The 288,358-nt window shown below is 48.1% G+C and overlaps 3 protein-coding genes across 3 annotated transcripts in view; 2 read left to right on the plus strand and 1 right to left on the minus strand.

Moving 5' to 3' along the window:
- Nucleotides 1–120,076: 120,076 nt before the first annotated feature.
- Nucleotides 120,077–197,396, minus strand: LOC146356366 (alpha-2-macroglobulin-like). The gene is made up of 37 exons (XM_084841099.1): nucleotides 197,248–197,396; nucleotides 195,799–195,982; nucleotides 192,868–193,030; nucleotides 191,680–191,732; nucleotides 186,558–186,578; nucleotides 180,946–181,120; nucleotides 180,035–180,119; nucleotides 178,774–178,900; nucleotides 171,286–171,400; nucleotides 170,278–170,387; nucleotides 169,449–169,607; nucleotides 169,034–169,255; nucleotides 167,618–167,681; nucleotides 163,296–163,358; nucleotides 160,752–160,894; nucleotides 155,553–155,702; nucleotides 154,021–154,194; nucleotides 151,054–151,144; nucleotides 149,649–149,772; nucleotides 146,835–147,123; nucleotides 144,782–144,905; nucleotides 143,230–143,351; nucleotides 142,373–142,424; nucleotides 140,904–140,987; nucleotides 138,957–139,133; nucleotides 138,300–138,384; nucleotides 136,007–136,163; nucleotides 134,876–134,950; nucleotides 133,717–133,882; nucleotides 131,452–131,681; nucleotides 130,712–130,930; nucleotides 129,290–129,417; nucleotides 125,885–125,975; nucleotides 125,355–125,423; nucleotides 123,239–123,341; nucleotides 122,925–122,966; nucleotides 120,077–121,314 (listed from the first exon to the last, which is right to left on the minus strand). The coding sequence occupies exons 1-37, from the start codon at nucleotides 197,337–197,339 to the stop codon at nucleotides 121,286–121,288; spliced, it is 4,557 nt and encodes a 1,518-aa protein (XP_084697225.1). The 5' UTR covers nucleotides 197,340–197,396; the 3' UTR covers nucleotides 120,077–121,285.
- A 17,212-nt stretch (nucleotides 197,397–214,608) lies between these two features.
- Nucleotides 214,609–219,454, plus strand: LOC146356367 (vomeronasal type-2 receptor 26-like). Its single transcript, XM_084832603.1, has 2 exons — nucleotides 214,609–214,791; nucleotides 217,487–219,454. Exons 1-2 carry the CDS (start codon nucleotides 214,645–214,647, stop codon nucleotides 218,339–218,341), a joined length of 1,002 nt encoding a protein of 333 aa, XP_084688729.1. The 5' UTR covers nucleotides 214,609–214,644; the 3' UTR covers nucleotides 218,342–219,454.
- Nucleotides 219,455–267,368: 47,914 nt separating this feature from the next.
- LOC146356368 (uncharacterized) overlaps nucleotides 267,369–288,358 on the plus strand; it is a 62,266-nt gene continuing 41,276 nt past the window's right edge. The window contains exons 1-2 of the mRNA XM_084832604.1: nucleotides 267,369–267,420; nucleotides 268,782–268,908. Coding sequence (XP_084688730.1) covers nucleotides 268,877–268,908 — 32 coding nt within the window. The 5' untranslated portion in view covers nucleotides 267,369–267,420; nucleotides 268,782–268,876. The remainder of the gene's footprint in view (nucleotides 267,421–268,781; nucleotides 268,909–288,358) is intronic.

The raw sequence follows: 288,358 nt of genomic DNA on the forward strand, positions 1-288,358 counted from the left end.
TCTGGCCTGGGCAGAGCCCAAAGCACTGGCGATATGTGGCGGAGCTTAATAATACCTCACATGCAGAATCCAGTTGCGCTACCCGACTGTGTGTGGCAGACTACGCAACAGCGTACATTGCTACTACACACACACACACACACACACACACACACACAGAGTTCTCTATGCGGATGTACTCCACTATCGACAGTATATGTGTATCTTTACCCCTCTGAATGTTAGTATGATTCTGATTCCCCAAATGTATGTATAGTTCTATTTCTCTTAATGTTGATGTATGCTTTTAATTCATTTAAAATTCTTTCATAAATCACGGAATTGCTTTCAAAGACCTTGTTGTGGTCTCTCCCTGTACTCCCTCAGCTTTTGGGTTTTCCTAAGGACCGAGAGCTCTATGTGAAAAGATCCCTCTGGTATGCGTCCAGTTTGCATGTATGTGATATGCACCTACACGTAAAACAAAGCATACTTCATAGAATCGTAGAGCCACACAATCATAGGGTTGGAAGGGGCCTACAAAGCCATCGAGTCCAACCCCCTGCTCAAATTAAGGTGTCCAAGTCAGAGCATCCCTGGCAGATGGCTGTCCAGCCTCGTCTTGAATGCACTCATTCATAACATCAGGGATGCGGACCGTCCATCTCCCTATGAGGGAAGCTGTTCTTGTTTGGCTGGGATTCTGGGGAGGCATTCTTGTTGCGGTTAACAGTAAGCAAACACAGAGATCATTGTGTACAATGATCTAGATTTAAGAAATTATATCTGTGGACTTGAACCAAGGAATTGTAACCTATTTTTTAGAAAGAACTTTATATACAAACAGAACAGATCAAGACAAAACACAGAAACAATTCAACAATTCAAAAACAATGTTGGGCTGGCTGGCTGTGGCTGCAGGCCTCAGCTCGTAGGAGGAGGATGGCTTTCCCGCTCCAGGGCCTCCACCCTTCTTCAAAGGTCGTCACCTGTGTGTAGAAAGAAAGAGAAGAATAAAGCACAATGGTAATATGCATCTTGCAGGCAGAGTTGTTAGCTCAGGTCAGGTGCCATTCTGAAGTACTACTTACAGGTCCTCCTGAGCATCCGGACCTCTCTTATCAGACGCGTCAGGATCACAAGAGGAGGGGCTTCATCTGTGGAAGAAGGGTGGCCTTCCTCCACAGATGCTGCTCCTCTTGCTGCTGGCTCTTCCTCTTCCTCCTCCTCCTCTTCCTCCTCCTCCTCCTCCTCTGTCCTCTCCCTCTCCGCGGCCCTCAGTGCCTCCTCCACCAGCAAGGCACGATGCGCAGCTGTGGGATGTCACAGTAACAGAATGAATGCCTTTATATATGTGGTAATTGAACAAAACCACAGTCACTGATCTGTCTATCACCATCCCCACTACCATAAGGACCACTGATTCTGTCCTCCCACCACAAGGTCTAATGATGAGGGGATAATTAGGGAGGCAGATTATACAGTACTGACAGTTTTGGTGTGATGGGGACTGTTGGACTTCTGTAAACATGCACAGGATTGCACTTCTAGTCACCCCACTTCTACATTTGCAATGCCATGGTATCTGTTCATTCTAGTGATGCATTGCATAAATGCCACCTTTTTTCCTAGCGCAAGGAACCCAAGGCGGCTCACATTAGCCTCTTCCTCTCCATTAACGCTGACAACAACAACACTGAGGTAGTAGGCTGGGGCTTTCTGACTGGGCCAAAGTCACCCAGCGAGCTTCCATGGCTGAGTGGACTATACCCAGATCTCCAAGGTCTCAGATGAACACTTAGAATCATAGAATCATAGAATCATAGAATCATAGAATAGTAGGGTTGGAAGGGGCCTACAAGGCCATCGAGTCCAACCCCCTGCTCAATGCAGGAATCCAAGTCAGAGCATCCCTGACAAATGGCTGTCCAGCCTCGTCTTGAAGGCCTCCAGTGTGGGAGAGCCCACCACCTCCCCAGGTAATTGGTTCCATTGCCGTATTGCTCTGACACTCAGGAAGTTTTTCCTGATGTTCAGTCGGAATCTGGCTTCCTGTAACTTGAGCCCATTATTCCGTGTCCTGCACTCTGGGATGATCAAGAAGAGATCCTGGCCTTCTTCTCTGTGACAACCTTTCAAGTACTTGAAGAGTGCTATCATATCTCCCCTCAGTCTTCTCTTCTCAAGGCTAAACATGCCCAGTTCTTTCAGTCTCTCTTCATAGGGCTTTGTTTCCAGTCCCCTGATCATCTTTGTTGCCCTCCTTTGAACCCTCTCCAGCTTGTCTGCATCCTTCTTAAAGTGTGGTGCCCAGAACTGGACACAGTACTCCAGATGAGGCCTAACCAGTGCTGAGTAGAGGGGAACTAGTACTTCCCGGGATTTGGAAGCAATGCTTCTATGAATGCAGCCCAAAATAGCATTTGCCTTTTTTGCAGCCACATCACATTGTTGGCTCATATTCAGCTTGTGATCGACGACAATTCCAAGATCCTTCTCGCTCGTAGTGTGGTTGAGCCACGTATCCCCCATCTTGTAACTGTGCATTTGGTTTCTTTTTCCTAGGTGCAGAACTTGGCATTTGTCCCTATTAAATGCCATTCTGTTGTTTTCTGCCCAGCACTCCAGTCTATCCAGATCACTTTGAATTTTGTTTCTGTCTTCCAAAGTATTAGCTATCCCTCCCAATTTTGTGTCATCTGCAAATTTGATCAGCATTCCCTGCACCTCCTCCTCCAAGTCATTAATAAAAATATTGAAGAGCACTGGGCCCAGGACTGAGCCCTGCGGTACCCCACTCGTTACCTCTCCCCAGCTTGAGAAGGTCCCATTGATAAGCACTCTTTGAGTCCGATTCTGTAGCCAACTGTGGATCCACATGATCGTTGTTTCATCTAGCCCACTTCGAGCTAGTTTGCTCATCAGGATATCATGGGGCACTTTGTCGAAAGCTTTGCTGAAGTCGAGGTATATGATGTCTACAGCATTCCCACGGTCTACAAGGGAGGTGACTTGATCAAAAAATGAGATCAGATTTGTCTGGCAGGACTTGTTTTTGACAAATCCATGTTGGCTTCGAGTAATCACGGCATTGTTGTCAAGGTGCTTCCAAATGGATTGCTTTATGATCTGCTCCAGAATTTTCCCAGGGATTGATGTCAGACTGACTGGTCTGTAGTTCCCAGGTTCCTCCTTTTTACCCTTTTTGAAGATAGGGACAACGTTAGCCCTCCTCCAGTCATCTGGCACTTCCCCGGTCCTCCATGATTTCTCAAAGAGAATAGACAGCGGTTCTGAGAGTTCTTCTGCCAGTTCCTTTATGACTCTAGGATGCAGTTCATCTGGCCCTGGAGATTTGAACTCATTCAAAGTAATGAGGTGTTCCTTGACCATATGCCTGTCGATCTCAAGCTGCAATCCTGCCCCTTCAGCCTGTACTTCGCCTTTGCCAGGGGGGTCATAGACCCTCTTTTGGGAGAAGACTGAGCCAAAGTAGGAATTGAGCACCTCTGCCTTTTCTTTGTCCTCTGTTATCATTTTGCCATCCTTATTTAATAGCTGAACCACCATTTCTTTCCTCTGCCTTTTACTATGCACGTAGCTGAAGAAAGCCTTTTTGTTGTTTTTAGCATCCCTCGCTAACCTCACCTCGTTCTCCGCTTTAGCCTTCCTGACGCCATCCCTGCAATTCTGTGCTACCTGCCTGTACTCTTCCTTTGTTACTTGGCCTTCTTTCCACTTCCTATATGTGTCCTTTTTTGTTTTCAGGTCATCCCTAAGCTTTTTGTGAAGCCACATTGGCTTCTTCTGTTGTCTTCCACCTTTTCTTCTTGTTGGAATTGTTTGTGATTGTGCCTTGAGAATTTCCTTTTTTAAAAGTTCCCACCCATCTTGGACTCCTTTTCTCGCTAGCATTGCTTGCCATGGGACCTTACTGATCATTGTTCTGAGTTTATTAAAATCAGCTTTCCTAAAATCCAGGGTACGCGTTTGAGTACACTCGGCTTTTGCTTCCCTTAGAACCAAGAACTCAAGTACAACATGGTCGCTTTCCCCCAGAGTTCCTGTAACTGCTACTTTCTCCACTAAGTCATCTCTGTTGGTTAGGATCAAGTCAAGGATAGCCGATCCTCTAGTTCCTTCCTCTACTTTCTGTAGGAGGAAGTTATCCGCCACACAAGTCAGGAATTTCCTGGAGGGGCCATGTTTTGCAGAATTTGTCTCCCAACAAATATCGGGGAAATTGAAGTCCCCCATTACTACTACATCATGCTTCCTTAAAACATTGGCTATTTGCTTTTCAAAAGTTTCATCCTTGTCTTCTCCTTGATTGGGTGGCCGGTAGTAGACTCCGACCACCAGGTTCCTTTTATTCTTTGCTCCATTTATTTCAACCCAGATGCTCTCGATGGGGCTACCAAGCTCCTCCTCCTGTATTTCTGTGCAGAGATATGTATTTTTCACATACAGTGCAACCCCGCCTCCCTTTCTGTTCCTCCTGTTCTTTTTGAACAAGTTATATCCTTCAACTGCTGTATTCCAGTCATGAGAGTCATCCCACCAAGTCTCAGTTATACCTATCAAGTCATAATTTCCCTCCTGCTTGGTCATGAATTGCTCATGAATTGACTGGAGTGCCAATGTCTTGGTAGAAAGTGGGGTGGGTGGGGTGCAAAAATTCAGCAATCACTACATGAAGAAGGAAGACGACACCGAGAGGCTGGCCCTGTTGCTGCTGGGCTAGTGCCAGTCCCCCTGTGTGCACTGCAGAGACCGGCAGCAGCAGCATTTCCCTGGAAATGGACAGTGTGTCAGTGTGTAATATGAGTTGTAGTAGCCAGGCCCACATAATCCTATGCATGTGGTTGTACAGGGAAAAACAACGCAGTTCCCAGCATCCCTTCTTCAACCAGCCAAAGTGGCTGGAAGATGATGGGACCTTTTTCTGTCCGAGTTCAGCAAGCAGGCTAAAAATGTCAGGATTTGTTTGTTTCTCCATGAGAGAGACCACAAAGAGATAGCTTCATTTTCGGTACACATCCTTGTCTTCATATTTAGTTGAGCTTGGTGATGGGATAACTATAACTTACCAGGCATATACCTCTGCAAAAATGGGGGCCGGCCTGCTTGGACCCACACTCTGCGGATGCGCCAGTAGTAGGCGGGGGGGTTGGACAGCGGTGCCCTCCGCTCGGCAGCAGCAATCCCCTCTCTGACGAAGGACTGCTTGAGCGCCTTCCATTTGGACCTCAGTTGTCCACCTGTACGATAGTGGCCCGCTCGCTCCATCCTCCTCTTTATCTGGGCCCAATAAAGTTCATTGCGGCAGGAGGAGCTGCCAAACAGCACTGCCACCGCCTCGCTGCGCTTAACGTTGCTGAGGAGGGCCTTGGTCTCCTCATGGTCCCACCTCCTGCCATGCACTGGTGCAGCCATTTTGCAATTTGCACACAAACAAACACACACACCAAGACAGCCACATGCATAACCACCACTTAACTACACACACACAGACCAAACCATACAAAAATACCACAATGCACAACTACACACACACACACAGACCAGACAAAACCACAACAATGAACAAACAACAGAGGAAATCCAATAATAAGCAAGCACCACCACTAACACACCACCACCACCACACCACAGAACTCCACCCACAAATCCCCACGCAGACGCAAGCGCAAATGCAGACGACATTCAGGAAGTTAGCAGGAAGTTGATGACAGATTTTGCGGAAGCGGAGCTGCAGCCCCGTTTTTTTTTTATTGTGACTGTGTGAGGCGGTTAGGTTAACAACAAGACCAGTAAACGCGAGGATCATTAAGCACAAATACACAGAAATTAATAAAATCCCTGTCCCTGTCTGAGAAAAGAAGACAGCGGGGGAGCGCACAGAAGGCGGGAAAGTGGGAAACATATTTCGGGCAGCAACGAAAAATACGTAAATAATTACGAGAATAGTGGAAACGTTCTGGCCAAGGCAATCCACCTTCCGAGAGTACAGCGGAAGCAACGGGGGGATTCCACCCTACGGAGGAAATCACAACGTAATATTTACAATTACAATATTTTACAATAACGTTGTCCTTATTTTCGCCGTGGTCTCCGTAAAGATTTACGGAGACTACGGGGGTCAAATAAGGGCAACGCAAATAAAGTTGTCCATAATTTTGCCGTGGTCTCCATAAAGATTTACGGAGACTACGGGGGTCAAATAAGGGCAACGCAAATAAAGTTGTCCTTATTTTCGCCGTGGTCTCCGTAAAGATTTATGGAGACTACGGGGGTCAAATAAGGAATGCAAATGGCGGCGCCCCATGGGTGCCGCCATTTGCGTACGCGCTTTTTTTTTTCCCAAAGTCACCCGTGATAGGCTACGTAACATAATTTACGTAGCCTATCACGGCCACGTGGTCTTCCCCGCCCCCCCTTTGTAGTTCGCAGCCCGGCGAGGCGGGAAGTTTCCCCCCCGGCCTGAATTTTGGCCAGGCGAGGCGGGAAGCCTCCCCCCCTTCGCCTGAACTTTGGGGGGAGAAGCGAAGCGCCTCCCCCCCACCGCGAAGCAAGCTTCGAGGACAGGTAAGGGACTTTCGTCCATCCCTAATGTCTGGGAGTATCATGCTTCAAAAATTGCATAGCTGTGCAGGGAATGAGTCTGGGATGAGCAGTGATGTCACCTGATGCATCATTTAAGTTCTCCCAAACTCTTAACAAATTCAGCAAGATTATGGACCCCTTGGATGAGCTCACTAGTGGTGCTGCGAAGGAGTGGGGGGATTAGATTGGCAGCCCCCCCCCCTTGTGGCTGGTTGGCAAGACTAACCTATCTAGCAACAGAGGTGCAATTGGTGGGTTTATTTGGTATTGGTGCCTCCCATTAGAAAGGAAATTGAGTAGAGAAAGGCAAATCTGAATGAGAGCTCACCAGTCCCACTTCCATGCAAAGAGCCAAGAATAAAGGGAGACCACAGTCACATTTATTTAAGAAAGAAAAACAGCTTTACTCATGAGTACTCTTGCATAATATGCAGGTACAGCTTACAGTTTCAAATAAGAGTGTGTTTGTTCTGTTCCTACAACACTGGCAGGAGAGAGAGCGTAAGCACACTATGTGCTCCTACCAATGGAGGAAGGCAGAGAGAGGGAGGGAGGGAGGGAGGGGGGGAGAGAGAGAGAGAGAGAGAGAAAGGAAGAAGGAATGGGTGGAGCTGGAAGCTACTGCTGCAGAGTTGCTGAGGCTAGCTATGCCCCCAAATCCCTATGCATTAATTAGCTAAATACCAAACTGCCCCCCTTCCTGTAGCTTGCAGATGAAGTTGCGTTATTCGCAACAACAGTTGGGAGGGTCAGGAAAAGGATCAGAGCTGGCACTCTTCCCAGCTATGATGCTAACATTATTTATTAGTTCCCAGTTTCTCATCTGTATGAAACTTTGAAGCAGAGCTCAATGAGTAAATGAATAAGGACCTAACGTTTACATGGCCCTGAACCTGACACTAAGCAAAGGAATGCACCAATATCGTAAATCTCCTCCTGGATGTGTTGCTAGCCCAATACTTATTGTGTGGGGAAGATCCCCAGTTCCCCATTCTTTTCTGCCTGTTTGGGGTATAATTGGCCTGGTGTGCCACAATTCAGAGTGTCCTGCATTGTGAGAAAAGCTTGGGCCAGACTCAATCCAATGCCATCACATAGAAGACACTCTCCTTGGTCTGTGGGTGTATCATACGAGGGGTCTCAAAGCTTATTGTGGGGTTGATACCGCCATTTCCTTATCTGTCATTGTCATCATCACACATTAGTCTCCGTTGCACAAAAGTGAAGGTTTTGATTGGAAGGCACTATTTACCTTGAAGGGGACAGTCTCCCCATCATGGAAATATATCATATGGGATAGTCCTAAGCTAGGTTTTGGTGCAGGGCCATTTTCACTTCAGGACCTTACTCAGCTTACTGATTGAGCTCGCTTTCTAAGTTTTCCACAGATAAAGAACTGGGAACTACAAACCAAGTTCTCCATCATTTCTCAGCCTGAGATGTTATGGAACTGTTTCCTCTTGTAACTGACAATATTGGCGCAAGGTGACTCCAGTCAGCAGAAGGACGTTTCATGTGCTGATACAGGACAGGCCACAAGTGCTTGGAGTTGTGTGCCTCTTACAATGGTGCTTCCCTGGCAAAGGCCTGGCCAAGCTCAATCGTCCAGTGGCTGCCCCCTAACTAGGATATGGTGCAGCTCCAGTGACTTTGCACAAACATCTTTTCCTCCATCCATACATCTGTACTTGGAGTCACACGGAATTGAAGAAGTTGCAGAGCGGATGTTTCCTTCCCTTAGAATGATCAGATTCAGTGACTTATTCTTGTTCTTGCCAAAGTTTCAGGGGATCTCCCCAAAGGTTGCCTTTGAGTTCAGAAACAAAAACACAAGCATCAAGAACCACATGAGGTAATAATGGGATGCTAACAAAACCACCACCAAATCACAGAAGCATATACATGGACACAGAGGTGATGTATGATTTGATGATGGTTTGGGGATTTATAATGATTCCAAGGATCCATGCCTGAGATCCATGTTTCTGTGCCATGGCAGTGCTGGAGATGCTGGATGAGTGTATGGTTCAGTCCATGGAGACAGAAATTATCTGTGATTTGATGGTGGTTTTTGGGGGGAGGGACCTCATCAGGATAGGCCAGGGCAGAGTCCAGGTTGGAGGGGTCTGAAGTGGCCTCTGCTGGTGGCTTTACCTGGCTGTGGTTGCAGCACTTGGCAGTTGGCTCCAGCTGCCCTTTTTACTTTCCCACAATGCCCATAGGAGGGATGTTGAACTTCAGGGCCATGGACCAAATCCAGCCAACCTGGGGTCCCAGTCCTTATGGGAATTATATCGTAATGAGGTAGCCATGTTGCCTTTCCCTAACAAGCTGATCATTTGGAGGTTTCCTGGCTTTTGCTTATTTCCCTCTCCTTCTAAAAGCTTGAAATGCTTCTCTTAAGGCTGAGTTACTGGCAGTAAGAGATTTCGGTGGGTGGCCCTGAATTGTGCTACTCTGACTGTGTCAGCTCTGATTTACTTCTTCCCTAAACAAGATTACAAACATTTTGATTAGCTCAGTGGTAATACTGATGGCACTGCCTTCCCTAACTGGGTACCTTCCAGGTATGTTTGACTGCAGCTCCCATAATTCCCTGCCAGTGTGGTCACTGAGAATTATGGGAGTTATAGTCCAACATGCCTGGAGGTCCCAGGTTGGGGAAGGCCGTCAGAGGGGGAGAGTTTAGTTATATCGTCAGGTGTCTTTTATTGCTAGCAAACCTGTTTTATCAAGGTACAGAGGTACAATTGGGAGCATCAGGGAAGGGAGCAGGGCTGGGAAAGTGCCCTACGTTGTGTGCACATCCACTTACATCAGGGATGGGGAAGGTGTGGCCTTCCTGGTATCCTTGGACTGCAACTCCCATCATCCATCATTATTGGCTATGGTGTCGAGGGCCCAATAATATCTGGACGCCCACATGTTCCTGACCATTGGTATATATCAAAAATCATTTTCTTCATCCTGGCTCTTCTGTGCATATTTCTTTAAGAGAGGTCAGGCCAAACTCACCTTTCCCCCATGGCGTACTCTTGACAGAAGATGGAGCCACATCTGGACTTCTCGCAAACATGTTTTTCTCCAGCTCGGCACCTGCGTCTTGAGCCACACGGAGAGTTCATGAAGTTGCGGAAGTGACACTTCCCCTTATAATTATCACACACATAGTGATTCGGTCTGGTTCTTGCCAAAGCTCAAGAGATATTTTTTATTTTTACCGGAGATTGCCTTTGAGACCGATGACCTAAACATCAGCATCAAACATAGCATAATGTAACTTCTAGCACTATGCCTGGACAAAACTTGGTGCATATAATATCTCATGTGCCACGGAGAGCTGGGGCTGAGATCCCGGGCAGGCTGGGATGACTGTGCTTGTGGTGTAGTTCAACAGAACTCCCCTTCTGCTCGGCACTCGCTGTATTCGGAGAGACTCAGCAGCCCCGGCCTGGCATGAGTTTCCCGGCTGCTTCTGACCAGCTGGCTCAGGAGGTGAGAGGAAGAGGCACAGTGGCAGTTCAGCAGGAAACCCAAAATGGTGTCACTGCTCCTGCTGCTGCTTCTGCTGCTGCTGCCTCCTGCAGCCTGTGAGATGAAGCGTTTAACGTGTCCCCCACATCTGATGGAACATCAAAAGGGAGCATCGAATTACTACCAGCCAGGAGACATCCTCATTAGTGGAGTCATATCTTCGCAAATGCTTGAATATCACGACCCTTACATCTTTTCAGAGTCCCTGTTAAACAGGCGTGATTGGTAAGTAATGGCCACTTCTTTGCTCCCAACCTGCAATCCAATTATCCCCATTTTTGGGAGACCATCCCTGGTAAATCACTCTCCCTGCTTTTCCCTCTTGTGTCTTTTGAAGGAGGATTGGGAGCTCAGTTAACATGAAGGCAACATCTAAGTATGATTGCCCATGATTGGATAATAAGGGTTTCCTTGTATAGTTTCAACCAAAAGCAACAAAGATCCCATATCTAATCAATATTAATGTTACCTTGGCTGTCTTCAAGGTAATAATATTATTTTCCTTATTAAGGTCATAATATTTTTAGGCATTAAGTATCAATCAACTGATGGATTTCTTGCAATTGAAATGTATGGGTCTGTGGCCTTTTATGCTGGTCTCTGACTAACTGAGTTGCGAAGGTGAACATTTCAACTTAGCCTAGACCACCTAATTAACAGCTGGAAATGATGCTTATTTATTTTATTCCCCTGTCTGAACACTCAATTTCTCTATAGAAGCAACCACCCACCCACATCTCTTTAAAGCAGCCAATACTATCAAAGCTACTGGAGCCCACTACAGGCTTCCCAAAGTTTCATGATATCTCTATATCTGTATTCATTAAACAGAAAACCTATGGTTTACAAAACAACATTAAGGCTAAACAGCTTTCAAGCAAACATCAAAAAACAGGGACATTGTGAGCTAAGACTCATGAGCCTTATCACCACATCCTCCCTATGGAGGCAGAAAGTGCAGGTGAAATTCCTATTGTCCCAAAGCGGGTAAACCATGTGGACAGGATGGATACACACACACACACACAGGCATTTTTGGGTTTGTTCTTTAAAGGTTTTAGGTTTTTGTATTAAAATAGCTTACTACATACCTTAAACTATGGCTGAACACTAAAGTCCGTGACAAACAATGCGATAAACTCACCTTGTGTGCTACCTAAAACATCTGTTTCCTAACCTTCTAAGCAGTAGAATACAGTCCTGAACGTGATGCTGAAATTTGTAATTTTTACTATACTAAGATTAAAGAACCCTCTTTCATCAAGTGCAGATCAGAAAATCTACCATTTTTCATAGTACTGTTCAGGAATCCACACTTCTCCCACAGAAATATGCATAGGGGATTGCATTGTTAAGTCCAGCTTAAAATATAACATTAAAAATGTAAAACATATGTAAAAATACAATGCCTGGCTTAAGTAGAAACCTGTGTAGAGTCTGGGAAGTAAGTGGCATCACAAACTACTCTTCTTCTTTATCTTTGCCCCTCCTGGGGAAAGGGGATGATAAGGTTTCTAAAGGAGGGTTGTGAAATGTAAACCACACCACCACCATCAGGCTGCTTTCAGTAACAAATGCTGCAGTTCGCCTTAGACACCCGATTTCAGGCATCTGAGGGCCTAATCTCAGTCTAGACAGCAGCTTGACAGGCTTGGATAGGTCAGTTTCTGGGAACTGACTTCGGAGCCCATGCTCTGAGGCCAGTTCCCAGAGAACCACCTCCCCCCGCACCTCGTAGGCGGTGGAGATTGTACCCACGCGTCGCGCTCGGAAGAGCAGTTGGCAGGGAGGGCAGAGGTGCCTTCACGATGCTTCCTATGCATCACCTGGCCTCTGCCTCCACCCCCCCTCCCTCTCTGACTTCCAGCAGCTAGACAGAAATCTGGGGGGGGGGCTTGGCCGGGGGGGCTGGGCTGGTGGCTGAAGCTCTGAAGTGCACTGAGTGCTTCAGTGAGCCCCGGACTTACTCCGGGTCACTTCATGCCCCCTCCGCTTCACCTCAGAATGGCCACATGGTGACCTGATGCAGCCTGCTTCAACTTGGGCTTCTGGCCTTGGGCCAAAGCAGTGCACAGCTCTAGTTCCTGGTATGGGATATCTAGGCACACTTGAAACAGCCTCAACTTGGTCCTGATGTTGTAGGTGATGCTCCTTTGGGGACTGAGATAGGGTGTTCACATTTACTCAGATTTATTTAAATTGTACAAATAAGGACTAAAACAAAGACATAAAAATGCATTTATTAAAGAAAAATAAAGATAAAGTTTAATACATGTGCAACCCTTCAGCAAAGCAGGGCCATACTCACACATCCTGCATCTCTATGCCCACCACTCACACCTGTACTTTACCAACAAGCGGATCCTCCTTTTTCTAGCAAAGAATTGGAATGTTCATTACAATACAGGACTTCCTTAGAGGCCATGAAACCTGGAGAAAGACCCCCTGTCCCATTATGCATGGACTTTAATAATCTTCCAAACTTGGGGACTTCCTTCTTACTACATATTCTAACATCTTTATACCTATTGGTCCATGTTACATTATAGGTCATCCTATACCCAGAAAGTCCAACCTTTTCCCCAAGTTCTCTCCCCTATATCTGAATCATGTTGTTTGTGACTTACTTCTTCTACAGTAGATTCTGCTTCCCTACTTGCCCCATTACACATCAGCATTTACCCCCCTATAAGAATCATCTCTTACCCCTTAAACTTTAAACTCCCCATACCCCATATTGTACCCAAATGTGAATTGCAAGGCTCTAGAAAATTCTTACACTGATATTTATATAGCATGGAAAGGGCTATAGATTTAAAAAAAGAAAGGAAGTGACATTTTGTTTTCTTTGCATGAAGGATGACGGTGTGACACATATCTGTTAATTTTTATTTATTGTTTTCCAGTCGTGTACGTCTGAGGTACTGGCATAGCTTGTCTTTCTTGTTTGCCAACCAGGAGATCAATCAGAATCCCAGGCTCTTACCCAACATCACCTTGGGCTACAACATCTATGAGAGCCATTATTATGGAAGAACCACTTCCTATGCCATGCTACACTTGCTTACAGGTGGGAAAAGCAATCTTCCAAATTACAACTGTGGGAGAAGGAATAACCCGCTGGTCCTTGTTGAAGGGGTTGAATCTGACCTCTCCATCCTGATTTCAGTCATGTCAGGCATCTACAAGATCCCACAGGTATGCATGGGGAGGGGAAGGGAGGCCAGCTACAATTCAATGGGAACTAGCCTCTGGCTCAGCTTGGACTCCATTCCAGAGCATCTCTGCTCAGTGGGGAATCAGGTCCTCTGGAGTGTATATTGGAGGTGAGTAGTGACTCTGTTGAATGGGAGCCTAGGCAGCAGAATGTGCAGCTGAAGGAGGATGATAATCAGGTATCAGCATTGGGGGGGGGAGTGCTTGCCAAGACCTCATGGGCTCAGAGGGGCCCAGCCCCCAACCCTGTCCATTCCTGCTTCTCTCTGTTGGCTGTGATTGAATGCAGGTGAAGCAAAGCCAGCACTTGAACAGAGGGAAATCGTACAAGCCACATGAGGACACAGGTGTTCGTAAGCTGGGGTGGGCAAAAAGCAGCCTGCAGGCCATATACGTCTCCCCTGGCGTTCTACTGGGAAGTAACATGCTCTCTAACTGCATGACGTGTTCCTATCACTCTGGGATTTGGGTCCTTTGGCCATATGTGGTGGTATCGGTGGGGTACAGCCACTCCACCATTCAGGGGATGGCACTGTACCCACCAGACCTATGAAGCTGCCCACCCCTGAGCTAGAGGCATGGACCTGCTATCAATTCTGCTCATGTTGCCCCTTCTTCTCTGCGATTCCTGAAAAAGGCTCCAGTGTGCCTCAAAAACAGTATCTGGAACACTCTTGGGAGGGGAGCTTACATCTTCCCCTTCTGGTGAGCTAACTCATGGCAGGGAGCAGAATTAACCTTTATCTCGTGGTGTCTTCAAGTGAACTGTTCTACGGTACCTGGAGGAACTGGAAGGTTTCCATTCACTCCTATGGGAAAAAGAATAGCATTGCCTTTGGGGTGCGCTTTTCATATGGGGTAGGTTTGCTTGTGTCTCCTGTCCCCACACTGTCAAAGACCCGATTGTACCTCCTTGAGCAAATCACACAAAGAATGGAAGGGCCACAAAGGATCCTTCGGATATTTTAGAACTCCACCCCATTTTTGTTAGAGATTAATGATTTCAGGTTAATAAAAATATGATCTCATCCTGAAAACAAATGAGTGCAAAGTACCAGTTTCTTCCTTCCCTCACTAGATCAGTTATGGTGTTGCTAGTCATGTTCTTAATGACAGAAGTCAGTTCCCTTTCATCCACCGGATGGGCCCAAGGGAAGAAACCCAGTACCAGGGGATCGTCCAACTGCTCCTGTTTTTCGGATGGACGTGGATCGGTCTCTTTGCACCAGGCAATGACAATGGAGACAGGTTCATGAGAGCCATGACACCTCTGTTGTCTAGGAGTGGAATATGTGTTGCCTTCTCACAAAGACTACACATAAGAATCAGAAACGAGAGTAAATTATCTGTTCTGTGGAGACAAGTCAATGTAGTTGTATTGTATGCAGATGTTCAATATGTATTTCAACCAGTTATCAATATGCAAAGAATGCTTGCAAAGAAAGAAAATGGAGCAAAAGTCTGGATCACAACAACTTTTCCAGACATTGACTTCAACCTGTTCGTTTATCTTGGTGATTTCAAGTTCATCCATGGTTCTTGGACCTTCAAAGTGAATACACAAAAAAGGACAAAATATGATTACTATCAACCGTTTACCTCTCCTCTGCGTCTGTTTTGGGATCAATCCTTTGATTGTTTGTCTTCAAGCCATGTGTTTTCCAAGAGAAGCTGGAAAAGATGCACAGAGAAAGAGAAACTGAGGACTCTGCCCCTGGAGGAAGTTGAGAGGGCCCTGTCCCAAGACAGCTTCAGTGCCTACAACAGTGTACAAGCAGTGGCCCATGCTTTAAACGCTGCATATTTATCCCAATCAAAGCAGATGATGATGATGGTGGGCAGATGGGACAGGCTGAAACATCAAAAGCTGCAGCCCTGGCAGGTATTGCATTTTTATTTTGCAACGCCACCATAGTGGTGAAAGACTCGGTGTGGAGATGTAATGTGCACATAATTATTCCTAGTGCATTGGTGAGTGGTTTCTGTGTCTGAGAGATAGCTTGGTATCCTGCTTTAGACAGGCTGCATTCTGTATATAGGACCAGGCTCATAGTCTGTGGCACTCCTAGATCCATGGTTGTTGCTGGAGTTCTCAGTGACCTCAGCTGTTTTACAGCTTTGTCTGCTTTTCCAGCTGCAGCCACTCCTAGATGGGTTCAGCTTGGCCACAGTGGTACCAATATCGGTGATTTCAAGCCTGGGCTACCAGCTCAATGTGAGGAAACCCCTGATACCAGTCCAGAAGGAACAGGCAGTGCAGGGTGTGACTGCCTGACTGTTCTCATGTGCCACTCCAAGGCAGCATGTAACCCTTTTGCTGAAAGCATTGCACTCATGCCTATTTGATACCAGGCCTGGATTGAGGTTCGATAAAGGTCTGTAAAGCCAAGAACAACTTGGGACCAGGACCCTTGCGGACATGCCTTCTTCCTCATCATCCTGCTCCATCACTGCTGTCTTAGGCAGAGGCCCTCCAGAGGGGCCCACTTGGGTTTGGTATCTGCTTGGAAACCACCAGGAGGAGGGCCTTTGAGTGTGTTGTCTCCCAACTGGAGGAATTGCCTTCCACCTATCAGGCATACCGGGACACTGCTTTGTTTTCAGCAGTTGCTGAACACTTTAGCTTGGAAAAAAAGCAGGGCAACAGAGACATGATAGAGGTCTACAAAATTATGAATGGTGCAGAGAATGTGGATAGGGAGACATTTTTCTCCCTCTCTCAAAATGCTAGAACCCAGGGTCATCCTATGAAGCTGATTGGTGGGAGATTCAGGACAGAGAAAAGGAAGAACTTCTCTTCACAGCACATGGTTAAACTATGGAATTCGCTACCACAGGATGTCATGATGGCCACCAATTTGGATGGCTTTAAAAGGGGTATAGACACATTCCTGGAGGAAAAGGCTACCAATGGCTACTAGTCCTGATGGCTATGTGCTACTTCCAGTACCAGAGGCAGTGAGCCTGTCTGCACCAGTTTCTGGGGAACATGGGCAGGAGGGTGCTGTGTTGCCCTGCTTGTTGGTTCCTGGTCAACAGCTGGTTGGCCAGTGTGTGAACAGAATGCTGGACTAGATGGATCCTTGGTCTGATCCAGCATTGCTCTTCTTATGTTCCTATGTTCCTATGTTTTCTTTTCAGGCAAGCATTTTGTGACAAATGAGCTTCTGCTCAGACAAGATGAGGACAGGTCCAGCCTTCTTAGTGAAGTTGGACTCTCTTCCTCCTCTCTCTCTCTCTCTCTCTCTCTCTCTCTCTCTGTTGGTCCCATTGCATAGGCTTCCCTATTCAGGGAGGGCCCATCTACGCAGGGGTTCTCTCAGACAGGGGAGCTCTCTCTGGTTCTGTCTGTCCTTTCTTCCTCCTTGCTCATATAACCCTTGGGTCAGAAGATGTGGAAATGACCCAGACCAGTTTTATTATTTATTTATTTATTTATTTATTTCTACACTGCCCAATAGTCAAAGCTCTCTGGGTGGCTCACAAAAATTAAAACTACAAAGCATGGCATTAAACAATATAAAATATGAAAGCTTAAAACCACAATATAACAGTACAACCAGAATAAAATCTAGCAGCAATGCAGAGATTTAAAATACACATTTAAAACACCAAAGCTAGAAGACTAGGAAGCTAAATGCTAAAATACTGGGAGAATAAAAAGGTATCCACCTTTTACCGGAAGGAGTACAATGTAGGTTCCAGACAAACCTCTCTAGGGAGCTAATTCAACAGCCTGGGTGCCACAGCAGAAAAGGCCCTCTTCCTGGTAGCCCCCGCCTGACTTCCTTTGGCAGGGGCTCATGGAGAAGGACCGCTGAGGATGGTGTTCGGACCCAGGCAGGCACAATTGGGAGTAGGCGATCATTCAGATAACCTGGCCCCAAGCCGTTAATGGCTTTGAATGTTAATCCCAGCACTTTTATCAGGCCTGGAAAAGGACTGGCAGCCAGCACAGCTGGAAAAGGACTGGCAAAATGTGATCTCATGGGCCAGTCCCTGGGGGTGTCTCCAACAGTGATTTACTCTGAGCTGGCTGCGTGTTGAGGTCATTAGAGATACATAACATCGTGGCCATCCAGCAGCCACCCCGGAGATGATCAGGGAAAAACCTGGATTTCCAGAGACTGGTTAAAGTCCGATTCTTTTCCTTTAGTCAGGTGCTCCCCAGGATAGTTGTTGTATGCCCCACCCCCTGCATTGACCTCGGGTTTGCTAGCCCTGCCCAGGGGTGTTTCCTCCCATTGTGCTTAATGAGGCTTGCCTTCTTAAGCCCCACAGAACTTACAGAGATCCCCCTCAATAGACACGGCACGGTTTAAAACCCAATTACCTAAGTGCTGTAAAGCACGATCTCTATGCTCCAATTTTGCTTTGTTTGATTTATTGCCTCAGGAAGAAACTACTTCCACCCTTCATTATGGAGATGCTGCAGGTTAAATGTGCATTGGTTTCCATCTTTGTGTTTACTGTTCTCTTTCCCAGCATAAGCATATGTGTGTCTACTCAGAAGTAACTCCCACTGTTGTCCATGAGGCTTGCTCCTGAAATGCAGGTGCATCTGGACTTTCAGGGGAAGGGAGAATGGGGGGTCGGGGGGGGGGGGAGAGGGGAAGTCTCTCTTATTGGTTGAGCAGCCCTTGCCAGTCAGATGACATTCACTCCAAGCCCCCCACCCCCACCCGGAAGTATGTTCTGTGAAGAGATTTTTAGTGCTCCGGAGAACCTCGTCGTGGAGCCCTGAATGGACTTCATTGCAGCAAAATTGATTCCTTTAAAAAAATCTGGGACTCCTCCATAAACTTCTCCTTCTGTTGTCATATAAACAGGGCCCCTGTTAACAATCTTGCTGCCCTATTTTGGACCAGCTGAAGTTTCCAGTCTGTTTTCAAGGCAGCCCCATGTATAATGCATTGCAGTAATCTAGACAAGAGGTTATCAGAGCATGGGCAACTGTCGATAGTCTATCTCTGTCAGATAAAAGTGTGTTTTGTATACCAACCGAAGCAGATAAAAAGCGCTCTGTGCCACTGAGTTCACCTGTGCCTCAAGTGTCAGTTCTGGGTCCAGGAGCACCTCCAAACCATGAACCTGATCCTTTAGGGGGAGTATCCCTCCCAGAACAGGCTGAACGTCACCTAGCTGGGCAGACGAACCATCCACCAACAGTACCTCTGACTTGTCTGGATTGGGTTTCAGTGTATTGGCCCTCATCCAGTCCATTACTGTGCCCAGGCACTGATTCAGAACAGCCACTGCCTCAACTGGGCTTGATGAAACAGCCAAGTAGAGCTGGGTGTCATCTGTATATTGATGGCACCTCAGCCCAAACATCCGGATAACCTCCCAGAGTGGTTTCATGTAGGTGTGGAACAGCATAGGGGATAAAATAGAGGCCTGTGGAGCCCCATAGCATAATTGCCAAGGCACAGGGCAATAATGCCCCAGCACCACCTTCAGGAATTGGCCATCCAAGTTGGAGCGGAACCACTGCAGCGCATTCCCTCCAGCTCCCAGCTGAGACAACCTATCTGGAAGGCTACCATGGTTGATGGTATCGAAAGCTGCTGAGAGGTGCAGGAGAATCAACAGAGTCACACTCCCCCTTCCCTTTGTGGGCAGAGGTTATCCCACAGGGCGACCAAGGCAGTTTCCATTCCAAAAGCAGGCCTGAAGCCCAATTGAAATGGATCTAGATAACCCATTTCATTCAAGAGTGCCTGCAGTTGTCCAGCAACCACCTGCTACAGTACCTTCCCCAAAGTTTGGATGTCTGGGTAGCTGCACAAAACACCCCCCCTCCACGAGTTATCACCAAATAAGAGTATTTATTGACATTAATAAATAGCAATAACAGAAGCAACAAACATTAGCATAGACAAAACAACTATATCCCCAAGTTCAAAAAACCTTCCCATTTTGTCCCAAGATCTAGACGTGCCTTGGAGCATCTTTTTGCTGTACTCACAGGTAATCCAAAGAGGCAAGTTGTTATTGGGTTGATTTCTTTATTCCATTTTGTCAAGAGGAAAAAATTGAGCGTGTTACAGTAGATGGTGCTTGTGGTTTCACTTGGTCGAAAAAACCAACAACAAGAACCCTGAGTGCACTGCAGTATATTTTGGTCCAGTTAGTAGGATGGAAGTTGTAGTCCAAAATGTCTGGAGGCACCAGGTTGGAGAAGGCATCCAGATTGGAGACCTGGTTGGAGAAGGTGGCTACCAGGTCCAAGAAGGTGCAGATTAATGACTCTGGACTTCCCCAAAATGCTGAAGCAGAAAGAGGAGACTCAAGAAGGTATCTCAGCTGTGACTGAAAAAAGGAGACTGTCATCCACTCTGAGTTGAGATGGGATGTGCATTGGCCCCATTTTGTAGAGGATTAGAGCTCGAAGTGAAAATGACTAAGACATTGAATCTGCTTCCATGTTTTCTAAATGCTGTTTGTTTTCTCTGTTGTTCTAGTTTCACGCTTTCTTAAGAGAAGGACGGCTTTCTAATACTTCCATGGCGGGATTGTATTTGGATGAGAATGGGGAGCTGGAACCTGACTTTGATATTGTGAATTGGGTGCTATCTTTCAATGGCGAAAAGGGTAGAGTGAAAATTGGGAGTATACATAGACAGGCATTCACAGACATAAAGCTCTCCATGAAACCAGAAGCCATTGTGCTGCCCAAGCATTTTAATGGGGTAGGGGAAATTATTTGTGTCACCTTACTGATGTGTTAAATTCTAATAATATGTTGAATATTACATGTGAGACTTCCAATACAATTCTATGCACAACTACCTCATTTGAGCTGGCAAGGAGGGGCTGGTGGAGTAGATCTAAGAAGTGGTGAATGTGTCTTTGCATGATGGAGTGGTGCCTGCCACCTTGAAGGAGGTGTTGGTGTGTCTCCTGAGAAAACCCTCCCCGGAGGTTTATATGAATATATAAGAGTCACTAAACCCCTGTTCTGGGTACATTGCTTGAGAGGGTGGTGGCTGGGTAATTATAGATGTTCTTGGAGGATACTGGTTATCTCATCCCATTTCAGTCTGGGTTAAAGCCTGCTTTGGGGACAGAATCACCTTTGGTCACCATGGTGGCTGACCTCTTGTGGGGAGTGACAGAGTTAGTACAGCCCCGTTGATCTTGCTTGAACTCTCTGTGGCTTTTGATACCCTTGACCACAATAGTCTTTTGCATCATCTCCATAAGCTGGGAACCTTGGGCATTGTTCTACAGTTGGTATGCTCTTACTTGCATGGAGAGTTCCAGAAAGTAGTGGTTTATCAATCTACCATATAAACAAACAAATCCTTGAGACAGCTTAATATCTCCCAAAACTTGTCTTGGTCCTCCTCAAACTTTTCCACTTGGACCTCCATGTCTCAGTCTTTCCTATTTCTTGCCTGTCTGTCTCTCCAATGCCATTTATATAGCAGATAATGTGTGTGGGTTTACACACCTCTCCAGAATGCCATAATCCTATTCAGATGGAGCAGCATTAGGAGCAAACCCATCCAGGTCTCCATCCACACTCAGACTCTCATACTTTCTCCTTTCCACCATGCTCTGCAGTGCAATAGTACAGGAGGTTTCACATTACTCTAAACTGGAGTACTCCAGAGATCAGACTGGAAGCTTGGAGGTGCCAGATGGGGCCACCGTTGAAGGTGGGCACTGGGGCAGGTCATAAATGCAGCATCACATCTATTTTAGAAACACTTCATTGGTTCCCACTCAACTTCAGGATGCACATCAAGGTGCTGAAACAATTGAAGCACTGCACAATCTAAGGTGAGGGTAGTACAAGGGACGTCTTCCATATCACTCATGTATGTGTTCTCTCAGAACAAATGATGAGGTCTCCTCCAAGTAGCACAACCATGTGAGATTTGGCTGGTAACAATCTGCAGGAAGGTATTTTGTTCTATGGCATTGTCCTTGGATTGTTCAGTCCACCATGAGCATCAAGTAAGAAGTCCAAGGGTCCTTTTGGTCATTTCAATGGGATTTTTATGATGTGATGCTTCAGTGTTTACTTGTTCATTTTTGCTTCATGTATTTGTTTATTTTGATGTATTCTGTGATTTTGTATATGGGTTTAAAACTGTGTGAGCCATGTCAGGGAATTATTTTGGGGCAAGAAGGCATGATAACAATAGAAACACAAATCAAAACCATCCATTTTTATTTACACAGATTTGATTCACAGTGGGATTTTTTCCACCCTCAACCTGTGAAATTATATATACTCCATACTGCTTTGTGAGTCTTGGCAACGAAGGAGGTTTTCTCGTTTGTTGATTTTACTCTTTTGTATTGTGAGTTGCCTTTGAAAGTCTCCGGTCTTGAATGGTGGCTACGAAATATATTAAGGGTGCTATGGTATGGAGATAGGTGGCTGCCTCCGAACTCGGAGGTGACCGCCTATCCAATGCTGGGCAGGAGAACCATGGAGGGGAGCATGGAAGGGGAGAGCAGGGGAGAAGGCTGCTGGATGACACATAGGACGTGCCGTACCACCATTTCCGCCTCCCCCTCCCCGGAATGCCTTGTTGTGGCTGCTCCATGCTCCTCTTGCGAGCATGGGGCTGTTCCACGTGAGGCAGTGCAAAAGGGGGGGAAGGCCGGTTCCCAGAATACCAGATATCCTGTGGCCATCTAGCTGCTGATTAGTGGACATAGGATAAGTCCCTAAACAAATAAAATCAATACATCTAGATTTCAAAGGGGCTTCCAGATGAAGCTTTTATTGTGCAATTGCCCTGCCTGACCCAAAGAAATTGGGGGAGGGGGTCCATCCAGATGATGGCATCTTCTATTTAAAAACAGCCCCATGTTTTTCTAACCATTTCTTCTTCCTTATTTTATTTCACCTGGTGCTGCTCTACATGAGGTTTTAATTTTTTTACCAGCATGGTAATGCATAGCTCACTTGTGTATCCTGCAACACAGACCCGAAACATTCCTCCTCACGCTGTTTCTCCCTCTTTGACGTTCTTTTCTATCTGCTCTGCCACTGAGGAGCAAAAGTGTCACACAAAGAAGAGAAGGTGTGTTTCTAGTTGTGGTGCCAAGATTATGCCGTTGCCTGCCTAAAAAGGCTAATCCCCCTCCCCCATTTTAAACCCGCACTTAAAATTTTAATAATACAAATACTACTACTACTACTACTACTACTACTACTACTACTACTAATTTAGGTCCTTCAGGTGCATGATTTACTGCTTCTCCTCATTGCTTTGTTTTATGGCTGCTCATTCACTCTCACCCAAACATTTTATTGTATATGTCAGTCAGTCAGTCAGTCATTCAGTCAGCTGATTTGATTGTATATAACCACAGGTTCTTACAATTTTGCCACAAGAGCAACAAAAGAGAGACAATCACAGAAAGAACAAGATTGAACAAGCCACTCAAGTCAGTTCATCATGTGCACAATCTACAGCAACAGGTTTTTGGACCCTTGCTCTCATCTTTTTAGCAGCCAGTGCAAATAAGGTGACAGAAGGATCCATATGTACAAGTAATTTATACACCTGCTCAGCCAAATTCTGTCAAACATTCCTCCTAGCAAAGGTGTAAGGACTGGCAAACAGTTCTCCCTCCCTCCTTCTCTCTCTCATGATATCCTCTATTTGTGGAGTCTTACATATACAAAGGTGTTGGGTTGTAGAAACATTTATATACCTCCCATCCAGATATGTTGAAGGCATAGTCTGGAAGCCCAATTCCATAAATAACTTCCCTAGCTCTGAGTGAGTCAAGGAATTCAGATAATTAGAGAGAATGCTCACCTTTGCAAAGACTGTAGCACCTGCTCAATCCTGTTTACTGAATGGTTCCAGCAGCTTTATTAGCATTTTTCAAGGATAGCTCATCTCTCATTTCAACCTTAGACCTGTTTAGCTGAAAGGAAGTCAGTGAAAGAGAAAAATGGGCCATGTTTTCAAAAGAGGAGGGAGTCCACCCAGCCCTGCTCTTGTTTCAGATAGCACTGAAACAGTTTCAGTGAATTGGTGGTCAGGCATGTTAATCAGTCATTTCAGATAAAAGAAAATAGCCGTGTTCACGCTAACAGACATTGATGGTAGCCCTACTTCAGCATGAAGAAGGCTTTGGCCATTGGGGGGTATAGAAATGAAATCAATAAATACATACATAAATTCTTACAAATTTAGTCCATATAAGCTCCAGATAGCCTGTTTTGCCCACTCCCAGATATCTGTGCCATGCAGAATTTGCGCTAAGATTTTCTGCTCAAATATTTTCACTGCTGGGCACATCAGTTAGCCTTAGGAATGTATGAAAGTCACTTCCCTTTTTGAAGGGTGACATCTGAGGTGGGGCGGAGGTGCTCCGTACCTCCCCCCGAAATTCTCCCCGGCCAGCTCTGCTCTGTGGCGACTCTATGGAGCCGCTGACCGGGTGCATTCGCAGCTGCAGGTCTGTGGACGCAAATAGCGGCTGGTGTAGCAGCCACCATTTGTGACCCTTTGCTGAGCGGTGATAGGCTATGTAAATATTTACATTTATTTATTTATTTATTTATTTATTTATTTATTGCATTTATACCCCGCCTTTCTCCCTCTCGCAAGGAACTCAAGGCGGCTTACATTATCCTCCTCCTCACCGTTGTATCCTCACAACAACAACCCTGTGAGGTAGGTTGGGCTGAGAGTCTGTGACTGGCCTAAAGTGACCCAGTGAGCTTCCATGGCCAAGTGGGGACTAGAACCCGGATCTCCCGGCTCCCAGTCCGTCACTCTCACCACTACACTACACTGGCTCTCCAGTGTACATAGCCTATCACGGCAAAAGACAGGGAAGCAAATGGCAGCAGCTACGGCAGCCACCATTTGTGTTCCCACCTATTGCAATGATAGGCTACGTATGTATTTATGTAGCCTATCACGGCCTCTGCAGGGATGCAAATGGCATCCCTGCATTAGCCGTGATAGGCTACGTAAATATTTACGTAGCCTATCATGTAGGGATGTACGAAAGTCACTTACCTTTTCGAAGGGTGACACTCGTGGTGGGGGGGAGGCTCTCCGTCCCTCCCCCCGAAATTCTGGCCGGGGGGGGAGGCGTTCCATCCCTCCCCCCCGAATCCTGGCCAGCCGTCTCCACTCCTCAGGGATTCTGCAGAGCCGCCAGCCGGCTCTGCCAGCGGCCGGACACCCGGCCACTGGCTAGCAGGGACGCAAATGGTGGCGGTTTGCGTCCCTGCAGTCCGCCGTGCAGTCAGCATCCCAAAATGGTTTGCGTCCCTGCAGTCAGCCATGATAGGCTACGTAGATGTTTATGTAGCCTATCACGGCTGATTTAAAAGAAAAAACAAAATGTGCGTACGCGAATGGCGGCACCCATGCAACCACCATTTGCTTTCCTTATTTTGACATGTCTTAGTCTACATAAACATTTATGTAGACTAAGACGGCGAAAATAAGGGGAACACAAATAGCATAGCATCTACGCTATTTGCGTTCCCCTTATTTTCGCCGTCTTAGTCTACGTAAATGTTTACATAGACTAAGACGTGCCAAAATAAGGAACGCCGCCATTTGCGTACGCACATTTGTTTGTTTTTTCTTTTAAATCAGCCGTGATAGGCTACCTAAACATTTACGTAGCCTATCACAGTGTTTTTTAAAAATCTAGCTGTGATAGGCTACGTAAATCTTTACATAGCCTATCATTTTTGTTGTTGTTGTTGTTGTTGTTTTTTAACTGGAAATGGTGGCGGCGGCAAGACTGGCCGCTGCAGCCGCCACCGCCGCCGCCACCGCCGCTGCTGCCGCCAGGAAGATCCGCCCAAGGTAAGTCCCGTCCCAGGGGGGGTGGGGGTGGCAGACCATTCCGCCACTGATTTCGGGGGGCCGAATGTGCTGGCATTCGGTCTCCCCGAGTTCTGTGGCAGAATTCTCTGGCATCCCTACTATCGTGGCCATTTGAAACGAGACGAATGGCAGCCGCTGATGCGGCCACAATTCGAGGAGCACCGGAACGGCCGACAAAGGTAGGCACTGTTCTGCGCCAATTTCACGGAGTGGTGGGGTGGGTGGCTTCGTTCCGCCATGGATTCCGGGGGACCGAATGCTCTGGCATTCGACCTCCCTGGAATTCATGGCGAAATTCTCCAACATCCCTAGTTGGCCACCCATCATGTTACAGAAGGTATAGCAAGCTTTTGCCAATCTAGAAGCAGCCAAGACAGTAGTCTGTTTGTGTGCCTCTCAGGACAGATCCTGGAAGAAAAGTATACCCAAATACTTGAATGATGAGCATTGTGCAATACAGTGATTATTGAGGGACAATTTATGTCTTTGGGGTCTTTTGGCAAATGCCGTAATAGTAATTTTATCATAATTAATTTTAAGACATTCAGTTCTACAATAAGTTCCCAGCTTTTTCAATAAGATACAAATCCCTATCTGTGTAAGTATAACAAGACCATATCATCTGCATATAAAAGGATAGAGTAGGGATGTCAGAGAATTCCGCCACGGATCTCAGTGAGGCTGAATGCCAGTGCATTCGGCCCTCCAAACTCCAGGGCAGAACGGCCTGCCCCCCCACGGATCCCCCCCAGGACGAGACTTACCTGGGGTGGATCTACTGGGCAGCGGCGGCTCCAGCGGCGGCTTCAGCTACAGCGGAGGCTGCGGCGGCTGGTCTTCCAACTGGTTGCAGCCGCCATTTGCAGTCTTGTGTAAAAAAACCCAAAAACACGTGATAGGCTATGTAAAGATTTACGTAGGCTAAAACGGTGAATCAAAAAAGGACTCAAATAGCGCCCGCTACGCAAATAGCACCCCCCCACCATCAACATAATCCACGAAAAGGTAAGTCACTTTCGTACATCCCTAGGATAGAGTTCTTACATAGTCCTACAGACAGGGTGAGGGGAAGGAGGTGGACGAGAGTTCATCCACAGTATTATTATTGTAGAAACTGAATAAAAAAGGTGCTAACAAGCACCACTGTCTTACCCCTCTGAGAGTTGTGATCTTTTCAGATAAAGTACCCAGAGAGTCTGTGCATACCCGCATACAAGTATGGGTATAAAACTGTTGAATTTAAATGAGAAGTCTCCTGTCAATATTGGTGGCCTTGCAATTTATGCCATAGTCTGTTCCTGTTTACCAAATAGAATGCTAATGAAAGTGGGGCAATAATTTAGTAGGCATTATTTTACCACACTCCCACCTCTAGAGCTCAAAAATGTAAAGTATCCATCAGATTTATCAAGTTAAGTTCCACGTACACCCATTAACGGATGTTCATAGAAAATCTTCAGTAGTTCCTGACCACTAGAGTTTCAGGTCTCATCCAATGAGCTACAGCTCAGTGGAAAAATATCCTCCATGTACGTGGAAATCTGACTGCCTTCAGATTTGAATACTACACCTATATGAGGATTAAAATCTCCCCGTATTAGAAGATCAGTGCCAGGGTATCATAATAAGATAGTTTCCGGTAGAGCGACTGCAAAAAATATGTTTCGAAGCAGTAGCAAACAAAGCCGTTTTATATGTAATATAAGGATTGCGATGGCACAGGAACTAGTTTCATCTTTGCTGTTTTATTGCTGCTGTTTGTAATTTCTGTTATTCAATACAGTTATCCGACTGTATTTTAGTTTACTTTGATATTATAGCTTGCATCTTTCTGTACAGTGTCTTCAGCACATGTATAGAAAAGGTGGGATATGACGGTTGAAACAAACAATCAAACAAACAAACAGAACAGTTTTCCCTGCCATGGTGTTGTGCAAAAATACTACCAAAAAAAAAAAAAACCCCACACACACCCTAGGAAGACATTGAACAAAGGCCTGAGGTCACTTGGATTTACTAGGAGTACAGAGTCTGTTGGGTCCTTTCAAAACTCTATGATTCATTTCCAGAGAGACAAATGCATCTTTTTTACTTTGTGCTGCTTCTCTTTTTTGCTAGACCATGCCTCCTTCCAGGTGTGTCAAGAGCTGCCGCCCCGGATATGCCAAAGAGATTCAGGAAGGAAAGCCACCTTGCTGCTATGCTTGCGGTCCGTGTGCAGAAGGGACAATCTCCATTCAAGAAGGTGGGGGAGCTCAGAGGTGTGGGCCTTCTCTTGGGCAGATGTTTACATCGGCCTAATACTTTCCCCACTCTGTGTTAATTTGCTCTTCTATTCATTTAAAACCATTTAACAAAACCTCCCATGAATGTGTAAGATAAGAAGGCTTTATGAAGGATTCCTCCCTTGTATAGGAAACTTGAGTTCATTGGAATTAGCAATTTGCTATCACTTAGCCTAACATACCCCACAGGGATATGGTGAAGATAAAATTAGGATAACGCAGAGACTCTCCTGAACAATGTTTGGCTTATCACACTTGCTAATTCATATTTGAACAACACAGGATGCTACTTTTATTCCAAGTCAACCCAAAAATCCCTCAAGCTCAGTATTGACTATTTTACACAGGCTGGCATCAGCTCAGTTATGTCTCTCAGATCCAAGTTTCCTGCCCCAATGACTTGAGATCCTTCTTTGGGGATGAGGCCATGGGTGGAACCTACTGATCAGAAAGGAGGTCCTCTACCAGGGAAGTTTCTCTCTCTCTCTCTCTCTCTCTCTCTCTCTCTCTCTTTCTCTCTCCACCCTCTATTACACATTGTTGTTTTCTGACCTCTTCCATTCTCCTATCTCTCTTCCTAATGGAATAGGACACAGCAGGTTTTGGATGTATGACTGATATTAATGACGCTGATGTCACTCCTTCTCAGATGCAGACCATTGCACCAAGTGTCCAGAAGATCAATATCCAAACAAGGCCCATGATCAATGTGTCCCCAAGGATATAACTTTCCTCTCCAATGGAGAACCTCTGGGGATCATCCTGGTTTCCTTAGCACTATTCTTGTCTTTAATCACAGCCTCTGTGTTAGGAATCTTCATTAAATACTTAGAAACACCAATAGTCAAAGCCAACAACCGGAACCTCTCCTACATTCTCCTTGTCTCCCTCCTGCTTTCCTTTTGGTCCTCCATCCTGTTCATTGGCCGTCCAAGGAAAGTGACCTGCCTTCTCCGACAAACAGCCTTCAGCATCATCTTCTCAGTTTGCATCTCTTCTGTGTTAGCCAAAACGATCACCGTAGTGCTGGCCTTTCTGTCCACAACGCCAGGGAACAAGGTGAAGAGATGGCTGGGGAAGAGTCTTGCCAACTCCATTGTAATTTCTTGTTCCAGTGTCCAAGTTGTCATCTGCTCCATCTGGCTGGGCATCTCTCCACCCTTCCCTGACTCTGACATGCACTCCCAGCCTGGGCAGATTACCCTGGAATGCAATGAAGGGTCTGTCGCCATGTTTTATACTGCTCTTGGCTACATGGGCTTCCTGGCTTCCACCTGCTTTATGGTGGCTTTCCTAGCTAAAAATCTGCCTGGGGCCTTCAATGAAGCGAAGTTGATCACCTTCAGTATGCTCATCTTTTGCAGTGTTTGGGTCTCCTTTGTGCCCACCTACCTGAGCACGAAGGGGAAATATATGGTAGGTGTGCAGGTCTTCTCTATCTTGGCCTCAAGTGCTGGGTTGCTGTGCTGCATCTTTCTTCCCAAGTGCTACATTATTGTATTGAGGCCAGATCTGAATAGAACGGAGCATCTCCTCCTGAAAACTAAAGATGGCATCTTATCAGAGTTAGAGAGGTGGAAGAATTCCACCTCCACTTAGTGATGTACGAATGTTATGAAATCCATTCCGTTTCTTTTTCATAGCTTGGTAGGGATCTTTCATTCCATCATCTGCAGTGATTGAGATGATCACTGCACTTGAGAAAGTGTGTTGAATCCAGTCCACATTTTCTGGTTTGCCATTTCCAAACTCCCAAGATTGGCCTGTGTCTGCCTCTGTTCAAGGAGGGAGGGAAATCCCATTGAAAGCAAATTGGCTTCTGATTTGGAGCTGACAGGCACTGCTTTCCCACCCAAGCACTAGTGCCTATAGCAACTGCATAAAAAAAATCATACTGGCTGGGGAATGCTGGGAGTTATAGGACTTTTTTTCTGTCTAAACATGCATAGGGTTGTGCCTTAAATAGCCAGTGAAAACAACACTTTGAAGGCTTTCTCCTCCTTGGCTGAAAAAGAAGACTCCCCCATCCACCCAGGGAGCCCATGTGTTGGGAGGTGCTGGGTAAAACAAGGGTACATAAAATCAAAAAGGGGATCCTCACAATTTCATATGATTTTTAAAGGGGAGACCCACAAAACCAGTATCCAATCACAGAGCACATCTGTCTCCACTGACTGAAGTAAAAAAAATATGGATCTTCCACCAGCCTAAACTCCTGCATTTAAAATTGGGTTTTCTGCTTCCGTTTTAAATGCAGGATCACAACTGACTACCTTTACACATGCTCCCTTGCGCCCCCTTCTCCTGGTAGCTTAGCTTCTGCAGTACTGTTTTCTAGTGGCCCCAATCCTGGGCACTTTCTTACTTGGGAGTTAGCCATATTGAACTCAATGGGACTTACTTCTGAGTAGACATAAGATCACCCTGTAAGTCTGCAATCCTCGGGTGAGCCCCAGTGAACTTAATAGGGTGCTCTGAAACAACAGAGGACGTTGCTTCTGAATTGGTGGGGTGGGGGATCAGATGTGTCTCCTTCGCTGCAGGGAGGCATTTTACCCTCTTCTCCCTCCGATTGCGAAATGCAGAGGCAGGAGACGCAATTGGCAGGTATTTGTCTGTATTTGTCCCAGCAATAGGCTAACGGCAGCCACCAGTAGCATTTCGTCTTCTGGAGAGCCACTCCTCAGGAAATCCTCCGGAGCTGGAGGTAAGTGATGCCATTCTGCTGTGGAATCTGGCAGTCAGATTCTCTGGAATCCAGCCTCATTTGAGTCCACGGTGGAATTCTCTGACATCCCTTGTCCCAACACAGGTCTTTCCAAGCCCTTCTAAATGCAGGGGCAGCTGGGCCCATGGGTTCATTGGTCTTTCTTCCCTGGCAGTTTGTGTCTTGGCTCACTTCCTTGAGCCATCTGGAACTGGAAAGGTTTCCTCTAGAAATGGGCCTCTCCTTGCTGCAGCTGTGCCTTGCATAGGGCAGACTTGGTCTGGGGTGGATTCCGGGTGCTGACTCAAAGAAAGTGGGAAAGGGTTCCATTTATTTCGTGATGTTTTTATCCCCTCCCCAAGGGGGTTACAATAAAAAAATCTCAGCGGCGTTCGATACCATTGACCATGGCAATGTTCTGGACTGGCTCTGTGAGTTAGGCATTGACGGCAGGCTCTTTCAGTGATTCTGGTCCTACTTGCAGAGTCATTCTGAATGTTGACCTGTTCAATGAATGAATGAATGAATGAATACATGTTTATTATTTTAAATACCTATGTCTTGGTCTGGGTGGATCTGAAGATTGGCGTATCTCACCCCATGGGCTAAGGATATAAAGAGTAGAGTCCTACTGCTTTCTTTTCTAAATCAGCCAATGGTGGAAGCTTGTGTTTTGGGGAGTTCTAGGAAAAGTTTGGATCCACACAGTGACTTCTACAGGGTACTCCTCCATATGTCACAGTCTCAAACACTGCAATTTTTCCCTGCAGAATCCAGCCAACCCTAAACAGGAGCACTGAAGAATCTCAGTAGACACAACCTCCCTCCATTTCAGCTTATTAGCCAGCCCCACAGCCCTGTTTGAAGCTCTATTCTAATATGGTGAGGGGATCAGGGCAGTGGTGAATGCCTCCCTTGCGGAGGGAGTGATGCCCTCAGCCCTCAAGGAGGAAGTGATAAGACCATTCTTAAAGAAGCCCTCCTTGGATCCCCAAATTCTGAACAACATTTGCCCAGTCTCGTATCTGCCCTTTTTGAGCAAGCTAATTGAGCGGGTGGTGGTGATGAAGTTAAAGGCACACTTGGAAAAAGCCAATTATCTAGCCCCATTGCAGTCGGGCTTCAGGCTTGGGCATGGAACAGAAATGGCCTGGGTCGCCTTGGTGGATGATATGAGGAGGGCTCTGGATAGGGATGAATGCTCCTTCCTTGTAGGGAAGGCAGAGAATTCCGCCACGGATCTCGGTGAGGCCAAATGCCAGTGCATTTAGCCCCCCGGACTCAGTGGCAGAATGGCCTGCCACCCCACTGCCACCCCACGGATACCCCCCAGGACAAGACTTACCTGGGGTGGATCTTCTGGACAGTGGCGGCTGCGGTGGCGGCTATGGCGGCTGGTCTTCTGACCGGCTGCCGCCGCCGCCGTTTCCAGTCTTGTTAAAAAAAAAAAAAAAAAGACGTGATAGGCTACGTAAAGATTTATGTAGCCTATCATGGCTAGGTTTTTTTTTTTTTTTTTAAAAAACACAATACATGATAGGCTATGTAAATCTTTATGTAGCCTATCATGACTGGGTGGGTTTTAAAAAAAACAACAACCACGTACGCAAATGGCGGCAGCTACGGCCGCTGCCATTTGCATTCCTTATTTTTCGCCATCTTAGTCTACGTAAATATTTATGTAGACTATGATGGTGAAAATAAAGGGGAACGCAAATAGCGTAGTGGGCGCTATTTGCGTCCCTTTTTGAGTTGCCGTTTTAGCCTACGTAAAGTTTTACGTGTCTCTGATGCCCAACCCTTCCAGGTGGTCCAGGAGGATATCGTCAACAGTAACAAAAGCTGCTGAGAGATCGAGGAGAACAAGGAAGGAGCATTTGCCCCTATCCAGAGCCCTCCCCATATCATCTACCAAGGTGACCAAAGCCATTTCTGTCCCATGCCCAGGTCTGAAGCCCGATTGAAATGGATCCAGATAATCGGCTTCTTCCAAGTGTGCCTGCAACTGCAACACCACACCCGCTCAATCACCTTGCCCCCAAATGGCAGATTCGAGACCGGTCAAAAATGGTTCAAGTCTTGGGGATCCAAGGGGGTTTCTTTAACACTGGTCTTATCACTGCCTCTTTGAGGGTTGATGGCATCACTGCCTCCTCCAGGGAGGCATTCACCACCACCTTGATCCCCCTCTGAGTCTCTCCCTGTAGCTCATAATGAGCCACGATGGGCAAGGATCGAGTAAGCAGGTGGTCGGCCTTACAGACGAAAGCCCTTATCCTCTTCCTCAGAAGGAAGAAGCTGGAACTGATCCCACACAACTGGTCTGACACTGGCTGCCCCTTGTTCACTAACTGTATCCACAGCGCATGGAATAGCACTCCTGATTAGGGATGTATGAAAGTGACTTACCTGTTCGCGGATTATGTTTATGGTGGGGGGAGGCATTCCGTCCGTCCCCCCGGAATCCTCGATGGGGGGGGAGGCGCTCCATTCCTCCCCCCGGAATCCTCGAATGGCTGGCTGTGCTCCGCGGCAGCTCCGCGGAGCAGCCGGCCAGGCCCAGCCAGGCCAGAGCCGTCCACAGCCAGATTTCCAGCCGCGGAGGGCTCTGGGTAAATAAACAAACAAAAAAAACAATCCGCGTACGCAAATGGTGGCGGCTACGGCCGCTGCCATTTGCGTTCCTTCTCTTTGGCTGTATTAATCTACGTAAATATCTATGTAGACTATGACGGCAAAAAGAAATGGGAACACAAATGGCGGCGGCCGTAGCTGCCGCCATTTGCGTGCGCGGGGTGTTTTTTTTAAAAAAAAACCCACCCAGCCATGATAGGCTACGTAAAGTTTTACGTAGCCTATCACGTCTTTTTTAAAAAACAAAAACAAAAACCCAACCAGCCATGATAGGCTACGTAAATCTTTACGTAGCCTATCACGTCTTTTTTTTTTTTTTTTTACCAAGACTGGAAATGGAGGTGGCAGCAGCCGGTCGGAAGACCAGCTGCCACAGCTGCCGCAGCCGCCTCCAGAGCCGCCGCCACCCGGAAGATCCGCCCCAGGTAAGTCTCGTCCCAGGGGGGATCCATGGGTGTGCGGGGGGTGGCAGGCCGTTCCGCCACAGATTTCAGGGGGCCGAATGCACTGGCATTTGGCCTCACCGAGATCCGTTGCGGAATTCTCTGCCATCCCTACTCCTGATCCAGCTTATTTTATCCGCAAAGTACTTTGCAAACTCTTCACAGGAGGCCTTAGAATGCTCCATTGGTTCTGGAACAACTTGACCGACCAGGTTCGGGACCACTTTGAACACCCTCCTGGAACAGCGCTCTGCAGACACAATACAGGCAGCACTGGTAGGTACCCTTTAAATTTTCCGTTTAGGCTATTTGCGTTGCCCTTATTTTCACCCTAGTCTACGTAAAGATTTACGTAGACTACAGCGACCAAATAAGGAACGCGAATGGCGGCTCCCTATGGGGGCCGCCATTTGCGTACGCGCTTTTTTTTTTTTAAAGTCACCCGTGATAGGCTACGTGACGATTTACGTAGCCTATCACGGCTGACTTTGCAGATCTAGCTGTGATAGGCTTCGTTAATCGTCACGTAGCCTATCACGAGGGTGTTTTTTTTTTTTTACTTTTATTGGAATGGCGGCGGCGGCAGCTGGTCAAAAGACCGGCTGCCGCCCCCGCCCCTGACGAAGACCCGACGAACCGCCGCCGGGACCCGCCGCTGGGAGGGACATTCGGGAAAGGTAAGTCCCATCCCGGGGGGTTGCGGGGGGTGGGGGGGTGGAGAATTTCTCCCCAAAACTTCTTCGGGGGGCCGAACACGTTGGCGCTCCGTCCCCCGAAGTTTCGGGGAGAAATTCTCCACCATCCCTACATAATCAGAATCTTCAGTTTCTAACATTACAGTATTCGAAGAAAAAGAAAAAAGTGAGGATAGCAAAAGAAGGTAGAGAAAAGAAAGAAAGAAAGAACGAAAGAAAGAAAGAAAGAAAGAAAGAAAAGGATTTTATTAAACTTCAGTAAAAACAAACCAAATATCTAAATATACATTGAATGGGAGATTGTACCTATTCAGCATTCTTCCAAACATTTCAAGTATTATTAAATCTTCAGTCCGCTATGCCACGAATGGTAAACCTTATCTATCAATATCATAACCTCAGTCTTATTGCAAAGGAATGGGCCATACGTTTCCACTGGCCATATGTTACCATTCAGTTAATTAGGGATGTCAGAGAATTTCGCCACGAATCTTGGGGAGGCCGAATGCCAGCTCATTTGGCCCCCCAAAATCAGTGGGGAAACGGTCTGCCCCCCCCGGGACGGGACTTACCTTCGGTGAATCTTCCTGGTGGCGGTGGCTCCGGCGGCAGCTCCGGCGGCAGTGTGGCGGCGGCGGCATTTCCAAGTAAAAAAAAAAAAAGTGATAGGCTACATAAAGATTTACATAGCCTATCACAGCTAAATTTAAAAAAAAACACCGTGATAGGCTACGTAAATGTTTACATAGCCTATCACGGCTGAGTAAAAAAACAAAAAAAATGCGCATATGCAAATGGCGGCGCCCATGGGTGCCGCCATTTGCATTCCTTATTTTGGCATGTCTTAGTCTACGTAAACATTTACGTAGGCTATGGCGAAAATAAGGGGAACGCAAGTTGCGTACGTGCGTTTTGCGCATGTGCGTTTTGTTTTGTACTCAGCTGTGATAGGCTACGTATACATTTACGTAGCTTATCACAGCTGACTGCAGGGATGCAAATGCTACGGTCACTGCCATTTGCGTCCCTGCTAGCCAGCGGTCGGATGTCCGGCCGTTGGCAGAGCTGGCCAGCGGTGCAGAGCAGAGCCAGCCAGCCAGGATTCTGGGCGGGGAGGAACAGAGCACCTCCCCCACCTGCTAGAATTTTTGGGGGAGGGACGGAGCGCCTCCCTCCCAGCATCAGCATAATACGCAAACAGGTAAGTGACTTTTGTACATCCCTACAGTTAATGCGTATTAATAAACATTAAAGGTTTAGCCAACAAGGAATAGTAATAATAATCCCATAATTATATTAATAATAATATTAATAATAAAAATAATAGAAGTTTAAGAAAAAGATAAAAAATAAAAAATAAAAAAGCAAATCATTTGTATATTTTAAGTAATATCATATCTAAAAATATATTTATATGTGTACACACACATACACACAAATAGGCATTTTATTATAATATGACACAAAAAAGGAGAAAGAATACAAAAATATGCACATTTACTCTGGCATACTGCCTAGACATCTTATCAGCTATAGCCCAACAGCACTTCAAAAGAACAGTAAAGGTGGCTAAATTCCAACTCCGGAGGCTGAGAGAGTTGGTTCCCTTGTTTTAATTTTAATACCAATTAAAAATGATTCTGCAGCATCAGGATCCAAAACACTTTTCCTCTGGCCTTCAAAAAGAATGTAAAATGTAGCCGGATATTTAATATGATATTGCAGGTTAATTTGCTTTGCCAAACTTCTCGCCTTGGTGAACTGCCTTCTTCTGTCAGTGATTTCTTTAGTATAATCAGGAAAGAGCATAATCTTGTCATTTGCTGGTCCCCACGGAAGCTCACTCCATTCTCTTGCCAGACGCATAAGGTAATTTCTTGTCGAGACTCGTGAAAATTGAACAATAACAGTCCCTAAAGTCCCTTTAGTGCCACGTCTTGAACCAGGAACATGATATGCATGCTCAATATCAAGTAAAAAATCAGATGGTAAAGCAAATAGCTCATGCAAATGTCTATGCATAAATTCAGCCAAACCTATATCAGTAGCCATGTCTTTAATACCAAGGATACGTAAATTCGCTCCAGGTGTGCAGGCCTCCAGTTGAGAAATCCGAGCAGACAAAATATTATGAGACACTTCGATGTCCGTTTCATGAGCACTAACCTGATCTTCGAGAGCATTAACCTTCGATTCCACCTTTTGAAGAGAGATATTAATTAAATCCACAGACCTCTGAAGGGCAATAATTGAGTGCTGAATTGGTTCAAGTTTCTTTGACTGCTGTGGTAGCTGAGGAGACATAGTTGTTATCAAAGCAAGCAACTCCTCTTCACCTCCGGCATTTCTAGAAACCTTTGCCGAGGGAGCAATTGGGCGGGGGGTAGGTGGTGTTCTCAAGCCTTTCTTTTTTTCCTTTGGTTCTGCCATCCTCCACTTTCAAAAGCAAAACAAGCAAGTATAATTGCAGAAACAAAAACAAAAAAACAAGCACGCAGATTTAATTGCAAGACTTCAGACATTGCTGGCAGTTTAAATTCAGATATAGTATTTGGAGCCGTTTGTCCTTGTGTCTCCTAATTGCTTAGGAGATTCAAACAGCATTCAGTAGATGACACTCCAGCATCTCATCTTAGATTTCAGCCCCTCTGTTTCTCCGCAGAAGCAGCTGTTCTCCCAAGATTTCATCCTGGTGGTCCTGTGATCTTCCCTTTTTAATTCCAGGGGAAGAAAAAAGGTTTCTCAACCTGTTCCCAGCCATTTAAGATGAGCAACCTGTGGAGCTCTGCAAGTCACTGCAGGACACCACAGCTCCAACGGGGTATCCCTGTATGAATGTATTGTCATCTTACTTGTAGACCACTTTGCTAGGGGTTTACACTGGAAGGCAGTATATAAATAATTGTTAACGCATAAACTAATATCTGACAAAGGAACAACCCTTTGGTTTAATCTGTTCCTGATAAAAACAGAGATGCTACATTTCTTGCTCTTTCAGACAGCAAATACCAAGCAACAACAAAACATTGATATGTCACTCCTGGATATTTTTTGCCAGGCACTGAGATCATCCACACACACCTGTTTGTGTCACACACAACCCCTGAGAACCAAAGAACACCACAGACTCACACATTGACTACCTGCCTTCACTTAGAAGAGTCAGCATCCCTTTCCCCCCTTTTGAAAAACAAATCCACACAAAGGTAATGGTAATACATGAATGCATTTCTCCAAAAGGAATACTCCTTTGACGTAATTCTGCTCCTGATAAAAGTGGAGATGCTACATTTCTTGCTCTTTCAAATACCAAGTAACACCTGCAGCCTTCATCCATTCATTGCATTGTGTGGGAGGCCATAGGGGAACATCATGTAGCTCTCTGATGATGATATGAAAACTTGTCAACTAAAAGTAATTTAAAATAAAAACATTTCATGTCCCATTTGTTCCCCCCTCTGAGGTCATCCAGATGCACGCTTGTTTTTGTTATGCACAGAGTCAAAGTATTAAAGAACACCACGGACTGACACGTTGACCCTGTGCCCTCACCGAGAAGAAACATTTCCTCATTTTCCCTATTTAAAAAATAAGATACAATAAAACCATCAAAATAGTCAATCAATCAATCAATCAAACAAACAACTAAAAAAAAATAGGTCACTTGCCTATACCCTTGAAGCATGCAGAAATAAATAGGCCTTCAACAGGCATCTAGGGACATCAGAGTGGGGAACATCCAGTATGCAATTTGCCATTCTTGGACAAGATGCTGGGACATGTTGAGCCCTCGCAGCAGCTCTAAGTGCTTTTGGATGACGTAGATTATTAGATCTGTTACAATTATGGGATAGAAACAGCCTTTGTCACCCTGGTTGATGACTGACTCTGGGGAATTGATGAAGGGAATGCAACCCTGCTGATTCCTCTGGACCGCTCAGTAGCTTCTGACAATGGTTCATCTGGGTTGGGCTTAGGAGGCATGATGTTAAAGTAGTTCTGGTCCTTCCTGGAGAAGCGGTCTCAGAATGTGGTGCTGGGTGATTTCTGCTCCACCCCATGGCTTTTAGACTGTAGGGTGTCACAAGCTTCCATATTGCTCCCCACCTTTTTGATACATGTACATGAAACCGCTGAAGGAAGTAGGGATGGCAGAGAATTCTGCCACGGATCTCGGTGAGTCCGAATGCCAGTGCATTCAGGCCCCCGAACTCCGTGTCGGAACATCCTGCCCCCTGCCCCCCCGCAGATCCCCCACCGGGACGAGACTTACCTGGGGCAGATCTTCCGGGCGGTGGCTGCTCCAGTGGCAGCTGCGGTGGTGGTTCGGCAGCGGTGGCTGCGGCGGCCGGTCTTTCGACCGGCTGCCGCCGCTGCCATTTCCAGTGTTAAAAAAAAAAAAGACACGATAGGCTACGTAAAGATTTACATAGCCTATCATGGCTAGGTTAAAAAAACAACAACAACGTCATAGGCTACATAAATCTTTACGTAGCCTAACACGTCTGACTTTAAAAAAACAACAACGCCCGTACGCAAATGGCGGCGGCTACGGACGCCGCCATTTGCATTCTTTATTTTGGCCCGTCTTAGTCTACGTAAATATTTACGTACGCTAAGATGGCGAAAATAAGGGGGAACGCAAATAGTGTTGGTGGCCCAATACAAATATTGCAAAGGCCTGGCCAAGCTCAATCGTCCAGTAGCTGCCCCCCTAACTAGGATATGGTGCAGCTCCAGTGACTTTGCACAAACATCTTTTCCTCCATCCATACATCTGTACTTGGAGTCACATGGAATTGACGAAGTTGCAGAGCGGATGTTTCCTTCCCTTAGAATGATCAGATTTAGTGACTTATCCTTGTTCTTGCCAAATCTCTCCAAATCTTGCCAAAGGAGATCTCCCCAAAGGTTGCCTTTGAGTCCAAAAACAAAAACACAAGCATCAAGAATCACATGAGGTAATAATGGGATGCTAACAAAACCACCACCAAATCACAGAAGCATATACGTGGTCACAGAGGTGATGTATGATTTGATGATGGTTTGGGGATTTATAATGATTCCATGGATCCATGCCTGAGATCCATGTTTCTGTGCCATGGCAGTGCTGGAGATGCTGGATGAGTTTATGGTTCAGTCCATGGAGACAGAAATTATCTGTGATTTGATGGTGGTTTTTTGGGGGAGGGACCTCATCAGGATAGGCCAGGGCAGAGTCCAGGTTGGAGGGGTCTGAAGTGTCCTCTGCTGGTGGCTTTACCTGGCTGTGGTTGCAGCACTTGCTGGTTGGCTCCAGCTGTCCTTTTTACTTTCCCACAATGCCCATAGGAGGGATGTTGAACTTCAGGGCCAAATCCATTGCCCTTATTTTTGCCGTAGTCTACGTAATCTTTATGTAGACTACAGCGACCAAATAAGGAACGGGAATGGCAGCTCCCTATGGAGGACGCCATTATCTGTACACGCTTTTTTTTTTTTTTAAGTCACCCGTGATAGGCTACGTGACGATTTACGTAGCCTATCATGGCTGACTTTGCAAATCTAGCTGTGATAGGCTACGTTAATCGTCACGTAGCCTATCACGGGGGCGTTTTTTTTTTTTTTTAGTTTTGTTGGAATGGCGGTGGCGGCCGCCGGTCGAAAGATCAGCTGCCGCCCCCGCCCCTGACAAAGACCTGATGAACTGCCACCGGGACCCGCCGCCGGGAGGGACATTCGGGAAAGGTAAGTCCCATCCCGGGGGGGGGGTGCGGGGGGGTGCCGAGAATTTCTCCCTGAAACTTGTTCAGGGGGCCGAACACGTTGGCGCTCAGCCCCCCGAAGTTTCGGGGAGAAATTCTCCGCCAACCCTAATAAATACTTATGTAGCCTATCATGGCTTAATGCAAGGATGCAAATAGTGGGCACTACGACGGCCGCTATTAGCGGCTGCAGCAGCCCGGCAGCAGCCGGAACTCCAGGTAGGGCTGTCCCCGGCTGGCGTCTTTGCGGAGCTGCCATGGAGCCGAGCCAGCTGGGGAGCATTCCAGGGGGAGGGACGGAGTGCCTGCCCCCACCGCAGATGCCCCGGAATGGAGCAAGGAAGGGGTTTTGTACATCCCTATTGCTGACATCCTTCTTTCTACGTATTCTAAAACCTTTACACTTATTGGTCGATGTGACATTATAGGTCATTCTATACCCAGAAAGTCCCACCTTTTCCCAAAGTTCTCTCCCCAATATCTGAATCATGTTGTTTGAGACTTAGTTCTGCTTTCATGTGGTCGGCAGCTCCTTTTTTCTTCCCTTTAGTTCCAGACAGGGTAATCCCAAACCATGTGCTCTTTTCTATGATCCTTTACCTTTTACCGAGTTTCCTTATAGGAAAGAGACAGTTGATAACCTTCCAACTGAAATGACAACTCATATCAGTTTCTATATGACATCTAGCAAGCTTCCAATACAGTAGATTTTGCTCCCCTCCTTGCCCCATTACACATCAGCATTAATCCCCCTATAAGAAGCATCTCTTACCCCTTAAACTTTAAACTCCCCATACCCCACAATGTACCGAAATGTAATTTGCAAGGCCCAAGAAAATCCTTACACTGAGATTTAGATAGCATGCAAGGGGCTATAGATTTAAAAAAGAAAGTGGCATTTGGTTTTCTTTGCATGAAGGCTGATGGTGTGACACACATATTCTATTTTTTATTATTGTTTTCAGTCATGTACGTCTGAGGTACTGGCACAGCTTGTCCTTCTTGTTTGCCATCCAGGAGATCAATCAGAATCCCAGGCTCTTACCCAACATCACTTTGGGCTACAACATCTATGAGAGCCATTATTATGGAAGAACCACTTCCTATGCCATGCTACACCTGCTTACTGGTGGGGAAAGCAATCTTCCAAACTACAACTGTAGGAGAAGCAATAACCAGCTGGTCCTTCTTGAAGGGGTTGAATCTGACCTCTCCATCCTGATTCCAGTCATGTCAGGCATCTACAAAATCCCACAGGTATGAATGGGGAGAGGAGGGGAGGTCAGCTGAATTTCAATGGGAGCTGGCCTCTGGCTCAGCTTGGACTCCATTCCAAAGCATCTCTGCTCACTGGGGAAGCAGGTCCTCTGGAGTGTATATTGGAGGTGAGTAGTGACCGTGGTGACACTCTTGAATGGGAGTCAAGGCAGCAAAATGTGCCGCTGAAGGAGGACCATAATCAGGTATCAGCATGGGGTGGTGGTTGCCAAGACCTCACGGCTCAGAGGGGCCCAGCGGCCAACCCTGTCCATTCCTGCTTCTCTCTTTTTGGTAGAGGTGTACAGACCCTACCTACCTCGGTCTGCTGGGGGTCTGTGGGGGGGAGAGGAGATCTGGTCCTCCCCCCTGGAATCCTCCCTGGCCTGCTCTGCTCCACGGCCAGTCTGCAGAGCTGCCGGCCGGGGCTGGCCGCTGCCAGACGTCCGGCCGCGGCTGGTCTACAGATGCAAATGGTGTCCGGCATAGCGGATGCCATTTGCGTTCTTCCCTTTGGCCGTGGTAGGCTACGTAAATCTTTCCATTGCCTATTACACCCAAAGGGAGGTACGCAAATGGCGTAGTGGACACCATTGGCATCCTTCCCTTTTTGCCTTGATAGGCTATGTGAATCTTTACTTAGCCTATCATAGCCACAGGGAGGCACGCAAATGGCATCTGCTATGATGGATGCCATTTTGCATCCTCATGGGGCAGCGGACGGACCTGGCCAGATCCGGAGCTGGCAGTGCCAGCCTGCCAGGTAGGATCCGGCCGGGTCGGACTTCACGGGGTGGTGGGGTGGGGTGGTCGATTCCGCCACAGACTCCAGGGGGGTGGATTCTTAGAATCCAGCCTCATTGGAGTCCATGGTGGAATTCTAGAGGCACAGACCTGCCTCTAGAATTCTAGAGGCACAGACCTGCTATCAATTCTGCTCATGTTGCCCCTTCTTCTCTGTGATTCCTGAAAACAGCTCCAGTGTGCCTCAGAAACAGAATCTGGAACACACTTGGGAGGAGGGCTTACATCCTCCCCTTCTGCTGAGCTAATTCATGGCAGGGAGCAGGATTAACCTTTATCTTGTGGTGTCCTCAAGTGAACTGCTCTACGGTAGGGGTGGTGGAGAATTCTGCCACGGACCCCAATGAGGCTGGATTCTTTAGAATCCGACCCCCCGGAGTCCTTGGCAGAACGGACCATTCCCCCTCACCACCCCGCGATATTGGTCCCAGACAGACCCTACGTGGTGCCATCCAGGTCCGGGTCCATCTGCTGAATCCTTCTGTCTGCTGTCGGTGTGCAGATGCAAATGGTGTCCGGCATAGCGGATGCCATTTGCATCCCTGGTCTTTTTTGTGATAGGCTATGTAAATATTTATGGAATGCCTCCCCCCCGCGCATCCCCCAGGCAGATCGGTGAGTGGGGTTCGTACACCCCTACTCTATGGTACTTGGAAAAACTGAAAAGTTTCCATTCACTCCCATGGGGAAAAGAAAAGCATTGCCTTCGGGGTGCGCTTTTCATATGGGGTAGGTTTGCTTGTGTCTCCTGTCCCCCCACTGTTAAGGACCCCATTGTACCTCTTTGAGCAAATCACACAAAGAATGGAAGCATCACAAAGGATCCTTTGGATATTTTAGAACTCCACCCCCATTTTTGTTAGAGATTAATGATTTCAGGTTAATAAAAATCTGATCATATCCTGAAAACAAATCAGTGCAAAGTACCAGTTTCTTCCTTTCCTCACTAGATCAGTTACGGTGTTGCTAGTCATGTTCTTAATGATAGAGGTCAGTTCCCTTTTGTGCACCGGATGGGCCCAAGGGAAGAAACCCAGTACCCGGGGATTGTCCAACTGCTCCTGTTTTTCGGATGGACATGGATTGGTCTCTTTGCTCCAGACAATGACAATGGAGACAGGTTCATGAGAGCCATGACACCCTTGTGGACCAGGAGTGGAATTTGTGTCACCTTCTCACAAAGACTACACATAAGAATCAGACATGAGACTGAACTATCTGTTGTCTGGGGCCAAGTCAATGTAGTTGTATTGTATGCAGATGTTCAATATGTATTTCAACCAGTTATCAATCTGCAAAGAATGCTTGAAAAGAAAGAAAATGGAGCAAAAGTCTGGATCACAACAAACTTTCCGGATATCGACTACAACTTGTTCCTTGTACCTACTGCCTTCAGGTTCATCCATGGTTCTTTGACCTTCAAAGTGAATGAACAAAAGAAGACCAGATATGACTATTATAAACCATTTTCCTCTGTTCTTTATCAGTTTTGGGATCAAGCCTTTCATTGTTTGTTTTTAAACCATGTGTTGTCCAAGAGAAGCTGGAAAAGTTGCACAAAGAAAGAGGACCTGGGGGAGCTATCCCTGGAGGAGGTTGAGAGAGCCCTGTCTCAAGACAGCTTCAGGACCTACAACATTGTCCAAGCTGTGGCCCATGCTTTAAAAGCTGCATATTTATCCCAATCCAAGCAGATAATGATGGTGAGTGGACAAAACAGGCTGGATCACCAATGGCTGCAGGCATGGCAGGTATTCCATTTTTGTTTTGCAACACCAGCACCAATGCTGAAAGACTCGGTGTAGAGACGTTATTACATGTCCTAAGCTTTGAAGTGTGGGCAGGAAAAAGAGTCCAATTTGCTCACTCAGTAGTATCCTCAAGGATCCCCCTGGCGACTTGTTTGGCATTGATATCATCTACTCTGGTATCCTTCTGGACAGTCTCCTCGGGTTGGGTATTGGAGTCTCTGTACACCAGTGCTTCCATCTTCTACCTACAGGTCCCATTTCAGGAGGTAACACTGGGTGATCATTCTTCAACCCCTCAGCTCTTGAGCTGTGGGATCCCCCAGTTTGCAATCTTGTCTTCAATGTGACTTAGCATCTGTATGAATTCCTATTCAGTGCCTGGACTCAGTAACATGCTGGATGAGAGCCAATAAACTAAGTACAAATAAATTGAACCTGGTCAGATGGAGACTGTGTGGGTGAGTGGTTTCCGTGTCTGAGAGATAGCCTGGTATCCTGTTCTAGACACGGCTGTGCTCCCACTGTAGGAAGAGCAGGTTCATAGTCCGGGGTAGGCCTAGATCCATTTTTGTTGCTGAAGTTTTTACTGACCTCAGTAATTTGGGCTGCCTTTTCACAGCCTTGTCTAGTATGAGAGCGATATCCTCAATGGGGATAGCTTGGCCCTAGTGGTAGAGGTCTGGATTACCGCAATGTGCTCTATGGAGGGCTGCCCTGGAGACTAGTCTGGAAAGAACAGCTAGTGCAGAGTACAACTGCCTGACTGTTGTCATGTGCCACTCCATATCAGCATGTGACACTTCTGCGGAAAGTGTTGCACTAACTGCCCATCAGCTTCCGGGCCAGGTTGAAGGATCTATAAATGTCTATAAGGCCAAGAACATCTTGGGACCAGGATACTTGAGGACAGGCCTTCTCCATTATCATTCTGTGGGCTCACTGAGGTCTTCTCAAGAGGTAATCCTGGTGGCCCTACATGGGTTGGAGATCTGCTTGGAAACCACCAGGAGTAGGCCCTTTAGTGTGATGTCTCCCAACCAAAGATTTGCCCTTCCAACTGCAATCATGTATGCACTGACACCACTTTTCCTTTCAGGCAAGCATTTCTTGACTGAGTTTCTGCTCAGACCAGACCAGGACAGATCCAGCCTTCTTAGTAGGGGTGTACGAAAGTGACTTACCTTTCCGCGGATTATGTTGATGGTGGGGGGGAGGCGCTCCGTTCCTCCCCCCCTGGAATCCTGGCCGGCCAGCTGCTCTCCGCAGGGATTCTGCGGAGCCGCCGGCCAGCTCTGTCAGCAGCTGGACATCCATCTGCTGGCCAGCAGGGATGCAAATGGTGGCAGCCGTAGCCGCCGCTGTTTGTGCCCCTGCAGTCAGCCGTGATAGGCTACGTAAATGTTTATGTAGCTTATCACGGCTGATTTTTAAAAAAACAAAAAACATGCATATGCAAATCGCAGCAGCCATGGCCGCTGCCATTTGCATTCTTTATTTTGGCATGTCTTAGTCTACGTAAACATTTACGTAGACTAAGATGGCGAAAATAAGGGGAACACAAATAGCGTAGCATCTGTTTTTTGTTTTTTACGTAGACTAAGACATGCCAAAATAAGGAATGCAAATTTGCGTACGCACGTGTTTTTGTTTTTAAGTCAGCCGTGATAGGCTACGTAAACATTTACGTAGCCTATGATGGTGTTTTTTTAAAAAATCTAGCCATGATAGGCTACGTAAATCTTTACGTAGCCTATCAGGGTTTTTTTTTTTTTTAAGCTGGAAATGGTGGCAGCGGCAGCCAGTCGGAAGATTGGCTGTCGCAGCCGCCGCCACCGAGCCGCCGCCGGAGCCGCCGCCGGAACCACTGCTGCCAGGAAGATCCGCCCAAGGTAAGTCTTGTCCTGGGGGGGTGGGGGGCGGGCCATTCCGCCACCAGACAGGACAGATCCAGCTTTCTTAGCTGAAGTTGGACTCTTTGCATCAACCTTTTTTCTCTGTTGGTCGCATTCCACAGACTTCCCCCTTTTGTGGGGGGCAAATCTATGTAGGGGTCTTTCAGTCAGGGAAGCCCTATCTGGCTCTGTCAGTCCGTTCTTCCTCCTGGCTGATGTCACCCTTGGGTCAGAAGACAGTGCTGGGTTACGGTCCTTCCCTGATACACTTCTGGCTCAAGTCCCCACCCCATAAAACTTGGGACAATTAGCTGGATGTCTGGGTAGCTGCTCCAAATACACACACTCACACTCACTCACTCACACACATACACACACACACACACGAGTTATTACCAAACAACGGTATGTATTGACATTAATAAACAGGAATAGCAGAAGCAAACCATAAACATAGACAAGAACAACTATATCCCAAACATCAAAAGAGCTTCCCACTTCATCTGAAGGTCTAGATGTGCCTAGGAATGTCTTCATCTTTACGCACAGCTAATCCAAAATCACTTTACACACAGTTAATCCAAAAAAAATGGAAACTCTTATTGTGTGTCCCAATTCCCTTTGATTCCAATTTTGTCAAAACTCTAAAACAACAACAACCCAATGATGAATGATAACGCATCCAATGTATACATTGAGGGAGCAATCCTATGGCTGCGAGACAGTGGCTATAGGATATCTGGTTTTCTGGACTGAGCATGGAGCCTGCGCTTCAAGGTCATTTCCCAGAGAAATGACTGCCCCACTTCCACTCAGCCTTGGAGGCAGTGCAGAGCAGCCCCATCCTCCATGCTTGAAAAAGGAGCACAGAGTGGCTGAAAAGGGGCTTGCCTGGGGGCGTTCCAGGGCAGGGAGGGCAGAAATACCTGTATGACAGATCCAATGTTTCATAGAGCAGCCTCCTCCCCTGCTCCATCCTCCCACAGCTAGACAGCTGCAATTGGCTTCAAATGTGGAATGTTTTGGCATAAAATATGAGGAAAAGAAAGGTTCCTCCTGTGCAAGCACCAGGTCATTACTGACCCCTAGAAGGACACCGCTTGCGCTGGCATTTTCATAGCAGACTATAGTGGGGTAGTTTGCCATTGCCTTCCCCAGTCATGACTACACAATGCCACTGATAAACGGAGCCAGAATCAATCAGGAATAGGCCAATTTTCCATTGGGGAATACCAGATTTTGTCAAGATGCAAGAACTGGGTGTGTTGCAAATATATTTAGTGAGTGGATGTCGGCAGTGGTCTCCATTAGGTCTCCACTTCCTCCTTGGGGGGAAAAAAAATCATGGGTGCATCACAAAATATTCTGGTCAAGTAGGTATTATGGAAGCTGTTGTCCAAAATATATCTGGAGGGCACCAGATTGGAGAAGGCTGCTTTAGCATGCAAATTAATGACTCTGGTCCTCTCCAAAAGGCTGAAGTAGAAAGAGGAGATTGCAGAGGTATCTCAGTTGTGCTGTAAAAAAACAGTGACTGACATCTTCTCGGAGTGCAGAAGGGATGTTGTTTGGCCCTGTTCATCGAGGATTAGAGCTCAAAGGGAGAAGTACTAAGATAATGAAGATGCTAGCATCTTTTTAAAATGCTGGTTGTTTTCTCTGTCATTCTAGTTTCACAGTTTCTTAAGAGAGGGACAGCTCTCTAATATTTCCATGGATGGACTGTATCTAGATGAGAATGGGGAGCTGCAACCTGACTTCGATATTGTGAATTGGGTGCTGTTTCCCAGTAAGACTCAAGGAAGAGTGAAAATTGGGCATGTGAAGAGACAGGCATTCACAGACATAAGGCTCACCATTAAACCAGAAGCCATTGCGTGGTCCAAGCATTTTAATGGGGTAGGGGGAATCATTTGTGTCACATTATTGATTTTTTAAGTCTAACAATCCATTGAATATGGCATGTGAGAGTCCCAGTACAACACTATACACAATTACCTAGAAGGAAGTCCCATTGTGCATAGTGGACTTTGTTGCGGAATCATCTGCGGGATTGCATTGTGAAAGAACCATCCTATGGCAGTGCTGGCTGGAGCGTGTTTAGCTCCCCTAAGCCACCTTGTTTTGTAACTATGGTTCTGGCTTCTGAACACACCTTAGGATGCATGACTATATGGTAAATTCACATGACAATCCACACTATTTAAGTGTTGATATATTGGGTGACTTGGGTGACTTGACAGCGATTCTGTCAAGACTCTAGGTGCTGTATAACAGTGAGACGCAACACCCTCTCTGGTGTTGTGAAGTGGGTCTGTGCACGGCCCCCCTGCTTTGCTTTGGATGGTGCTTTGGACCTTCTGAAGCAGTCCCGCTTCGCTTCGGACCAATTGAGACCCAACCCACTTTGCTCCAGATTTCGAGCTGAAGCGAGATTCAGATATCTGAATTATTCAAATTTGACATTTTCTCATTGACTTGCATTGGAAAACAGAAACAAAATTGGAAACAGAAACAAATTTCATGACAAATACATGACATCTGGCAACCTCTCAGCCCCTGTTGAGCTGATTCCACCTGTCATATCTAATACAGTTTGGCATGGTGGGTTTTGTGCTAGGCAGCATTAAAATTGGATTTTGTCACCCAAAACTCTCAGAGCAAAGACCTATAACTTTTCATTGTTCCCATAGAAGTGCACAACATTTGGGCACCCATCAGCCCCCATGGAGGTGATCCCACCTGCCAAGTATCAGAGAGTTTGGCCAAGTGGTTTTTGTGCTAGGCACAGAGAAATTGTGCTGACCTCAGAAATTCAAACCAAAGGTCATAAAGGGATAATCAGAGAAGTTAGGTATTTAAGCGATGATTAGGAGGAGATCTCTATCCCTAATCTCTGCTGAAGGTTTCTTTGAAGTGCAAATAACCCCTCTCCCCTAGTACTACTTTCCTCTTCAGCTTCACAGTGGGTGACCTCAGGCTCTCTTTGGCTGAGTGGAAGACACATTACCTGGGAAAACAGCCTGGCAGGCAGGCTGTGCTACGTGCTTTTTTTTAATACAAACTCTCGAAGCAAAGAGCTATAACTTCTTACTGGTTGCAAAGAAGTGCATGCAATCTGGGCAATGGGCAGCTCCAATTCCATGACCCCGAAGATGCTTCTATATTGAGCTTGCTTTGACACACAGTGTAGTATTATATTTAAATATTATATGTTAATGTGTGTAGTGCTTTGCCCACTGGATTTTGAAATGTAGACTTGTGTGTAGTGCTTTGCCATGCATTGTTTGCTTGACCACAACACAAGCAGAAACGCACATACACGAGCCAAAGAAAAGCAAATGCAGAACTACCTACAAGCAAAGAAAAGGGTTCTTTTTTTTATTTTTTTTAGGGAAAAGCTATAGAGTTCAAAAATGGCCAGAGAAAGAATACAGAGTGGCTGGGTGACCAGCCAGATGGGCGATTAATAAATTAAATTAAATAAATATATAAAAAGGAAAAGGAAGGAAGGAAGGAAAGAAGGAAAGAAAGAATAGATAGATAGATAGATAGATAGATAGTTTTTAAATGATCTAGCAAGAAATACAGGGGAAGCTACAAAGAGCTGAATTGAGAACAGCGGGGGGGGGGGGAGCCAAAGGGCCAAGCAAGGAAACTAAACTACTTTTTATATTTCTCTTGTTTTTGTTAAAAAAAGATCTAGAAAGAAAGAAAGATAAAACTAACAATGTTTGTTGAATAAATCAGAAGGACAGGGAGGGAAAACTAAAGAATAAGACAAATGTTTTGGTTTTTCAAATAAATAATCTAGAACAGGAAGAAAGGGAATAGTTGAGTTGAGAAGCTCAAGTTGAGAAGGGTGGGAAAGAATAACAAGGGCAAAGCTAAGGTACAACACACACACACACACACACACACACCACAGATCTAGACAAATAACTAACCAAACAGCTCTCTCTAACCACCACCTCTAACAGCACTCTCTCTTTCAATGAAACAAATGCAGGCTGATCTCTCCAATATATACAGGATTCCCCACTCCTCCACCACTGTCACCCATTAGAGACTGCTGGGTTAGATTCAGCCCTAATTTGGAAATTAAAGTTGTCATTCACCAGAGCTCACTCTCTTGCCTTCCTCCTGCTCTCGCCTTCCCCCCTCCATCCTCCTCCTCTCCCCCTCCCTGATCTTTCACAGTTGATAAATTTAGAGACATGCTGTCTGGGCTTCAGAAGGCATCAAAATAACTCTGAATCTCTGAGGTGTACCGAGGCACTTTGGCGGTGACCCGCTTCCCTTCGGACTGCCTCGGTGCTGGTCTGATCTGCTTTGGATCTCACCGAGGCAGCCCCGAAGCACCCCAATTACCTTCGGAATTCAGATTTGGCACAGAGGCGAGAGACAGCTCTACTGTGAAGCCTGACATAGTCCCTGGTTCTCTGGTGGGCCCTGGGCAATGAAACAGGGTGGGAGATGGCTACAGTGTAAGTAGCATAAAGCACGTTCTCAGGCCGATCGTACACTCATAAAAACACATAATTGCACCTACAGAACTACAGTGAGGGAAGCAAAGAAGGTCTTCTTGCTGTCTCCATTGCATCCTCAAGTAGCCATCCAGCAGAGCATTTCTGCGTAGTTGTTGTCATATTTCCCAGTATTTCCCATGCTAAAGTCCTTGGAGGCCAGCTGTGTTAATTTTGTGATGTACTTTGGGGATCAATCTCTATGCTCACTGGAATGTTACTTGTAGTACGGTATCTGCTGAGGTGTACAACATGTATTTTGGTTCAACTGTGTGGGATCACTTTCCGTTTTTGAAAACTGAGGATGCAGAGAAGATGCTTGTCACTGTTCAGCCTACAACCTGCTCTCTTGACCCTTACCCATCCTGGCTCATCTGAGCTAGCCAGGAGTAGATCCATGGAGTCATGAATGTGTCTTTGCTTGATGGAATGGTACCCACCATCTTGAAGGAGGGGGTGGTGTGGCTACTCCTGAAAAAGTCCTCCCTGGAGGTTTATGCAAACTTCTTCCCACTCACGAATACTCCTTTCCTGGGAAAGGTACTTGAGAAGGCAGTGGTTGGGCCATTGCAGACGTTCTTGGAAGATACTGATTATCTCGACCCAGTTCAGTCTGGGTTACTTATTTATCTTATTTATATACCATGAAATATAATAATAACCCAAGTAATATTTCTCCCGCAATATTCCATGCTTTTTGAAACAATATTTATGATATTTTTCTGATTGCTCTGCCACCGAGGGGCAAAAGGTAAGAGATAAAAATAAAATCATACAAAGAGGAGAGGGGCTTTTCTAGTTCTGGTGCCATGACTATGCAGTTGCCTCCTTGAAAAGTTAACATTTAAGAGCAATCACACTGAGACTGACTGCACAAATACTGTTTGAAGATGTAAGAGTCCATCTGCTTTATATGTAATATAAGGAGTACAATCTGACAGTCTCCAGTTTTATGGTTTCAGTTGTACTGGTGCTGTTTGTAATTGTTGTTGTTCTAAGACTGTATGTTCATTTATTTTGATATTGTACCTTAGACATTTTAGTTTTGAAAAGTGCCTTGTGCACATGTATGGAAAAGGTGGCAATAAATGTAGAAACAAATAGACCAAAGAGGTCTTCCTGCCATGTTGCTGTGCATGTTGCTGTGCAATAGTGTTTTCTTAAGATAAAGACCTGAGGTCACTTGGGGTCACTAAGGCTAGAAAGCTTGTTGGGTCCTTCCCAGACTTAATGACTGATCTCCATAGGCACAAATAACTCTCAGACTTTTTCCTTGGTGCTCCTTCTCTTTGTTGCTAGACTGTGCCTCGTTCCAGGTGTGTCGAGAGCTGTCTCCCTGGATATGCCAAAGAGATTCAGGATGGAGAGCCGCCTTGCTGCTATGCCTATGCTCCATGTGCAGAAGGGACAATCTCCACTCGGGATGGTAGGTGACCTCCGAGGAATGGACTCAGAGTACTCAAGTATTTGAGTCCACCCAATATTCTCCCCTACTCTGTTTTGATTCTCTCTTCTATTCTTTTCAAACACTTTTCTCTCTCCCCTCCCCTGCTACACATTGTTGTTTGATCATCTCTCCCACATTCCCCTTTTTCTTCCAAATAGAAGAGAATTCTGAGTGGGTCTCCCAGAAGGGGCACAGTAACCTCACCCTCTTCCACAGTCTCCATATTCACTGGAGCAAACATGTAAGTGCAGCCAGCTTTTCACTGTACATCTTCTTTCCCCCTAGTTATACCACTGAGGACTGGTAAGCATATAGACTTACAACTATGGCTAAGGAACTACGCCTCCCTCCCTCCCTTCCTGGCTTTCAACTAGGAATACCTTCAGCTCTCCCCTTCAGATGTTCTGGCCTTTCTGGGGGCAAGACTGCATGGCTGTGCTTCAATGGATGTGGTCCGTTTGCAGGAAAGTAGCTCTGCAGACCAGGCAGAGGGTGTGTGGCACACCAGGCCAATCTTTCCTACTGGCATCATCTTCTCCCTGCTGCCCAATGAGGAAATTCCATAAGCAAATGCCTCCAAGAGAATTCTGGAATTAAAAACAAGACCCCAATGCCTAAAGCAAGCAAGGTTTGCCTTCTGACCCAGGAGTAGTAAAAGTGTCTCATTGCTGAGACAGTACCAGGCCATTAGAGATAAATCATTTGCACCCTTTACTGATGCGAGAGGAATCCAGGTAAGGAGGTGTTAAATGTTAAATTTAGGGTTATGATTTTCACTTCACAGGGTTAAAGAGGGCACCATAACATAGGGCTGTGCACCACTTCGGTTTGGGATCCAAACCGAAGCTGGGTGATTTGGACTGAATCAGTCCAGATCCAAATAGGATCCAGATTGGTCCAAAGTGGGTCAGATCAGTCCAAATCACTTTGGATTGTTTTGGACTGATCCGGGTGATTCTGAAGGTCAGACAGCCTCTGGGAAATGGCACCATTTGCTTAAGATTAGGGAGGGGGAGGGGAGGGGAGGAGTTGGGAGGGGGAACTGAGCCTTGGCAAGTAACATCTCTAGCTGCCAATATGGCTGAACTTTGAACCCAGCAGTCTCCAATCCCAGGGGTGGAGGAGGGGTTATATATAACAGGAGATTCTGCTTTTGTTTCCCAGTGGGCAAGAAAGTTGGTAGAAGGAGGAGAGTTCTTTATTATTGGATTGTGCTAATGCAGCAGTTCTCTGCCCTTCTCAATTCCATTTCTTAGTCTTCCGTTTGCATCAAATCCTTCTTCTAGATTCCTTAAATTCCCTTAAATTTCGTAGTCTTCCATGTCCCTTAAATCCTTCTTCTAGATTCTTTTTTTAACCTCCCCCCCCACAATATGTAACCCTCCTTTCTCTTCCAGATGTTAGACTTCAGTTTGTTTCCTTGCTTTTACTGCTTGTTCTTTGGCTCCCCCCTCCCAGCCCTTCTCAGTTACTATTCCTGCCCTTCCCATTTGTCAACTCTTCATCTATATTCTGATAAAAAAATAAAATATCCCCCCCCCACACACACACACACCTCCACACACATCTCCAGAAACAGATGGGCAAGTTCCTGGATTCCAGGGATCCCGTCACAGGCAGGCGCTTCCTGCCCAATGTATAGGAAGTGGTGCCAAGGCTGAGGGATGGCCTGGTACGGCAAGTGGAGCCCTGATCCTGGGAGAGGGCATCCATGTTGGCCACCATGTGCAGCCCCCATCTCAAGGATGGGCTTCGTGCAGAGAACTCCCAGAGGGGTTGGAAGGAAATTCTGGTGGGGCAAGTGAAGGAGGTACAGGTGAAGAGGCTGGGGCAGGTGCTGGAGGAGGAGGAGTGAGAGCAGACCATCCCTTCTGGCAGCAGTACCCTGCAGCAGCAGCAGCACTCCTAGCAGTACCACAGGCCAGGGGTTCTGGGTCAAGGCAGTGCAGGCAGCTGTTGGGGGGAGAGGCACCCAAGCCATCCGCTAGGATAACACTGCCACGTCCATGCCGCATTACCTGTTGTAGCCCATGGAGGACTCTTCCATGGACCTCATGGCCTCCTGGTCATCCCACTGACAGGTTTGTAGGACCTGGCTAGGGTGGGCATGGAATGACGCAGCTGCCCACCAACCAGCATCCTAAGCGAGAGGGTCTTTTCAATGGTGGGAGACATTGTGACACCTCACCACTCCTGCTTGGATGCTAAGTTGGTGGTAGGGATGTCAGAGAATTCCACCATGGATCTCAGTGAGGCCGAATGCCAGTGCATTCGCCCCCCCAAAATCCATGGTGGAACAAAGTCCCCCCAGCCCCCTCACCCTGCGAAATGGGCCAGGAACGGAGCACCTACCTGCTGCTGTCTGCGCTGACTTGCGAATGGCGGCTGTGTCTGTGGCCGCCATTCGCTTCTTCCATATAGCCATGATAGGCTATGAAAATACTTACATAGCCTATCACGGCAAACACAGGGATGCCATTTGCATCCCTGTGGAAGCCGTGATAGGTTATGTAAGTATTTACGTAACCTATCACAGTTTAACTAAGGGAACGCAAATGGCGGCGGCTATGGCGGCCGCCATTTGCGTTCCCTTTTTTTTTTGCCGTTTTAGCCTACGTAAATATTTACGTAGGCTATTACAGCAAAAAAAAAAAAGGAACGCAAATGGTGGCCGCTCTAGCCGCTGCCATTTGCGTTCACTGTGTTTTTTTGTTTTGTTTTTTTTGCTGTGATAGGCTACATAAATATGTACGTAGCCTATCACGACAAAATAAAGGGATGCAAATGGCGGCGGCTAGTGCACCCGCCATTTGCGTCCCTGCAGGCTGCCCAGCGGCCGGATGTCCAGCTGCAGACGGCCCCGGCTGGCGGCTCCATGGAATCTCTGAAGAGCGGAGCCAGCCAGAGAGAATTTCGGGGGGAGGGATGGAGTGCCTCCCCCCCACGGCAAATGTCACCCTTCGAAAAAGTAAGTGACTTTCGTACAAAAACAAAACGAACTGAAAACATTACAAAACCTAAAAAAGAATGAAATAAAAATAGAAATACAACAACATGTTCAAAATCCTCAGTTTCTAGCATTACAAGATTCAAAAAAAAGGAGGGGGGAGGTTACACATACACTTTAGTAAAAGCTGTCCAAATATCTGTATATAAGCCCATTTGCAAGTTATGCCTATATACCACTCTTTCCAGTGTTGCTACTGTTGTTAAATCTCCAGTCCATTGCACTATAGGTGGTGAGCTTTTATCCTTCCAATATAGTACTATCAGTCTTTTAGCAATCAAAAGGGCATGGAAATCCATTTACGCTGACCACGTGTTACATTCCAAGAAGCAGGTAAGTAGCTTAAAAGAATATTTACATCAGTAAATATTAAAGAGCTTTCCAATACAAAATATATCCGTAAAATAACTTCCTCCCAAAAGGAGGCAGCCATTAGGCATTTCCAAAACATATGAATAAAAGCATTGACTGCATTACACCTTAAACAATTAGCCGAATTTGACAAGCCTTGGAAGTAAAAGCAGCAGGACCAAATCTAGACACTAACATATGTTTTGATTGCAAGTACTGCCATTCCACTGAAGCTGGCAAATCAAATTGAACTCGCAGGGTTGAAAATACCAAAAATTCATCATCCACCCACACTAATTGATCTTAAGTAAAGATCATCTTATCAGTCCAGGTCTGCCATAAGAACATTTTCTTGCCAGTTCTTAAATCTGGATTTCCCCATCAAGACAATATTGCATGGAAAATGGATCAAACTGTAATTGACATGACATAACATGCCAAACTTCCCTAACTGCCAAAATTGTGGGAGGAGCTCTGTCTACCTTGATATGTCAAGAATAGGGATGTTAGAGAATTCTGCCACGGATCCCAGGGTGGCCAAATTCCAGTGAATTCAGCCCCCTGGAATCCGTGGCAGAATGGAGCACCCCGCCCCACCACCCTGCAAAAGCCCCAATAAACGGAGCCTAACTGGCTGTGGCGGCGGCGGCGGCAGCTTCAGCAACTGCTGGGCTGCTGCGACTGCAAATGGTGGCCATCGTAGTGGCAGCTATTTGTGTCCCTACGCCGGCCAGTGATAAGCTACGTATATATTTACATAGCCTATCACAGCTAAAGCAGGGATGCAAATGGCATCCCCTACGCCATTTGCGTTCCCGCTTTAGCCATGATAGGCTACGTAAATATTTATGTAGCCTATCACTGGCTTCATAGGGACGCAAATGGCATCCCCTACAAAGAATGCCATTTGCGTCCTCAGCAGCCTGGCAGCGGCTGGAGGCCCTGCTGTGGGTTGGCCTGGCTGGCAGCTCCGCAGCCTGGCTGCGGAGAGGAGCCAGCCAGGCAGGATTCTGGGGGGGAGGAATGGATCGCCTCCCCCCTATCGAGGATTCTGGGGAGAGGAACGGATCGCCTCCCCCCACTGGTAGAACCTGGCGGAGCCAGGTAAGCAGTGTTTCCTACACCCCTAGCTGAGAACCTAATGCCATCCATTTAAAGAGAGGCTCCAGGCAAGAAGATATGATACGTGTAAGATAACAAGCTCACAAGACAAAAAAGATACCTGTAACATGTCAAAGAAAGCTAAAATGTTTGTGTAAGTATGTTGTCAGCATATTAATCTCAATAAAAAGCTTCAAAATTCAATCATCTTATTTAGAGGCATAAAGATTTAAAGTAGAAATGCTACAGTATCTTTGGGATTCTTAGATAAGAAAGGTAATTAGTCGTAAGCATAGTTTTGAGGTATTTTATAGCATCAAGAAAGTACATAAAAGAGACTCAGAACATGCACCAGTGGGCACTATGCCTTAGGAACAGCTTCCTTTGATGTGTTGCCTGCAGAATCAACTTGGCAAGCTTGATTTGGTTATCACTGAGAAAGGGCAAATGTGTCAAGTGGGCCTTAGGAAGCATTACTAACAACAAAGCTAGCGGAGATGACAGTATTCCAGCTGAGCTATTTAAAATCCTAAAAGATGATGCTGTTAAAGTGCTGCACGCAATATGCCAACAAATTTAGAACACTCAACAGTGGCCACAAGACTGGAAAAAGTCAGTTTACATTCCAGTTCCAAAGAAGGGCAATGCCAAAGAGTGTTCAAACTACCGTACAATTGCGCTCATTTCACATGCCAGCAAGGTGATGCTCAAAATCCTACAAGCTAGGCTTCAGCAGTATGCGAACCGAGAACTACCGGAAGTACAAGCTGGGTTCCGAAGAGGCAGAGGAACTAGAGATCAAATCGCCAACATTCGCTTGATCATGGAGAAAGAAAGAGAATGCCAGAAAAAATGTCTATTTCTGCTTCATTGACTATGCTAAACCCTTTGATTGTGTGGATCACAACAAACTGTGGCAAATTCTGAAAGACATGGGAGTACCAGAACACCTTACCTGAGAGTAAGGTGTCCATTGTCTTCAATGTCTTCAGTGAGTCAAGTGAGGACTTGACTCACTGGGTCAAGTCCTGAGTTTCCTGAGAAACTTGTAGGAGGGTCAAGAAGCAACAGTAAGAACTGGACATGGAACTACGGATTGGTTCCGAATTGGGAAAGGAGTACGACAAGGCTGCATACTGTGGCCCTGCTTATTTAACTTATATGCAGAGTATATCATGAGAAACACGGGGTTGGATGAATCACAGGTCAGAATTAAGATTGCTGGGAGAATTATCAACAACCTCTGATATGCAGATGATACCACCCTAATGGCAGAAAGTGAAGAGGATCTAAAGAGCCTCTTCTTGAGGGTGAAAGTGGAGAGTGCAAAAGCTGGTTTGAAACTCAACATTAAAAAAACTAAGATCATGGCATCTGCCCCATCACTTCCTGGTATATGGAAGGGGAAGAAATGGAAGCTGTGACAGATTTTATTTTCTTGGGCTCCAAGATCACTGCAGACTGTGAATGTAGCCATGGAATTAAAAGATGCTTGCTCCATGGGAGGAAGGCTATGGCAAACCTAGACAGCATAGTAAGAAGCAGAGACATCACCTTGCCGACAAAGGTCCATCTAATGCTTTCGATGCTTTCGAACTGTGGTGCTGGAGAAGACTAGGGATGGACGAAAGGGACTTACCTGGTCCCGCAGCTTGCTTCGTGGTGGGGGGGAGGCGCTTCGGTTCTCCCCCCGAAGTTCAGGCGAGGGGGGGAGGCGCCCCATCCCTTGCCACCGAAATTCAGGCCGGGAAGAAGCGCCCCGTCTACCCGGCCGCGAAAAAAAAAAGGAAAGTAAAAAAAACCCCACACACACCTGTGATAGGCTACATAACGATTTACGTAGGCTATCACGGCTAGATTTCCAAAGTCAGCTGTGATAGGCTATGTAAATCTTTACGTAGCCTATCACGGGTGACTTTGGGGGGGAAAAAAAGCGTATACGCAAATGGCGGCGCTCCATGGGCGCTGCCATTTGCGTACACACTTTTTTTTTTCCAAAGTCACCTGTGATAGGCTACATAACGATTTATGTAGCCTATCATGGCTGACTTTGGAAATCTAGCCGTGATAGGCTATGTAAATCATTACGTAGCCTATCACAGGTGTGTGTTGTTGTTTTTTTACTTTCCTTTTTTATTTTGCAATGGCGGTGGCGGCAGCCGGTCAGAAGACCAGCCGCCGCCGAAACGCTGCCGGGACCCGCCGCGGAGAGGGGCATTCACAAGAGGTAAGTCCAATCCCGGGGGGGGCGGGGGGCCAGCGGAGAATTTCACCACCAATTTCGGGGGACCGAATGCGTTGGCATTCGGCTTCCTGGAGATTCATGGAGAAATTCTCCGCCATCCCTAGAGAAGACTCTTACGAGTCCCGTAGACTGCAAGGAGGTCAAATCAGTACATCCTAAAGGAAATCAACCCTGAGTGCTCATTGGAAGTACAGATACTGAAGCTGAAGCTCAAATATTTTGGCCACCTAATGCGAAGAGAAAAGTCACTGAAAAAGGCCCTGATGCTGGGAAGGATTGAAGGCAAAAGAAGAAGGGGGTGGCAGAGGATGAGATGGCTAGATAGCATCTCCGATGCAATGAATATGAACTTGAGCACACTCCGGGAGAGAGCGGAGGACAGGAAGGCCTGGCGTGCTATGGTCCATGGGGTCACGAAGAGTCGGACACGACGTAACAACTGAACAACAACAGACCTGGCTCTGCTTACGCTTACGCTTTGCTTAGAATGATGATGGAGGTTTCTTTGTGTTTGAATTTATGCATGCATGAGTACTTGTTAGGGATGTACGAAAGTCACTTACCTGTAACGAAATTTGATTCACGGTGGGGGGGACGCACTCTGTCCCTCCCCACGAAATTCTGGCCGGGGGGGGAGGCGCTCCATCCCTCCACCCCCGAATCCTAGCCGGCCGGGCCGCAAATGGCGGTGGCCGTAGCTGCCGCCGTTTGCGTCCCTGCAGTCAGCCGTGATAGGCTACATAAATGTTTACATAGCCTATCACGGCTGAGTAAAAAAGAAACAAAAAAAACCCCGCGCGTACGCAAATACGCTACACTACGCTACGCTATTTGCGTTCCCCTTATTTTCACCGTAGTCTATGTAAATGTTTATGTAGACTAGACTTGCCAAAATAAGGAACGCAAATGGCAGCACCCATGGGCTCCGCCATTTGCTTTCGTGCGTTTTTTGGGGGGGGGGTTTACTCAGCCGTGATAGGCTACGTAAACATTTACGTAAAAATACCTATCACGGTATTTTTTAAAAATCTAGCCGTGATAGGCTACGTAAATCTTTACGTAGCCTATCACATTTTGTTGTTGTTGTTGTTGTTTTACTGGAAATGGCGGCGGCGGCAGCCGGTCGGAAGACCGGTCGCCGCACCTGCCGCCGCCGCACCTCCACCGAAACGCCGCCGAAACACCGCCGGGACCCGCCGCCGTCAGGAAGATTCGCCCAAGGTAAGTCCCGTCCTGGGGGGGTGGGGGGGCAGAGCGTTTCGCCACCAATTTCGGGGGGCCGAATGCACTGGCATTAGGCTTCCCCAAGATTCATGGCAAAATTCTCTGACATCCCTATTGAATATAGAACCGTTATGCTGATACTTTTGTGGTAAAGAACCAAGACAAATCTTGTCTGAGAGTGTGTTTCTTAAGAAATAGAATTCTGTATTACCCATATGGAGAGTGCAGGATTAAACTCTAGATGGTAGCAGATTTTGGGAGAAATAATCTCTGAACCAGGGCACTTGCCACAGGTGGGACTCTTCATGCGACCCAGAGAGAGATGCTAAGCCCAGGCTGTGATATGCTGAGGTGTACCTGTACCTGCCAATTGGGAAGGAACAGGTCTCCCAGTGAAGGAAGGCCTGGGTGGTGCTTGCAGGTGAGGCACTCCTGCAGCATCTGCCTTGGTAGGCATTGTCTGCCCTCTTGCGAGCCACCTTGACCAGCCTGCCTTCCATCACTTTGCTCTCCCCACCCTCCTCCTGTTCCTGCTCTCTCCCAGTGCCTGATAGTAGCAGCTTGAGGAGTCCCAGCTGTTGCCACTGAGGCATCACTTTTCTCCCACAGCTGTGGCATGCTTCCCTCATCAGCTTGGGCCCTCCACAGGCAATGCTCCATGATAACTGGATACTCAGACCCAGCTCCCTCCTGCCCCTCTGCCTGGGTGTTTTTAGGAACAGAAGGAGCAGGACTTGACCCAGTGAGTCCTGATGGGCTATTACAAGAATACAGACAGTTCTGGATGTATGACCAGTGTTAATGATGCTACAGTCACCCTCTTTCTTTTCAGATGCAGACCACTGCAGCAAATGTCCAGAAAAGCGTCATCTAAACAAGGCCCGTGATGAATGTATCCCCAAGAAGATGACCTTCCTCTCCTATGGAGAACCTTTAGGGATCATCCTGGTTTCATTTGCATTATTCTTGTCTTTAATCATAGCCTTTGGGTTAGGAATCTTAATTAAATACCTAGACACACCAATAGTCAAAGCCAACAACTGCGACCTCTCCTAAGTTCTCCTCCTCTCCCTCCTGTTTTCCTTGTGGTCCTCCATTCTGTTCATTGGCCACCCAAGGAAAGTGACTTGCCTTCTCTGACAAACGGCCTTCAGCATCATCTTCTCAGTGGCCGTCGCATCTGTGTTGGCCAAAACGATCTCTGTGGTGCTGGTCTTCCTGGCCACAAAGGCAGGGAACAGGGTGAAGAAATGGCTGGGGAAGAGTCTGGCCAACTGCATTGTAATTTCTTGTTCCAGTGTCCAGGTTGTCATCTGCTCCATCTCGCTGGGGATCTCTCCACCCTTCCCAGAGTCCGACATGCACTCCTAGCCTGGACAGATCATCCTGCAATGCAATGAAGGATCTGTCACCATGTTTTATACTGCCCTTGGCTACATGGGCTTCTTGGCTGCCATCTGTTTCATGGCGGCTTTCCTAGCCAGGAAGCTGCCTGGGGCCTTCAATGAGGTGAAGTTAATTACTTTCTGCATGCTTGTCTTTTGCAGTGCCTGGGTGTCCTTTGTGCCCTCCTACCTGAGCACGAAGGGGAAATCCATGGTAGCCATGCAGGTCTTCTCTATTTTGGCCTCCAGTGTTGGGTTGCTGTGCTGCATCTTTCTTCCCAAGTGCTACATTATTGTACTGAGGCCTGATCTGAATAAAAAGGAGCATCTCATGATGAGAACTCAAGATGGGATGTTATCATAGCTAGAAAAAAAACAAAAACAAACAACCTATCCCCATTTCAGTCTGGATAAGAATCACATGTTCTGATAGAGGCAAAAGTACTATAGAACAGATGCAGGGCCTGTTACTTTGCTGTGGGTTGCAGTTAGATCCAAGAATAGAGTGAGGCCTTAAATAAAAGGAGGGGGAGCCCTGGGAATTTTTTTTGAAACTCTCTCTTCAGGGCGTCACATCACTCTAGCAATGGTTCTCTTACATTTCTTAGACAAGCACTGATATTGTCACCGGTCCAGTGGGTACCCTTAGCATTTTCCATAAAAGCTATAGATTAGGACATGGGTGGTTTACATCTCCCATCATCCCCCACCAGTGGCGATGCCAGTCAATGCATTTAAGGGGAGGGAACTGGTGGTCTAGTGTCACCTGTGGTACAGCATCACCAACACTGCAGAGGGCCAGAGAGCATCACTCCAGCCTCCAGCCCAGCAGTGGTCAGGTGGCACATGGAGGCAACAGGGTCTCTCTGCTGACTCTTGCCTGGCTCACGAGACTGAGCAGTTTTGTAGTTTCTGATGCTTCTGCATGGTCACCTGAGGAATCAGCCATTCTTCTCAGGGCTACTAGACCCTGACCTAATATAGTTCCTGCACCACTGGGTGATGATCGTATGCATTATTCAAATGCAGTTCTTCATTTGGAGACAGGGAGGAAGGTGGACAAAGATCCCCTCCTTCCCTTGATCCAGCTGAACTGTCCGTCCCTTCCCCCACAGGGCTCCTCTGCCCTCAAGCGCCCTGTGAGACTTATGAGTTCTTTTTCATATAGTTTTATAATGGTTTCTATGAATGTATTGTTGTCTTACTTCTGGACCACTTTGCTAGGGGTTTACAATGCAAGGCGGTATATAGATAATTGTTAAGCATAAATACATATTTATTTTAGGGCTCAGCAAGCGGCTCAGCAATACTCCTCCCCCTTTTTGGCTTCCAGGATCTCCCTACAGGATCTAAATGAGTGCATAGTGGGGAACATCCAGTATGAAATCTGCCATTCTTGGACAAGGTGCTGGAACACATTTTGCCCTCGCAGCAGCTCTCAGTACCTTTGGATGATGTGGATTATTTAGATCTTTTACAATTATGGGATAGAAACAGGCTTTGTCACCCTGGTTGATGACTTACTCTGGGGAATTGATGAAGGGAATGCAACCCTGTTGATTCTTCTGGACCTCTCAGTGGCTTCCGACCATGGCATCCTTGTATCCATCTGGATTGGGTTTAGGAGGCATGGTGTTAAAGTAGTTCTAGTCCATCCTGGAAAAGCAGCCTCAGAATGTGGTGCTGGGGAATTTCTGCCCACCCCATGGCTATTAGACTGTGGGGTGTCACAAGCTTCCATATTGTCCCCCATATTTTTTGATACATCTACATGAAATTGCTGATGGAAGTTACCTGGAGTTTTGGGCGGAAGTGTCATCAGTGTGTGTATGATACTTATCTCTACCTCTCGTTTCAGTCTACACACTCCACAGAGAGCCTCTGCAATGCTGTGGAACATGACAGGATATTTTGGGGTAGAGGAGGGTGAACAAGATGAGACCGGTATGCCAGCTGTGGCCCTATTTGGAGAAGATGGACCTTGCTCAGGGTTTTCATGCATGACTAGGGATGTCAGAGGATTCCGCGATGGATCTCGGTGAGGCCGAATGCCAGTGCATTCAGCCCCCCGAAATCCATGGCAGAATGGCCTGCCACCCCCCTGCCCCCCGCAGATCCCCCCCGGAATGAGACTTACCTGGGGTGGATGTTTTGGACAGCAGCGGCTCCAGCGGCTGCTTCGGTGGCGGCGGCGGCTGGACTTCTGACCGGCTGCCACTGCTGCCATTTGCAGTCTGTGTTTTTTTTCTCCCCCCCCCCCCATAGACCTGATAGGCTATGTAAAGACTTACGTAGCCTATCACGTCTGGGTTAAAAAAAAAAAAAGCATATGAAAATGGCAGCGGCTACGGCCACCGCCATTTGCGTTCCTTATTTTTCACTGTCTTAGTTTACATAAATATTTACGTAAACTAAGATGAAGCCAAGAAAGGGGAACGCAAATAGCTCCCAGTATGCTATTTGTGTTCCCCTTTCTTTTCTTTGTCTTACTCTACATAAATATTTACGTAGACTAAGGTGGCTAAGATTTTTCTTATAAGATTTTTTCTTATAAGATAAGAAAAACTAAGATTTTTCTTATTTAAGAAAAATGAGGAATGCAAATGGGAGCAGCCATAGCCGCCACCATTTGCATATGTGTATGCGTTTTGTTTTTGTTTTTTACCCAGAGCCCTCCGTGGCCGGAAATCCTGCTGTGGACGGCCCTGGCCTGGGCCTGGCCGGCTGCTCTGCAGAGCTGCCGCAGAGCACAGCCGGTCGTCGAGGATTCCGGGGGGGAGGACCGGATCACCTCCCCCCCCGTCGAGGATTCCAGGGGGAGGAAGGGAACGTCTCCCCCCCATGAACAGAATCCACGAAAAGGTAAGTGACTTTCGTACATCCCTATGCATGACTGACGTCTGGGTTGGATCACTCTCACACAGTATACGTGGAGCAGAAAACCTCAGCTGGTGGCAAAGCTGGGTGCCTGAGCCTTGGTGAGGCTGAGGCAGTCAGATGATAAAATACCAATATTGCACCAGCTGACCTGGTTACCAATTTAACTGGTTACCAATTTCTGAGACCAATTTAAAGTGCTGTTTGTTATCTGTCCCTCCCTCAGGAATCCTTCCTGGCCAGTTCTGCTCCACAGTGAGTCTGCAGAGCTGCCGCCTGGGTCCGTCTGCAGCCGGACTTCCGTCCGCTGCTACGCAAATGGTGTCTGGTGTAGTGGACACCATTTTCGTCCCTGCCCTTGGCCGTGATAGGCTAGGTAAATATTTATGTAGCCTATCACGGCCAAGGGCAGGGACGCTATTTGCATCTGTAGCCCGGCAGTGTATGACTGCGGAACGAAGACAATGGACCCGAACCAGCCAGTGCCAGGTAGGGTCCATCCTGACCAGGCTTCGCTGGGTGGCAGGGAGGAACAGTACATTCTGCCACGGACACCGGGGGGGCTGTATTGTAAATAGGGATGTACGAAAGTCACTCACCTTTCCGCGGAATATGTTGATGGTGAGGGGGAGGCGTTCTTTCCCTCCCCTCGGAATCCTCGATGGGAGGGAGGCGCTCCGTTCCTCCCCCCCAGAATCCTCCATGGCAGGCTGTGCTCCACAGCAGCTCCGCAGAGCACCCAGCCAGGCCCAGCCCAGGCCAGAGCTGTCTGCGGCCAGATTTCCAGCCGCGGAGGGCTCTGGGAAAAAGAGAGAAAAAAACACAAATGCAAATGGCGGCGCCTACAGCCGCTGCCATTTGCGCTCCTTATTTTTGGCCATCTTAATCATAGTGTATGTAAATATTTTTGTAGGCTAAAACAGTGAATCAAAAAGGTGAATCAAAAAGGGATGCAAATAGCGCCCGCTACGCTATTTGCGTTCCCCTTTATTTTCGCCGTCATAGTCTACATAAATATTTACGTAGACTAAGACGGCCAAAAATAAGGAACGCAAATGTCAGCGGCCGTAGCCACCACCATTTGCGTACGTGGTTTCCCCCCCAAAACCCAACCATGATAGGCTATGTAAATCTTTACATAGCCTATCACATCATTTTTTTGTTTTTAATGGTGGTGACTGCAGCCGGTCAGAAGACCAGCCGCTGCCGCCGCTGAAGCCACCGCTGAAGCTGCCGCCCAGGTAAGTCTCATCCCGGGGGGATCCACGGGGGGGGGCGGGGTGGTGGCAGGCTGTTCTGCCACAGAGTTCAGGGGCTGAATGCACTGGCATTCGGCCTCACTGAGATCCGTGGCAGAATTCTCTGACATCCCTCATTGTAAAGAATTCGGCCTAGGGATGTACAAAAGTGACTTACTTTTCGCAGATTATGTTGATGGTGGGGGGGAGGCAATCCTGGCCGGGGGGGGAAGCGCTCCGTTCCTCCCCCCAGAATCCTTGAACAGCTGGCTGTGCTCCGCAGCAGCTCCGCTTTGTGTTCCTTCTTTTTGGCCATCTTAATCTACATAAATATTTACATAGACTATGACAGCAAAAATAAAGGGGAACGCAAATAGCGTAGCAGGTGCTATTTGCGTCCCTTTTTGATTCACCATTTTAGCCTATGTAAATCTTTATGTAGCCTAAAATGGCAAATCAAAAGGGGATGCAAATAGCACCCACTATGCTATTTGCATTCCCCTTTATTTTTGCTGTCATAGTCTATGTAAATATTTACATAGGTTAAGACGGTAAAAAAAGGAACGCAAATGGCGGTGGCCGTAGCCACTGCCATTTGCATACACGGGTTTGTTTGTTTTTTTAAACCTATCCACTTTTTTTTTTTTTTTTTTACACAAGGCCTCACCAAGATCCATGGCAGAATTCTCTGACACCCCTAATCCGGCCTCACTGGAGTCTGTAGCGGATTTCTCCACCACCCCTACTTCTGAGCCAAAGGAGGTCAGGGACAAGCTAATGGGGCATCCCTAACATTATTGGGTGAGAAGATGAAAGGTTCAGGGTAAGCTTGTCAGACTGGTGAGGAAAGAAAGTTTCAGAGCTATTTATCCTAACCTGGGATGGTGGAATCAGGCTACAATTTCTACAAGAATGTCCTGAAAATAGGAAAGACTGGAAGCTCAATTTTGGGGCACATTGAATGCCTGTATCTTAGTGAGTGAAGGAAAAATGTCTCCGTTCAAGAAGAAAAGTTTGCAGTGGGTCTCGCCCTGTGTTGCGATAAGAACCTAACAGGCTGAAACAATGGGGATGGGACAATTCATTGCAATGTCGGTGGGGATGGCAGAGAATTCTCTCCACGGATCTCGGTGAGGCCGAATGCCAGTGCATTCGGCCCCCCGAACTCCGTGGCAGAACGGCCTGCCCCCCCACCCCCCCGTGGTTCCCCCCTGGGACTAGACTCACCTGGGGCAGATCTTCCGGGTGGCGGTGGCTGGTCTTCCGACTGGCTGCCACCGCCATCATTTCCACTCTTGTAAAAAAAAAAAAAAGCGTGATAGTCTACGTAAAGATTTACATAGCCTATCATGGCTGGGTTTAAAAAAAAAAAACACGACATGATAGGTTATGTAAATCTTTACATAGCCTATCATGGCTGGGTGGGTTAAAAAAAAAAAAAAAAGCCGCCATTTGCGTTCCTTATTTTTGCCTGTCTTAGTCTCATTAGAAAGGAAATGAATGAGCACTTACCACTCCCACTTGCATGCAAAGAGCTAAGAATAAATAGAGAATACAGTCTCCTTGATTTAAGAAAGAAAAACAGATTTACTCATGAGTATTCTTGCATAATATGCAGGTACAGCTTACAGTTAGGTCTATTCCTACAACACTGGCAGGAGAGAGAGTGTAAGCATACCATGTGCTCCTAGAAATGGAGGAAGGCAGAGAGAGAGAGAGAGAGGGAGAGAGAGAGAGAGAGAGAGAAGGAATGGGTGGAGCCGGAAGCTACTGCTGCAGAGTTGCTGAGGCTAGCTATGCCTCCAAATCCCTATGCATTAACTAGCTAAATGCCAAACTGCCCCCTTCCTGTAGCTTGCAGATGAAGTTGCGTTATTCCCAACAGCAGTTGGGAGGGTCAGGAAAAGGATCAGAGCTGGCACTCTTCCCATCATTTACTCATTCCCAGTTTCTTATCTGTATGAAACTTTGAAACAGAGCTCCATAAGTAACTGAATAAGGACCTAACATTTACATGGCCCTGCACCTGAAAGTAAGTAATGGAATGCACCAGTATCATAAATCTCCTCCTGGATGTGTTGGTGACCCAATATTTATTGTGTGGGGAAAATCCCCAGTTCTGTAGTAAAAATGTAACCAAAAAGCCATTGTATGTGTCTTAAGCAGCACATAGTATTGTAAGAGCTGCGCATGCCTGGAATGAGTGAGCAGTAACCCTAAGATAAGGTAGCTAGGCAAACTGCTAGCAACCAATCATAGTGACACACTAGCTAAGGAATGCAAGCTGAAGTGATAACACTGTAGTGTGGGAGTTGCACAGGGTCGACTCTGCTTTTGAGCATGAGCTCCTTTGTCAAACTGTTTGCAAACAATAAAATCAAGTTGGACCAGGCCTGAAGTTGACTCTCTTCTTTGGGGCAAATTGGACTAGCCTCCAGGAGGCAAAACTAGCCTTTTGTGCAACGATCTGGAGAGCAGTCAGGAGTCCCCTTGGACCAACTCGGGGTTGAATGACAAGACCGGCGAAGGTTCCCTTGGGGCACACCGGACAGCCTTTGAGGTCTGCCACGGCACCAGAGAATGGGGGTTGGGACACTCGGGAGGTTAAAGGCGTGGACTCCATTGATTGAGTCAGCCAGGCTGAACAGGTCCAAAGGGACGGCGCCAGGGTGCTGGGTAGAGTAAGTATTGGATTTCCCTTGTGTCTTTCTGTTTGAGTTGCCTTCGGAGCATCTGAGGTTTGTCAGGCTCCGTGTATGGTTTTGAATAGAGGTAGGCACAATGGGGTCAGGTAGCTCCTGTTAAGAAAACTCTGCAACCCCACTGGGATGCATGCTCAAGAACTTTAGGAAGTTCAAAAGAGATTTTAGAATTAAGATGGCCAAGGGTAAATTGGCCTTCTTTTGCCAACTGGACTGGCCAGCATTTGGAATTAGTTAGCCAGACATAGGATCCTTCAATGTAAATCTTGTAAATGCTGTATATAAAAATGTGGTGAATAATGGGCAATGGGATCAATTCCTCTATATTGATTGTTGGTTGAATTGGTGCAGAAAGAATCCCCCTTAGTTACAGAAGTGTAAATGTGTAAATGTGTTACTGGCAAAGGACCAGGGGCAAGAGACCCCGGGTGCTGTCTGAATCAAGTAGTGAGATAGATTTGCCTCAAGGAAAGTGAGGTTATCGGCATTTGGATAAGTACTGACCAAAATGCACTGTAAAGTCATGATGGTATGCTCCGAGGTAAAGCCCAAGGCCCCTGTTCTTCCCGATTCAAGCCCCACAGAAGGAGTTTGAAGATTGGGACACCCTGCCCAAGGTGCCCTGAGCTCCCCCCATCTTATTCAGTCTGTTAGGTTGGGAGGAGAGGTTGTTGGGGGAGGGAGGAGGCCTTCCAGAGACAGTTTGTCTGCCACCGTGTCCAAGTTTGTTAGAAGAAGCAAAAGCAGTTGAAAAAGTTGCAACTTCTGAAGAAAGATATTTGTTTGAAGTCTTAAAGACTGTGGCAAAATCAAGAAACAAAGACAGAGCAAGTTTTTAAAATATCAGGGTAAGGTGTCTGTGAGGACCTGACAAAAGAGTGAGATTTGCAAAAAACAAGAAAAGCATCACAGCTGGAAAGCTGAGCAGCACTGCTCTGTTCTTATCTGTGGAGGAATCTAAAAGAGGTGTAAGGTTACGCCTTCCCCATTTGAACTGATGAAGACACAGGGAGGTTTTGTTAAAAACATCCCATTTTTATGGCCCAAAGCCTTCTTTGTTTAGATCTATCATTGTTCAGACTTTTGAGAAGCACTCTGCACATGGACTTTGGGCAGTTAAAGATTTGCCGTGAAAAGTAATGTGAGGCTTGCCATAGCCTTAAACTCCCGTTGTTGTAGATTGTGTGTTTGTTTGTGATCAGCTCAGTGTACAGTTTGATTTGTGATTTCAACACTCAGATAAAAAGCTGCATTTGACTGAAAGAACTGGGCATATTTAGCCTTGAGAAGAGAAGACTGCAGGGAGATATGATAGCGCTCTTCAAGTATTTGAAAGGTTGTCACAGAGAGGAAGGCCAGGATCTCTTCTCAATCATCCTGGAGTGCAGGACACAGAATAATGGGCTCAAGTTATGGGAAGCCAGATTCCAGCTGAATATCAGGAGAAATGTCCTGACTGTTACAGCAATATGATAATGGAACCAATTCCCTAGGGAGAAGGTGGGCTATCCCATGCTGGAGGTATTCAAGACAAAGCTGGACAGCCGTCTGTCAGGGATGCTCTGACTTGGATTCCTGCACTGCACAGGGGGTTGGACCCGATGGCCTTGTAAGCCCCTTCCAACCCTACTATTCTATGTTTCTATGATTTCCAATACTTTGATTTCATTTACCCTAATGAAGCATACAGATGGAAATAGTTAAAGATTCACAGACTACAAAGGAAACAGCCTTCAAAAAGTTCAAAGAGAAACTACGAAAGTTAGTTTCCCTTTAAAAAGGGGGGCACCAAATTATCTTAACTTACGAGGTGAGAGGGAAAGATCCCCCCACTCTCCCATGATATCTCTAAGCCCAGCTCTGTTTCTGAAGCCTGAGAAAGTTCCTGCCCCACATGTTCCAGCTCTTTCTCAAAATCTGAACTGTTCTGACATTCCATTTGCTCAGAGGCAAACCTGACACTCTGCCAAAACTCATGCAGCATGGAGTTGCTGATGCAAAAATGGTGGCTTGGAACTCTTTGCATGTATACGAATGCCCTTCCCTTGATTTTGATGGGCTCTGACCATGCAGTCAGAGGAGCAGTATAATTGTTAGATCTGCTCCACCATGCCCTATGGTGCAAAACAAATGTTTTCCAGTCATGGTGTTAGATTTTAATGATATGAAAAAGGTATAAAAGAAGGCAGAAGAAAGTAGCAGATGAAAAGGCTTAAAGAAGAAAGAGAGCTTATCCCAAATGTGTGTCGTTGAAATTAGTAAGAAGGTCTAAGCAAGTGAGTTTCTCTCGAAGCAATGGCAAACAGCCTAACTTGCAGAGAAGACAAATAAAGAGTTAAAGCCGGTGCATGGTACAGAGAGTTTGAAACATGATCTGCAGAACAGGCAAGCCAAAAGATAAGTGTGCCTGTTACAAGAGGGAGACTATAGTAGCCATAAAAAGGGGCGAAGCCCCCATATGAAGCTTTAACAAAAATATTACCCACCAGAAGTGGGCAATTAAAATAAAAAAGGCTTTTCTTAAATTGAAGCAAGCCTTAATATCACCACCTGCTTTAGCCTTATCAGACCCCAGATCATGAAACTTTTAGATGCCTTGATGAAGCCAAAAAAAGTAGTTATGGTGCATGTAAGAGCACATGAAAAGAGTGCCATTCCTGAAAAAAGGAAAAGGTAATGCTGGCAGCTACCATGGGCAGAAATATAAACCATGGATTGAGAGCACAGAAGTGACCGGGGCAGGGGGATGAAAGGAAAGGGCCGACCAGAGCTCGATTAATGTGCATATTGCCGAAAGAAGAGACATTGGATGAAAGATTGTCCAGAGTTGAAAGAGAAGAGAAAAGAAACTCACCTTGAATGCTGCCAAATGTGGGCAGGGTCCTCTGGGGGGGGGGGAGTCTAGCTGAAGGGCCACAACCCTACGAACAAACACTCGGGAGAATCCCAAGGTGGCAGGGGTTGGTGGCAGGGACTGTGAGGCCGTAGTAGATACTGGAGCCACATTTTCTATGATCCCTTTGAAGCACCCCCCCCCCCCCCGCCCGGCAAGAGAAAGTGGAAAGCATGTAACTATAAAAGGAATTAAAGGGGAAAAAACTAAATTGCCTGTGTGTAAGACCCTCCTCACGAAGATTGGAAATAACATACTGGAACATGCCTTTGTAGTTTCATCGGCATGCCCGGTTGCCCTCTTTGAGCAGGACTTGTTAACAAAACTGCAAGCTAAAATCTTATTCCGGAATACTCAGATTGTAGTACAGCTGCCAATAAAGCAGGGCTCAAATTATCAGATGGCCCTTCAAGCAATCAAGATTGTTTTAGAGGCCAAAGAGACAGAGATTTTAGGAAATGTTGATCCATGTGTGCAGGCAGATGGAACCCTGGCTGAGCAAATGCATAACACCAGTTAAAATCTTCTTAAAGAAGGGAAAGAGCTCTGTATGCGTGAGGCAGTATCCTCTGAAAAAAGCCACCCATGCAGGCTTGAAGCCGTTCATTGAGAAGTTCAAAAAATTATGGTTGGCTCATAAAGGGTTCATCTCCCTTTAACACCCTGATTTTGGGTGTGCCCGAGGCAGATAGCACCTCTGTCAGGTTGGTGCAAGACCTGAGAGCAGTGGCTGACTGCCCTTTGTGCCTCAAAAATGATGCAAAGATGTTTAAGCCCCCAGCTCAAATGAGAACTCGCCCATGGGCTTACTATCCTTTTCAGAGATTTCAAATTGACTTTTCAGAGTTGCCCCAGACGCATGGCTATCAGTACCTGCTAGTAATAATAAAACCAATTGACTGCACTGCACAGACAGTAACCAAGATCCTGTTAAAAAGTAATCCCTAGGCTCTTGTTACCTAAAGAGAGTGAATCAAATCAGGGCCCCCATTTTGTTGGACAAGTGACCCAAGTAGTGGCCCAGGCATAACAAACTAACTAGAAGCTACACCCCCCCTTGGAAACCTCAATCCACAAGTCAAGTTGAGAAGATGAACTGCACCTCAAAGGCAATGCTCACTAGAATTTGTTTAAAGATTAAGTTGAAAGGCCACAGGCCTTGCCAATCACCTTGACTCAAGTACGGTGCACCCCCAAGGGAAGTATTAAATTGACAGCCTTTAAACATTATATAAGCACCCACCTCGGATATTACCTATGGCTGATAGCTTAAATGTGAATTTAGAAGTAAGAGTTTTAAGATTCAAGATTATGTTACTGCCTTGCAGTCTGTTTTGTTTTCACAGGTTTGCGACACCTCACCAATCCTGGACTTTAGACGCTCCAGTGCATAATCTCAATCCCGATGATTGGGTGCTAATCCAGTCCTAGAAAGATGAACCACCTACCGAGAAGCAGAAGGGTTGTTTCAGATCCTACTTACCACTCCCATTGCTATAGAAGTTGCTAAAGGGAAGAAGTGGATTCATCACACTGAATAAGGGCATCACCTGCACCAGAGAGGGTCACACCGGAAGCTGACCCACCTGAAGGCAGCCGCTGGAATAATGAACCCCTGGAGGGACTCAAGTATTTGTTCCTGAGAGAGCTTTCTCCTAACGCTTACACATGCCCATTATTCTCTCCTTCTTAAGTTTAGTTGTCTCAACACTCCCCACTCAAGTAAAAACAGCAAGAAAAAACAGTTTAAGAGGCATGTTGAGCTTATGCTTAAGCAGAATAGAGATAATTTTGCTCTCTATTACTAATACCCATCAAATGTCAGAAACTTTACTTTGTTGCCTCCCTTAATTAGAAAACCACAGGTAGCTCTACAGAAAGAGGGCACTCTCATTTCAAGGGTTCTTGATGAACTGAACAAAACTGAGTTCCAAAAGTTCAAATTCCAGACTTACACACAAAAAAATGTGTTTTTCTTGTCAACATTCTAGTAGGGATGTATGAAACACTTACCTGGTTCCGCGCTGGGGCATCCGTGGGGGGGGGAGGTGCTCGGTCCCTCCCCCTGGAATCCTCCCCGGCCGGCTCCGCTCTGCAGCAGGTCCTCAGAGCCGACGGCTTGAGCCAGCCGCAGCCAGAGTTCCGGCTGTGAATGGGCAGTCGCAGCCGCAAAGAGTGGCCGTCGTAGCGGCCACCATTTGCGTCCTTCCAGGCTGTATTTATGTAGCCTATCATGGCAAAGAGCAGGGATGCAAATGGAGGCCGCTACACTGTTTGCACCCCTGCTCTTTGCCGTGATAGGATATGTAAGTATTTATGTAGCCTATCACAGTAAATGCCACTACAAAAAGGGCGGCCGCTATGCCATTTGTGTGGCTATCTTTACTATGGTAGGCTACATAAATACTTACGTAGCCTATCATGGAAAGAGCAGGGGTGCAAATAGCATAGTGGCTGCCGTTTGTGCCCCTGCTCTTTGCTGTGATAGGCTATGTAAATACTTACGTAGCCTATCATGGCAGCCTGGAAGTACGCAAATGGCAGCTGCTACGACGGCCACCATTTACGGCCGCAGCAGCCAGCTGAGAGACCAGCTGCCGCTGCTGCCGCCAGAGCCACAGCTGGAGCCACTGCCGGAGCCACCGCTGCCTCCACATCTGCCCCAGGTAAGCTTCGTCCCCATGGGATTCCGCGGGGTGTCAGGGTGGGTGGATGGGAGCCCATTCCACCATGGGTTTCGGGGGGCTGAATGCCAGTGCATTCAGCCTCATTGAAATCCGTGGTGGAATTCTCCGCCATCCCTACATTCTAATAGCTAAAACAAAGGCATCCTAGGCCTCACTTGCTGTTTAGAGAAAACCGTCAATGCCACAGCAATAATAGTTTGCGTCTTTAAGTGTGTAGTCCACCGCTGGACCAAAGAGAGTATAAATTTGAGAAAAGCATTTTAAGGGGGGAATTGTAGTAAAAATGTAACCGAAAAGCCATTGTATGTGTCTTAAGCAGCATGTAGTATTGTAAAAGCTGCGCATGCCTGGAGTGGGTGAGCAGTAACCCTAAGATAAGGAAGCTAGGCAAACTGCACACAACCAATCAAAGTGACATGCTAGCTAAGGAATGCAAGCTGAGGTGATAAAATTGTAGTGTGGGAGTTGCCAAGGGTCGACTCTGCTTTTGAGCGTGAGCTCCTTTGTCGAACTGTTTGCAAACAATAAAATCGAGTTGGACCCAGCCTGAAGTTGACTCTCCTCTTTGGCGCAAATTGGACTATCCCCAAGGGGGCGAAACTAGCATTTTGTGCAACAGTTACTTATTATTTTCTATATGTTTGGGGTATAATTGGCCTGGTGTGCCACACTTCAGAGTGTCCTGCATTGAGAGAAAAGCTTGGGCCAGACTCAATCCAATGCCATCACATAGAAGACATTCTCCTTGGTCTGTGGGTGTATCATACGAGGGGTCTCAAAGCTTATTGTGAGGTTGATACCTCCATTTCCTCATCTGTCATTGTCATCAAAGGTAAAGGTGTCCCCAACCAGTCGTGTCCGACTCTAGGGTGTGGTGCTCATCCCCGTTTCTAAGCCAAAGAGCCAGCGCTGTCAGAAGACGCTTCCATGGTCATGTGGCCGGCATGACTGAACACCGAGGTGCACGAAATGCTGCTACCTTTCCCACTGAAGCGGTACCTATTTATCTACTTGCAATTTCTTGCTTTCGAGCTGCTAGGTTGGCAGAAGCTGGGACTGAAGACGGGAGCTCACTCCGTCACGCAGCACTTGGGTCTCCAACTGCTAGCCTGCCAACCTTCCAGTCTGCAGTTCAGCGTCTTAACCACTAAGCCACCGTGGCCCAATCACCACACATTAATCTCTGTTGCACAGACCTGATGGTTTTGATTGGAAGGCATTGTTTACCTCGAAGGGGACAGTCTCCCCATTATGGAAATGTATCATATGGGATGGTCCTAAGCTAGGTTTTGGTGCAGGGCCATTTTCACTTCAGGACCTTATTCAGGTTACTGATTGAGCTCGCTTTCTAAGTTCTCCACAGATAAGGAACTGGGAACTACGATCCCACTTCGCCATCATTTCTCACCCTGAGATGTTATGGAACTGTTTCCTCTTGTAACAGACAATATTGGCACAAGGTGACTCCACTCAGTAGAAGGACGTTTCATGTGTTGATACAGGACAGGCCACAAGAGCTTGGAGTTGTGTGCCTCTTACGATGGTGTTTCTCTGGCAACAGCCTGGCCAAGCTCAGTCGGCCAATGGCTGCCCCCCTAACTAGGATATGGTGCAGCTCCAGTGACTTTGCACAAACATCTTTTCCTCCATCCATACATCTGTACTTGGAGTCACATGGAATTGAAGAAGTTGCAGAGTGGATGTTTCCTTCCCTTAGAATGATCAGATTCAGTGACTTATCCTTGTTCTTGCCAAAGTTTAAGGGGATCTCCCAAAGTTTGCCTTTGAGTCCAAAAACAAAAACACAAGCATCAAAAATCACATGAGGTAATAATGGGATGCTAACAAAACCACCACCAAATCACAGAAGCATATACATGGACACAGAGGTGATGTATGATTTGATGATGGTTTGGGGATTTATAAAGATTCCAATGATCCATGCCTGGGATCCATGTTTCTGTGCAATGACAGCGCTGGAGATGCTGGATAAGTTTGTGGTTCAGTCCATGGAGACAGAAATTATCTGTGATTTGATGGTGGTTTGTGGGGGGAGGGATCTCATCAGGATCGCCCAGGGCTGACTCCAGGTTGGAGGGGTGTGAAGTGTCCTCTGCTGGTGGCTTTACCTGGCTGTGGTTGCAGCACTTGGGACTTGGGTCGAGCTGCCCTTTTTACTTTCCCACAATGACCATAGCAGGAGTGTTGAACTTCAGGGCCATGGACCAAATCCAGCCCACCTGGGGTCCCAATCCTGATGGGAATTATATAGTAATGAGGCCTCCTGTTACAAAGGCAGATAGCAGAGAAAAAACAAAAGGCAAAACAGAATGAGCATTTACCTGTCCTACATGAACACAGGCTACCTTCGATTAACAAAAGCAGACCACGCTCTTCTTCAGTGAAGGAAAGAAAAACAGTTTACTCACAAGTATTCTTGCATATATACCGTGTAAAGTTTCAAGAGAGTTCATTCAGTCCATTTTCTATTCCATTCCCCCGGCAGGAGCGAGAAAGAGCAAGCACATGCCCTCTCAGCAATGGTGGAAGGTCAGAGAGAGGATGGGGGAAGGACGGGGCAGAGCACAAGAAAACCATCACAGGAAACCACACTGTAGGCTGTCCAGATGCTAAGGCTAGCTATGACCCAACCCACATGAATTACCTAACTGCAACACTGTCCCCTTCCTGGAACATGCAGACAAGGTTGCAATATTCCCAGCAACTCCAGGCTTCTGGGGTTCCCTAGATAGCCATGTTGCCTTTCCCAAACAAGCAGATCATTTGGAGGTTTCCTGGCTTTTGCTTATTTCCCTCTCCTTCTAAAAGCTTGAAATGCTTCTCCTAAGGCTTAGCTACTGGCACTAAGAGATTTTGATGGGTGGCCCTGAATTGTGCTACTCTGACTGTTTCAGCTCTAATTTACTTCTTCCCCAAACAAGATTACACACATTTTGGTGAGTTCACTGGTAATACTCATGACACTGCCTTCCCTAACTGGGTACCTTCCAGGTGTATTTGACTGCAGCTCCCATAATTCCCTGCCAACGTGGTCACTGAGAATTATGGGAGTTATAGTCCAACGTGGCTGGAGGTCCCAGGCTGGGGAAGGCTGTCAGAGGGGGAGAATTCAGTTATATCATCAGGTTTCTTTTTATTGCTGGCAAACCCGTTTTATCAAGCAACAGAGGTACAATATTACGCCAGTACTTTTCCAGCTGCACTGGCTGCCAGTCCATTTCCGGGCCGGATTCAAAGTGCTGGTGTTAACATTCAAAGCCCTTAACGGCTTGGGGCCAGGTTACCTGAAGGATCGCCTCCTCCCATATGTGCCTGCCCAGACCTTAAGATCATCATCAGTGGCCCTTCTCCGTGAGCCCCTGCCAAAGGAAGTGAGGCGGGTGGCTACTAGGAGGAGGGCTTTTTCTTCTGTGGCACCCCGGCTCTGGAATGAGCTCCCTGGTGAGGTTTGCCTGGCGCCTACATTGTATTCCTTTCAGTGCCAGGTGAAGACCTTTTTATTTTCCCACGCATTTTAGCATTTTAGCTTTCTAAATTTTTATCTTTGCTGTTTTAAATCTGTATTTTAAACTCCTGCACTGCTGCTAGGTTTTATTGTGGTTGTATTGTTATATTGTGGTTTTAATGTTCTATATGTTTCTTGGCCTGGAACTCCCATCATCCATCACCATTGGCTATGGTGTGGAGGGCTTGCAGCCCAATAATATCTAGAGGCCCACATGTTCCTGGGGAAGGAGCCTGGGGAAGGAGGACCAGCCAGCAGCTGCACCAGGTGGATCCTGAGCCTGCTTCTGCCCCCACCCACAGGTACTTAAGGTGGGGCTGCCAGAGGCTGCTCGGGAAGGAGCCTGGGGAAGGAGGACCAGCCAGCAGCTGCACCAGGTGGATCCTGAGCCTGCTTCTGCCCCCGCCCCCGCCCCCACCCACAGGTACTTAAGGCGGGGCTGCCAGAGGCTGCTCGGGAAGGAGCACTTAGCGTCGCACTTGGAGTCGCGTAGGACCTGAAGATCTACCCACCTGCCTCTCCAGAGACACCAGCAGCCACAATACCAGCAGCAAATAGCAGCAGCAGCAGAGGGCAGCAGCTTTAAAGACAAGGGGAAGGGGCAAACGTGGACTATCTGCTCCTTCTTAGCTGCTGTTCTCTTTTTTCTCTTTTATATTCTTTTAAACTGTTGTGTATTTTATATCTTAATATTTTAATATGAGCCTGGGAGGACTATTGGGCAACTCAGGGGGTGGGGGAGGTGCCACCATAACTGTGGTCACGGGCAGGGGGAGGTATGGCATTGGGGGATTAACAGGCCAGCTGAGGAGAAGAGGGGCTAGACACCTTACAGCTGTCCCCTCTTCTGGTTCTTCCCCCAACCTGATGGTTCCTGGCAGCCTTACCAGTCTGCCCTCGGGTCTGGTGGTGCTGCTGCTGAATGCCAGGTCAGCCCAAAATAAGACCTCCCTCATCCATGATTTGATTGTGGATGAGGGGGCTGACCTAGCATGTATTACTGAGACCTGGGTGGGGGAACTGGGAGGGGTCACTCTCTCCCAGCTGTGCCCTCCTGGGTACTCGGTGCAGCACCAACACCGACTTGAGGGTCGGGGAGGGGGGTTTGCCCTGGTCTATAGGAATTCAATCTCCCTCTCCAGGCTTCCTGCTCATTCGAGTGCAGATCTTGAGTGTTTGTACCTTGTGTTGGGTACCTGGGACAGATTAGGGATTCTGTTGGTGTACTGACCACTCCGCTGCCCATCAGACTCCCTGCCTGAGCTGATGGAGGTGGTCTCGGACTTGGTGTTGAGGATCCCCAGGATGATGGTCCTGGGGGATCTCAACTTCCATGCCGAGGCCGCTGTATCCGGGGCGGCTCAGGACTTCATGGCCGCCATGACAACCATGGGGCTGTCCCAACATGTCATCAGCCCAACGCATATAAAAGGACAGACACTTGATCTGGTTTTCTCGACTGGGCAGGTGGATGGTGATCTGAAAGTGGAGGAATTAACATCTGTCCCTTTGTCATGGTCAGATCACTTCCTGCTGAGGTTTAGACTTCTGGCGGCCTTTCCCCTCTGCAAGGGTGGGGGACCTATTAAAATGGTCCGCCCCCGGAGATTAATGGATTCCGATGGATTCCAGAGGGCTCTGGGGATTTTTCTGCTGGTATGGCTGGTGCTCCTGTCGAAGCCCAGGTCACTCTGTGGAATGCAGAGATGACTCGGGCGGTTGACACGATCGCGCCCAAGCGCCCTCTCCCTCTGAGCAGAGCCCGGCCAGCTCCTTGGTACACACCTGAGCTGAGGGCAATGAAGCAAGAGGGAAGATGGCTAGAACGCAGGTGGAGGATAACTTGTGCTGAGTCTGACTGAACACAGGTAAGAGCCCACTATCGAGCCTACTCTGTGGTGGTGAGGGTGGCAAAGAGGCAGTTGTTTTCCACCAGCATTGCATCTTCTCAGTGTCGTCCAGTGGAGCTTTTCTGAGTGGTTCGTGGCCTGTTACATTCTGGGCCAGGGAGAGAGACGGTGGAATCCTCGGTAGCATGCTGTGACAAGTTTGCACGGCACTTTGAGGATAAAGTCGCTCAGATTCGTCTTGAATTGGACACCACCATTAATGCAGTTCCATTGGTAGAGGCGTTCAGAGCACCGTCTGGTCCAGTTTTATTGGATGAGTTTCAGTTACTGAGGCCTGAGGATGCGGACAAGGTGCTTGGCCAAGTCCGATCGACCACTTGTGTGCTTGACCCTTGCCCTTCATGACTTATTAAATCAAACAAGGAGGGGTTGTCCGGCTGGGTCCAGGAGGTTGTAAATTCCTCCTTGAGAGAGGGAGTGGTGCCTGCTGCTTTAAAAGAGGCAGTAATTAGACCACTCCTGAAAAAGCCTAACCTGGACCCAGAGGATGTTAACAATTATAGGCCAGTGGCCAACATCCCCTTCCTGGGCAAGGTGCTTGAGCGGGTGGTTGTAGGACAGCTCCAGGTAGGGGTGGACAAAAGTCACTTACCTTTTCTCGCAGCTTGTTCGCGGTGGGGGGGAGCGCTTCGCTGCTCCCCCCGCGAAGTTCAGGCCGGGGGGGGGAGGCTTCCCGCCTCGCCCGGCCGAAATTCAGGCCGGGGGGGAGGCTTCCCGCCTCGCCCGGCCGAAATTCAGGCCGGGGAGGAGGCTTCCCGCCTCGCCCGGCCGCGAACACGAAAGTAAAAAAAAAAAAAAAAGTCCCCTGATAGGCTACGTGACGATTCACATAGCCTATTATGGCTAGATCTGGAAAGTCAGCCGTCATAGGCTACGTGAATCATCACGTAGCCTATCACGGGTGACTTTAAAAAAAAAAAAAAGCGCGTACACGAATGGCGGCCCCCATAGGGAGCCGCCATTTGCGTTCCTTATTTGGTTGCTGTAGTCTATGTAAATGTTTACGTAGACTACGGCGAAAATAAGGGCAACGCAAATAGCGTTGCCCTTATTTTCGCCGTAGTCTACGTAAACATTTACGTAGACTACAGCAACCAAATAAGGAACGCGAATGGCGGCTCCCTATGGGGGCCGCCATTATCCGTACACACTTTTTTTTTTTTTTTTAAGTCACCCGTGATAGGCTACGTGACGATTCACGTAGCCTATCACGGCTGACTTTGCAAATCTAGCCGTGATAGGCTACGTGAATCGTCATGTAGCCTATCAGGGGATGGTTTTTTTTTTTCTTTGATTGCAATGGCGGGGGCGGCAGCCGGTCAAAAGACCGGCTGCCGCTCCCGCCCCGCTCGAACACCGGACGAACCACCAACCGGACCCGCCGCCGGGAGGGACATTCAGGGAAGGTAAGTCCCGTCCTGGGGGGTGCGGAGGATTTCTCCCCGAAACTTGTTCGGGGGGCCGAACACGTTGGCGCTCGGCCCCCCGAAGTTTCGGGGAGAAATTCTCCGCCATCCCTAGCTCCAGGCACTCTTGAATGAAACGGATTATCTAGATCCATTTCAATCAGGCTTCAGGCCTGGTTTTGGAACAGAAACTGCCTTGGTCGCCCTGTGGGATGACCTCTGCCGGGAGAGGGACAGGGGGAGTGTGACCCTGTTGATTTTCCTGGACCTCTCAGCGGCTTTCGATACCATCGGCCATGGTATCCTTCTGGATAGGTTGTCTGGGTTGGGAGTTGGAGGCACTGCACTACAGTGGTTCCGCTCCTACTTGGATGGGCAATTCCAGAAGGTGGTGCTGGGGGATTATTGCTCTGTGCCATGGCAATTGTGCCATGGGGTTCCACAGGGCTCTATTTTATCCCCCATGCTGTTTAACATCTACATGAAACCGCTGGGGGAGGTTATCTGGAGGTGTGGGCTGAGGTGCCATCAATATGCGGATGACACCCAGCTCTACCTCTCTTTCTCATCAAAACCAGGTGAGGCAGTGGCTGTTCTGAACCAGTGCCTGGGCATGGTAATGGACTGGATGAGGGCTAATAAACTGAAACTCAATCCAGACAAGACGGAGATACTGTTAGTGGGTGGTTCGTCTGCCCGGCTAGGTGATATTCAACCTGTTGTTGTGGGGGTTGCACTCCCCCTAAAGGATCAGGTTCGTAGTTTGGGGGTGCTCTTGGATCCAGAACTGTCACTTGAGGCACAGGTGAACTCAGTGGCATGGAGCACTTTTTATCAGCTTAGGCTGGTATACCAACTACGCCCTTATCTGGACAGACAGAGCCTAGCTACAGTTATCCATGCTCTGATAACATCTCGTCTGGATTACTGCAATGCGTTATACGTGGGGCTGCCTTTGAAAATGGTCCGGAAACTTCAGCTGGTCCAAAATAGGGCAGCAAGATTGTTAACAGGGACTGGCCTGCGAGCTCATATTACGCCAGTACTTTTCCAGCTGCACTGGCTGCCAGTCCACTTCCGGGCCCGATTTAAAGTGCTGGTGTTAACATTCAAAGCCCTTAACGGCTTGGGGCCAGGTTACCTGAAGGATCGCCTCCTCCCATATGTGCCTGCCCGGACCTTAAGATCATCATCAGCGGCCCTTCTCCGTGAGCCCCTGCCAAAGGAAGTGAGGCGGGTGGCTACTAGGAGGAGGGCTTTTTCTGCTGTGGCACCCCGGCTCTGGAATGAGCTCCCTAGTGAGGTTCGCCTGGCGCCTACATTGTACTCCTTTTGGCACCAGGTGAAGACCTTTTTATTTTCCCAGGCATTTTAGCTTTCTAAATTTTTATCTTTGCTGTTTTAAATCTGTATTTTAAACTCCTGTACTGCTGCTAGGTTTTATTGTGGTTGTATTGTTATATTGTGTTTTTAATGTTCTATATATTTTAAATTGTTTTATTGTGTGTTGTTTGGTTTTAATTTTTGTGAACCTCCCAGAGAGCTTCGGCTATTGGGCGGTATAGAAATGAAATAAATAAATAATTAAAAATAAATAATTCCTGACCTTTGGTATACATCAAAAATCATTTTCTTGATCCTGGCTCTTCTGTACATATTTCTTTAAGAGAGGTCAGGCCAAACTCACCTTTCCCCCATGGCGTACTCTTGACAGAAGATGGAGCCACATTTGGACTTCTCGCAAACATGTTTTTCTCCAGCTCGGCACCTGCGTCTTGAGCCACACGGAGAGTTCATGAAGTTGCGGAAGTGACACTTCCCCTTATAATTATCGCACACATAGTGATTCGGTCTGGTTCTTGCCAAAGCTCAAGAGATATTTTTTATTTTTACCGGAGATTGCCTTTGAGACCGATGACCTAAACATCAGCATCAAACATAGCATAATGTAACTTCTAGCACTATGCCTGGACAAAACCTGGTGCATATAATATCTCATGTGCTACGGAGAGCTTGGGCTGAGATCCCGGGCAGGCTGGGATGACTGTGCTTGTGGTGTAGTTCAACAGAACTCCCCTTCTGCTCGGCACTCGCTGTATTCGGAGAGACTCAGCAGCCCCGGCCTGGCATGAGTTTCCCGGCTGCTTCTGACCAGCTGGCTCAGGAGGTGAGAGGAAGAGGCACAGTGGCAGTTCAGCAGGAAACCCGAAATGGTGTCACTGCTCCTGCTGCTGGTGCTCCTGCTGCTGCCCCCTGCAGCCTGTGAGATGAAGCGTTTAACGTGTCCTCCAAATCTGATGGAACATCAGAAGGGAGCATCGAATTACTACCGACCAGGAGACATCCTCATTAGTGGAGTCATATCTTCACAAATGTTTGAGTATCACGACCCATACATCTTTTCAGAGTCCCCTTTAAACAGGCGTGATTGGTAAGTAACGGCCACTTCTTTGCTCCCAACCTGCAATCCAGTTAACCTCATTTTTTGGAGACCATCCCTGGTAAATCACCCTCCCTGCTTTTCCCTCTTCTGTCCTAATCCAAAGGAGGACTGGGAGCTCCATTAACATGAAGGCAACATTTAGTTAAGTTTGATTACCCATGATTGGATAATATGGGTTTCCTTGCATAGGGTCGACCAAAAGAAATAAAAGATCCCATATCTAATCAATATTAATGGTACCTTGGCTGTCTTCAAGTTAATAATATTATTTTCCTTATGAAGGTCATAGTATTTTTAGGCATTATATATCAATAAACTGATTGATTTCTTGCAATTGAAATGTATGGGTCTGTGGTCTTTTATGCCGGTCTGTAACCCACAGGTGTGACGTAAGCCTCCTTCAGGTCTGCCTGCCTCTGCTTTGGGACAGCTGTCCTCACTGTCCCACCAGCTTCAGCCTCCAAATTCACCAGGTACAAGTGACACCCAATATGCCTAGTTGGTTCCCTTTACCCAACCAGGAGAAGTACCAAGGAAATATGAATGCTATCGGTAGCACAGAAAGATGTACAAGATGTGGGGTTTTATAATTTAAAACAAACCATTTAAAGTTTATTTAATACAAGAGAAGTTATATCTTAACAATTAATCATGCAGTTCTCAGCCTCATCCTGCCCCTTCTAACTCCTATTCCCACAACCCCACTATCTGGATGTAGCTTCCTCCATCCCTAAGGCCTGTCTCCAAACCCCATCTAATCAACCAGCTGTCTGCTCCTGCCTATATAACCTTGGTCTCCCCTCACACACAACCCCTCCCACCTTTCCCTCAATTTTTAACAAACAATTAACCCTCGCTCACCTAGGTTCTATTTAACACAGCAAACACATATAAACATCACTATACACTCGACATTGTGATTCTGGCACAGTCCATGGCGGAAGATTCCCACTCACCTCCGCTTCCCGCCAGATCGTTGCGGAGCTGAATCATCCTTGCCGGCAGCTCCATTCCTCAAGCGATACGGCTGCCATTGCCATCCGTATCACTGCGGATGAGAAAGAGGAAGTGATCCGGATGCAAATGGCATCTGCCACGCCATTTGCGTCCCTGTTTCTTCTTGCGATAGGCTAGGTGTCTGTCTTTACGTAGCTATTTACATAGCCTATCATGTGAAAAAATAGGGACATTTTTTCATGAAATTTAGATGAATCTATAGCCCCATGAAAGGGGCTATAGATTTTAAAAAGAAAGAGACATTTTGTTTACTTTGCATGAAGGATGACATTGTGACACATACATTTTAATTTCTATTTATTGTTTTCCAGTCGTGTACGTCTGAGGTACTGGCACAGCTTGTCCTTCTTGTTTGGCATCCAGGAGATCAATCAGAATCCCAGGCTCTTACCCAACATCACTCTGGGCTACAACATCTATGAGAGCCATTATTATGGAAGAACCACTTCCTATGCCATGCTACACCTGCTTACGGGTGGGAAAAGCAATCATCCAAATTACAACTGTGGGAGAAGGAATAACCCGCTGGTCCTTGTTGAAGGGGTTGAATCTGACCTCTCCATCCTGATTTCAGTCATGTCAGGCATCTACAAGATCCCACAGGTATGAATGGGGAGGGGAGGGGAGGCCAGCTGCATTTCAATGGGAGCTGGCCTCTGTCAGCTTGGACTCCATTCAAAATCATCTCTGCTCACTGGGGAAGCAGGTCCTCTGGAGTGTATATTGGGGGGGGGCTTACCAAGACCACATGGGCTCAGAGGGGCCCAGCTCCCAACCCTGTCCATTCCTGCTTCTCTCCTTTTGGCTGTGATTGAATGGAGGTTAAGCACAGCCAGCACTTGAACGCAGGGAAGTCGGCATAAGCCACATGATGACACTAAAGCAGGGGTGTTGCTAAGCAGGGGTGGGCATGAAGCAGCCTGCAGGCCATATACGTCTCCCCTGGCAATTGTTGTGGATGCCTACGTGGTCATTGAAATTGGGGTCAGGGAAGTGGGCCAAGCGGTTCTTTTGTGAGCTGTGGGGAGCCCAGTTCTACTGGGAAGTAACATGCTCTCTCCCTCCACAACGTGTTCCCAGCACTCTGGGATTTGGGTCCTGTGGCCATATGTGGAGGTATCGGTGGGGTGCAGCCACTCCACCGTTTGAGGGATGGCAGTGTACCCACCAGACCTATGAAGCAGCCCACCCCTGAGCTAGAGGCACAGACCTGCTATCAATTCTGCTCATGTTGCCCCTTCTTCGTTGTGATTCCTGAAAAAGGCTCCAGTGTGCCTCAAAAACAATATCTGGAACAAACTTGGGAGTGGGGCTTACATCTTCCCCTTCTGGTGAGCTAACTCATGGCAGGGAGCAGGATTAACCTTTCTCTCGTGGTGTCCTCAAGTGAACTGCTCTATGGTACTTGGAATAACTGGAAGGTTTCCATTCACTCCTATGGGGAAAAGAAAAGCATTGCCTTTCGGGTGTGCTTTTCATGTGGGGTGGGTTTGCTTGTGTCTCAAGTCCTCCCACTGTCAAAGACCCCACTGTACCTCCTTGAGCAAATCACACAAAGAATGGAAGCACCACAAAGGATCCTTCAGATATTTTAGGACTCCACCCCCATTTTTGTTAGAGATTAATGATTTCAGGTTAATAAAAATCTGATCATATCCTGAAAACAAATCAGTGCAAAGTACCAGTTTCTTCCTTTCCTCACTAGATCAGTTATGGTGTAGCTAGTCATGTTCTTAATGATAGAAGTCAGTTCCCTTTTGTCCACCGGATGGGCCCAAGGGAAGAAACCCAGTACCATGGGATCGTCCAACTGCTTCTGTTTTTCGGATGGACGTGGATTGGTCTCTTTGCACCAGGCAATGACAATGGAGACAGGTTCATGAGAGCCATGACACCTCTGTTGTCTAGGAGTGGAATTTGTGTTGCCTTCTCAAAAAGACTACACATAAGAATCAGACACGAGAGTAAATTATCTATTGTGTGGAGACAAGTCAATGTAGTTGTATTGTATGCAGATATTCAATATGTATTTCAACCAGTTATCAATATGCAAAGAATGCTTGAAACGAAAGAAAATGGAGCAAGAGTCTGGATCACAACAACATTTCCAGACATTGACTACAACTTGTTTGCTGTTCCTCGTAACTTCAAGTTCATCCATGGTTCTTGGACCTTCAAAGTGAATACACAAAAAAGGACACAATATGATTACTATCAACCGTTTACCTCTTCTCTGCGTCTGTTTTGGGATGAATCCTTTGATTGTTTATCTTCAAAACATGTGTTTTCCAAGAGAAGCTGGAAAAGATGCACAGAGAAAGAGAAACTGAGGACTCTGCCGCTGGAGGAGGTTGAGAGGGCCCTGTCCCAAGACAGCTTCAGTGCCTACAACAGTGTTCAAGCAGTGGCCCATGCTTTAAATGCTGCATATTTATCCCAACCGAAGCAGATGATGCTGATGGTGGGTGGATGGGACAGGCTGAAACGTCCAAAGCTGCAGCCCTGGCAGGTATTGCGTTTTTATTTTGTAACACCACCATAGTGGTGAAAGACTCAGTGTGGGGATGTAATATGCACATTATCATTCTTAGTGCATTACTGAGTGGTTTCTGTGTCTGAGAGATAGCTTGGTATCCTGCTCTAGACAGGCTGCATTCTGTATGTAGGACCAGGCTCATAGTCTGTGGTACTCCTGGATTCATTGTTGTTGTTGGAGTTCCCAGTGACCTCAGTTGCTTGTGGTCCCTTTAACAGCTTTGTCTGCTTTTCCAGCTGCAGCCACTCCTAGATGGGTATAGTTTGGCCACAGTGGTACCGATATCAGTGACTTCAAATCTGGGCTGCCAGCTCTCTGCGAGGATACCCCTGAGACCAGTCCAGAAGGTACAGGCAGTACAGAGTGTGACTGCCTGACTGTTGTCATGTGACATGTAACCCAAGTGTGACATGTAACCCTTCTGCTGAAAGCATTGCACAATGCCTATTTGATAACAGGCCTGGATTAAATTCTGTTCCTCCCCCCCCCCCCGAATCCTGGCCGGCCGGCTCCACTCTGCGGGAATTCCGCGGAGCTGCCGGCCGGCTCCACCAGCAGCCAGACATCCGGCCGCTGGCTAGCAGGGACACAAATGGCGGCAGCCATAGCTGCCACCGTTTGTGTCCCTGTAGTCAGACGTGATAGGCTACATAAAGACTTACATAGCCAATCACGTCTGGCTTAAAAACAAACAAACAAACAAAGAAACAAACGCATATGCAAATGGCAGTGGCTACAGCTGCCGCCATTGGAGTTCCTTATTTTTGGCCTTCTTAGTCTACGTAAATATTATTTATGGACGCTATGTGCATTCCCCCTTATTTTTGCCATCTTAGTCTATGTAAATATTTACATAGGCTAAGAAGGCCAAAAATAAGGAACGCAAGTGGCGGTGGCTGTAGCCGCTGCCATTTGCATACGCATTTTTTTTTTTAAGCCAGACGTGATAGGCTACGTAAGTCTTTACATAGCCTATCACGAATGTGGAAAAAAACAAACAGACTGCAAATGGCGCGGTGGCGGCAGCCGTTCAGAAGACCAGCCGCCGCCGCCGCCAAAGCTGCCGCCGCCATCCAGAACATCCGCCCCAGGTAAGTCTCCGCCCAGGCGGGATCTGCGGGGGGGGGGGCAGGCCGTTCCGCCATGGAGTTCGGGGTACCGAATGCACTGGCATTCGGCCTTACTGAGATCCATGGCGGAATTCTCTGACACCCCTACCTGCTCGATCACTGCTGTCTTAGGCAGAGGCACTCCAGAGGGGCCCACTTGGGTTTTGTATCTGCTTGGAAACCACCAGGAGGAGGGCCTTTGAGTGTGTTGTCTCCCAAACGGAGGAATTTCCTTCCAACTATCAGGCTTACCCAGACAGCACTTTGTTTTCAGCAGTTGGTGAACACTTTAGTTTGGAAAAAAGCAGGGCAATGGAGACATGATTGTTCTCTCTCTCTCAAAATGCTAGAACCCAGGGTCATGCTATGAAGCTGACTTGTGGGAGATTCAGGACAGAGAAAAGGAATAATTTCTTCACACAGCACATAGTTAAACTATGGAATTCGCTACCCCAGGATGTAATGATGGCCACCAATTTGGATGGCTTTAAAAGAGGTCTAGACACATTCCTGGTGGAAAAGGCTACCAATGGCTACTAGTCCTGATGGTTACGTGCTACCTCCAGTACCAGAGGCAGTGAGCCTGTTTGCACCAGTTTCTGGGGAACATGGGCAGGAGGGTGCTGTTGCACTCATGCCCTGCTTGTTGGTTCCTGGTCATCAGCTGGTTGGCCAGTGTGTGAACAGAATGCTGGACTAGATGGTCCTTGGTCTGATCCAGCATGGCTCTTCTTATGTTCTTATGTTCCTATGTTTTCTTTTCAGGCAAGCATTTTGTGACAAATGAGCTTCTACTCAGACCACATGAGGACAAATCCAGCCTTTTTAACTGAAGTTGGACTCTCTTCCTCATCTCTCTCTCTGTGTCTCTCTCTGGTGGTCCCATTGCATAGGCTTCCCTATTCAGAAAGGGCCCATCTACGCAGGGGTTCTCTCAGACAGGGGAGCTCTCTCTGGTTCTGTCTGTCCTTTCTTCCTCCTTGCTCATATAACCCTTGGGTCCAAAGACATGGCAGTGACCCAGACCAGATTTATTTATTTATTTATTCATTCATTCATTCATTCATTCATTCATTTCTACATTGCCCAATAGCCAAAGCTCTCTGGGTGGCTCACAAAAATTAAAACCACAAAACACGGCATAAAACAGTGTAAAATATGAAAGCTTAAAACCACAATATAACAATACACCCAGAATAAAACCTAGCAGCAATGCAGAGATTTAAAATATACATTTGAAACACCAAAGCTAAAAGACTGGGAAGCTAGATGCTAAAATACTGGGAGAATAAAAAGGTATCCACCTGTTACCGGAAGGAGTACAACGTAGGTGCCAGGCAAACCTCTCTAGGGAGCTCATTCAACAGCCTGGGTGCCACAGCAGAAAAGGCCCTCTTCCTGGTAGCCCCCGCCTGACTTCCTTTGGCAGGGGCTCATGGAGAAGGACCGCTGAGGATGGTGTTCTGACCCAGGCAGGCACATATGGAAGAAGGCGATCATTCAGATAACCTGGCCCCAAGCCGTTAATGGCTTTGAATGTTAATACCAGCCCTTTTATCAGGCCTGGAAAAGGACTGGCAGCCAGCACAGCTGGGAAAGCAGCCACCCCGGAGCATATCAGGGAAAACCTGATTGTATTTATTGACATTAATAAATAGCAATAACAGAAGCAATAAACTTTAGCATAGACAAAACAACTATATCCCCAAGTTCAAAAAACCCTTCCCATTTTGTCCCAAGATCTAGATGTGCCTTGGAGCATCTTTTTGCTTTACTCACAGGTAATCTAAAGAAGGAAGCTGTTATTGGGTTGATTTCTTTATTACATTTATGTCAAGAGGAAAAAAAAAATGAGTGAGTTACAGTAGATGGTGCTTGTGGTTTCACTTGGTCAAAAACAACAACAAAAAGAACCCTGAGTGCACTGCAGTATATTTTGGTCCAGTAAGTAGGATGCAAGTTGTAGTCCAAAATGTCTGGAGGCACCAGGTTGGAGAAGGTGACCAGATTGGAGACCTGGTTGGAGAAGGTGGCTACCAGGTTCGAGAAGGTGCAGATTAATGACTCTGGACGTGCCCAAAATGCTGAAGTAGAAAGGGGAGACTCAAGAAGGTATCTCAGCTGTGACTAGGGATGTCAGAGAATTTCTCCACGAATCTCCAGGAGGCCGAATGCCAACGCATTCGGCCCCCCGAAATTGGTGGAGAAATGGTCCGGCCCCCTCCCGGGATGGGACTTACCTCATGCGAATGTCCCTTGCGGCGGCGGCTCCAGGTGGTGGTTCGGCGGCGGTTCGGCAAGGGTTCAGCGGCGGCTGGTCTTCCAACCAGCTGCCGCCGCCGCCATTTCCAAGTAAAAAACAAAAACAAACAACAAACATGATAGCCTACGTAAAGATTTATGTAGCCTATCATGGCTAGATTTTCAAAAAACACCGTGATAGGCTACGTAAATGTTTACGTAGCCAATCACGGCTGACTTTGAAAAAAAAAAAAAAGTGCGTATGCAAATGGCGGCACCCATGGGCGCCACCATTTGCGTTACTTATTTTGGCACGGGTAGTCTACGTAAAGATTTACGTAGACTACGGCGAAAATAAGGGCAACGCAAATAGCGTTGCCCTTATTTTCGCCATAGTCTTCGTAAATATTTACATAGACTACCCATGCCAAAATAATGAACTCAAATGGTGGTGCCCATGGGCGCCTCCATTTGCATACTTTTTTTTTTTTCCCCAAAGTCAGCCGTGATTGGTGTCAGGGTGGACACTGAGCCCATAGAATCCTAGAGTACTGATTCTGAGGAAGAGCAGTCGCTCCTGGGAGAGGAGCGCGCTCCTCTTTCCCAGGACCAACAGCTGACGGAGATTCCTCGCACCAGCATTCCTAGTTTAGTTAGCAGTCCAGGGAGTGACAGAGCACAGATAGCAGACTTGGTGGATGCGCGACGCAGATGTAGAGAGCGGCGCCAGATGGAGGGCGCGGAAAGGAGGCGTAGTGCCCGGTTGGCGCGCAAACAACGGCTGCGCCCAGAGAATCCAAGGGAAAAGGGGAGGCACTCTCCCTAGTCCTTAAGTTCAGGGGTCTGCCAGTAATTCCCTTTCAAATGGGGACCAACTGTTCCAACTTAGGGCATAGGTACTGTGCTGCTCAGATCTCATTGCAAACGGTATAGTTGTTAAGTTGTAAAAGAAGAATAAAGCTTTGAAAGGAATCCCTTTGTCTGTGTCTGGACTTAGCTACTGGATTAGACTGAGAGAGCCCTCCAAGGAGCCCTTGACAGCAGGCTACATAAACATTTACGTAGCCTATCACGGCTGACTGCAGGCCAGGGATGCAAACCGCGGTGGCTACGGCCACCGCCATTTGCGTCCCGGCAGGAGAAGAACTTTCATGGCCAGACAGGCGGCGCGCTCCCCCCAGCCAGAATTTTGGCGGGGAGGGATGGGGCACCTCCCCCCCACTGTGAAGCAAGCTTCGGGATCAGGTAAGTGACTTTCGTCCATCCCTAGCTGTGACTGAAAAAAAAAAGACTGTCATCCACTCTGAGTTCAGATGGGATGTGCGTTGGCCCCATTTTGTAGAGGATTAGAGCTCGACGAGAGAATGACTAAGGTATTGAATCTGCTTCCATGTTTTCTAAATGCTGTTTGTTTTCTCTGTCATTCCAGTTTCATGCTTTCTTAAGAGAAGGATGGCTTTCTAATACTTCCATGGAGGGATTGTATTTGGATGAGAATGGGGAGCTCGAACCTGACTTTGATATCGTGAATTGGGTGCTATCTTTCAGTGACGAAAAGGGTAGAGTGAAAATTGGGAGTATACATAGACAGGCATTCACAGACATAAAGCTCACCATGAGACCAGAAGCCATTGTGCTGCCCAGGCATTTTAACGGGGTAGGGGAAATTATTTGTGTCACCTTACTGATGTGTTAAATTCTAATAATATGTTGAATCTTACATGTGAGATTTCCAATACAATTCTATACACAACTACCTTATTTGAGCTAGCAAGAAGGGGCTGGCGGAGTAGATCTCAGAAGTGGTGAATGTGTCTTTGCATGATGGAGTGGTGGCTGCCACCTTGAAGGAGGTGTTGGTGTGTCTCCTGAGAAAACCCTCCCCAGAGGTTTATATGAATATATATGAGTCACTAAACCCCCGTTCTGTGTAAGGTGCTTGAGAGGGTGGTGGCTGGGCAATTATAGATGTTATTGGAAGATACTGATTATCTCACCCCATTACAGTCTGGGTTAAGGCCTGCTTTGGGGACAGAATCACCTTTGGTCACCATGGTGGCTGACCTCTTGTGGGGAGTGACAGAGTTAGTACAGCCCCATTGATCTTGCTTGATCTCTCTGTGGCTTTTGATACCCTTGACCACAATAGTCTTTTGGATCATCTCCATAAGCTGGGAACTGTGGGCATTGTTAGACAGTTGGTATGCTCTTACTTGCATGGAGAGTTCCAGAAAGTAGTGGTTTATCAATCTATCAAATAAATAAATAAACAAAATAAATAAATAAATAAATAATTGAGACAGTTTAATATCTCCCAAAACTTGTCTTGGTCCTCCTCAAACTTTTCCACTTGGACCTCCATGTCTCATTCTTTCCTATTTCTTGCCTGTCTGTCCCTCCAATGCCATTTATATAGCAGATAATGTGTGTGGCTTTACACACATCTCCAGAATGCCATAATCCTATTCAGATGGAGCAGCATTAGGCACAAACCCATCCAGGTCTCCATCCATACTCAGACTCTCATACTTTCTCCTTGCCACCATGCTCTGAGTGCAGTAGTACAGGAGGTCTCAAGTTACTCTAAACTGGAGGACTTCAGAGAGCAGACTGGAAGCCTGGAGATGCCAGATGGGGCCACCGTTGAAGGTGGGCATTGGGGCAAGTCATAAAGGCAGGATCACGTCAACTTTAGAAACACTTCATTGGTTCTCACTCAACTTCAGGATGCACATCAAGGTGCTGAAACAATTGAAGCACTGCACAATCTAGGGTGAGTGTAGTACAAGGGACGTCTTCCATATGACTCATGCATGTGTTCTCTTAGAATAAATGATGAGGCCCCCTCCAAGTAGCACAACCATGTGAGGTTTGGCTGGCAACAAATTGCCGGAAGGTATTTTGTTCTGTGGCATTGTCCTTGGATAGTTTGGTCCACCATGAGCATCAAGTAAGAAGTCCAAGTGTCCTTTTGGTCATTTCAATGGGATTTTTATGATGTGATGCTTCAGTGTTTACTTGTTCATTTTTGCTTAATTTATTTGCTTAACTTAATGTATTCTGTGATTTTGTATATGGTTTTAAACCTGTGTGAGCCCTGTCTAGGGATGGCTGAGAAATCCGCCATGGATTCCAATGAGCCCGGATTCATTAGAATCCGCCACCCAGAGTCCTTTGCGGTACGGACTACTCCCCCCGTGAAATCCTCCCCGGACGGACCCTTCCTGCTGCTGGCTGATCTGGGTCTGTCCGCTGCTGCCATCCATCCTCTGCCATTTACATCCCTGCTCGTTGCCGTGATAGGTTATGTAAATATTTACATAGCCTATCACTGAAAAGAGCAGGGACACAAATGGCGTCCCCTACGCGGGATGCCATTTGCGGCTGCAGCCTGGCAGCAGACGGAAATCTGGCTGTGGACTGGCCTGGCCTGCAGCTCTGTGGACCAACCATCAGCATAATCCATGAAAGGTAAGTGATTTTCGTACATCCCTAGCCTCCCCTCACCCTGTGGACACTCAGACCAGACCGGTAGGTGGGTTTCGTACACCCCTAGCCATGTCAGGGAATTATTTGGGGGGGGAAAGGCATGATAACAATAGAAAACACAAATCAAAACCATCCATTCCTATTTACACAGATCTGATTCACAGTGGGATTTTTCCCCACCCTGAACCTTTGAAATTATATGTACTCCATACTGCTTTGTGAGTCTTGGCATTGAAGGCGGCTTTCTCGTTTGTTGATTTTACTCTTTTGTATTGTAAGTTGCCTTTGAAAGTCCCCGGTTTTGAATGGTGGCTAAGAAATATATTAAAAGTGCAGTCTTATGGAGATAGGTGGCCACCTCCGAACTCGGAGATGACCACCTATCCAACGCAGGGCAGGAGAAGCATGGAGGGGATCATTCCCTCTGCACTTCTCCGCCCTGTATTTGTGGCTAGACAGCCGATTTCAGCTGTCTAGCTGTGGGAGGGTAGAGTGGGGGAGAAGGTTGCTGGATGACACATAGAATGTGTCGTACCACCATTTCTGCCTTCCCCTCCCCAGAATGCTCCCTGGAACACCCTGTTTTGGCTGCTTCATGCTCCGCTTGCGAACGGGGAACACAGGGCTGTTCCGCACTGCCTGAGGCATAGAAGAGGGGGAAGGGAAGAATGTGGACTTTGAGGTCTGTTCCTGGAAAATCAGATATCCTATAGCCAGCTAGCAGCTGACTAGTGGCCATAGATGCTTCCACATAAAGCTTTTATTGTGCAATTGCCCTGCCTGACCCAAAGAAATGTGTGGGTGGGGGGGGGGAGGTGTCGGTCCAGATGATGGCATCTTCTATTTGAAAACCACCCCACGTTTTCCTACTGTTTCTTCCTCCTTATTTTGTTTCACCTGGGGCTGCTCTACAAGTGGTTTTATTTTATTTTTTACCAGCATTGTAATGCCTAGCTCACATGTGTATTGTGCAACATGCACCCCAAACAGTCCTCCTCACGCTATTTCTCCCTCTTTAACATTCTTTTCTATCTGCTCTCCCACTGAGGAGCAAAAACATCACACAAAGAAGAGAGGGGTGTTTCTAGTTGTGTTGCCAAAATTATGCTGTTCTGTTGCCTCCCTAAAAAGGCTACCCCCAAACATTTTAAACCTGCACTTAAAACTTTAAAACTACAACAACAACAATTTATTAGGTCCTTCAGGTGCATGATTTACTGCTTCTCCTCATTGCTTTGTCTTATAGCTGCTCATTCACTCGCACCCAAACACTTTCTTGTATATGTCAGTCAGTCAGTTGATTTGATTGTATTATATATAACCATAGGTTCTTACAATTTTGCCACAACAGCAACAAAAGACAGACAATCACAGAAAGAACAAGACTGAACAAGCCACTCCAGTCAGTTCATCATGTGCAAAATCTACAGCAACAGGTTTTTGGACCCTTGCTCTCATCTTCTTAGCAGCCCCTGCAAATAAGGCGACTTGATTAATTACAGAAGAATCCATATGTACAAGTAATTTATACACCTGCTCAGCCAAATTCTGTCAAACATTACTCCCAACAAAGGTGCAAGAAATCTTTCCCTATGACTGGCATACAGCTCTCTCTCTCTCTCTCTCTCTCTCTCTCATGATTAGGGATGTACGAAAGTCACTTACCTTTTTGCAGCTTGGCTTCACAGTGGGGGGGAGGCGCTTCGCTTCTCCCCCCAAAGTTCAGGCGAGGGGGGGGAGGCGTCCCACCTCGCCCAGCCGAAATTCAGGCTGGGGGGGCGAGGTGCCCCGCCTCGCCCGGCCGAAATTCAGGCTAGGGAGAAGCGCCCCGTCTCCCCGGCTGCAAAACAAAAAGTTTTTAAAAAAAGACCCCGTGATAGGCTAAGTGACGATTTACGTAGCCTATCATGGCTAGATTTCCAAAGTCAGCCGTGATAGGCTACATAAATCGTCACGTAGCCTATCACGGCTGACTTTGGAAAAAAAAAAAAAGCACGTACGCAAATGGCAGCGCCCATGGGGCGCCGCCATTTGCGTTCCTATTTTGGCACATCTAGTCACGTAAAGATTTACGTAGACTACAGCGAAAATAAGGGCAACACAAATAGCGTGCCCTTATTTTCACTGTAGTCTACGTAAATCTTTACGTAGCCTAGACGTGCCAAAATAAGGAAAGCAAATTGCGGGTCCCCATGGGCGCCGCCATTTGCGTACGCACTTTTTATTTTTTTTTCCAAAGTCACCCGTGATAGGCTATGTGATGATTTACGTAGCCTATCATGGCTGACGTTGGAAATCTAGCCATGATAAGCTATGTAAATCATTACGTAGCCTATCACGGGTGGTTTTTTTTTTACTTTAGGTTTGTTTTTTTTTTGCAATGGCAGCGGCGGCAGCCAGTCGGGAGACCGGCCGCCACCCCCGCCCGCGCCGAACCGCCGCCGAACCACTGCCGAACCGCCTCCGGGACCCGCCGCCAAGAGGGACATTCGCCGAAGGTAAGTCCCGTCCCAGGGGGGCGGGGGGCCGGCGGAGAATTTCCCAACCAACTTTGGGGGGCCGAGTGCGTCGGCGCTCGGCCTCCCGAAGATTCAGGGAGAAATTCTCTGCCATCCCTACTCATGATATCCTTTATTTATGGAGCCCTACAGATACAAAGGCGTTGGGTTGTAGGAACATTTGTATGCCTGTATTACCCCGGTCGTGGGCTTTGAACTCTTAGGTTAGAGGTGCCAAGATAGTGATAAATCAGATCCAGGTTTACTTACAAGGAGTACTTTATTGAGTACAATCATCACACAGGCGTTCCCTAATGGTTGGATCAGACTGCTTCTCTGAACCCAGAGTCATGTGGTAGAATGGGTTTTATACCATACATGTTAGCGCACCAAGCACCCCCCCAGCATTCATGCCCAGCATAGACTAGCCGTGCTTGGCCAGAGAAAACTTTCTCAGCACAGCCACCTGCAGTTTTAACACAAACAAACTTCACTTCTCAGGCACATCTTGACAAGGCCTTCTGGTTCATTAGTGTGGAATGTATTGGCCTTTGACTCATCTCACATGCTCAGAAGCCTGCTAGCAAGGGAATTGCACCAGTAATGAACTTAAGGAAAGCTAAGCATTATGGATCTCTATGCCCCTCTAACACTCCAGGTAACTTGGTTACAGGCCTGGGCCAATACATTACCTCTCATCCAGATATGCTGAAGGCATAGTCTGGAAGCGTAATTCTGCAAATAACTTCCTTAGCTGTCAGTGAGCCAAAGAACTGAGATAATTAGAGAGAGAGACCGCTCACCTGCCAAAGATTGTAGCACCTGCCAAATCCTGTTTACTGAATGGTTCCAGCATCTTTATTAGCTTCTTTTGAGGATAGCTCATCTCTCATTTTAACCTTAGACCTATTTAGCTGAAAGGAAGCCAGTGAAAGCAACAAATGGGCCACGTTTTCAAGACAGGAGGAAGTCCACCCACCCCCGTTCTTCTGTTTCAGATAGCATTGTTTCGCGAATTGGTGGTCAGGCATGTTAATCAGTCATTTCAAAGAAAATAGCCGTGTTCACTCCAACAGATATGGATGGTAGCCCCACTTCAGCATGAAGAATGCTTTGGCCATTAGGCAGTATAGAAACAAACAAACAAACAAATACATTCTTAGAAATTTATTCTGTATAACCTCCAAATGGTCTGTTTTGCCCAGCCCCCAAATTTCTGTGCCACGCAGAATTTGTGCTAAGATCTTCTGCTCGAATATTTTCACTGCTGGGCACATCAGTTGGCCTCCCGTCATTTTAAAGAAGCTATAGCAAACTTTTGCCAATCTAGAGGCAGCCAAGATAATAGTCTGTTTGTGTGCCTTCCAGGGCAGATCCTGGGAGAAATGTATACCCAAATACTTGAATGATGAGCATTGTGCAATACAATGATTATTGAGGGACAATTTATGTCTTTGGGGTCTTTTCTCAAACACCATAATTTTAATTGTATCATAATTAATTTTAAGACATTCAGTTCTACAATAAGTTCCCAGCTTTTTCTATGAGAAACATATCCCTATCTGTGCAAGGATAACAAGACCATATCGCCTGTATATAAGAGGATAGAGTTCTTACATAGTCCTACAGATGGGGCAGGGGGGAGTGGGAAGAGAGTTCATCCATGGTATTAGTAATGTAGAAGCTGAATAAAAAAGGTGCTAAAAAGCTCCCCTGTCTTACCCCTCTGAGAGTTGTGATCTTTTCAGATAAAGAACCCAGAGAGTCTGTGTGTACCCACATACTAGTATGGGTATAAAGCTGTTGAATTAAAATGAGAAGTCTCCTGTCAATATTGGTGGCCTGCAATTTATGCCATACTCTGGTCCTGTTTACCAAAGCAAATGCTAATGAAAGCAGCAAACATAGATTTTGAGGGCTCATGGACCGACTTCTGAATTAGATGCTGCAAAATAAAACACTGATCTGTTGTTCTGACTCCCGTCGTAAAGCCAGCTTGTTCAGGATGGATTATCTGATTGATTTCTGCCCCATGTAATAACCTATTTAGTAGTAATCTCAAGTTTAGAAGCAATGTCTAATAAACTAATAGGTCTATAATTACCGGAGCTTGTTTTGTCTCCTTTTTCACAAAAGGGGAACACAATACTGTTTTTCAATCCCTGGGGCATCCAACCTGAAGAGTTAATAAATGAGAACAGTCTTGCTAGAATAGGTGCCACTGATCTGAGTTTGCTTTAAATTATTCTGGTGGTATCATATCCTCACCTGAGGCTTTACCATTGGTCAGGTGAGAAATCAGTCTTTGGGTTTCTTCAGCTGTTACAGGGGTCAATTCTGGAGTATCTTTCAAGGTTTGTAGCTTCCCCTCTACATGAGATCACACTTCTTCTACCTCACCAAAAATGACTTGAAAATTATCAACCCATACAAGAGGTGAAATTTGGGCTTAATTCATACTTCTTTGAGACCAATTGAAACCATCTCCCCAAACAACTGTTCTTTTTTCTGGAGACAAGCCAATCCCAGTTCTTGCCATAGATACTTAGAGTATTTCAACTTCTTTGTTTTTAGAAGATGTTTATATAGACATTGCTTCTTAGCAATAGCCCAAACTGATTGTTAGGTTTTAAAAGAAGGCAAGATATTGCAAAACCAAACTAGTTCTTTCCTTGCTTTCCTACACTCATGGTCAAGCCAGGAGGCTTCAGAAATAAAGCTGTTTCTAGGTCTGAAGGTTTTTAACCAAAGAGGGGTTCCAGCTATTTATAATACTAATTTAAGAATTTCCAATGTCTCCATTGCGTTTTTTTGTTTGTTTTTGTAATGCTCTAAGCTGGATAAGATGTAGGTTATTTAGAAGTTGATGGGTTTCTAGTCCCCAAAGCTGAGACCATTTGAGTCTCCTTGGTCCCATGCTCAAGCCATGCAAGATGCCCCGCTCTTGGTGAGTTTTATTCCACATTTGGTTTAACAGAGATAAGATTTATGGCAAGTGATCACTCTCAGCTTGCTCCTTAGTTTGAAACTTTGCCACATGGGGCAATAATGTAGTAGGCATTAGTTTACCACACTCCCACCTTTTGTTGTTGTTTATTCGGTCAGTCACGTTCAACTCTTCATGACTTCATGGAGCAGCCCACACCAGAGTTTCCTGTCAGCTGTCACCACCCCCAGCTCCCCCATGGTCGAGTCCGTCACCTCCAGAATATCATCCATCCATCTTGCCCTTGGTTGGCCCCTCTTCCTTTTGCCTTCTGCTTTCCCTAGCATCAGCATCTTCTCCAGGGTATCCTGTCTTCTCATGATGTGGCCAAAGTACTTCAGTTTTGCCTTTAATATCATGCCCTCAAGTGAGCAGTCTGGCTTTATTTCCTGGAGGATGGGCTGGTTTGATCTTCTTGCAGTCCAAGGCACTCTCAGAATTTTCCTCCAGCACCACATTTCAGAAGCATCTATCTTCCTTCGCTCAGCCTTCCTTTTATGGTCCAGCTCTCGCAGCCATAGGTTACCATGGGGAAGACTACTGCTTGAACTATGCGGACCTTTGTTGTCAGTGTGATGTCTCTGCTCTTCACTATTTTATCAAGATTTGTCATTGCTCTCCTCCCAAGAAGTAAACTTCTTCTGATTTCCTGGCTGCAGTCAGTGTCTGCAGTAATCTTTGTGCCTAGAAAGACAAAGTCTGTCACTGCCTCCATGTTTTCTCCCTCTTTTTGCCAGTTATCAATCAAGCTGGTTGCCATAATCTTGGTTTTTTTGAGGTTGAACTGTAACCCAGCTTTTGCACTTTCTTCTTTCACCTTCGTCATGAGGTTCCCCAGCTCCTCCTCACTTTCATCCATCAAAATCAAAACTCCCACCTTTAGAGCTCAAAAATGTAAAGTATCCATCAGATTTATCGAGTTAAGTTCCACGTACACCCATTAACAGACATTTATAGAATATCTTTGGTAGTTCCTGACCACTAGAGTTTCAGGTCTCATCCAGTGAGCAATTGCCCAGTGGAAAAGTATACTCCATGTATGTGGAAATTTGACTGCCTTTAGATTTGAATCCTACACCTGTACGAGGATTAAAATCTCCACATATTAGAAGATCAGTGCCAGGGTAGCATAATAAGATAGTTTCCAGAAGACTGACTAGACTATTCCATAATGACAGCTCTGCTGGAGGAATGTAAACATTTCTACAAATAATCTTTCTGCCCTTCCTATTGTTAATAATCAAAGTCTGGATGTATTGACATGTTTTACTGCTGCTCTTCGTTGCTCTGTTTTATGTCTGTTCACTCATTCTCACACAAATATATTATTGTATATGACTAATAGCCATTACAAACAACAGAACTTAAGACATGATGCAACAACAACAGAAACCATGATTCAAGTTAATATATCACCTGCACAGTTAACTGCAATAGCATTCAGAGCAACTGCAAAAAATATGTTTTGAAGCAGTAGCAAACAAGGCTGTTTTATATGTAATATAAGGATTGCAATGGCACAGGAACTAGTTTCATGGTTGCTGTTTTATTGCTGCTGTTTGTAATTTCTGTTATTCTCGGACTGTATTATAGTTTACTTTGATATTATACCTTGCATCTTTCTCTACAGTGTCTTCAGACATGTATATAAAAGGTGGGATATGACGGTTAAAACAAACAAACAAACCAAAGAGGTTTCCCTGCTATGGTGTCATGTAAAAATAGTGAAAAAGAACAAAAACAAATCCCCACACCCCAGGCAGACATGAAACAAAGGCCTGAGTTCACTTTGATTTACTAGGACTACGGTGTCTGTTGGGTGCTTTCAAAACTCTATGATTCATTTCCAGAGAGACAAATACATCTTTTTTCTTTGTGCTTCTTCTCTTTATTGCTAGACCATGCCTCATTCCAGGTGCGTCAAGAGCTGCCGCCCCGGATATGCCAAAGAGATTCAGGAAGGAAAGCCACCTTGCTGCTATGCTTGTGCTCCATGTGCGGAAGGGACAATCTCCATTCAAGAAGGTGGGTGTCCTCAGAGGTGTGGGCCTTCTCTTGGGCAAATATTTATATCAGCCTAATACTTTCCACTACACTGTTTTAATTCTCTCTTCTATTCATTTAAAACCATTTAACAAACCTTCCATGAATGTGAAAGATAAGGCTTTATGAAGGATTCCTAACCTGTGTAGGAAGCTTAAGGGGAGTTCGTTGGAATTAGCCATTTGCTATCACTTATCCTAACATACCCCACAGGGATATGCTGAAGATAAAAATAGGATAAAAAACACCGTCTCCTGGACAATGTTTGACTTGTCACACTTACTAATTCATATTTGAACAACACAGGAAGCTGCCTTTATTCCAAGTCATCCAAAAAATCGCTCAAGCTCAGTATTTACTATTTTACACAGGCTGGCATCAGCTCTCAGATCCAGGTTTCCTGCCCCAATGACCTGAGATCCTTCTTTGGTGATAAGGCAATGGGTAGAACCTACTGATCAGAAAGCAGGTCCTCTACTGAGAAATGAGAGAAGTTCTCTCTCTCTCTCTCTCTCTCTGCACTCTATTACACATTGTTGTTTCCTGACCTCTTCCATGCTCCCATCTCTCTTCCAAATGGAATAGGACACAGCTGTTTCTGGATGTATGACTGATATTAATGACGCTGAGGTCACTCCTTCTTTTCAGATGCAGACCATTGCACCAAGTGTCCAGAAGATCAACATCCAAACAAGGCCCATGATCAATGTGTCCCCAAGGATATCACCTTCCTCTCCTATGGAGAACCTTTGGGGATCATCCTGGCTTCCTTTGCACTCTTCTTGTCTTTAATCACAGCCTTTGTGTTAGGAACCTTCATTAAATACTTAGAAACACCAATAGTCAAAGCCAACAACCAGAACCTCTCCTACATTCTCCTTCTCTCCCTCCTGTTTTCCTTTTGGTCCTCCTTCCTGTTCATTGGCCGTCCAAGGAAAGTGACCTGCCTTCTCCGACAAACAGCTTTCAGCATCATCTTCTCAGTGGCTGTCACATCTGTGTTGGCCAAAACGATCACCGTGATGCTGGCCTTTCTGTCCACAAAGCCAGGGAACAAGGTGAAGAGATGGCTGGGGAAGAGTCTTGCCAACTCCATTGTAATTTCTTGTTCCAGTGTCCAAGTTGTCATCTGCTCCATCTGGCTGGGCATCTCTCCACCCTTCCCTGACTCTGACATGCACTCCCAGCCTGGGCAGGTTACTCTGGAATGCAATGAAGGGTCTGTTGCCATGTTTTATACTGCTCTTGGCTACATGGGCTTCCTGGCTGCCACCTGCTTGATGGTGGCTTTCCTAGCTAGAGATCTGCCTGGGGCCTTCAATGAAGCGAAGTTGATCACCTTCAGTATGCTAGTCTTTTGCAGTGTTTGGGTCTCCTTTGTGCCCACCTACCTGAGCACGAAGGGGAAATACATGGTAGCCGTGCAGGTCTTCTCTATCTTGTCCTCAAGTGCTGGGTTGCTGTGCTGCATCTTTCTTCCCAAGTGCTACATTATTGTATTGAGGCCAGATCTGAATAGAAAGGAGCATCTCTTCCTGAAAACGAAAGATGGCATCTTATCAGAGTTAGAGATGAGGAAGAATTCCACCCACACTACAGTCTGGATAAGAATCACATGTTCTGATGGAGGCAAAAGAATTATGGAACAGATCCACTGCCTGTTGCTTTCCTGTGGGTTGCAGGTAGATCCAAAAATAGAGGGAGGCCTTCCATGCAAGGAGTGGGAACCCTGGAAAACATATATATATTAACCTTCTGGCATCACATCCCTCTAGCAATTGTTCACTTACCTTTTTAAGACGAGGACTGATAGATGCACTATTGCGACCAGTGGGTACTTTTAAAATTGTAAATAAAAACTATGGATTAGGAAATGGGTGGGGAAGTTGTGCCCCTCCAAATGTTTTGGCCGGCAACTCCCATCATTCCTCACCAGTGGTGATGCTGGCCAATGCTGATGGGTGTTGTAAATGTAAACATCTGGAGGGCCAGGAGTTGCCCACCCCCTGGATTAGGAGGGCACCAAGAGTGGTCTTGAATGAGGGACCCGAGTGGCAGTGTCCAAGCACCTCCCTGCTCATGCCTGCCTGGAGCCATTCAAGAGGAGGGAACTGGTGGTCTGGTCTCACCTATGTTGCAGCATCACCAACACTGCAGAGGGGCAGAGAGCCTCACTCCAGCCTCCACCCAGCAGGGATCAGGAGGCACAAGAAGCCAACAGGGTCTCTCTATTGACTCTTGCCTGGCTGACAAGGCTGAGCAGTTTTGCAAATGGAGTTTCTGATCCTTCTGCTTGATCACCTCAGGGACCAGCCATTTTGCTCAGGGCCACCAGACCGTCTTCTGCTATACTCCCCTCATCACTGAGTGACAATCAGATGCATTATTCAAATACATGTCTTCATTTGGAGACTGGGAGGAAGGCGGGAAAAGATCCCCTCAGGCCCCTGATCCAGTTAGACTGTCCCTCCCTTCCCCCACAGGAATTTCTGCCATCAACCACCCTACAAGATATGGTATTTTTAATGTTGATTTCAGTGGTTTCCATGGATGTATTGTTGTCTTACTTGTAGACCACTTACTGGGTGCTTACACAGAAAGGCGATATATAGATAATTGTTAAGCATGAATACATTTCTCAAAAAGAAGCAATCCTTTGGTTTAATCCTGTTCCTGATTAAAACAGAGATGCTACAGGACTTGCTCTTTCAGACAGCAAATGCCAAGCAACAACTTCAACCTTCATATGTTCATTGTTCTGTGGTGTAGGCTATTCAGGAATGCCATATAGATCTCTGAAGATGATTTGGACATCATTCAAATGAAAAGAACAAAGGACAAAAACATTTGTATGTCACTCCTGAATATTCCCCCCATCTGAAATAATCCAGACACCCACTTGTTTGTGTTATGCACAGCTCCCAAGAATAAAACAACACCACAGGCTGACACATTGACATTATCTCCTCACTTAGCAGAAACATCATCTCTTTTTTCCCAGTAGCAAAAAAAAATCCATCCAGAGATAATTGTCATACATATATACATTTCTCCAAAGGGAATAATCCTTTCGTATGATTCTGTTCCTGATAGAAACAGAGATGCGACATCTCTTGCTCTTTCAGACAGCAAATTCCAAGCAACAACCACAACCTTCATACGTTCATTGCATTAAGTGGTAGGCCATTGAGGAATGCCATGTGGATCTCTGATGATGATATGAAATCTTGTCAACTAGAATTCATGTAAAAATAAAAACATTTCATGGCGCATTTGTCTCCCGTACTACTCTGAGATCATCCAGACAAACGCTCATTTTTGTTATGCACAACCCCAAGGAATGAAGTATTATTATTATTATTATTATTATTATTATTATTATTAAAAAAGACACACCACAGACTGACACATTGATCCCATGCCCTAACTTAGAAGACACATTTTCCCATTTTCTGTTTTTAAAAATCTTTCTTAATCTTCCCTCATAGGGGAGATGCTCCAGCCCCTTGACAATTTTAGTTGCCCTTTTCTGACCTTTTTCTAGCTCCACAATATCTTTTTTTAGGTGCGGTGACCAGAACTGTGCCCAGTATTCTGAACATGGTCACACCATCGAGGTGTGTGAGGGCACTGTGACAGTTGTATTGGCAGTTCTTTCTCAATAAATGGAGGGGGGGGGGAGAGGTCCCATCAAAGGACTAGGAGTGATGACTGTGGGTGGTTCATGATGAAACAAACAGAATGAATTCGAACTCTTAATACAAGAGGGAAATTATGACCTGATAGGTATAACTGAGACTTGGTGGGATGACTCTCATGACTGGAATACAGCAATGGAAGGATATAACTTGTTCAAAAAGAACAGGAGCAACAGAAAGGGAGGTGGGGTTGCACTGTATGTGAAAAATACATATCTCTGCACAGAAAGACAGGAGGAGGAGCTTGGTAGCCCCATCGAGAGCATCTGGGTTGAAATAAATGGAGCAAAGAATAAAAAGAACCTGGTGGTCGGAGTCTACTACCGGCCACCCAATCAAGGAGAAGACAAGGATGAAACTTTTGAAAAGCAAATAGCCAATGTTTCAAGGAAGCATGATGTAGTAGTAATGGGGGACTTCAATTTCCCCGATATTTGTTGGGAGACAAATGCTGCAAAACATTTGTTGGGAGACAAATGCTCCAGGAAATTCCTGACTTGTGTGGTGGATAACTTCCTCCTACAGAAAGTAGAGGAAGGAACTAGAGGATCGGCTATCCTTGACTTGATCCTAACCAACAGAGATGACTTAGTGGATAAAGTAGCAGTTACAGGAACTCTGGGGGAAAGCGACCATGTTGTACTTGAGTTCTTGGTTCTAAGGGAAACAAAAGCCGAGTGTAGTCAAATGCGTACCCTGGATTTTAGGAAAGCTGATTTTCATAAACTCAGAACAATGATCAGTAAGGTCCCATGGCAAGCGATGCTAGCGAGAAAAGGAGTCCAAGATGGGTGGGAGCTTTTAAAAAAGGAAATTCTCAAGGCACAATCACAAGCAATTCCAACAAGAAGAAAAGGTGGAAGACAACAGAAGAAGCCAATGTGGCTTCAGAAAAAGCTTAGGGATGACCTGAAAACAAAAAAAGGACACATATAGGAAGTGGAAAGAAGGCTAAGTAACAAAGGAAGAGTACAGGGAGATAGCACAGAATTGCAGGGATGGCGTCAGGAAGGCTAAAGCTGAGAATGAGCTGAGGTTAGCAAGGGATGTTAAAAATAACAAAAAGGCTTTCTTCAGCTACGTGCATAGTAAAAAGCAGAGGAAAGAAATGGTGGTTCAGCTATTAAATAAGGATGGCAAAATAATAACAGATGACAAAGAAAAGGCAGAGGTGCTCAATTCCTATTTTGGCTCAGTCTTCTCCCAAAAGAGGGTCTATGACCCCCCTGGCAAAGGCGAAGTCCAGGCTGAAGGGGCAGGATTGCAGCTTGAGATCGACAGGCATATGGTCAAGGAACACCTCATTACTTGGAATGAGTTCAAATCTCCAGGGCCAGATGAACTGCATCCTAGGGTAATAAAGGAACTGGCAGAAGAACTCTCAGAACCGCTGTCTATTCTCTTTGAGAAATCATGGAGGACCGGGGAAGTGCCAGATGACTGGAGGAGGGCTAACGTTGTCCCTATCTTCAAAAAGGGTAAAAAGGAGGAACCTGGGAACTACAGACCAGTCAGTCTGACATCAATCCCTGGGAAAATTCTGGAGCAGATCATAAAGCAATCCATCTAGAAGCACCTTGACAACAATGCCGTGATTACTCGAAGCCAACGTGGATTTGTCAAAAACAAGTCCTGCCAGACAAATCTGATCTCATTTTTGGATCAAGTCACCTCCCTTGTAGACCGTGGGAATGCTGTAGACATTCTGTACCTCGACTTCAGCAAAGCTTTCGACAAAGTGCCCCATGATATCCTGATGAGCAAACTAGCTCGAAGTGGGCTAGATGAAACAATGATCCGGTGGATCCACAGTTGGCTACAGAATCGGACTCAAAGAGTGCTTATCAATGGGACCTTCCCAAACTGGGGAGAGGTAACGAGTGGGGTACCGCAGGGCTCAGTCCTGGGCCCAGTGCTCTTCATCATTTTTATTAATGACTTGGAGGAGGAGGTACAGGGAATGCTGATCAAATTTGCAGATGACACCAAATTGGGCGGGATAGCTAATACTTTGGAAGACAGAAACAAAATTCAAAGTGATCTGGATAGACTGGAGCGCTGGGCAGAAAAAAACAGAATGCCATTTAATATTGATAAATGCCAAGTTCTGCACCTAGGAAAAAGAAGCCAAATGCACAGTTACAAGATGGGGGATACGTGGCTCAACCACACTACAAGCGAGAAGGATCTTGGAATTGTTGTCGATCACAAGCTGAATATGAGCCAACAATGTGATGTGGCTGCAAAAAAGGCAAATGCTATTTCAGGCTGCATTCATAGAAGCATCACTTCCAAATCCCGGGAAGTACTAGTTCCCCTCTCCTCAGCACTGGTTAGGCCTCATCTGGAGTACTGTGTCCAGTTCTGGGCACCACACTTGAAGAAGGATGCAGACAAACTGGAGAGGGTTCAGAGGAGGGCAACAAAGATGATCAGGGGACTGGAAACAAAGCCCTATGAAGAGAGACTGAAAGAACTGGGCATGTTTAGCCTTGAGAAGAGAAGACTGAGGGGAGATATGATAGCACTCTTCAAGTACTTGAAAGGTTGTCACAGAGAAGAAGGCCAGGATCTCTTCTCCATCATCCCAGAGTGCAGGACACGGAATAATGGGCTCAAGTTACAGGAAGCCAGATTCCGGCTGAACATCAGGAAAAACTTCCTGACTGTAAGAGCAATATGACAATGGAACATATTACTTGAGGAGGTGGTGGGCTCTCCCACACTGGAGGCCTTCAAGACGAGGCTGGACAGCCATTTGTCAGGGATGCTCTGACTTGGATTCCTGCATTGAGCAGGGGGTTGGACTCGATGGCCTTGTAGGCCCCTTCCAACCCTACTATTCTATGATTCTATGATTCTATGATCTTCAGCATGGTTCACTATAGAGAGCTACAACCCACGGTTTCAAAATGTAAAGTAATCATCAGAGAGTGATTTTTGCCTTATGCATCACCTCTCTTTGCATGGCAGATGTTTCAAATGCAGAGAAAGAATGACCCAAAAGAAGGACTCTCCATGGCTGGAAACAGACAATGGTTCATTTACCTTCGCAGAGGTGATGGCAATTTGAAAGAGGGATCTCTGCTTGTAGTGTGGAGACTAATCCCACTTTTGCCTCTGGTTAGAAAGGTCTGGTGGGTTCCCTTTGATGGGACCTCTTTACCCCCTCTCCATTTATTGAGAATAAAACTGCCAATATTATAGTGCCATTACACAACTTGATGGTGTGACCACATTTAGAATACTATGCACAGTTCCGGTCACCGCACCTAAAAAAAATGTTGTGGAGCTAGAAAATTTCAGAAAAGGGCAACTAAAAAGGTTAAGGGGCTGGACATCTCTCCTATGAAGGAAGGTAACAACACCTGGGATTGTTTAGCTTGGAAAAAAGGAGAGTAAGGGGAGACATGATAGACGTGTACACAATTATGCATGGTGTGGAGAATGTGGATAGGGAGACATGTTTCTCTCTCTCTCATAATACTAGGACCCAGAGTCATCTCATGAAGCTGATTAGTGGGAGATTCAGGACAGATAGAAGAATTTATTTCTTCACCCAGTGCATAGTTGAACTATGTAATTTGCTAGACTAGATAAACCCATGGTCTGATCCAGCAAGGCTCTTCTTATGTTCCTATGTTCTAGACAGTACTTGGTGCTCATGCCCAAGACCCCTGAGAAAATCTGTCTCCAGCTGAATGAGTCGGTGACTCTGAGCTAGGGATGTACGAAAATTCTGCCACAGATCACGGGGAGGCCGATTGCCAGCGCATTCGGCCCCCTGAAATCGGTGACGGAACGGCCCGCCACCCCCCCCCACCCCCAGGATGAGACTTACCTTGGGCGGATCTTCCTGGCGGCGGCAGCTCCGGTGGCAGTTTGGCGGCGGCTGCAGCAACCAGTCTTCCGACTGGCTGCTGCCGCCGCTGCCATTTCCAGTTTTTTTTTTTAAAAAGTGATAGGCTATGTAAATGTTTACGTAGCCTATCACGGCTGACTTTTTTTAAAAAAAACAACGCGCGTATGCAAATGCCGGCGGCCATGGTCGCCGCCATTTGCGTTCCTTATTTTGGCACATCTTAGTCTACGTAAACATTTACGTAGACTAAGACGGCGAAAATAAGGGGAACGCAAATAGCGTAGATGCTATTTGCGTTCCCCGTATTTTCACCGTCTTAGTCTACGTAAATGTTTTCGTAGACTAAGACGTGCCAAAATAAGGACTGCAAATGGTGGCGGCCATGGCCGCCGCCATTTGCGTACGCTGGTGTTTTTTTGGTTTTTTTTAAGTCAGCCATGATAGGCTACGTAAACATTGATATAGCCTATCATGACTGACTTCGTCCCATGTACCTTTCGTGGGTCGGTGGGGCAGGGGCTTCGTTCTGCGATGGATTTTGGGGGGCCGAATGCACTGGCATTCGGACTCACCAAGATCCGTCGCGGAATTGTCTGACATCCCTAATATAACCATAAAGCGCTTCTCATTGCAGTTCCATGTAGATTGGGCCCCAGTTTGCACAACACACCGGCTGCAACTTAATTGAGGTGCGGGCCTATCATGTTGCGCCAGGGGCCATGAGCACCCCTGCTTGCCATAGTTTGCTGGGTCATGCAATCCCAGCATCTTGGGTTGTTTGTGGGGGGTTAGACAACCCTCAAAGAACCCTAAAACGAGCAATGTATGTCTACCCCATCAAACAACGCATGATGCCAGTTCACACGGCATGGCAAGCTACGATAGCACTTCTGCTTGCATATTCAAAATGTCAGCTGGCGTGCTCTGCTAAGCCCTGCTAGGAATTAACCCATGGCAGAAGCTCAGAGGGAACAGGGAGGGTTCCAGATGACATCAGCCTCCCTGCTAAGAGAAGAGTGCTGGTGCTGCATCCCCGCAACCCCTGAATCCACCACACCACTGCTTGTTGACCCCTAAGAAAGGGCCTGGGTTGGTGTCTCTGGTTTACGGTACCTATGAGACAAGCTGTGTCAGCCAGACAGAATGAAAAGACAAGGCGATGATACACCTAAGGATTCCCACACGGGGGACTCTGCTTCCTGGCAGGGCACCAACCGCTGGGCGATGACCAGCTACCTTGAATGTTTGCTTTTGGTTGCTGCTGGAGAGGCTGCCAGGGATTGGTCCTTTCTGCATGCCGTGCATGTACTCTGCACAGAGCCATAATGTGCATATGAGTGCGCATGCATGCGCAGCTGCGAAGTCGCATCAAATGCTTCCCCTCTTGCTCAGAAATTCAAACCAAACTCAGAAGGGATAATAAGTTAGGTCAGGTGTGTTGAAGCAGAGGAGGTCACTATCCTGAATCTCTGTTGTAGGTTTCTTTGAAGTGCAAACAACCCCTTTACCCTAGTACTTCCTTCCTATTCAGGCTCTCTTTGGCGGAATACACACATTATCTGGCATGCAGGCCGGCAGAGTAGTTTGCTTTTGTAGTAATGTGCTTTTCTGTTCTAACGCACACAAAATGAATATTTTGTATTTATTTTATATTTTAATATTATTATTATTTTAGCCACACCACATCTGCCAAATTTCAGACAGTTTTTTAGTTTCAAAAAGGATGCAGGTGAACTGAGAGTGTAGCAAGTGTGCATCATTATCCAGTTCATATTTATATATGCAGTTGGTGATCTCTGCTGTAGGTTTCAAAGACCTCAGGCTCTCAGTGGTCTTCTGACAGGGGCAGGAAGACAGAGCAACCTGTGGGACCTGTGGTAGTTCTAGAGCTAATACGTGGCAATGGGCACTGACCTCATATTCTGTACGGAAAAGCTGCCTGGGGCCACAAATAAGTCAACAATGCCTGGCCCTCCAAGGCATATTAGTGTCAGGGTGCAAATTGAGCCCATAGAGCCCCAGAGCAGTTCTGATTCTGAGGAGGATCAGCAATCCGTGGAGAGGAGCCAGCTCATCCCTCACAGGCACAGCAGCTGGCAGAGATTCCTCCTGCCAGCATTCCTGAGATAGATAGTGATCCTAGCAGTGAGAAGGTGCGGGAACGGGGCTTGCTAGATGCTCGACGCAGACGCTGGGAACAAAGAGCAATGGAGGGCGCAGAAAAGAGGCGTAGCGCTCGTTTGGCATGCAAGCAACGGCCGCTTCCCGTGGACCCAAGGGAAAGAGGGAGGATCTCTCCCTAGCCCATAAGTTCAGGGTCTTCACGTGACTTTCCTTCAAATGGGGATCAACTGCCTACTTGGCACAAAGGCCACTCTGCTGTTCCTTGCTTAGTCGCTGGTGATTAGCATCTGCAAGCTGCAGTTCAACCCCCGCCACCTCCAATTCCCCCCCCCCTGCTGCAAGTGCCTGGTGGCTTTGCTAGAGAAGTTTTCTGGGGAGAAAGGACTTTTTCAGATTTTTCGGGCCCGATCGGAGCTGTACATGCACCTTTGACCTGAGGATTTCCTGATGGAACAGGTTCGTGTGGGCTTCATCATTAACCTACTTTCAGGCATGGCAGCTAAATGGGCTTTGGGACTTCTTCTCGCTAATGACCCCCCGCTCAGGGTCTATCAAGGTTTCATGACAGTGATGGCCAGATTTTTCGGTGACCCCCTGCACATGTAGACGGCTTCTTAGGAGATTCGCCGCCTCAGGCAGGGCAAGGACTCAGTTTCCAGCTATGCGACAACTTTTCGCTTGCTGATGCAGGATTTACAGTGGAATGATCCCACTCTGGTGGCTCAGTTTTTGGATGGTTTGAACGACGAGATCTTGGATGAGTTGGCACGCATGCCTAGCCCGCCTACTTTGGAGGACCTCATCCAGACCTGCCTCCAGATAGTCGGTTGGAGGGCTGCTGGCAGACCCAACGGGAGCTGGGGTCCGAGATTTCCCTCCTCCCATTCCCCCCTGTTTCCTCCCCCTCCCCTACCCCCCACCCCTGCGGTGGGGGCGGAGGAGACCCCAATGCAGCTGGGAGCTACCCGAGCCCCATTGCCCCCGGAGGAAACAGAGTGGCGGTGTGCTGAGCGCCGATGCTTTCGGTGTGAAAAACTGGGACATTTCACCAAAACCTGCCACACTAGACCTGCAACTCCTCTGCCTCCCCCTCCTCTCCTTCCTCCTCCTTCTCCTCCTCACCCCCAGGCCTGACTAGGCTGCCCCCAAAGCCTGTTGGGGGTCTCCAGTGTGGGGGTCTGTTCCACACCTGGTGGGTGCCTTCTGCAACCCCCCCACCCTTCCATCTGCTATTACATGTTCACCTCCGCTCCTCCCAGTGGGGTGGGGTGGAGGCCCTGGCTTTAGTAGACTCGGGGGCTACGACCAGTTTCATGGATGAAACGTTTGCTCTCTTCCACAAGATTCCTACCATGCCTCTTCCTGCCCCCTTGGCAGTGGAGACCATCGATGGGCATCCTCTTTCTTCGGGCATGGTGACCCGGATTAAAGCTCCACTCACTCTGCGCGCCCAGTCCCATGTTGAGCAGATTCAGTTTCACTTGGCCAAGGTTCCCCAATCATGTTGGGTGTTCCCTGGCTCTCTAAGCATCATTCTCAGCTTTCTTGGGAGCTTCAGCAAGTGGAGTTTGCGTCTCCCTACTGCTGGGAGCATTGCCTCCCGATCGAGGCACCAGTCCCAGCCCGGACTTTAACTCTTTCCTCCCCCTCCTTATCTGCTTCTGGCAGTTCTTCAGCTACCATGATCCTCCCAGAGAAGTATGCAGCTTTTCAGGATGTATTCGACAAGAAGGAGGCTGACCGGCTCCCCCCCCCATCGCCCATTTGACTGTGCCATTAACCTCTTTCCAGGGGCAACCATCCCCGCTCGATGACTGTATTTGATGTCGGAGTCAGAACTTCGAGCTCTGCGAGAGTTTTTGGACAAAAACCTCAAACATGGCATCATTCGCCCTTCCTCCTCCTCCACCTGCATCCCTACCACCTTTGTGGCCAAGAAATCTGGAGAACTCCACCCGGTGCATGATTACAGAGCATTGAATTCGGTCTCTATCCCCAACAAGTACCCCCTCCTCCTGATCCCTGAGATGCTGGAGCGCCTGGGGTGAGCCAAGATTTTCACAAAGCTGGACCTGTGTGGCTCTTACAATCTGATTCTCATCTGGGAGGGGGATGAGTGGAAGACCTGTTTCGGCACCTGGTATGGAGAGTATGAATACCTAGTGATGCCGTTTGGGCTCGCCTGTGCCCCCCCCCACGTTTTCGCTTTTTATGAATGTCACCTTCCAAGACTATTTGGACACTTTCCTCATTGTGTATCTCGATGATTTACTTATATTTTCTGAGGACCCCCACGCCCATCAGCACCATGTCTCCGCTGTCCTCCAGCCCCTCCATGAGCACCATCTTTATTCCAAGCTGGAGAAATGTGCATTTGACGTAACCTCTTGGGACTATCTTGGCTACATTATCTCAGCTGATGGTATCAGGATGGATCCTACAAAGGTCCAGGCTGTCGTCTCCTGGCAGGCTCCATTCACCAAGAAGGACTTGTAACGTTCTCTAGGGTTTGGTAATTTCTACAGAAAGTTCCTGCCCAGCTTTGCTCAGCTGACATCTCCTCTCACAGACCTCCTTAAAGGCAGGAAATCTCCTTTCCATTGGATGGCATCTGCCCAACAGTCTTTCGAGGAACTTAAGAAGCTTTTTAGTTCTGAGCCGACCCTGTTACATCCCAACCTGAGGAAGCCTTTTGTGGTGCAAACTGATGCCTCTGACTTTGTGGTGGGGGTGGTGCTTTTTCAGCCAGATTGGGTGGGTGGCGGTTTGCAACCCTGCACCTACCACTGCAGGAAGCTGAACATGTCTGAGAGGAATTATACCATCTGGGAGAAGGAACTGTTGGCCATCAAATCTGCTTTGGAGACCTGGCATCATCTTCTGGAGGGGGTACAGCACCCAGTTGAAGTTAGAACTAACCATCGCAAACTCGAACATCTTCAGACAGCCCGTGCCTTAAACCAGAGGCAGATTAGATGGTCACTTTTTTCCCCCCGGTTCCACTAAGAATGGACGAAAGTCCCTTACCTGGTCCTGCAGCTGTTTTTGGTGGGGGGGAAGCGCTTTGGTTCTCCCCGCAAAATTCTTGGCGGGGGGGAGGCGCCCCACCCCTCCCGGCCAAAATTCAGGCGGGGGGAGGCGCCCCATCCCTTGCCACTGAAATTCTGGCCGGGGGGAGTGCCCCATCTCCCCAGCTGCAAAATAAAAAAGTAAATGGTAAAAAAAAAAAAAAGTGATAGGCTACGTAACGATTTACGTAGCCTATCCCGGCTAGATTTTCAAAGTCAGCCGTGATAGGCTACGTAAATTGTTGTGTAACCTATCACGGGTGACTTTGGGGGGAAAAAAAAGCATGTATGCAAATGGCGGTGCCCGTGGGCACTGCCATTTGCATACGCGCTTTTTTTTTTTCAAAGTCACCCGTGATAGGCTATGTAACGATTTACGTAGCCTATCACGGCTGACTTTGAAAATCTAGCTGGGATAGGCTATGTAAATCATTACATAGCCTATCACTTTTTTTTACTGGGAAATGGCGGCGGTGGCAGCCGGTCGGAAGACCGGCCGCTGCCCCCACCCCCGCCGAAATGCCACCGAAACGCCGCCGGGACCCGCCGCCGAGAGGGACATTCGACAGAGGTAAGTCCCATCCTGGCGGGGGTGGTATGAGGGTGGCGGAGAATTTCCCCAACAATTTCGGGGGGCTGAATGCGTTGGCATTCAGCCTCCCGGAGATTCGTGGAGAAATTCTCCGCCATCCCTAGTAGGGATGTACGAAAGTCACTTACCTGAACCCGAAAGTTGATTCGCTGTGGGGGGGAGGTGCTCCGTCCCTCCCCCTGAAATTCTGGCCAGGGGGGAGGCACCCCATCCCTCCCCCCCAAAATTCTGGCCGGGGGGAGGCGCCCGGTCCCTCCAGGCGTGAATCCTCCTGTCCTGCTGGGACGCAAATGGCAGCGGCCGTAGCCGCCACCGTTTGCATCCCTGCAGTCAGCCGTGATAGGCTACGTAAATGTTTACGTTGCCTATCACGGCTGAGTGAAAAAAAAAAAAAATTGCGTTCCCCTTATTTTCACCGTAGTCTATATAAATGTTTATGTAGACTACTCGTGCCAAAATAAGGAACGCAAATGGCGGCACCCATGGGCGCCGCCATTTGCGTACGCATGGTGTTTTTTTTTTCTCACTCAGCCGTGATAGGCTACATAAACATTTACGTAGCCTATCACGGTGTTTTTTAAAAATCTAGCCATGATAGGCTACGTAAATCTTTACGTAGCCTATCATGGTTTTTTAATTTTTTAATTTGGAAATGGCGGCGCCGGCACCCGGTTGGAAGACCGGCCGCCGCAGCTGCCGCTGCTGAACCACCGCCGAACCTCCACCGGAGCTGCCGCTGCCAGGTACATTCACACAAAATAAGTCCCGTCCTGGGGGGGGGGGCAGACCGTTTCTCCACCAATTTTGGTGGGCCGAATGCGCTGGCATTCGGCCTCCCCGAGATTCGTAGAGAAATTCTCTGACATCCCTAACACAGAGAGCGAGAAGCGATGGAGGGCGCAGAAAGGAGGCGTAGTTCTGGGTCTTCAAGTGACTTTCTTTCAAATGGGGATCAACCACCTATTCAATGCTTAAGCCACTCTGCTGTTCCTTGCTTTAGTCGCTGGTGATTAGCATCTGAAAGAGTCATTAAGTTATAAAAGGATTAAAGCTCTGAAAAGAATCCTTTTGTCTGTGTCTTGAGTTGGCTATTGGAATCTGCTAAAAGAGGCCACCAGGGCGCTCCTGAGAATTAGTCTCGGAAATAATTAAGAAGGGTGTTGGGGGGGGAGCAAAAGAACAAACCAAGAAGGAGCTAACTAATACAGTAAAGAAGTTTGTTTTTCAGTTCATAATGTAGAAAAGAAAGAAGAGTTGAATGGAGAAGGATTGGGTAGGCGAGTACAAGAAGAAGCTGCCGCCCCGCCCCAGAAATCTAACCAAACTTAAGAAATGAACGCAGCTCTAACCAAACCATTGTGATCACTCTCACTCTCAGGCAATGAACAAGTGCAGGTTTTTGCCTAAATATATGCAGTATTCCCCCCCACCACCACCACCGTCACTGATTGGACACTGCTGGGTTAAGTTCAGCCCTAATTTGGCCATTCACCCAAGGTCCCTTCCTCCCTCCTCCTCCTCCTCCTCCTAATCCTCCTCTCGCCTTTCGCCTTCCCTCCTCCCCCTCCCTGATTTTTCACACATTGATACATTTTGGAGTCAGCTTGTCTAGGCTGCTCAGAACACATCAGAAACACTCTGAATATACGAGGTGGACAGAGGCACCTTCGCTTCGGGGCACCTCAGTGTTGTTCTGTTCTGCTTTGTATCATACCGAGGCACCGCTAAATCAGCCCACTTCACTTCATTATTCGGGCTTCGGACCAAAGTGGTGCACGGGCCTACAAAGGATATAACCAAGCAGTTTTGGCTTTTTACAACTATGCAGTTTGACCTCAGAGTTTGTGCAGAATACGAGTTCTAAAAGAGTGTAAGTCCTTATAGGACATCTTTTGACTCTTGAATTGAATGATTGCAAGGATGCAGAGGGCTGATTTGTATATCACGAGCAACCTATGTTCCTCGCTCCAACTAAATTTGGCAATTTGTGGGTTAAATAATATACAAACTGCCATTATTTGTGATCAAGGTCAGAGTAAAAAGCCAGCCGGTTAACAGAGACAGATTGTTTCTGGACTAATTGTGACAGAAGCTCCATCTCTGATGCAGTCAATCAGAAACGTATTTAGAGGCTGCTTTTACCTCCTTAGTGATTCTGAACTTATATTACAACAGAGCTAGTCAGTTCTAAGCAGTAGAGTTACTGTAAAAAAAGAGAGAGAAAAGTGGGGATTAATCTGTGAATGTGTATTTGGAAATAAAATCCAAACTATTTCCCTACCCAGGAGCTCCACAAGGGTGCCAAATTGTTGACACTCTCACAGGGTAAGTTATGAAGGTTTCTTGAAGAATTGCAGCTCATGGCATGAATGGGGATTACCTGCGGGATCCCTTATAACTACCCAGTCTGGTAATGAGTGTTGGTCTTGGACTGGAAAGTTCTGAGTTCAAATCCCTTTTCAGAGAGAGGCCTTACTACCTTACTCTCTTCACCATCAGTCAGCCTAACCGACTTGCAGGGATGATGTGAGAATAAAATAGGATATTTATTAAAAACCATTTAGTCCACCCTTCTCCCTATTTGGGTTTCAGAGTAGCATATAATTTGCAATTATTTCATTGTTAACACAACAATGAATCAGAAATTCATCTTTAGAACACATCAAGAAAATAGGGGTGTACAAAACCCCACTTACCTGGCTCCGTTGGGGTCCACAGGTGGGGGAAGTGATCTGTTCCTCCCCCCCGGAATCCTGCCCAGCCAGCAACTCCGCAGCCAGTCCACAGAGCCACCGGCCAGGCCGATCCACAGCAGAGCCTTCAGCCGCTGCCTGGCTGCTGTGGCCGCAAATGGCATCCTGCGTAGGGGATGCCATTTGCGTCCCTATGCTAGCCTATGATAGGCTATGTAAATATTTACATAGCCTATCACGGCTAAAGCGGTGACGCAAATGGCATAGGGGACGCCATTTGCGTCCCTGTTTTAGCCGTGATAGGCTATGGAAATATATATGTAGCTTATCACAGGCAAGTGTAGGGACACAAATGGCGGCTGCTACGATGGCCACCATTTGCGGCCGCATCAGCCTGGCAGTGGCTGGAGCCGCCGCCACTTCATCCGCCACCACCAGCGGTGCCATCGTCGCCGCCATCACACCTGCCACTAGGTAGGTCCATCCCGGGGGGATTCTGCAGGGTGACGGGGGGAGAGGCCGTTCCGCCACGGTCTCTGGTGGGCCGGATTCTAAAGAATGCAGCCTCACTGGAGTCCATAGTGGAATTCTCTGACATCCCTACAAGAAAATGAAACCACATATAGCACACTGAGCTCCTTGGAAGACGGGTAGGGTTCAAATGTAATATATGTAATATGTTTTCTATCTCATCTTCCCCTGAACTCTTTTGGACTTAACACAGCAGCAACTCTGAACAACACAGGAAGCTGGCTTTACATTGAGTCAACCCATTAACCCATCGAGCCATGGAGTCCAGTACTGTCTATTGTGACTGCACCTTCTCTGAAGTGTCTCACAGGGACAGCTTTCCTTGCCATACTACCTGAGATCCTTTTGGGAGGTTGTTTGTGGGGGAGGTCATAAGGCCACTCACTGAACCTTCTGTTTACTCTACCAGTGAGCTTTTGCCTCTGCACATCCCCTACTAAACATTACAGTTTCCTTCCCACTTCCACATCCTCATCTCCCCCACCACCCCAAATCTAATAGAACACAGACTGTTCTGGATGTAAGACTGATGTCAGTAAAACTAAACACAATTGTATTCTTTGCAGATGTGGATCATTGCAGCAAGTGTCCATCAGATCAGCAGCCAAACAAAGAGCGAGATCAATGTATCCCCAAGGATATCACCTTCTTTTCCTATCAAGAACCTTTGGGGATCATCCTAACTTCCTTTGCCCTATACTTGTCCTTAACCACTGGTTTTGTGTTAGGAATCTTCATTAAATACCTTGAACCTTCAACAGTCAAGGCATACAGCCAGGACCTCTCCTACATTCTCTTCATCTCCCCGCTGCTTTCTTTTTCACCCTCAGTCCTGTTGATTGGCCATCCAAGGAAAGTGACCTGCCTTCTCTGACAAATGGCTTTGAGCATCACCTTCTCAGTTGCCATCTCTTCTTTGCTGGCCAAAACAATCACTGTGGTGCTGGCCTTCTTGGCCACTAGGCCATGGAACAGGGGAAGGAGTTGGCTGGGGAGGTGTTTGGCCAATTCCATTATAATTTCCTGTTCCAGAGTTCAAGTTGTCATCTGCTGCATCTGGCTGGCCATCTCTCCCTCATTCTCTGACTCGACAGGCATTCCCACCCTAGAAGATCATCCTGCAATGCAATGAAGGGTCTGTTGCCATGTTTTACACTGCCCTTGGCTACATGGGCTTCCTGGCTACCATCTGCTTCACCGTAGCTTTCCTAGCCAGAAAGCTCCCTGGGTCCTTCAATGAAGCCAAGCTGATCACCTTCAGCATGCCAGTCTTTTGTAGTGTTTGCGTGTCCTTTTTGCCCACCTAGCTGAGTATGAAGGGGAAATACATGATGGCTGTGCAGCTCTTCTCTATCTTGCCCTCCAGTGCTGGGTTACTGGGCTGCATCTTTATTCCCAAGTGCTACATTATTGTACTGAGGCCTGATCTGAATGCAAAGGAGCATCTCATGATGAAAACTAAAGATGGCATCTGATCCTAAGTGCTAGGAATCCGCTATATTACATTGGAGGCCATTGAGATCTTGCTGAGATCTACTGGAGAGTATGTATTACCTAAAAATGCATTCAGTTAATGACATAAAACAATGATGGCACACTTGGCTTTTGATTTCCCTCCTCTGAGATAATTCAGACAAAAATCTGCTTGTGAAACACACTATTTGTACTCATAGTATAAAGAAAACACACTAATCTGGTAATCAAACTGGCTATCTATCTATCTATCTATCTATCTATCTATCTATCTATCTATCTATTTATTGCATTTATATCCCACCTTTTTTCTTCTTGCAAGGAACCCAAGGTGGCTTACATTATCCTCCTCTTCTCTGTTTTATCCTCACAACAACAACCCTGTGAGGTAGGTTGGGCTGAGAGCCTGTGACTGGCCCAAAGTCACCCAGTGAGCTTTCATGGCCATGTGGGGTCTAGAACCCAGCTCTCCTGGCACCCAGTCCATCACTTTCACCACTGCACTACTGATTAGCTCAGGGGTGTTGCTAGGTACTGAAAATTCTCTAGGTCCAAGCCCACAAGACACACGTTTGCATTAAAAATACCTACAACATGTAAATGTGTCCTTCCCTGGCTGTACTTCCTTCCTTTCAGGTTGCTCTATAGCCAACTGAGCCATGGTGACTGTAAAGGCAGTCCTTCCGGTGTAGAAATCCTGCCAGGTCAGTTGCTGGGAAATTTGTTATCCAATATTATGCTCATGGCAGCCCTGTGAAGTTAGGTAGGCTGAGAGGTAGTGAATGGCCCAAGGAAGTAAGCCCGAGCTCTCAGCACAGATTTAAACTTAGATCTCCCTAGTCCAAGCCCAGCACTCCAGTCTGACTTGTTTCAAGGGATACCATCAATGATCCAGTTTCGTACCAGAATTCACACAGCATATAGTTAAACTATGGAATTTGCTTTCACAGGATGGCCACCAACCTGGATGGCTTTAAGAGGGGGTTGGACACATTCACAGAGGATAAGGCTATCAATGGCTACTATTTATTTATTATTATTTTTAGTCTGCCTTTAAGGGTAAACCCTCTGATGATGGCTAAGTATTACTTCCTTTGTCAGAGGCAGTATACCAGTTAATGGGGAATATGGGTGGGGTGGGGAGGATGCTGTTACACTCATGTCCTGCTTGTGGGTTTCCTGTGGGGAGCTAGTTGGCCACTGGGTGAACAGAATGCTGGACTAGAGGGACCCTTGGTTTGATCCAGCACGGCTCTTCTTATGTCCTTATGCATCTCTCAGCATGTACAATATACATTTTCCTTGAGCAGAACAACAGAGAGCATTGGCTATTGGGCAATATAGAAATGAAATATATACAATAAAGAAATAAATAAATGTGTGTGTGTGTATGTATGTATGTGTAGGCCCCCAAATGTAGCCAGGCTGGCTTACCCCATTTTGATGGAAGTAATTCATAAACATGATCCGCTAAATTCCTTCCCCTCACCCCTGGGAAAGGATATTAGCACAGAGACTGTGGATGGAAGGAGCCATTTGCATTCTCTTTCCCTGCCCTTGCAACTAATACTGTCTGTCTGTCTGTCGGTCTGTCTGTCTTTGCCTCTTGCTGTTTGTTTTTAAGGCTGCTGAGCGCTTTTATACTGCTCTTTTGTATTGTGCTGTAAAGATATATGGTTGGCTCCATCTGCGGCTGATTTTCAAAGGGCTTTAAAAGCAGACGTGTCCTCTCTGGCTTTCAGCTGAAAATGTTCTATAGTATTTAATATTTGAAAATGTAGTTTATTGAAGCTGGATGCTTTGAACAAGGTTTAAATTTAAAGTGCCTTTATAATTTGATACCCAATTTCAGCATATTATATTGGAAGCTGCTTTAGGCAGACCTGAAAGATAGCTAGGAAATATATTACAGAAAGAAATTATTCTTTCTGTAACGGAAAGGAAATGGGCCAGACTTGCATTTGTTTTTGGACCGAGTCTGAAAAACATGTGCCCTGTGCTGAACTGCAGCACAGAGAACTGCAGACAGTGAAGAACTGGATGTGGACAGACTAACATGGGACAGAATGGCCATGAGGAGCAGGTAGATTGGGAGGTCGAGACAGAGAAAAAGACAGATCATCAGCTGTCTTAAAGAACAAGATACATATCTCCAGTGACAAGGAAATAAGTGAACTATTACAATAATTAAAGGGTTATTAGAGGTTACAAGGGTCTTAGAGTATTTTCAGCTTTGTGGTTAATGCTTATAAAAATGGTAATTCTCCAAACACTGATAAATATTGCTAATGTTTGTTTGTTTGTTTATTTATTTATTTATTTTCTTAATCACCCATCTGGCCGGTCACCCAGCCACTCTGGGCGATGTACATCAATACAAACAGTTTTAAAAGAATACAATTTTACATTAAAACATTGTATTCCTAAAAATACCCTAACCCACCCCAAAAGCCTGCCAAACAGCCATGTTTACCAGTGACTGCTGGAATTTGTCCAATACCGATCTCAGATTGTCCTATAAAGGGACATCACACTATCAGTTAGAGATATGCTTGGGATATATATGCCTGTGGAACAGAAAGCATGGCTTTATTTCATCCAGCAGAGGGAAGCAGCAGAACAATCGGTCTTGTGGCAGCACAGAAACGTGAGGAAGAGCGGATGCTGGTTGTCAGAAAGTGATTTCTTACAGATCTTCCCCACCTGTTTCCCCAATAGTTCTTCAGCTCCTCATCCTGGGTGTTGCCAGAGCAGGCTGAAGCAGAGGCCGTGGAGCTCATAAAGCGGTGGAATGAGGAAGTCACACAGGTTTGGTAACAAAGGAAATGGGCCAGACTTGCATTTGTTTTTGGACCGAGTCTGAAAAACATGTGCTCTGTGCTGTTGTCCCTGCCACTCGCTGTCTCGACGTCCGCCGGAGGAAGGAAGGTGCCAACGGAATCCGGAAGGGGGCGACGGACGTGCCTTCCTGCTTCAACCCTTCACTTGTTTAGTTGCACCTGCTTGGGGGGGGGGAATGGGCATCAGATAAGCATCCTTAGGCCAAGGATTCAGGCAGAGATGGCACAAGGTGTTGGAGGCAGAAAATCCAAACAATCTCTGTCTCACACACTGCAGTGCTCAGACTACCATCTTAATAGCCCAAACAGAGGAACATTTCCTGCCCTTTTAACAGCAGCCCCAATTCTGCTGCTCAAGGCGGGGCACCTTGAGTAGCTCCCGGCTTCCCCTGAGGCAGGTGTCTGTTTCAGAGGATTTGCTGCAGGGGTGCCGGACCTCTCTCAGCCCGAGGGCCTAATTCAACCTGGGAGAAGCTCTTGGGGGCCACATTCCAGGGGTGGGTGGGGCTGAAGGCAAAGGGGGCAGGGCCAATATGCCAGCACAGTTTCGCTTGGATCCCTAATCACCAAGAACGAAGCCCTGGGAGAGGCACTGTGGCCTTTGAGGATGGGGGAAACCAACGTGGCCTTCTGGGGAATCCCAGAGTGGGGCCGAAGGTGGGCCAGATTTGGACCTGAGGTTTCCCACCCTGGCTTAGGGGGTGTGGAGTGGGGAGTGGGCTGAAGGCAAAAGGGGAAGGGCCAATATGCCAGCACAGTTTCGCTTGGATCCCTAATCACCAAGAACGAAGCCCTGGGAGAGGCACTGTGGCCTTTGAGGACGGGGGAAACCAACGTGGCCTTCTGGGGAATCCCAGAGTGGGGCCGAAGGTGGGCCAGATTTGGACCTGAGGTTTCCCACCCTGGCTTAGGGGGTGTGGAGTGGGGAGTGGGCTGAAGGCAAAAGGGGAAGGGCCAATATGCCAGCACAGTTTCGCTTGGATCCCTAATCACCAAGAACGAAGCCCTGGGAGAGGCACTGTGGCCTTTGAGGACGGGGGAAACCAACGTGGCCTTCTGGGGAATCCCAGAGTGGGGCCGAAGGTGGGCCAGATTTGGACCTGAGGTTTCCCACCCTGGCTTAGGGGATGTGGAGTGGGGAGTTGCAAGGGTCTGCTTAGACCTTAGAGGAGGGGAAAGTACAGCGGTGCTGGCAACAGGGCTTTGCGAAGCACCATGTTGACATTGGGATTGGATGGCAAAGGGTCAGTTTTGAAGTTAACCCCTGCTAATGCCACTCTAAACCCACCCTCACCCCGTTACAACTGGGCATTTTTTAATGCACCCCTGAGCAACTATCTACTGGGTAGGAAGCTTAAAGCGTCCAACCGATGGATGCTTGAAGAATTCTATCCCGGCAGATTCCCCTGCAAGAGGCCCTAACTGGCACCTCTTAAAACTAATGTACGGCTCACAGCCTCATTGGGCGCCAAACTGTGCACTCATGCATCTGCTTCAACACCATTCTTGGGGGTTTAAACACAGCAAAGCACACATTTAAATACATATTAAAAGTACATATTTAAATACTACCTTGAGAGGGTTTTTTTTTAATTGCAGATTGGGGAGGAAGCAGAACGGAACAGAATTAGAGGTAAATACATGTGAAAATAAGAGAAACAGATAACAGGGAGCCCCATACCAGAACAGGCGTAACACAAGAGAGCAAATGGTTTGAGGCACAGGGCAGGGCTGAAGCTCCCAGCAAGAGGCAATCAGTGTTCATACTCTACCTGTACTGCAGGGGGCGTTGTACTTGTCGACGGCAAATTCATCTAGAGGTGCAAGGAAAGAGGGAAAGAGGGTCAGGGCGCAGGGTGCTTCTCCCAGGGTCCTCCTCCCACAACTCCCTCCACAGATGTCAGCTATCGCCGGTGTCCTCATACTGCTTTGTAATGTGTGGCTTTTAAGGGTTGGGTTGAGAACGTGTGTAAATATTCTTTCTGTACGGCATTTTACATGTTTTTTAGAGCTGCTTTAAGACTTAACGGAGAAGTACAAAATGCGCAGAGCAGGTCTGAAATGGCGGAGCCCTTTCCTCTCTCACCTGTTTCGTAGTAATCGTAGACGGTCACCACGGCGGGCTTCAGGCCCTGGACTGGCATGTCTTGCTCCACTGCGAAGGAGAAACTCTGGGTCACGTTGGTCACCTGTGGAAAAGCAGTCGGGGTCACTTGAGGCCTGATCTGGAGAATATAGACCAGGGATGTGGAACCTCCAACCTGTGGACCTGGTCCTCTTGCGGAGCTCCCTTGGGTTCCTCTGGGGGTGGGGGGCCTTGGCCTGCAAGCCCTGCCCCCTGGAGGCATGTCCCCTGCTGTTATCTCCAATCTCAGGTCAGAGATAACAGCAGGGAAGCAGGCCATGGGGGACTCTGGCACCACTGGGAAGGGCAGCCTCTCTTCCGAGCTCCAGCCGGTTCTTCCTTCGTATGCCTCTCGCTGCCCCTGATGGGGATGACGGGAAGTGCACAGAGGAGGCAAGGGAAGGCAAGAGAGCTGCCAGGTAGGCCAGGCCTCACGTCTTGAGGGGAGCAGCCCACTGTGAAAGGCTGGACTCTTTCCCGATACTTCCAGGCTGCCTTTGGGGCGGCAGCTGCTGCTGGCAACAGTGGGAGGACATGACACCCTCAGGTTTGCCTTCTCCGCAGTGCGCTTGGAGGTTTGCTTACTCCCTCTGAGGTGGGCCCCTCCTCAGTGGATACGTATTGCACACCTGCGGCTTGCCCACAGGAACGGTCGGCTCCCTCAAGAAGAGAATCTGGGGGCTGGGAGGTCTGCTCAGGTGACACCGGAACTGCTCCAGCTGCATTGGCTGCCAGTGCATTTCCAGGCCAAATGTAAAGGGCTGGTTTTAACCTTCAAAGCTGTACATGGTTTGGGCCCAAGGTACTTGAAGGACTGCCTTGTTCTGTACCAGCCGGCCCGTACTCTGAGGCCCTCAGCAGAGGCCCTTCTCACCTGCCCGGCACCAGGGGCGTTTAGGCTGGTGAGTACAAGGGAGAGGGCCTTCTCTGTGGTGGCCCCACACCTCTGGAACTGGCTTCTGTCTGGGGTTCATCAAGCCCCTTCTTTGCAGGTGCTCAGGAAACCTCCGAAGACCCACTTGTTTTTTCTGGTCATTCCATAGTCTGTGGGCCACAGGTTTTATTGATGTTATCTGTTTTTATAGTGGGTTTTTCATAGTATTATATTGAATATGTACTGCTTTCTATTTGTTTTTGCATCTTTTGGTGTTGTTCTTATCTCATGCACCACCCCGAGAGGATTCTACCCTTAAAGAAGGTAGAGTTCTTTTTTCTGGCCTAAAATTCATTTTAAATACATCAATAATAAATTAAAACCTGGCCCAGCCCTCTCCTGGGGAAGCACCCCATCACTCTAAGAGCGGAAGGCCGTTGCTTTCTACAGCGTCCCTCTTTCTTCGCTAAGGGAGGACAACAAAAGCAGCACCCGGAATCCTCCCTTCCTCCCGGGTGTGGGTGAGGTGGAGAAGGGGGAGGGCAGGAGAACTGCATCCATTTCTCCTTCACCTCCTGATCTCTGGAAAATGGCAAAGTGGGGACAGAGGAAGGAGACATTCAGCTTGTCTCTCAGACAAAACCATCAGAGTACATTCTGCAATGTGGGGAGCGAAGAGAAAAAGGCCTGTATCGCAAGGAGGGCAGGGGAGGGAGGGACAATTCTCTCGGTCTGGTTTCTCTCCATTTCTCATTTTTCCACTCTTAAGTTCGGTTCATCCTGAACTTCAAGAATAAAAAAAAAAGCCTGCATGAAAATTGGTGAGCATTTTTGTGCACATTTTTTGCACACCGTTTCCCCATTATAATGCATTTTTCACATTATTTCCCCTCATGTGTGTATTTTTGTACCTATCTTTTGACTGGTGAACGCCACTGTAAAATTCGGGGAAGTGCGAATTCCAGTTCACAGAGTGGTTTGTAAATGTGAAATTGGGTATGTTTGCATTCAAATATATGAGGGTGCGAGGGCCAGTCAGAGCAGCTCAACTCATCAGCAGCTCGTCAATGCCCTCCTGTTTCCCAGGTTGCGGGAAAATAAGCCGGGGGGAAGAGGGAAAGCCTCCTCCCCTCACCGTGCCCACCAGCCCTCCCAAAGGAACGGCTCTCTTGTCCCTGCACCTCTCCCCTCTCGCTCACACACCTGATCCAGATACAGCAGGACATGTCCAGTGGTCACTTCGGTCCTCTTGACATGACTTTGCTGTTGCAGCTGCAGGAAGCAAAGTGGAGGGAGTTTTATTGTTGTTGTTGAGCAATGGAATCAAGCCACCATCCCTGCCATCATCTGAAATCTCAAGGGAACGGAGCAGAGGGCGCTTTAAGGTGGGGGAAAGGGCAGCCTCTTCAGGCTGGCCTGTGAGATGCCCTTGGCCCAGCATGTGAGGCTACTGGCTGCTATCTGAGTTGGACAAAGGCACGGATGTTCGGGATATCAACATTCATCAGCTGCGATAGCTTAATGGAGCCTCTCTGTGCAAGGGAAGACTACCTCCGAGTAGCCAAAGCATGAGAGAAACAATAGAAGGAGGCCACCACCTTTGTGTCCCTCTCATGAGCCTCCCAGAGGTATCTGGCTGGCTGTCACAGGAGAGATCCAGCAAGGGAGTTCTCGTTTCCTTAGGCCTCCCATTATCTCTGGGGTGGGGGCGGACACACACACAGGGCCGTTACCTTCCTGACAGATGCTTTCACCGGGACATGTCCTGAGAGCATCTTCACGTCAACAATCGCCATGTTGGAGACGTGGCGCTTGCCAGTGTAACTGGGAGACCAAGAGGAAAAGGAAACAGATTCACAGACATGTACTCAACGCTGGTGCCCCCTGTCCCTGAACAGCCACCCCCAGAACCGCCGTCCGGTTTCTATTAGGTACTAAGCAATGGAACATGAGACACCCTTGGGAATAAAGGCCACTGAGTTGCTGTCTGCCAGGGGGAAACCTTTAACAGGCTTCTTGTTTGTTTAGAAGGAAATGAAGATTGGGATGTTGGTTAGTGAAGCATGGAAGTCCATTCTTGCTGCAGCACTTTAACCCTTTAGCACTTTAGTGATACACCATGGCTCCACATGCATTGAGATATTTCAAAGATTCACCGCAGGGGAGTAAGATTTGTTCCTTACTTCCAAGGAAACAGGCACAGAAGGTGGCAGGGGGAGGGGGGATACGTTAAAGAGTATAAGCAGGCCACCTAAGGTGAATGAAGGTCCCCCGTCTTGCAGTATTGTGAGGGATCGCTACTACACTCCTGGGGAAAGAGGAGGAAATGGGGCATCCCACCTCCTTGACCACATCACTGCCAGGTCACCAGAGACACGCCCAGGATTTAATGCAGGGGGACATGGTGTCACGATTCCCTGAGCGGCCACCTCACTTCAATGCCCAAACATACACAAACAAGAGGCTTCAGTCTACAGCTTTTAATCCATTACTTCACAGGGTCATACAGATGCAAATTTTCAGAGAAACTCTCCGCCTACAAGGAATGCCTTCAGGGGATCCAAATGCAATTTACGAGAGTTGCCCACCATTTGTAGAGGGAGGTGGTCTCACTAGCCTAACTTAAAGCAGGGAGGTCCCTCCCTTCTCGTGAGGCCTCTAAGCGCAGCTTCTCACGCAAGGCCAATTGGGTAGACCATCTAAGTTCCACCCCTGCCTTCTCTCTCTCTGCTCTGCGCCTGCGCCTGGCATCTGTTAGGTCAACCTCCTGTTCACTGCCTTTTACGGGGAGGGCGGTGAGGAGGGACCCTCGAGCTCAGCCATCTGTACATTTGTAACCTCAGAAGCAGGCCTACTCACATCTGGACTAGCCTGGGAAAACACCTCCCCCATGTCTGAGGGCTCTCCTTCAGAATTTGAACTGCTATTCCACTCCCTGCACTCAAAAACACCCCTGACACATGGCACACTATGGCATAACCACATGGGAGCTGCAAAGATGCAGTAAAAGGACTTTCAGAAGCTGCACCTTTTCCAGAGGGAAGAAACAGCTTTGCTGTGGATTGGCAATGACTAGGGATGGATGGACCCATCTCTGTCCGGGGCGTGGGGGAGCTCAACAAGCTCCCCATGCCCGCGCTCGCATGGCCCAGACCCTCTTGGCGAGCCTCCCTGTTGACCGTACCCGCCTGCCCACTGAGCAGATGGTCAAGAAGGAAGGGGCGCAGCCGCCGTATCATAGAATCATAGAATCATAGAACAGTAGGGCTGGAAGGGGCCTACAAGGCCATCGAGTCCAACCCCCTGCTCAGTGCAGGAATCCAAGTCAGAGCACCCCTGGCAGGTGGCTGTCCAGCCCCGTCTTGAATGCCTCCAGCGTGGGAGAGCTTCCTTGACAGCTGGTGGAGGCAAGACAGGTCCCGGCATGGCCACCCCCCAACACTCCAGTCCTGTCCACCTCAGGAGGAGGAACAAAGGGCGCTGGGATGCTGCTGAGGCCCCTTCTGCCCACACCAGTTGTCAAGGGTTTCCTTTCCTTGGCAGCCGGCGGAGGCCGGACAGCTCTCGGTGGCACTCCCAGCCACTTGCCAAGCCGCAGGGTGCTTGGTGGTTGGGTCCACCAGCACCCCACAGCTCGGCGAGTGGGGGCTGGACGGGTGGGAATCCGTCGGACTCCACCCCTTCCACCGACTCCCACGCCATCCCTAGCAATGACGTCCTGTGTCGCAAATGACCTCAAAGTGCTCCCCCTCCACAGCAAATTGCCTGGGAAGACTGGTCCCAGGAGGCACCCGGAGCAGCAGGCTGTCCCCTCTCGCTGCCTGTGGTTGCGGCTGCCTCCTCGCACCAGCCAGGAAAACATCGTATTCCCTCTGAGGAACAGTATGGTAGGGATGTCAGAGAATTCTGCCACGGATCTCGGTGAGGCTGAATGCCAGTGCATTCGGCCCCCCGAACTCCGTGGCAGAACAGCCTGCGCCCCCCTACTCCCCTGCGGATCCCCCCCGGAACGAGACTTACCTGGGTCGGATGTTCCGGACGGCGGCGGCTCCAGTGGCGGCTGCGGCGGCTGGACTTCCGACCGGCTGCCGCCACCATTTGCAGTCTGTTTCCCCCCCCCCCCCATAGTGATAGGCTACGTAAAGACTTTCGAAGCCTATCACGTCTGGGTTAAAAACAAAAACAAAAAGCATATGCAAATGGCCGTGGCTATGGCCACGGCCATTTGCGTTCCTTATTTTTGGCCATCTTAGTCTACATAAATATTTACGTAGACTAAGACGGTGAAAATAAAGGGGAATGCAAATAGCTTCCGCTACGCTATTTGCGTTCCCCTTTCTTGTCTTAGTCTACGCATTTGCGTACGCATTTTGTTTTTTATTAACCCAGACGTGATAGGCTACATAAGTCTTTACGTAGCCTATCATGGCTGAATTCAGGGACACAAACGGCAGCGGCTATGGCCGCTGCCATTTGCGTCCCTGCTAGCCAGCGGCTGGATGTCCGGCTGCTGGCGGAGCCGGCCGGTGGCTCCACGGAATCCCTGCGGAGCGGAGCCGGCCGGCCAGGATTCCGGGGGGAGGGACGGAGCGCCTCCCCCCCCCCAGCGGACCCCGGCGGAGCCAGGTAAGTGGGGTTTCATACATCCCTACAGTATGGGAGAGAAAGCGATGCATGTTCTATCAGCATCCCGGAACCTGCTGGTGTGAGGGCACGACACCCATCATTCCCAGCTGCCGTGGCCATTGGGAAGATTGTATTGAAGCAATTACATTTCCACCACACACTGCCTTCGTGGAGCTCACAGCAGCTTACAAGGGAATTTCCCTCACATTATTCTCCCAAGAGAGAACGCGGACCTTTCCAAGGACACCCAGTGAGTTTCGCTGGCAAGGCAGGGGGGTGAGCCCAGGTCTCCCCAGTCCAGGTTTCCATGACACCACACTGGCTCCGTTTGTATACATTTCTATCAGCTGACATTCTGGAAAGTCTGGGGCAGGCCTTTTCTGGGCCTGTTCAAGCTCTGGAAAGGATGCAGCTGCCCTTCAGCCCCAACGGGCACCCTTCTCCCCCTGCCCAGCCCAGGTGCCGACGCAGTGGCCCGGATCCCACTCAGCCTCGGCCCGTGCAGGGATTACCTGACATTTATAGCGATGTCAAATGTCCTCTCGGCCTTGGGTCCAATGCAGGTCTCGGGAACCGTGTGCACCTCCAGCTCAAACGGCGCACCCTCCCGGTGGGGCAGCACGTTGTACTTCAAGGTGGTCTGGGAACGAAGCGGCACATCAGTGCGTCTCTCTCTGTGGCCGTGACTGTCACGGCCTAGCCTTCCAGGACTGATTGGACAGTGACTGAGAGGGAGGGAGGCCTGTGGCACAGGCCACTAAGGTGCTGGATCTGGGCCCTGGCACCACTGAAGCAGCCTGGAATCTTCTGACTCTGAGGACCCAAACCCAGACCCCCGGCAGCTGCCGTCCCTGCACCGTGCCCTACCGAGGGGGCCTCATCCCCAGTGACAGAGGCTCCCATGCCACTGGACCTGTGCGCGATGGCAAGCATAATGCACCGACAATGAACACAGAGGCAATGTCCCGGGAGGGAGAGCCAGGCTGAGGGACTGTCTAAGAGCTCGGCCACCACCCAGCCCTTGTCAGAGTAAGTCGTCTGTTCTTTGGGGCCGTGCCTCTGACCGCTCTTGTTCCCTGAGCTGCTGAGCTGCCACACTGCTTCTGCCCACCGGCCCCTGGATCCTGGCTGCCCCAGACCGCTGCCCAGCTTGCTTCCTGCAGACTCCACCAGGAGGAGCTCATCCTCAGCAGGACGGGCCACATTTGCGCTACTGACACGGCCGACCTGTGCGACTTCAGCGGTGTGATTTTGGGCCAACTGACCCCTTACACCAGGGGCGGGTAGCATGCAGCCTGCAGCCCACATGTGTCCCCCGTCAACCCCCAGCTGTGGCCCCTGCTGCCCTGCCCAAAAATGCATTTTAAAGTATGTATTTTTCATGGGGGGAAAAGGCATCGTAGCTGTAATACGAAGCTGTTACAGAGCTCTAAAAGGGTCAAGGTTGGCCTGGAAACAAGCTAAATTTGACCCTTTTTGTATTCTGTAGTGCTCTGGATGGCATGTTTTCAGGTGAGAGAGATTTTTAAAATCATGTTCAGTTCACCTGGCAGGCTGCAGCCATCGGGGGGGGGGGAATAGCTCCCAGACCTCCCGAAGTTGCCACCCTTGCCTTACGCTCTGCAGCGACGGAAGGGGTGGGTTTGTCCAGCACCTGCCACTATCAGACACCGCTCTCTGCCGCAAGGCAGGTCTTCCGTGGATCCATGCCGTAGCTCTTCCTTGCACACAGCCACAGGCACAGGTGCCACCAGGGTGCCCGTCGCCTCCCCCTTCCCTCCCCCTCCCTTCCCCGGGCTCCTCCAGCTGAGCTGCTCCACCCCGCTCCACACTCGCCCTCGCTCTCCCATCCGTCCTTCCTCGGCCCGTGCTCCTCCCTCCCTGCCCCCCCCGAGCCTCCGGGGGAACGGAGAGTGGTTTCCTGGAACACTCACCTGCAAATAGATGCACCCATGTCCGGTCACCTTTGCCTCATAGTCCCCGGGCACTTTGGGCATGGGATGGCACTGAAGCAGCAGCCGGTTGGTGCTGTCCACCTGGAACGTGTGCAAAGTGTCCTCTCCAGCGCTCAAGCTCGCTGCTGCGCCTAGCTTAACCCTGGAGAAGGTTACAGCCGCAAACCTGGAGAGGCCCTGAAGCGCCACCACAGTGTCCTGAAACAGAGACCCAGGTGAGGGAGACTTTCCCAGGGATGTGGACATTGAGCTCAGACCCTCATCTGCCCTTATGCCATGGGGGACTAACAGTTTGCCTCGAATGGGTGTTGCCGTTTGCATCCTGGGCCAAGAAACCCCAACTGTGGAGGCATCTACAACGATCCTGACCTCTCCGTTCCTCTAGACCAGGGGTGTTGAACCTCCTTTAGCTGAAGGGCCAGATCCCACTTTGGGGAAGCTCTCGGGGGCCGCATTCCAGGTGTGGGCAGGGCCGAAGGCTAAAGGGGCAAGGTCCCAAACCCCAGAAATACCAGCGCGTTTTAGCTTAAAGCTCTCACTGCCTGAGGAGAGGGATTCCAAGCTTTTGGAACAGGGGGGGAAATGCTCAAAAGCTGGGAACAACCAAATGGTCAGCGGTCAGGGAAAAGGGGCTGGGGCTGGGGAAAGGGGCAGCCCTGGCTGTGCCCCACCCCTCCCAGCCTCCTCCGGCACCTGGACCAGGGAGGGAAGGGACAGACCTGTGTCGAAGAGAAGCCCCCATTCGGATTCTGCTGCCTGCTGAGCCATTTGACGATGTTGCTGGCTGCCGCCAGTTCTTCTGGGGATGGTGCTGGCTGTTTGGTCACAAGAGCAAGGAGCACATAAGCTGTCATCTCCACCTCTGCGGAGGGAGCTCGGGGCTGATAGCGGAGAGAGTTGTCCGTCTCCTCTGGCTTCTCAGGCCGCTGCCAGTGAGTGGAGCCATCGGCTTCGGAGGTGGAAGGAATTATTAGCATTCGACTCAGGTCTTCCAGGCACAGCTAAGGGCTTTTTCTACATCAGGCTTAAAGTGGCTGCTTCTCTCCACCTTTTAAGAGGACTAATGAAACCCCGAAACTGGCCAGGATGCTTCTTTCCATGACAAAGGTCAGTGTTGGCTCCAGGTTTCGGAGGCGCCTTGGGCAAGACACCCCAGTGCCTGGCCCCCAGTGGCTCTCTCTCCTCATCACCGCCGTCCCAGCTGCTGTTGCTCCTCGCCTTTTTACGGCTACCGCTTGCTTGCTGGACAGGCAGAGAACCAGCGAGCACATCGGCATGTCCTGCCCCTCCTTCTCGCCACCACCTTGCCTGGGCCAGAGCGAGAGTCGGGGGGACGAGCGCGTCGCAGCGGTGAAGAGGAGGAGCAGGTCCAGGGGGCTCTTGCCAGTGGGCCCCTGCTGGGGTGTGGGCCTTGGCAGCTGCCCAGCCTTGACGCCGGCCTTGACAACGGTCTCCCCGCCCCTCCCCTCCCTCTTCTGCATGGTCAGCCATCAGACTCCAACAGAAACAGTGCCAGGGAGGCTTGCCACACGCATACCTCAGCTGCTGTTCCGATCCTTCCACTCCCGACCACGGAAGAACAGAGGATCCCCATCACAGAATATTAGGGGCGCGGTATCGTCACAATGCTTAGCAGACACACACATCGCAAGTCTGGGTGTGCAGAGCACTTCACACTCTCTCTCTCGGGGCTAAACGACACACTACGTCACTCACCTAATGTGCAGCTGGTCCTCACAGTTTAGTTTACCTTCATGTAAGTGTGGGTCTGATCAGGATCACTGCATGTAGGCAGGAGAGATTTAAACCTTCCAACCCAGCCACTCCCCACACACACACACACACACACACACAATTCACCCCTCCGTAGGACAGGGACAGAGGACGAAACCTCCCTTGGTGCCAATGGAGGGTCGTGTTCTCTTTTTAGTGAGTCGGGGGCGGGGGGGGGGATTTTGTAAAAACAACCACACAAAAAAGTGGCTGGGTGGGAATGTATAAACTTCCAGGTGCACGCAGTGGCCCTGATCCAGATTGGGCCTGTTACACTCGGGTAAACAACGTGGTGGGGATCACCTGCACCCTCTGCATTTACTGTATTGCGTAGTTCAGCCCTCAGGGCCAATGAAGAAATTATCATCCCCGTCTTGCTTGGTGAGATCTGAATCCAGGATCGTTTCTCTACTCACAGATCCTGGGCTCAGCCACATCTCACTCACGCATTTTGCATCCCTTTTAGCATGTTTTGTTCAGTTAAAATATTTCTAGGCTGCCCGTCAGGACAAAAAGCCCTCCAAAGGTGGCTTATATAAAAATGAACATAGAACTGCAGTATACATTCCATAAAATGTTACTATTTAAAAGAGCAGGTAAAACGCCTCCAAGTTCAGCCCCACAGCCAATAAAACTAAGAAAACCATTAATAAAAAACCAGCACTAACAAAAGCCATTAAATCAGGTGTAAGCAACATATGGCTCTCCAGATGTTCTGGCCTACTGCTCCCATGCTCCCTCACCATTCACTATGCTGGCTGGGGCTGATGGGAGTTGTAGGAACGTCTTGAGGGAGACAAGCGGCCCATTCCTCCATTAAATTTCAACTAGAAAACACCTCTGTTAAAAGCGATTTCAAACAAATGGGTTTTCAAGGCCTGTTTAAAATCCAGAGTGAATGGGGCCAACCATACATCTGTGAATGGAGGGAGTTCACAGATAGGAGGCTGCCACAGAGAAGGCCCTGTTTTTAAGCCATTTCCTGTTCATCGTGGATAACGGGTGACAAATTCTTAAATAAATGCTCTACCCCCTCTCATTTCTGAGGCAAATCAGTCCAGTAGAGGGGAGAAGGCGATGCTGGTTGATCGCATGCAGAAGTAACAGGAAGGAGCAACAGGCACATCCCAGCACCAGCAAGGGAGGCGGGGGGGAAGAGCCACAGAGGCTGTTGACAAAGCCCCATCCCACACCGAGAGCTTCCTTCTCACCTCCTTTCACAGCTGCCTCATCCAGGATGTGCAGCGCCTCTTGCCTCTTGTCGTCTCTTCCTGCCAGGGTAAAGGCGTATGCCATCAAGGCCTGGGTGTAAACATGGACCTGTTTGGCCTGCGCCGCCGTCTCCAAGCAGAACAAAGCATTACGCACCACGGAGTGCTGGGGAGAGAGGAAGGAGAGGCGTATTCTAAGCCTGGCTCTCCAGCATGGGCAAAGTGTCTCCAAAACATGGGCAAACACACTTCTCTTGGGACCCAGCAGGCTCTCTGCCCCAACCGATGTTTATTTCGTTTTTTATTTATTTTATTTTTTTTTACATTTACGGGCAGGCTGGCATTCTGCAGTTCGCTTCCTCATGACCGCCATGCCCAGTGTGGCAGCTGTTTTGTGGATGGGCAAGCCCCAATTCATGGCAAACATTTTGTAAGGGTGCCCACAACACTCTCCCTCATTACTCCAAATGTGCCCCCCTAGAAAGGTCCAAGCCGTTGTGGCAGTGTTCAAAACCTGGTGAGACCACAGTGGTTGGCTTGGCCTGAATGGCCCCATCCTGCTCACCATGTGGGGCTGGACAGAACAACATCAGGATGCTTCCTTTCCCAGGGGGCTCATCATCTAAGCTGGACCGGCAGAAGAACGGCAAAGAGAGAGGGCGGGGAAGTGGCTGACACCGGGAGATTAGTCTGGAGGAGGAGGCGGTGCTTCTGGGCATGTGCAGATTGACCTCAGGGGCCCCATTACAGATTCTGGGGAGCCGGGGGCACGTGGGCAGGATTCTCAACAGGACTTTAAGGCCCATTCTGGGATAAATTCAGTCAGTCAGCTTATAGTTTAACCATAAATATTCTTCCCAACAACACACAGAGCAAGGGCTGAAAAGGGAGTGAAATAGCAACAACTAAAACCATCCATTGCAGATGCAGGTCTCAACGGCAAACATATCTACACACACACACACACACATACACGCACACACAGAGTGTCTGGGCTACCAGCACAAATGCCACCCCTCTGAAAGTGACATACTGCTGGATTGGAAGAAGACAATCTTAGCCCTGTCGTCAAAATCATATGATGTTGTTTTATCATGTTGTGTTTTAAGGGTTTGATTTTTGTGAACCACCCAGAGACTTTGGGGATGTGGGTACTTACAGTGACTGGCAGAGGAATCTCCAGCAAAGCGATGGTGATGTAGGCAGAGAGAGTGACCTCATCATCAACCCCACCCTGTAGGAAAGCAGGAAAGCAGACATCAGCTCCAGGCAAGACACAGCAGTCCTTCGTCATCTCCACAGACTCCTTCCAAGATCAATATTCTACCGTTCTCACATGCTAAGAGCACATACTTTCCTGACTGTTCATAAGGGTGGGAGCACCCATGCGCTTGTTAATTCCCCTTACGTCTCTGCTTCACTGACCCAGTACAGCCTCCAAGACTCTCAGACTGAGCACCATCCAAGACTTTTTGATGCTTGAGATAGAAAATGCAATACGCACCTCCCACCAGGGTAAAAATCTAACAACTTGTTGCCACCTTCTTTATTTCTTTGACCATATATATGAATCGCTTACATTAATAGAAATGTCTCAGTGATGTCCCATGTATTCCTGCCTGGACTCTAAGATCATCCTCAGCGGTCCTTCTCCAGGAGTCCCTACTAGAGGAAGTGGGGTAGGTGGCTACTAAGAAGAGGGCCTTTTCTGTAGTGGCACCCTGGTTGTGCAATGAGCTTCCCAGAGAGGCTCACCTGACACCTACGTTGTGCTCTTTCCAGAGCCAGGTGAAGACCTAGTTTCCCAGGCATTTAACCTTTCAGTTGCTGCTTTAAATCTGTTACTGTATTTTAAATCTTTTTATTTCTGCTAGATTTATTTTGGCTCTTACTTCTATTTTATACTGTGGTTTTAAACTTTTAAATTTGCATAATTCATGTAATGTTGCATTTTATGATTTTACTTGTTGTGAACCCCTCAGAGAGCTTTGGCTATTGGGCAGTATAGAAATGTAATAAATAAATTAATGTAAAAAATAGAGTATAAAATCATAATCAAATACGCCATAATATTACTGTATACAGGAGACAAGATAACCTCCCTTGGAATGATTGCTGGAAAGAGCATGTCTTCAGTAGGCACTGAAAACCTAGAAGGATTGGGGCCTGCAGTCCCTCACCTCCAGTGGGCTTCAGGTTGGGGAAGACCATGTTCGCACTTGTCATGCCAAGCAGATTCTAACCTCTTCTATGCTAACAGACAATGACCTCGCCTCCGCCTGCAGCTTACCTTTAGGGCATTGTTCAGGAGGGATCCGGTGCTCAGGAAGCAGCCGTTTTCCTTCTGCCGGATGGCCAGCGCAGCCAGAGCATCTGTGATGTGCCTCTCTTCTATATAGGTGTGGCGCCTGGCCTGAGCAAAGGACTTGAGCACAAAAGCCGTCAGCCTGCAAGACAAGCCCAAGCCAGAGCAGAGAGTTAGCCCTTCCCTTCCTCTTCCCCATAACATGCCTGCCAAGAGAGACTGGCTGCAGTGAACTCTCCTTCAGGTGGCCTCATTGCCATGCAAGGAGACGCCTCCTTCATATGGTATAAACAGGGCCTGCTGTTCTGGGAAGACAGCCTTCGGGTTTTTGCCCCATGGCTCCTCAGTTATTGTTCAACCTGAAATCCCGCCAGAAGGCATCAATTCCTGCCTTAACAGGCTAGCAAGGGGCTTCAGGGCTGGCAAGATGCAAAATGCCCGTCCTTCCACAAGGAGTGTGATGCGCACAGAGGCTGGGCTTGCGCGTGCCTCTGGAGTGCACAATACGTTTTCTTTGCATTCTGCTCTCAGCACGGGTGCTGTTTCTATTGTTTTGAATTGTGCACTTGATTGCTTTTTAGCAGCTAAAGCAGGATACACGCATGCGCGCGTGCGCGCACACACACACACACGAAACTAAGAAGAGGCCTGCTGGATCAGATGAAGGGTCTGTAGAGGAAAATTCCCCGGAAGACCTTTGTATACCGAGGAGACAGTGTGACATGCTACAACTGCCTCTTTTATGCCTGAACCTCATGTGAGACCTTAAAAACCAGGCCTCTTAGGAGTCAAGAACCTTCTAGCTTCTTGCCCTGACTCCTTGATTTTCAAACAAGGCAGGACGGCCTTGGAAGGCAGGGAGGATCTCTTTGGCTGCGGTCCACCTGATTTAACTTATCTTTGGGGTAAGAGAAAAAATGCCTAAACAGACCATCTCAACAGATGTGATTGATTGCAGAGCTGGGAAAGACAGCATGTAGCCGCGGGAGATTTGGGGTATATAAGTCCCTCCAGAGCGTCACCCGATGGTGCTTCGGTGCAGAATGGGGCCACGCAGAGGTGCTTTGCACTGGACGAAAGGCGTCTCTTTGCTGTCGTTACCTGGGGTTCCTGACAGCAGAACGGAGGAGCAAGGTATCTTGCTCGGCTTAGATTTATAACATCCTTTGTTTAGCTGTGATGTTCCGCCTGCTAGTTAAATACACCTTTGACGCTTACTCACTTCTGAGTATGTCTGAACCCTAAAAGAACCTCTTTGCCCTTGGCAAAACAGGCTCCATCTAGTCCAGCATTCTGTTCACACAGTGGCCGACCAGCTGTCAACCGGGAACCCAGAAGCAGGACACGAGTGCAACGGCACCCTCCTGCCCATGTTCCCCACTTGTGTACACAGTCATACTGCCTCTGATACTGGAGGTGGCACATAGCCACCAGGACTAGTAGCCACTGATAGCCTTCTCCTCCAGGAATTTGTCTAGCCCCCTTTTAAAGTCATCCTAATTGGTGGCCATCACTACAACCTGTGGTGGCGAATTCCACAGATTAACTATGTGCTGTGTGGAGAAGTCCTTCCTTTTATCCTGAATCCCCCACCCATCAGCTTCATGAGATGACCTGTGTGGGTTCCAGTATTCTGAGAGAGGGAGATAATTGTCTCCCTCTCCACATTCTCCACCCCATGCATAATTCTGTAGGCCTCTCTCATGTCTCCCCTTCCCCTCCTTTTTTCCAAGCTCAGCAATCCCAGCTGTTCTAACCTTCCCTCATGTGGGAGTTGTTCCACCCCTTGATCATTTGAGTTGCCCTTTTCTGCACTATATATAAAGGTAAAGTGGCACAACAGCAAAGCAACAAGGAGGCTCTGGATGGACACAGTCAGTCTTAAGTTAAAATATGTAAGAAAGATGAATAGACTAACAACAGAATAATTTCAAAATATATTTAGAGATAAACATGTCAGCTTCTGCCCTCATCAGGAGCTGTGATTTTAAATGGATAGAAAGAGCAGAAGTTCAGAATGCTGGGAGATTAAAATCCCTAAGGAGACGAAAACGGGGGTATTTGGAATTTTTGAATTTTCCCCTAGGAATTTTCATTTCCCAGCATTCCGAACTTCCGCTCTTGGTATCCATTTAACATCACAGCTACAGATCAGGGCAGAAGCCAAAACATTTACCTCTAAGTATATTTTGAAATTACTCTGTCTATCTTTCATATTCATACACACACACACACACACACACACACACACACACACAGAGTAATGAATTAATCTCACCAGGTGTTCCCTGTCTCCTGGTTACGTTGTCCGAAGGTGCTGTAGGAGCCATCTGAGTGCCTGTAGTTCAGCTGCCTCTGGTAGCCTGAAATGGAGGGTGAATACTATTTGTGGTGTGTGACGGCCCCACCCTTACCCCACAGGTAGCTTCCCACCATCGTGGCATCGCGCAGGTGGCCTCAACTCCCCAATGTGTACACACTCCTTTCTGATTTGGATGTCGTTGTCGTGTGATCCCAGTTTTCACAGGCGCCATCTCTCAGCTGTGCCATAGTAGCCATGGTATCCAGGGGCAAGCATCCGGGATGCCTCCGACGTATGAACAAAGGTGGCTGAGAAACGCACCTGAGGCCCCCTTCTGCACAGTACTGCTCTTCCACACCACACATACACACACATGCAGAGCAACTGAAAGGTCTCCCAGATGACAAAGCTGGCCATCAAATGTACCCTGAATGAGTAGCCTTTGTGATTAAAACTGCTCCCTGCCAATTAATCAACTAAGGCTTTAGTTGATTAATCTACTCAGAAAGCCCATTAATGCCAGAAACCTTGAATATAAACATTGTCAGTCAGGACTCTATCGCCATCTCCCCACCGCCAATGGGCAAGAATAGGGCCAGAATTCCCCCTGCCCAGTCCTGTGAGTCTTCTCACCAGCCGCTAAGTATCCAGTGCTCCTGGATCTGAGCTCATCCGTCAGCTGCCCGGTCTCATTCAGATAGTCCAGGATATAGATGTTGGGCGCAAAGAGGGCCATGTTCTGCTCCCCACAGCCGTACGGCATCCTGACGAGCTGCTGTAGGTTCTGTATAACTCCGCCCAGCATGTCACCTGAGATGGGGGAAGAGAAGGAGAGGAGACATAAGCACATAAGCCAAGCCCTGCTGGATCAGACCAAGGGTCCATCTAGTCCAGCATTCTGTTCACACAGCTCTGGATGTCCCTGCCCAGGGCGGCTACTTCAGCCCCCTTTCTGCTGTCCTTCCGCCAGCAGGCAAGGACAGTTTTATTCAGGCAGGCCTTTGGCAAGCAAGATGGCCTGTTGCAGAAGGGGTTTTAACTGGCTGGTGCTGCTTATTTCTTTTTCGTTGCCGTGTTTTCAGTTGTGTTTTTACATTTTAAATGCTTTTTAGGTAAAGTTCTAATTAAGTCTTTGCTTTCAATCTGTATTTTATTGCTAGCCACTCTGAGCACCATTTTTTGGCAGAAAGACGGAATATCTGTTAATGAATTAAGCAAACAGGCCGACAAGAATAAAGGGAGCAAGGGTAAGTAGTCAGAAGTGGAATGACCTAGGAGACTGGGCATTTTGGCAAACACTTCAGTCCCCTTGGACATTCCCTTTCCGACTTCATGGTGACCCGAGCCAAGCAATAGGGTTGGCAGGGCAGAGAGACTATGGGGGAGGCTGCAGAACCAGAGTTCATGGACAGATGTGAAACTATTTGCTTTGGCAGGAATTAAGACCTTGCTTGGCCTCCATGCACAACAAACAGTATCTTCTCGTGCAAGTCTCTGTGCGTCTGTCTCCACCATCTTCACCCTCTATTTCATGCATCCAGCTAAGGGAGCTGTAGGTCACAAAGGCACACTTGCCACAACAAAGGTGCAATCCAATGCATGTTTAGACCAAAAAGTCCTACAACTCCCAGCATTCCAGCTAGCTGTATGACTTTTTTCTTTCTAAAGATGCATAAGATTGCATCCTAAATGTGTAATCCTCTGAAGGGACACAGGACTCTTGGGGTCTTTGCTGCAAGAGGCTGAACACAGCTCTCCGTTAGGAATCGAGGATGAAATACAGATGCCGTCATCTCCTGGTGTTGCAATCAGCGGAAGATCACATGAGGAGCCCCCAGGCTCAGAGGCAGTTGAGATTAGGAAGGTGAGACAGCTGAGAGATGGAATAAATTGCTGGAACTGAGGAAAGGAAAATCCGTAATAATAAAAGAGGATGCATGTCTGCCTGTCCATCTGTCCATCAGGGTCAAAACGCCAAGACCGTGAAAACTAGAACCTAAAACTTGGTATGCAGACTACGTGGGCCCTAGGAGTGTGCATCTCAGGGTTATTTTGTTTCAGAAATCCATTAATTAATTTTAATGAATTTAAATGTCTCCCTGTGGCTGAAGCCTGCAGTAACACCTTCAGCCACTAGGGGCAGACTTCCCTAAGCAGCGCAGAGCATTGTGGTCCATACAGTCTGAAGCCAGGGGAGGTTAGCAGGTAGAGGGACACAGTCGTCAGCCTGCCTCCTCTCCCCTGCTGCGGAGAGGAGGAATGAAGTGAACAGACCCCTCCCGCAGGAGCTGTAGGGGTGCAGCATGGCAGGGCCATGCCTCGGGGCCCAGTGGGCGTGGCGTCACTCAGAGGGGGTGGGCACACCGCGTCCAACTCTGACAGAAGCACAGGTTTGCTTGAAGGCTTCGCTGTATCAAACCGAGGGCCATCCCAACCCGTGCAGAGCCGGGTCCCTTCATTCGTAGAAAACGCAGTTGCAGGAGGAGGGTGGGACCCACAAGCGTGAAGGCAAACGGAGGCCAGACAGAACAGAAGTCAGAGTGCCGATGCCAGAGTAGCAGCGCAAGTCCCTGTGCTTACCCAGCACACAGTGGGTGGCCCTGGCCGAGCCTTCCACAACGTCTTCTGGAACCTTCAAAGAAACAGGCGTCGCCTGCAAATCCCCTGCAAGAAAACAGTTTTGATCAAGCCACTTGCTTTCCAGTGCCAGCATGACCTCTGTCTTCCCCACCCAGCATTTATTCCTTCCAAACAGTGGCGCTGTTGGAGAGCCTGGCCCTTCCTCCTCTTGTTGTCCCTTCTGGGTTTGAGGCTTCTCACCCACTCAGTCCTCTGTAAGGACCACAAGGTCCTATCTATTTATTCATAAATATTTATTTATTCATTTATAATACCGCTTAACATAACAAAATCTCCAAGTGGTTCACACTAAAATGCATATATAATACCATACAAATATGAAATAACAAATAATTAAAATTTTACACAGCAAAGACAGCCATAAAACAAAGCAGTGACATTGTCCATTACAGGTCAGGGAAACCCTGTGTAATATGTTTTCGAGAGGTGTTTGATGCTTGTCACAGCTCCTGCCTCTCAAACCACACGTGGGAGCGTATCCCAGAGGGCTGGTGCCACTACCAGGAAGACCTGCTTGTGTGCTATTACCTGGTGACCTTCTATTGGCAGTGGAACAACCAATAGGAGCTCTTCTGAAGACCTCAGGAGTTGATTGGGTGTATATAGGGGAAGGCGGTCAGTCAAGACCTTTCATTCTTTCCCCAACAGAAGACGTTGGTCCAAAAATAAGCCATAGAATCATAGAATAGTAGGGTTGGAAGGGGCCTACAAGGCCATCAAGTCCAACCCCCAACCGTCCCCTAACTGCTAACCCCTAACCCCCAAGTCCCCTAACTGCTAGGTTCCAAGCAAACTATGTTCCAGGGAGGGCCTGCTTATATGGCCATTTTTCAAAATCACCAGCTCATTACAAGTTGGAGAATTCTACGTTTAGGTTTGTCAACTTTTTTCTTTTTTCAAAGTAAAGCAGGGCTGCTATGTATTTAATAGCTGCACTGAAGACAACTGCACCCCTACCCCTCGCTGCCGGTGCGGTGCTGGATTTTCTGTCAAGAATTGGCAGCGCACAGGCAGCGGTGGGGGGGGGATCACTGATTTTTCTGGAAAACCAGGCGTATGAGGAGCACGTGGTTTGTTTGGGAGCCAAATAGTGCTCCCTGGGGGCTTTGGGAAGTGCAGTTCTGCTTCAGAACAAGCCATGGACTCCCAGCGTGCCTTATTTTCAAGAAAAAATGCTGCTTTTTCCCTTGCCGCTGCAGCAAATTCAGCAGTGGTGGAGGTTGCAAAAAAAAAACCCAGATGAGTAAGGGCCACACTTAGATTCTCTGTGGACACAGCAAGCGCTCTGGATCGGTTGACATGTGTCTTACCCATAATTACTTAGCTTAATGGGGTCAGGGCCCCTACAGGGAACAGCCTCCTTCCACCTCCGGCAGTGAACAGAGGAGGGGTCTCCCTCAGGAACTTACCATCTGCGCAGAGCAGGGAGTTGAGGGCCACATCCATCTCGATCCCTTCAGGCTACAGGAGGAGAGAAGGGGAAGGCAAAATGGGTGAATGAGTGTCGGGAACTGTGAGGAGGTGGCTGCAGAAATGACACCTGAACTGAGAAGGGAGGGAAATCAAATCTGAAAAAAAAAAACATGGATGAAGCATAGGAGCGGGAGGATAAAGAGAACGAGAGCAGACAACACAAAGGGCCCTGAGATCCCATGACAGAATCATGGCTTGTTGACTACCAAGGGGGCCTTCACATGGAGCTTTTATCCTGCGACTGAGATGGCTCAATCACGTACGTTTGCGGGCCCTTTAGAGGACGCCGTGAACCTCCAGGGCATCTCCTGCACTAAATGCCCTTTGCTGCATTTTTAAATAGATCACAGATAATGAGCTATCAAATTACCCCCTTGTGTTTTGCTTGAGTCCCCTCTGTGAAAAGAGGAAAAGCTGCAAGAAGAGGAGCGAGATCAATGGAAGATATGGAAGACTCAGATACGGGGAGAAGGAGGGGGGAAGGGGAGGGGGAAAGGAAGCGCGTGTAAAGGGAGTCATCGTGATCCTGCATTAAAAATGGAAGCAGAAAGCCCTGTTTTATATGCAGGATTTTAGGCTGGTGTAGAGATGCTCCAACTGTTGTCTCTCCATATCAAGGAATAGGACCAGCTTAAAAAGAGCAACTTGCCTGGTCACCTGTGGAGAGTAAAATCCTGTCCAGGTGGCCAGGACAGGAATGCTGTATTCCCTCCTTTGCGTGGCACTGTTTTCCTGCAACAGTATTTGCAGCGGCACATATATTATCACTTGCCACCCCAAGTAGCCCACGTACCTCGACTAAGAGGGATTTGATCACGGTGTCCTTGTGCCCTTTGCTGGGCATCTCCACGATTTCATTCCCACAGGGCTGAGCCCATGTCAGGGCCTCCGCACTTGCAGTGAAGTTCACTTCACCTAGAACAAAAATGGCCACCGCCTCAGCACTTTATCTTTTTTGCACTGATATCCCACCTTCTGGCCTCATTTTATCATTGCATGAAACTCCCTGGGCATTTTTGAAGAGTCAGATGTGGTCCTGCCACGGACCATGACACGCCGCCTTCTGGAGAACATCCGCTCCCTTGTGGGTTCCTTCACTCTGGAATCCCCATAAACGTTAGCAAGCTAAGGAAATCCCAGGCAAGGGGGGTTTGCGGGCTGCCATAAATGTCTTGGTGGGCCGCATGCAGCCCGCAGGCCACACGTTTTGCACCCCTGCCCCAAGGAGAGATACACCGTCCCTGTTCAGATTGCGTTCAGTAGGAAGTGGCATGGGGACGCTGCCAGAGAGTGGCAGAGGAACAGCACGACCTGATTGCCCCAGAGGCCTAGGTGGCGTGACCTTCCCCTGCCAGCGAGACACTCATGCAGTGGGCCCAGCTCACCCTGGATGCTGGCTAGGGAGAGGGGCTCAGAGATCATACTACTCCTCTGCATGGCTCTCACAGCCCCACCACAGATGCAAGAATGAAGCAGAGGATGCCTTCATTGTAGGCCAGGGGTGTGGAACTTCAGGCATGGGGGCAAATCTGCCCCTCCGGCATTCCCCAGAGGTCCACACCCCCTTCCCCTTTCCCCAGCCACCCGTCGTTTGCTGGTTTCCTGGCTTTTGCACAGTTTTCCCCATTCTCAAAGGTTGCAGTGCCGCTCCTAATGCTTAGCTATTGGCCGTCAGGGCATTACGGCAAAATGTGCTGCTCCTTTCGGGTACTTTGAGCCCCACCGCTCTTGCCTTCGGCCATGCCCACCAGAGGAAGGCAGCCCCCAAGGCTCCTCCAAGGTTCCCTTGGGCTGAGAGACATTCTGCAGCCCTGTATGAGGCCGTGGCTCATGTCTAGCCAAGCGAGGGCTGCGGAGTCCAGCGAAGGGGCTGCATTCAACCCCTGAAGCAGAGTTCAGGGGTTTGTTTCCCCTGCCGGATGGCTAGATGTAGGGAAGAGGGGCCCGGCGAGCCATGAAACCCCCCCAGGAATTATTCTGCTCGTCTCATCTACGACCAACAGGGCCTGAAAGGCGGCTTTCCCCCCGAGCCAATCCGAGGGTGGCTACAGAGACCGCTGAGCTGGGCTGCCAAAGCCCATCTGTGAGCATGGAAGCGGCTCTCTCATCCTGGCGCCCCGAGAGTGTCCCGAAAGGCCTGAGAGTCCCCTGGCTCAGGCTGAGGTGGACGCAAAGGGCCGGCGGCAGGCGTCCGGGTATTTCTTGGCCCTGCCTACGCTGCAGGAGGCTTCGGCGAGCCCCTCGCTCCCTTCTCCGTCTTCCTCTCGAGTGACGGTGGGGCAGCCTGGGTCTTCCGCCTCGCGAGTCTCCCTGGCTCGGAGATGGTAGTCAGGGTCGCTGCTTACCCAGGGATTTGGGGATCACGTTCCAGGAGACGGTTACCCTTTCGTTCGCACACAGGCAATGGGAATCCTCCTCCTCCACAGGAGAGGCCTCGAATTCTTCTGACGGAGCCAGAGTTACACGGACCTGTCCGCAGACACAACGGTATGACTGGAGAGGCGGCTCCATAAGGGGGGGGAGGCAGTGAGGTCTCCAGGTCTTGGAGGCCCCTGGCCCAGAAACCCTCAACGGGCCCCTCCCTCACCAAGTCGACCTTCTCACCACCACTGTCACCAGCTGCTCTTCCCCCCCCTCCTCCTTCTCAGCACTGGCAGCACTTCCTTGCTTAGCAGGCAGGAGCCACTGATCACGCAGGCAGTGACATCTGCTGCTGCTCCTTCCCAGCACCACTGTCGCCTGCACCAGAGGGAGAGGCTGGCGAGCAAGCAGGCCGCAGAGGTGAGGAGGAGGAGCGACTCCAGGGGACTCTGTCAGGGGGACCCTGCTGGGGTGTGGGCCCTCGACACGTGCCTGATCGTGCCTCCCCTTGACGCCGGCCCCGGGAGGAGGGCAAGGCCGCACTTGAGAGGGGTCCTTGACAGGGGTCGAGTCTGGGCCTACAGGCTTGTAGAGTGTGTGAATGCATGAAGGGAGGGGAGAGAGAAGGACCGGAGGCCCCTGTACTTCGCAGAGTATGGACGAAGTGGTGCCACAGGAGTCTTGGTTGTTTGCGTCAGCAAGACTCGCTGTCCCTCTGGAACTGAGCAGGGCTGTGTGTACAGGACACACGCACACACAAGACGGTATGTGGACAGCCTGAGCACACAAAGGAAAACTCCCTACCAAGAAAAACTGGACTCTGCAATCAGGTTAAATAACAATGCAAATCACAAAAGGCGACATACGTTTCTCTGAACTGGGGTATCTTTTTAAATCTGCATTTTTTAAACAGCATGTCTGGATACAGAGAGCTTCGGCTATTGGGCGGTATAGAAATAAATAAATAAATAAATACACTAGTGAAGAAATCAGGCACAGAATAAGATGTTGCACAGAGGACATCATTTTTAGCATCCTAGTCCCTTCTCAGTATCTGGAACGTCATATGGCTTTTCCCATACTACTGCAAAGCAACAAGGACTAGGAACTTAAATCTGTGGTTGGTTTGTTTTAAAAAAAAAAACATGGGGGAGGAAAGAAGGAATAAAACTGAGATTCTCAGAAAGCTAAACTTTGCACCTGATACAATGTTCTGCACTTTTTCTGCACTCCAAAGGGACTGTGGCATTCATGCAAAAAAGGAAGGGCCCTGACCTGAGGAACTTACACAATCTATCATTTGACAATCGGGGGCGGGGGGGCAACAGAGAGAGGGAGAAACGAGAGCAGTGAGGGTGAACACAAGAACATGAGAAGAGCCGTGCTGGATCAGGCCAAGGGTCCATCTAGGTCAACATTCCGTTCACCCAGTGGCCAAACAGCTGTCCAGGGGAAAACCAAAAGCAGGACATAAGGGCTACAGCACCCTCCCGCCCAAGTTCCCTACAGCTGGGTGAGGGGGTTGAGCATGAGCAATTGCTGCTGCATGCAGTTAGGTAGGGCTGCAGATGAAAGGGTTAGCCAAGGCCTTTGTGGGTTTGGCACAGGGATTTCAGGAAAGGGGAACAGCTGTAGCACGACATCTGGCTGTTCTGAGAGGGAGCTCTAATGACAAAGGGGAGGAAGGGAGGAAGGGCAACGTGGTGTTCGTGGCAACAGGGATGTGGCCCCAGGAGGGTCCAGGGGTTGGAAATTGGCCCCCGGACCACCCAAAGTTACTCTCTCCTGCTATACGGGATGGTACTGTTGTAAGCCACGTTGCCAGGGCTCCTGCTCCGGAAGGCGGTCTAGAAATATTTTAACAATTAAAAATCGATAAATAAGTCCAGGAATTTGAATCCTGGGCCACTGGAGAGCCTTGACGGAGGAGTCTGAGGGCCAAGGAGAGGAGAGACTGAGAGGCTGCTGCAGCCAGGGAGGGGAAGGGGGCTTCAGGGGTCGGGAAACGAAGCTACGCAAGAACAGAGCATTCCTCACCCTGAGGCAGCTTTTCAGGTAGTTGAAGACGGAGGCCTTCAGTTCGAACGCCTCACCCCGCACCACGGAGTAGGGCAACGTGAGCTCGAGGAAGAAGGGCTGGAAGGCCGTGAGGGAGACGGAGGGGGCCAGGCCAAAGCCCACGTCCTCCGACAGGCAGAAGGCGCCAGCTTTCCACTCTGTGATGGTGTCTGGAATGGTCACAGGGATATCGATCTGCCCTTGGAAGTCTCCCAGGGATGCAGGCGCCTCTCCTTTGGTGTGGCCAGTCCCCTTTTGGTCAGGGGCACTGCGGGACACAGGAGGAGACAGGGTGAGGAGGAATCCCACAGCGCCTTTCCACAAGAACCCTGCTATTTGCCACTGCGAGGGCAGCTCTAATCACCACCACCACCACCACAATGACAACAGCTTTAGCATTTGTACAGAGCTTTCAAGTGTCCAGTTGCTCTTTACTTGCATTAGGAGGTTGTAATTCCTGCAACAACCCTGTAAGGCAGCCTTCCCCAACTTGGTGCCCTCCAGATGTGATGGACTACAACTTCCAGCATCCCCAGTCAGCAGTAGAGTTGTAGTCCAACACATCCGGAGAGCACCAGGCTGGGGAAAGCTGCTGCAAGTTAGGTTAGCATTGCTTATCGCCCCATATTGCAGGTGTGGAGGGGGGCAGACTGAGGCTGGGGAGGGGGAACAGCTTGCCCAAGAGCCTTGTGAGTTCGGGGCAGAGGTGAGATTCAAGCCGGAGGCTGCCTGAGTCACATCTCAGCCTCCCAGTCACCGCACTGCACCCACTGTGGTGCTTTGTTATCCTATCCGAAGGAATACAAAGGGAAGAACCAGCTCTTAGAGCTGCCAACAGCAGGAATGCATTAGAGCCCAGAAGGAAGTCTCCACCAGGATTTAGCTGGGAGCCAATGGTGGCGAAGTGGTTAAAATGGTTTTAGGGGTATGAGAATTCTGTTTGTGCAGAGTGAAAACTCGACAGATTTTCCCGGTTCAGCCTGCAGATTTCATTCCATCCCCCACCCACCCCCAACCCGATGTTATCGACTCACTGCGTTGAGCCCACATGCGGGTTCCTTTTTTTTTTAATGGCAGCAATTTTCACAAATGTGGAGGGTGGGATCTTGAAATTTGCACAAATAGTTTCATAATTTTTAATACATATATTTTTTTATTGGCAATCTTGCGCAAGTGGGCACGACCACAAGTCTGCCTGTCCACTATGCAGCCCCACAGGGTCATATTCCCCTCTCGTCAATATCCTTGTCAGTTTCATCCTTCACACACTTCCTGCAGCCAGGCAGAGCTCTATTCCATACTTGCCAAAGAACTCGCCAGTTTCATCCTCTACATGAGACTTGGGGGGGGGGGGATGCAAAACGATTCAGCCCGCACCAGGGAAACTGGCTGCTTTTCTCAGCTCCTTGTGCATCCCTGCTGTTATCTCCAATCTGAGGTTCTGTGGTCAGTTTTGATTGTATCAACTAATATTTTAGTGCCATCTAGGAAACGGCAGCCTGTCTCTTCAGCATCTTGACTCCAGATTCATGCAATGAGACACAGCCTAACAGAAAAGGCTTTTGCTCAGTTTAATGAGCTTCCCACAGGCTGTAAAACGAAAGTTGTAGACCATGTCGATGTCAAAGAAAGATCAGGAAGTTTGGGGTTCCGATCCCTGCTCTGCTATGCAGCTGTCTGGCCTGTTACTGACTGGGTTCACATGATCAGCATTCTTTAGTTTGTGGCATGAGCAGGCCACCATCTTGAATATTCAAGCCATGGCAGGCGGGCTCCTCGGCTTATTGTGTCATGCAAACCCAGGCAGGGTGGCTTGTTACTGTGGTTAACAAGCCACCCAGAACCCATGGCCTGTTCTTGGCTTCTGTGGCAGCTTATTAACCACTGGAACAAGCCACCCTACCCGGTTTTGCACAGAACAATAAGCTGTGATGATGACCAGCCAGCATGGCTTGAATATTCAAAATGGCAGCCAGCACACACCACAAGCCACTCTGGCTTATTTAAGGCAAACTGCCGGCTTCCAATCATGAGAACTGGACCACGGCCTCTCAGGCTAACCTCCCTCAGTGGGTTGCTGTGGGGGAGGGAGGAGGGGAGGCGTATCGTGGGAACACTCTGAGCTCTCTGAAGGAAAAGTGGGACAAAATTCTAATAAATCAAAACAAGAGCCATATTGGTCAGGTTGCAGGACAGACATAACACAGTTTAATGATCAGTTGTCTGGTTGTTTTTAATTTATTGTTGCTTAAAACAAGACGTAAGCCACCTTCAGCTTTGGAAAGACAGGGTGAGGAGCAGAGCCTCACCAGCAGTGGCTCCTCTGTCTTTGTGCAACTCTCTCAGTTCTGTTTTAACTCTTATAAAGCTGGTACAAACTTTACTCCAGGAGGCATTTGTGGGGACAAGAGTATTGTTCCATTTTTCTTGTGATCTTTTTTATAATTTGAGTTTGGCTATTGTTGTTGTTGTTGTTGTTGTTATTATTATTATTACAATTACTACTCTTATTACTATTACTGGCATGCTGGTTTTAGTTTTTTGAATTCTGATGCTTTAACCGTTTGTTCTCCTTTGCTTTCGAGTGTTTCCTTGGGCCATGCTGTGAGCCGTCCTGAGGTTTCCAAATGTGGGAGGAGAAAAAGCCCAATCAAATCCCTGTAGGTGAGAATTACCATGCATTCATTTACATAAGCACACCCATAAGCAGACAGGGTCACTGCATGCCGCTGGGTCTAACATTTCTTTGCCACTGACTTTACTCCTCTCTCCATTCATCAAAGCACCACTTACTTCACTACTTCCAATTTCCACAACCACGTCTCGGGGAAGAACCTCCTGGCAGGTTTCTCTAGTTCGCCTTCAAGAATAGGAGGAAGGGAGCCACCTCGGGCATATGTGGACATACTTGAAATTTCTGAGGAATATTATGGGAGGAAGAATATATGATTTATGTCTTCTAAAATGTATACCCGATCAACTTTCAAGGCAGAATGCCTAGCCCAACACCATTTGATAGCCCATCGCAGGGGCAGTCCTCGGAGGGTTGGGTACCCTCCATAGGACCTGCCCTTTTCCTAAGCACTGCCCCTGGGCAGGGAAAGGGACATCCATTTTACCTCCAAGCTGTGATTGGAGATAACAAATGGATACCGCCATGTGCCACCCCCTTTGTAACTGGGGCACAAGCAATAGGCAGAGGCACCTGACTTAGCAGGCACTTGCAAGCACCTGTCAAGTCCCTTTCTCTGTGCAGAGAGATACATGCTCTCTCTGCACAAAGAAAGGAACAATGGGACAATGTCATGGGAAGGGGCAGAGTTTTGGAGGTGGAAGAGGCAGGGCTTCCGGATGGGGCCCTGTCCCCTTGATGTCATCTGGCCCTATGGCTTTTCCCAGGGGGAGCAATCCAGCCCCTGGACCAACAGAGCTTCCCCACTCCTGGCCTCTTGGACTGCTGGTTCCTGCATGCTTCTCATCCCTGGATGGCCGCTGACGTGCTTCCACTGCCACGTGGGTGGCATCTGTGGTGTTGGAACAGCTCTTTGCCACTCAGGGCCAGAACCGGGGCCACAGATTTCAATCATTGTCCCCAAGATGTGGCCTAATCCTGTTTCTCCTTGCCATCAGCCCCATTATTCCTCAGCTCACTCTGTCCCCAAAGGACATGGCCGCTAGGGCCGGTGCCAAGGGTTTCAATGGGAGGTCATTTCGGAAAAGCATTGGATAGGCTGGGGGAAATGGCGGGAGATGCCCTGGAGGTTCACAATGTCATCTACAGGGCCTGCAAACTTCCATGACTGAGACATCTCAATAGCAGGATAAAAGCTCTGTCGAGCAAGCAAGTGGCAGCAACAGCGAGAAAGAAGATGAGCTGCAAGAGCATCCCAAAGTGATAAATGCAATCAACTCACAAGCTAAATCCACTCTGGAGTTTCCTTTAGGCAAAAATACTGGTGATATTTAACATAAGGGGCTCAAATGCAGGCAGATATGCAGCAGTTATAATTGCCTGGAAAGCCCTCCCATCTAGGACCTGGTTGTTATTGTTGTTGTTGTTGTTGTTGTTGTTATTGTTATTATTATTAATGTTAATGAAACTCCCTTTTAGAGCTACTCACTCAGGGGAGGATTGGGTAGCACAGAATTAATGCTAATTACAGGAGACCGCCATCATCAGCCTGGTTCCAGTTCTTACCATAATCCACGCTTTCTGCCACAGGTGGACTTTCTAGGCAAATTTCAGGCTTGTGTATCTTGGTGCTAGTAAACACTTTCAAGCCAAAGTCCTGCAAAATGAACAAGCGAGCTGCTGTGAAACGTCTGATGAAGCACGGGTAGGAAAACTTATCTGTAAGTCAGCAGTGTAGATCAGGGGCAGGCAACCTTTTTGGGCCCTGGGCACATTTGGCAATCTGAGAAACTGTCTTGGGCACCACCACAAAATGGCTTCCACAGGAGGTGTGACAAAGGGAAAGTAACCTGCCCCCAAAACTGAGTACAAGGCAGAAGTGGAGTCTGAGCCTCAACGCACTGAACACCTCCTTTGAACCCACAATTTTCAGCACCCACAGAAAACTATTGCAGAGCAGTCCAGGTCAGAAAAGGTGCTAATTGAAAGAAAAGTAAGTGGGAGGGGAAGGGCACCTTGGCAGGCACCAGGAGAGGTATCTGGGGGCGCATTGGTGCCCATGGGCACTCCGTTGCCTGTCCCTACTGCAGATGGCAGGTTGCCCAACAGATCCGGAGGCCACAGACAGAGGCAGGGGTGGTGCCCATTATCAGGGTCACCAAACATGGTATGCCTGTACCCTGGTCAAAGTTTGAAATTCTGTATGCTCCCACCACCCTGGAGGGAAAATGATCTCTATGGTGGGCTGGGACCAGAGATAAGATGAGAACGCAGCAGGGTACAGGAGGGATCTGTTTTTCTCACTCCTCCTCCAGCTGAGCCATCGCTTCCCCTCCTGCCCCACTCTCCTCCTACATTTTTGTAACGGAGGCTCCCCCTGTTCTTTCCTCTCTCACATGGTTCTGACAGGCATCGCCCCTTCTGGCTTTAAACATGCCCACATTCTTCCCCAAATTCTTAGAACAGCAGCGGCGGCGGCCTTCTTTGGATCCCACCTTCCTCCAGCCAATGGCCCTCTCTGCTTCCTTCCATCACCAAATGGCCTGAGCAGCTGGACTCCTCTCCATGCCTCGACCCTCTTTCTTCCCTCATCCTCCCTTTCCGGTCTGGCTCATGGCCCAAACTTCCCCCCTAGAATTTCTAAGGCTCCTCTCTGTGCTGTGAGAACTCTCTCCTGTTCTCCGTTGCCTTGACCTTGCTCCAGCCTTTGATAATGCTGACTCCTCGACTCATCTGAGCTCTCCTTATTTTCTGGGGTTCAGTGGTCCTTTCCTTTCCTGGTTTTGCTGCTGTCTCACAATTCCTTCTCCTAAAGCAGGGGCTCAGAACCCCAGTCTGTGCCCCCTTCCCCTGGGCCCACCTCCTCCCCCCGACTTCCGTGCATTTTCCCCTATTCCAAAAGGATGAAATCCTTCTCCGCTGGCTCAGTTCCGGCAGCAGGAGTTGTAAGCTCAAATTGGCTGGTATTGGGGGCGTTCTGGCCCCAGCTCCTTTCCCCTGCCCCATTTTGCGTTCAGCCCCACCCACCACTGGAACGAAGCTGTGGACAGCTTCTCCAAAATTGAAATGGGCTTCAGCACCCCTCTTCTAAAGTTGCTGCCTCTCCGATTCTCTCCCCTCGGTTGACTTTCTGAACGTGGTACTTAGCACCCTCCTTTGTGTATTTTATCCTCCCCTCCTCTTGCCAATTTTCTCTCCCTCTTATGGTTTGCTGCATCATCGTCATCATATTACTATGTATTATCATCATAATGTCTTGGTTGCCTTTCTCTTAAAAAAAAAACCACCAAAGGCAACTGACAACAGAATTATTAAAACATACAAAATATAAAATAGGTAAAAATAATTTCCATTAAAAACACCCAACATAATAAAACAACTAAAGCATCAGTATGGGCCATAATCAAAGCAAGGAATGCATAAAAACCCATCATATGCCTCCAAATGCCTGGAAGCAGAGGAAAGTTTTGACCTGGTGCTGAAAAGATCACCATGTTGGCACCGGGTGAGCTTCACTGGGGAGAGAGTTCCGCAGTCGAGGGGCCACCACTGAGAAGGCCCTGGTCCCTTGTTGCTGCCCTCCAAACCTCCCTCCGAGGAGTCTCTCTGAGGAGGGTCTCAGATGCTGATCGCAGTTCATACAGGGAGAGGCGCTCCATCAGGTATTGAAGTCCCAAACCATAACAGGCTTTATAGCTCATAACCAGCACCTTGAATTGGGCTCGTAAACATATAGGCCGCCAGTGCCAGCAGGCCAGAATTGGTGTTGGCCGATGCTATCCCAGTTCCATCTCCTCTCCTCAACGACCTTTCCAATGGCTGTACAGCTATCTCTGCTTGGAAGCTGGATCACTCTCTCAAACTCCATTGGGCAACTTTCCCTGGGAGACGTCACTTTCTCCAGAGAGGACCGATCCCCCTTCCAGAGAGACAGGGCAAGCAGTGGTGGTGGTTGCATAGCAGTGATGGGCCGAGGGTCAGCAATGGGCCTCCCGGAGCACAGGGCCTTGGCAGCTCCCCAAGGATACTGACTGTGGCTTTCACAGGGGCAGAGGAGGCTGCTGTATGCTGAGACAGCCCCCGGGTCCATCTAGCCCAGTATTGTTGACACTGACTGGCAGCAACGGCTCTCCAGGACTTCAGGCAGGACTTTTTCCAGTCTGACCTGGAGATGCCGGGGATCGAACCCAGGGCCTTCAGCATGCAAAGCACGTGCTCTACCCCTGAGCTACGGCCTCTTCATCTCCCTGTTCCAAACATCCCGGGGTCAAGCTACCAGCCCTGCAGGAGAACTTTGATTTGATGTCCCCAAAGGTATTTTCATTCATCAATTTCACTAAATGCATAATTTTTGGAATTCTGTTGACCAAATGCAAATTTTACTGAATGCAGTGACGCCTCTTATTGGGAGTCTGAGCCTCCGCTGGCACAGGATCTCTACAGCGCAGGTCCTCCCTCCACACACACGCGCCTCCGCCTGGTGTGATGATGGGCCTTTCCCTCGCGAAAAATGCAGAGACCTTTGGTGCTCACCTGGAGGATTCGATACACGTCGCCCTCGCCATAAGAGAAAGGCTCCTGGCGGTATCGGATGCCATCCAGGATTATCTTCTTTCCAGGTACACAGGGATTAATGTTTCGTTCACCCAAAGAGTGGTCCCCATAGCCATAGCCTATGAGGGCCTTCAAGGGGAGCAAATTGTAAACCTGAAAACAAAGAAGTCACAATTCAGAAAGCATAACACACTCCCATGCTGGTGGCCGTACCCCGGTCCTTTGTGCCCAATACTTGTCTGCTCCAGCCATGGAGTGGGATCAGAAGGCCTCTGCACTTGCCCGGAGGGGGTTGCAGAATCCATTCCAGGTGCCACAATCTACTAGAGCATTTTGGTGGAGCAGAAAAGATCCATTCTTCTCTCCGACAAAACTTTGGAACCACAAGAAAGAGGCCTGCAGTAGTCCGTTCAGACTCTGAGGGGGGAATTCTACCCAAATGGGGAACTGAAACCCCTTGGACAGCCTTTTTATGGCCCTCCTGGGCTGGACTGCTCAGGTTTTGATGGTTTGTTTCATGGGGAAATCTCCAGACAGCCTCAGACTGAGATCCCGACACTGTCAGAGCAAGCAGGGAACCATCTGCTCCTCAGAATAACTTCCTCTTTTCTCCTCAGAATTTTCCCTCCAAAAACTTTCTCAGAATTTTTTTAGGGGAAAATTAGCCAGGAAGAGAAAGAAGCAGCAGCAGAGAGAAGTTATCAGGAGAAGAAGAAGATAACATGGAAGAGAAGAGAAATGTGAGATAAGAGACACTTTCTTAATGCGTCTACTTCAGAGCTAGGCAAGAAAGAATCAAGCCGGGAGTTGCTCCTCTTCTGAGAGAACGCTCTCACCAACTTGCACAGTCCTGCCTACCAGAGCAAGTGGAGGAGAAACCCTCCTCCATCCCCTGCAGGAAAACCATTCTGCTCTCCGCCAAAATATTTCAACGTGGAACCTGCTGCCCCGCTCAGTGCCGGCTCCAGGTTTTGGAGGGCCCTTGGCCAAGACACCCTCAATAGACCCACCTCCCTCGGTGGGTCTACCTCCTCAACACCATTGTCACCAGCTGCTATTGCTCCTTGTCCCCTTTCTCACCATTGCGGCCACTTGCTGGCTTGACAGGCAGGGAGCCAGGGAGCAAGTAAGCGGGGGCATCTCCTGGTCTTCCTCACCACCACCGTTGTCTGGGCCAGAGTGAACGGCAGGTGACCAAGCAGTGACGAGGAGGAGAAACTCTGGGGGCTCTTACTGGTGGGCCCCTGTTGGGGTGTGGGCCCTCGGCAGGTGCCCAACCATGCCAACCCTTGGCGCCGGCCCTTGTCCCACTCTTCCCTAGTCCTCACATAAACAACTTGGCATACTGTTAGAATAATCCTTAGCTTGTGGGGGAGCATGCTGGGGAGAAGTCTTTCCCAACTGGCAGATTCCATTTGGTGTGTGTGTGTGTTTTGCGAGACTCCCCCAGAAAAGAAGGGCAAGAACGGCTCTGAAAATGTTACGCAACCCCAGCTGCAGCTTGGACTCACAGTCCGCGGGGAGAGCTCAGCCTTGGGCTTCAGGAGAAAGATACTCTTGTCAACAGCATGGATGGCACAGAGGGAAGGTCTGGAGACTGAAAGATGGAGCTGTGTGTCGCTGGCAGGGAGGCCTTCGGGATCCTGGAACTCCAGTTTCACCTGTAAAGACAAAGGAGCTTGGAAAAGTTTCGTTCATCTGCGCAACAGCATCAAATAATCCTTCGGGGATTGGTTCCCTAGGCTTGGGCTCCCCTCTGCAGCTGCCGATCAGTAAAATTGTGCTTAACTAATCAGTTAACTGACTGACAGAGCAAAGTTTGACAGTTTGGCATCCTCGTCATCATCTATACTAACAGCGATCCCAGTTATCCAAGCCCTACCGCTTATGCAGCCAACACAGCAGCACCTGTGCACAAGAGAGAGGTACCAGCAGACTCAGGGGAACCCCCATCTTTGCAGAAGTACGGGGAAGCATCGAGGGAAAATCCTCCAACAGGGGAGCACCAGAAGTAGCCCAATGAGGACTGAGCATGCTGAGATGGTGGGGGTGGGGTGGACAGAAAACCAGGCGGGAAGTGGACTAGAATGGAGTAGCCTGAACAGGAGTGCTCTGTGCTGCAACATTTTGTCAGAGGTCCGACTTGTTCCTTTTGATTGTCTGCTTGTCTGTTCACAATGCACTGAGCCACTGGAATGATGTGTCAAGTTTGAATGCCAACTTGGTCCCCTCTGCCGCATTTTCAAGGTGGGGGACGACGGGGAAACGTAAAATATATTTTAATGCAATGTGCGCCTTGGAGATGCAGGCACTGAACGAAAGATGGAGTGCTTCCAGGTGGGACCCTTTTGTATAGTTAGGTGGTATCTTTCCCAGGTTTGTGTTGCTTGTGGATTTGTAGCCCATGATCCACACCCAGTCCTTTTTTTATTGTGGTGGCATTGGAGAATTTCCCGTCCACACAAGGGTGTTGTCCATGATGGAGCTTGTCCAGGTGTTGTTTCCCTGCCCTCCCATTGCACGTAACCCCCTCCCACAGCACCTTTTCTCCATTCTGAGCATGTGTATTGGTGAGTGTAACTCACCAGCACATGCCACTCCTTCCTACCCAAATTGTCCCAAATTATCAAAATTATGAAATGCCCTAAATTGCCCAAATTGTGGAATGCCCCAAATTATCAAAATTATGAAATGCCCCAAATTGCCCAAATTGTGGAATGCCCCAAATGGTGGAATGCCTCAAATTATCACAATTATGAAATGCCCCAAATTGCCCAAATTGTGGAATGCCCCAAATTGTGGAATGCCCCAAATTATCAAAATTATGAAATGCCCCAAATTGCCCAAATTGTGGAATGCCCCAAATTGCCCAAATTGTGGAATGCCCTCCCTAGAGAGGTCTGCCTGGTGCCTAGTTTGCTGACTTTTTGGTGCCAGGCAAAGACCTTTTTTTATTTTCATTTTAAAATAATCTTCTTTCTTTTAGCTGTTCAGTTATTTATCTCTTTCCATTGCAGAATTTTTGTTTCTGCTTTTGAAGTAATACTTTTTAATGTGTTTCATTATTGGTTGTCATCATTGGTTGCATCATTTTTGCTTTTACTGTGCATGCTGCCCTGAGAACTTTGGCTACAGGCAACTCATACATTCCCCTTCATGGATCACTGCCTTGTTGTGGCGAAGGGGCTTGCGTAACTCAGTGAAGCCATAAGCTATGCCGTGCAGGGCCACCCAAGACGGACAGGTCATGGCAGAGAGTTCTGACAAAATGTGGTCCACTGGAGAAGGAAATGGCAACCCACTCCAGTATTCTTGCCAAGAAAACCCCATGGAATGTATCACAAGGCTAAAAGAGATGACGCCGGAAGATGAGCCCCTCAGGTCGGAAGGTGTCCAATATGCTACTGGGGAAGAGCAGAGGGTATTTCCAAGTAGCGCCAGAAAGAGTGAAGCGGCTGGGCCAAAGCCGAAAGGACACTCAGCCGTGGATGTGTCTGGTGGTGAAAAGAAAATCCGATGCTGTGAAGAACAATATTGTTTAGGAACCTGGAATGTAAGGTCAATGAATCAAGGTAAGCTGGAGGTGGTCAAACATGAGATGGCAAGATTGAACATCGACATCTTGGGAATCAGTGAACTCAAATGGACAGGCATGGGCGAATTTTATTCAGGTGACCATCATATCTACTATTGTGGGCAAGAATCCCTTAGAAGAAATGGAGTAGCACTCATAGTCAACAAAAGGGTGGGAAAAGCAGTACTGGGGTACAATCTTAAAAATGATAGAATGATCTCAGTACGAATCCAAGGCAAACCATTCAACATCACAGTAATTCAAGTCTATGCCCCAACCACTGAGGCCGAAGAAGCTGAGGTTGATCGGTTCTATGAAGACCTACAACACCTTCTAGAACTAACACCAAAAAAAGATGTCCTCTTCATCATAGGGGATTGGAATGCTAAAGTAGGAAGTCAAGAAATCACCGGGATAACAGGCAGGCATGGCCTTGGTGTACAAAATGAAGCAGGACAAAAGCTAATAGAGTTTTGCCAAGAGAACATGCTGATCATAGCAAACACTCTTTTCCAACAGCACAAGAGGCGACTCTACACATGGACGTCACCAGATGGTCAATTTCGAAATCAGATTGATTATGTCCTTTGCAGCCAAAGATGGAGAAGCTCCATACAGTCAGTAAAAACAAGACCTGGAGCTGACTGTGGCTCAGATCATGAGCTGCTTCTTGCAAAATTTCAGCTTAAATTGAAGAACGTCGGGAAAACCACTAAACCGTTCAGGTATGACCTAAATCATATCCCTGATGAATATACAGTGGAGGTGAGGAATAGATTTCAGGGATTAGACCTGATAGACAGAGTGCCTGAGGAACTATGGACGGAGGTCCGTAACATTGTTCAGGAAGCAGCAACGAAATCCATGCCAAAGAAAAAGAAATGCAAGAAAGCCAAGTGGCTGTCTGATGAGGCTTTACAAGTAGCTCACGAAAGAAGGGAAGCGAAAAGCAAGGGAGAAAGGGGAAGATATACCCAACTGAATGCAGAGTTCCAGAGAATAGCAAGGAGAGACAAGAAGGCCTTCTTAAATGAACAATGCAAAGAAATCGAGGAAAACAACAGCATGGGAAAGACTAGAGATCTCTTCAAGAAAATTGGAGATCTCAAGGGAACGTTTTGTGCAAAGACGGGCATGATAAAGGACAAAGAAGGCAGGGACCTAACAGAAGCAGATGAGATTAAGAAGAGGTGGCAAGAACACACAGAAGAACTATACAGGAAAGATCTGAATGTCCCTGATAGCCATGATAGTGCGGTCACTGAACTGGAGCCAGACATCCTAGAGAGTGAAGTCAAGTGGGCCTTAGGAAGCATTAGTAACAACAAAGCTAGCGGAGATGACAGTATTCCAGCCGAGCTATTTAAAATCCTAAAAGATGATGCTGTTAAAGTGCTGCATTCAATATGCCAACAAATCTGGAACACTCAACAGTGGCCACAAGACTGGAAAAGGTCAGTTTACATTCCAATTCCAAAGAAGGGCAACGCCAAAGAGTGTTCAAACTACCGCACAATTGCGCTCATTTCACATGCCAGCAAGGTGATGCTCAAAATCCTACAAGCTAGGCTTCAGCAGTATGCGAACCGAGAACTACCAGAAGTACAAGCTGGGTTTAGAAGAGGCAGAGGAACTAGAGATCAAATCGCCAACATTCGCTGCATCATGGAGAAAGCAAGAGAATTCCAGAAAAACGTCTATTTCTGCTTCATTGACTACGCTAAAGCCTTTGATTGTGTGGATCACAACAAACTGTGGCAAATTCTTAAAGTGATGGGAGTACCAGAACACCTTACCTGTCTCCTGAGAAACCTGTATGAGGGTCAAGAAGCAACAGTAAGAACCAGACATGGAACAACCGATTGGTTCAAAATTGGGAAAGGAGTACGACAAGGCTGCATATTGTCACCCTGCTTATTTAACTTATATGCAGAGTACATCATGAGAAATGCCGGGTTGGATGAATCAGAGGTTGGAATTAAGATTGCTGGGAGAATTATCAACAACCTCCGATATGCAGACGATACCACCCTAATGGCAGAAAGCGAAGAGGATCGAAAGAGCCTCTTGTTGAGGGTGAAAGAGGAGAGTGCAAAAGCTGGTTTGAAACTCAACATTAAAAAAACGAAGATCATGGCATCTGGCCCCATCACTTCCTGGCATATAGAAGTGGAAGAAATGGAAGCAGTGACAGATTTTACTTTCTTGGGCTCCAAGATCACCGCAGACGGTGACTGTAGCCATGAAATTAAAAGACGCTTGCTCCTTGGGAGGAAAGCTATGGCCAACCTAGACAGCATAGTAAGAAGCAGAGACATCACCTTGCCGACAAAGGTCCGTATAATCAAAGCTATGGTTTTCCCAGTAGTAATGTATGGCTGTGAGAGCTGGACTATAAGGAAGGCTGAGCGCCGAAGAATTGATGCTTTCGAACTGTGGTGCTGGAGAAGACTCTTACGAGTCCCCTGGACTGCAAGGAGGTCAAATCAGTCCATCCTAAAGGAAATCAACCCTGAGTGCTCATTGGAAGGACAGATACTGAAGCTGAAGCTGAAATATTTTGGCCACCTAATGCGAAGAGAAAACTCCCTGGAAAAGACCCTGATGCTGGGAAAGACTGAAGGCAAAAGGAGAAGGGGACGGCAGAGGATAAGAAGGCTAGATAGCATCACGGATGCAATGAATATGAACTTGAGCACTCTCCGGGAGAGAGCGCAGGACAGGAAGGCCTGGCGTGCTATGGTCCATGGGGTCACGAAGAGTCGGACACGACTGAACGACTGAACAACAACAACAACTCATACATTGTGAGTAAATCATCATCATCCCTGGCCACTGGCTGGGGCTGATGGGAGTTGCAGTCCAACAACATCTGGAGGGCTGCACCTTTCCCACCCCAACCTTACACTTTGGATCTAATCCTGTCAATGCCCCCACACACACATTCCTCCAGGCCCCACCCCAAACTGGGCACATTCTGCCTTGCCTCCATTCACCAACTTCTGCCCCACCCAGGATTTTTGAAACACAAACTAAGGGGGCAACCCTCCTCCCTTCCTAAGTCCATCAGTGCCATCCAATGTATTTCTGCCTCCCTCTTTCTGCAGTGGAGCTGAGTGCGTCCAGGCACCCTTACCTTATTCATGAAGCATTTCTCAACGGTGAAGCCTGCTGAGTGAGCAACAAGTTCTCCATTGGCCAGAACAGTGTATACAAGCAAGCGGGCCAGAGGAGCAGAACTGACGTCCAATGAGAGATCCAGAGAAAACTCCCCTTTGACTGGCAAATAAAGACATTCAGAAAGAAAGGGGGGCGGGGAAGATGACAGGGAATTAATCCCAACGCGAAACTTTTTGGTTTAGCTTCAGCTGCAAGATGACCAGGAGGGCTGATTGACGAAAAACAGAAGTGGGTCATATAAGAATCAGGTTCAAACTCCTCAGCTATGCCATTTTCCCCAAACACGGCAGTCTCTCCTTCTTGTCCAGGGTTATTCCAAGACATTTTGCTGCCTGAGACGAGATCCCATGAGACAGGGTGCACCTCCTGCCTCAGGCGGCATATCCAGAAGGGCAGTGCAGGGCACATACATGCTACTGCCAGGAGGGTCACGTGCCCTACCACCACCCTATGCCTCGCTCTGAGGACCTCTGAGAGGGAGGCAGGGTGGAGGGCTGCTCCAGAGAGCCGCGCCGACTGCGCTCCTTCTGTGGCAAACACTGCAGCAGGAGAGCAGCTGCCACGGCTCTGTGGAGCGCCGCTTGCCCAATGCCTCCCTCTCAGAGGTCCTCAGAGCGAGGCATCAGGCAGGAGGGCTCTCTGGGAAGCCCCGCTGACCGCTCCCCTGCTGCAGCAATCAGGAGAGCGGCTGGCACAGCTGTCCAGAGAGCCTGCCTGGCCCAAATGCCTCGCTCTGGGGGGTCCTTCCTCAGAGCGATGCGCTCTTGGAGAGGTGGTCCTGGAGATCGCCTGTGCTGCCACGGCATAGGCAGCGTCCAGGGCCACATCCCTGCCAATGCCTTGCTTCGAGGAAGGACCCCACAGAGTGAGGCACTGAGAGGGAAGCAGCTGGGTGGGAAGAGGAGAAGGAGGGTGGTATGTCCCCCTGCCTCCGGCAGTGGCTGGCCTTGCCCCAGCTCTGGATGGTGCGCACACAACCTTCCAAGGACAAAAGTTAATTGGACTGGCGGCTGAATCCGACTTCAATAGCAGTGAGAGGGCAGGATCCTCCACCACCCCTGAGGGCAGCAGGCTAATGCAGGGGGTGCCAGGCGGGCTGCACGGCTCACAGAGCTCTGTCCTCCAGCACCTTGCCACTACTTGTTCCTCGCTCTGCCTGCCGCCTGCTCACCCACCCTCAAAGAGCAGCGCCAGGACACACCCGCGATGCCTGCTAGAGATCGAGGCCTGAGCACGGCTCACAGCCTTCCTGCCGGCCTCCTCGGTCAGGGCCGCTCTCAGTGGCGCTGCCTGCCTGGGCCAACAAAGGACATTTTGCTGCCTTGGGCAAACCAGAAACCTTGGGTGCCCACTCCACCCTGCCAGTGCTCGGGGTGACCCTGCCGCCCAATGCTCACGCTATCATACACTCCTCAGATATCAGGTCCAAATTCCCCATGGAGCTCATGGGATCACGCTGGCCCAAGCACAACCTCTCAGCCTACCTCACAGGATTGTTGTGAGAATAAAAATGGAGCAGGGGGGGGCTTGCACACCACCTTTAGCTCCTGGGGGTGGAATATAAATACAATGAAATAAAGTTAAGAGTCGTTAAAGCTGAAAAACCATGCTTCTCACAATGTGCTAAATAGTTCAAAGCAAGCCATCCTAGCGTGCAAAAAGGCTGTTGGTACATCACATGGGGTCTTATAATGTGCCCACATGGATGAACATGAACAAAAAAAAGATGCGTCAAATGACTGTTAATGACCCTGACGACATTTGTCAGTTGAGTGGTATAGAAATCTAAGTAATTAATCCTTTAATTAAAGTACCTGGCTATGAGATTAAATTTACAGAGACCTGGAAAGGCAGCTAAGAGCTTCTCCACATTTAGCGAAAATCACGCAGCCTTACCAGGGCTTTGTCTTCCAGAGTCTCCGTGGGTTTAACAATCAGCAAAATACACATGCTCCCCCTCCCCCATGTTTTTGCTGGTTCCTTCCTGTATGTTTCATTGATACCGCCCAGCAGATGACACTGCTTTATTGTGTGATTTAGGTTTGTTCCCCTGTTTAAGGTGACTTTTCAATTGGCAGATTATCCCTTGAAAGCAACGTGAGAGACATCGGAGGGTGCCAACATCGTGAAAAGGACCCACAAACTTCTGTAAGTGAACAATTACGAGTGCATGATAAATGCCTCCTGTGGAGATGCTGTAAGGCTGCAATCAAAGGCACATTTACCTGGGAGAAAGCCCAGCTGGCAATTGAATGTAGTGGGACTGACTTCCGAGTAAATGTGCATAGGACTGTGTGATGAATCCTAAAAACTGGCACAAACCATCTCTTACAATGAATACTAATAATTCAATAGCTGAACAGGACATCATCTTGCTTCTCATTTGCCCCACCCATCTGCCTCCATGTTTTTCATGTTCATCACCATGGGAAAGAACTTTGCTATAAAATTTCTCCTCCGCTCCCTGCACTGTGGAGGCACCAATCCTGAGTACACTTACTGCGGGAGCTGGTGTGTTGCTGCAGATTGGTTGGTGTTTTGGCTGCTTCTTGCTGCTGGAGAACTGCCAAGAACAAATTTAGGCATCAGGAGTTTTAAGGGTGATGCAGTCATGAGAGCCTTCAGCAAAGGAGATTGTTACCTTGTCGTGGTGCTACAGCTTGAGCACCTCAGTGATGTCATGAGCTAAACCGTGAAGGGACACCCAAGACGAGAAGGTCATGGCAGAGAGGTCAGACTAAATACGATCCCTGGGGAAGGAAACGGCAACCCACCCCAGTATTCTTGCTGTGAAAACTAAATGGATCAGTACAACCAGAGATATGTCGGTCTACCATCGGAAGATGGGACTCCCGGTCGGAAGGTGGTCAAAATGCTACTGGGGAGGAACAGAGGATAAGCTCAACTAGCCCCAGATGTGATGATGCAGCTAGCTCAAAGCTGAAAGGATGGCTAGCAGCTGATGGTGCTGGTGGTGAACGACAAATCCAATGTTCTAAAAATCAACACACCATAGGAACCTGGAATGTAAGATCTATGATCCAGGGCAAATTGGATGTGGTTATTGGGGAGATGTCAAGATTAAAGATAGACATTTTGAGTGTCAGTGAACTGAAATGGACTGGAATGGGCCACTTCACATCAAATGACCACCAGATCTACTACTGTGGACAAGAGGACCACAGAAGAAATGGAGTAGCCTTCATAATTAATCATAAAGTGGCTAAATCAGTGCTTGGATACAATCCAAAAAATGACAGAATGATCTCAACTCAAATTCAGGGTAAGCCATTTAACATCACAGTGATCCAAATATACGCCCCAACCACAGATGCTGAAGAAGCAGAAGTAGATCAGTTCTATGAGGATCTGCAGCACATACTGGATAGTACGCCAAACAAAGATGTTATTTTCATTACAGGAGACTGGAATGCTAAAGTGGGTAGTCAAACAACACCTGGAATTACAGGCAAGCATGGTCTGGGAGAACAAAATGAAGCAGGACATAGGCTGATAGAATTTTGCCAAGACAACTCACTGTGCATAACAAACACTCTCTTCCAACAACCTAAGAGACGACTTTATACATAGACTTCACCAGACGGTCGACACCGAAATCAGATTGACTACATCCTTTGTAGCCAAAGGTGGCAGACATCTATGCAGTTGGTAAAAACAAGACCTGGAGCTGATTGTAGTTCAGATCACAAACTTCTTATTGCACAATTTAGAATCAGACTAAAGAGAATAGGGAAGACCCACAGATCAGTTAGATATGAGCTCACAAATATTCCTCATGAATATGCAGTGGAGGTAAAGAATAGATTTAAGGGACTTGATTTAGTAGATAGGGTCCCGGAAGAACTATGGACAGAAGTTTGCAACATTGTTCAGGAGGCGGCAACAAAAAATGTCCCAAAGAAAAAGAAAACCAAGAAGGAAAGATGGCTGTCTGCTGAGACACTGGAAGCAGCCCAAGAAAGAAGGGAAGCAAAAGGCGACAGTGATAGGGGGAGATATGCCCAATTAAATGCATGGTTAGCCAGAAGAGAAAAGGAATTATTTTTAAACAAGCAATGTGCGGAAGCGGAAGAAGTTAATGGAATAGGAAGGACAAGAGACCTCTTCCAGAAAATTAGAAACATCGGAGGTAAATTCCAGGCAAAAATGGGTATGGTCAAAAACAAAGATGGCAAGGACCTAATAGAAGCAGAAGCGATCAAGAAAAGGTGGCAAGAATATATGGAAGATCTGTATAGGAAGGATAATAATATCGGGGATAGATTTGATTGTGTGGACAGTGAGCTAGAACCAGACATCCTGAAGAGTGAGGTTGAATGGGCCTGAAGAAGCATTGCTAATAACAAGGCAGCAGGAGATGATGGTATCCCAGCTGAACTGTTTAAAATCTTGCAAGATGATTCTGTCAAGGTGATGAGCATGCCATATGCCAGCAGATTTGGAAAACACAAGAATGGACACCAGATTGGAAAAAATCAACCTACATCCCCATACCCAAAAAGGGAAGCACCAAAGAATGTTCAGACTATCGAACAGTGGCACTTATTTCACATGCCATTAAGGTAATGCTCAAGATCTTGCAAGGTTGACTCCAGCAATTCATGGAACAAGAATTGCCAGATGTACAAGCTGGGTTTCAAAAAGGCAGAGGAACTAGAGACCAAATTGCCAATATCCGCTGGTTAATGGAGAAAGCCAGGGAGTTCCAGAAAAACATCTATTGCTGTTTTATTGACTATTCTAAAGCCTTTGACTGTGTGGATCATAACAAATTGTGGCAAGTTTGTGGTGATATGGGGATACCAAGTCATCTTGTCTGCCTCCTGAGGAATCTGTATAATGACCAAGTAGCAATGGTAAGAACAGACCATGGAACAACGGACTGGTTTCAGATTGGGAAAGGAGTATGGCAGGGTTGTATACTCTCACCCTACCTATTCAACTTGTATGCAGAACACATCATGAGACGTGCTGGGCTTGATGAAGCCAAGGCTGGAGTTAAAATCACTGGAAGAAACATTAACAATCTCAGATATGCAGATGATACCACTTCGATGGCTGAAAGTGAGGAGGAGCTGAGGAACCTCATGATGAAGGTGAAAGAAGAAAGTGCAAAAGCTGGGTTGCAGTTAAACCTCCAAAACCCAAGATTATGGCAACCAGCTTGATTAATAACTGGCAAATAGAGGGAGAAACCATGGAGGCAGTGACAGACTTTGTCTTTCTAGGTGCAAAGATTACTGCAGACACTGACTGCAGCCAGGAAATCAGAAGACGTTTACTTCTTGGGAGAACAGCAATGACAAATCTTGATAAAATAGTGAAGAGCAGAGACATCACGCTGACAACAAAGGTCCACATAGTTCAAGCAATGGTATTCCCCGTCGTAGCCTATGGCTGCGAGAGCTGGAGAGCCATAAGGAAGGCTGAGCGAACAAAGATAGATACTTTTGAACTGTGGTGCTGGAGGAAAATTCTGAGAGTGCCTTGGACTGCAAGAAGATCAAACCAGTCCATCCTCCAGGAAATAAAGCCAGACTGCTCACTTGAGGGCATGATATTAAAGGCAAAACTGAAGTACTTTGGCCACATCATGAGAAGACAGGATACCCTGGAGAAGATGCTGATCTAGGGAAAGTGGTAGGCAAAAGGAAGAGGGGCCGACCAAGGGCAAGATGGATGGATGATATTCTGGAGGTGACAGACTCGACCTTGGGGGAGCTGGGGGTGACGATGGCTGACAGGAAGCTCTGGTGTGGGCTGGTCCATGAAGTCACGAAGAGTCGGAAGCAACTGACCGAATAAACAACAAGTCATGAGAGCCCCCCACCCCCGCCTGCAACAAACCTCAGTTACAAGTATGTAAATCAGCTTTATGAGTTTTTAAATAAAAGGTTCAAAACGATGAGGGATATTTTCAAGAGGAGGACAAGGGTCTGGTCATTCATATATCCACGCCCTCACTTCCTAAAGGCATATTATATTGAAAAGGTGTGAGGAAAAAAGGAGGGAGGAGGAGGAGGAAGAAGAAGAAGAAGAAGATGACGAAGATGAAGAAGAAGTGTACATAATCTCAGGACATGTGGCGCTGTTGCTTGAACCTGAGTTGGGAGGGTAGGGTGGGGTGGCCGGCTTCTTGGTGACTTGCATATGCACAGCTTTGAAATGGTGGTGATGGCAGGGACAGGGGGGAACTATATAAGAGCCAATGGCTTTCTTGACACGGAGCTTCTATCCTGCGATTGAGATGGCTCCTTCACGGAAGTTTGCAGGCTCTTTACATGATGCCACAACCTTCCAGGGCGTCGTCTGCACTGAATGCCCTTTGTTCCATTTTTAAATAGATCGCAGAGAATGAGCTATCAAATTACCCCGTTGTGTTCCGCTCCATGAAAAGAGGAAAAGCAGCAAGAAGAGGAGCGAGATCAATGGAAAACATGGAAGACTCAGATACGGGGAGAAGGTGGGGGAAAGGGGAGGGGGGAAAGGAAGTGCATGAAAAAGGGAGTCGTTGTGATCCTGCGTTTAAAATGGAAGCAGAAAGCCCCATTTTAAATGCCGGATTTTAGGCTGGTGTAGAGATGCCCAATGTGTGAGTGGTGTAGTGGTGGGGGCAGCACCTGAGCAGGTGGGTGGGGGGAACCTGGCGATCAGGCAAGGTGGCGGCAGTGTGTGGAGCAGAGGAGGAGCAGCTTGCAGTGTTGGGTCTGCAACTCCTTGCAGCGTGCTGCCTCGGGCAGGCGCTTCGTGGTGCCTAACGGAAGGGCCGGCCCTGCAGCACAGAGTGAAGGACGCACTTACCTGCGCCATGCTCCACCTGCTCAGTGTGGGTCCCTGTTTGCAAAATGTTCCCCTTTCCCATCACCTGCATTGGAAAGAGGAGAAGTCCTGCTAGCAAACATGGCTGATGGAAGAGGCAAACGTTTTGGTCACTTGAATATGCCATTAAAAAAAAAAAGTTGCGCTGATTCATGACAACAACAACAACAACAACAACCCAAAATCCACAGTTGGGCAATACAACTTAGGACCAACCAAAAATGCTCCCCCAAAAAGTGTGCCAGCTTTTGAGTTCCCCAGAATCTGCCACGTATTCAGCCTCCTATAGGCAACCAGAGACTTCCAGAAACCCCTCTCCTGATACTGGGAAGTGAATTTCAATTCATGAAGCCAGTCTGGGGTTTGAAACCAAATGCAGTTTAGCAACTGGATATGGATTTGAGAAAGTGCTGTTCTGAAATACAAATTCCATACAAATTTCATTTTATGGATTGTAACAGGCTTATCCAGCCTTCTGTTAGAATACTTACTAAGAATACACTAAGGAAAAACAAATGTTTTCAAGGAAACACCATGTGTTCAAAGTTTATCAAAGAAAAGGCAATGGGTTGTATTGGATCAGAAACAGCTGGCAGAATGGGTTTCCCTTTTCCCCTGCAGGCTCTGCCCTGCTGCCCCCCTCCCCACCCAAATCTGCTCAAAAACTTTCATCCTCTTTGCGGGGATGGGTGTTGATGCATTTCCTCTTTGGGGTGACAGTGGGTAAGTGCCCCTCACACATACACACACAAACAACTGATCAGCTCCCTCTTCGCTGCTGTTCACAAGCATGTTAATGGCATTCATGCAATGAATGCCACATCTAGCATGGCATGTATGCTGAGGGCCAACCTACCCAGTGGTGACGAGGTTTTGGAGTTGCCCCGTCTGCCTCACTGACATATAAACTGGGACGTGGGGGTCTGAGTTTTAACATCAGAAGGGGTGTGCTGACCCTTCTTCACTGGTTCACTGACACAGGGCACTTTTCCGGTATTGGAGCCGGGCTGCAGAATAAAGGAGAACTGAGCTTCCGATCCAGGGAGGTAAGGTGGGGAGTACTCAGCTCCCCTCTGCTGCGTGCAGCTTCCGATTTTAAAATCAGGACCCCAGTCCAGGCTGTACACGTGGAAGTCAGATGATTAAGCAGAGATGGCTCAGTTCGAGTTTCAAGTCAAACCATTGTCCATCTACTCCAGTGTTGTCTACACCAGCTGGCGTAGGTTTCAGGCAATGGCCTCCACAGCCCTGCTACCAAAGACCTTGTTTTTTAACTGGAGATGCCTGGGATTGCACCTGGGGATTTTTTTACACTGAGCCCCCTTCCCCCCCCCCCGAGTAGCCTGCAGCATTTCAGCCCCTGCAATTGAATCAAAATGTCACTCTGCTCAGACTTACCATGTAGTGAAAGACAATCTCGTCTCCTCTCATGACGTCTGAGTTCACGACATAATGCACTCGAACCGGCTGGGTTTGACCACAGCTTAATGTCCCGGGAATGGACTCAATCTGGAGGTAGCTTTCACTCGGCGAGTAAAAGCGTGACACTTTGTGATATGCCGGTTGGTGACGGGGACTGATCCAGTTACTGTCACACCACTGTGGCGTTTTATAAAATGCCTGGTGGAAAAGAAGGAAACCACAGAGGCCCCCGAATGGGGACAATGAATTAAGTTGGCTGATAACAAACGTTCTCTTCTATATTATAGTCCCACACCCCTGCGAGGGTGACTGTCTATCGGTCCGCATTCTCCTCCAGAACCATTTTGCCAGTGTGGGCCGCAGACATTCCCAGTTCCCCCAAAATGCTCACCTGGATGGTAACAGAATCATCTGTGAAGTCAGCGGTATCTATGGAAAACTCTGCTCTCCCCTGGTCGTTGGTGATGTAGCTGGACTTGTGCCCGGGCCCTGCACGGACCTCAACTGTTGCATTGGCGATTGGCATATCGGTACCATCACTTATTATCAGCTAGAAGTGCAAAGCCAAACACACACACACACACACCAGAGCATTGTATCGTCAGTAGGGACGTGACCGTGTGACAGGGGTGGAAAACCTCTTCTAGCCAGATCAGTGGTCAGGGGAAAGGGGGTGTGGCCTTGGGGGGAACCCCGGAGGGCTGCTGAGAGCCCAGGAGGGCCACGATTTGGCCTGCAGGCCTCAGGTTGCCCACCCCTGCCATGTGAGATGGTGCCTGCATAGAATCACAGAACAGTAGGGTTGGAAGGGGCCTATGAGGCCATCGAGTCCAACCCCCTGCTCAGTGCAGGAATCCAAGTCAGAGCATCCCTGACAGATGGCTGTCCAGCCTCATCTTGAAGGCCTCCAGTGTGGGAGAGCCCACCACCTCCCTGGGTCATTGGTTCCATTGTCGTATTGCTCTAATTGCAATTAGATTGCATTGTTAATTAATTGCATTGTCGTATTGCAGGATGGGGGGCGGGGGGGGCGTTCTATGGACAGTGGAGGTGGTGGTGTGGTGGAGATGATGGTCTAAGGAAGTGCCATCCCAGAGGCCTGCCATGGGCTTGATCCGGGGGCCTGAAGGACTGGCCCCCTCAAGCACTCCTCTCCCAATGCATACAGAGAGATTCAGCTGCAGAATTGTGCATGACGGGGATCCATCACCCGGCCTTACCTGCCCCCAAATGGGGATCCCGTGCCTATAGTAGCTATCCATCCTTTGGAAGGTGATCCTGCTGAGAGTCGCAGTAACCTCAGTGGAAGCGGTGCCTATAAATTCCACCCCTGCCAAAAAGAAACAAATGCCCCTTCAGCGCAAGGAGGGTAAACAGAACAGCTTCTCATTCCGTCCAGACCATCCAGGCCCAGGGTACCCAGCAGGCCTGCCTTGGCATGCTTCAAGACTGGGCTCCAATTCAGAGGAACGCAGGAAGCAGCCCTCCTACTAGGTCAGAGTGTCGGTCCATCGGGGGGGGGACGGTGTTCCAGGGAACTGCCGAGTTATCTCCAGTGGTGATTCCTCTCCCCTCTAGCCTCTCTAAGCCTCCACGAGCATCCAGGGGACGGGGGCTTGGGGAGGGGCAGAGCTTGCAGAGGGAGCCCAAGCTTCCATGGGCTAGAGGGGAAACCTCCACAGCCCCGATTAGGCCCACAGACCAGAGGTTCCCCATCCCTGGTCTATCGAGTCCAGCACTATTTACTCTGGCTGGTAGCGGCTCTTTGGCACAGCCAGGGCTGGTGTCAGGGGTAACCATGTTCAGGCACCTGCTGAGAGCCCACAGCCGGCAGAGGCCCACTGACAAGAGCCCCTGGGCGTTGCCCGTCATCTTCACCATGGCAGCCTGCTTCTTCCCCCGCCTCTCGCTCTGGCCCAGGCAACGGTGGTGGTGGTGAGGGGGAGGGGCGGTAGATGCCAGTGCCTACTTGCTCATTGGGTCTCTGCCTGTCAAGTAAGGACATGCTAGCAAAGATGAGGAAGAGGTTGAGGAGCAACAGCATCTGGTGACATTGGTGGTGAGGAGACAGACTCAAGAACCTTCTCCATGATCCTGTTGTCACTGCGGGAGGGGGCCCATTGAGGGGGCCTTGCTCAAGGGCCTCAAGAACCTTCTCCATGATCCTGTTGTCCTGAGATTGGCCCTCCCCTTTCTTGCCATCCCTCCTTCTGTTTCCTGAAGCTTACCTGTGCCTTCCTCTGTGATCTTGGCTTTCACATCAATATGCATCTGATATCCATCCCGCTTCAGCTGGAACACCTTCGTTTTCACCACTTGAGAGAGGCAGCCATGTCTGTCTGCCTGCAAGAGGAGAAAGCAAAGAGCTGTTGCAGGGGTGGTATTGCATATGTTTTTGCACTCCGTATCTTCCTTTAAAAAACTGGTTTAACAGATACTCCTTCTTCACAGGGAATCCTGGAGGGGATCTTCACGACAACAGAATGAGAAGCTCACTGGAGTATTACCCGGATTTTCATGGAATCGGCTCTGGTCCATCAGGGACACAGGAAGTAAGACAAGACAAGCGTAGCGTACCTGTAAAATCTGGTTTTCAGGGGTCACCCAGTGCTTAAGAGAAACATACTTCTGGGTGGGGTGGGGGGAGTAGAACTGAATGTCATCAAAATGACAAGGGCTGCTCAACCAATGGGAGAGGCTTGTTTCCTGCCCCTGCCCAGGCTCCCCACTGCTGCTGTATTATTATGAGTGGAAAGCAACTAATTTTCCCCATGTGTGCAGATTTCCCTGAAGAAGCCAAAATCCCCAGTTCTCTAGTGCAGCATCTGAAGGCTCCCCCGAGACCTTCCCCCCACCCCAATTTTGCCATATTCCAGCAATCTGCTGTGGAGTTATTCCTCCCATCCCATTTTCCCTCATGTGTGCACTTTTGGCTATTGATTCCAAGCCTGCCCCCCTTTCTACTTCTCCCTGCTCACAATGAGAAGCTCCTGTAAACCCGAAAAATAATTACTGCAATAAAGCAATAAACTGAAGAAGAGACTTTACATAACAACGGAGAAATGACTTCACATCAGAGAAATTATAGAACATCAAAGAAGCACAACATCGTACTAGTGATTGAAGAGAGCAATGGAGAAGTGAAAGTGTGCTTTAGGGCAAATTTCTAAAGTTAGCCTTTAGCCCTTTCACTTCAGGGGAGCAAGATTTATTTCTTACTTTTGAGTAAACAGTCACAGAAGGGGGAATATGCTGAAGATTAAAAGCAGGCCTTTTAAGGTGAATGAGTGTACCCGCTACTATGGTAATATGAGGGGTCGCTGCTTCGCTCCTGGGGATTTTCTCAATGGGAAAACCTACTTCCATTGGGGAAACAGAAGGGAATGGGGCATCCCACCCCCTTGACCACATTACTGCCAGGTAAGAGAGGCATGTCCAGGATTTAATGTAGGGCGGGGGGGACATGGCACACTGTGGTAAAACTGCCTACCATTTCTCCAATGGATACCGATCCAATAAGAAACATCTTACTGTTCTGTAATTTCCTCCTCTCCAGAGAGCCCTAGGTACTGACAGAAAAAAAAGAAACCCATTGCTGTACCAAAAGAACAGGAGGGGCAGAGTTTCCTCACCCCTGAGCTAAATGCTACACTACACTAGTGCTCTTCAAGGACGTGAAAGGTTGTCACAGAGAGGAAGGCCAGGATCTCTTCTCAATCATCCCAGAGTGCAAGACACGGAATAATGGGCTCAAGTGACAGGAAGCCAGATTCCGGCTGAACATCAGGAAAAACGTCCTTAGTGTTACAGCAATATGACAATGGAACCAATGACTTAGGGAGGTGGTGGGCTCTCCCTCACTGTAGACGTTCAAGACAAGGCTGGACAGCCATCTGTCAGGGATGCTCTGACTTGGATTCCTGAACTGAGCAGGGGGTTGGACTTGATGGCCTTGTACGCCCCTTCCAACCCCACTATTCTATGATTCTATGATACACTGGAAGCTCCCTGCAAAGTTACTGTCCAAAGCCAGCTTCACAGGGATTAATTTCCGTAATACATGGTCAGTATTTGGATTTTGTTTTTAAAAGCTCGCTAGGGATGTACAAGAGTCACTTACCTTTTCACAGCTTTGCTTCACGGTGCGGGGGGAGGCGCTTCACTTCCCCCCCCCCGAAATTCAGGCCGGGTGGGGGAGGCGCCCCGCCTCGCCCGGCTGAAATTCAGGCCAGGGGGGGGAGGCGCCCCACCTCGCCCGGCCAAAATTCAGGCCGGGGAGACGCGCCCTGTCTCCCCGGTCGCAAACAAGGAAAGTAAAAAAAACAAAACACCTCATGATAGGCTACGTAACGATTAACGTAGCCTATCACAGCTAGATTTGCAAAGTCAGCCATGATAGGCTACGTTAATCGTTACGTAGCCTATCACGGCTGACTTTGAAAAAAAAAAGTGCGCACGCAAATGGCGGCCCCCATGGGGTGCCGCCGTTTGCGTTCCTTATTTGGTCCCTGTAGTCTACGTAAAGATTTACGTAGACTACGGCGAAAATAAGGGCACCGCCATTTGCATACGCGCTTTTTTTTTTCCAAAGTCAGCCGTGATAGGCTACGTAAAGATTAACGTAGCCTATCACGGCTGACTTCGGAGATCTAGCCGTGATAGGCTACGTTAATCGTTACGTAGACTATCACGGGGTGTTTTGTTTTGTTTTTACTTTACTTGTAATGGCGGCGGCGGCAGCCGGTCGAAATACCGGCTGCTGCCCCCCCCACCGAAAGCCCGCCGAACCACCGCCAGGACCCGCCACCGGGAGGGACATTCGGCAAAGGTAAGTCCCATTCCGAGGGTGTGGCGGGGGGGTGGCGGAGAATTTCACCGCCGATTTCGGGGGGCCGAATGCGTTGGCGCTCGGCCCCCCGAAGATTCGGGGAGAAATTCTCTGACATCCCTAAAGTACGCAGTCCCTTTTTCTGGGAGGAAGCGCTCACAGCCCAGTAAACAGTCTCACTCACAAGTTGCCCAGAGTAATATGAATGTAAAAAGCAGGGATCTCCATTGCAGTGCCCACAGGCGCTTTAGTGCCCACAGGGACCTCCAATGGCATGCACGAAGCTCTGCCCTCCCTGCCCCCTTAAAAAAAGGTTTTAAGAAAAGCCTTGGAAATTCTTAGGTCGGTCTCCTACCTCTCCCTTTCTAGCCTTGCTCTTTCTCTCACCACTACCTCCATGCCTTGCTATTTCCCCCTCCCTCACAACTTCCAGCCTTGCCATTCCTCTCCTGCCGCCACCTCTCTAGCTCACTTTTGACCAGCCAGGCCTCCACAGCAGCCATTATGTGACTAGCCACATCCTCTGTGGGAGCCATTTTGTGGTGGTGCCCACAGCAGTTCCTCAAATTCCCAAATGGGCCCACAGGTCCAAAAAGGTTGGGATCCCCTGGCAGGTTGTTGTGCAGTTGTTAAGTCGTGTTCAACTCTTCGTGACCCCATGGACCACAGCACGCCAGGCCTTCCTGTCCTCCGCTCTCTCCCGGAGTGTGCTCAGGTTCATACTCATTGCATCAGTGATGCTATCTAGTCATCTCATCCTCTGCCGTCCCCTTCTCCTTTTGCCTTCAATCTTCAGCCTTCCTTATAGTCCAGCTCTCACAGCCATATATTACTACTGGGAAAACCAATAGCTTTGATGAGATGGACCTTTGTCTACAAGGTGATGTCTCTGCTTCTTACTATGCTGTCTAGGTTTGCCATAGCTTTCCACCCAAGGAGCAAGCGTCTTTTAATTTCATGGCTACAGTCACCATCTGCAGTGATCTTGGAGCCCAAGAAAATAACATCTGTCACTGCTTCCATTTCTTCCCCTTCTATATGCCAGGAAGTGATGGGGCCAGATGCCATGATCTTCGTTTTTTTCATGTTGAGTTTCAAACCAGCTTTTGCACTGTCCTCTTTCACCCTCAACAAGAGGCTCTTTATATCTTCTTTGCTTTCTGCCATTAGGGTGGTATCGTCTGCATATTGGAGGTTGTTGATAATTCTCCCGGCAATCTTAATTCCGACCTGTGATTCATCCAACCCGGCATTTCTCATGATGTACTCTGCATATAAGTTAAATAAGCAGGGCGACTATATGCAGCCTTGTCGTACTCCTTTCCCAATTTTGAACCAATCGGTTGTTCCATGTCTGGTTCTTACTGTTGCTTCTTGGCCCACATACAGGTTTCTCAGGAGACAGGTAAGGTGGTCTGGTACTCCCATCTCTTTAACAATTTGCCAGAGTTTGTTGTGATCCACACAATCACAGGCTTTAGTGTAGTCAATGAAGTAGAAATAGACATTTTTCTGGAATTCTCTTGCTTTCTCCATGATCCAGCGAATGTCGGCGAGTTGATCTCTAGTTCCTCTGCCTTTTCGAAACCCTGCTTGTACTTCCAGTAGTTCTTGGTTCACATACTGCTGAAGCCTAGCTTGTAGGATTTTGAGCATCACCTTGCTGGCATGTGAAAAGAGCGTAATTGTATGGTAGTTTGAACACTCTTTGGAGTTGCCCTTCTTTGGAATTGGAATTTCACTTTTTCCAGTCTTGTGGCCACTGTTGAGTGTCCCAAATTTGTTGGCCTATTGAGTGCAGCACTTTAATGGCATTATCTTTTAGGATTTTAAATAGTTCAGCTGAAATACTGTCGTCTCCGCTAGCTTTGTTGTTAGTAATGCTTCCTACGGCCCACATGACTCCACTTTCTAGGATGTCTGGCTCAAGTTCAGTGACCGGCTAGGGATGGCGGAGAATTTCTCCACGAATCTCGGGGAGGCTGAATGCCAACACATTCAGCCCCCCAAAATTGTTGGTGAAATTCTCCGCCCCCCCCCCCCCCGGGATGGGACTTACCTCCCTTGAATGTCCCTCTCAGCAGTAGGTCCCGGCGGCGGTTCGACGGCGGTTCGGCGGGGGCGGGGGCGGCGGCCAGTCTTCCGAGCGGCTGCCGCTGCCACCGCCATTACAAAGTGAATGTAAAACACACACACACACACACACACACACACGTGATAGGCTACGTAACGGTTAACGTAGCCTATCACGGCTAGATTTCCAAAGTCAGCCGCGATAGGCTATGTAACGATTTACCGTTACGTAGCCTATCACGTGTGTGTGTGTGTGTGTTTTACATTCACTTTGTTATTTTGCGGCCAGGGAGACGGGGCGCTTCTCCCCTTCCAGAATTTCGGCCGGGCGAGGCGGGGCGCCTCCACCCCCAGCCTGAACTTCGGGGGGAGAACCGAAGTGCCTCCCCCCCACCGTGAAGCAAGCTGCGGGACCAGGTATGTGCCTTTCGTGCATCCCTAGTGACTGCACTAGCATGGCTATCAAGGACATTCAGATCTTTCCTTTATAGTTCTTCTGTGTATTCCTTCCACTTATTCTTAATCTCATCTGCTTCTGTTAGGTCCCTGCCTTCTTTGTCCTTTATTATGTCCATCTTTGCACAAAACGTTCCCTTGATATCTCTGATTTTCTTGAAGAGATCTCTCGTCTTTCCCATTCTATTGTTTTCCTCGATTTCTTTGCATTGTTCATTGAAGAAGGCCTTCTTGTCTCTCCTTGCTATTCTCTGGAACTCTGCATTCAGTTGGATATATCTTCCCCTTTCTCCCTTGCTTTTCACTTCCCTTCTTTCTAGGGATGTACGAAAGTCACTTACCTTTCCGCAGATTATGTTGATGGTGGGGGGGTAGGCGTTCCGTCCCTCCCCCCGGAATCCTCGATGGGGGGAGGCGATCCGTTCCTCCCCCCCGGAATCCTCCATGGCTGGCTGTGCTCCGCAGCAGCTCCGCGGAGCAGCCGGCCAGGCCCAGCCAGGCCAGAGCCATCCGTAGCCAGATGTCCGGCTGCGGAGGGTTCGGGGGGGGCGGAAACGCGTACGCAAATGGCGGTGGCTACAGTAGGGATGTACGAAAGTTCCGCCACGGATCTCGGGGAGGCCGAATGCCAGCGCATTCGGCCCCCTGAAATCGGTGGTGGAACGGCCCGCCACCCCCCCCGCTCCCCACCGGGACGGGACTTACCTTGGGCGGATCTTCCTGGCGGCAGCTGCAATAGCGGCTCCAGCGGCGGTTTGGCAGTGGTGGCTGCAGCCGCCGGTCTTCCGACCAGCTGCCGCCGCCGCCATTTCCAGCAAAAAAAACAAAAAGAACCAAAATGATAGGCTATGTAAAGATTTACGTAGCCTATCATGGCTAGATTTAAAACAACAACAACAACAACACGCGTACGCAAATGCCTGCCACCATTTGCGTTCCTTATTTTGGCACGTCTTAGTCTACGTAAACATTCACGTAGACTAAGACGGCGAAAATAAGGGGAATGCAAATAGCTTAGACGCTACGCTATTTGCGTTCCCCTTATTTTCACCGTCTTAGTCTACGTAAAAGTTTACTTAGGCTAAGACATGCCAAAATAAAGAATGCAAATGGTGGCGGCCATGGCTGCCGCCATTTGCGTACGCGCGTTGTTGTTGTTTTTAAATCAGCTGTGATAGGCTACGTAAACATTTACGTAGTCTATCACTGTGTTTTTTTTAAAATCTAGCCATGATAGGCTACGTAAATCTTTTGTGTCCCTGCTAGCCAGCGGCCAGATGTCCGGCTGCTGGCAGAGCTGGCTGGCGGCTCCGCAGAATCCCTGCGGTGCAGAGTGGAGCCGGCCAGAAAGGATTCTGGGGGGGAGGAACGGAGTGCTCCCCCCCAGCATCAACATAATCTGCGGAAAGGTAAGTCACTTTCGTACATCCCTAGGCTACGGCCACCGCCATTTGCATTCCTTATTTTTGGCCGTTATTATTATGGAAATAGCATAGCAGGCGCTATTTGCATCCCTTTTTGATTCATTGTTGTAGCCTACGTAAATCTTTACGTAGGCTAAAACAGTGAATCAAAAAGGGACGTAAATAGCGCCCGCTCTGCTATTTGCTTCCCCTTTATTTTCGCTGTCATAGTCTACATAAATATTTACGTAGACTAAGATGGCCAAAAATAAGGAACGCAAATGGCGGCGGCCGTAGCCGCTGCCATTTGCGTACGCGTTTTTTTTTTTAAAAAAACCCAGCCATGATAGGCTACATAAATCTTTACGTAGCCTATCGCGTCATTTTTTTTAAAACCCAGCCATGATAGGCTACGTAAATCTTTACGTAGCCTATCATGTTGGGTTTGTGTTTTTTTTTACAAGACTGCAAATGGCGGCGGCGGCAGCCGGTCAGAAGACCAGCCACCGCCGCCACCGGAGCTGCCGCTGGGGCCGCCGCTGCCCAGAAGATCCGCCCCAGGTAAGTCTCATCCTGGGGGGGATCCGTGGGGGGGTGGGGGGGCAGCCCGTTCCGCCACAGAGTTCGGAGGGCCTCACAGAGATTCGTGGCGGAATTCTCTGACTTCCCTACTTCTTTCCTCAGCTACTTGTAAAGCCTCATCAGACAGCCACTTTGCTTCCTCGCATTTCTTTTCTTTGGGAATCCCCTGGCATAAAGTACCTCAAAGATCGAGTTGTCTTAAACAGTGGAAAACACACCACAGGCCCCAGACCCTCACTGGCTTACGACCAATTTGGACATCCAAGGAAGGGAATCCAAACACTAGAGGAAGAAAGGAGGACTGGACAGTGTCCAATGCAGTCCCCAAACTGTCTTTGTTTCTGTAAGGCCCCTGCTGCAGTCGCAGGACTCACCTTTCCACTGAATTCTTCACACATGGCCTGTGACTTTTGCCCATAGCACTGGCCTCCGTGTCGGTAATGATAGGGCCGGCAAACACTGATATGCACCAGGCCAGGGACAGGCTTCCCATAGGTGTATCTGCAGCCGGAAACAACCACAGCATCGATGAAGAGGGGATACAGGGAGATATGGAGACCAGCGGGGCTGTCTCTTGTTCGATGCCCCAGGAAGGTTTCATGGCGGCTGATCATCCAGAGCTTGAGAAAGATGATTTCATGGGAACACGGGAAGCTGCCTTATAAAGCATCAGGCTATCGGTCCATGTAGCCCGGTACTGTCTATTCCTGGGGGGTCGATGCTCTTTCAGCGCGAGGGCTGAATTCCATTTCAGAGAAGCCTCAGTGGCCATATTCCAGTGGCAAGTGGGGCTGAAGGCCAAAGGGGCTGGGCCAGAATCCCAAAAGCACCATCATATTGTTGCTTAAATCTTTTCCTGCCAGTAACTGTGCCCTCGGAGAGGCATTTCAACCTCTTGGAAGGGTGGGGGGCTGCACAAAAGCCAGGGACCCACCAGAGGATTGGTGGCTGGGGGAAAAGGGGGGTGACCATCTGAGGAAACCTGGAGGGCCAGACTGGAAACTCAGGTGGGCTGGATTAGTCCCACAGGCCTGAAGCTTAACACCCTGGTCTATTCTGACCGGCAACCTCTCTCCAGCTCTCGAATGGAGATGCTGGGGACTGAAGACTGGGCCTTCTGCATGCAATGCACAGGCTCCACCCCTGTGAGTCATACGACTCACAGTAAGAGGACGTGGCGAGTGGGATAGCATTGCACTCAAGGCGCCATGAGCTGGGCAACGCAGCTACTCACCAGGTGTGCCGTGCCATTGCAGGCCACTTATGCCACACGGCTATGACAGCTAGGGATGTTAGAGAATTGGGCTGGTGCGGATGCCATTTGTGTCCCTGCTTTAGCCATGATAGGCTACGTAAATATTTATGTAGCCTATCACGGGCTACCATAAAGACGCAAATGGCGTCCCCTACTCAGGACGCCATTTGCGTCTGCACCAGCCTGGAACAGATTGCTTCCCCCCACTTGCGGAACCTGGATGAGCCAGGTAAGCGGGGTTTTGTACACCCCTAAGACAGCCCAACTGCAGGATGGAGTAGCAGTGGCTGGTAGAAAAGGGGGCATTCACTGTGTTACCAAAGGTCTCCGTTCCCTGGTTCCAAGTATGAAGAAGAGAAAACCAGACCCATCCCACTCACTTGCCACAAGCAGTCACTTCTAGTTTGTCAGCCATAATTGTCATCATCTTGGGCGCCGTCACCAAAACCTCATATCTGGGCAATACTAAAGGGAGGAAGGAGATACCAGGATAAAGGAGAGGGGAGGGAAGGGGGGAAAACAATACAGTTATCTCCAAACCATGTGAGGAACACTTTTTCCCCACCAGAACAACTTCATTAAAATAGTCACATCCCCACTGAAATAAACCGCCCCTCACTAAGAGCCAAGCTCCTTGAACAGCTGGCTACAACCCTGTTCCCTGATAGGCTGATGTGTAGAGTGTTGTTGTTTTTAATGTAGGCGAGCATTTAAACCAGAGGTGCTCCACTTTTTTGGCCCTGAGGCTGGACGCAGGTGCAGGGCATGGGGTAAAAGCATGTGGGAGGATCAGGTGGGCCACAGGAAAAAGTGGGCAGGCTTTGCGGGCCACACAGGGAGCAGCTGAGGGCCGCATTTGGCCCACAGGTTATGCACCCATGATTTAAATCATCAATCCCCAATATGCAATCTGAGCTGGTACAGCCAAGCAAGAGCAAAACAAACCATTTGATTCTCCTTGTTGGGTAGCTAAGGTCTTATCCAGTGATATCTGTTGCACATAACATAGATGGAGAAAGGAACTACAAAGGGGGCATCTTTACTGCTTCTTTTATTGTTGTTGTGGTTGTGGTGGGGTTATTGTTATATTTGCAAATAAAACTAAAGGCTTTACCACGTCCTCATTTCTTCCATAGGTGTGTCACCCATATTTCATATTCATATCTTCTGAAATATATATATACACACACACACCATTTCAAGATGCTTCTTTTCATAAAATGATGCAGAGTACAAATCAGCACAAATGGCCATTCAATCACCTGGTGCAAGAGGGACCGATCCTTCTTACCGTATTCCTTCACGGCAAACAAAGCTGTATGGTCTTTTGGAATCATGGAGGTTGGCTGTACCACCACTTTGTAGGTGCCTTGGGCAGGCTCAGAAGCAAGACGGAAGGAGAGTTGGGTGAGGCCCACGTTGAGCTCCACGTCTCGCCACTGGGCCAGGCGGTTTCTCTTGGGGTCCTGGGAGTCACAAGAGAACACGGCCACAAGCCACTCATGTTAAAACTAGCGACGGGGCATCGGTTCTGCTGCTGCTGCTGCTGGTGGCCCTAAATATTACGACATGCTACCATCAACTGTCAGTGTCCAGGGCCAGACCTACACCTCGTGTCATATCAAAACGATCCCATCATGGTGACGCGATATCCCTCTTGTGCATTTATAGCTCTTAGCGCACGCACTGACATCTGTAGCAATATTGTGGATAATACAGAACACAAAGCAGGCAATAATGCTAGGAAAGCGGTATACGGAATGCGTAATGTGCCCCAACAGATATCAGTGCACTTCTGTACCGATAAAAAGCACTAGTGCAGATCTCACCCAGCACACTCTGCCCACCCTCTGCCACAGTATTGCTCTTCTGATAGCTCTGTGTAGCTGTAGGTGCCGGCCCTACCATTAGGCCAAGGGTGGGGAACCTCAGGCCCAGGAGTCCAATCTGGCCCTCCTTGAGTCCTAATCTGGCCCTTCAGAGTCCCTTGGGTGGCCACGCCCTGTTCCCCAGGCCCCACCCCCTTTCTCCCCAACCATCTGGTGGTTTCCTGGCTTTCATGCAGATTTCCCCCCGTTTTTAAAAGTTGAAATGCATCTCCTGAGCTCTAGTGACTGACCATGTGTGCTCCAGGGCAAGTCCTGGGGAGTTATTTGGTTTTGTTTTGAATTAATGTCTTATTTCAAAATTCAACAAAACCAAAAAGAGAAAAAGAAAACATGAAGCTACATATATTTGAATATATCCTTTCCAGTGCATGCATGCAATATATATACACACACACACACACACACACACATATACATACATACACACATACATACATACACACACATACACATATACATATACACACACACACACACGCACGTACACACACACGCATGCACGCACATGAAAATCTGGCTAAGAATTTTACATAAAATTCAGCAAAAGCAGACTAAATGTCCAAGCTCCTTTTATCTCAAGCCCTGTTGAGTTAAATGGAACTTACTGCCAAGGAGCTCTGTTTTGGGTTGCAGCCGTGGTTAATGTTTAAAATATTTCCACTCTCCTGGCCTCTGCCCTGTGGGTTTTTTTTTTCCCCAGTGTGACATATTCAAAGTCTATTTGCTCTCGATAATCCAAGGTAGCTGTCTGCTGCACTGGAAGCCCAGAGCCAGATAAAACTGTGTGAATGACATTGCAGTCACTGGATTGGGGGAAGGGGATCAAGGTCTGGGGAGAGCATGGAAGATTCCCTCTGGGTTACAGTTGTGAGGGAATGCAGGGTTATTACTGTAACCTGCCCGATAGCTTATTTCTTACCAGAGCAGGTACCCAATGTTTTACCATCATGGCTACAGTCTCCAGTGTGGCCACACATGTAGAACTTTGCATGGACTTACAGATAACTGCCCAATTCTACGTGGAATCCTACAGAATCGAGGGGTTCTGGCGATTAGGATTTGAGGACTGCAGCAAAGGTGACCTTTGTCCCCTAAATGGACAATTTAAGGCAAGGGGGAGCAACTTGTAGCCCTCCAATTGTTTTGGCCTAGAATTCCCATAGTCTTCAGCAATGCCTATGCTAGCTAGGTCTGAAGGGAGTTGTAGGGCAGAACATCTGGAGGGGCATACATTGCCCATCCTTGACAAGGGGTTAAGAAGCTTTAGGGTGCAATCCTAATGATCTGTCAGAAAAAGGTCCTACAACTCCCAGCAAGCCCCAGCCAGCATGGCCATGCGTAGAGATGCTAGGAATTGTAGGACTTTTTTCTGTCTATACATGGATAGGATTGCACACTTAAAGAACGGACAGCCTCACAAGCAGGGCTAACAGAAACATTTGCTTTTAGGGTGCTGTCACCTCACTATTTGGCAGGACCCGACCCACTGTTGTTCCCTAACTTCCGAGATCACTATTTTCCTGCTGCTTGTAGCAGGAGAGAGACAGCAATTTCAGTGGCGATTCCTGTGGGATGGGAGGAGTTTGCAACTCAAATGCCCCCCAGCCCCCAGTGACTTAAGAACCTAAGAAGAGCCATGTTGGATCAGACCAAGGGTCCATCTAGTCCAGCATTCTGTTCACACAGTGGCCAACCAGCTGTCGACCAAAAACCCACAAGCAGGACACAAGCGCAACAGCACCCTCCTACCCATGTTCCCCAGCAACTGGTGTACATAGGTTCATTGCCTCTGGTATTGGAGGTAGCTCATAGCCCTCAAGCCTAGTAGCCATTGATAGCTTTCTCCTCCAGGAATCTGTCTAACCCCCTTTTAGAGCCATCCAAACTGGTGGCCATCACTACATCCTGTGGAAGCGAATTCCATAGTTTAACTCTGCACTGTGTGAAGAAGCCCTTCCTTTTATCTGTCCTGAATCTCCCACCAATCAGGTTCATAGGATGACCCCAGGTTCTAGTATTTTGAGAGGGAGAAAAATGTCTCCCTATCCACATTCTCCACACACACCATGCATAATTTTGTAGACCTCTATCCTGTCTCCCCTTACCCTCCTTTTTTCCAAGCTAAACAATCCCAGCTGTTTTAACCTTCCCTCGTAGGGGAGATGCTCCAGCCCCTTGATCATTTTAGTTGCCCGTTTTTAGACTTCTTCCAGCTGAACAATATCCTTTTGAGGGGTGGTGACCAGAACTGTACACACAGTGTGGTTGCCCTATAGATTTGTGTAAGGACAGTAGGATAGTGGCAGTTTTATTCTCAGTTCCATTTCTAATTATACTTAACATGCAGTTTGCCTTTTTTATAGTGGCCACACACTGGGTTGACATTTTCATTGAGCTGTCACCACAACTCCAAGATCTTGTCAGGGGTCGCTCAGATCCCACCAGGTTATACTTGAAACTGGGATTTTTGCCCCAATGTGCATCACTGTACACTTGCTTACATAGAACTGCATTTGCCATTTGGATGCCCATTCTCCCAGTTTGGAGAGATCCTTTTGCAGCTCCTCACAATCCCTTTTTGTTTTAAGCACCCTAAATAGTTTGGTGTCATCAGCAGACTTGGCCACTTCACTGCTCATGTCTAATTCCAGATCATGCATGAACAACTTGAAAAGCATTGGTCCCAATACAGATCCCTTTGGGATCCCCACTATTTATGTCCCTCCATTGGGAGAATTTACCATTTATTCCTGTGCTCTGCTTTCTGTTTTTTAACCAGTGACTGATACATAAGAGGACCTGTTCTCTTATTCCATGACTAGGGGTGGACGAAAGTCCCTTACCTGTCCTCGAAGGACGTTCACGGTGGGGGGGAGGCGCTTCGCTGCTCCCCCCGCGAAGTTCAGGCCGGGTGGGGAGGCTTCCCAACTCGCCCGGCCGCGAACGCGAACTTTTTTTTTTTTTTAAACGCCCCCTGATAGGCTACGTGATGATTAACGTAGCCTATCACGGCTAGATCTGCAAAGTCAGCCATGACAGGCTACGTGAATTGTCACGTAGCCTATCACGGGTGACTTTAAAAAAAAAAAAAGAGCGCGTACGCGAATGGCGGCCCCCATAGGGAGCCGCCATTCGCGTTCCTTATTTAGTCGCTGTAGTCTACGTAAATGTTTTCGTAGACTATGGCGAAAATAAGGGCAACGCAAATAGCGTTGCACTTATTTTCACCGTAGTCTACGTAAATCTTTACGTAGACTACAGTGACCAAATAAGGAACGGGAATGGCAGCTCCCTATGGGGGCCGCCATTATCCGTACACATTTTTTTTTTAAAGTCACCCGTGATAGGCTACGTGACAATTGACGTAGCCTATCACGGCTGACTTTGCAAATCTAGCCGTGATAGGCTACGTTAATCGTTACGTAGCGTATCAGGGGGCGTTTTTTTTTTTTCTTCTATTGCAATGGTGGCGGTGGTGGCAGCCGGTCGAAAGACCGGCTGCCGCTCCCGCCCCGCTCGAACACCCGCCGAACCGCCGGCCGGACCCGCCGCCGGGAGGGACATTTGGCGAAGGTAAGTCCCGTCCCGGGGGGGGGGTGGGGGGCGGGGGGGGGTTCGGAGGATTTCTCCTCGAAACTTGTTCGGGGGGCCGAACACATTGGCGCTCGGCCCCCCAAAGTTTCAGGGAGAAATTCTCCACCAACCCTATCCATGACTGCTAAGTTTGCTCAGGAGTCTTTGGTGCGGGACTTTGTCAAAAGCCTTTTGGAAGTCTAGTAAACAATATCTACTGGATCACCCCTGTCTACATGTCTATTGACACTCTCAAAGAACTCTAAAAGGTTAGTGAGACAGGACTTACCTTTGCAGAAGCCGTGCTGATTCTATTTCAGCAGGACTTGTCCTTCTATTTGCTTACTAATTTTACTTTTAATAATGCTTTCAACCAATTTACCCAGAACAGACCTTAAGTTGACTGGCCTGTAACTTCCCGGATCCCAATGGATCCCTTTTTGAAAATTGGTGTTACTTTGGCCTTCTTCTAGTCCTCTGGTACAGACGGTGATCTTAGGGACATGTTGCATATTTTGGTTAGAACGTCATAGATTTCATATTTGAGTTCTTTGAGAACTCTAGGATGGATACTATCTTGGCCCAATGATTTATTTGCCTTAAATTTATCAGTAAGGTTGAGAACTTCATCTTTTGTCACCACTGTTTGCCTCACTTCCTCAGACTCCTTTCCTCTAAACATCAGTTCAGGCACAGGTATCTGTCCTATGTCTTCTGCAATGAAGACGAATGAAAAGTATTCCGTTAGCTTCTCTGCAATCTCCGTGTCCTCCTTTAGAGCTCCTTTAACACCATTGTCACCCAATGGTCCAACTGCCTCCCTAGCTGGTTTCCTTCTTCTGATACATTTAGAGCGCAATCCTATGCATGTTTAGAGAGAGAAAAGGCTTACAACTCCCAGCATGCCCTAGCCAGCCATGCTGGCTGGGGCATGCTGGGAGTTGTAGTCCTTTTCTCTCTCTAAACATGCATAGGATTACACCCTTAAAGAACTCTTTATTGTTGGCCTTGATATTGTTAGCGATATGCTCTCTAAAATATTGTGGGGGGTTGCATCTCTTATTGTCTGCTTGCATCGCCTTTGTGCAAGCTTGTGCTCCTTTTTGTTTTCCTCACTTGGGCAAGACTTCCATTTTCTGAAGGTAGCCTTCTCTTCTCTAATAGCTTCCTTGACAGTGCTTATTAACCATGCCGGCGACCTCTTGGACTTGGTGCAACTTTTCCTAACTTGTGGTATACATTTTAGCTGAGCTTCTGTTATATGCATTTTGAGTAACCTCCAAGCATTTTGAAGGGATTTAACCCTCATGACTCCCCCTTTCAACTTCCTTTTCAACAGTTCCTCATTTTAGAGAAGTTTCCTCTTTTGAAATCAAATGTGTCTGTGCTCGATTTCCTGGGCAGTTTTCCACTTAAATTTCAGTGGGAATTAGCCACTTACCTCGATGTAAACCAAAGAAATCTGTGGAGACAAAAAACAAGAAGAATCAGTGACAGGAATGAATGAAAAACTACACACAGGTGCTATATAGTTAAGGCAGATGACCTTTACAGGGTACTGTTATTCTAAAGTATGGATCTGAAGATGAACAGAATTTTCAGGTAGGGATGGCGGAGAATTCTGCCACAGATTTCAGTGAGGCCAAATGCACTGGCATTCGGCCCCCCAAAATCCCTGGCAGAACAGCCTCCCCCCGCCCCCCTCCTGCAGATTCTCCCCGGGATGAGGCTTACATGGGGCGGATGTTCCAGACGGCGGCGGCTCCAGGGGCGAGTCTGGAGGTGGCGGCTGGTCTTTCAACCGGCTGCCGCGGCCGCCATTTGCATCCTGGTCTTTGCCGTGATAGGCTATGTAAGTATTTACATAGCCTATCATGGCAAGCCAAGTAAAAAACGAAATGGCGTACACAAATGGCAGCGGCTACGGTGGCTGCCATTGGCGTTCCCTATTTTTCACCGTTTTAGTCTACGTAAATATTTACATAGACTATTACGGTGAAAAAAAGGGGAACGCAAATAGCGTAGTGGGTGCTATTTGTGTTCCTTTTTTCCCCGCTGTTTTAGCCTACGTAAATATTTATGTAGGATAAAACAGCGAAAAATAGGGAACACAACTGGCAGTCACCGTAGCCGCTGCCATTTGCGTACACCGGGTTTTTTGGGGGGTCATGCCGTGATAGGCTATGTAAATACTTACATAGCCTATCACGGGCTACCATAGGGACGCAAATGGCATCCCCTACTCAGGACGCCATTTGCGTCCGCAGCAGCCCAGCACCGGATGGAGGCCCTGCTGCAGGTTGGCCCGGCTGGCGGCTCTGGGGACTGGCCGCAGAGTGTAGCTGGCCGGGCAGGATTCCGGGGGGGGAGGAACGGATTGCCTCCCCCCCGTCGAAGATTCTGGGGGGAGGGACGGAGCGCTTCCCCCCACCGTGAATCAATTCTGGGAAAAGGTAAGTGACTTTCGTACATCCCTATTTTCAGGAAATTATTTGCTCTCTCAGTATACCCAGTCTATTCTGGAGAAGAATAAGTTTACAATCTGGGTAAACTTCACAAAATCTAATGAAGATTAGCTGCATTATAGCACTTTAAAATGTAGGGATGTTAGAGAATTCCGCCACGGATCCCAGGGGGGCCGTATTCCAGTGAGTTCGGCCCCCCAGAATCCATGGCGGAACGGAGCCCCCCGCCCCTCCACCCTGCGAAAGCCCCTCGAAACGGAGTCTACCTGGCTGCAGAGGCGGAGGTGGTGGCTCCGGCTGCTGCCGGGCTGGTGCGGACGCAAATGGCGTCCTGAGTAGGGGACACCATTTGCGTCCTATGGTAGCCCGTGATAGGCTATGTAAATATTTACGTAGCCTATCACGGCTAAAACGGGAACGCAAATGGCATAGGGGATGCCATTTGTGTCCTGTCAGGGTGGACACTGAGCTCATAGAATCCCAGAGTAGTTCTGATTCGGAGGAAGAGCAGTCGCTCCTGGGAGAGGAGTGCGCCCCTTTTTCCCAGTGCCCGCAGCTGACGGAGATTCCTCCCACCAACATTCCTAGATTAGAAAGCAGTCCAGGGAGTGACCCAGCTCAGATAGCAGACTTGGTGGATGCGCGGCGCAGACGCAGAGAGCGGCGCCAAATGGAGGGCGCGGAAAGGAGGCGGAGTGCCCGGTTGGCGCTCAAAGAACGGTTGCGCCCAAAGGATCCAAGGGAAAAGGGGAGGGATTCTCCCTAGTCCTTAGATACAGGGGTCTGCCAGTAATTGCCTTTCAAACGGGGACCAACTGTTCCAACTTAGGGCATAGGGATGCTGCTGCTCAGATCTAGTTGCTACCTGTAGAGTTGTTAAGTTGTAAAAGAAGAATAAAGCTTTGAAAAGAATCCCTTTGTCTGTGTCTGGACTTGGCTACTGGATTAGACTGAGAGAGCCCTCCAAGGAGCCCTTGACACATCCCTGCTTTAGCTATGATAGGCTACATAAATATTTATGTAGCCTATCATGGGCTACAATAGGGACGCAAATGGCATCCCCTACTCCGGACACCATTTGTATCCGCACCAGCCCAGCAGCGGCTGGAGGCCCCGCTGCGGGTTGGCCTGGCTGGCTGCGGAGCGGAGCCGGACAAGGAGGATTCCGTGGGGGAGGAACAGATCGCCTCCCACCCCCTGTCGAGGATTCCGGAGGGAGGAACGGATTGCCTCCCCCCACCTGCAGAACCTGGCAGAGCCAGGTAAGCAGGGTTTCATACACCCCTATTAAAATGTTGATACTGAGATTCAAGGCTGCTCATTTCGAATTGGTTTTGTGCCCACTCAGAACATCCCCATTTTCTCCTTTCAGCATTTGTTTTGTCAAAAAATCAAAGATATTGCAAGAGTTGCATGGCAAATATCTAAGTTATGGACTTTGATGCCATGAAGACAAGACTTTGGGGCAGATGTCTGGGAGCCCACTCAGCAGAAGGAGCAGGAAGGATGTTAAGAATTTGGGCCTTTGCTGAGTCTTTTCAAGTGTCTTGCTGGGATTCACTTTCAGTGTATTGGCCCTCATCCAGCCCATCACTGCAGCTAGGCACTGATCCAGGACTTGCACAGCCTCACCTGATTCAGATGTCACAGGGAGCTAGAGCTGTGTGTCATCAGTGTACTCATGGCACTTGGCTCCAAGACCCCTCATGACCACTCCCAGTGGCTTCATATAGTTGTTAAATAACATTAGGGACAGGATGGCACCCTGTGGAACCCCATAGCTCAATGGCCAAGGAGCCAACGAATGGTCACTCATTGTTACTCTCTGAAACCAACCCCACAGGTAAGACTGGAACTATGGTAACACAGTGCCTCCAATGCCCATCCCATGGAGTTAATCCAGGAGGATACCGTGGTGAATGGTACTAAAAGCTGATGAGAGATCAGGCAGAATTAGCAGGGCTGCACTCCCCCTGTCCCTCTCGGGAAAGGGCATCCATCAGGGCGACCAAGGCTGATTCAGTCCCGTAACCAGGTTGAAAACCAGACTGGAGTGGGTCTAGATCATCAGTATCCTCCAAGAGTGCCTGCAGTCTTTCTCCACCCCAACCCTCTCAAGCACCTCCCCTAAGAAAGGGGTATTTGCAACTGGGTGGTAGTTTTCTAAATCCATTCGGTCCAGAGTGGGCTTCTTCAGGAGTGGCCGCACTACTGCGTCCTTAAGGGCAGCAGGGACCACCCCTTCCCAAAGGGAAGCATTTATCACTCCCTGAACCCACCCAGTCATACCCTTCAGCTAGCTTATATTAGCCAGGAGGGGCAGGGATCAAGAGGGCACGTGGTTGGTCACATGGCTGCAAGCACCTTGACCACATCATCAGGCCGCAGCAAGTCGAACTGATCCCACAAAACCAGGCAGACGGTTGCTTCAGACCCCTCGACTGCGCTAACAACAGCGTCAGGTTTGCTGCGGAGACCAGCAACTTTGTCCTCAAAGCGCGATTAGGGGTGCACGAAAGTCACTTACCTGGTCTCGCAGCTTTCGGCGGTGGGGGGGAGGTGCTTCGCTGCTCTTCCCCCGAAGTTCAGGCCAGGGGGGGGAGGCTTCCCGCCTCGCCCGGCCGCAAAATTAAAAGTTAAAAAAAAAAAAAAGACCCCGTGATAGGTTACGTGACGATTAACGTAGCCTATCATGGCTAGATCTGCAAAGTCAGCCATGATAGGCTATGTAAATCGTCACGTAGCCTATCACGGGTGACTTAAAAAAAAAAAAAAGCGCGTACGCAAATGGCGGCCTGAACTTCGCGGGGAGAGCAGCGAAGCGCCTCCCCCCCACCGCGAACAAGATTCGAGGACAGGTAAGTGACTTTCGTCCACCCCTACATTCAGGAAAGGTAAGTCCCGTCCCGGGGGGGGGGTGCGGGGTGCGGGGGGGGTGGAGAATTTCTCCCCAAAACTTTTTCGGGGGGCCGAACACGTTGGTGCTCGTCCCCCCGAAGTTTCGGGGAGAAATTCTCCGCCAACCCTAAGCGCGATGCAAAAAGGTCCTAGCAGGTCCTCGACAGGGACAGGGCCCCACTTGCTGGAAAGGGTGTTAACAATCCTTGACCCACCCGGAAGAGTTCCACTGGACAGCTGCTTGAGGGCACAACGGAGGCAGCAAAACAAACCTTCCTTGCTGCCCGTAATAGGCACGATGATGTGCTCTAGAGCGTGCTCAGCCATCTTCACTTCGGGTCTTACGCCATTTGCGCTCTACCCAGCATCCGGCCTGTTTCATCCCCAGTATACCAAGGAGCTGAGCAGGCTCTTCAGCGCTGGAAGAGCAGCCTTTCCCTGCCCGGTGCCCTCTGGGAGTTTTGGACTTTAACTTCCATCAGCCCCAGTCAGGACGGCCCATGGTCAGGAATGCTGGGAGGTGATCCAAAACATCTGGAGGACACTCAGTTGGGAAAGCCGGTGCAGAGGTTGCTGATTAACAGGCTGCTCTGAGGGCAAGGTCCGGGCTGGTGTCAAGGGTAGGCATGGCTGGGCTTGGACCCATGTCCAAGCAGGGGCCCACTGATGAAGGACCCCCGGAGCTGCTCCTCCCCTTCACCGTTGCAACCTGCTTGTTCCCTGCCCCTCGCTCCGGCCCAGGCAGCGGAGGTGGGGAGAAGGAGGAGCGGGAGACGCCACGGCCTGCCTTCCCGCTGGCTCTCTGCCTGTCAGGCAAGCAAGAGGGAGCAACGAGGAGGGGGAGGAGCAGCAGCAGCTGGGGGCACTGGTGGTGAGAAGGTGGACTCACTGCGGCCGGGGGGCACATTCAGGGTGCCTCTCCTGGGGCCCTCAAAACCCCGGAGCCGGCCCTGGGCAAGGTGTTCCGCCCATGCCGGTGCCAAGGTTTGCTTGGATGTCTAAAAAAGCAGCCCGGGGGCTGGCGGCGTGAACTGACCCGGACACGACGATTGCATTGCATTTTATTCTTCCAAGTGCGGGTGTCGCATGCTGTCTTTGTAACTGTTGGTACGGCATTTTAGTCTTTGAACTGTGATCTCCCAGAGAACCCTGGTTACTTGGCAGGTTGAAAATGAAATAACGTAAACTGATGACACTTGCCTTCTCCTTCAAGGGACGGAAGCCTTCATCCAGAGAAACAATGCGGAACTGGACTGAGAAAGGAGGAAGGGAAGCATTTTAAGGCGACTTTGCAGCTGCACGTGCATGCGCGTTCGCACGCACATCACGGCTCTGTGGCAGAGCACATGCGCGGCATGCAGAAAGGACCAAACCCTGGCAGCCTCTCCAGCAGCAACCAAAAGCAAACATTCAAGGTAGCAAATCTTCGCCCAGTGATTGATCCTCTTCCGGGAAGCAGGGTCCCCCGTGTGGGAATCCCTAGGAGCATCATTGTCTTGTCTTTTCGTTCTCTCTGGCTGACGCAGTTTGTCTCATAGGTACCGTAAACCAGAGACCAGCCCCGGCCATTTCTTAGGGGTCAACAAGCAGTGGTGTGGTGGATCCAGGGGTTGCGCGGATGCAGCACCAGCACTCTTCTCTTAGCAGGGAGGCTGATGTCATCTGGAACGCTCCCTGTTCCCTCTGAGCTTCCACCATGGGTTATTTCCCAGCAGGGCTTAGCAGAGCACACCGGTCACCATTTTGAATATGCAAGCGGCAGTGTGTTCATAGCTTGCTGTGTGGTGCGAACCCGGCGTTGTGGGTTGTTTGAGGGGGCAGACAGCCTCAAATAATCCATAGCTTCTTTTAGGGTTATTTGACGGCTGCCTACCACCCCCCAAACAACCCACAATGCTGGGTTCACATGACACAGCAAGCAGGGGTGGCCAGGGGCCCCCAGCACAACACGACAGCCCCGCAGCTAAATTAAGCCACAGCTGTTGTGTCGTGCAAACAGGGTCGTTGTTATCAGCAGTCCCTGTGGCGATGCAAAGTATTTGGGGCTGGCTGGGTCTCGAATGGGCGATTAGGACCCATTCGCATTACAAAAGATCCTCCTGGTGGACATAAAAGCTGCCTGTTTAGATGGATGCACACAGCCGCTGGAAACCCTGGCCTCTCCATAGAGGCGTGGCCGAGGCGCCTGCCGCAATGAGCACCTGCGCTTCAGGAGGCGTCACCACGCGCGCTGCCAGCAAGGCAGCAAGGAACGTGTCTCCAGCCCCGGGGAGGACCAAGCTGGCCGCCGACGGGGCCCGTCAAAAGGGCGAGAGGCTTGGAATGGAGTGGAAAGGGGACCCGGGACCCGTGAAGCCTCCTTTCCCCACGGCAGCCTCTCCCGCTTACCTGTCTGTCCTGGCTTGTAGAGGGGCTTGTCCATCTGGATGAAGACCAGGCTCGCCGGGTTCTTGACCATCACTGTTTTCCGGCTCCAGAAACGCACCGTCGCCCCCTGCACCAGCACTGTGATAAACACCTGTGCGGAGTCTGTCCTGTCCCATCTGGGAATCTGTGGGAGGGAGGAGGAGGGCGTCAGCAGCCTTGGGCCCCCGGGCCAAATCCGGCCCACCTGAGGCAGCCCCAGAGGGGGTCGCCCCTTTCCCTGGCCTTGCCCCTTTCCCTGGCCTCCGTCGTTGGGTGGTTTCCCAGCTATGGAGCAATTTTTCCCCCATCCTAAAAGGTTGAAACCCCTCTCCGAAAGCCTGGTTACTGGCAGTAAGCATATTGAGCTTAAACCATGCTGGCATTCTGGGTAGTTTTTATACTTTGGCCCTGCGCCTTTTGTCTTTGGCCCTACCCACCCCTGAGAGCATCTCTGGGATTGAATTCAGGCCTCAGGCTGAGGGAGATCTCACACACACACACACACCCCGCCCCGCCTCGGCGCCTTCTGGTCCTGCGCAGCTCCTCACTGGTCATTGCCAGGACTTGGAGTCATAGCTGGCCCCTTCCTAACAATGGTGAGGGGAGTGTAGCGGGGGGTGTCCCCAAACCTTTCCCCAGAGTCATGGGGACACCGTGGTTTCTCTGCACTCAAAGCAACATTTGCTCTTGCTGACAGGGCTGGTGCGGGACGTTTGGCTTCCTGAGGCAAAGGAGAAGATGGCGCCCTCCACCCCACTCCGCGAACAGAAGCCAACCAGACCAGCAGCTGAATCTCACATCAGTGCTGCCTGCCTGAGGGCAGCAGTGTAGCGCAGAGGTGCAGGCCAGGCTGTGTGGCTCTCGGACCACTGTGTCCTCCACCGCCTTGCTGCCCCTCCCACCACCACCCCCCCCTGCCGCCTGAGGCAGCTAACTCGCGCTGCCTAATGGGAGGGACGGCCCTGTTTGCTGAGAAAATGTGACAGTACACACACACACACACACACACACATCCCAGACCGTTGCCCCACCTATGTGTTTTTGCCCACTTACATGCTCTGTAAAAACACAATTTTAACTTTGTGACTTGATGCTCTCCTTTAAAAAAAGTAACAGGTCTTTTTTAGAAGAGGAAAATGTGTGTCTGTGTGTGTCTTTTAACAAAAACCTTCTGAAATATGTCGAAGCAAGTGCTTAAAAGAAGTGGTGGTTGACTGGACTCCCCCTGCCCCATGAAACTTCTACCACCTCCATGCATTGCTCAGGATCGATTCTCCAAGGGCACCATCACCTTTGTCATGATTAAGTCATCCTGGAAAAAACAAAATCTCCCTTGAGCAATTGTGACTGAGTGTGCAGCAGAGGGGCTCAAAGGGAGTGAGGCCTACCTCCAAGTGGGTGATTATATGAGCTCAGTGTTCCCCATAAGTCACTGAAAGCTTCTGAACCTAAAAATGAGGGTTCTCAATCAGCTTATATATTTCTGGGGCCAGCTATTCATAGATGCTAAATTCCATGTAGACACTCGGGGCTGTATCCAACGTTAGCCTACCTTAAGCCCCATTTATTTCAATGAGCCTTCTCTAAGTAGGACTAATATTACATACAACTCTTGGTTTCACTGGTGAGGACCTGGAAACGTTCAACATCAGGCCATCACAACATGGGGTAAGTGTTACCGACAACACATTAAGGAGGAGGACTGGCCATGGGGAATGCTATTTTAATCAAGAGCCCATGTCTCCCATAGCATCTAGTTCTGACCAAATGTTTTTCCTGAGGAAGAATTCTGTGTAACCTGAAAGCTTGTGTACTGCATTTTGAACACTGGCCTAATAATGAATGTGTGGGTTTTTAATTGTGTGGGTTTTTTAATTGTTACAAGTAGCATTGGGTAGAAAAGCCTAGGTAAAAATGAATCACTATCACTTACTGTGATAATGATCTGTCACTTGAACTGTCCAGAACTGTCACTTGAGGCACAGGTGAACTCAGTGGCACCGAGCACTTTTGATCAGCTTAGGCTGGTATACCAACTACGCCCTTATCTGGACAGAGAGAGCCTAGCTACAGTTATCCATGCTCTGATAACTTCTCATCTGGATTACTGCAATGCGTTATACGAGGGGCTGCCTTTGAAAATGGTCCAGAAACTTCAGCTGGTCTAAAATAGGGCAGCAAGATTGTTAACAGGGACTGGCCAGCAAGCTCATATTAGCCAGTACTTTTCCAGCTGCACTGGATGCCAGTCCATTTCCGGCCCCGATTCAAAGTGCTGGTATTAACATTTAAAGCCCTGAACGGCTTGGGGCCAGGTTATCTGAAGGATTGCCTCCTCCCATATGTGCCTGCCTGGACCTTAAGATCATCCTCAGAGGCCCCTCTCCGTAAGCCTCTGCCAAAGGAAGTGAGGCGGGTGGCTACTAGGAGGAGGGCTTTTTCTGCTGTGGCACCCGGCTCTGGAATGAGCTCCCTAGTGAGGTTCTCCTGGCACCTACATTGTATTCCTTTCGGCACCAGTTGAAGACCTTTTTTATTTTTCCAGGCATTTTAATATTTTAGCTTTCTAGACTTTTAGCTTTGCTGTTTTAAATCTGTATTTTAAACTCCTGCACTGCTGCTAGGTTTTATTGTGGTTGTATTATTATATTGTGGTTTTAATGTTCTATATATTTTAAATTGTTTTATTGTGTGCTGTTTGGTTTTAATTTTTGTGAACCACCCAGAGAGCTTCAGCTATTGGGTGGTATAGAAATGAAATGAATAAATAGATAAATAAATAAATAAATCATAGGTACTACTTTTCTGAGTCATTTGAACTGTTGTACATGGCAATCTTGGTTTTCCTCGGCAAAATACCTAGGAACACTCAGTTAAGATGAGAAATAGAAACAGCACACAAGACGCTCTCACCTGGAATGAGACACACTTGAACACATCTGTCTCTGACACCACGTCCCTGATAAGGCTCCTGTTCTCTCCTCCATATTCTAGCGTGATGCTCAGGGTCACCGACTCATTCAGGTAGCTCAGCTGGACACAGATTTTCTCAGGGGTCTCGGTGTGGATCAAGAAGTGCACCAGCACCAAATACTGTCTAGATGTGGGGAAAAGTTCCCGTCAGAGGACTAGGGAGTGATGACTGTGGGTGATTCATGATCTTCACCATGGTATAGAGAGCTACAACCCACACGTTCAGAATCTAAGATCATCAGCCAAGAGTGATTTTTGCCATATTCATCACCTCTCTCTGCATTGCATTTGTTTCAAGTTCAGGGAAAGATTGACCAAAAGAAAGAGCTCCCTGTGGCTGGAGACAGACAATAGTTCATTTATCATATGAGAGGTGATGGCAGTTTGAAAGAGGGATCTCTGCTTGTAGCGTCCCACTGTTCCACTCATCCCACTTTTGCCTCTGGTTAAACAGGACTTGTGGGTTCCTATAGTGCTCCAAAGCCTGCCAAACCTATTTAGCCAGAAGCAACCATGGGGCAAAATAAAGATATCGACCAATTTGACACAACTGCTGCTGCTGTGGACTCTTTCTCCATTTAAATATGTAATGAGTTGGTTGGAATCTGAGTTTCCATAAGAAAAGGAGGTAAAAGGAACATGAAACAATTTCCTCATAAAGCAATATTAAACCACAAGACCTATCACTGACTGGGTGCGCAGGATTGGGGAAGGAAAAGAAGCCACAGTGGCTTCTTCTGCCAGTTGCGTGCCACCTAATTTCCATTATTTCCATAATTAACACGCATGTTGTCGTATTGTCCGAACCCTAAAATGGGTTGCCATGGGTTGCAGGGTGGTTTGGAAGTCACCCCTGCCACCCACTCTCATCAGGTTTGGATGACATGACAGCACGTGCCCAGCAAGTATAATTATGGAAGCCACTGTGGCTTCTTTTCCTTCCCCACTTGTGCAAACCCGGCTATTGAAAGAAATCTTTGTAAGCCCTACCCCCTAGAGCAGAAGGCTGAATCCCAACATGTTTGACTCTGTGTGGCATTTTCAGGGATCTGGAGGGGCTGCCGGGGGAAGTACACCTATCAGTGCAGCTGGTCCAGCTTAAATCTGGATCCAACCCCTTGTTAGTCCTTCCACACAGCTTTAAAGATGCTGAATTCACCCAACCGATTCTTGGCTTATGGATTTCACTTCCACTTCTTGTAGCAGGGAATGCCACAGGCCAAACATCAGTTGCGTGAATTCACAGCTCTGTAAAGCTGCGTGGAGAGCCTTAGGATTGTACTCCGGAGGCAGAGAAAGGGGAAGCTGGGAGAATCAAAGTTTGTGGGAACCAAAGGTGAGAGAGGCCACAGGGGCAGGGTTGGGGGAAGCCTTGAGCAAGCGGCTTACGGTTCTGGGGTGGATGCCGAGGTGTCCGAAGGAAGGAGAAACAGCAGCAGGAGAAAGATGGTGGATCCCCCCAGTCTCCGGCCTATTCCCATGATGCTGAGAGGGCAGCCTGTGGACGAAACGGGTGGAGGTGAAAGCTGGATTTTTGCACCTCTGGCTGCTCCCTCTTCTGCCAGCACCCTTTATACCATCTGTCTGCAACTGGCCCACAAAGCTGAGGAGAAAAAGGAGGGGGCTGTATTGCCACAGCCGAGAGGAGAAGCTGCAAGCTCTGCCAAAGAACACACAGAAATTCCCCTGCAAGCAAACAAGGAAGGAAGAAGAAAAGAGGTCATTGACACTGCTTATTACACAAGGCTCTGGCCTATATGTGAACCATTTATGCTACAGTCTGTTCCAGCAGGACCGCTGGCCAGTTAGTTTGTTAGTTAGTTTGCTTGTTTGTTTGTTTGTTTATTTATTAATTATATTTTAATCCTGCTCCTCAGCCAGAAAAAGGCTCTTGGAGCAGCTTATGCATGTACAAATGCACTGGCATTCAGCCCGCCGAAATCCATGGTGGAACAGCCTGCCCCTTCCGCCCCCCCGTGGATTCCCCCCGGGATGAAGCTTACCTGGGGTGGATGTTCCGGACGGCGGCAGCTCCGGCGGCGGCTCCGGCAGCGGTGGTGGCTGGTCTTTCGACCGCCTGCCGCAGCCGCCATTTGCATCCTGGTCTTTGCCATGATAGGCTATGTAAGTATTTACGTAGCCTATCATGGCAAGCCAAGCAAAAAACCCACAAAAAACACGTACGCAAATGGAGGCAGCTATGGCGGCCGCTATTTGCGTTCCCTATTTTTTGCCGTCCTAGCCTACGTAAATTTTTACGTAGGCTATTACAGTGAAAAATAGGGGAACACAAATAGCGTAGTGGGCACTATTTGCGTTCCCCATCAAGGATGGGGAAGGTGTGGCCTTCCAGATGTTGTTGGACTGCAGCTCCCATCATCCTTCACCATTCACTATGCTGGCTAGGGCTGATGGGAGTTGCCATCTAACAATATCTAGAGGGTATTGATTCCAGCTATTCCATTGAGTTTCTCTAATAAAGTTCAGGCCAAGCTCACCCTCTCCCCTACCCCATGTCAGAAGATAGAGCTGCATCTGTGACTTCTCACAAACATGTTTGTTTCCAGTTCTGCACCTGTGCCTTGAGCCACACAGAGAGTCCAGGAACTGGCAGCTGTGACACTTCTCATTATAATTATTAAAAACCTAGTGATTTATCCTGATCCGTGCCAAAGCTCAAGGGATTTTTGTTTTCTGGAGATTACCCTTGAGACCAATAAACTAAACATCAGATTCAAGGGCAACTTCAGGAAACCACTTGCACTGTGCCTGAAAAGCTTGGGGCATAAAAGAGATCATGTGCTACTGAGAGCGTGGGCTGAGATTTGTGGTGCAATTTAATAGCCACCCCTGCCACCGCCACCACCATTTCTGCTCAGAAGACATTGCATTTGGAAAGACACTGCAGCCTTGCCCTTGCAAGAGGGTTTTTTTTTTTTTGGCTTCTTTGGGCTGGCTGGCGATGGAGGAACAGTGACAAAGGAGGAGTAGGAAGCAGGCAGACCCAGAATGGTATCACTACTGTTGCTGCTGTTGCTGCCTCAAGCAGCCTGTGACATGGAGGAGGCAAAATGCTCCTCGACTCTGATGCCGGATCAAAATGGAACGTCAAATTATTACCGACCGGGAGACTACATCATTAGCGGAGTCATATCTTCACAGTATTTTACATGTCAAGAGCCGTACGACTTTTCCAAGTCCCCTTTAACCAGGCTTGATCAGTAAGTAATGATGGTCCCTGTCATTTAATGGAGGTGGTTTAAATTTCCTGGTACCCCTGGTCATCCTTGGTAAATCACTCTCCCTACTTTGGCCCCACTGGGGCTTTTGATGGAGGATTAGGAACATCGTTAGCATTAAGGCAACTTTTAGTTCAGTATTATCGCTTGCGGTTGGATAATTAGTAGGCTGACCATATTTTCTTGATACAAAAACAGGATATTGGGATGACAAAAAAGGGACGGGGTTATGTAATATTCCGTATTTATGAAAAAGTAAGATGGTAACAAACGTTTTCTTACATGAATATATTGAGCTAACAATTATTCTTCAGTGACAGAACTCATACAAAAATTTAGGTATAGACGTAGAGGGGGACTGTATTTTACCACGATCGTACCATGAATATTTATCCGATGAAGTAAACTTATGCAGCAAATTTCGGTCTTTCAACACCTTATCATAAAACTTCTCACACTCCATGACACAATTTTGTTTTACAACTAACTAATGTCCCACTAATGCTGATGTCCCACCAGAGAGTTCCGCTGTAATAATAAAAAATGGCTAACAGCCTGTTGAACCGAAATGTGAGTCTGAAAAGCCCGAATCAAACTGACTGTAGGGCAGAAAGAATCTCTATGGGCGGAATGATGGTAGAAATAACAGTATGACTCACCCTCCTGGCTCCCACATGCTGAACGGGGCTTAGTGACCACCTCTTGAATGCTACTGCAGACAAGCCAGGGGGTGGCATCTGATCATCGCTAGCTCAAGAAGCCTGGCCCTGGCTGGATAAAGTAAATGGAACATCCTCTTTTGTCACCCTAGTAGTTTTACTGTGTGCATTGATTAGCATAGAGCCTTATGATAAATGTGTTCAGGTTTGTTTGTTTTTTACAAAAAATTAAAAACGGGACAAAATTGACATTTATATTAAAATGACGGGACGGTTGGGAAATATGAAAAAAATGGTACTGTCCCATTTAAAACAGTACATATGGTCAGCCCAATAATTAGGGTTTCTTTGAACAGTTGGAACTAAATGAACAAGCACCCTCTTTGCTTTTAATCAATTTGATAAGACATATTTGGAGTCAAGGTGGTTCCTTCTTGTGGGTGGTCTAAACATAAATGCTATTGCACAGCTTCCCCCTCTGTCCCCAGCATAACTGCCTATCGTAAGGAAGCAAATGTAGTTGGATGCATTTGAGTTGCAGGTATTTTGTAGCAAGTACAATGAAATCTATTGTGCAATGCTTGGGTAGAAAGAGAGGCGAGGGTGGATGCTCATGCAGTGTTCCTTGGTGTGAGAATTGGGGTATTAGTTACAGGTGTTTTCCCTCAATATTTTGGAGGGCAAGTGATTTTTCGCTCCCCCAGTCCTCCGTAGGCAAGTGCAGTGCAGCCTGGAGCTTCAGGGACTTCTACTCTGGCCCCCAGCATTGCCCCACACTCCTAAGACTTCCCCACTGCTGTGCACTTGAGATAATTTCACTTGCACATGTATGGTGCATGGAAAGGGCCTTGTAGCATCCTGGTGGTTTGTGGCAGTCGAGGGCTAGAGTGCCAGAGGTGATGTTCACTGACTTAGGGTGCGATCCTATGCATGTTTAGACAGAAAAAAAGTCCTACAGCTCCCAGCATTCCCCAGTCAGCATGGCTGGGTGGGGAATGCTGGGAGTTGTAGGACTCTTTTTCTGTCTAAATATGCACAGGACTGTGCCCTTATTCTCCCTTCAGTGTAGACAACCAGTTCTCAGTTTCAGCTCAGGAACATCCATCCACCCGCATCTTTTTAAAGCAGCCAAGATCACCAAATCTACTGCATTTCTCAGCATTTCACGAACTTTAAAATATACGTATATTTGATTTTGTTCTTTGAATGCAGTCAACTTTTCCTGCCAAGGAATGGGGCATAATCTCTCCATTTTTTTTAAAGCAGCAAATGTATAAACATAGAAATCATTATGTGAGGACCAGCTCCTCTGAAATTTATGTATTCTGTAAACAGGTTTAGAACGATTCAATAATTAAAAAAAAACCTGCCAGTTTAAAAGACCAGGGTTATGGCTGTTTCATGTTTAGACCTCCAAAAAGCCAGGAAAAGAGAAGCTAAGCCTGATTCCTTAACAGTCATTTCGTGTGGTTAGCGATGACATTGTGCAATATCACAAGCTGTGTTTGCTTACCACTTACCCTATGACAACCAACCAACCAACCAACTAACCAAACGAACAATTAATAATTGCCATCTGTTGTCCAGGTCTGAAATATTTATCCTGGATCCAGATCCAAATATACTAGTGAGGTACATTTTTGGCCAATTAATAATTGCCATCTATTGTCCAGGTCTGGAATCCTTGTTCTGCATCCAAATTCAAATATACTACTGAAGTATATTTTTGCCCAATTCTGAGGCAAACCCAATTTCATAGAATCATAGGATCATAGAATAGTAGGGATGGAAGGGGCCTATAAGACCACTGAGTCCTTTTGTGGAGGAGGTCTATCTTTTTAGCTGCTATGGTGACATCAGAAGACTCTCCCCTATCCAGTAGTTGCTTCATGGTGCTCAGAGAGAGATCAAACCTCCTTAGATGAAGTTGGACTCTCCTCATCACCCCTCTGTCTCTGCTGGGTCCCATTCCATAGGCTCCCCTTTTGAGGAAGGGCCCATCTACAAAGAAGTTCCCTCAGACAGTGGGGCTCTCTCTTGCTCTGTCTATTCCTTCTTCCTCCTGGCTCATGTAACTATTGGGTCAGAAGCCAAGGCTGGGTTATGTTCCTTCCCTGATATTTGGTTCTGCACCCACACTTTTCCTTGGCCTTTCAGGCCCAAATCTAGATGGGGAGGATGGAGTGGTTGGGACCAGCAAAGATGCCCCACATTGCCCTATTCTAGTATGGCCTTATTCCTCAGTTTTTGAATAACAAATACAGTATCTCCCCAATGTCTTTCCTTTTAGGTTTGCCACTCAGGGCTCTCCATGAACCAAAAAGGGGGGTAAAAAGTATGAAATAATAATAAGAGTGTGGTGTAGTGGCTAGAGTGTTGGACTGGGAGTTGGGAGATCTGGGTTCTAGTCCCCACTCGGCCATGGAAGCTCACTGGGTGACTTTGGGCCAGTCACAAACTCTCAGCCCAACCCACCTCACAGGGTTGTTGTTGTGAGGATAAAATGGAGAGGAGGAGGATTATGTATGCAGCCTTGGGTTCCTTAAGGAGGAAAAAGGGTGGGATATAAATGAAATGAAATGAATGAAGAGTGTGGGTTTTGGAACAGGGCTCATTCACTGAAAACCAAAGCATATGGCATCTTTGCACCCAGACTACAATGCAAATTTTCAGATATCCCTCCTTTTTTCAAGAGGCACTCAAAGGAGACTTGGGCTTGCATACTTTTCCTTCCCCTCTCCTCCCCTTTTGCACCTTCAAGTTGGAGATTGGCATGTTTCAGTCATAATCAAACTACAGTTCCCCACAGACTTTACTCTAAATCTCAGCCTAGCACAGTAGGTGCAGGACCTTGATTTGTATCACAAACCCAATGTGAGAGGCAGAGAGGCTTTTAAGATCTGGATCAGGTCCCCTGCACCTTGCTGTTCAGTCATTAAGTCATGTCCGACTCTTTGTGACCCCATGGACCATAGCACACCAGGCCTCCCTGTCCTCCGCTCTCTCCCGGAGTGTGCTCAAGTTCATATTCATTGCATTGGTGATGCTATCTAGCCATCTCATCCTCTGCTGTCCCCTTCTCCTTTTGCCTTCAATCTTTCCCAGCATCAGGGTCTTTCCCAGAGAGTTTTCTCTTCGCATTAGGTGGCCAAAATATTTGAGCTTCAGCTTCAGGATCTGTCCTTCCAATGAGCAGTCAGGGTTGATTTCTTTTAGGATTGACTGATTTGACCTCCTTGCAGTCCAGGGGACTCATAAGAGTCTTCTCCAGCACCACAGTTCGAAAGCATCAATTCTTCAGCGCTCAGCCTTCCTTATAGTCCAGCTCTCTCACAGCCATACGTTACTACTGGGAAAACCATAGCTTTGATTATACAAACCTTTGTCGGCAAGGTAATGTCTGTTTCTGCTTCTTACTATGCTGTCTAGGTTTGCCATAGCTTTCCTCCCAAGGAGCAAGCATCTTTTAATTTCATGGCTACAGTCACCGTCTGTGGTGATCTTGGAGCCCAAGAAAATAAAATCTGTCACTGCTTCCATTTCTTCCCCTTCTATATGCCAGGAAGTGATGGGGCCAGTTGCCATGATCTTAGTTTTTTTAATGTTGAGTTTCAAACCGGCTTTTGCACTCTCCACTTTCACCCTCAACAAGAGGATCTTTAGATCCTCTTTGCTTTCTGCCATTAGAGTGAGATCGTCTGCGTATTGAGGTTGTTGATAATTCTCCTGGCAATCTTAATTCCAACCTGTGATTCATCCAAACCGGCATTTCTCATTATGTACTCTGCATATAAGTTAAATAAGCAGGGTGACAATATACAGCCTTGTCGTACTCCTTTCCCAATTTTGAACCAATCGGTTGTTCCATGTCTGTTTCTTACTGTTGCTTCTTGACCCTCGTACAGGTTTCTCAGGAGACAGGTAAGGTGATCTGGTACCCCCATCTCTTTAAGAATTTGCCAGAGTTTGTTGTGATCCACACAATCAAAGGCTTTAGCATAGTCAATGAAGCAGAAACAGACGTTTTTCTAGAATTCTCTTGCTTTCTCCAGGATCCAGCGAATGTTGGCGAGTTGATCTCTAGTTCCTCTGCCTCTTCGAAACCCCGCTTATACTTCCAGCTTGTAAGATTGGATGTGCTTGATGTGCTTGACAACAAATATCTAGTTTTATCCTTATCATTAAGATTAGCTACAGGAGCAAATCATCTCATTCAATATTTATCTCTTGGAATTTTATGTAACTTGCAATGTAACACTTAGCATATGTATTCTCAACCACCTGACTACCACAAATACAGAAATGTTGTTCCCTGGGGATGTTCTTATATCTCCCTTCCCTAAAATCAGTTTTCATTAGGGCTGTGCAGGGACCACCGAATCCTACTCGGAAGCCGCTTTGTGGCTTCAGAGGTGGGCCCAATTCAGCTTGGGCAGATTTGGGGGTCCCCTACCCGACTCAGCCCTAAACCCGAAGCGGGATTCAGATGTCGAACCCTGCTTCAGATCGTCCCTGATGCCCCCGCTCAAAGCCCCTTACTTTGTCGCCTCCTTTTCCTCCGCCTCCTCCGCCACCATCCCCACCACCGCCATTGCTGTCCTCACTGCTGCCACTGTCCTCACTGCCATAGCCACCGCCACTGCCCTCACCTCCATCCTTGCTACCTCCACAACCATTGCCATCCTCTCTGCCATCCTCGCCACCTTCTCTGCCACCACCCTCACCACCACCAACTCCTGAGGCCTGGACAGATCCTTATTGCAGGGTGATTCCCTGTAATAAGGGTCGATGTGTGTGTTCAAACATTAGGAGTCGGTGGCGGTGAGGACGGCAGCAGTGGTGGTGGTGGTGGCAGCGAGGATGGTGGCAGCTCAGGTAAGGACCTGGCGTGGCTGGGCCAGGGGTGCCAAAGCTCCAAAGCACACTGAGTGCTTCGGAGAGCCCCCAACCTGCTCCGGGTCACTTCTTGCCCCCTCTGCTTCATCTTGGAAGGGGCTCAGAGTGAACTGAAGCAGCCCGCTTCGACTCGGGGTTTGGGCCTCAGGCTAAAGCGGTGCACAACCTTAGTCTTCATTGTCTGGAAGCAAAGGCTTTAAAGCCCTTGTGAAGAAAGGGCTGCATAATTTCAGAGAGATATTTCTCTTCCCCGTGGTATGTTTTTAGAGAGGGGTAACAAGATAAAAGTCTGGGTACCCTAATTGCTTCAGCGTCCAACCTGGCATAATATTCCTGCATCTGTTCTTTAATAGATTTGCGGCTATTCTGCAAATCACCAAATGCTACCAGTTTAGGGTCGAGCCCAAATTTTTTCAAACTTGCTTCACATCTTATCAACCAATTATTTGTAATGATGGAGCTTCTCTGCTCTACTACAAAATGAGTTATTAGCTCATTAGTCAAACATTTCATTTTAACGAAGTAAAAGAACGCAGCGCACCAGATAGAATATATTATTGGCATTACTCTGACTTCTGCCCATATATAACTGGCAGGTGTACCTGACGGGAGACCCAGGCTTTCTTCACAGGGAGCTTTTCTCCTACGACTGAAAAATTGCTCCTTCATGTAGGTTTGTGGGCTCTTTACATGATGGCGTAACCCTCCTGCACTAAATGCCCTTTGTTCTGTTTTTAAATAGATTGCAGATAATGAGCTATCAAATTATTCCATTGTGTTCTGCTTGAGTTCCCTCCATGAAAAGAGGAAACGTGACAAAAAGAGGAGTGAGGTCAATCAAAGATAATGGAAGAGTCAATTAATGGAAGGGGAGGGGGGAAAGGAGGTGGGTGAAAAAGGGATTCGTCGTGAATTAGGGATGTACGAAAGTTCCGCCACGGATCTCCGGGAGGCCGAATGCCAGCACATTCAGCCCCCTGAAATCAGTGGCGGAATGGCCCCCCGCCTCCCGCCCCCCGGGACAGGACTTACCTTGGGCAGATCTTCCTGGCGGCGGCGGCGGCAACTGCGGCGGCGGTGCGGCGGCGGCCAGTCTTCCGATCGGCTGCCGCCACCGCCATTTCCAAGTTTTTTTTAAAAAAAAACACCTGATAGGCTACATAAAGATTTACGTAGCCTATCATGGCTAAATTTTAAAAAACACCGTGATAGGCTACGTAAATGTTTACGTAGCCTATCACAGCTGATTAAAAAAAAAACACACACGCATTAGGGATGGACAAAAGTCCCTTACCTGTCCTTGAAGCTTGCTTTGCGGTGGGGGGGAGGCGCTTTGCTTCTCCCCCTGAAGTTCATGCGAGGGGGGGGAGGCGCCCCGCCTCTCCCAGCCAAAATTCAGGCCGGGGGGGAGGCGCCCCATCCCTCGCCGGCGAAATTCAGGCCGGCAAGAAGCGCCCCGTCTACCCGGCCGCGAAAAAAAAAGTAAAAAAAAAAAAAAAGCCCCCGTGATAGGCTGCGTAACGATTTACGTAGCCTATCACGGCTAGATCTCCAGAGTCAGCCGTGATAGGCTACGTTAATCATCACGTAGCCTATCATGGGTGAATTTGGAAAAAAAAAAGCACGTACGCAAATGGCGGCCCCCATAGGGCACTGCCATTCGCGTTCCTTATTTGATCCCTGTAGTCTACGTAAAGATTTATGTAGACTACGGCGAAAATAAGGGCAACGCAAATACCGTTGCCCTTATTTTCACTGTAGTCTATGTAAAGATTTACGTAGACTACCTGGGCCCAAATAAGGAATGCAAATGGCAGCGCCCATGGGCGCTGCCATTTGCGTACGCGCTTTTTTTTTCAAAGTAACCCATGATAGGCTACGTAACGATTTACGTAGCCTATCATGGCTGACTTTGTCAAACTAGCTGTGATAGGCTACGTAAATCATTACGTAGCCTATCACGTGTGTGTGTGTGTGTGTGTGTGTGTGCGCGCGTGTGTGTGTTTACATTCACTTTTTTATGTTGCGGCCGGGGAGACGGGGCACTTCTCCCGGGCCTGAACTTCCGGGGGAGAACCCGCACAAGCTGCGGGACCAGGTAAGTGACTTTCGTACATCCCTAGTAAAGACTCTAAGAAAATATCTCAGGGAAACCCCATATCCTGGCCCTGTATTTAATCTGTGATGTGACCTTCGCAACAAAAAATCTAACACCCAGAACAACTAAATTAGCTCCCTTGGCTTCAGCAAATTTTAATACTGTCTGAGTAGACTTTAGAGCTTTCAGTTTAGTAGATGTCAAGTGAAAATTAAATGCCCTTTTTGGGGTCTGGAAAGTAAGGGCTTCTCTACACCAGCAGTTTGTAGCGCGATTCTTTTTCCTCATATGCGGGATTTTGTGGGTGCTTTACACTACGATGTGTTCCACCAGTGGTTTTCCCACCATTTCCCCCTGACTATCTCATGTTATTTCCAAATGGGAAAAATGCAGTTGTTTCTCAACCCTTGCCATAGGAGCACCATGGATGGCCCATGTACTTCTCCCATAGTGTGAAGAACCCACTTAGTCTGGGCAGTTGTTGGGGGTTGTTGGGGGTGCAGTCATGATGACAGCAGTGACGATGGGGTGGTGGGTGTGTTGCCCTGCTTCGCCTGCACCCTTCCACCTCCTTGTCATTCCTTACTGTTTCCCAACAGAGTGGCATTGCACTACTATGCCTGCCACTCTGCCCGCCCGCAATGTCTGTGGGGTTTCTTGGTGGCACTAGGAAACCCTCGACCTGCTCAACATTTATGGGGAGACAAAAAAGCAAGTGAGGGACAGGCGCAGAATGGAGCCAAGCTCCACCGCTTGTTTGACTTCCTGCTTCTCCGCCATTCCGGAGGTGCATTATCCCGGCACTTCACTACTACATAATGGCAGCGCGTGAGAGACAAGAGCAAGATGAAGCCAAGACATGCTCAGCAACATGTCTCGGGGATGCCTAAGCAGGTGGTTTGCAATCGCCTCTACATGATAGAGGCAGACGTGAGCACATGCAACCCCTTTCAACTCAGTCCCCACGGTCCCCTCTCCCAGTGCATACACAAAAGAGAAAAGTGTTATTTATTTATTTATTCATTCATTCATTCATTCATTCATTCATTCCCCATCTGGCTGTTCACCCAGCCACTCTGGGTGATGTACAATAATAGAAACAGTTTAAAACAATAAAATTCTACATTAAAAACATATTTCTAAAAATACCCTAACCCACCCCAAATGCCTGCCTGAACAATCACATTTTTAATGCATGGTGGAAGCTCATTAAAGAGGGGGCATGGTGGAGTTCCCTAGGAAGGGAGTTCCACAGAGTGGGGGCCACCACAGAAAAGGCCCTCTCCCTCATCCTTACCAGACTAGCTGTCCTGGCTGATGGGACAGAGAGAAGGCCATCTGAGGCTCATCTTGTTAGGCGGACTGTCTGGTGTTGCTGGAGGCACTCCTTAAGATAGGCTGGGCCAGAACCAGTTTCAAACTTAGGATTTGAAAGGTCAAAACCAACACCTCGAATTTGGCCAAAAAACAACTGGTAACCAGTCCAACTCCTTCAGCACTGGAGTGATGTGATCTCACTGGTGGCTGCCTTTAATCAAGCAAGCCACCTCATTCTTTACCAGCTGCAGCTTCCGAACTGTCTTCAAGGGTAACCCCACATAGAGCGCATTACAGTAGTCTAAATGAGATGAGACCAGGGCATGTACTACTGATGGGAGCAGATGGTCGGGAAGGTAGGGGCGCAGCCACCGTATCAGATGGAGTTGGTACAGCGCTGTCCAGCTCACAGCTAGCACCTGAGCCTCCTTGGACAGCTGGGAGTCCAAAATGACCCCCAGGCTGCGGACCTGGTCTTTCAAGGGTAGCCATACCCCATTCAACAACAGGTCAACATCCCCCAACCTCCTCTTGTCTCCCACCAAAAGTACCTCGGTCTTGTCAGGCTTCAGCTTCAGCTTGTTCCTCCCCATCCAGCCACTCGCTGTCTCCAGACATTTGGACAAGGATTCTATGGCCATCCTTGGTGAAGATTTGAATGAGATGTAGAGCTGCGTGTCATCCGCATATTGATGACACTGTGCCCCAAACCTCCTGATGATAGCCCCCAGAGGCTTCACATAGATGTTAAATAGCATTGGAGAGAGGATGGAACCCTGTGGCATGCCACAAGTGAGTGGCCACAGGTCCGAAACCTCCTCTCCTAGTGCTACTCTCTTGTACCTGCTGGAGAGGAAGGACCGGAACCACTGTAATACAGTGTTTCCAGTGCCCAACCCCTCCAGGTGGTCCAGGAGGATACCATGGTCAACGGTATCAATGGCCACTAAGAGGTCAAGGAGAACAAGGAAGGAGCATTCACCCCTATCCAGAGCCCTCCTCATATCATCCACCAAGGCGACCAAGGCCGTTTCTGTCCCATGCCCAAGCCTGAAGCCCGACTGAAATGCATCTAGATAATCGGCTTCTTCCAAGTGTGCCTTCAACTGCATAGCCACCACTAGGGTTGGCGGAGAATTTCTCCCCGAAATTTCGGGGGGCCGAGCGCCAACGTGTTCGGCCCCCTGAACAAGTTTCGGGGAGAAATTCTCCGCACCCCCCCGCACCCTGCACCCCCCCCCCCGGGACGGGTCTTACCTTTGCCAAATGTCCCTCCCGGCGGTGGATCCGGCTGGCGGTTTGGCTGGTGCTCATCCGGGGCGGGAGCGGCAGCCAGTCTTTCAACCGGCTGCCGCCGCCGCCATTGCAATAAAAGAAAAAAAACAAAAACGCCCCCGTGATAGGCTACGTGACGATTAATGTAGCCTATCACAGCTAGATTTGCAAAGTCAGCCGTGATAGGCTACGTAAATCGTCACGTAGCCTATCACAGGTGACTTAAAAAAAAAAAAAAAGCGCGTACGCGAATGGCGGCCCCCATAGGGAGCCGCCATTCGCGTTCCTTATTTGGTCGCTGTAGTCTACGTAAATCTTTATGTAGACTACAGCGACCAAATAAGGAACGGGAATGGCGGCTCCCTATGGGGGCCGCCATTATCCGTACGGGCTTTTTTTTTTTTTTTAAGTCACCCGTGATAGGCTACGTGACGATTTACGTAGCCTATCACGGCTGACTTTGCAGATCTAGCCGTGATAGGCTACGTTAATCGTTACGTAGCCTATCACGGGGGCGTGTTTTTTTTTTAAAAAAAAACTTTTGAGTTCGCGGCCGGGCGAGGTGAGGCGCCTCCTCCCCAGCCTGAATTTTGGCTGCGCGAGGCGGGAAGCCTCCCCCCCGGCCTGAATTTCGGCCGGGCGAGGCGGGAAGCCTCCCCCCCCAGCCTGAACTTCGCGGGGGGAGCAGCGAAGCACCCCCCCACCGCGAACAAGCTTCGAGGACAGGTAAGTGACTTTCATCCATCCCTAGCCACCACCCACTCAATCACCTTGCCCCCAAATGGCAGATTTCTGGGCAAAAGTTGTTCAGAATTTGGGGATATAAGGAGGGCTTTTTTTAAAAGCGGTCTTAACACTGCCTCCTTGAGGGCTGATGGCATCACTCCCTCCTCAAGGGAGGCATTCACCACCACCCTGATCTCCTCACCCAATCTCTCTCTGCAACCCATAATGAGCCAAGATGGGCAAGGATCAAGTAAGCAGGTGGTCGGCCTTACAGATGAAAGCACCTTGTCCACTTCATCAGAAGGAAGAAGCTGGAACCGATCCCACAAAACCGGTGTGCCACAGACCGCCTCTTGCTCACTAACTGTATCCACAGCACACGGAATAACACTCCTAATCTGATCAATTTTATCCGCAGACTGCCTTGCCAAGGCCTCACAGGAGGCCTTAGAATGCTCCAGAGGTTCTGGAGCAACTGGACCAACCAGGCTTGCTTTTGTTAGTGCTTGCTTTCATGGGGCCAATGCCAGCTTGTGCACGTGGTTGTGGGGGAGACTCCTTTCAGCAATTTTCAAAGGGAGCAGGAGAAAAGGGTATGGGCTTGCTTGGGTGGTGGTGGGGAGAGTAGTCTTCCAAAGTTGCAAAAGTACTGTGGGTTCTATATGTGCAGCCCCATTCAGCTTCCCGCTCCTCCTGTCGGCGATTTTCAATGGGAGCAGGGGATTGCTCTGCCATTGCTGCACAGAAAAGTTTTAGCCTGTTCCACCCAGTCCGCATCGACACGCAAATGAGAAAAGGGAAACTGCTTGCTTTGCGGGGAGGGGAGAGCAGACTTCCAAAGTTGCAAAAATATGGTGATCTATCTATCTATCTGTCTGTCTGTCTGTCTATCTATTTATCTACCTACCTATCATCTATCTATCTATCTATCTATCTATCAATCTATCATCTATCTATCTGTCTATCTGTCTGTCTATCTGTCTATCTATCTATCTATCTATCTATCTATCTATCTATCTATCTATCTATCTATTACATTTATATCCTGCCTTTTTTCCTCCTTAAGGAACCCAAGGCAGCATACATAATCCTCCTCCTACTCTGTTTTATCCTCACAACAACAAGCCTGCGAGGTGGGTTTGACTGAGAGTCTGTGACTGGCCCAAAGTCACCCAGTGAGCTTCCATGGCCAAGTGGAGACTAGAACCCGGATCTCCCAACTCCCAGTCCAACACTCCCGCCACTATGCCAAACTGGCTCTCATATTCTATGTAAAAGTGGCCAAGGCAGGGTTTGGTGACCGCGGAAGTGAAAAGAGGTGGCAAGGAAGTTGAAATGGAAAAGTTCATGCTGAGAAGGGGGAGGGGCTACCCCAGATGAGGTGGACTGTGGGTCAGGACTTGTTCCAGATGGCTACATCTGACAGTCAATAATCAGAAAACCTGTGCCATGTATGGAGTACTCAGTTTTGGAGTCTGAAGAGCTGTCCTGAGTAGGTATCCAAGATTCATTAGCCATCTCTTCATTTGGTTTCAGAGACTCTGCTTGAAGTTCTGCACCTGTTCTGGAGTCCTTGGGCGGCTTGCATCTGTTCTATGATAGTTATGGAAAATAGCTTGTTCTAGATAGGGATGGCGGAGAATTTCTCCCCGAAGCTTCGGGGGGCCGAGCGCCAACGTGTTCAGCCCCCCGAACAAGTTTCGGGGAGAAATCCTCCACACACACCCCGCCCCCCGCACCCCCCCCCCTGGGATGGGACTTACCTTCCTTGAATGTCCCTCCCGGCGGCGGGTCCGGCTGTCGGTTCGTCCGGTGTTCGAGCGGGGCGGGAGCGGCAGCCGGTCTTTCGACCGGCTGCCGCCCCCGCCATTGCAATGAAAGAAAAAAAAAAACCGTCCCCTGATAGGCTACGTGACGATTCACGTAGCCTATCACGGCAAGATTTGCAAAGTCAGCCGTGATAGGCTACGTGAATCGTCACGTAGCCTATCACGGGTGACTTTAAAAAAAAAAGCGCGTACGCGAATGACGGCCCCCATAGGGATCCGCCATTCCCCTTCCTTATTTGGTCGCTGTAGTCTATGTCAATGTTTACGTAGACTACGGCGAAAATAAGGGCAATGCAAATAGCGTTGCCCTTATTTTCGCCGTAGTCTATGTAAACATTTACGTAGACTACAGCAACTAAATAAGGAACGCGAATGGCGGCTCCCTATGGGGGCCGCCATTCGCGTACGCGCTTTTTTTTTTTTTTTAAGTTACCCGTGATAGGCTACGTGACGATTAACGTAGCCTATCACGGCTGACTTTCCAGATCTAGCCGTGATAGGCTACGTGAATCGTCACGTAGCCTATCAGGGCACGTTGTTTTTTTTTTTTTTTACTTTCGTGTTCGCGGCCGGGCGAGGCGGGAAGCCTCCTCCCCGGCCTGAATTTCGGCCGGGCGAGGCGGGAAGCCTCCCCCCCGGCCTGAATTTCGGCCGGGCGAGGCGGGAAGCCTCCCCCCCCCGGCCTGAACTTCGCGGGGGGAGCAGCGAAGCGCTCCCCCCCACCGTGAACAAGCTGCGAGAAAAGGTAAGTGACTTTCGTCCACCCCTAGTTCTAGAGCAGCTTTCCTCAACCTGGTGCCCTCCAGATGTATTGTGGTAGAATCCAACATAAGTCCTACTTAGAGTAGACCCATTAGAATGAATGGGATTTAACTTAATCATGACTAACTTAAGTCCCATTCATTTCAGTGGGTCTGCACTAAGTAAGACTGGGTTATTGTTCTTCAGTCGTTAAGTCATGTCCGACTCTTCGTGACCCCATGGACCATAGCACGCCAGGCCTCCCTGTCCTCTGCTCTCTGCCCGAGTGTGCTCAAGTCCATATTCATTGAATCGGTGATGCTATCTAGGCATCTCATCCTATGCCGTCCCCTTCTCCTTTTGCCTTCAATCTTTCCCAGCATCAGGGTCTTTTCCAGGGAGTTTTCTCTTCGCATTAGGTGGCCAAAATATTTGAGCTTCAGCTTCAGGATCTGTCCTTCCAATGAGCACTCAGGGTTGATTTCCTTTAGGATTGACTGATTTGACCTCCTTGCAGTCCAGGGGACTCGTAAGAGTCTTCTCCAGCACCACTGTTCGAAAGCATCAATTCTTCAGTGCTCAGCCTTCCTTATAGTCCAGCTCTCACAGCCATACGTTGCTCCTGGGAAAACCATAGCTTTGATTATGCAGGCATTTGTCGGCAAGGTGATGTCTCTGCTTCCTACTATGCTGTCTAGGTTTGCCATAGCTTTCCTCCCAAGGAGCAAGCGTCTTTTAATTTCATGGCTACAGTCACTGTCTGCGGTGATCTTGGAGCCCAAGAAAATAAAATCTGTCACTGCTTCCATTTCTTCCCCTTCTATATGCCAGGAAGTGATGGGGCCAGATGCCATGATCTTAGTTTTGTTAATGTTGAGTTTCAAACCAGCTTTTGCACTCTCCATTTTCACCCTCAACAAGAGGATGTGCAAAACTCCCTTACCTGGCATCCATGGGCGTATGCGGGTGGGGGAGAGGCGATCCCCCCCCCCCCGGAATCCTCACCGGCTGGCTCCGCTCCACAGCAAGTCCATGGAGCCGCCGTCCAGCTGCAAAGTGCCAGCGATATGACTGCCATTGCTGTATCGCTGGCTGGGCAGATTGACTGAGCCATTTGCATCCGTGCTTTTAATTAACATGATAGGCTATGCAAATATCTGCGTAGCCTATCACATAAAAGCAGGTCCCAGCATCCCTTCTTTCAAGTGATAGGCTACGCAGATATTTGCATAGCCTATCACGTTAATTAAAAGCATGGATGCAAATGGCTTCCCGGACGCCATTTGCTGGCACAGTTAATCCACTCAGCCAGCGATACGGCAATGGTGGCCGTATCACTGGCACTCTGGAGCCAGCTGGCAGGGAGGATCCGACAAGCGAGGATTACTCCAAGAGGTGGAGGTAAGTCTTCCAATCCCCCACGGACTCGGGGGGGGGGGTGGATTCTGTTGAATCCAGCCTCACTGGGGTCCATGGAGGATTTCTCCCCCATCCCTAGCTTTAGGAGAATAAGACTAGGGAGGTTGTGGGGTTAAGGCTTGTGAACCTTAGTTCACCATTTCCCTACTTTTTGGTGCTTGGTGGAAAACTGTATAGCCCTGTCATCGTCGTTGTCTTCTTCTCTTTCTCCTTCTTCTGCAAACTGTGTTTTTTCATTATTATTATTATTGGATATTTATATCATTTCTGTGCCGCCCAATAGCCGAAGCTCTCTCTTGGTGGTTCACAAAAATTATATAGAATTATTAGAATAAGAATAATTATATATAAGAATAAAGGAAAGTAAGTGACATTTTGTTTTCAGTGAATGGCGGATGCCAGTGTGACTGATCTATCTTTATTTGTATTTGCTGTTTTGCAGTTTGCTACTTATGAGGTACTGGCACATCCTGTCCTTCTTGTTTGCCATTCAGGAGATCAATCAGAATCCCCGGCTCTTACCCAACATCACCCTGGGTTACGACATCTATGAGAGCCATTTCGATGGAAGAACGACTTCCTATGCCATGCTACAGCTGCTTGCTGGTAAGGAAAGCAACCTTCCAAATTATAACTGTGGGAGAAGGAATAACCTGCTGGCCATTCTTGAAGGGGCTGAATCTGACCTGTCCATCCATATTTCAACCATGTCAGGCAACTATAAAACCCCACAGGTAAGAACTGGGAGGGGAGTGGAAGGCAGCTGCATCTCAATATGAGCTGACCACTGGCTTGATGCACCTCCCACTCCAATGGTGCCTCTGCCCACTGGGGAATCTTGTCCTCTGGAGTGTGTGTTGGAGGATGCTAGAGAAATTTGAGATGGACTAAATCAAGCATGGATTTTTAAGAATCCGACCTGAAGAATCCTCTGCAGAGCGATCCCTGCAGGCCACGCGGAGTCCAGGGCCTTTCGAGGTTTTTTTTTTTTTAACTTTATTGAAATGTATGCATATTTATTCATACGAAAATATGCCAATTTCTGCTGAGGAAAAGTTGAATGGAATGGGGGACAATATGCTAAATGTAACGCACTAACGTAAATTACGTAAACTGTTACGAAAACTCTTACGTAATCCTTTGCGTATTTGTCTGCATGACAAAAAAATTCCGCATCCATATGTGAGCGGACGATGGAACAAAAGGTGCCTGAATCCGCGAAACACAGACGGAGTGGATTTTACACAGTCCGTATATCCTTCATTGGAGGAAAGTAGTGACAGGGATGGTGTTTGGAATGGAAACCAGGGCATCCAAATTGAAGCCGGAGGAATACCACACTCAGGCCTGGCATTGGGATTGGCCTGGTCAGGCAGTCGCCAAGAGTCCATGGGCTCGGAAGGGGCCATCCCTCAACCCTGCCAATCCCTGATTCTCAATGTTTCGTGGCACTTGAACAGCAGCTGAGCCAAGGCAACACTTGGCTGCCATCAGTGGCAGCTGCCTCCCATGATAAAGTAAAAATTTAGTTTAATCTGCCAAGATTTTTCCTCATCTTTCTGGGTTTCTAATCACGTCGATTAAGAACTGTATAATTAGAACACACAGAAGTTGGCATGATCCATGTGATAGCAGGGGTAAAGCTAACACAGGGTGCCACTGATGCCACATGAGGCCCCCCCAACTATTTTTACAGCCCCCAAATGGTCAACACCACTACAATTACGCTACCATGATCCTGCTGCTGCCAACAGGCTCACACTCGCCACAGCCCACCAAACAGATGTTTAGTACATTGTAGGTAGCCCAATTCGGCAAATTCCCCATGCACCTTGTTTCCCAACAGAATCACTGGGATTTGGGTGGCATAGCCACTTCTGTAGGCAGTGTGTGAAGTGCAGTTCTGGGCACCACACTTTAAGAAGGATGCAGAAAAGCTGGAGAGGGTTCAGAGGAGGGCGAGGAAGATGATCAGGGAACTGGAAACAAAGCCCTATAAAGAGAGACTGAAAGAACTGGGCATGTTCAGCCTTGAGAAGAGAAGACTGAGGGGAGATATGATAGCCCTCTTCAAGTACTTGAAAGGTTGTCACAGAGAGGAAGGCCAGCATGTCTTCTCGATCATCCCAGAGGGCAGCCAGGACACGGAATAACGGGCTCAAGTTACAGGAAGCCAGATTCTGGCTGAACATCAGGAAAAACTTCCTGACTGTTAGATCAATACAACAATGGAACCAATTTCCCAAGGAGGTGGTGGGCTACCTCACATGGGAGGCATTCAAGATGAGGCTGGACAGCCATCTGTCAGGGATGCTCTGACTTGGATTCCTGCATTGAATCCACATGCAGGGGTTGGACTGGATGGTCTTGTAGGCCCCTTCCAACCCTACTATTCGATGATTCTATGATTCTATGCACTCCTATAGGGTTCCTCAAAGGGGCAATGCCCCCTCCCCAGACCCACAAAGTTGCCTACACCTGACATAATGACAGGAATTAATAATTTCAGTTTAATAGATATAGGGATGTACGAAAGTCACCTTTTCGAAGGGTAACATTCGTGGTGGGGGGGAGGTGCTCCATCCCTCCCCCTGAAATTCTCCCTGGCCAGCTCCGCTCCACAGTGACTCCATGGAGCCACCAGCCGGGGCTGCCTGCAGCTGGACATCTGGCTGCTGGGCAGCCTGCACAGGGACGCAAATGGCAGCCGCCGTCTTTTGCCATGATAGGTTACGTATATATTTACGTAGCCTATCACGGCGAAAACCCCAAAACCCCCCACAGTGAATGCAAATGGCGGCAGCTATGGCGGCCGCCATTTGCGTTCCCTTTTTTTTTGCTGTGATAGGCTACGTAAATATTTACGTAACCTATTACGGCAAAAGACAGGGGTGCAAATGGCAGCCACTACGCCATTTGCACCCCTGTCTTTTGCCATGATAGGCTACGTAAATATTTACGTAGCCTATTACGGCAAAAATAAAGGGAACACAAATGGCGGCCGCTGTAGCCGCCACCATTTGCGTTCCCCTTTTTTTTTTGCTGTGATAGGCTACGTAAATATTTACGTAGCCTATCATGGCCTCTGCAGGGACGCAAACGGCATCTGTGCATTAGCCATGATAGGCTACGTAAGTATTTATGTAGCCTATCACGGCTATAACGAAGAAGCGAATGGCAGCCACAGACGCGGCCGCCATTCTCAAAGCAGCGCGAACAGCAGCAGGTAAGTGCTCCGTTTCATGCGCCTTTCACGGGGTGGGTGGGCGGGGGGCTTCGTTCCACCACGGATTTCGGGGGGCCGAATGCACTGGCATTCAGCCTCACCAAGATCCATGGCAGAATCCTCTGACATCCCTAAATAGATATCTGATCTTTATCTTGAAAATGAAACAATGCAAAACACCACTCTCTTCCTTTCCTCACTAGATCAGTTATGGATTTGTTGCTCATGCAATCAATGATAAAACTCAGTTCCCTTTGGTCTACCGGATGGCTGTGAATGAAGAAACTCAGTACCCAGGGATCGTCCAACTGCTCCTGTTTTTCGGATGGACATGGGTCGGTCTCTTTGCTCCAGACACTGACAATGGGGAGAGGTTCATGAATGCCATGACTCCTCTGATGAGCAGCAGTGGCATTTGTGTCGCCTTCTCAAAAAGACTACCACGGAAAATCACTCATAACGATGAACTCTCTGTCATGTGGAGACAAGTGAATGTAGTCGTTTACTATGCAGACTCTCACTATGGTTGTGTTCCAGTCATCATGATACAAGAAATACTTGCGAGGAAACTGAGTAGTGCAAAAGTCTGGATCACAACAACTTTTCAGGACATCAACGTGAGCTTGTCTTTTGAATCTGATGAATTCCTGTTCCTCCATGGTTCGTTGTCCTTCATAATGAAGACCCCAAAAACAACAAAATATGACTACTATGAACCATATTCCTCTGCTATTGAATGGTTTTGGCAGAACAGCTTTCATTGTTTCCATTCAAAGCATGTTTTAGCCATGAAAGGTTGGACTAGATGCATAGAGAAAGAGAAACTGGAGACGTTGCCCCAGGAGGAGCTTGAGAGGGCCCTGTCTCAAGACAGCTTCAGTACTTACTACAGTGTCCAAGCTGTGGCCCATGCTTTAAATGTTGCATATTCATCTCATGCAAAGCGTTCACTGATGATGGGTAGAGGAGACAGACTGGAACATCAAAGACTGCAGCCATGGCAGGTATTCCCTTTCCCTTTTGCAACACCACCACGAATGGCAAAAGTGTCATTGTGAAGATGGCCAAAAATGTGTGAGAGTACATAATCATGCCTAATGATCATGCAGCAGTGCAGGCAGGAAACAGAGCCTGTTTTCTGCCTCTATAGTAGCTGCACAAGTGGAAACGTTCTGAATGGTCTAGGGGTTATTAACACACTCACCTGCAAATGGACCCCTGGAGAACCCAGTGTGATCTTTTTACAAAGCAATTTCAGGATAAAATAGTTTGTCTTTGCAGCGAACGCGATGTGATTGCTGTAGCAAATCCAGCTGACGTGTCTCTTGTCTTCACCTGCCCCTTTTTCTTTAGCAACACCACAGCAAATGGTGAAAGACTTGGGGTGAAGATGACCAAACCCATGTTGTGGCACATAATGGCGCCTGTTGCGTGGCAGTGTGGACAGGAAACAGAGTCTATTGCACTCTCTTCATTGCATCCTTAAGCAGCTGCCTAGGGGAGTTGTTATGAGTAGTCCAGGGTCTATTTACACACTTCCCAGCAAATGGACTCTTGGATCCCTCAAAAACTCAGTGTGATCTTTTTGCACATTGTGCGAGCGTTTATGAACTGAGCGTAAATTTGTTTGTTGTTGCGGTGAACTTGATGCTGGTGAACGTGATGCATTTCTGCTGTCTGATGCCTCCGCCTGCCCCATCTTGTGTGATCAGTTTCATTTGTTGCATCTTGATGACGTGAACAACATGTTTGCAGCAATGAATCGAACCGCATGACCTCCAAACTTTGCCCTGTGTGGCTAATAAATGCTATCCAGATAGTATGACTGGTTGGGTCCAGAGTGTGGTAAATGCATCCTTACATGGATGGATGGTACTTCCTGCTTTTAAGGAAGCTACAGTACAACCACTACTTAAGAAACCCATTATGGACCCAATAGTTTTGGAGAACTCCCATCCTCTTCCTAATCCCTCCCTCCCTTTTGGCTAAAGTTCTTGAAAGGGTGGTGGCTGGGCATTTCCAGATCGTCTTGGAGGGTAATGATTATCAAGACTAATTTCTATCAGGGTTTCTGACCTGGTTGTTGTTGTTATTCAAATTTATATACAGCTTTCCACAAAGCAATGAATATAAAATGTAATACCATCAAAACAACAATAAAATATAATGATAAAACAACACAGGAATTTTTTTAAAATGGGAATCAACAGTAAAACTGCATATTCTATTGTCCACTGCAGGCCAAAGCTGGCTGCCTCACATTTCAGGGAAATCCTGTTTGAACAGATAAGCGTTGAGAAGATATCTAAATGTGAGAACTCTGGGGGCCTGTCTACTGCCAGTTGATAAAGCACTCCAGAGAGTGAGTGCTGCAACACTAAATGCAGTACTGCAAGTGTTTCTCACGTGAACCTAGGGATGGGGGAGAATTTCTCCCCGAAACTTTGGGGGGCCGAGTGCCAACGTGTTCGGCCCCCCGAAGTAGTTTTGGGGAGAAATTCTCAGTACCCCCCTGCCCCCCGCACCCCCCCCAGGACAGGACTTACCTTTCCCGAATGTCCCTCCCGTCAGCGGGTCCCGGCGGCGGTTCGGCAGGTCTTCGACAGGGGCAGAGGCGGCAGCCGGTCTTTTGACCGGCTGCCGCCGCCGCCATTCCAATAAAAAAAAAAAAAAAAACTCCCCCGTGATAGGCTACGTGACGATTAACGTAGCCTATCACAGCTACATCTGCAAAGTCAGCCATGATAGGCTACGTAAATCGTCACGTAGCCTATCATGGGTGACTCAAAAAAAAAAAAAAAGGTGCGTACGGCTAATGGCGGCCCCATAGGGAGCCGCCATTCACGTTCCTTATTTGGTCGCGGTAGTCTACGTAAAGATTTACGTAGACTACAGCGACCAAATAAGGAATGCGAATGGCGGCTCCCTATGGGGGCCGCCATTTGCGTATGCGCTTTTTTTTTTTTTTTAAAGTCACCCGTGATACGTGACGATTAACGTAGCCTATCACGGCTGACTTTGCTGATCTAGCCGTGATAGGCTACGTTAATCATCACGTGGCCTATCACGGGGGAGTTTTTTTTTTTAACTTTTTATTTTGCGGCCAGGCGAGGCGAGGCGCCTCCTCCCCGGCCTGAATTTCAGCCGGGCAAGGCGGGAAGCCTCCCCCCCGGCCTGAATTTTGGCCGGGCGAGGCGGGAAGCCTCCCCCCCCGGCCTGAACTTCGGGGGGAGCAGTGAAGCGCCTCTCCCCCACTGCGAAGCAAGCTGCGAGACCAGGTAAGTGGCTTTCGTGCACTCCTACGTGAACCTCAGGAGCATGTTGCACCCTGAAAAGTCCTCCCTCTCATGATCACAGAGTCTTGAAGTTACCGATGCCTGAACCACTGTGGCCAAGCTATCACTGTCTAGGAACAGCCGTAGTCACTGAACCAGAAACAGTTGGACAAAGGGACTCCTAGCCACCAAGGCCAACTGAGCTTCTATTCACACAGATGATTCTGAGGGTATCCCCAAGCTTCATACCCTTTCCTTCAAGGGAAGTGCAATCCATTCAGTGTAGGTAATTGACCTGTTTATGAGACCTGTGAGCCACCTGTTCAAAGTGATTCTACCTTGCCAGGAGGATTCAGACAGTGTATTGGCCCTTCTCCAGCCCACCACTGCATCCAAGCACTAGTCTAGACCCTGAATGGGTGCACCTAAATCAGATGTGATTATTCATCAGATGGTTATAGGAATGAATTGGCCTTGGTCACCATGATGGATAACCTTTATCGAGAAAGGGAGGGGGAGAGAGAGAGAAAGAGAGAGAGAGAGAGGTGCCAAACCACCTGGTATATTTGTAGCCAAACTAAGAAGTTGATCTCTTAGAAATAGTCTTTATTATGTAAGTCAGCCAGATGAACAGAACTTCAGGTTACAAACTTTCTCAGCCTGCAGCAACCTAGAGCTAAGATCTCTAATTAGCTTTGCATAATATTACGTAGTCTACCTGAAGATCCCTTTGATAGATGCACTATTGCTAGGAGAGTTGCAACAAAACAGGTGCCAGCCAGCAGTATGAAACCTGAGCGGCTTTTCTAGTCCTGCTATCAGAGAGCATCTTCCCCTAGGGATCTCTTTTGATGGGCCAGCCTTGTGCAATGCCTTACTTCCCCACGTTTCTCCTCCTTCTTGACCCAGCAACTGATTCTGGCCTCCATCGCTCCCAACTCCTCCATCCCCGTAAGATCTTCTGTTCCCAAAGATGGCAAAGGTTCTGTTTGGCTTTGAACCAACTGATTAACTGGCATCGGGAAAGATCCCCCCCCTTCCACTGTGTCCCTGCTGTATCTCCTGAAACCTTGGTAACTCCCCCACCCCTTCGCCCTCTCACTCATCGGACTCTGAGCCCCTTCCTGTGCTCTCTCAAGATGTTTCCGCAGAGATGCTGGGCCCAATCCTTACACAGAGAGAGTAAAGGCCTGTGTGCATGAGGGAACTGAGGGAGGGGGAGTTAAACTGCTGCTTTTCCAGACTCTTCTTGGTCCACTTCATATTCTGGGATAGGAGGTTTCTCAAATAAGCAGTTCATGTCAAGTTTTCATCACACGCAACCTTCAAAAATGAAGGCTGCCAGTAGCAAAGGGACCCCCACCTCACAAATATCCTCAGACTCAGTGAACTGAAAAGGGTGCTTGAAATTTGAGTTCACTGGTGTGCAGTAGGGATGTTGGAGAAATCCACAACTGAACCAAATGATTTCGAATTTTGATAATTCCAACCGGCAGATTCCGCAGCAGACCGGCTTTTCCCCTGTCAGGTGGATTCCACCAAAATGTGGACCATTTTTCTAACTTTCCTGATTTTACACAAATTTTGTCATCAAAAAAATATGCCCCAAATGCCCCAAAATGTGCATTTCCCCATCGGTTTAAGCATAACAATGCACATTTGGGGGGGGGTTGCACATTTTGGGGGCATTTCCACAACTGCACAAATTGGGGAACTTTAAAAAATCCAGGAACAAGAGGCACCTGACAATCGGTGAAACACAGACAGAACAGATTTTACACATTCCATATATCCCTAGTAGGGAATTCATGGAGGTGGGTGGGAATTTCCCAGCTACTTAATAAGTTTTAAGATGCACTGAACTTCAGAGTCTACAGAAGCAACAGAAGAGGACAAGGCCACTGGATCAAAAGATGACAGACCATTTTCTGACCTTACATGGTGCCACAAATCTGTCACTGCAAGGAACCAACCTCACATTGCCAGTGAGGACTCTGCTTGCAGGATACTCCATAGGGGATTCTTCCACAAACTGGTGCTCTCCGGATGCCTTGGATTTCCACTCTCATCAGCCCCAGCCAGCATAGCCCATAGTCTATGAGAGAGAGCTTTGATTATTGGGTGGTATAGAAATGAAATAAATAAATAAATAAATAAATAAATAGTCCGGAAGGAATCCTGAGAGCAGTAGTCCCAAATATCTGGAGGGTGCCAATTTGGGCAAGGTGAGCTTATATATGTAATGACACTGATTCTGCTCACCCTCAAAATGCAGAAGGAGGAGACTCAAGAAGAAGACATCTCAGTTGTGTGACAGTGAAAAACCAATGACTATCAGCCACTCTGACTCCAGATGTGATATTGAATTTGCTTTCATGTTTGCTAAATGCTGTTTGGTTGCTTTCTCTGTCATTCTAGCTTCATGCTTTCTTAAAAGAAGGACGGCTTTCTAATACTTCCATGGATGGACTCTATTGGGATGAGTGTGGGGAGCTGGAAGCTGACTTTGATATCGTGAACTGGGTGCTGTTTCCCAACAAGACTTGTGGTAGAGAGAATATTGGGAGTGTGAAGAGACAGGCATCTCCAGATGTCAAGCTCACCATTAACCTGGAAGCCATTGTGTAGCCCAGGCATTTTAAGGAGGTAGGGAAAATGATTTGTGTCACATTATTGGCTTGTGACATCTGTTAAGCTCTAAGAATATGTAGAATACTACACATGAGGCTTTGGTGCTATATATACACCTACCTGGACTTGTTGAGGAAACACATACAGGATTACATTGTAAAAGGAACCTTCTCATAGCAGTGCAGGCTGGGGGGTGTTTTAGCAGCATATGATGAGTTTTAATCGATCCTGGATTTGTCTTACATTTATAGTTGGTTGCTTGAAGTTGTTCTTAGATATATGTCATCTTTGTGTATATTGTCTGTTTGTGTGTTTTCTATGTAAATGGCTTTTAACCTCTGTATAATACGGCTGTGCAGCGACCCCCCAATCTGACTCGGAAGCCTCTTCATGGCTTTGGAGGCAGGCCTGATTCAGTTCGGGCTGATTCACCCCCCCAACCTGACTTGGCCCTGAACCTGAAGTGTGATGTGGCCATCCAAATCCCACTTCAGGCCTTCCCTGATGCCCCCACACAAACCCCCAGCCATCTCCTCCTCCTCCTCCGCCACTGTTGCTGCCGCAATCGCCGCCGCCCGCCACCACCAGCTCCTGAGCCCTGGACTCGCATCGGCTCTTTTTGGCAGGAGTCGCCATGTTTAACATAGTAATTTTGAATGATAGCAGTGGCAGCGACAGCGGTGATGGCAGTGGCAGTGACAGAGGCGACGGTGATGACAGCGACAGGGGTGGCAGCAGCAGTGACTCCCGTGACTCACCTCAGGTAAGGGCCTGGAGGCAACAACAGTGGCAACTCCTGTGACTCACCTCAGGTAAGGGCGTGGAGGTGCCAGCATGGCTGGGCCGGGCACCAAAGCTCCAACGTGCACCGAGCACTTCAGTGAGCCCCTGACTCACTCCAGTTCACTTCGTGCCCCCTCCGCTTCACCTCAGAAAGGGCCCGAAATGGCCCAAAGCAGCCTGCTTTGACTCAGGGTTCGGTCCTTGGGCCAAAGCAGTGCACAGCTCTACTGTATACTGTATTTTTAATGTTTTTAACTTTGGCTATGGGGTGGTATAGAAACATAATAAATAATAAGTATTTAGCTGCTCAAAGCCACCCTGATTTTGGATTATTGTTCTGGCTTGCCAACATATGTTAGGCTATCCAGTCACCTAGACTCACATTCTGATCCACACTTCCATGTAAATCAGTCTTCAACATTCTTAAAAGCACAACTTGAACAGCCAGCAACTAGCAAGTGCAGAGGATCAAATACAAAGCTGCAGAAGGAGGACTAATGGAAGGCTGAATTAGATTGATGAAAAAGGGATGGTATGGATGAGTTGAAAAGACAATGCAAGGCTAGGCCTTTGAGAGATTCACACAAAGTATTTGAGAACAAGAGCTTTTCTACACAAGACTGTTTATCCAATGTATCCAATTTCAGTTTCTTCACAGAATTGAGATCCCAGCTCTATACAAAGAGCTTTTCCTTTCCTGCTTTCCAGCTCCACATCCTCAAGGTGGCACTGTACTATAGCAGAATAATGCAATTACAGAAGTAGGACAATACATTTTCCTTTGCTTTCACAACTAAAGGCAGCTGTTGGCGAGATCACATCACTCCAGTACTGAAGGAGTTGCACTGGTTACCAGTTGTTTTCCAGGCCTAATTCAAAGTGTTGGTATTGACCTTTAAAACCATATACAGTTCTGGCCCAGTCTGTCTTAAGGAGCACCTCCAGCAACACCAGGGATGCCACTCAATGAGATCAGCCTTGGAAGGTATTCTGTCTGCCCCATCAGCCAGGATAGCTCAGCTGGTGAGGACTACAGAGAGGGCCTTTCCTGTAGTGGCTCCACTTGGTGGAATTCCCTCCTTAGTGACCTCTGCCATGCCCCCTCTTTGATGAGCTTCAGCCAGGCTTTGAAAACCTGGCTGTTCAGGCAGGCATTTGGGGTGGGTTAGGGTTTTTTAGAGCAATGTTGTTTTGTTCAATTGATTATGTTTTATTTTGTATTGTTATTTGTATTGAATGCCACCTAGAGTGGCAAGGTAGCCAGACAGATGGGCAGCTAATACATCTAATAAATAATAAATAATAAATAAAATAAATAATACTCCATTTCCCCCACTCTAAACATGCCCCCCCCAGTACTCTTAAAGAACAGAAACAAAACCAGAGACTCACAACATCTAAAGAACCCATAAACCATGAGTAAGGAATGATGAGCAAACAATAAATGCCTCATGAAGAAAAGATCCAAGGCTAGAGGGCAAGGCATTTCTTCTAATAATGAAAACTGGGATAGAAGTTTTACCTAGGAATGAACAGACAGTGAGGTCTGATCAGTTGCTGATGGATCTGGGGAAAGTAAATGAAAGCTCTTCTAAATTAGGGATGTCAGAGAATTTCACAACAGATCTTAGGGATGTCAGAGAATTTCGCCATGAATCTTGGGGAGGCCGAATGCCAGCACATTCGGGCCCCCCAAAATTGGTGGCAAAAAGTTCTGCCCCCCCGCCCCCCCAGGACGGGACTTACCTAGGGCGAATCTCCCTGGCGGCGGTGCGGCAGCGGCAGCGGCTGGTCTTCTGACCAGCTGCCGCCACTGCCATTTCGAAGTTAAAAAACAAACAAACGTGATAGGCTACGTAAAGATTTACGTAGCCTATCACGGCTAGATTTTTAAAAAATACCGTGATAGGCTACGTAAATGTTTACGTAGCCTATCACGGCTGAGTTAAAAAAAACCAAACAAACCACGCATACGCAAATGGCGGTGCCCATGGGCACCGCCATTTGCGTTCCTTATTTTGGCACGTCTAGTATACGTAAGCATTTACGTAGACTAAGGCGAAAATAAGGAGAACGTAAATAGCGTAGCGTCTATGCTATTTGCGTTCCCCTATTTTTGCCGCAGTCTACGTAAATGTTTACGTAGACTAGACGTGCCAAAATAAGGAACGCAAATGGCGGCGCCCATGGGCGCCGCCATTTGCATACGCGCGGTTGTTGTTTTTTTTTAACTCAGCTGTGATAGGCTAGGCAAAAATTTTTGTAGCGTATCACGGCTGACTGCAGGGACGCAAACGGCGGCGGCTACAGCTGCCTCCATTTGCAGTCCCAGCTGGCCAGGATTCGTGGCGGGAGGGACGGGGCACCTCCCCCCCAACCAGAATTTCAGGGGGGAGGGACGGAACGCCTCCCCCCCACCGCAAATCAAATTTCGTAAAAGGTAAGTGACTTTCGTACATTCCTAAGTCGGATCTCGATAAGGCCAAATGTAGGGTTGGCGGAGAATTTCTACCCGAAACTTCAGGGGGCCGAGCGCCAACGTGTTCGGCCCCCCGAACAAGTTTCGGGAGAAATCCTCCGAACCCCCCCACCCCCGTACCCCCCCCGGGACGGGACTTACCTTCGCTGAATGTCCCTACCAGAGGCGGGTCCGGCCGGCGGTTCGGCGGGTGTTTGAGCGGGGCGGGATTGGCACTGCCATTGCAATAAAAGAAAAAAAAAACGCCCCCTGATAGGCTACGTGACGATTAACGTAGCCTATCACGGCTAGATTTGCAAAGTCAGCCATGATAGGCTACGTCAATCGTCACGTAGCCTATCACGGGTGACTTTAAAAAAAAAAAGCGCGTACGCTAATGGCGTTCCTTATTTAGTCGCTGTAGTCTACGTAAATGTTTACGTAGACTACGGCGAAAATAAGGGCAATGGCTGACTTTGCAGATCTAGCCATGATAGGCTACGTTAATCGTCACGTAGCCTATCAGGGGGCGTTTTTTTTTAAAAAAAAAACTTTCACGTTCGCGGCCGGGCGAGGTGGGAAGCCTCCCCCCCTGGCCTGAACTTTGCGGGGGGAGCAGCGAAGCTCCTCCCCCCCACCGTGAACGTCCTTCGAGGACAGGTAAGGGACTTTCGTCCACCCCTAGCCAAATGCCAGTGCATTCAGCCCCCCGAAATCCATCATGGAACGAAGCCCCTGCCCCCCCAACCCACAAAAGGCACACGAGACGAAGTCCCCACCACCCCCACCCCACGAAAGGCGAGCGAAATGGAGCACTTACTTGCTCCCGTCCGCCCTGCTTTGTGAATGGCGGCCGTCCTGCAGCTGCCATTCGCTTCCTCCTCTTCATAGCTGTGATAGGCTATGTAAATACTTATGTAGCCTATCACGGCGGGGGGGGGGACCCAGCATACACAAATGGCAGCGGCTACTGCCATTTGCGTATGCTGGGGTTTCCCCCCCTGCCGTGATAGCCTCCGTAAATATTTATGTGGCCTATCATGGCTCAATAAAGGGACACAAATGGCGGCGGCTACGACAGCAGCCATTTGCATCCCAGAAGGGCTGCCCAGTGGCCGGATGTCCGGCTGTGGGCGGCTGGAGCCGGCCGGCGGCTCCGCAGCTTGGCCCCGGAGCGGAGCCAGCCGGGCAGGATTCTGGGGGGCAGGACCGGATCGCCTCCCCCCATGTTGAGGATTCTGGGGGGAGGGACGGAGCGCCTCCCCCCCACTGTGGATTGCCCGGCGCGGAGCCAGGTAGATGTTTCATACATCCTTATAATCTAAATGCATAGATGACTAGGGTAACATAAAAAGTAACACAATGTCCAGCTGGTGAGAAGAACAGTTATAGAGTCAGAGTCAAGGGAAGGTTTTATGAGGAGAACCCCATCCATCATGGTCATGTCCAGGACATCCTGCACAGTTTGCTATGGAGACAGCCCTGAACCTTCCTGTATGTGCAAGTGTTGGAGAGTTCCCCCCAACTCCCCCATTCACACACACACCAAGCACGTGCACACACACACACACACACTGCAGACTTAGGAAAGGTGAGATGAGCTGCCAACCTCAAATCTGAACATGTGAGAGAGTTAAATGTCTCAGGTTTAGCCTAGAGAGGGCTAACCAGTCACTAGGGATGGATGAAAGTCCCTTACCTGTTCTCGAAGCTTGCTTCGCGGTGGGGGGGAGGCACTTTGGTTCTCCCCCCGAAGTTCAGGCGAGGGGGGGGAGGCACCCCGCCTCGCCCAGCCAAAATTCAGGCCAGGGGGGAGGCGCCCCATCCCTCGCCGGCAAAATTCAGGCCAGGTAGAAGCGCCCCGTCTACCCGGCCACGAAAAAAAAGTAAAACACACACACACACACACCCGTGATAGGCTACATAACGATTTACGTAGCCTATCATGGCTAGATTTCCAAAGTCAGCCGTGATAGGCTATGCAAATCGTCACATAGCCTATCACGGGTGACTTTGGAAAAAAAAAAAGCACGTACGCAAATGGCGGCTCCCATGGGGACCGCCATTTGCATTCCTTATTTTGACACGTCTAGTCTACGTAAAGATTTACGTAGACTACGGCGAAAATAAGGGCAACGCAAATAGCGTTCCCTTATTTTTGCCGTAGTCTACGTAAATCTTTACGTAGACTACCGGGACCAAATAAGGAACGCAAATGGCGGTGCCCATGGGCTGCCGCCATTTGCGTACGTGCCTTTTTTTTTTCAAAGTCACCCATGATAGGCTACATGACGATTTACGTATCCTATCATGGCTGACTTTGGAAAACTAGCCGTGATAGGCTACGTAAATTGTTACGTAGCCAATCACGGGTGTGTGGGGTTTTTTTTACTTTACTTTTTTTTTTTGCAGTGGCGGCGGCGGCAGTCGGTCAGGAGCCTGGCCGCCGCCCCCGCCGAACCGCCGCCGGGATCTGCCGCCAAGAGGGACATTCGGCCACGGTAAGTCGCATCCCGGGGGGGGGGGCGGGTTGCCGGCGGAGAATTTCCCCACCAATTTCAGGGGGCTGAATGCGTTGGCACTCGGCCCCCGGACGTTTCGGGGAGAAATTCTCCGCCATGCCTACCAGTCACATATGTCATAGCTTTTACTGCACCTCCTCCCCTGTTCAATAACTCTATCTCCCTGCACTGTCCCCTGAACCAGTCCTGAACAAACAAAGCTTGCCTTCATTGGTGTGTTTTTATGGATGCTGTTTTATTACTGTTCTTTGTTGTTTTTGTTATTCTAGGGATGCATTTTAGTTTATTTCTAAAGTAAACTTGGGGTCTGGAGTCATTAGGACTAGAGAGCCTATTTGGTCTTTTCCAAGCTCAATGATTAATTTAAATAAAGAGAAATATTTCTAGCACTTTTTCCTCTATGCCTCCTTCTCATTATTGCTAGACTGTACCTCACTCCAGGTGCATTGAAAGCTGCCGCCCTGGATATGCCAAGGAGATCCAGGAAGGAGAGCCACCTTGCTGCTATGCTGGTGTTCCATGTGCAGAAGGGACCGTCTCCACTCAGGATGGTAGGTGACCTCAGAGGAATGGGCGTTCCCTTGGGAAATAGGGTCTGTACAAAGTCTATATTTGGAATCAGGTTCTCTCCCAGATTCTCCCACCATCTGAAATTGGGTGTGTGGTCGCTGACCAGAGAGAGAACCTGTTTATTGTGGCCACTTGCTAATCTAATGCTCTCCCTGCCTGCTGCCATCTGTGATATTATTCAGGCACCAGATCAAGATGTGTAGGTCTTTATTTTCCTAGCCAGTGGTAAATCTGGTTTTAATAATAGCTTTATTCAGCTGAATTTTAACACTGTTGCTCTTTGTTTAATTGTAAGTTTTACATCATTATTTCAGTGTGTTGTATTATTTTGCCTTGAGCCGGATAGATTTTCTGATAATGCACGCTCAAAATCATGTAAAGTAATGAATTAACTATTCACTCCAACATTTTTATTAGATATTTTAAAGACATTTTTGAATTTTGATTCTTTTTTGGCTTCAGTATTTTTAATCTCCATCATTGATTCCATTTAGTGAGGTGAGTGAAATGACCATGGCAGGCAGTTAGTTTGGTAGAAAGAGGGAAGCAGAGAAAGGGCTCATAATGTATGGTCCACAGTGCACCCTCTTTTTCCTGGTATAAATCACACCTGAGGATGTGGGAGAGGTCAGGGAATGACCACGTATAGTAGGCAGGAACACAGGCAACAATTTTCTGACCTAGGACATGCTTTGTTCTCAGAGGTTTCCATCCGTGGCCTCAGCAGCAAAGGAGGATCTGAGGTAGTGGGGTCAGGAAAGCTGCCTTTTTTCTGAATGGGGAAAATGTGCTATTTTCTCTTCATGGTGCTCCAACTGCTCTGTGTAATTGCACAATTCTGCTATATCACAGCTATACCACATCGCCATCTAGTGGCTGCATAATGAAACACAGAATTTGCAGAGAAAGGTGGTCTGATCAACAGAAAGTAGGGGGTTGTGGGACAGAGGCTTTCTACTTGGCATCTTGAACTTTATACCATTTCCACATCCCCTTTTCTGTCAAGGAACCCCTGCTTGTCTGCCACAGAAACATCTATTCCTTAAAAACCCTTTAGCAAAACCTTCCATGAATGGATACAATAAGAAAGCTTTATGAAGAATTGCTACTCTGCGATTGGAACTCAGTGGAGGTCCCTTCACACTAGCCAGACTGACAAAATAGCTGGAGTGTTGGGTTTGGTCTACAGAGACCATCGTTCAAATCTTTGATCATAGGATTGTTTTCTCCTTGGGCCACATACTAGGGATGTACAAAAGTCACTTACCGTTTTGCGGATCTTCTTCGTGGTGGTGGTGGGGAAGCGCTCCGTCCCTCCCCCCGGAATCCTTGATGGGGGGGGAGGTGATCTGGTCCTCCCCCCTGGAATCATCAAAAGCCAGCTGTGCTCTGCAGCGGCTCCGTGGAGCAGCCGGCCAGGCCCAGGCCAGGGCCGTCCGCAGCCGGATTTCTGGCTGCGGAGGGCTCTGGGTAAGGGGGAAAAAAAACCTGTACGCCGCCATTTGCATTCCTTATTTTTCTTCGTAAATTATTACATAAAATATTACATAAAATTATTGCATAAAATTATTGCGTAAAATATTACATAAATATTTACGTAGACTAAGACGAAAAAAATAAGGAATGCAAATGGCGGCGGCCGTAGCCGCCACCGCCATTTGCGTACAACTTTTTTTTTTACCCAGATGTTTTAGGCTACGTAAAAACTTGCATAGCCTATCACGTCTGGGTAAAAAAAAACACAAAAAAACGCGTACGCAAATGGCGGCAGCTAAGGCTGCCGCCATTTGCGTTCCTTATTTTTCATCTTTTTTTTTTTAAAGAGACGTGATAGGCTACATAAAAACTTATGTAGCCTATCACATCTCTGTAAAAAAAAAAAAAAGAAGACAAGACTGGAAATGGTGGTGGCAGCAGCTGGTCGGAAAACCAGCCGCCGCTGCCACCGCCGAATCCGCCGCCGCCTGGAACATCCACCCCAGGTAAGTCTCGTCCCAGGGGGGATCTGCGGATGGGGCAGGCCGTTCTGCCACAGATTTCGGGGGCCCGAATGCACTGGCATTCGGCCACACCGAGATCCGTGGCGGAATTCTCTGACATCCCTACCACTTACTAATACCCTAGCATACCTCACAGGGGTGCTGTCGAGATCAAAATGGGATAACCACATAGATACCACCCTGAGGAATGTTTGGTTTCTCACACTTACTCTTCCTTGTTTGAATGAAGTAGAAAGCTGTCTTTATTCCAACGTAACTTCTCAGTCCATCAAGCCCAGTATTGTGTATTGTGCTCTGACCTCTGTATTGTCTCTCAGAGGCAACTTTCCTGACCCCACTCCCTGAGATCCTCCTTTGCTGATGAGGCCATGGACTGAAACCTCAGAGAACAAAGCATGTCCTAGGTCAGAAAATATTTGCCTGTGTTCCTGCCTACTATACATGGTTGTTTCCTGACTTCTCCCACAGCCCCACCTTCATTCCAAATGTAGCAGAGTATTCTGGATGTACCTTGATGTTAGAAATGCTGAAGTCACTCTCCTTCTTTTCAGATGCTGACCATTGCACCAAGTGTCCAGAAGATCTGCATCCAAACAAGGCCCAAGACCAATGTGTCCCCAAGGATTTAACCTTCCTCTCCTATGAAGAACCTCTGGGGATCATCCTAAGTTCATTTGCCCTGTTCCTTTCTCTAACCACGGGCTTTGTGTTTGGAATCTTCATTAAATACCTCGAAACTCCAATAGTCAAGGCCAACAACCGAGACCTCTCCTACATTCTCCTTTTCTCCCTTCTCCTTTCCTTTGCATCCTCCTTCCTGTTCATTGGCCGTCCAAGAGAAGTGACTTGCCTTCTCAGACAAACGGCCTTCAGCATCATCTTCTCATCTGCTGTTTCTTCAGTGTTGGCCAAAACCATCACTGTAGTGCTTGCCATCCTGGCAACAAAGCCAGGGAACAAGGTGAAGAGATGGCTGGGGAAGGATCTTGCAAGCTTCGTTGTAATTTCTTGTTCCAGTGTCCAAGTTATCATTTGCTCCATCTGGCTGGGCATCTCTGCACCCTTCCCTGACTCTAACATGCATTCCCAGCCTGGGAAGATCACTCTGCAATGCAATGAAGGGTCTGTTGCCATGTTTTATGGTGTCCTTGGCTACATGGGCTTCTTGGCTGCCATCTGCTTCACAGTAGCTTTCCTAGCCCGGAAGCTGCCTGGGGCCGTCAATGAAGCCAAGCTGATCACCTTCAGCATGCTGGTCTTTTGCAGTGTCTGAGTGTCCTTTGTGCCCACCTATCTGAGCACGAAGGGGAAATACATGGTGGCCGTGCAGGTCTTCTCTATCTTGGCCTCCAGTGCTGGATTGTTGGGCTGCATCTTCATTCCCAAGTGCTACATTATTGTACTGAGGCCTGATCTCAATACAAAAGAGCATCTAATGATCAAAACCAAACATGACATCTGATCCTTAGTTGTAGAGATGGGGTCGAATTCCACCTCCACCAGAATCTGGATTAGAACCACAGCTTCCAGGTGGTGGAAAAATTATGAAGAGATCCAGGGCCTGTTCCTTTAATTTTGGTTGCAGGTAGATTCAGAAAAAGAGCTAGGCCTTCAGCAGAAGGAGGGGAACCCTAGACTGACTATCTATCTATCTATCTATCTATCTATCTATCTCTCATCTCTCCTAGCACATGGACCAGCTTCACACAGGCTGGAACAGCCCTTAGTTTGATATAGTGAAGCCTTCAAGCAAACTTACACAGCTGTCAGAGTTGGACTCATTATGCCTGCCCTGGCCCCTAAGGTGACCCCCCATAGCCCCTTGAGAGAGGGGTGTGTCCACTTCATTCCCCTGTTGGGGGTGGCTGCCCAGCAGAAAATGGGAGGGGGCAGATCTACAATTGTTTCCCTTTGACTACTTTCTCCTGGCTTCAAAGTGTATGAACTGCATAACTGGTTAAGAAAGTCTCTTGGTTAAGAAAGTCTGCCATGTATTGACTGAACAGAGTACTGCAGGCTTCAACCACACACTTACCTTTAAATTAATTATAATTAAGGTCTTAAAAAATATCCCCGAGGTGTACACCCATAAGGTCCCCTTAGTCTTCACGCCTAGTTTCAGGTGTCTAGGTTTCACGGTCTTGAAGCTTCAGGTGTCTCAGTTTCAGTGTTGGAGGACAGACAAAGAAACATGTCCAGTGAAGGAGTAAATCTTTAAAAAATTTGATTGGCCACTGCTTCTTTTCAAGATGGCAGATGAAATTTTCACTATGCCTAAAACCATCCCAGACGGAGGTACAACCAATCCTACATGTTTCATTACAATTGGATGTATGGTTTTCGAGTCCATCAAGGACATACAAACAAACACTTCCTTATATATAGATAGAGAATATATAATATAATGTAATATCACGAAAACAGAGAAATTGCTGATCTTTTCATTTAAACCCACCCCTACAGCAGGAAGATTTTGCATGCTGCCAAAGATCCATAAAAAAACAACAACCCAAGAAGACCTATTGTTTCATGCAACAATACTGTCCCTGAAAGAATTTCACTATATATTGACTCCAGAATTCAACAAGTAGTCCATAAACTGGCTTCGTATATTAAGGACACTATAGATTTCCAGAAGAAGATCACAAGACTAAATCAGGAACATCAATTTAACAATGATACCATCATTGCAACCTTTGATATTCCTTCTTTATATACTGACATACCCCACAAAGACAGTCTCTCTGCCTTAACATAATTCTTAAACAGCAGGGCATCAAACCAACCCAGTACTGGTGTCTTAACATCCTTGGCTAAGTTGGTACTCACTTGTAACAATTTCATGTTCAGTGACAATCACTATGTACAGCTCCAAGGTACAGCAATGGGAACACGTATGGCCACATCATATGCCAATCTATTTCTGGGACAAATCGAAGAAACTATCTGCAGAACTTCTACCAACAAGTCTAGTGTATGGTGGCATTACACAGAGACATTTTTGTCATCTGGGACTACAGAAGGGACAGCTTGGAAATTTTTATGAAAACCCCAAATTACCTTTCCAGGATGTCCTCTTAACTATTGAAAACCATCAAATTGTCACCAACTTATATTGTACACCTACAGATTTCCACCTGTACCTCAACTTCAAGTCTTGTCATCTGAACCATCTAAAGAAGAACCTTATATACAGTTTACTCTTAGGCTAAAACACATTTGTAGTAACAAAGAAAACTTCTCAAGATGATGGAATGGACGTAAAGAACAGCCTATGCAGATTATGAGAAAGATGTGGAAGACCAAATAACTTTCTTTTGGAGAAATATTAGCAAGGGTGGTGCAGGAGTCTTGCAAGATGCAGAGGATTCTGGGGCAAATATTTGTCACAAGGGAAATCACCCTTGTTAGGAGATGACAAAAAGATGCACTAGGTAACCTATGGTTTGATTTTATAAAGAAGCTATGGATTAAGAGCTTCTGCAGGCGCTGGAGGTGGTCTTGAAACAGGAAATCTGGCAGCCATTTCCTCAGGGCCACCAAACCTTCTCCCAATACACTTCACTCAGATGCATTTGTCCGAACCATTCCTTGGTCTGTAGACATGGGCAACTTCATCTCAGGCCCCTGTTCTAGCTGGACTGTCCCTCCCTTCCCCCACAGGGCCATCTACCATCGATTGCCCTCTGGGATCAATCCTGATGAGTTTCTGTGATTTTAGACAGCAATCCTATGAGTGTCCCAGGGACCAAAGGATAGCTAAGATCCCCACTCCGAGGTCAGAGACAGTGCTATGACCTTGGAAGGAAGGGATCAACCCCACCTCCACATCTTTGCAGCCAGCATGGAAAGAACCATACCATCTGCCTGTCTGAGTCAGAAAATTAATCTTGGAGGTGGAAAGTGGAAAGGTGGAAAGGGGGCTGTTCTGGTAGGTGGGGAGGGGAGGAGACACGAGAGGCTGGGATGCAGTTTATGCCCCATTTGCATCCGCTCTGATATCATCAAGGCAAACGTTTCTTTTTGCTATGTACAACCACAGACTGACACATTGGCACTAGGGCTGTGCGTGGATCCCCCGCTGTGCTTCAGATGGCACTTCAGATCTTCTGAAGTGGCCCTACTCTGCTTTGGACTGATTCAGACCACATCCACTTCGACTTGGATCCAGATCCGAAGAGAGATTTGGACTTCTGAATCATTCGTTTGGGGTGTTTCCCCATTGACTTGCATGGGATAACACAAACGGCCATAACTTCTTCACTTTTTATGATACAAACATGAATTTTGGGAAACTCTCAGACTGCCTAGAGGGGATCCCACCTGCCCAATTTCAGACAGTTTAGCCCAACAGTTTTTTTGTGTGCTATGCGCAGTTGACATTTGACAAACAGTCTCAAAGCAAAGAGCTAGATCTTCTCATTGTTTCTACAGAAGTGCTTGAACTCTGGGCTCCTCTCAGTCCCCCATGGTGGCATCCCAAATGCCAAAGTTCAGGCAGTTTGGCCCAGTGGTTTTTGTGCTAGGTGGAGTTAAATTTTGATACTTCCCACAAAAAGTCTCAAAGCAAAGAGCTAGAACTTTTCACTGTTTCCAAACAAGGGCTTGAAATCTGGGCCCCTTGCAGTCCCCCTAGAGGGCCTCCCCCATGCCAAATCTCAGAGAGCTTGGCTCATGACGTTTTGTGAAGGCACAGCTAAAATGTGCCATTCTCAGAAACCCAAACCGAAGTTCATAAAGGGATAATCAAGTTCGCTTTTGAAGTGGAGAGGAGGTCACTATCCCTAACCTCTGGTGTAGCTTTCCTTGAAATGCATATAGTACTGCTTTGCTATTCACAGTCAATAGCCTCAGGGTCTCTTTGGCTGAATTGCCTGGGAAAACACTGGCTGGTAAGCAGGAAGCAAGCAAAGACAGCAACCCTGCCAGGTGGGCCCGTTGGCTTGAATGAAGAGCAGCGAGGGTTGTCTGCTGGACGGACAGAGGCAGGAAGCCACAAAGCAACCCTGCCAGGAGGGCACAGCAGCACCTCGCTCACCTCTGCCCCTGCTAGGGCCTGAGGGCGCGTCATCTTGGGCTAGCGTGCTTTGCAACACACAGCGTAGCATTACACGTATTATTTAAGGAACAGCTGTTAATGTGTGTAGTGCTTTGTCCACTGTTTTTGGAAATCTGGACTGTGTGTACTCCTTTGACACACACTGTTTGCTTGTCCACACAGCACAAGTGCACACACATGGACACACACACAAGCAAAAGAAAAGCAAACACTAAACTATAAGTGTGGTGGGGTGGCAGTGGGCAACTAACTATACTCCTAACAGAAGAGAAAGCTTTACTTTTTTTTTTTTTTTTTTAAGGAAAAGAGATGAAAAATGGGAAGGGAAGAAATATAGGATTTGAGAAGGGGTGGTGGAGGGGAGCCAAGAACAAGGAAAGTTCTCTCTATATCTATCTATCTATCTATCTATCTATCTATCTATCTATCTATCTATCTATCTATCATCTATCCAGAATCAAAGTAAGGGCAAACTAATGGTCGAGAGAGAATGGAAAATGTGTGTGTGTGTGTGTGTGTGTGTGTGAGTGTATGTGTAAGTTAACCAACTATGGTGACATTTTCTGGATTTTTAAATGAACAAATGAACCACAAGAATGATTGGTCACCCTATTACACAGGGCGGGGTGGGGAGACACAGACATAGCTGACATAGCAGGCACTTTCTTCTCAGCTTCGTTCTGCCAAAGGAAAGTGGGAAGGATTATGGCTTCCTCTGCCATGCCTGGCAGAGCCTGGGGCAGGTGGTTCCAGGGGTCGCAGCAGAGGTAGGATAGGCCTGGAGCAGAGAGAGAAATGCCATGGAGCTTCGCTCTCGGCTCCCGTCCCATCCTGCCACCGCCGCCACCACCATCATTGCACACAATGACAGCTCGTCAGGGCAGGAGGAGGCTGGTCAATTATCAGGCAGCTTGTGCACCCCAATGGTTGTGGTCCTCAGGATTCCATTGGACTGTAACTCCCATCATTCCACAGAATGGGCCATGCTGGCTTTGACTGATGGGAGTTGCAGTCTAACCAGTGAACCAGTGTGGTGTCATGGTTAGAGTGTCGGAGTGGGACTCAGGAGAGCTGGGTTCTTGTCTCCACACTATCATAAAGCTCACTGGGTGACTTTGGGCCAGCCAATGGCTCACAGCCCAACCTAAATCATGGAGCACAGAGTGATTAGTATGCTGATGCCATGTGGCTTTATGTCCCTGCAAAATCTGCATTCGGTGTGGCCATGAATGTCCTTGACCAGTGGCTGGACTCAGGAATGGACTGGATGAGGGTCAATCACTTGAGTGTGAGTCCACTAAGACTGAGACCCTGTGGGTGAGTGGTTCCTGTCATGTGGGGCATTGGTTGCTACCTGTTCTAGATGGCATTGCATTCCACCTGAAGGAGCAGGCTCATAGTACTCCTAAAGCTATCACTGTCATTGGAAGAACGGATCACCCCCCCACAGATTCCCCACTGCAACAGATGGTGGGGAATCCGTACACCTCTATGCCTATGTACTTTCTCTTTTGTTCCCCACAACATCACAGTCAAGAGTCCTTCCATTCAGCCCCTCATGCATTCACTTGAGGAAATGGAGATCTCTCTCTCTCTCTCTCTTCCACTCTGGCCATGGACATGGAAAGACCATCTGAGCTTGCCGTATGCTTGTCCAGGCTCTTCTACACCACCAGCAGCTCTCCAAGGGCTGACGCATAAATGGGCTTTTCCCAGCCCCATTAGCCAAGATCCTTTCAACTGGGCTTGCCACAGACTGAACCTGGCCCCTTTGGCATGCAACGTATATACATCTAAAAGAAAGGTCTACTATAATGGGTCAGACTGTTGGGTGCCTCTAGCCTGGGATTGTCTTCTCCAAGGGTAGGCAATCCGGCACCCTCCAGATGGATAACAACTCCCATAATCCCTGACCATTGGCCATGGTGGCAGGGGCTGATGGGAATTGTAATCCAAAGTATCTGGAGGGTCCCAGGTTTTCTCCCCCTGGTGTTTTCTGGGTGGCAGCAGCTCTCGAGGGTCTCAGGCTGGAATCTTTCCACTTTGTGACATTGCACAACAGGGTACGTCACGTAAGGCGTAAAGAAATAGTAAAATAATTGGTGGCTGTCGGTACCACATGAGGTAGTGATGGCCACCAATTTGGAGGGCTTTAAAGGGGGATTTTTTTATGGATCAGTGCCTTGTAGCGAGGGGGCTTGCGTAACTCAGTGAAGCCATAAGATATGCTGTGCAGAGCCACCCAAGACGGACAGGTCATGGCAGAGAGTTCTGACAAAATGTGGTCCACTGGAGAAGGAAATAGAAATCCACACCAGTATTCTTGCCAAGAAAACCCCATGGAACGTATCGGAAGGCTAAAAGAGATGACGCCGGAAGATGAGCCCCTCAGGTCGGAAGGTGTCCAATATACTACTGGGGAAGAGCAGAGGGTATTTCCAAGTAGCGCCAGAAAGAGTGAAGCGGCTGGGCCAAACCCGAAAGGACACTCAGCTGTGGATGTGTCTGGTGGTGAAAAGAAAGTCCGATGCTGTAAAGAACAATATTGCTTAGGAATATTCTTCCTAAGAATATTCCTAAGTCAGTTCTTCTACTCTGACTTCATGAAAACATACAAATATAAGTAGAGTCATGACAAATGAGACCAACGGTTCCCACACTGGCCAACCAGATGCCACTGTGAAATAGAAAGTAGGACAGAGAGCAAAAGAACCCTCCCCCCCATGTCCCTCCACATCTGGCATACATAAGCACACTGCCTTTCACTGTGGAGGGAGCACAGAGCCATCAGGACCAGTAGCGATTGATAGTGGTTGATGTTTCTGGCCATCCCTACATCATGTAAAAGCCAATTTCACAGTTTATTATCTCCTGTGTGAAGAACTCCTTCCTTTTATCTGTCCTGAATCTCCCACCATTCAGCTTGATGGGATGACCCCATTGCTAGTTCTAGTATTATGAGGGGGGGGGAATTTGGAGGAGGAGGTGCAGGAAATGCTGATCAAATTTGTAGATGACACAAAATTGGGTGGGATAGCTAATATTTTGGAAGACAGAAACAAAATTCAAAGTGATCTTGATAGACTGGAGGGCTGGGCAGAAAACAACAGACTGACATTTAATAGGGATAAATGCCAAGTTCTGCACTTAGGAAAAAGACACCGAATGCACAGTTCCAAGATGGGGGATATGTGGCTCAACAACACTACAAGCAAGAAGGATCTTGGAATCACTGTCGATCACAAGCTGAATAAGAGCCAACAATGTGATGTGGCTGCAAAGAAGGAAAATGCTCTTTTAGGCTGCATTCATAGAAGCATTAGCTTCCAAATCCCGGGAAGTACTAGTTCCCCTCTACTCAGCACTGGTTAAGCCTCATCTGGAGTATTGTGTCCAGTTCTGGGCACCACACTTTAGGAAGGATGCAGACAAACTGGAGAGTGTTCAGAGGAGGGCGAGGAAGATGATCAGGGGACTGGAAACAAAGCCCTATGAAGAGAGACTGAAGGAACTGGGCATGTTTAGCCTTGAGAAGAGAAGACTGAGGGGAGATATGATGGCGCTCTTCAAGTGCTTGAAAGGTTGTCACCGAGAGGAAGGCCAGGATCTCTTCTTGATCATCCCACAATGCAGGACACCGAATAATGCGCTCAAGTTACACCAAGCCAAATTGCGGCTGAACATCAGGAGAAACTTCCTAACTGTTAGAGCAATATGACAATGGAACCAATGACCTAGGGAGGTAGTGGGCTCTCCCACACTGGGAGCATTCAAGACGAGGCTGGACAGCCATCTGTCAGGGATGCTCTGACCTGGATTCCTGCATTGAGCAGGGGGTTGGACTCGATGGCCTTGTAAGCCCCTTCTGACCCTACTGTTCTATGATTCTATGTCACCCTATCCATATTCTCTTTTTCTCCAAGCGAAACAATCCCAGCTGTTGTAACCTGTCCTCGCAGTGGAGTTGCTCCAGCCCCTTGATCATTTTAGTTGCACTTTTCTGCACTTTGCCCAGCTCTACAACGTCTTTTTTTTTTGCTGCAGTGACTGGAACTGTGCACAGTATTGCAAGTGTGGTCACAGTGTGGATTCATGGAAGGGCAGTATGATCTTGGCAGTTTTGTTTTGGATTTCTTTTCTATTTATGCCCAAGATGGAATTTGACTTGTTCACTGCACCCACCTGCTGGGTTACATTTCTATGGAGCTGTCCACCAGAACCCCCAATCCTCTTTCTTGGACAGTTACAACCAGCTTGGATATAATCAGTGGACATGTGAAGTTGGGAGTTTTTGTCCCAACGTGCATCACTTTACACTTGCTTACATTGCAGTGCATATGCCATTTTGATGCCCATTCTCTCAGTTTGGAGAGATCCTTTTGGAACTCTTCACAATCCCATTTTTCTTTTAACCACTCTAAGCAATTTGTTATTCGCAAAGCTGACCACTTCTGAGCTCATACCGAATTGAATCCTGTTTATGAACCAGTTGAAAAGCATTGGCCCCCATGTAGATCTTGGTGGAACCCCACTGTTTACCTCTGTCCATTTTAAGGATTGATAGTTCATTCCTACATTTTGCTTTCTGTTCTTTAACCAGTTCTCACTCCACAAGAGGGCCTCTCCCTTATCCCATGACTGCGAAGTTTGCTCAGGCATCTCTGGTGGAGGGTTCGTTCAAAGCCTTTTGGAAGTCCAAGTAAAACATGTCTCCTGATCACCCTTGTCCACATAGTTATTCATACACAAAGAACTCTACATGTGAGTGAGAGAGTACCTAAACATGTGGAATCCATCCTTTTTCCATGTTCAGCAGGACCTGTCATTCTTTATGCTTACGAAGTAAATCCTTAATCGTGCTTTTTACTCAGAACTAGGGATGTACAAACCCGTCAATGTCTGGTCTGGGGAACGGGGTGTCTGCTGTGGGGCAATTCAGGCTGCTCGGGCACCCATGGATTTCTCCGGAGCCCTGCCATGTCCACTGGAGTTGGCAGAGTAGTTCTCCAGATTCGAAGAACTGTGATACACTACTGGCAGATGCCATGAGTCTATCTTGGGAAAATTACAGCCGTGAATGGCGTGTTGTACGCCATTTGTGGCAGTAAAGTCCTTACTTTCACCTAAATTGCAGTTGTTTAGGGCAGTCCAGCAGCTGTTTGTTGGCAGCCCAGCAATTTCACATTTGAGCTTTTCAAGAATTTGAGGAGAAATACCCTCTAGTCCCAGTGCCTTGTCAGCTTTGAATTTGTCCATATGGTCAAACATTTCATCTTTTGTCATGAATATTTGCCTCAGTCCCTCACACCCCTTCCTGAAAACATCAGTTCAAGCGTAGGCATCTGCCTACATTGTCTGCCGTGAAGACACACAAAAAGGAACTCATTCAGCTCCTCTGCAATATCCTTATCTTCCCTTAGTTTTCCTTTAACTCTGATGTTTTGTTGCAATCAAGGGTTGGACTGCGGAAAGTGATGACTATTGACTAGGGATGGACGAAATTACCTTACCTGGTCCTGCAGCTTCCTTCGTGGTGGGGGGGAGGCGCTCTGTCCCACCCCCCCAAATTCTGGGCAGGGGGGAGGCGCCCCATCCCTCCCTGCCAAAATTCTGGCCGGGGGGGAGGCGCCCCATCCCTCCGGCCAAAATTCTGGCTGGGGGGGAGGCATCTCATCCCTCTGGCCGTGAATCCTCCTGGCCGGCCGGGACGCAAATGGCGGCGGCCGTAGGTGCCGCCGTTTGCGCCCCTGCAGTCAGCCGTGATAGGCTACTTAAATGTTTACATAGCCTATCACGGCTGACTTTGGGGGGGGGGAAAGAAGCGCGTACGCAAATGCCGTACGCAAATTTACGTAGCCTATCACGTTTGTTGTTGTTGTTGTTGTTTTACTTGGAAATGGTGGCGGCGGCAGCCGGTCGGAAGACTGGCCGCCGCCGAACTGCCGCCGAACTGCCGCCGAACTGCTGCCGAACTGCCGCCGGGAGCCGCCGCTGCCAGGGACATTCATGCAAGGTAAGTCCCATACCGGGGGGAGAGTGGCGGGGGGGTGGCAGACCGTTTCTCCACCAATTTTGGGGGGCCGAATGCATTGGCATTCGGCATCCCGGAGATTCATGGAGAAATTCTCCGATATCCCTACTATTGACTTATTCTCTTTCAGGTGCAGAATCTGAGCATTCAGTTTCTGCACAGCAGCACTCATCCATCCATACCTTTAAGGCTGCCAACTTCCCCTCTGAATATCTCTTTGTTTGTTTAAACAAACAAATGAATATTTCTTCGTCTTGCAACGAGTGTCTATTCGCTGTCCCCTATACACATACGAACAATGGTGTAAGCATCAGCTTACATCTTCTGAGGTTTATATTGCCTGAAAAGGGCATTAGAGTGATGGAAGAAAGGAAGTGACATTTTGTTTCCATTCAATGGAGGGAGACAGTGTGATTGATCTATTATCATTTTTTATTGATTGTTTTGCAGTTTCCTGTTTGTTAGATATTGGCAAAGCCTGTCCTTCTTGTTTGCCATTCAGGAGATCAGTCGGAATCCCAGGCTCTTACCCAACATCACGCTAGGATACAAGATCTATGAGGCCCATTTTGATGGGAGAACCACTTCCTATGCGATGCTACAGCTGCCTGCTGGTGGGGAAAACAATCTTCCAAATTACAGCTGAGGGAGAAGGTCTAATGTCCTGGCTGTTCTTGAAGGGGCTGAATCTGACCTCTCCGTCCTTATTTCAGCCATGTCAAGCATCTACAAAATCCCACAGGTATGACATGGGAGGGAAGAGGAGTCCAGCTTCATATGACTGGTAGCTGAGCACTGCCTGGCTCTTCTCCCATGCCAAGGAACCTCTGCCCTCCAGGAAATCTTGTCCTCTGGAGCGTGTGTTGGCATTGAGTAGTGGCAGTGGTGGTGCTTCAGAACGGGAGGCAAGGCAGGAGTCAGCATGGTCAGACTGTTGCCTAGAGCCCACAGGCTCAGGAGCGCCCAGCCCTCAACCCTGCCAATCCCAACTTCTTACCATGTGATGGTACTTGAATGGAACCGGCACTAGGCTCCCAGCTGTGGCACCCACCTACCATCTGTGAGTGTGAAAGGCTTTCCATGTATACTCAAGCCCCAATGTGCTGGGAAATTAGAGCTGGTAAGGGCCACACCTTGAACAGAGGGGTTATTTAGGCAATATGTGCATGCTATGGCATCCTATGCTGTGGTTAGTTCCAGCTTCATGACTTCATGAACAAAGAAGGGGCAAAGTGTGGATCACGACAACTTCTCAGGACATCAACGTGAACTTGGCTTTGGAACCAAATGACTTTCAGTTTCTCCATGGTTCTTTGTCTTTCATAGTGAAGACCCCAACACAGACAAGATATGACTACTACCATCCTTTTTCCTTAGCTACTGCACGGTTTTGGCTGAATGCTTTTCATCATGCATATTCCAAGCATGTGTTTTCCCTGAAGAGTTGGACAACATACACAGAGAAAGAGAAACTGGAGTCGCTGCCCCAGGAGGAGCTTGAGAGAGTTCTGTCTCAAGACAGCTATATCACTTCCATCAGTGTCCAAGCCGTGGCCCATGCCTTACATGCGGCATATTCATCCCGATCCAAGTGGATGTTGATGGTGGGTGGAGGAGAAAGGCCGGAATATCAAAGGCTGCAGCCATGGCAGGTATACCTGTTCCTTTTGCAACACCATTGAAAATGGCAAAAGACTCCAGCTGAAGATGGCTAAACACATGTTATAGTTCATAATCCTGCCTATTGTGTGGCAGTTCGGGCAGGAAACAGAGCCCATTTCTCTGTCTTTATTGCATTGTGAAATAGCTGCCTGGTAAAGTTATTATGAGTGGTCCAGGGATTATTCACACCCTTTCCTGCAGATGGACCCCTGGACCCCTCAAGAACAAACTCTGAACATTTTGCAGAGCACTTTGAGCACAAAATTCTTTGTCTTCACAGTGAGCTTGATGTTGATGTTGTAGCAGATGGAATTCTCCTGTCTAATGCCTCTGCCTGTCCATCTTGTGGGATCAGTTTCATTTCTTGCCTCCTGCTGAAGTGGACAAGCTGCTTGCATTGATGCATCTGACCACATGCTCTCGCAATCTTTGCCATGTGTGGCTAATAGAACCTCGCCAAAACTATGACTGTTTGGGTCCAGGCTCTGGTAAACTCATCCTTAGGGATGGGGGAGAATTTCTCCCCGAAACTTTGGGGGGCCGAGTGCCAACGCATTCGGCCCCCCAAAATCAGCGGTGAAATTCTCCGCCCCCCGCCCCCTCCCCGGGATGGGACTTACCTTTGACGAATGTCCCTCCCGGCGGTGGGTCCCGGCGGCAGTTCTGCGGGCGTTCGTCAGGGGCGGGGGCGGTAGCCGGTCTTTTGACCGGCTGCCGCCGCCGCCATTACAAGGAAAGTAAAAAAAAAAAAAGGCCCCGTGATAGGCTATGTAACTATTAACGTAGCCTATCATGGCTAGATCTCCAAAGTCAGCCGTGATAGGCTATGTTAATTGTTACGTAGCCTATCAAGGGTGACTTAAAAAAAAAAAAGCACATACGCAAATGGCGGCCCCCATAGGGCGCCACCATTTGCGTTCCTTATTTGGTCCCTGTAGTCTACGTAAAGATTTACGTAGAATACGGCGAATATAAGGGCAACGCTATTTCTTATTAAAATTAAAGTTCTGTTCTCCTCAAGTAACAAAGCAGTAATCTTTGAGATTTAATAGTTCCCTATCTGGGAGGCATGACTGGAAGAGATTAGGTCATCATCTTGGATGGGTTTCTCAATTTTCAGGATTTCTCTGGTCAACCAGGTCAATCTCACTGTTTATAGGTCCTCTCTCCAAAGCCTACTAGACACTATTGTTTCCTGACCCCTTCCATATCCCCACATTTGTTCCAAATGTAATAGAACTCAGACTGTTCTGAAAATACGATGTCTGTTAGTCATGTTGACATCACTCTCCTTCTTTTCAGATGCAGACCAGTGCAGAAAGTGTCCAGAAGATCAACATCCAAACAAGACTCGAGATCAATGTGTCCCCAAAACTATAACTTTCCTGTCCTATGAAGAAACTTTGGGGATCATTCTGATTTCCATTGCTCTCCTCTTTTCCTTAATTACAGGCCTTGTGTTAGGAATCTTCATTAAATACCTAGAAACTCCAATAGTCAAGACCAACAACCGGGACCTTTCCTACATTCTCCTCGTTTCCCTCCTGCTTTCCTTTTTGTCTTCTTTTCTGTTCATTGGCCTTCCAAGCAAAATGACTTGCCTCCTTCGACAAACGGCCTTCAGCATCACCTTCTCAGTTGCTGTTTCTTCTGTGTTGGTCAAAACCATCACTGTGCAGCTGGCCTTCCTTGCCACAAAGCCAGGAAGCAAGGTGAAGAGATGGCTGGCAAAGAAGCTTGCAAACTCCATTGTATTTTCCTGTTCCAGTGTCCAAATGGTCATCTGCTCCATCTGGCTGGGGATCTCTCCACCTTTCCCCAAGTCTGACATGCAGTCCCAGTCTGGAGAGATCCTGCTGCAATGCAAGGAAGGGTCTGTTCTGATGTTTTATACTACCTTTAGCTACATGGGTTTCCTGGCTGCCATCTCCTTGACTGTAGCTTTCTTAGCCAGGAAGCTACCTGGGGCCTTCAGTGACGCCAAGCTGATCACCTTCAGCATGCTGGTCTTTTGTAGTGTTTGGGTGACTTTTGTGCCCACCTACTTGAGCACCAAGGGGAAATACATGGTAGCTGTGCAGGTCTTCTCAATCTTGGCCCCCAGTGCTGGATTACTGTGCTGCATCTTTATTTCCAAGTGCTACATTATTGTAGTGAGGCCTGATCTGAATACAAAGGAGAATGTCATGATGAAAACTAAAGATGGCATTTAATCGGTGCAAGAGATGAAGAAGAATTCCAGCCCCACCACAATTGGATATGGATTACTTGTTCTGGTGGAGGGGGAAAAATATGGAAAAGATCTAGGACCTGTTGCTTTCCTCTAGGTAGATCCAGAAATAGACAGAGGCCTTCAATGCAAAGAGGGGGTCACATTGGTCACATAGTACAGAAGGCGACAGTTTCCACAAAGAACTAATCCAACTTGAAATCACCCAGCTTTGTTAGAAGAAACAAAAAGATGCATTGTTGTGTCTACTAATTTGCTTAAAAAAAGAGAGAAGAGGCTATGGATTAGGACAGGATTGGGCAACCTGTAGGGAGTGGTGAACAACTTCACGCTCTCCTCAATTTTCACCATCACTTGCGATCTCTGTTTTGTTCAGAAGCTCAAATTGCATAAATCTAATGCGATCAAATGCGAAGAGAAAACTCTCTGGAAAAGACCCTGATGCTGGGAAAAACTGAGGGCAAAAGGAGAAAGGGACAGCAGAGGATGAGATGGCTAGATAGCATCACTGATGCAATGAATATGGACTTGAGCACGCTCCGGGAGAGAGTGCAGGACAGGAAGGCCTGGTGTGCTATGGTCCATGGGGTCACGAAGAGTCGGACACGACTGAACGACTGAAAAACAACAACAACAAATGCGATCAAAAGGGGAAAATGTGGACAAATTTGCGCATCTTCCAGTGGTGTGCAACTTTCCTCCATAGAATAAAACATGAAACTACACAGTTTAAAACATTCCAATTTCAAACTACTTTTTCGTTAAAAATGCACATTTCTTTCTAGCATGAGTGCAAGTTTGTGAATTTGTGAACATTTCCGGAGAACATGTTCTTTTGCTCACGTTAATGTTCAGTGTTGCGAATAGGACATGTTTGCCTGATTTGCGATCCTAAACAACATGATTGTACATGCCTAGCAACTTGTGGCCCTCCAGATGTTTTGGCTTACAATTCCCATCAATTCTCAGCCATGGCTATGCTAGATCATCAGGCTGATGGGACCTGTAGGCCAAAGTATCGGATGGGGGGCAAACTTTTCCCTCTCCAGGATTACGAGGTTCTACAAGACACCATTGGTGGTCCTGAAAGAAGCAAAGAAGGGGAGGGAACTGCTGGTGTGATCTCAACTGTGATGCAGCAGCACAACTGCAACTGAAGAGGACCTGATAGTATCATTCCAGTAGGGATTTTATAGAATTCCTCCACAGACTCCAATGAGGCCAGATTCTTACAATCCGCCCCCTTGGAGTCTGTGGCAGAAGGGACCATCCACCTCAGACACCCGTGAAGTTTCCCCGGAACGGATCCTACCTGCCACCAGCTGGTTCTGTTCTGTCCGCTGCTGTCCACTGTCGATCTGCAGAAGCAAATGGCATCCAGTGTAGTGGACTTCATTTACGTCCCATCTGTTTGCCATGTTAGGCTATGGAAATCTTTACGTAGCCTATCATGGCAAAGAGAAGGGATGCAAATGGTATCTGCTATGCCGGACGCCATTTGCATCTGCAGACCGGCAGTGGACGGAAGTCCGGCTGCGGAGGGACCCGGCCGGAAGCTCCTCAGACTTGTCATGGATTGGAGTCAGAACGGGAGGATTCCGGGAGGAGGGATGGATCTCCTTCCCCCCGCGGACCCCCCCAGTGGACTGGGGAGTGGGTTTCTTACACCCCTACATTCCAGTCTCCATCCCAGCAGAGGTCAGGTAGCATAAGGCGCCAGCAGAATTCTCTGTTGATGCTGACCTGGTTCTTGAGCCTGAGTGATTCATGTAGCCTGAGTTGCTGATCCTTCTGCTCGAGCACCTGATGGACTAGCCATTTTCTTTGGGGGCATCTAGGGATGTATGAAATTGCTACGGATCTCGGGGAGGCCGAATGCCAGTGCATTCGGCCCCCTGAAATCGGTGGTGGAACGGCCCCTCACCCCCCCGGGACTGGACTTACCTTAGGCGGATCTTCCTGGCTGTGGCGACTCCGGCGGCAGCTCCAGCGGTGGTTCGGCAGCGGCGGCGGCCGGTCTTCTGACTGACTGCCGCCGCCGCCATTTCCAGGTAAAAAAAAAAAAGTGATAGGCTACAGTAAGATTTACATAGCCTATCACAGCTAGATTTTTTAAAAAAACCGTGATAGGCTACGTAAATGTTTATGTAGCCTATCACGGCTGATTAAAAAAGAAACAAAAAAATGCACGTACGCAAATGGAGGTGCCCATGGGCGCTGCCATTTGCGTTCCTTATTTTGGCACGTCTTAGTCTACGTAAATGTTTACATAGACTAAGATGTGCCAAAATAAGGAACACAAATGGCGGCGCCCATGGGCGCTGCCATTTGCATACGCACATGTTTTTTTTAAAAAACAGCCATGATAGGCTACTTAAACATTTACGTAGCCTATCACAGCTGACTGCAGGGACGCAAACTGCGGCGGCTACGGCCGCTGCCATTTACGTCCCTGCTAGCCAGCGGCCGGATGTCCTGCTGCTGACAGAGTCTGCTGGCGGCTCCGCAGAATCCCTACGGAGTGGAGCCGGCTGGCCAGGATTCTGGGGGGGAGGAACGGAGCACCTCCCCCCCCCAGCCATGATTCTGGTGGGAGGGATGGAACGCCTCCCCCCCAGCATCAGCATAATCCGCGGAAAGGTAAGTACCTTTTGTACATCCCTAGGGGCATCAGACCTTCTCTCAATACACTTCACTCACCTTTCAGTGACTATCAGATGCATTTCTCAGAAACATTCCTTGGTTTGGAGACATGGCAAAGATTACTCCTCTGACATTGCACTTATTTAGCTTTCCCAGATCAAACGGCGCATATTTAAATATGCACTTTTTTTTTTTAACCTCCTGTGTTACATAGCAATAAAAGGGGTGAAAATGGCGGGCGCTCACCAAATGGGATCGCGGTGAGCCCAGGGAGCTTGCCATGCACGTGGGTGGGCTGTGGGGCACGCGAGCAGGGGCGCTGCTTTGGTGAGCGCCCAGAGAAACCGAGGTAGGGTGAGTTCTTACATCCCTACTGCGAGCACGCAGGAAGTGGCTTTCATATATCTCGCAAGCTGCCAGTTTGTGTAAAAATGGTGGCACCGCTACTTCCCTAAGTTGCCATGTGCATAAAAGGGTGGACATAAATAGCCCCATTGACACAAGAGCCAGTGTGGTGTAGTGGCGAGAGTGTTGGACTAGGAGCTGGGAGATCCGGGTTCTAGTCCCCACTCGGCCATGGAAGCTCACTGGGTGACTTTGGGCCAGTCACACACTCTCAGCCCAACCCACCTCACAGGGCTGTTGTTGTGAAGATAAAACGGAGAGGAGGAGGAGAATGTAAGCTGCCTTGCGTTCCTTGCAAGAGGAAAAAAGGTGGGGTTTAAATGCAATCCATCACCATCATCATCATCACAAAAGTACTGGTGTAAATGGTCTAATTCGTCCATTTATGCCTGTAATTTTGTGTCAGTGGGGCTATTTATGGCTGCCATTTTATGCAAAGGGCAACTGACATCAAGAGCGGAGCTGTGGTTTTTATGCAAAATGATGGCTCATGGACAAGGGGGGAACCCTGCAGGGATCCAGGCAAGTGCAGGGACCTGTGGACTGGCATCTGGGGGGCTGAGCCAGAGAGAAATTGCTGAACCTCAAGCCCCAACTCGACTCTTGCAACATCCCTATTCCCCACAAGGCCTCCTACCATTAACAGCCCTGTGGGATGGATGCTTTTGAGTTGTTAAATTTTAAAAATATTATGGAGAGCAGTACTATGGTCCTTGGGCAAGCATCCCAGGGACCATGGGATGGCTCACATTTAGCCCTCTGAGGTCAGAGATAATGTTCCGACCTCGGGCGGGGAGGCAGTGGTCCACCCCACCCCTTCCCCCTTGCAGCCAGCATGGAGAGAACCATGCTGGCTGCCTCTTTGAGATGGTAAAATCCACCTTGGAGATGGGAAAAAGTTGGCGATCTGGTAAGCAGGGAGGGGAGGAGACAGGAGAGGCCAGGATACAGTTTATCCAGGATACAGTGTATCATCCTCCAGCCTCTTTCCCTCCACCCCTGGAGCGCCCTCGCTAGATTGGCTGAGAAGAGAAGATTAGGGGACTGGGGGGCAATGATCGCCTCCACTGATCCTCCCGCCCTACCCACTTCAGCCTCAGACAGCACAGGCATCTCAGAAGCCTTACAGTGGTTTTTATTAAGGCCTTATCCTGTAAGCCAACTTGGTAGGAGTTTATCCTGCAATGTGGGATCTATATAATTGCAGTTCTGTTGGTGAGAAACACAGAGATGCTGCATTGCTGGCTCTTTCAAACAGCAAATACCAAGCAACGACCTTATTGCATTAATAATAATAATAATAATAATAATAATAATAATAATAATAATGTCTATACCACCCCATAGCTGAAGCTCTCTGGGCAGTTTACAATACTTAAATCATTAAAATACGATATACAAACTTTAAAAACCACTTACATAAAAACATACGGACAAACAACATATAACTAAAACAACTGTGAACTAAAAATATATTTTTTAAGAAAATCCAACCATGAAACAGAGCTTAAAACAACACTAATAGTACACAAAAGTCAGCAAAGGGGGCAAGAGTTCTAAATAGGGAAGGGCTGCCGGAATAATAGAGCCTTTAATGCCTGCTTAAAAACCTTCAATGAGGTCAGCAGACGCATTTCAACTGGCATTACAGTATGTTGTAAGGAGCCATTCAGGAATGTCATGTAGATCTCTGAAGATGACTTGAAATGTGGTGAAATAAAGGAAATATAATACTTTTTTTTTTTTTTAGTGGTGCATTGGATCTCCTCTGAAATTGTCAAGGCAACACTTCTTTGCGTTGTGCACAACCTGAAAGTATCAAAGAACAGCATGGTCTGACCCACTGATACCATGCACTCACTTTGAAGAAGCATTTCCCCCTTTTCCCTTTAAAAGATATCCATCCAGTGGAAGAGTTCTGTATAACTCCAAAGTCCATGTCCTGCCTTGTGTATGCTTCCGGAGCGCAGTGAAGTCATTAGCTTACTGATCCCGGGGACTTGATTCATACAACTGATGATGCAAAGACAAACCTTCATGCGTTCTCATGGGCATGTGTACAGGGTGTGCTGGGCACACCCTGATGTCTCCAAAAAGAAGATAAAGTGGCTTTGTCTTTGAATTCAATTGCATGATATGCACTTTTGCTTTGAAAGTATGGATTGTTGTATTATGCTGTAGGCACTGAACGGCGTGATACAGAGGTTGTAGGAATGTACAGGAAGCGCGCGTTTGCTCGCAGCATGCGTCCCCAGGACTGGCGCCACATTGCCATTGGTCCTCCCCTCCCCTTCCGACCACTATTCTAGAAAATTCGTTGACCTATATAAGCAGCAGCCTGCAAGAAAAGAAGAAGGCATTTGGCGTCTCAACTTTTAAGTTGGCATTTTAACGAAAAGTGAATGTTTTAAAAAAGTAAGTTTAATTCAGTTTGAGTTAATTCAGGGCACAATCCTAATGAGGTAGGTGGCCTCCTGTGACCTTGGAGGCAATCGCCTATCCAAAGCAAGGCTGGAGAGGCACGGGGGGATCGTTCCCACCACGCCTCTCCTGCCTTGCTGTTTCTCGCTAGACAGCCATTGGCGGTTGTGAAGAGGCGGGCAGCCCGACCGGGAGAGGAAGGTGCCGCATGACACATTGGATGTATCGTACGCGCGGCTCCACTCTCCCGGACCCCAAACACCCCCCAGTCCCACCCTTTTTCACTCGCTTGGTGCTCCTCTTGCGAGCGCGGAGGATGGGGCTTCTCTGCGCTGCCTCCGAGTCAGCGCAGACAAGGGAGGCGGTCAGTTTTCTGGGAACTGTCCTCGGAGTGCGGGCTCCGAGGTCAGTTACCGGAAAGGAGCATATCCTATGGCCCTCTAGACAGTGTCTAGTGGCCATGCAATTGCTCTCTTAGTTTGTTTGATGAATTAAATAATGTCCTTCATGACTGAGTGTTCAATAAAAAAAAAAATCCATGGGTGCATACCTAATGAAACGTGCGGCACAGCCTATGTGTTTTCCCTTTTGCCCCCCACAACATCATGGTCAAGAGTCCTTCCATTCAGCCCCTCAAGCATTCACTTGAGGAAATGGATCTCTCTCTCTCTCTCTCTTCCACTCTGTCCATGGACATGGAAAGACCATCTGAGGTTGCTGTATGTTTGTCCAGCTCTCCGTCCAGCTCTTTATTTACCCTGCCAGCAGTCTCCAAGGGCTGAAGCAGACATGGGCTTTTCCCAGCCCCGTTAGCCAAGATCCTTTCAACTGTGCTTGCCACAGACTGAACCTGGGCCCTTTGGCATGCAACATATATGCTCTGCATACATCTACAAAGAACGGTCTACTATAATGGGTCAGACTGTTGGGTGCCTCTAGCCTGGGATTGTCTTCTCCAAGGGTAGGCAATCCAGCACCCTCCAGATGGATAACAACTCCCAGAATCCCTGACCATTGGCCATGCTGAGGGGCTGATGGGACTTGTAGTCCAAAGTATCTGGAGGGTCCCAGGTTTTCTCCCCCCGGTGTACTCTGGGTAGCAGTAGCTCTTGAGGGTCTCAGGCTGGAACCTTTCTAGTTTGTGACATTGCACAACATTGTCACTGATCACAGGGTATGTCAGTTAAGGCATAAAGAAAGAGTAAAAGAACTGGTGGCCGTCGGTACCATGTGAAAAAGTGATTGCCACCAATTTGGAGGGCTTTAAAATAGGGATGTTAGAGAATTCCGCCACGGATCCCGGGGGGGGGGGCGAATTCCAGTGAACTCAGCCCCCCAGAATCAGTGACCGAACGGACCACTCAGGCACCCCGCGAAAGCCCCACGAAACAGAGCCTACCTGGCTGCGGCTCCGGTGGTGGGGCGGCAGCAGCTCCGGCCACTGCTGGGTTGCTGTGGCCGCAAATGGCAGCTGTCGTAGCGGCTGCCATTTGGGTCCCTATGCCGGCCCGTGATAGGCTGCGTATATATTTACATTACCTATCACGGCTAAAGCAGGGAAGCAAATGGTGTGCCCTACGCCATTTGCTTTCCCGCTATAGCCATGATAGGCTACGGAAATATTTACATAGCTGATCATGGGCTTGCGTAGGGACGCAAATGGCGTCCCCTACACAGGATGCCATTTGCAGCCGCAGCGGCCCAGCAGCGGCTGGAGGCCGCGCTGTGGGTTGGCCCGGCCGGCGGCTTGTGGCCTGGCCATGGAGTGGAGCCAGCTGAGCAAGATTCTGGGGGGGAGAAACAGATCACCTCCCCCCCATCGAGGATTCTAGGGGAGGAACAGATCACCTCCCCCCACCTGCGGAACCCGGCGGAGCCAGGTAAGCGGGCTTTCGTACACCCCTACTTTAAAAGGGGATTGTACAAATTCCTGGGGGAGAAAGCTATCAATGGCTACTCGTCCTGATGGTTATGTCCTATGTACCTCCAGTATCGGAGGCAGTACGCCTATGTACCCAGTTGTTGGGGAACCAGGGCAAGACAGTGCTGTTTCACTCTCGTTCTGCTTGCATGTTTCCCAGTGGTATCCATTTGGCCACTGTAGGAAAAGAGTGCTGCACTAGACGGATTTTGGTCTGATCCAGCTCTTCTCATGCTCTTATTCTTTCAAAGGACTAAAGAGAGTATGGAGCGGCTTCAGTGAGTTTGCACAAACATTTTTTCTCCATCCGTGCACTTGCGCTTGGACACACACATGGATCAGGAACTTACAGAGTTGACGCTGCTTCCTCTTCCAACTCTCAAAACCTTAGTGATGTACTCTTATGCTTGCCAAAGCTGAAGGGATTTCCCCAACCATGTAAGTCCAGCAATAATGGAAGTGAAAAAGTTGGTGCCAAAATTGTGCATAAATGACACTGTGCCACTTAGAATGTAGGCTGAAATTTGGGGATCCAGGGGGGGAGGGGGAGGGGGAGATTCCAGAGTGGCATTTACTATCATTCCTTTTGGCTCTGAAGCCATGGCTGGACCTCATCCAGATGAGTAAGGCACTACACTTGAGGGCAATGTGAAGGACAGGGCTGGGAAATGACCCCAAGTGGTGTGCATGTACATTTACCTCACTGATGGTGAAGATGTGGCCCAACGCCCATCATTCCTCAGCATTGGCCATGCTGGCTTTGACTGATGGGAGTTGCAGTCAAACACGTGAGATGGAGTGATGTTATGGTTGGAGTGTCGGACTGGGACTGAGGAGAGCTGGGTTCCAGTCTCCACACTTATGCAGCTCACTGGGTGACTTGGGGCCAGTCAAGGGCTCACAGCCTAAGCTCCCTCACGGGGTTGTTGTGTGGATAAAATGGGGAGGAAGAGTGGGAGGATCATGTCCGCTGCCTTGGGAAAGGCAAGGCAGGATAGAAATCAAATAAATGAATATTCAGAGGGCCACATATTGCTGACCCCTGGTATATATCCTAAGACATTGTCTTGATCTTTTGTTGGAGTTCCTCTGATAAAAGCCAGACCAAGCTCACCTTCTCCCTCACCCCCTGTCAGAAGATGGAGCCACATGAGACAAGAGAGTTCTCACAGTCATCTTTTTCTCCAGCTCTGCCCCTGTGCACATAATGAGGCACATAATGGGTACAGTTACAGAGGGGACACTTCGGCCCTTTTGAATTATGAAAATCATAGTGATTTATTGGTATTCCTGTCAAAACTCAAGGGAATTGATGGGAGATTTGCCTTTGAGACCAATCAAGTCAACATCAGAATCAAGGGCAATGTCAGGCAACCTCTTTCACTGTGCCTGAAAAGCTTGGTGCATAAAACATCTCCTGTGCCAGTGAGACCTTGGGATTAGATTTAGGACAGACAGGCAGATCGGCAAAATATACCTGTATGAACTTCAGAGGAATCCCCCCTTAGGCTCAGAACTCATCAGAATTGTAAAGCCAGGGCAGGTTTGGACTAGCAGGACTTTTCTGGCTTCTTTTGACCAGCTGGCTTGGGAGGTGAGAGGAGCAGTCACAAGGGAGGTGTGGCAATCCAGTAGATACCGAATGATATCACAGCTCCTGCTTCTTCTGCTTCTCCTCCTGCCTCCTGTAGCTTGTATTTGGGACACAATGGGAGATGGAGCATCCAACTATTACCGGCCAGGAGACTACCTTCTGAGCGGAGTCATATCTTCGCAATATTTTGAGTATCAACAACCATACATCTTTTCTGAGTCCCCTTCCAACAGGGTTGATAGGTGAGTAATGATGATGTAATGCTTCCAGTTGTCCCTATGCCCTGGAGACAGCCCATGTTTTCTACGACTGCTGGTCATCATTGGTGATTTGCTCTCTGTACTTTGCCCCTATTGTGCTTTTTGGAGGAGAATGGGGAACTTCATGAACACTAAGGCAGCCTCTAATTCAGCATGATAGCCATCTGTCAGGGATGCTTTGACTTGGATTTCTGTATTAAGCAGGGGGTTGGACTGGATGGTCTTATAGGCCCCTTCCAACCCTACGTTTCTATCATTGTATATGGCTGGATATTGCTTGCATTGTTCCAACCAACAGGAGAAACACCCTCTTCTTGGTTTTGAAACTCTGCGAGAAGACACAGGCTGGAGCCTGTGTGGTTATCTCTTCGGGGTGGTCTGAACACTACAGTCAGTGTACAGCATCCCTCTCAATCCCGCAAATAACTGCTTAGTATAAGGCACCAAATGTAGCTGGATGTTTTTGAGTTGCAGCTATTCCAAGCTAAGTAGAGTGAGAGCCATTGTGCAACATCTGGGCAGAGAGAACGGGTCACAGTTGAATGCTCAAGCACTGTTCCTTGGAGTGAGAATTGGGATTTTAGCTACAAGTGTCCCCTTGATATGTTGGAAAAGGAGTGTTTCTAGCTTCCCGAGTCCTTGACTGACGCATCCTGCTGGAAGCAAGGTATCAAGAAAGTAATGTCCCATATCTGACTCTACTATTGCAATGAGATGGAAGAAAAAAATACTTAACCCAGGGGGAAAAATGAATGACTAAGCCACTGTCCTTCATTGGTGAAAGGCAGGCCACTCCTTTACAGCTAGGTGCACCGATAGTTTGGGATAACAGCTTCCTATTGGAACTGTGTATGCATTTTTTTGCCAGGTATCAAGTAGTTTATGCAACTCCTTCTGTAACTGCAATGCAGAACAGCTTGGGACTGAATTTCTGTCTGGTTCCTCTACTCTGACATCATGAAAACAGACAGATATAAGTGGTGTCATGACAAATGAGACCAACCGTCCATCTACTCCAGTGCTCCGTTCGCACAGTGGCCAACCAGATGCCACTATGAAATAGAAAGTAGGACAGAGAGCAAAAGAACCCTCCCCCCCATGTTCCTCCACATCTGGCATACATAAGCACACTGCCTTTCACAGAGGAGGGGGCAAAGAGCCATCTAGACTAGTAGCAATTGACAGCGGTTGATGTTTCTGGCCATCCCTACATCATGTATAAGCAAATTTCACAGCTCATTATCTGCGGTGTGAAGAAGCCCTTCCTTTCATCTGTCCTGAATCTCCCACCAGTCAGCTTCATGGGATGAACCCATTGAGTTCTAGTATTTTGAGAGGGGGAGGAAAATGTCTCCCTGTCCACATTCTATTTTCTCCAAGCGAAACAATCCCAGCTGTTGTAACCTTTCCTCACAGCGGAGTTGCTCCAGCAGCCCCTTCATCATTGTAGTTGCACTTCTCTGCACTTTGCCAGCTCCACAATGTATTTTTTTTGCTGCAGTGACTGGAAGTATACACAGTATTCCAAGCGTGGTCACAGTGTGGATTCATGGAAGGGCAGTATGATCGTGGCAGTTTTGTTTTGGATTTCTTTTCTATTGATGCCCAACATGGAATTTGACTTGTTCACAGCACCCACCTGCTGGGTTACATTTCTACTGCGCTGTCCAGCAGAACCTCCAAACCTCTTTCTTGGACAGTTACTACCATCTTGGATGTATTCAGTGTCCATGTGACGGTGGGATTTTTTGCCCCAACGTGCATCATTGAACTGAGCCAGGGTGGTGCAGTGGCGAGAGTGCTGGACAGGGAGCTGGGAGAGCCAGGTTCTAGTCCCCACTCAGCCATGATGCTCCCTGGGTGACTTTGGGCCAGTCACAGACTCTTAGCCCAGCCCACCTCACAGGGTTGTTGTTGTGAGGGCAAAATGGAGAGGAGGAGGATTAGGTATGCCACCTTGGGTTCCTTAAAGAGGAAAAAATGTGGGATATAAATGTAATCAATCAATCAATCAATCAATCAACCATCCAACTGCATTTGCTATTTGGATGCCCATTCTCCGATTTCAGAGAGATCCTTTTGGAACTCTTCACAATCCCATTTTTCTTTTAACCACTCTAAGCAATTTGTTATTTGCAAAACATGATGATGATGGATTTCTTCTCTTTCAGGTGTACAGCCTGAGCACTCTGTTTCTGTACAGCAGCACTCATCTATCCATCCCTTTAAGGCTGCCAACTTCCCCCCTGAATATTTCATTCTTTGTTTAAGTGAACAAATTAATTATTTCTTCACCTTGCAATGAGTGTATATTCGCTGTCCCCTACATACATACAAACAGTGATGTAAGGATTGGCTCTTCTGACCGTTATATTGCCTGAAAAGGGCGTTAGAGTGATGAAAGAATGGAAGTGACATTTTGTTTTCATTCAATGGAGGAAGACATTGTGACTGATCTCTTTTCATTTTTGTTTATTGTTTTGCAGTTTCCTGCTTGTGAGATATTGGCACAGCTTGTCCTTCTTGTTTGCCATTCAGGAGATCAGTCGGAATCCCAGGCTCTTACCCAACATCACGCTAGGATACAAGATCTATGAGGCACATTTTGATGGGAGAACCACTTCCTATGCGATGCTACAGCTGCCTGCTGGTGGGGAAAACAATCTTCCAAATTACAGCTGAGGGAGAAGGTCTAATGTCCTGGCTGTTCTTGAAGGGGCTGAATCTGACCTCTCCGTCCTTATTTCAGCCATGTCAAGCATCTACAAAATCCCACAGGTATGACATGGGAGGGAAGAGGAGTCCAGCTTCATATGACTGGTAGCTGAGCACTGCCTGGCTCTTCTCCCATGCCAAGGAACCTCTGCCCTCCAGGAAATCTTGTCCTCTGGAGCGTGTGTTGGCATTGAGTAGTGGCAGTGGTGGTGCTTCAGAACGGGAGGCAAGGCAGGAGTCAGCATGGTCAGACTGTTGCCTAGAGCCCACAGGCTCAGGAGCGCCCAGCCCTCAACCCTGCCAATCCCAACTTCTTACCATGTGATGGTACTTGAATGGAACCGGCACTAGGCTCCCAGCTGTGGCACCCACCTACCATCTGTGAGTGTGAAAGGCTTTCCATGTATACTCAAGCCCCAATGTGCTGGGAAATTAGAGCTGGTAAGGGCCACACCTTGAACAGAGGGGTTATTTAGGCAATATGTGCATGCTATGGTATCCTATGCTGTGGCTAGTTCCAGCTTCATGACTAGCTTGGAATTGGATGGTTCTCAGTGGCAGAATGGTGGACCCAAGTCCCAGAGGAAGGCTGGGATCTCTTCTCAATCATCCCAGAATGCAGGACCTGGAATCATGGGCTCAAGGGACAGGAAGCCCGATTCCAGCTCAACATCAGGAAAAACTTCCTGACTGTTAGAGCAATACAACAATGGAACCAATGTCCTAGGGAGGTGGTGGGCTGTCCCACACAGGAGGCATACAAGATGAAGCTGGACAGCCATCTGTCAGGGATGCTCTGACTTAAGTTCCTGCATTGAGTAGAGGTTGGACTTGATGCACTTATAGGCCCTTTCCAAGCCTACTCTTCTCTGATTCTCTGATGCCTTTGCCACTTGGTAATGTTTCAGGACTCACCCTTGTATGATCTTCCACTTTTCGCAATCCCTGCTTGAAATGGATCTCAGCTGCACACATTACATGAAAACTAGGGAAGTTTGCATGAGCTGCATGACAACAAGGGTGAAACTAACGCAGTGAGTCCCCTCACTGTTTGCAGTTGGGAGGGGCTAAATCTACCCATTCTTGGAGCAAATCATGCAATGAATGGCTGTACCACAAGGGATCCTTGAAATATTTTGCTCCTCCTTCTGCACATTTTTCCTTCACCTTTCATACTGTCAGGCATTGTGTTAGACAAAAATAATTTCAGGTAAATAAATGTCTGATCTTTATCCTGAAAACAAAACCATATACAATACCTGCATGTTCTTTTCCTCACTAGATCAGTCACGGCACTGTTGTTCGTGTTCTCAATGATAAACCTCAGAGCCCTTTTGTCTACCGGAGGGGCCCAAAGGAAGAAACCCAGTGCTCTGGAATTGCCCAACTGCTCCTTTTTTTCAGGTGGACCTGGATCGGTCTCTTTGCCCCAGACACTGACAATGGAGACAGATTCATGAGTGCCTTGATGCCTCTGATGATCAGAAGTGGAATCTGTGTTGCATTCAAGAAAAGACTACCACGAAAAAACCTTTTGTCTATATCTCAGTCTCAACTATCCATTGTGGGGAGACAAGTGAATGCAGTTGTTTTCTACACAGACTCTCACCTTGGCTTAGGAACAATTGTAATAATAGAATTTATACTTGCAAATGAACAAAGAAGGGGCAAAGTCTGGATCACAACAACTTCTCAGGACTTCAACATGAACTTGGTTGTGGAACCAGAGGCCTTTCAATTTTTCCATGGTTCTTTGTCCTTCATAGTGAAGACCCCCACAAAGAGAAGATGTGACTACTACAGTCCTTTTTCCCTTGCTACTGCACGGTTTTGGCTGAATGCTTTTCATTATTCATATTCCAAGCATGTGTTGTCTCTGAAGAGTTGGACAACATACACAGAGAAAGAGAAACTGGAGTCGCTGCCCCAGGAGGAGCTTGAAAGAGTTCTGTCTCAAGACAGCTATATCACTTCCATCAGTGTCCAAGCCGTGGCCCATGCCTTACAAGCTGCATATTCATCCCGATCCAAGTGGATGTTGATGGTGGGTGGAGGAGAAAGGCCGGAATATCAAAGGCTGCAGCCATGGCAGGATTCCTGTTCCTTTTGCAACACCATTGAAAATGGAAAAAGACTCCAGCTGAAGATGACCAAACACATGTTATAGGTAGGGATGTACGAATTGTGTACCTTCCAAGCCACTTGACTTCCGCAGTTTGCAGCCAGTGCTCCGTTCCACTGTTCACAAGCCCCTGGAATTCTCCTCTTTTTTTTCTATTACAAAAAATTACAAAGATAAATCTGTACCGCCAACCATAATTTCGGTGCCCAGCCATCTCCATGAGTCTGCATAAGTTCTGTAAGAATTGCTATTTCTCGTAAATATTTATTTATTTTTTTTAAATGAAATCCTCTGTCTCCATTTACTTTCAGCCAAAACACTTTAACATGATAGTTATCGCTCAGGCACACCTAAGACAGCCTTCTTTTGGGAAGACCCTCGGAAGAGGAAGTGTTTCAGCTGAAAGTAAATGGAGATGGAGGATTTCAATTTGAAAAGAACACCCACAAACAAGGCAGTGAGCACAATTCATTAAAAAAAAAATCCTTACGTATTTATTATTGGAATACTACACTGAGTTTTTATTTACAACGATGTTGCAATTCTTTGCAGACGACGAAAAAAAGCCTCATTACTGCTGGCTCTGCAGGACCTCGTGGTGCTGTTCCACAGCGGATTCCGTGGCAGTGACTGAAGGGAATTCGATCCCATTTCAGTCTGTGGTGGAATTCTCTGACATCCCTAGTAATAAGTCATAATCCTGCCTATTGTGTGGCAGTTCGGGCAGGAAACAGCACATTTCTGTCTCTATGGCATGGTGAAGGAGCGGCCTGGTAAAGCTATGATGAGTGGTCCTGGGATTACTCACAGTTTCCTGCAGATGGACCCTTGGACCCCTCAAGACCCTCCCCGTGACCATTTTTGAAGTATTTTGAACATAAGCTTGTTTGTGTTCACAGTGAACGTGATGGTGTTGTAGGAAATGGAGTTCGGCCGTCTGATGCCTTTGTGTGCTCCATCTTGTGGGTTCAATTTCATTTAATATATGCCGAGGAAGTGGACAAGGTGCTTGCAGCAATGCGTTTGACCTTATGCCCAACCATACTTTGCCCTTTGTGGCTAAGAAATGCTTGCCAGGGAGTATGACTGGTTGGGTCCAGAGTCTGGTAAACACTTCCTTACTTGAAGGGTTGGTGCCTGCTGCTCTTGGGGAATCAATAGGACAACCACCATATAAGAAACCCATTATGGTCCTGATAGCTTTGGATAACAACCTCCTAGTTGCAGATACCCACTTTTGACTAAGGTTCTTGAGAAGGTGTTGGTAGGCCAGTTGTGGCCACTCTTGGAGGATACTGATTATCTAGATCCATTTCAGTTGGGTTTCTGGCCTAGCTATGGGACTGAATCAGACTTGGTCACCATGATGGATGACCTTTCTAGAGAAAGAGACAGGGGGAGTTAGAGTCTGTTGATTCTACTCACTCTCTCATTGCATTTTGATACTATCAACCCTAGTATCCTCCTGATCTGGCTCCATTTTGGTGGTGTTGGAGGCACTGTACACTAGAGGTTCCACTCCTACTTGCAGGGTTGCTTTGAGGAAGAAACATTGGGTGGTCATCATTGAACCCCTAGACACCTGAGCTGTGGGATCCCCCAGGATACATGCTGATGACACGTGGCTCTGTCTGCACAGAACATCTGCATCAGGTTTGGCTGTGAATGTCCTTGACCACTGCCTGGAATCAGTAATGGACTGGATGAGGGCCCGTCCATTGGGCTTGAATCCTGGTAAGAGAGATACTCTGTGGGTGAGTGGTTCCTGTCATGTGGGAGCTTGGTTTGTTACCTGTTCTAGATGGCGTTGCATTCCACCTGATGGAGCAGGCTCATAATGCTCCTGAATCTCTCACTGTCATTGGAGGATCAAGTGACCTTGGTGGCTTGGACTGCCTTATTCTGTTTTCATCTTGGTTAGGATAGAGACCCTGTGGGCAAGTGGTTCCCATGACTGGGAGACAGGCTCATTGACTCTTCTAGATGGTGTTAGGGATGTGAGAACACATCCCAGCTCTGGTTCTCTGGGCACCCTCAAGCTTTCCCCCCACTCACTGACCTTCTGGGCTGCAGTTGAACCCCCCCCCCCATGTTCGATGAGGAGCCCACAACTTTCTCGGGCCTGTTTGTCTCTGTGCCGATCTCCATGTTTTCTTGTAAAAAGGCGATCAGCAGCACTTTCCCATTGAGTTATATGCAAAATAGCTCTGTAAACTAGAGTCTATGGGCGATTCACAGCGCTTTTTGCATATAACTCTAAGTGCCCAGAGAGAGAGAGAGAGAGAGAGAGAGAGAGAGAGAGAGGATGATAGTGATGACTGCCTTCCATTATATATACCCAGATCATTAGAGGAGGTCTTGCTGGCCCTTCCAAAATAAAAGAAACGTTGCCATGAAGAACCGCGATGGCAGGCCTTCTCTGTAGTGACACCTACCCTCTGGAAAATCCCATGCAGTTCGGGAGGTAGAAAACTGGGCATCTTTCAAGCTTCTCCTAAAAGCACACCTTTTCACGTAGGCTTTCCCTGGGTTGGAACTGCTGTTGGGTTTTACTTTGGTTTTACATGCTTCTTTTTAAATGTGAAAGCCTTATCTTACGTTTTATCATATACAGTTTATGGTTTTAATTGTTGTCAACTGCCCAGAGAACCTCAGCCGTTGGGCAGTATATAAATGCGAGAATAAGAATAGCGATGAACTGAATCTGACTGTGCTGTTTAAAATTATTTTTAACTGGGGGAGGGGAAAATGAACTCCAAAGGGTATTTTGAACCTTCCATGCACTGTACATAATAAAAGCAAGACTACGATCGATATTTATGGAAGGAGCTGGAGCATGGCAACTTGCAGAAGGGGCCTACAAGACCATCAAGTCCAACCCCCTGCTCAGTGCAGGAAGCCTGATTCCAAGGCGGCCTCCCATCCAAGTTCTAAGCAGGGCTGACCCTGCTTAGCTTCTGAGATCAGACGAGATTGGGCACATCCAGCCCTTTGCTCCATGACATTTAATGTTTGAAAATGAAGATTAGCAGGAGACCAATGGGACATCTCCTCCACCCCACATGTCATCAGGCTGACAAAAGAGACTGAGTGGTTTGAGAAGGGCTCTTGAATGGTGGGGAACTTTGAGTTGAATTCATGTTCAAGCATGAGAGAAGACAGAAGCAATGAGGGACAGAGGAGAGGCGAATGCTTCCAAGAAGGCCTCTGAATCAATAGATGACTAAAAATTTGCTGGGCTGAAATGGTGCCCCAAACCTGTCACTACGAGGAACCTTCCTCCCCTTGCCAGACACCTGTGCTGGCAGGATACCCCTTAGGGCAGCCTTGCCCCACCTGGTGCCCTCAAGATGTTTTTGACCCATCAGCTGGCTGGGCCAGCATGGCCAATGGTCAGGAAACCTGGGAGCTGCAGGCCAAAACATCTGGAGGGCACCAGGTTGGAAGGCTGCCTTAAGGTGCAAACTGAGCGTACATATGTAATTGTGCTGATTCTGGTCGTCCAGAAAGTGATGAAGCAGAAAAAGGGGACTCAAGAAGGTATCTCAGCTGTGACTGTGAAACATCAATGACTGTCAGCCACTCTGAGTCCATTTGGGATGTGCATCAGCCCCGTTTCATAGAGGATTAGAGCTGAAAGCTAGAAGGGCTACGATATTCTTTCATGTTTGCTGAATGCTGTTTTCCCCCCTGTCATTCTAGTTTCACGCTTTCTTCAGAGACGTCAGTCTTTCTAATGCTTCCATGTGTGGACTGTATTTGGATGAGAATGGGGAGCTGGAAGCTGACTTTGATATCGTGAATTGGGTGCTGTTTCCTAACAGGTCTAATGGAAGAGTGAAAATTGGGAGTATAAAGAGACAGGCAACCCCTGATGTAAAACTCACCATTAACCAGGCAGCCATTACATGGCCGTTGCAGTTTCATGAGGTGAGGGAAATGTAATGTGTAAATAGGCCTTTTGTGTAGAATGGTGGCTTAGCGAGCACAACGGTCTGTGGACTCCAGTTGGAGCTGGCTGTAATCTGCCAAGCTCGAGCCCCCAAATGGACTCTGCCACCATCCCTAGATGCATGATAATTTGCTGAAGAATCTGGAAAGGGGTTCTAAATGCTGAGACAAAGGGAGCCATATAAAAAGTTACAGAATGTCCAGTCAGCGGGGCAGAACAGTTATAGCGCCAGAATCGGGGACACCTCGTGAGGAGATCCCTGTTTGTTCTATAGATCAAGAGCAGGATAATATTAAAGCATTCTGGGGTATGTGCATGTGTGTGTGTGTGTGGGGGGATGCAGTTTTCTAACTTTACTGCCCTGCATCTTCATATATGAGCACTGGTTGGAGAATGATAACCCTACACACACACACACACACACGAACACTGAAGGGCTGGGCTGCCATGTGCTTTATGTAGGGCTACTCCTCCCTTGCCTGGCTGTGGCTTCAGGCCCCTGATCCTTCCTTTGCCTTCTGCCCTGCTTGTTGTTGTTCAGTCGTTCAGTCGTGTCCGACTCTTCATGACCTCATGGACCATAGCACGCCAGGCCTTCCTGTCCTGCGCTCTCAGGAAAGAAAGTTCATCCCGAAGAGAGAGGGAGGGAGGGAACCTTTTCAGTTGTGGTGGCTAGGTTATGGAGCAGTCTCCCAGAATGAGATCATCTCCCCAGCCTTCTTTTCCAGCTTTGAAACCTGTGCTCAAATCTTTCTAAAGAAACCAATCAGTAATTTGGGGGCATTTCTTTAAAGCTACAGCTTCAAAGTGGCATGTTCAGTTGCTGCTCTTCACTGGTGTGTTTTCTGGTTGTTGCTGCATTTCTGTTACTCTAGGACTGCATTTTCATTGATCCCATTCTTGTCAGGGATGTACGAACTGCGGACCTTCCGTGACGCTTGACTTCCGCAGTCAGCGGTCAGTGCTACGCACCATCGTTCGCAAGCCCCCGATATTCTCCTCTTTTTTCCGCTCCAAAAAGTACGAAGATAAATCCGTACCAACAGCTGTAATTCTGCATAACTTCCATAAGAAAGGCTATTTTTCGTAGATATTTACGTATTTTTTCCCCTGCCCTGAGACGTGCAGTAATTACTTTCAGCCAAAACACTTCCTCCTCCTCAGGGCTTCCCAAAAGAAGGCTGCCCTAGGTGTGCCTGAGCGATGCACTCTTTGTTTAAGGCAAGGCTGTTAAAGAAAGAAAGAAAGAAAGAAAGAAAGAAAGAAAGAAAGAAAGAAAGAACCTTTTAAAATGACCATGTTGGTCTGGAGCCCTGCACGAGTATTATTCCCCTGCTAGGCTTTCTATTTCCACATCCAGCCTTGTTGGTGATGCTGTGAGGCTAAAATGGAGAGGAGAACCAACTTTGTGCATGTCTACTTAGAAGTAAGTCTTATGGAGTTCAATGCAACTTACTCCTACAGATGTCAGCACCCCACTTGCCCCCAGCTCAGCTTTGTCTTTCCACATCCAGCTCATTAGCAAACCTCTTAGTTATCTCACTGGGTGACGTTGGGCTGGACTCTAAACACTACATCATACTTCTGTTATATGAAACGCACGAAGAACAAGAGACAGTATAATGGAAAGTTCTTTCTGAAGCAGTAACACTTGTACAAATGCAGCATGAAGGGAAAGATCAGCAACCTTCTCTTTATTTGAATAAAAAACACACTCTGCACATGCGCAGGGAATGGACAAAATGAGGAATAAACATACCAGGGAATATGAAGAACTATATTCTTCGTGTGTGTGTGTGTGTGTGTGTGTGTGTGTAATCTCTCTCCATCCAGTTGTTCCCTGGAACCCCCCCCCCCCGCATTCAACCAAGGGTCTTCTGAGATAACTAACAGGAGGTTTGATAATGAGCTGGATCTGGATGTGGAAATACAAAGCTAAGCTGGGGGCAACTGGGGTGCTGACATCTGTAGGAGTAAGTTGCATTGAACTCAATAAGACTTACTTCTGAGTAGACATGCACAGAGTTGGTTCTCCTCTCCTCTCTGCTCAGCTTTGTATTTCCACATCCAGTTCATTATCAGACTTCCTGTTAGTTATCTCAGAAGACCCTTGGGTGAATGTTTGTTTCCCCCCCCCAGGGAACAGCTGGATTAAGGGAGATTCCCCCCCCCACACACACACACACATAATGGAAGAATATAGTTCTTCATATTCCCTGGTATGTTTATTCCTCATTTTGTCCATTCCCTGAGCATGTGCAGAGTGTTTCTATTCTCTTTCTATTCAAACAAAGAGAAGGTTGCTGATCTTTCCCTTCATGCTGCATTTGTATTACTGAAGTGTGACTGCTTCAGAAAGAACATTCCATTATACTGTCCCTTGTTCTTCATGAGTTTCGTAACAGAAGTATGATGTAGTGGTTAGAGTCCACCCAAAGTCACCCAGTGAGAGAACTACAGGAGGTTTGCTAATGAGCTGGATATGGAAATACAAAGCTGAGCTGGGGGCAAGTGGGGTGCTGACATGCGTAGGAGTAAATTGCATTGAACTCCATAAGACTTACTTCTGAGTAGACATACACAGAGTTTGTTCTCCTCTCCATTTTAGCCTCACAGCATCACCAACAAGGCTGGATGTGGAAATAGAAAGCCTAGCAGGGGGAATAATACTTGTGCAGGGCTCCAGACCAGCATGGTCATTTTAAAAGGTTCTTTCTTTCTTTCTTTCTTTCTTTCTTTCTTTCTTTCTTTCTAACAGCGTTGCTTTAAACAAAGAGTGCACAGCTCAGGCACACCTACAGCAGCCTTCTTTTGGGAAGCCCCGAGGATGAGGAAGTGTTTTGGCTGTAAATGGAGACGGAGGATTTCAATTGAAACAAGGCGGTGAGCACAATTCATTAAAAAAAAAAACCTTTCGTATTTATTATCGAAATATACTACCTTGCGTTTTTATTTACAAAAATTTTGCGACTCTGTGTGGATGACCAAAAATAAGCCGCATGACCGCTGGCTCCACAGGACCTTGTGGTGCCGTTCTGCAGAGGATTCTGTGGCACAGACTGAAGGGAATTCGATCCCATTTCAGTCCGTGGTGGAATTCTCTGACATCCCTAATTCTTGTACCTTGCATTATTGTCCCTTTCAGGTTGTATGGAAAGTAAGGATAGAAATGTTGAACTAAATACAACAAAGTGGTTTCCCTGCTATGCCACTGTGCATAAAAAATTAGGGATGTACGAAACTCCCCTTACCTGGCTCCGCTGGGTTCTGCAGGGGGGGGGAGACGTTCCATCCCTCCCCCCGGAATCCCCCCTGGAAACCTGGCTGGCTGGCTCCACTCTGCAGGCATTCCGCAGAGCCGCCAGCCAGCTCTGCCAGCAGCTGGACATCCGGCCACTGGCTAGCAGGGACGCAAATGGCGGCAGCTGTAGCCGCCACCGTTTGTGTCCTTGTAGTCAGCCGTGATAGACTAGGTAAAGACTTACGTAGCCTATCACGTCTGGCTTAAAAAAAAAAAAACACGCATGTACGCAAATGGCGGCAGCTACGGCCGCCACCATTGGCGTTCCTTATTTTTGGCCATCTTAGTCTCTGTAAATATTTACGGAGACTAAGACAGTTAAAATAAGGGGAACGCAAATAGCGTAGCGGACGCTATTTGTGTTCCCTTTATTTTCACTGTCTTAGTCTCCGTAAATATTTACGTAGACTAAGACGGCCAAAACTAAGGAACGCAAATGGTGGGGGCCATAGCCGCTGCTATTTGCGTACGCGTCTTTTTTTTTTTTAAGCCAGACGTGATAGGCTACGTAAGTCTTTACGTAGCCTATCACGTCTTGTAAAAAAAATAAAAATGACAAGACTGCAAATGGCGGCGGCAGCAGCTGGTCGGAAGACCAGCTGCCGCCACCGAAGCTGCCGCTGGAGCCGCCACTGCCCAGAAGATCCGCCCCAGGTAAGTCTTGTCCCAGGGGGGATCCGGGGGGGGGGCGGGGGGGCAGGCCGTTCCGTCACAGATTTCGGGGAGCCAAATGCACTGGCATTCAGCCTCACCGAGATCCGTGGTGGAATTCTCTGCCATCCCTATAAAAAATGCTTCCATCAAAAAAATAAAGAAAAAAGAAGTCACCGGGGTCACTGGGACGAGAAATCTCATTGGGTCCTTTCCAAACTCTGTGATTAATTTCCATGGACACAAATGAGCCTAACACTTTCCTCTTGATGATCCTTCGCTTTGTTGCCAGACGGTGCCTCGTTCCAGGTGCGTTGAGAGCTGCCGCCCTGGATATGCCAAGGAGATCCAGGAAGGAGAGCCATCTTGCTGCTATGCTTGTGTTCCATGTGCAGAAGGGACCGTCTCCACTCAGGAAGGTAGGTGACCTCAGAGGAATGGGCATTCCCTTGGGAAATAGGGTCTGTCCAAAGTCTATATTTGGAATCAGAGGTTCTCTCCCAGATTCTCCCACCATCTGAAATTGGGTGGGTGGGCGCTGACCAGAGAGAGAACCTTTTTATTGTGGCCACCTGCTAATCTAATGCTCTCCCTGCCTGCTGCCATCTGTGACATCATTCAGGCATCAGATCAAGATGTGTAGGTCTTTATTTTCCTAGCCAGTGGTAAATCTGGTTTTAATAATAGCTTTATCTATTCTGCTGAATTTTAACACTGTTGCTCTTTGTTTAATTGTGATTTTTATATCCTTATCTTAGTGTGTTGTATTATTTTGGCTTGAGCTCGATAGATTTTCTGATTCGCACGCTCAAAATTATGTAAAGTAATGAATTAACTATTCACTCAAACATTTTCATTGCAGATTTTAAAGATATTTTTGAATATTGATTCTTTTTTGGCTTCAGTATTTTTAATCTCCATCATTGATTCCATTAAGTGAGGTGAGTGAAATGACCATGGCAGGCAGTTAGTGTGGTAGGAAGAGGGAAGCAGAGAAAGGGTTCATAATGTATGGTCCACAGTGCACCCTCTTTTTCCTGGTGTAAATCACACCTGACGATGTGGGAGAGGTCAGGGAATGACCACGTATAGTAGGCAGGAACACAGGCAACAATTTTCTGACCTAGGACATGCTTTGTTCTCAGAGGTTTCCATCCGTGGCCTCAGCAGTAAAGGAGGATCTGAGGTAGTGGGGTCAGGAAAGCTGCCTTTTTTCTGAATGGGGAAAATGTGCTATTTTCTCTTCATGGTGCTCCAACTGCTCTGTGTAATTGCACAATTCTGCTATATCACAGCTATACCACATCGCCATCTAGTGGCTGTATAATGAAAGACAGAACTTGCAGAGAAAGGTGGTCTGATCAACAGAAAGAAGGGGTTTGCGGGACAGAGGCTTTCTACTTGGCATCTTGAACTTTATACCATTTCCACATCCCCTTTTCTGTCAAGGAACCCCTGCTTGTCTGCCACAGAAACATCTATTCCTTAAAAACCCTTTAGCAAAACCTTCCATGAATGGATACAATAAGAAAGCTTTATGAAGCATTGCTACTCTGCAATTGAAATGCAATGGAGGTCCCTTCACACTAGTCGGACTGACAAAATAGCTGGAGTGTTGGGTTTGGTCTACAGAGACCATCGTTCAAATCCTTGATCATAGGATTGTTTTCTGCCTTGGGCCACTTCTAACACTTACCCTAGTATACCTCAGAGGGGTGCTGTCGAGATCAAAATAGGAGAACCACATAGATACCAGCCTGAGGAATGTTTGGTTTCTCACACTTGCTCCTCCTTGTTTGAGTGAAGTAGAAAGCTGCCTTTATTCCAAGGTATGTTCTCAGTCCATCAAGCCCAGTATTGTATATTCTGCTCTGACTGGCAGGAGCTCTGTATTGTCTCTCAGAGGCAACTTTCCTGACCCCACTCCTTGAGATCCTCCTTTGCTGATGAGGCCATGGACTGAAACCTCAGAGAACAAAACAAGTCCTAGGTCAGAAAATATTTGCCTTTGTTCCTGCCTACTATACATGGTTGTTTCCTGACTTCTCCCACAGCCCCACCTTCATTCCAAATGTAGCAGAGTATTCTGGATGTACCTTGATGTTAGAGATGCTGAAGTCACTCTCCTTCTTTTCAGATTCTGACCATTGCACCAAGTGTTCAGAAGATCAGCATCCAAACAAGGCCCAAGATCAATGTGTCCCCAAGGATTTAACCTTCCTTTCCTATGAAGAACCTCTGGGGATCATCCTGGCTTCCTTTGCCTTACTCTTATCTTTAGCAACAGGCTTTGTGTTAGGAATCTTCATTAAATGCCTAGAAACTCCAATAGTCAAAGCCAACAACAGGGACCTCTCCTACATTCTCCTTGTCTCCCTCCTGCTTTCCTTTTTATCCTCCTTCCTGTTCATTGGCCGCCCAAGAGAAGTGACTTGCCTTCTCCGACAAATGGCCTTCAGCATCATCTTCTCAATTGCTGTCTCTTCAGTGTTGGCCAAAACCATCACTGTGGTGCTTGCCTTCCTGGCCACAAAGCCAGGGAACAAGGTGAAGAGATGGCTGGGGAAGGATCTTGCAAGCTTTGTTGTAATTTCTTGTTCCAGTGTCCAAGTTATCATCTGCTCCATCTGGCTGGGCATCTCTGCACCCTTCCCTGACTCTGACATGCATTCCCAGCCTGGGAAGATCACTCTGCAATGCAATGAAGGGTCTGTTGCCATGTTTTATGGTGTCCTTGGCTACACGGGCTTCTTGGCTGCTGTCTGCTTCATGGTGGCTTTCCTAGCCAGGAAGCTGCCTGGGGCCTTCAATGAAGCCAAGCTGATCACCTTCAGCATGCTGGTCTTTTGCAGTGTCTGGGTGTCCTTTGTGCCCACCTACCTGAGCACGAAGGGGAAATACATGGTGGCCGTGCAGGTCTTCTCCATCTTGGCCTCCAGTGCTGGGTTGCTGGGCTGCATCTTCATTCCCAAGTGCTACATTATTGTACTGAGGCCTGATCTGAATACAAAAGAGCATCTAATGATCAAAACCAAACATGACATCTGATCCTTAGTTGTAGAGGTGGGGTAGAATTCCACATCCACCAGAATGTGGATAAGAACCACAGCTTGGAAGGCAATACCTGGGATACAGAGAAGGGTAAGGAGGGAGGGCTCAGCACACCCTTTTCTTGGTTTAAATCACCTCTCCCTCTGCTTTATATGTGATTAAGCCACATCCCTCTTTAAAGAGACCAGGCCATTATTAGAACCACAGGCCTGTCTACATTATAAGTAGAAAGTCTTCTGCAACACACACTGTGAAGCCTCTTTTTCCTGGTTTAAATCACACCCTACAGCTCTACTTTTTATACTTCACTGGGGCAGTGCTGTCATTAAGACATGGACCTGTCTCCATTATATCCAGAGAGTTCTCTCCAATGTACTGTGATTCTGTGGCAGACAATCAGGGGTTACTTGGCAGAAAGGGGGATTGTATAAAGTTCCAGATGCTATATATGAACATCTCTGCCCCACAACAAGCCCCTATTTCCTGTTGGTCACACTACTGCCCTGCCCTACATCAGTTCAATCTTCTGTTCATTTACAACCCTTAAGCAAAACATTCCATCAATGGAAAAAAAAATAAGCTGGGATAAGAAGGATTGCAACTCTGGTTTTGAAATGTAATAGACATCCCTTGGAACTAGCGAGAGTAACAAAAGGCCACTTGCTTCCACTTAGACTAACATAACTCACCGGGCTGTTATGAAGAGAAGAATGGGACAACCACAGAGATACTACCCTGAGCAATGCTCAGCTTGCTGCACTTGCTACTCCATATTTGAGTATCATCAATCCTTCAAACCCAGGATTGACTATTCTGCTCTGACTGGTGGGAGCACTGTAACGTCTCACAGAAACAATTCTCCTGGCCTTGCCAGCTGAGATCTTCCTTTGATGATGAGGCCACAGAAAGACTTTTCTGAGCACAATGCATGTCCTCTACTAGGGAACCTTTGTTTCTCACCCTGCGCTACCACATATTATTGTTTCTTGACCTCTCCCACATCCCCATCTTGGTTCCAAATGGAATACAACACAGACTATTCTGGATGCATGATTGATTTAAATCATGCTGAAGCCACTCCCCTTCTTTTCAGATGCAGACCATTGCACCAAGTGTTCAGCCGATCAGCATCCAAGCAAGGCCCATGATCAATATGTCCCCAAGATTATAACCTTCCTTTCCTATGAAGAACCTTTGGGGATCCTCCTGGCTTCCTTTGCTCTATTCTTGTCCTTAACCTCAGGATTTATGTTAGGAACCTTTATTAAATTCTTAGGCACACCAATAGTCAAAGCCAACAACTGGGACCTCTCCTATATTCTCATCTCCCTCCAGCTTTCCTTTTGTCCCCCTTCCTGTTCATCGGCTGGCCAAGGAAGGTGACCTGCTTTCACTGACAAACAGCCTTCAGCATCATCTACTCGGTTGCTTTTTCTTCAATGTTGGCCAAAACAATCACTGTGGTGCTGGCCTTCCTGGCCACAAAGCCAGGGAACAGAGTGAAGGGATGGCTGGGGAAGAGTTTGGTAGGGATGGTGGAGAATTTTGCCACCGATTCCAGTGAGGCTGGATTCTTTAGATCCCCCCGGAATCTGTGGCAGAATGGACTCCTGCCCCCTGGCCCCCCCACGGAATCCCCCCGGGATTACGTAAATATTTACATAAGAAAAAACAGCAAAAAAAAAGGGGAACGCAAATAGCGTAGTGGATGCTATTTGCGTTCCTTTATTTTTCGCTGTTCTAGCCTACATAAATATGTATGTAGGCTACACGGTGAAAAATAAACTAATGCAAATACTGTCCACTATGCTATTTGCATTCCCCTTTTTTTTTGCCGTTTTATCTTATGTAAATATTTACATAAGATAAATCGGCGAAAAATAGGGAATGCAAATGGCAGCCGTATTTTTTTTTTTGAGGTTAGCCGTGATAGGCTATGTTAAATTCTTACACAGCCTATCACAGCTGCTGGCTGGATGCAAATGGCGGCTGCTATGCTGGCCGCCATTTGTATACACACCAGCCCGTCCATGGATGGAAATCTGGCTGCAGACGGCCCTGGCCTGCTGCCCCGTGGCCTGGCCACTGAGCAGAGCCAGTCATCGAGGATTCCGGGGGGGAGGAGCGGATCACCTCCCCCCCGTCAAGGATTCTGGGGGGAGAGACGGAGTGCTTCCCACCCCACTGCGAAAGATTCCACGAAAAGGTAAGTGAGTTTCGTACATCCCTAGAGTTTGGCCAATTCCATTGTCATTTCCTGTTCCCGTGTCCAAGTTGTCATCTGCACCATCTGGCTGGGCATCACTCCACCCTTCCCAGACTCTAACATGCACTCCCAACCTGGACAGATCCTACTCCAATACAATCGTGCCCTTGGCTACATGGGCGTTCTGGCTGCCATCTGCTTCATGGTAGCATTCCTAGCCAGGAATCTGCCTGGGGCCTCCAATGAAGCCAAGCTGATCACCTTCAGCATGCTAGTCTTTTGTAGAGTTTGGCTGTCATTTGTGCCCCCCTAGCTTTGTCCACTACTGTCCAGCCCCACCTTGAATGCCTCCAGCGTGGGAGAGCCCACCACCTCCCTCAGTCATTGGTTCCATAGTCATATTGCTCTAATAGTCAGGAAGTTTTTCCTGATGTTCAGTGGGAATATGGCTTCCTGTCACTTGAGCTCATTTTTCTGTGTCCTGCACTCTGGGATGATCGAGAAGAGATCCTGGCCTTCCTCTCTGTGACAACCTGTCAAGTACTTGAAGAGTGCTATCATATCTCACCCTGGTCTTCTCTTCTCAAGGCTAAACATGCCCAGTTCTTTCAGTCTCTCTTCGCAGGGCTTTGTTTCCAGTCCCCTGATCATCTTTGTTGCCCTCCTCTGAACCCTCTCCAGTTTGTCTGCATCCTTCTTCAAGTGTGGTGCCCAGAACTGGACACAGTACTCCAGATGAGGCCTAACCAGTGCTGAGTAGAGGGGAACTAGTACTTCCCAGGATTTGGAAGCTATGCTTCAATTAATGCAGCCCAAAAGAACATTGGCCTTTTTTGCAGCCACATCACATTGTTGGCTCATATTCAGCTTGTGATCGACAACAATTCCAAGATCCTTCTTGCTTGTAGTCCTTTGGAGCCAAGTATCTCCCATCTTGTAAGTGTGTATTTGGGTTCTTTTTCCTAGGTGCAAAACTTGGCATTTATCCCTATTAAATGTCATTCTGGTGTTTTCTGTCCAGCGCTCCAGACTATCAAGATCACTTTGAATTTTGTTTCTGTCTTCCAAAGTATTAGCTATCCCACCCAATTTTGTGTCATCTGCACATTTGATCAGCATCCCCTGCACCTCATCCTCCAAGTCATTAATAAAAATGTTGAAGAGCACTGGGCCCAGGACTGAGCCCTGCCGTATCCCACTCATTACCTCTCCCCAGTTTGAGAAGGTCCCATTGATAAGCACTCTTAGAATCCGATTCTGTAGCCAACTGTGGATCCACCGGATCATTGTTTCATCTAGCCCACTTTGAGCTAGTTTGCTCATCAGGAGATCATGGGGCACTTTGTCGAAAGCTTTGCTGAAGTTGAGGTATATGATGTCTACAGCATTCCCACGGTCTACAAGGGAGGTTACTTGATCAAAAAATGAGATCAGCTTCATCTGGCAGGATTTGTTCTTGACAAATCTATGTTGGCTTCGAGGAATCACTGCATTGTTTTCAAGGTGCTTCCAGATGGATTGCTTGATCATGTGCTCCAGAATTTTCCCAAGGATTGATGTCAGACTGACTGGTCTGAGATCCCAGGTTCCTCCTTTTTACCCTTTTTTGAAGATAGGGACAACATTAGCCCTCCTCCAGTCATCTGACACTTCACCCATCCTCCATGATTTCTCAAAGAGAATAGACAGCGGTTCTGAGAGTTCATTTGCGAGTTCCTTTATTACTCTAGGATGCAGTTCATCTGGCCCTGTAGATTTGAACTCATTCCAAGTAATGAGGTGTTCCTTGACCATATGCCTATTGATGTCAAGCTGCAATCCTGCCCCTTCAGCCTGTACTTTGCCTTTGCCAGGGGGCTCATAGACCCTCTTTTGGGAGAAGACTGAGCCAAAGTAGGAATTGAGCACCTCTTAGGGATGTACGAAAGGGACTTACCTTGTCCCGCAGCTTTTTTCGCGGTGGGGGGGAGGCGCTTCGCTTCTCCCCCCGAAGTTCATGCGAGGGGGGGGTGTTTTCCCACCTCGCCCGGCCAAAATTCAGGCCGAGGGGGAGGCTTCCTGCTTCGCCCGGCCGAAATTCAGGCCGGGGAGAAGCGGCCCGTCTCCCCGGCCGCAAACTTCAAAAGAAAAGTAAAAAAAAAAAAAAAAAAGCCCTGTAATAGGCTACGTAAATCGTTCACGGCTAGATCTATCACGGCTAGATCTGCAAAGTCAGCCGTGATAGGCTACGTTAATCGTTACGTAGCCTATCACAGGGGTGTTTTTTTTGTTTTTTACTTTTCTTGTAATGGCGGCAGCGGCAGCCGGTCAAAAGACCGGCTGCCGCCCCCGCCCCTGACGAAGACCTGCTGAACCACCACCGGGAAATGCTGCCGGGAGCCACATTCGTAAAAGGTAATTCCCATCCCAGAGGGGGGTGGGGGGGCGGGGGGATCGGGGAGAATTTCTCCCCAAACCTTCGGAGGACCGAATGCATTGGCACTCGGCCCCCCAAAGTTTCGGGGAGAAATTCTCCCCCATCCCTAGCACCTCTGCCTTTTCTTTGTCATCTTTTATCATTTCGCCATCCTTATTTAATAGCTGAACAACCATTTCTTTCCTCTGCCGTTTACTATGCACTGAAGAAAGCCTTTTTGTTGCTTTTTGCATCCCTTGCTAACTTCAGCTCGTTCTCAGCTTTAGCCTTCCTGACACCATCCCTGCAATTCTGTGCTACCTGCCAGTACTCTTCCTTTTTTACTTGGCCTTCTTTCCACTTCCTATATGTGTCCTTTTTGGTTTTCAGATCATCGCTAAGCTTTTTGTGAAGCCACATTGGCTTCTTCTGTTGTCTTCCACCATTTCTTCTTGTTGGAATGGTTTGTAATTGTGCCTTGAGAATTTCCTTTTTTAAAACCTCCTACCCACCTTGGACTCCTTTCCTCATTAGAGTCGCTTGCCATGGGACCTTCCTGATCATTGTTCTGAGTTTATTAATTCAGCTTTCCTAAAATCCAGGGTACACGTTTGACTATACTCGGCATTTGCTTCCCTTAGAACCAAGAACTGAAGGACAACATGGTTGCTTTCCTCCAGAGTTCCTGTCACTGCTACTTTATCCACTAAGTCATCTCTGTTGGTTAGGATCAAGTCAAGGATAGCCAATCCTCTAGTTTCTTACTCTTCTTTCTGTAAGAGGAAGTTATCCACCACACAAGTCAGGAATTTCCTGGAGGGGCCATGTTTTGCAGAATTTGTCTCCCAACAAATATCGGGGGAATTGAAGTCCCCCATTACTACTACATCATGCTTCCTTGAAACATGGGCCATTTGCTTTTCAAAAGTTTCATCCTCCTTGATGGGGTGTCCGGTAGTAGACTCCGACCATCAGTTTTCTTTTATTCTGTGCTCCATTTATTTTGATCCAGATGCTCTTGATGGGGCAACCAAGCTCCTCCTCCTGTATTTCTGTGCAGAGATATGTATTTTTCACATACAGTGCAACCCCAACTCCCTTTCTGTTCCTCCTGTTCTTTTCGAACAAATTATATCCTTCAACTGCTGTATTCCAGTCATGAGAGTCATCCCACCAAGTCTGAGTTATACCTATCAAGTCATAATTTCTGTCCTGTATTAAGAGTTCAAGTTCGTTCTGATTGTTTCCCATACTCTGGGCATTAGTATATAAACATCGAAGACCATGTGCTTCATAGTCTGGCTTTCTCCCTACATGTGTCTGAAGACTGTTATTGGGTGCTATTAGAGCTGTTCTCTCCGTTGCAGTGCATGAGCCTACATCCATTGTTACCCCCAACATTACATCTCCCTTCCTCATAGGATTCAGTTTAAAGCCCTCCTGATGGAGTTCTTCATGCTGTGGCCAAACACATCCTTTGTGAGGTGCAACCCGTTCCTTGCCAACCCATCTTCCAGGAAGCATAGCCCATTGTCCCAGAATCCAAATCTCTCTCGTTGGCACCACCTTCGTAGCCAGTCATTCACCCAGAGTATTTTTCATTCCCTTTCTATCCCTCTTCTAACTACTGGAAGGATGGATGAGAAAACTATCTGGGCCCCAAAGTTCTTGAGTTTCCTTCCCAAAGCTTCAAAGTCTGATGTGATTTCTTCATAGCTCTGCTTGTCAGTAACATTTCTTCCCACATGGATGAGAAGAAAGGGATACCTGTCAGTGGGCTTTATGAGTGCAGGCAACCTTTCAGTCACATCTCTAATCCGTCCTCCCGAGAGACAACATACCTGGTGAGTCCACGCATCTTCACGACATACTTGGGTCTCGATCCCATGCAGCAAGGAGTCTCCCGCTACTATCACTCTTCTCTTCTTCTTGTTGTAGGCCTGGGTTTCATTGCCTCTGTTTGACTGACCTTCAGCCTCTTGCTCACTGTCATGTAGGTCCCCCTGTGGTTCTTCCTCTGCAGGCTGTCCTCCAGTCTCAACCGCTAGTACCTGGAATCGGTTCCACAGCTGCACTGCTTCTACTGGTGCAGAGTGGCATCTAGTTCTTCTTCTCCTAACTGTCACCCTTTTCCAAGGAGTATCCTCTACTCCATTTTTCTTCAGTTCAGCATTTCCCACTTCTGCCTCATCTTGCTGTTGCTCTTCAAGCTTCTGGTCTTCCCTTTGCTGCTGTAGTTCCCCCATTCTGTCCAAGAACACTTCATGTTCTCTTTAGGGATGGCAGAGAATTCTGCCACGGATCTCGGTGAGGTCAAATGCCAGTGCATTTGGCCCCCCGAACTCAGTGTCGGAACGGCCTCCCCCCCGCCCTCCCCGCAGATCCCCCCTGGGACAAGACTTACCTGGGGCGGATCTTCCGGGCAGCTGCGGCGGCGGTGGCTTGGCGGCCAGTCTTCTGATCAGCTGCTGCCGCCACCATTTCTAGTGTTAAAAAAAAAAAAGAAAAATAGACGTGATAGGCTACGTAAAGATTTACATAGCCTATCATGGCTAGGTAAAAAAGAAAAATGGGATAGGCTACGTAAATCTTTACGTAGCCTATCACTTCTGACTTTAAAACAAAACAAAATGCGCGTACGCAAATGGCGGCGGCTATGGCCGCTGCCATTTGCATTCCTTATTTTGGCCCATCTTAGTCTATGTAAATATTTACGTAGACTAAGACGGCGAAAATAAGGGGGAACGCAAATAGCGTCCGCTACGCTATTTGCGTTCCCCTTATTTTCGCCGTCTTAGTCTACGTAAATATTTACGTAGACTAAGACGGGCCAAAATAAGGAACGCAGATGGTGGCGGCCGTAGCCGCTGCCAGTTGCGTATGCGCATTTTTTATTTTTATTTTTAAGTCAGACGTGATAGGCTATATAAAGATTTACGTAGCCTATCGCAGCTGACTACAGGGACGCAAACAGCAGTGGCTACGGCCGCCGCCATTTGCGTCCCTGTTAGCCGACGGCCGGATGTCCGGCTGCTGGCAGAGCTGGCTGGCGGCTCCGCAGAATCCCCGCAGAGCAGAGCCAGCCGGCCAGGATTCCGGGGGGGAGGCAGGAGCACCTCCCCCCCAGCGAGGATTCCAGGGGGAGGGACGGAGTGCCTTCCCCCCCAACGGAACCTGGCAGTGACAGGTAAGACCAATTTTATACATCCCTAGTTCTCTTATTCCCCGGACGGTCAACAGTTGCCTCTCCAGTCCACTTACTTTTTCTTCCAGCAGCGTGATCAACTTGCACTTGTTGCAGGTGTAGGCCATGTTGTTCTCAGGCAAGAAAACAAACATTGCACACACCCTGCAGGTCACCACCACTGGAGGGACTTGTCCTTCCATAGCCTCTTCTCCCTTTTTGTGTCTAGCTTTGTGATTGTTCTAGACTAGCCTGTGCCTGCTCCTCTACTCACTAAAGGTTAAAAGCAGAGCCCCACTGGTGTGGAAGTCTGTGTTACAAGACAAATCAATGAAAAATGTTATTTCAAAAACAAAAACAAAAACAAATGTTAGGGGCCTCCCCCTTGACCTCCCCTGCCGAACTCCCCTGGCCAACTCTTTTTTGCTCCCCCATCAGCTCTCTCTGATCGCTCTCTCTCTGGGAGGTTGCTTGCTTCTGTAGTCCCTGGACCAGCTGGACCAGCTTGCCCTGCTCTGATCTGCTCTGCTCAGCTGGGAGGTGGGAAACAGACTGAAGCTTCCTGCCCACTCAGCTGCTGGGAGTACTCAGGCCACACACCCCCAATTCAGTTGGAGCTCTCAGAAGCACCTGGTGAGCTCACAGACACTCAGAAGGATAAAGGGCAGCCCCCTGGGCTTCCTGCAGCCCAGTTATCTCTTAGCCTCTGTCTCCTTTGTCTCCTTTGTCTCTTCTACCACTGCAACCCCCCTGACCAACTCCTGTTCACTCCCCCTGTTCGCTTACTCTGGTCGCTCCCTCTCTGGGAGTTTGCTTGCTTCTGTAGTCCTTGGATCAGCCAGAGCAGCTTGCTCTGTTCTTCTCTGCTTATCTGGGAGGCGGGAAACAGATTAGGGATTTTGTTGGTGTACCACCCACCCCGCTGCCCATTAGACTCCCTGCCTGAGCTGACGGAGGTGGTCCTGGACTTGGTGTTGAGGACCCCTAGGTCCTGGGAGATTTCAACTTCCATGCTGATGCCACTGTATCCGGGATGGCTCAGGACTTCATTGCTGCCATGACAACCATGTGGCTGTCCCAACATGTCATCAGCCCAACACATATGAAAGGACAAACGCTTGATCTGGTTTTCTCAATTGGGCAGGAGGATGGTGATCTGAAAGTGGAGGAATTAACATCTGTCCCTTTTAGGGATGGCAGAGAATTCTGCCATGGATTTCAGTGAGGCCGAATGCACTGGCATTTGGCCCCCCGAAATCTGTGGTGGAATGGCCCACCCCTCTGCCCCCTCGCGGATTCCCCCCGGGATGAGGCTTACCTGGGGTGGATGTTCTGGATGATGGTGGCTTCGGCGGCAGCTCCGGCAGTGGCGGTGGCGGTGGCTGGTCTTTTGATCAGCTGCCGCGGCTGCCATTTACATCCTGGTCTTTGCTGTGATAGGCTATGTAAGTATTAACGTAGCCTATCACGGCAAGCCAATCAGGGAAAAAAAAACGGCGTACGCAAATGGCGGCGGCTACAGCGGCTGCCATTTGCATTCCCTATTTTTTGCCATTTTAGTCTATGTAAATATTTATGCAGGCTATTACGGCGAAAAAAAAGGGGAACGCAAATAGATGAGTAGGAACTATTTGCGTTCCTCCCCCACCCCCGTTTTAGCCCACGTAAATATTTTCGTAAGCTATTAAGGCAAAAAAAAAAAAAAAAGGAACGCAAATAGCACCCACTACGCTATTTGCGTTCCCCTTTTTTTGTTGTAATAGACTATGTAAATATTTATGTAGGCTAAAACAGCGAAAAATAGGGAACGTAAATGGCGGCCGCCGTAACCGCCACCATTTGCGTATGCTGTTTTGTTTTTTTTAGTTTTTTGGGTTGCCATGATAGGCTACATAAATACTTACGTAGCCTATCATGGCTGCCTTGTTGAACGCAAATGGCGGCCGCTACGGCGGCCACCATTTGCGTCCGCAGCAGCCCATCTGCTGCTGGAAATCCGACTGCAGACGGCCCTGGCCAGCAGCTCTGAAGAGCCGCAGTGGAGCAGAGCCAGCCAGGCAGGATTCCGGGGGGGAGGACCAGATCGCCTCCCCCCCCCATGAAGGATTCCGGGGACAGGGACGGAGCACCTCCCCCCCATAGCAAAAAATTCTGCGAAAAGGTGAGTTTCGTACATCCCTAGTCCCTTTGTCATGGTCAGATTAGGGATATACGAAAGTCACTTACCTTTCCGCGGATTATGTTCATGGTGGGGGGGGAGGCGTTCTGTCCCTCTCCCCAGAATCCTTGATGGGGGGAGGCGATCCATTCCTCCCCCCCAGAATCCTCGACGGCCGGCTGTGCTCCACGGCAGCTCCGCAGAGCAGCCGGCCAGGCCCAGGCCAGAGCCGTCCGCAGCCGGATTTCCGGCCGTGGAGGGCTCTGGGTAAAAAAAAAAAAGAAAACCCATACAGAAATGGCGGCAGCTACGGCCACCGCCATTTGCATTCCTTATTTTTTGCCGTCTTAGTCTACATAAATATTTACATAGGCTAAGACAGCGAAAAATAAGGAACGCAAATGGCGGTGGCCGTAGCCGCTGACATTTGCGTATGCGTTTTTTTTTTTAACACAGCCATGATAGGCTACGTAAGTCTTTACGTAGCCTATCACGTCGCTGTAAAAAACCACACACAACAAAATGACAGGACTGCAAATGGCGGTGGTGGCAGCCGGTCAAAAGACCAGCCGCCGCAGCCGCCGCCACTGAAGCCACCGCCGGAGCCACCTCCGCCTGGAACATCCGCCTCAGGTAAGTTTCGTACAGGGGGGGATCTGCAGGGGGGCGGGGGGGATTGGCAGGCCGTTCCACCACAGATTTCTGGGTGCCCATTCAGAATGCATGCCCATTCTGTTGCATGAATGCTGTAGCTGCCATTTTCCAAGATGGTTGACATGCAGATGGGAATATGCAATAACTCATAAATGAACATTTGTAGAAAGCTCATTTTGGTGGCAAACTTCAGGGGGTTTTTTAAGTCAAGATGAGTAGAAGAACGATTACTAGCCACTGCTACCACCTGTATGGTTGAGTAAATAGAATGCCAGTCTAGGAGCAGGAAGACATGGGTTCAAATCCTTGCCCAGTTGTGGAGTTATCAAATGCACATTGGAAAGTCATTGTCTCTTAGACTAACCTACCTCAACGGGATTGTTGTGAGAAGGAAGGGAGAATATGTGCAACACCCTGATTTCTTGGGAGGAAGGGTGGAATTAAAAAGAAGTAAATATGTATTAATTTAATAACATTGAATCAGATATTACATTCCAACAATAACATACATTCCTGGAGGAAAACGCTATCAATGGCTACTAGTCCTGATGGCTATGTACTACTTCCCGTACCAGAGGCAGTGAGCCTATGTACACCAGTTCCTGGGGAACATGGGTGGGGTGGTGCTGTTGCGCTCGTGTCGTGCTTGTTGGTTCCTGGTTGACAGCTAGTTGGCCAATGTGTGAACAGAATGCTGGACTAGATGGATCATTGGTCCAATCCAGCATGGCTCTTCTTATGTTCTTATGCACATTTTGACTAATAAATGCAAGTAAATGTTTGAATTCATGTTTGTTATTTAAGATACGTTGTGATACAGCTTTTCACACTTGCATTAAGTATAGCAAATCATTGAGAACAACTTGCATCTGCAAATTCTTGTGTGGAATGTTTTGCACTTGAACATGATCATTAATTCTGAGGCCACTTCCACCACAATATACCCTCTTCAGCATAGGGGAAGTAGAAAATTATTAATGTGATAGTTTTATTGCTATAAGATGCCAACTATGGATTAATTTTAGAGAGCACTCCCTTTTAACTGCTGAGATGGTTTTCACTGGTTGCTTCTGCTAAATCAGCTCCCATTTTCCTACCAGAATTGGTGTCCCAGTATCTGCCTCCCACACAAATCTGAGGCACCTATTCAGTTATGTTTTCCTATGCTATGCAGAGAGAGAGAGAGAGAGAGAGAGAGAGAGAGATACAGATGAGAGAAAGAAAGATAGATCGACTAACAACACAGTAATTTCAAAATATATTTAGAGCTACATGTTTTGGCTTCCACCCTCATCAGTAGCTGTGATTTTAAATGGATACCAGGAGTGGTGTTTTGGGATGCCTGGAGATGAAAATTCCTAAGGAGAAAAAAAGCAGAGGTATGACTGGTATAATGCTTATGAATTGTCCTCCAGATTAGGGCCACGAGGGCTAAAATTTCTGGGTGTGTAGAACCAGATGTTTTCCTTCTTGTCAAACATGTCAGTGTCCTATGTTTGTTCAATTGGAAGCAATTATAAATCTGAGAAACTATGTGCAGGTGAGTTAAAATGTCTTGCAACAGGCTGCTCTAGATTTTTGGTAAGAACTGCAGATTTGTGGTTATGGAATCTTGTTCTTAGGTCTGTTCCAGTTTCTTCTATTTCATACAACATTCTTTTTTTACATTCAATTAAATAAGTCACATTAGTGGAAGTGCATATTACCAATTGCCTAATGCAATACGTTTCGTTTGTAACTATGCTCTTAAAAGACGTGGTTTCTTGGAGGTAACTGCAGGAAATGCAACACAGTGGTTTACACCAGTGTGATCCTAGGTTGCAAATATCTTGTTTAAGTGATGCTTTAACTAATAATTTACACAACTTGGGTGGTTTTCTGAATGCGAACCATGGTGGAGAATTAATGGCTTCTGTTAAACAAGTACAATAGGATATAATAGGGTAAGGGTATCCACAGGGTTGGAGATGTTCTTTAAGTTCAATACATCGTCTTAAGTAGTGTTTTTCATTTTTGCAAATGTGTTTTATCCTAAGAGCCAAACTATATATATCATATTCTTCTTTAGATGGTTTGGATGACATGTAGTTAAGGTACAGGTGGGAATCTGTAGCTTTACCTTATAGACTCAGGTGATTGGCCAGATGGGCAATTAATAAATTTTATAGATAGATGGATAGATGGATAGATGGATAGATGGATAGATGGATAGATGGATAGATAGAAAGATAGATTCGTGATGATTTGGTTTTCAATGGTTAAGAGGACATCCAAGAAGGATAATTTTTGTGTGGTGTTACTACTAAACTTCATCGTTAGGTGGATAGTGTCGATAAACATAGTGAAATTCTCCAAGCTATTCCTTCCATATTCCCAGATGACAAAAATATCACCTATGTAATACCACCATATGCTGGGCTTGTAGGTGGAAGTTCTGCCTATAGTTTCTATTGGGGGTTGGACTCGACAGTGTTGTAAGCTCCTTCCAACCCTACTATTGTATGATTCTTTGAGTTGTCCGGTGACTAGATTGGCATGTGATGGGGCTAGGGATGGGGGAGAATTTCTCCCCGAAACTTCGGGGGGCCGAGTGCCAACGTATTCGGCCCCCCGAAGTAGTTTCAGGGACAAATTCTCCACCCCCCCGCCCCCCCCGGGATGGGACTTACCTTTCCCGAATGTCCCTCCCAGCGGTGGGTCCCGGCGGTGGTTCGGCAGGTCTTCAACAGGGGCAGAGGTGGCAGCCGGTCTTTCGACCGGCTGCCGCCGCCGCCATTCCAATAAAAGTTAAAAAAAAAAATGCCCCCGTGATAGGCTACGTGACGATTAACGTAGCCTATCACAGCTAGATTTGTAAAGTCAGCTGTGATAGGCTACGTAAATCGTCACGTAGCCTATCACGGGTGACTTTAAAAAAAAAAAAAAAGCACGTACGGCTAATGGCGGCCCCCATAGCGAGCCGCCATTTGTGTTCCTTATTTGGTCGCTGTAGTCTACGTAAAGATTACGTAGACTACAGCGAAAATAAGGGCAACGCTATTTGCGTTGCCCTTTTTTTTGCCGTAGTCTACGTAAAGATTTACGTAGACTACAGCGACCAAATAAGGAACGCGAAAGGTGGCTCCCTATGGGGGCCGCCATTTGCGTACGCGCTTTTTTTTTTTTTAAAGTCACCCGTGATAGGCTACGTGACGATTAACATAGCCTATCATGGCTGACTTTGCAGATCTAGCTGTGATAGGCTACGTTAATCGTCACGTAGCCTATCACGGGGGTGTTTTTTTTTAACTTTTTATTTCGCAGCTGGGTGGGGCGAGGCGAGGCGCCTCCCCCCCGGCCTGAATTTTGGCCAGGCGAGGAGGGAAGCCTCCCCCCCCGGCCTGAACTTCGGGGGGAGCAGTGAAGCGCCTCCCCCCCACCGCAAAGCAAGCTGCGAGACCAGGTAAGTGGCTTTCGTGCACCCCTAGATGGGGCTATACGTGTTCCCATTACTGTTCCTTGGAGTTGTAAATAGTGATTGCCATTGAATATGAAAATGTTGCAAGTGAGTACCAACGTAGCCAGGGAGGAAGACTCCAGTACTGGGTTCATTAGTGGCTCTGCTGTTTAAGAAGTATGTTAAGGTGGAGGCCATCTTTGCGAGGTATGCTAGCATATAAAGAAGTAACACTGAAGGTTGCAATGATGGTATCTGAGAGCCAGTGTGGTATAGTGGCTAGAGTGTTGGACTGGGAGTCGGGAGATCTGCATTACAGTAATCCAGACAAGAAGTTATCAGCGCATGGACAACTAAGGGCATAGTAGGTATATCAGCCTAAGATGATAAAAAGTGCTCTGTCCCACTGAGTTCACCTGTGCCTCAAGTGACAGTTCTGGGTTCAGGAGCACCCCCAAACTAGAAACCTGATCCTTTAGGGGGAGTGCAACCCCCTCCAGAACAGGTTGAACATCACCTAGCCAGGCAGATGAACCACCCACTAACAGTACCTCCGTCTTCTCTGGATTGAGTCTGTTTATTGGCCCTCATCCAGTCCATTACCATGCCCAGGCACTGATTCAGAACAGCCACTGCCTCACCTGGTTTTGATGAGAAAGAGAGGTAGAGCTGGGTGTCATCCGCATATTGATGGCGCCTCAGCCCACACCTCCGGATAACCTCCGCCAGCAGTTTCATGTAGATGCTGAAGAGCATAGGGGATAAAACAGAGCCCTGTGGAACCCCATGACATAGTTGCCAAGGCACAGAGTAATAATCCCCCCAGCACCACCTTCTGGAATTGGCCATCCAGGTTGCACTCTCCTACTTCCTTCCAGACTGGTTTTAGGGAATAACTCCTATGACTTATAACATAGTAGTTTCTAGGGATCATCTCCAAATGGACAAAGAAATCAGAATGCAATAAATATAAAGGGACTGAAGTCTAACACAATGATCTATAAGCTAGGGATGGCGGAGAATTTCTCCCCGAAACTTCGGGGGGCCGAGCGCCAACGTGTTCGGCCCCCCGAACAAGTTTCGGGGAGAAATCCTCCGCACCCCCCGCCCCCCGCATCCCCCCTGGGACGGGACTTACCTTCGCCGAATGTCCCTCCCGGCGGCGGGTCCGGCCGGCGGTTCGGCGGGTGTTCGAGCGGGGCAGGAGCAGCAGCCGGTCTTTCGACCGGCTGCTGCCGCTGCCATTCCAATAAAAGAAAAAAAAACACGCCCCCGTGATAGGCTACGTGACGATTAACGTAGCCTATCACGGCTAGATTTGCAAAGTCAGCCGTGATAGGCTACGTTAACCGTCACGTAGCCTATCACGGGTGACTTAAAAAAAAAAAGCACGTACGGATAATGGCGGCCCCCATAGGGAGCCACCATTCCCGTTCCTTATTTGGTCACTGTAGTCTACGTAAAGATTTACGTAGACTACGGCGAAAATAAGGGCAACGCTATTTGCGTTGCCCTTATTTTCGCCGTAGTCTACGTAAAGATTTACGTTGACTACAGCGACTAAATAAGGAATGCGAATGGCGGCTCCCTATGGGGGCCGCCATTAGCGTACGCACTTTTTTTTTTTTTAAAGTGACCCGTGATAGGCTACGTGACGATTAACGTAGCCTATCATGGCTGACTTTGCAGATCTAGCCGTGATAGGCTATGTTAATCGTCACGTAGCCTATCACGGGGGCGTTTTTTTTTTAAAAAAAAAAACAATGGAGTTCGCGGCCGGGCGAGGTGGGAAGCCTCCTCCCCGGCCTGAATTTCGGCTGGGCGAGGTGGGAAGCCTCCCCCCCAGCCTGAATTTCAGCCGGGGCGAGGCAGGAAGCCTCCCCCCCGGCCTGAACTTCGCGGGGGGAGCCGCAAAGCGCCTCCCCCCCACCGCGAACAAGCTTCGACGAAAGGTAAGTGCCTTTCGTCCACCCCTACTATAAGCACAATATTCAAATGGCTTAGACATGTCTAGACATTGCGCTCATGCCCTGCTTGTTGTGGGTTCCTCGTCAAAAGCTGGTTGGCCACTGTGTGAACAGAATGCTGGATTAGATGGACCCTTGGTCTGGTCCAGCAGGGCTCTTATGTGGGGTTGTACTAAAACTGCTGGGGATTACTTCTATGCTAACAGATCCCCACCACCACCACCACCATGTGCAACCTCCCCATGCAAATTCCTGTGCTTCCAAATGGCCATAGGAATACATTGGAATGATAGTGGCAGAAGCATCCTGACAGCAGGAGCCCCAGTATTCCTCATTGCTGTACTGAATGAGTACCTACAAGTAACCCAAAGGGTGCTGGAGCCACCTGCAATGCCCTCTCCTTGCACATGGCCATAATATTCAGTTGTCTATCCAATTGGCCATAGGAGTGCATTGAACTATTACAAGCAACCCCACAGGAAACAGAAGGAGCCCCAGAATTGTTCACAGGTGACAGAGTTAGTACCCCCGAAGGCCCCAAAAGTCCAAATGTCATTCCACAGTAATGACTCCTCCTTCCCTATGACCATAATATCCAGATGTCATTCCAAGTGGCCATAGGAATGCAATGGATGGATACAAACAGCTCCATAGATGGATACAAACAGCTCATAGATGCACCATGGGTGTACCCTCTCCCACATCCCAAGAATCTTGATGCCATGCAAGCTTCATAGGAATGACTCCTCCTTCTGAATAGCCATAATCTTCAGATGTCCTTCTGAATGGCCATGGAATTCAGCTTGAGTGATACAAGG

This window comes from Heloderma suspectum, chromosome 2 (genome assembly GCF_057233095.1).
Source record: "Heloderma suspectum isolate Gila_16-S chromosome 2, 16-S_ref, whole genome shotgun sequence".
Lineage (NCBI taxonomy): Eukaryota > Metazoa > Chordata > Lepidosauria > Squamata > Helodermatidae > Heloderma > Heloderma suspectum.

Excerpts from the sequence above, each read along its gene's own strand:
- LOC146356366 (XM_084841099.1), bottom strand. The coding sequence starts at position 197,339 with ATGGGAATAGGCCGGAGACTGGGGGGATCCACCATCTTTCTCCTGCTG. Across the intron at positions 142,425-143,229 it reads TCAAATCCCTCTTAGTCGAG|CCTGAAGGGATCGAGATGGA; the intron begins GTACGTGGGCTA and ends CTCCTCCTGTAG. Across the intron at positions 139,134-140,903 it reads GGCCACCCACTGTGTGCTGG|GTGACATGCTGGGCGGAGTT; the intron begins GTAAGCACAGGG and ends CCCCCATCTCAG.
- LOC146356367 (XM_084832603.1), top strand. The coding sequence starts at position 214,645 with ATGCTACAGCTGCTTGCTGGTAAGGAAAGCAACCTTCCAAATTATAAC. Across the intron at positions 214,792-217,486 it reads GCAACTATAAAACCCCACAG|ATCAGTTATGGATTTGTTGC; the intron begins GTAAGAACTGGG and ends TTTCCTCACTAG.